The sequence below is a fragment of the Megascapheus bottae genome, chromosome 1, assembly GCF_031878675.1.
Source record: "Megascapheus bottae isolate mThoBot1 chromosome 1, mThoBot2.hap1, whole genome shotgun sequence".
Lineage (NCBI taxonomy): Eukaryota > Metazoa > Chordata > Mammalia > Rodentia > Geomyidae > Megascapheus > Megascapheus bottae.
This window is the reverse complement of record NC_143509.1, coordinates 7,498,386-7,786,743: the sequence shown is the minus strand read 5'-3', so window position 1 is coordinate 7,786,743 and position 288,358 is coordinate 7,498,386. Positions and strand designations below refer to the sequence as shown.

The 288,358-nt window shown below is 40.3% G+C and overlaps 7 protein-coding genes, 1 non-coding gene and 4 pseudogenes across 8 annotated transcripts; 6 read left to right on the top strand and 6 right to left on the bottom strand.

Annotated features, from left to right (window-relative positions):
- LOC150068256 (L-lactate dehydrogenase A chain pseudogene) overlaps nucleotides 1–748 on the bottom strand; it is a 996-nt pseudogene extending 248 nt beyond the window's left edge.
- Nucleotides 749–1,769: 1,021 nt separating this feature from the next.
- LOC150068255 (olfactory receptor 7E24-like) lies at nucleotides 1,770–11,472 on the bottom strand. The gene is made up of 2 exons (XM_090355115.1): nucleotides 11,146–11,472; nucleotides 1,770–2,168 (listed from the first exon to the last, which is right to left on the bottom strand). Exons 1-2 carry the CDS (start codon nucleotides 11,470–11,472, stop codon nucleotides 1,770–1,772), a joined length of 726 nt encoding a protein of 241 aa, XP_090211241.1.
- A 19,002-nt stretch (nucleotides 11,473–30,474) lies between these two features.
- LOC150068254 (putative gustatory receptor PTE01 pseudogene) lies at nucleotides 30,475–31,565 on the bottom strand (annotated as a pseudogene).
- A 5,319-nt stretch (nucleotides 31,566–36,884) lies between these two features.
- Nucleotides 36,885–37,798, bottom strand: LOC150068253 (olfactory receptor 7E178-like). The gene has a single exon (XM_090354854.1). The coding sequence runs from the start codon at nucleotides 37,716–37,718 to the stop codon at nucleotides 36,885–36,887; it is 834 nt and encodes a 277-aa protein (XP_090210980.1). The 5' UTR covers nucleotides 37,719–37,798.
- A 19,941-nt stretch (nucleotides 37,799–57,739) lies between these two features.
- Nucleotides 57,740–58,687, top strand: LOC150068252 (olfactory receptor 7D4-like). Its single transcript, XM_090354721.1, has one exon. It carries the CDS (start codon nucleotides 57,740–57,742, stop codon nucleotides 58,685–58,687), a length of 948 nt encoding a protein of 315 aa, XP_090210847.1.
- A 1,023-nt stretch (nucleotides 58,688–59,710) lies between these two features.
- On the top strand, nucleotides 59,711–60,710 carry LOC150068251 (L-lactate dehydrogenase A chain pseudogene; annotated as a pseudogene).
- A 3,877-nt stretch (nucleotides 60,711–64,587) lies between these two features.
- On the top strand, nucleotides 64,588–65,535 carry LOC150068250 (olfactory receptor 7D4-like). Its single transcript, XM_090354593.1, has one exon. It carries the CDS (start codon nucleotides 64,588–64,590, stop codon nucleotides 65,533–65,535), a length of 948 nt encoding a protein of 315 aa, XP_090210719.1.
- Nucleotides 65,536–127,332: 61,797 nt separating this feature from the next.
- LOC150068248 (olfactory receptor 7D4-like) lies at nucleotides 127,333–228,658 on the bottom strand. Its single transcript, XM_090354465.1, has 3 exons — nucleotides 227,738–228,658; nucleotides 127,719–127,869; nucleotides 127,333–127,490 (listed from the first exon to the last, which is right to left on the bottom strand). Exons 1-3 carry the CDS (start codon nucleotides 228,656–228,658, stop codon nucleotides 127,333–127,335), a joined length of 1,230 nt encoding a protein of 409 aa, XP_090210591.1.
- On the bottom strand, nucleotides 142,995–143,101 carry LOC150068249 (U6 spliceosomal RNA). The gene has a single exon (XR_016538638.1). It is a non-coding gene; the product is annotated as a U6 spliceosomal RNA (small nuclear RNA).
- Nucleotides 228,659–239,447: 10,789 nt separating the features above from the next.
- LOC150068247 (olfactory receptor 7E178-like) lies at nucleotides 239,448–240,368 on the top strand. The gene has a single exon (XM_090354385.1). It carries the CDS (start codon nucleotides 239,511–239,513, stop codon nucleotides 240,366–240,368), a length of 858 nt encoding a protein of 285 aa, XP_090210511.1. The 5' UTR covers nucleotides 239,448–239,510.
- A 6,481-nt stretch (nucleotides 240,369–246,849) lies between these two features.
- On the top strand, nucleotides 246,850–247,679 carry LOC150068246 (putative gustatory receptor PTE01 pseudogene; annotated as a pseudogene).
- A 22,326-nt stretch (nucleotides 247,680–270,005) lies between these two features.
- On the top strand, nucleotides 270,006–270,887 carry LOC150068245 (olfactory receptor 7E24-like). Its single transcript, XM_090331147.1, has one exon. It carries the CDS (start codon nucleotides 270,057–270,059, stop codon nucleotides 270,885–270,887), a length of 831 nt encoding a protein of 276 aa, XP_090187273.1. The 5' UTR covers nucleotides 270,006–270,056.
- Nucleotides 270,888–288,358: the final 17,471 nt, after the last annotated feature.

Below are 288,358 nucleotides of genomic sequence, written 5' to 3'. Positions count from 1 at the left end.
CCCAGGATGTATAGCCTTTCAGTTTGATCACCTCATAGGCACTGTCAACAACTTGTTTATGAACCTCTTTCCACTGTTCCTTGTCTGCATCAGTGCCTAAATGAAGATTCAGATTCTTGAAGGAGACACCAGCAACATTCACTCCACTCCACACTGGCAAACTAGAGTCTCCATGAGAACCCATCCATGACAGCTTAAGGGATGAATTCCCAGCCTCTCTCCCATCAGGTAATGGAACCGGGCTGAACCCAGCTTACAGCCACTTCCAATGACACAGTTTTGGGGGAAGCCACTTATCTTCCAAGCCACCTAGGTCAGAATATCCACTGGATTGGAAACAGTAAGCAACTTGCAGTTTGGGCTGTCCGTCACTACATTAGGAATGATGAACTTAAAGATGTTTGCATTGCGCTGGACCAAATTAAGACGGCTTTCATTCTCTTGCTGACGGGCCCAGCTGTGACAATAACCAGGCTGGAATTTGCAGTCACAAAGTAGTCTTTGCCAGAGACAATTTTTGGTGTTTTGCGGAAAAGGCTGCTGAGCTGGAGATCCATCATTTCTCCCATCAGTTTGTCTTCCATGACATCAACACGAGCAAGCTCATCTGCCAACTCCTGATGAGACAGGCCATGCCAACAGCACCAACCGCAACAACTGTAATCATGTTATGGGGGACATGATCCTCTTTAAGAAGATTCACAATCAGCTGATCCTTGAGACCTTCCATTCTGGACTTGGAAGGACTGGAAATCCAGGGTGCATGATGGGCAGGAGTCGGAGGTGCACGGCGGGCAGATCTGGACTCAGCAAGAGCCGCTCCATCCAATGTCTTGATTTTCATTCATTATTTAATAGTGTCTTATACTTGGAAGTTATAGATAAAAATCCCATGTTTTGTTTGGTCAGCAGCACACTGAGACACCCAATACCCTATAAAATTATATTTGGTACCTCATATATGTTATTCTTAGTATCCATTCAGAATATCACAAGAATAGCTCAGTGCCCTGTTCAGTGGATTTAATCAATGTATGATTATTTAATTATTTTTTAATCAATGTATCCTACCTGGTTAACTGGACATTTGTATTTTCTGATCTTCATTTCTCTCATATCAGCCCCTAATTCCTTACCTTCTGTTACTGCTCTCCTTAGCCCGATTGCTGGATTTCGATGAAGTCAGCTTCAGGCCACCAGGCATGGTGGCTGACTCTTGTCATCCTAGCTACTCAGGAGGTTGAGAGACTGAATTCAGTCCCAGTGCTGTAAAAGAGGAAGAGGAAAAGGAAGAAGCAGCAGCAGAAGTAGCAGCAGAAGCAGAAGTACAAGAGGAGCAGGAGGAGGAGGAGGAAAAAGGAGATGGAGGAGGAAGAAGAAGTTTTTTTGTTTTAGGAGGAAGATTTAATATAGAAGGGGATAACTTAAGGGGATACTGTGGAACTTCGGACTGTGATAAGTGGTTTCTATGCACAATTAGAAATGGCCAGAAGAATTTGTATAACATCTCGCCAAATGGGAATATTAAGGAAAATTCACACTGAAAACAGAAGTTGTTCTTCTGAAGTACAGCAAGAAAATTTCTTTCAAAGACAGATGTCCACATATAGACAGACAAAGCCATAGGGGCTTTGCAGGGTATTCTTGAATTCATATATATTTTCTAGATATAGTATATACTGAGTCCTATAATGAAGGAAAAGTATCAATGATGCTGATATTCAGCCAATTAGTCTTACCTCTTGCAGTGGACTACTTTGTTCTGTGGTTCACAATCCATTAAGACAGGAGACCACCCTGCCTGGCAGTCTCCCCAGAGCCCGCATCACGTCCTGGTTCCTCAGGCTGTAGATGAAGGTTTTCAGCATGGGAGTGATCACTGTGTACATCACCGAGGCCACCTTGCTTCTGTGGGCGGAGGAGGACACCGCAGAGCTGAGGTAAACCCCAAGTCCTGTCCCATTGAACAAGGAGACCACGCAGAGGTGAGAGCCACAGGTGGAGAAGGCTTTGTGCTTGCTAGCTGTGTTGGGCAGCTTCATTAAAGATGAGAGGATCTGATGGTAAGAGAAGAAGATTCCTAAGGCAGGAAACACACAGAACAGCACAAAATCCAAGTACATCCAGATGTCATTGATGAGGGTGTCAGAGCTGGCCACTTGGAGAACCTGAGGTAGTTCACAGAAGAAATGGGGGATGGTGGTTCCCGGGGAGAAGGTTAATTTCCTCATCAGTAGAACATGGAAAAGTGAGATGCAGAAAATGAGAAGCCAGGACACCAGAGCCAGGATGCCACAGAAGTTAGGTTTCATGATAACTGGGTAGTTCAGTGGGTGACAGATGGCCAGAAAGCGGTCATAAGCCATCACGGTCAATAGGAAATTATCCATTCCACCAAAAATCATGAAGAAATACACCTGAGTGGGGATGAAGGAAGATGGCGCCGAGACAATAGGGACGCTACCTAGCTTTCTCTGACAAAAAGAGAGAACCAGGGAGTCCCACGACCCAACTATCTAAAGAAATCCACAACAACAAACTCAAAAAGCAACGGAGAAGGACTCAAACCGAAAAGAAATCCAGATAAAGCTCACATCCAACTTTCTCAAAGAATTCGGAACGTGAGGACCCCTCCCCCACCTCTTGCCCAAAGCCTCGGAAAGCCGCGCAGGACCAAGCCGCGAACAAGGGCTTGAGCGGGCACCGGCTCCACGCGGGGAAAGCGGGTGCAGGCACCGGCTCTAATCCACGAAAAGCGGCGGCAGTGGAGGGCACCAGGCTGGGAGCCCAACAGCTGCAGAAACCAGCACAGAACCAGGCCAGCGAACGGCGGAAGTTGCGGAACCCAGACGGGGAACCAGAACAGCAAGCGGCAGAACCCAGATGCAGAACACAGGCTGCAGCGGAGACCCGAGGGGAGTGAAAGACTCCCCACCACCAAGGAGCTCTCGCAGACGGACGCAGAGGCGTGAGTAATACAGTGCATCCCCAAACACATCGGGAAAGTGGAGCGGGTGCCAAGCAATAGAACTTAACTCAGACCCCAACACGCCACCCGAGAAAGACTGGCGGGAGCAGGGGGGCAAGGAATTTAGAATCCTGTCCCTCCCCTCAACAGCCCCCTCCCTCAGGCCATTGACTGGAGATTGACAGGCGGGCTACCCATAAGTCCCAGCACCCCACCAAGGGAGGCGGGGCTGCCCCAACTCCCACCAGCCCAACGGGCTCAACCCCCAGCCCTCTGACTGGAGACTGACAAGCGGGTGGACCTTAAGACTCAGCACCCCACCAGGGGAGGCGGAGCTGTCCCAGCTCCCACCCGCCCACCATGCTCCTCACCCAGGCCACTGGATCTGGAGAGTGGAGAGCTTTGGGACCCTGCCTTACAACAGTGGGTAGGGGGTGCGGGTAAATAGGAGCCAGCATCTGCCCCCCCTCAATTCTCGAGCGGGGCATCCTCCAGCTGGGAATCCTGAGCAAGACACCACCGAGGGCCCCCCTCACAGTCACAGACTCTGACAAAGCAGTGGAAACACAGCAGGGATCTGAAGGGCCGACCAGCAGCCAAGCTCCCCTTCTGAGAACCAAAAAGGCGCGGCTCCGCCCTTGGAGCCCAAGTCCTGAGCTGGGCCCTGCCCCGGGGAACAGAGGGGCCTCCTGCTGGTCCTGCTGAGAGCTCCTGAAACTCTCAATCCCCAGACCCTTGGCTTGGGGCCGCCCCTGGAAGCAGCACAGGAAAATGTCTGGCAACCACGCTCAGACGGAAGCTCGCAGATCCATCCCATGTTCCACTGTGAGGCCACTGGCTGGACTAAGAGCTAGTCGTGCAGCAACACATAAGTTTTATTCTAATACTTTCCAAACATTGTACTCAAATACTCTACCTACTTACCCCCTGACCTCTCTCATTCTATTTCTCGATCTCTGGACCTCTGCTCCTCTTTCAACCCTTATACTGCATGGATCTACACTTGATGACTGTTGAGCCACATTGTATATCTAGGTGTTTAATCATTCTCTAGGCTCAGGGGGACTTAAAGACAATAGAGATTGGATTGAGAGGCTTATTGATTTGGATATAAATCGCTTATCAGTGAATAATTAGACTAGTCCGTAACTGTACAAAAAGAAAGAGTGATAACACCAATCAAAACTTGTGAACATATAGAGTCTGCCAGCTACAGAGGTCTAGCTTGGACATATCTGAAAAACTATAATCGTGTTTAGTATTAATCTTGCTCCCATTTTCAAATGGGCAGAACAAGAAACTCAAGAAAAATGTCAAATCAAGGAACAACACCTCCCACCTCCTCCACCCAATGTAAACACCCAATGGAACAGTCACTGGCAAACCTAGAGGAGAGTCTTCCAAGTGCTGTACAAATGCAATTGATAAACATAATTAATGAAAAATGTGAAAATATAAAGAAAGAGATAAGGCAGGAAGCCATAGCTGAACAAGAGAAAACCATAAACAAGGTGATAAGTGAAAAAGAAGAAGCCATAAAGGAGGCCATAATAAAGGCTGTTCAAAGAAAGATGGATGAATTCATAGAATCCACAAATAAAAAGGTGACCGAACTCCAGCAAATGTTCAAAGAAAATAAAGCTACTGAGCTAACCACTCAAATGGAAATCAAGGAAATAAAGAAATCCATACATGATCTAAAAGAAGAGATGCAAGGCATCAAAAATCAGCAATTAGAAGCAAGGGAGATGAAAAATAAAGTAGATAGCTTTGATAGCAGGTTAGACAATTCAGAGGAGAGAATTTCTGGGGCTGAAGATAATTTAGTTATTATAGAGAAAGAACAGAAAGTGAGTCAATCCAAATCTAGGAAAAATGAGAGAGCGCTTCAGGAGGTCCAAGATACAATTAGGAAGCCTAATTTAAGGCTAATTGGTATTGAGGAGGGTCTGGAGAAAGAGGTCAATGGTATTGGAAATATACTTCAAGGAATCATCTCAGAGAATTTCCCAAATATCCAGAAGGGCAAGACCCATCCAGATACAAGAAGCTTTTAGAACCCCAAACAGACCTGACCAGAAAAGAACATCTCACCGCCACATCGTAATCCGAACTGGATCAGTAGAAACCAAAAAAAGGATCCTAAAGCCAGCCAGGAAAAAGGGTTCAGTAACCTATAAAGGAAAACCAATCAGAATAACCCCAGATTACTCAGCAGAGTCATGCAAGCAAGAAGTGACTGGAAGCATATATGTCATGCCCTTAAGTCAAATAACTACCAACCAAGAATCCTGTACCCAGCTAAGCTCTCATTCATAACTGAGGGAACAATAAAAACATTCCATTCCAGGGAAAAGCTGCAACAATATTTCACAACAAAACCAACACTACAGAGAATTCTGAAAGATGTTCTATACATAGAAAATCAAAATAAATGCAATATAGGGAAAGAAATGGCACCTAAACAGCATACCACCTAAGGACCACAAGAACTGTCAAGACACAGGCCCAAATAAAAGCTTTTAAAAATGGTAGGACCTAATAAATATCTCTCAATCCTAACTCTCAATATCAATGGACTCAACTCTCCAATTAAACGGCATAGGCTGTCTAGTTGGATCAAAAAGCAAGAGCCATCATTCTGCTGTCTTCAAGAGACACATCTTACCCAAAAAGACAAGCATCTTTTGAAAGTGAGAGGTTGGAATAAACTCTATCAAGCTAACGGCCCCCATAAACAGGCTGGAGTTGCCATCCTCATATCAGATAAAATAGACTTCAAACCAAAATTAGTAAGAAAAGACAAAGAAGGTTACTACATACTACTAAAGGGATCTTTCCTCCAGGAAGACATAACGATCCTAAATATTTACACACCCAATCCCGGAGCTCCAAACTTCATCAAGCAAACTTTACTTACACTGAATCCATACATAGATCGAAATACAGTGAATGTCGGTGACTTTAACACACCACTTTCACCTATGGACAGATCAACAAGGCAAAAACTCAAGAGAGAAAACTTACAACTGAACAACTATATAGACCAACTAGATCTAACAGACATCTGCAGAATATTCCACCCAGTAACGACACAATATACGTTTTTCTCAGCAGCACATGGAACATTTTCCAAAATAGATCACATGTTAGGCCATAAAACAAACCTGGACAGATTCAGACACACAGAAATTATTCCATGCACACTCTCAGACCACAAAGGCATCAAACTGGAACTGAACACACATCTTCACCAACGAAAACCCTGTAACTCATGGAGACTGAACAACACATTGTTGAATAACCAATGGGTCATCGAAGAGATCAGAACAGAAATCCAACAGTTTATGAAATTTAACAGTAAGGAGCACACAAACTACCAACTCCTTTGGGACACAGCAAAGGCAGTACCCAGAGGAAAATTTATAGCGCTGATTGCCTACAACAACAAGTTGGAAAAATTGCGAACCAACAAGTTAATGTCTCACCATAAGCTCCTGGAAAAAGAGCAACAAACCAACCCTAATCCCAGTAGAAGAAAGCAAATAATTAAAATCAAAGCAGAATTAAATGATTTGGAATAAAAAAACTATAGAAAGAATCAACAAAACAAGGAGTTGGTTCTTTGAAAGAATTAACAAAATTGACAAGCCCTTAGCAAATCTTACCAAAAAAAGAAGAGAGCATATCGAAATAAACAAAATCGCAGATGAAAATGGTAATATCACGACAGAAATTACCAAGATCCAGAATATCATGACGGAATACTTCTCAAAACTTTATGCCAACAAATTTGAGAATCTAGATGAAATGGATGAATTCCTAGCCAATATTAACATACCCACACTGAACCAAGAAGAACTAAGCCAACTCAACAGGCCTATTTCAAGCTCTGAAATAGAAATGGCAATTAGAGAACTTCCACCTAAGAAAAGCCCAGGGCCAGATGGATTCACAGCTGAATTCTATAAGGTCTTCAAAGCAGAGCTCACACCAATACTCCTCAAGCTCTTCAACGAAATTGAAAATGAAGGTTCCTTAGCAAACTCGCTCTATGAAGCCAGTATAACCCTGATCCCCAAACCAGACAGAGATTCATCAAAGAAAGAGAACTATAGACCTATATCTTTGATGAACATCGATGCAAAACTTCTCAACAAAATACTGGCCAACCGTCTACAACAACTCATCAAAAAAATTATACACTATGATCAAACTGGATTCATCACAGGGAGGCAAAGCTGGTTCAACATACGCAAATCAATTAATATAATTCAACACATCAACAGGAGCAAGGACAAAAATCACATGATTGTCTCAATAGACGCAGAAAAGGCATTTGACAAGATCCAGCACCCCTTTATGTTAAAAGCTCTGGAGAAACTAGGAATCCATGGAACATTCCTCAATGTAATAAAGGCTGTGTATGAGAAACCTACTGCTAGCATTACACTTAATGGTGAAAATCTAAAGCCATTCCCTCTAAAATCAGGAACGAGACAAGGATGCCCACTCTCTCCACTCCTCTTTAACATAGTACTATAATTCCTAGCCAGTGCAATAAGGCAAGAAGCAAGCATAAAGGGGATCCAAGTAGGGAAAGAGGAAATAAAACTATCCCTCTTTGCAGATGACATGATTCTGTATTTAAAGAATCCTATAGACACTACTCCCAAGATCCTTGAGCTGATCCAAAGCTTTGGAAGTGTAGCAGGCTATAAAATCAACCCTCAAAAATCAACTGCCTTCCTTTATGCCAACAGTGAGAGGAATGAGGCAATAATCAGGAATGAACCTCCTTTCACAATAGCCTCAAAGAAAATAAAGTACATAGGAATTAGCTTAACTAAGAATGTAAAGGACCTTTTTGATGAAAACTTTAAAACCCTAAAAAAGGAAATTAAAGCAGAACTAAGGAAATGGAAAAACCTCCCATGCTCCTGGATTGGAAGAATCAACATTGTGAAAATGACAATCTTGCCAAGAGCCATCTACAAATTCATTGCAATACCCATCAACATCCCAATGGCATTCTTTAAAGAAATAGAAGAGGCAATCCAAAATTTCATATGGAATATTAAATGACCCTGTATAGCAAAAACACTTCTTAGCAGAAAGAACAGCACTGGAGAAATTTCAATTCCAAACTTTAGACTCTATTACAGAGCTATAATTCTCAAAACAGCTTGGTACTGGCACAGGAAGAGGCCTGAAGACCAATGGAATAGAACTGAGGACCCAGATATTAAACCATAAACCTATGGCCACCTAATCTTTGACAAGGGAGCCAAAAAAATAGAATGGAAGAAAGACAGCCTCTTCAACAAGTTGTGCTGGCAGAACTGGTTAAGCACCTGCAGAAAACTAAAGCACCTTACACTAGAATTAACTCCAAATGGATCAAAGACCTGGAGGTAAAAGCTGACACCCTGAAAACTCTACAGGAAGGAATAGGAGATACACTAGGCCTCCTTGGCACAGGTCGAAACTTTCTTAATAAGGACCAAGAATCACAACAAATCAGAGAAAGGCTGGATAAGTGGGACTGCATTAAACTGCAGAGCTTTTGTATGGCAAAGGACATAGCTAGTAAACTAATCAGGAAGCCTACAGAGTGGGAGAAGATCTTCACCAACCAAACAACGGACAAAGGCCTAATATCTAAATTATATCAACAACTCAAAAAATTGAATCACTCCAAAACTAACCTCCAAAGTAACAACCATTCCATTAAAAAATGGGCCAAAGACTTAAAGAGAGTCTTCTCTGAAGAAGAAACAAAAATTGCCTATAGACACATGAAGAAATGCTCAACATCTCTGGTCATAAAAGAAATACAAATCAAAACAACTCTAAGATTCCACCTCACTCCAGCTAGAATGGCCAGGATCAGGAAAACGAATGACAACAGATGCTGGCGGGGATGTGGCCAGGAGGGATCACTACTACACTGTTGGTGGGAGTGCAAACTCGTTCGACCACTATGGAAAGCAGTGTGGCCGTGCCTCAAAAGGCTAAACAGAACTCCCCTATGACCCAGCAATTCCACTACTTGGCATTTACCCAACCACCCAGAAACAAGGACATACTAAACCCACTAGCACAACAATGTTCATTGCAGCACTATTCACCATAGCAAAGATATGGAACCAACCTAGATGTCCCTCAGTTGGTGAGTGGATCAACAAGTTGTGGTATTTGTACACAATGGAATTCTATGCTGCTGTCAGAAAGAATGACATCGCCCCATTTGTTAGGAAATGGAAAGACTTAGAAAAAATCATATTAAGTGAAGTAAGCCAGACTCAAAGGAACTTAGGCTCAATGGTTTCCCTCATTCGTCATAATCAGTCGAAACCTTGGGCTCTACTAGCAGAGATTTGCAATAGAGCAAAATCTTGATACATAAGGACATATAATGTGAAGCTAATTGAAAGGACCTCCAGGATAGTGAAACAAAAGCCATATAATGAATGATTGTTGTCCTTAATGTACTATGTTGTCTCTCATCTCCTTTGCTGTCCCTTGGTTATGTCATATTGTTATAGTATCTCACTATGTTATCTGATTTATTGAATTTATTTGTATCGGGATATTTGAAATTTGATAGGGAAGGGGGGAAATCCAAGATGGGAGGGGGGTGTGGGGGGGAGGGTTACGGGTACCAAGACATGTGAAAGGGTATCAATGTATGTGAATTAATGCACCTTCTATCTGGCAAATATCATGTAACCCTTTTACTAATTACAATAAAAAAAGAATGACGTTGGGATACTGGTGGCATTGCATTTAATTTGTAGATAGCCTTTGGCAGGGTTGTCATCTTGTGACCTTCACATGGCATCCTCTGGTGCCATCCGTTTAAATCATCCTTAGTGGCATTTGTATGGATCTTTGTAACTTATTTTTGTGCTTGATTTCTTTTAAACTCTTTTTCTGCACATGAGTTTGCAAACAACTCAACAGAAAATGACTCCATCCCTGGGGTTTTATATTTTATTATTTTGTTGTTGGTGGTGGTCATGAGTCTTAAACTCTGGGCCTGAGCACTGTCCCTGAGCTCTTCAGCTCAAGATTAATGCTCTACCATTTAAGCCACAGCACCACTTTCATGGCATTTTATAATCTAGAATCCTAGATGAAATCACAGCCCTGAAGACATGGAGAGGAAGATCCTACACATGTTTTCCAACTTGTGTTATTTACCTTGATGCCAGACTGCAGATGCAGAGCTAGAGGGAAGAGCAGGCTCTCTCAAGGACAGGGGAGGAGGCTGGTGATGCATCCCGGTGCCATCAGGTAATAAGAAGCCACAGAAACTGAAGCTCCATTTATACACCTGCCTGCCACTGAAGGCTCAGTCTCCAGCTAGATTCACAGCTCTGTGCATGCTGCAGAAATGTCCCTTGTGCTCTGATGCTGCTTCTCCTCCAGCTTCTGCTCTGTGTCGGTTCCTCTGTAGATGACAGATAGTTTGATCCAGACAAATGTTGGCACAAACCAAGGGAGAGATAGTAGATTGCTGGCTCTTCCCATCCCCAACCCTACCACTTTATACTTTGGAATTCGAATGAGACAAGAATGACTCTTCCCTGCATCAACAAGGCCCTCCTGTAAGTGATCTCATGGTTTCTTTTTATCATTTTCTATTTGGTGATCAATAAGAGGACAGGAGAGTTTGGATGTTCTCTGGATCTTCTTACACTGCTTTTACTACAACAGCTCTCCTTTTATTTCATGTTTTTCTGATGACATGTTTTCCTCCCAAGAGGCAGACAGCTTTCTGTCTTGTCCTCCATTCCACTCTCCTTCCCAACACTGTCCCAGCATTCGAGGTGTATCATATATAGACTTCTGTATTCACTGCTGGGATATTTTCCCACCTGCATAGGAATTACTTTTCTAGAGTCTTCCACTGTTGAGTTTCCTTATGGTGGCTTTAATATCTTTGTTCCTCAGGCTGTAGATGAAGGGGTTCAGCATAGGGGTGACCACAGTGTACATCACCGAGGCCACTTTCCCCTCTTTGAAAGAATGGAATACAACTGACTCCAGATACATACCAACAGCTGTTCCATAAAATAGACAGACGACCGACAGGTGAGCCCCACATGTATAGAAAGCTTTGGACTTCCCCCCAGATGATGTGATTTGCAAAATAGAGGATATTATCTTACAGTAAGAAAGTACGATTCCTGAAATGAGTAGAAAGCCAAATAGGGCAGCAACCAAATAGGTGAGTAGGCTTTTGGCAAAAGTGTCAGAACAGTCAGATGAAGGATCTGTGCAGGCTCACAACAGAAGCCTGAAATTTCTACTTGTTTGATGTAAGTAAACTGGAACACGAACAAATTATGCAACTGGGAGTCCAAGAGACTAACACAAAATGAGGCCAGAACCAGAAAGATACAGAACCGAGGGTTCATGAGGACAGAGTAATATAAGGGGTGACAGATGGCCACGTACCTGTCGTAGGCCATCACTGTAAGAAGCATGTCATCCATGCAGCCAAAAATGATAACAAGACACATCTGTGTACAATAAGATCTATTATACAAAAAATTGATAAATCAAAAAGTTGGTTCTTTGAAAGAGTCAACAAAATTGACAGACCCTTGGCAAGATTAATCAAAAAAAAGGAAAGGGGAGACTCAAATAAACAAGATTAAAGACCCCAATGGAACAATCACAACTGATTCCCAAGAAATCCAGTCCATAATGAATAGGTACTACTAGGGCCTATATTCAAAGAAACAAGAAAAACTAGTAGAAATGAATGACATCTTAAATAAATATAGGCTACCCACACTGAACAACGATGAGGTAAACAAATTGAACAGACCAATTTCTTACACTGAAATTGTGGAAGCAATCAGGGAAATGCCAACCAAAAAAAGCCCAGGTCTAGATGGTTTCACTGCGGAATTCTACAAGATATTTAAAGATGAAATAACACCTATACTTTTGAATCTCTTCCGAGAAATAGAAACAGAAGGAGCAATACCAAACTCATTTTATGAAGCTAATATTACTCTCATCCCCAAACCAGGGAAAGACCCAACAAAAAAAGAAAACTACAGACCTATCTCTCTAATGAACACAGATGCAAAACTCCTCAATAAAATATTAGCCAATAGAATCCAGAAACAAATTTAAAAAATCATACACTATAATCAAGTGGACTTCATCCCACAAATGCAAGGCTGGTTTAACATTCGCAAATCAATCAATGTAATACATCATATCAATAAAGCTAAGGGTAAGAATCGTATGATAATTTCTCTGGATACGGAGAAGACATTTGAAAAAATACAACATCCATTCATGTTGAAAGCTCTAGAAAAAATAGGAATAAGAGGTACATTCCTCAAACTAGTGAAAGCCATATATGAAAAACCTACAGCCAGTATTATATTAAATGGTGAAAGACTGGAACCATTCATCTTAAAATCAGGAACTAGACAGGGATGCACACTCTCTCCACTTCTCTTCAATATAGTGCTGGAACCCTTAGCCAGAGCAATAAGACAAGAAAAAGACTTCAAAGGGACCCACATAGGGAAAGAAGAAATTAAACTATCCTTATTCGCACTGACTTGAGTGACCCAACAAACTCCACTCCCAAACTACTAGAATTAATAAACCACTTTAGCAAAGTGGCAGGATACAAAATCAACTTTCAGAAGTCAGTAGCCTTCTTGTACACCAACAATACACAAACAGAAGGCCAAATCAAGAAAATGATCCCATTCGCAATAGCCCCCAAAAGAATAAAATACTTAGGAATATACTTAACCAAAGAAGTAAAGGAATTATTCAATGAAAATTATAAAAGCCTAATGAAAGAAATTAAAGAGGGCACTAGGAAATGAAAAGACATCCCATGCTCATGGCTAGGGAGAATCAACATAGTGAAAATGGCTATACTGCCAAAACTGATATACAAATTCAATGCAAACCCCATCAAAATAACAAAGACATTCTTTATGGAAATTGAAGATATAATCCAAAGATTCATATGAAACAAGAAAAGACCTAGAATACCAAAACAATTCTAGGCAAAAAGAGCAAAGCTGGTGGTATTACAATACCAGACTTCAAACTCTACTATAGAGCCATAATAACAAAAACTGGTTGGTACTGGCAAAAAACAGACCAGAAGATCAGTGGAACAGAATAGAAGACCCAGAAATAGAACCATATCCCTATAGGCAACTTGTATTTGACAAAGGAGCCAAAGATATACAATGGAACAAACACAGTCTAGTCAATTACTGGTGCTGGAAAAACTGGGCAGCCACATGCAGAAAACTAAAAATTGACCCTAGCCTTTCGCCATGCACAAGCATTAAATCAAAGTGGATCAAAGACCTCTATGTCAGACTGGAAACCGTGAAATTGCTACATGATAATGTAGGAGAGACACTGGAACTAATAGGCAAAGGCAACAGATCCCTGAACAGAATTCCAGGGTCACAACAGAGTGGAGAGAGACTCGATAAATGGGACTACCTAAAAATAAAAAGTTTCTGTACAGATAAAAACATAGTTGCAAAAGTAGAGAGACAGCTGACCAACTGGGAAAAGATATTCACCAACAATATATCTGACAAATGCGTAATATCCATTATCTACAGGGAACTCAAGAAACTAATCCCCAAGCCTGGATAAATTATGAATATAATCCTAGTTACTCAGAAGGCTGAGATGTGAGGATCATCATTTGAAACCATGATTATCCTATGTCCAATTAACTACTTACAAGCAGGAGAGCCATGGCTCAAGTGGTAGAGTGCTATCCCTCAATGACAAAACTGAGCAATGCCCAGGCCCTGAATTCAAGTCTTAGGAACAACACAAAAAAGAAAAAGAGATGGGGGGGAATAATTATCCACCAAAGGATTTGAGCTCTGCTCTAGGCACAGTTTGTATATGACATTTGCATCTTTCATTTCTGTATTTATTTTAATAGCCCACCTTCTTTCATACCCATTTACATTTTAGCAAATACATTCAAGAAAATATGGCTGTGTCAAGTATACATGCCTTTGACATTAATTACTACCAGTACAATGTATCTCCAGAAGCTTTTCTGTTTTGCACACTGAAAGTGCAGTCACTTTTTAAGACTTTCTTTATTCCAGTTTAATAAACTATATTGTCAGTCTATTCCCTCATCTAATCCTTCATCATTGGCTGAATGTCATTGGCATTTTGGTAATGCCAATATCTAATTTTCATATCTAATTTTCATACATAGTTTTATTCATTTCATCTCTTCTTTGTTTTTTTCTTCCCTTCGGTTAGTTTGGAAATATGTTTATTAACCTTCTGTATATTTTCCAATGGCCAACTTTGGGTGTCCTCCTTTGTATTATTTTTTTTGCAACCTTTTTTATTAATTTTCACTATGAACTTTATTACTTCAAAATACTTCTCAATTTGAAGATATGGTTGTGCTTATGCTTGTTTCAGGGATTAAGATGTGTCTTCACCTGTTGATTTGAAATATTTCTATTTTTTAATGTAAGCACTCAGCTGTAAATATTTCTCTTTCCTGTATTCCAATAGTCCTAGTGTTTTATTTGGTTCTATGATTTTTTTTGGTGGATCATGGGGCTCAAACTCAGCCTGGACACAGTCCCTGAGCTCTTCAGCTTAAGGCTCCCCACCTACCCTAGAGCCAATCCCCACTTCCCATTTTCTAGAGGTTAATTGGAGATAAGAGTCTCAGGTCCTTTTGGGCCTGGATTGACTTTGAACCTTGATCCTCAGATCTTAGCTAGGATTACAGACATGAGCCACCTGCCTGGTTGGTTCTATGATTTCTTTAATTGCTTCTGTGATTTCTTCATTGACTCACTAACTATTCAAAAGTGTATTGTCCTTGGGCCAGGAGTTTGGCCTAGTGGTAGAGTGCTTGCCTAGTATGCACGAAGACCTGGGTTCAATTCCTTGGTACCACATACATAGAAAAAAGCCAGAAGTGGTGCTGAGACTCAAGTGGTAGAGCTCTAGCCTTGAGAAAGTCCAAGGACAGTCTCAGGCCCTGAGCTCAAGCCCAGGACTGGCAAAAAATATGATGGTCTCTCAACCCTTGAGGTTAAGCACGACTAGGGTTCAGGTAGCTAAATGAAATGCCCTACTTAATAGTTCAACAGATGATGATAATGATGGTGATAACTATATTTGTATTTACTAAATTCCTACACAATGTGGATATTATCCATTCTGTTATTTTCCCCCAGCTGAGTACACTAAAAACTGATCACCATTAGAAATCCAGTCTGCTCAGTTTATAACTGAGATGATGCTGAAAAATAGCTTTGAACTACAAGCCTATTAATTGAGTTCTCCATGAAATATATATATATATATATATATATATATATATATATATATATATTGCCTTGTCCTAGAGCTTGAACTCAGGGCATGGACACTGTCCCTGAGTTCTTTTATTCAACTCTAGTACTTTAACATTTGAGCCACAGCTCTGCTTCTAACTACTTTGGTAATACATTGGAGATAAGAATCTCATGGACTCCTCAGTTGATGAGTGGATCAACAAGATGTGGTATTTATACACAATGGAATTCTATGCTGCTGTCAGAAAGAATTACATCGCCCCATTTGTAAGGAAATGGAAAGACTTAGAAAAAATCATATTAAGTTAAGTAATCCAGACTCAAAGAAACATAGGCTCAATGGTTTCCCTCATTTGTGATAATCCGTAGAAACCTTGGACTCTCCTAGCAGAGATCTACAATAGAACAAAACCTAGATATGTAAGGCCATGATGCTAAATGAAAGACCTCCAGGATATAGAAACAAAAGCCATATAATGAGTGATTGTTGTCCTGAATGTACTGTTATCTCTTATCTCTTTTGCTGTCCCTTAGCTATCTCATATTGTTACAGTATTTCACCTGGTTGTCTGATATATTGTATATATGTGTATTTGGTTATTTGAAGTCAGATAGGGAATGGGGGAAACCAAGATGGGGGCGCGGGTGGGGGAAGGGAAATGGGGACCAAGACATGAGAAAGAGTATTAATGTATGTGAAGCAATGCAATTTCTATCTGGTGAATATAATGTAACCCTTCTATTAATTACAATAAAAATATACGAAAAACAAGAATCTCATAGACTTTTCTGCTTGAACTTTGAATGTTGATTCTCACATCTCAGCCTTCTGAGTAGCTATGACTACTGACAAAGGTACCTGGCTCCTAGTTATCATTTTTTAATAATGACAGTTTTCCCTACTATATGTTACTATGAACTAAATTCTGATTTAGAACATTCGACTCTGTGTGGTACAGGATTTCAGTCAAATGCTCTGGGTACCACACACTTCTGAGAAGCAATCTAAATACAACACATTTGCTGGCATACTGAAAATCACACAAGCTTTAATTCGTGAATTCTAGGAACACATTTTTTTTGCTAGTCGTGGGGCTTGAACTCAGGGCCTGGGCACTGTCCTTGGACTATTCTCAAAGCTAGAGCAATACCACTTAAGCCACAACACCACTTCCAGCTTTTTTTCTATGTATGTGGTGCCGAGGAATTGAACCCAGGTCTTCATTCATGCTAGGCAAGCACTCTACCACTAGACCAAACTCCCAGCCAACGAACACCTTTTATGTATTCCTGTACTAGAGCTTAAATTTAGAGCCTCGAGCTCTCACTTGTCTTTCTTGCTCAAAGCAAGGACTTTATCACTTCAGCCACAATTCCACTTCTGGTTTTTTACTCATTAATTAGAGATAAAAGTCTCATGGATTTTTCTGCCCAAGCTGACCTTAAATCAAGATACTCAAATCTCAGTCTCCTGAGTAGCTAGGATTACCGGTGTAAACCACCAGCACCTGGAATGAATGCACATGGAAAAGCTAGTTATTGCCAGGCACTGGTGGCTCACATCTATAATTCTAGTTATTCAGAAGGGTGAGATTTGAGGACTGCAGTTCAAACCCAGCCTGGACAGGAAATTCCATGATATTCTTATCTCCAAATAACCACTGAGAAGCTGGAAGTGGAGCTGTGGCACAAGTGGTAGAATGCCCACTTGGACAGAGCCCAGCCCCTGAGTGCTTGCACAAATAAAAAAAGAAGCTAGTTGTCTACAGCAATAGGATGAGAGTGAACTATTACGGGAATTGTTTGTGATACAATTTTATATAATCATTGAATGACATTGGAGTTATAAATATATTGCACTCAGTTTGGCCTTGAGATATCTGAAGCTCATGGAGGAACAGAGTGGCTCAAATTCTCAAACTTTAGAACCAATCTAAGCTGAGTGCCAGGAGCTCATGCTGTAATCCTAGCTTCTCCAGAGGCTGAAATCTAAGGACTGAAATTCAAACCTAGCCAAAATAAGAAAATCTATGAGACTCTTCTCTCCAATTAACCACCAAAGCTCTGAAAATAGAGCTGTGTCTCAAGTGGTAGGTCTCTAGGCTTGAGTAAACTAACACAAGGAGAACATCCAGGTCCTGAAAGCAAGCCCCATGTAGAGCACAAAAGAAAAAAGGTATATATGAGTAAAATTCTGTTCATGAATCTTACATTCATTCTATCACCTGTAAAACCTATCATATGTACAGAGTTCACTCCACTTTGTGTTTAGATGGGAACAATACTATTTTCCTATTTAACATGACCTTTCCCTACATATTAAGTGGAAAATAGAAGTAAAAAGAAGCAAAACTTTAGTTAATGCACACTGAAATTGTTGGTGATTAGCCCCAGATAGCACTCATTTAGATACCTGAATGCAGGTGTAAAACTAAAACAAGTTTCATTTTTCTTATGCCAGTCCTGGAGCTTGAACTTGGGCTCTGGGTGCTATCCCTGAGCTTTTTCACTCAAGGCTACCAATTGAGCCACACCTCCACTTCCTGCTTTTGGTAGTTCATTGGCTATAAGAATCTTACAAACTTTTTTGCCCCAGCTGCCTTCAAAACATGATCCACAGATTTCCTGAGTAGCCTCCTGACAAAAGGAAAAGCAAGAAGCTGAAACATGTTTTGTCAGGGTGGGGGAGGTCAAGGTTAGGCAAATAAATTGAAGCAGTCATAATTGCAAGGTACAGATGTGAAAATGGAACCAGGTAACCTGAGGGGATGCCATAGAGTTGGCAGAGATGGAAGAAAAAACTGGAAGTGGTGGCATGGGAAGAGATGCTTTGTTCTCATACACTGACTTGTTGAAGTCAAGATCTTTGGACATCCTCTTAAGGGTAAAAATATTACTACTACTAATAATATACAATGCATGATATGCAATGCTACATAATAATAGACGATTGTATACATTTGTTATTGATTAATCTATATCCTATATCTATATCTATTATAATTGATTATATTTCTTTTGATGAAAGCAGGGTATCTGTATATTTTTTAATTCTCTCTATATATGCTTTTCTGCTGTCTTCCTCTTTTGTGATTCCCACTGGTTTTCCTCTCTTTCTTTCCCCACAGAATAGACTTTCCTGTTTTCCTTTTTGGTTTGTTTATTTATTTTTCTTTTTGAGCTGGCCCTGGGCTTAAACTCAGAGCCTGGGCTCTGTCCCTGAGCTTTTCTGCTGAAGGCTAGTGTTTACCACTTGAACCACAGCTCCATTTTCTTTTCTTTCTTTCTTTCTTTTTTAAGTTGGAAAAAAATGTACATTTATAATTAGCCAGCTGGATGCAGTTTAGATGATTTCAATTTTGTTGGCAACATCTAAAGCATCATAATCAGGAACCAGTCGTACATATGTCTTCTCTCTGTCAGATCTGATCAGGGTATTGACCTTAGTCATATCAATGTCACAGAGCTTCTCGCAGCCTGCTTGATTTCATGCTTGTTGGCCTTGACATCCACAGTGAACACAAATGTGTTATTGTTTTCTATCGTCTTCACAGATGACTCAATGGTCAAGGTCACTTGATAGTTACATACAATTATTTTCCTCAGAGCACTCTTCCAGGGATATTTGTGCGGTCTCCCCAGCAGCCTGAAAGTGGGTGAAGTGTGTATCTTCTTTTCTTTGTGGCTTGGACACCTTTCAGCACTGCCTTCTTGCCTTCAGTGCCTTTTCCTTGGCTTCAGCTTTAGAAAGGGCAGGAGCTCCCTTCTTCATGTTCAGTGCCATCTTGGTGAAAAGGAGCTCCATTTTCTTTCCTGTGTTTACTGATTCTTCTCATTCATAGAGACATCTTGTCCTGACTCTTCCTTGAAAAGACAACATGCTAAGCCCCAATGGCTCACATTTATATTCATACCTGGTAAATAACATATAATACATCATGCATGATTTATAGAATATAATGTATAATGTATATAATATATGCAGTATAACGCATAGTGTATATTATATGATCTATGGTACGCATTACATAAGAATTTATAGTCTATAGATATAATGTATAATGTTCTATATCATATCTGTATTAAAAGTAATGAAATTATTTTAATACAAAATGTTAATAAAATTGCATTTATCACATACAAATGATTCTGTTATATAATTTATGTTTTATAATATAAATATAATAAAGTATATGATCTAATTATAACATGCACTATATATTCCATATATAACATAGTGCTTTAAATGTTAAAATAAATAGAAAGATAATAAAGCTGAGTAGAATGGTAAGACCATCTTATATTGGGGGTTTGGGGTTGTTGTATTGTTTTGTTCTGTTTTGTTTTTTGTCAGTCCTGGGTCTTGATTTCAGGGCATGGGTATTCTCCTTGAGCTTTCTCAAGGCTAGCACTGTACCACTTGAGCCACAGCACCACTTCCAGTTTTTTTCTGTGTATGTGAACCAAGGAATCGAACCCAGGGCTTTGTGCATGCTAGGCAAGCACTCTACCACTTGGCCATACTCCTGGCCCCATCTTATATTGTTAAAGAAAATATAAGAAAAAAATCATGAGCCCAGGAAGAAAAGTCCATGAGGCTTATCCCCAATTAACCACCAGAAAACTGGAAGCAGTGCTGTGACTCAAAGTGGTAGAGTGCTAGCCTTGCACACAAAAGCTCAGGAACAGTACCCAGGCTGTGAGTTCAAGCCCCACACCTGACCAATTTCTCCCAGGAATTTAAATGTGCATCACTCTTAAGATATAAATATGCATTAACAAACAAAAAATAAATAAATATGCATTAAGTGTTCAGGTAAATATATCTACTTCAGTACAATAGAAATCAAAATTTACATCTAATTTTTTTGCCAGTCCTCAGCTTGAACACAGGGCCTGAACCCTGTCCTTGGACTTTCTCAATGCTAGAGCTCTACCACCTGAGCCTCAGTACCACTTCTGAATTTTTTCTATGGATGTGGTACCGAGGAATCAAACCTGGGTCTTTGTGCATGCTAGGCAAGCACTCTATCACTAGGCCAAATTCCCAGCTATTGTCTGTAATTTTTAATGTCACCAGCAATTGCCAATGTGCATGAGAAGGGAGAAGCATGCATGCAGACACTCAAATGGAAAAGATCAAGATGCCCCTTTAAAATGATAAATAATTGGGGCCAGAGCACAGACTAATGGTAGAGTGCTCACCTAGCATACATAGAGACCTGGGTTCAATTCCTCAGTACCACATACACAGAAAAAGCTGGAAATAGAGCTGTGGCTCAAGTGGCAGATCATTAGTCTTGAATGTCCAAAGATTGTGACAAGGCCCTGAGTTCAAGTCCCAGGATTGGCAAATATGTATCTATGACATACAAACCCTCAGCCTAATATTAATTATGTTCTAAAATGTAAGTGCCAGTGATTAATAGAGATTCAAATCTTGAATATTTCTTTGTTAAATACGTCATTTGAAATATGATGTAAAAATCAATGTTAATAAACTCTAATAAAAAATAAGATAAATAATTAGATTTTCATATGAGGAATAACATTCCACTGAACATAGAAACATTAAGAAATGGTGGTTTTAAAAAAAATGCAGTGTTAATTGAGTAATATGCTGCTGTCAGAAAGAATGACATCGCCCCATTTGTAAGGAAATGGAAAGACTTAGAAAAAATCATATTAAGTGAAGTAAGCCAGACTCAAGGGAACATAGGCCCAAAAGTCTCCCTCATTTGTCATAATCAGTAGGAACCTAGGGCTCTCCTAGCAGGCATTTAAAATAGAACAAAATCTAGAGACATTAGGCCAAATAGTACAACACTAAATGTAAGGACTTCCAGGATAAGGAAACAAAAGCAATATAATGAGTGATTGTTATCCATGATATACTATGTTATCTCTCATCTCTTTTACTGTCCCTTGGTTATCTCATATTGTTACAATACTTCACCTTGTTATCTGATATATCTTATATATGCTTAATTGGTTATTTGAAATAGGAGAGGGAAGGGGGAAATCAAGTTGTGAAGGGGAAGAGGGGAGGAAAATGGGAAACAGGACATGAGAAAGGGTATCAATATTTGTGAAGTAATGCACCTTCTATTTGATGAATATAATGTAACCCTTCTATTAATTACAATAAAAAATATACGGAAAAAGTGCAGTGTTCCCAAAAGAAAAAAATGCAGAGTATTTTTAATGAATTCCAAAATGAACACATCATTCTTTCTTCAGATGTACACATGAGCATTTGGAAGGAGCCAGAGAGCCCTGAAATCTGAAAGGGGCAGTCCTCTGTGAGTCTCTCGTTGTTCATTAAAGTTATTCATGCTAACAAACCCCTTAGAGCCACACATTCCCAAACTTCAACCATGCAGAAATGACTTTAAGAGCTCATTAAGAATCTGAGTCTGACTCCAGGAGTTTCAGACTTAAAAGATCTGTGAAAGGAGCCAAGAATTCTCGTGTTTAATAAGCACCCAGGGAGGCTGGTTTTGCTAATTTGGAAAGATACTTTAGAAACTTTTGGACCTTTATTGGGTCCCTATTGCTTCCATTTAATTTTCATTTACTTCTAAATAAGCTCTTGCAATTATAAGACGCATCACTTTCAGACTGCATCATAGAATCCTGTCTGACACGTCTCCTTTCCCCCGGTAACTTTTTCCAACAAACAAAACAAGAAAGCTCAAGGAGATATCCCCCTTAGGTAATCCCTAAGCGGTAAGGGTCCCCATGTTTTCTTTGGGGATATTTCCAAGACCTTGAGAAAAGAATTCTCAGAGCAACTCCTTCATATAATTGTTCTTTACTTTAACGGGGAGACAGAATAAATGTCTTGACAGCCACCTATCTCTAAAGACAGATACATTTGTTTTCTCTATTTTTTTTCTTTATATACTAGGTTTGATCATTTTTAGTTAATATGATCAGGCCCTGGAGATTTTTAATCGCCTTTCTCATTCTAAAAAAGAAGTTTCCCATGACTGTTTATCAAACTTCACTAATTGCTGTCTCCCATTAAAAGATTTTAATTTCAGGCTGAGTGCCAGTGGCTCACGACTGTCATCCTAGCTACTGAGGAAGCTAAGATCTGAGGATGACAGTTCAAAGCCAGCCCAGGAAGGAAATCCCATGAGACTCTTTTCTCCAATTTAGCCACCAAAAAACAAACAAAACAAAAACTGGAAATGGAGATCTAGCACAACTGACAGAGCAAAATAGCTCAAGGTGCCCAATCCCTGAGTTCAAGCCTCAGGACTGGCACAAAAATTTTTTTAAAGATTTTAATTTCAGGGGCCGGGAGATTGGCCTAGTGGTTAAAGTGCTTGCCTAGCATGCATGAAGACCCAGGTTCGATTCCTCAGTACCACATATAGATAAAAGCCGGAAGTGGTGCTGAGGCTCAAGTGGTAGAGCTCTAGCCTTGAGAAAGTCCAAGGACAGTGCTCAGGCCCTGAGCTCAAGGCCAGTACTGGCAAAAAAATTAATTTCAAAATAGAAGTTTCTCCCTGAGTGACATATTGGTATCACAGGCATTCTCAACAGCCTTGACTTTCAGGATCCCATTTATACTAAAAATGAACTGTATGAGAAATAACCCATCATCACCATCTTACAATGAGCAACCACAGTTCCTCTGGCTCTGCTACTGAGCCATCAAGCATATTGAGGACTAGAAATGTCTTTAATGACTTTGGCGGTGCAGCTCACACAGGTGCTAGCATCCTGGAAGTAGGAAGACAAAATGTGAATGAATTTGAGGAGAGAAGAATCCGTGCAGAAAGTAGAATATAAAGTAAAAGCAAATCCCCCCGTGCCAAAAATGAGGCAATACTCCCAAAGAAACCATACAGCAATGCATGTGTTTCATGTTATGCACATTATGGGGGTGCAGGGTGTGTGTGTGTGTGTGTGTGTGTGTGTGTGTGTGTGTGTGTGTGTGTGTGTGTGTGTGTGTTCCAGTCCTGAGGCTTGAACTCAGGACCTGCGTGCTGTCCTCGAACACTTTTGCTCAAGGCTAGTGCTCTAAAACTTGAGACATGTCTCTCTTTCTTTTGCTGGCTAACGGGAGATGAGAGTCTTATGGACTCTCCTCTCCTGGGCTGGCTTCCATCTGTGAAGCTCAGATCTCAGCATTTTTGAGTACCACGTTACAGACATAAACCACCACTCGTGCTTAGATAAAGGAATACTTTTTATTGTTTTTGTTTTTTGTTTTTTTTACCAGTCCTGCCGCTTGAACTCAGAGCTTATCTTGAGCTTTCTCAATGCTAAAGCTCTACCACTTGACCCAAAGCACCACTTCTGGCTTTTTCTATGTATGTGATACACAGAATCAAACCTGGGTCTTTGTCAATGCTAGGCAAGCACTCTACCACTAGGCCAAACACCAGGCCCCTTTTTTTATTGTTTATGGGCATAATTTATCAATGTATGATTCATCTATCAAGTAATTCACCCCTTTAAATAATGGCCTATTGTATAAATATTTCTTGTTTTGCCTATCTAGTCATCATTTAATGGACATTTTGGATTATTTCCAATTTGAGGCTATTATACTTCTGCTATTGATCAGTCCTTGAGGGCTAGACATTCTCTAAAGTCTTGGCTTCTTTTTGAATGGATGAATAATGAATGTAAGGATCAAGTTCTTAAATTTCTCTCTGTCTGTCTGTCTCTCTCTCTCTCTCTCTCTCTCTCTCTTTCTCTCTCTCTCTCTCTCTCTCTCTTTTCTGTGTGGGTCATGGAGCCTAGGCTCTGTCCCTGTGCTCATTTTGCTCAAGAATAACACTCTTCCATTTGAGCCACAGTGCCACTTACAGTTTTCTGGTTGTTAATTGGGCATAAGAGGCTCACAGACTTTCCTGCTTGGGCTGGCTTTGAACCATTATCCCCAGATCTCAGCCTCTTGAGTAGCTAGGATGGCAGTCATGAGCCACTGGTGCAAAGTAATATTTCTTGACCTGGTTCAAATTATTACAGAGGCCCTTGCCAACAGCAAGCACAACTGTTCACTGAGCCTTGGACAGAAGATCCATACAGAATGGGTAGTCAAGATCGCTTTGAGTTCCCACTTCAGACGCAAGTGGGAATGCATTTAATAGCATCAAAAATGACTTAGTCAGACACCAGTATTCACACCTGTAATGCTAGCTATCCAGGAAGCTGAGATCTGAAGATCATGGTTTAATGTCAGCCCAGGCAGAAAAATTGTGAGATTCTTATCTCCAATTAACTACCATAAGTCTGAAAGTAGGGCTATGGTTCAAGTGACAGAGTGCTAGCCTTGAGAAAAAAGCCCTCAGGAATAGTGCCCATTCCCTGATTCCAAGCCCCAAAGCCTGCACAAAATACAAAATCCTTCAATTACATTTGACCACATTATAGGCAAATATAGATGATAAGGAACAAATAAACAATTGATAAAGTTCCATGAATGTCAAGAAGGGTGAGCTAAACACTAAGTAGGAAAACAGATTTTAGCAAAAATAAGTTTAATGGGAAGGTTGCTAGTTGGGGCGAGGGCAGGTGGATGAATCAAAAAAGAACAAAGGGGCTGGGAGTTTGTTTTATTGGTAGAGTGCTAGCATGCATGAAGACCCAGGTTTGATTCCTCAACACCACATACATAGAAAAGCCAGAAATGTTGCTGTGGCTCAAATGGTAGAGCTCTAGCCTTGAGGAAAAATCCCAAGGACAGTGCTCAGACCCTGAGTTCAAGCCCCAAGGATGGCAAAAAAGAACAACAGACAATGTGTATCTGTGATAACAGAAGTGGGAAACCTCAAATTAATTTTTTGTGGGGGGAATAGTCAAGATGGGAAGAATGATGGTAGAGATAGCTGTGATGAAGAACTGGGCAGGTCAAATTTAATACTAAGTAGAAATGAGTACCAGTGGTTTAACACCTGTAATCTCAGCTACTCAGAAGGCTGAGATATGAAGATCAAGGTTCAAAGCTAGCCTGGGCAAGAAGAGACTCTTATTTCCAACTAGGCAGCCAATAGCCAGAAGTGCTGTTGTGGTACAAGAGGTTTGTGACTTCAGGAGAGCTCTGAATCTTAGATAAGTGAACAAACCCCTATCTTGCGAGGAACGATGGTTCACACCTGTAATCCTAGCTACTCAGTAGTCTGAGATCTGAGGATGCAGGCCTGGAGAAACACAGGTTTGGCATAGGATGATAAGCATAAGAAGCCAAAAATAAATACCTTGGACAGTGCAACAAAGGTAGTGAATGTAATTGGAGTAGTCTGCCCCCAGCTTAAATAAAGCACACTTGATGTCCCTGTTCCTCAGGCTGTAGATGAAGGGGTTCAAATAGGGTGACCACATCATACAGCACGAAGTCTTTAGGAGACTTTGATACTGTTGACCCACACCAGTGGCACTTCCATAAAATAAGCATACCACAGAGAGATGAGAGCCACAGGTGAAGAAGGCTTTGTATTTCCCACCTGAGAAAAAGCCTCATGATGGATGAAATAATTCTATAATATGAGAAGAAGATTCCTGACATGGGGCAGAAACCACAGAGAACAACTAGAAAATCGTTGACAAGGTGACTAAAGAAAAGTGTCAACACAGCTGAGATAAATAATTCAAGAAGGGTCACAAGAGAAATTTGAAATTTCCACATGCTTGAAGTTTTTAAATTGCATCACAAGCATATTGTGTAAAAAGCTAGGATTACAGGTGTGAACCACCAGGGCCCTGCAAGAAAGATAATTTCTTGTTATCTGATAAAAAAAAACATACAGCAAGCTAAATAAAATTCCTACCTTTCAGGACAGCGCTTATGGGCTTACATAAGTGCTTCTGGTTACACTCGAGGGGTTTATTTGTAAGAACCTCTCTTCACAGAAGTGGAGCTGTGGCTCAAATGGTATAGCATCAGCCTTGAGTGAGAAGGTACCCAGAAAAGAGACAGTGCCCAGGCCCTGAATTAAATCCTCCCAAGATATGGCATATACATGCATACACACAAAAATGCTTTATTTTTACTACTTAAAGGTAACTCAGATTGATTATTTGGTTTCCTTTCACTATGGTTTAACTGAGAAGAGGTAAAAGAAAAAATGCATGAATACTTGAAAACACATATGGGCAACTTCTTATTGGAAAATGAGGGTAAAAATTATCTAGCACAGGAGCATTGTCGTAAGGATCTTTAAAGTTTTTAAATAGCTTAACTAGTGATTCTAACTCTCATGTATGCATATATCCACTTGTCTACATTTTCAACTACTCACTGGACACTGATAACTTATAACTGTAACCTAGGGATTCAAAAGCCTGAAATCTAAAGAACATCATTCAAAGTAAGCCCAGGTAGAAAAATGCATGCAGCTCTTTATCTCCAATTAGAAACATGAAGTCCAGAAGTCCAGCTGCAGCTCAAGTAGTATATTACTAGACTTAAGCAAAACAAACTCAGCCCTAGGATCTGAGTTTAAGCCCTAGAACTAACACTAAACAAACAAAAGCAAAGAAACAAGTATATATGTCTGACTTTACTGAACACCCCAATATAAACAAAGAACACAACCATGCAAAAGAATAAGGAACACAGATGCCATCATTTACCGTAGCGAAGATAGGTGCCCCTTAGTGCATGATTGGATCAAGAAGATGTGGTATCTATACACAATGGAATTCTATGCTGCCATCAGAAAGAATGGCATCAACCCATTCAAAAGGAAATGGAAAAACTTGGAAAAAATATTAAATAAAGTAAGCCAGACCTAAATGGTCATAGCTCCCTGGTTTCCCTCATTTGCAAGAACTAGTACACATCCAGGATTCACCTAGCTGAGGATCACAATAGCTCAAATGTTATGTGCATATAGCCATACAGGATGAGGATACGCAAAATGAACTCCAGGATATGGAAACAACAGGTTTATCTTTGTGTTTGTTGTTCTTAACCTACCTGTGAATGTATTTCTCTTCTTCTCTCTCCCTCCCTCCCTCCCTCCATATGATTTATCTTATGTTGTTACTGTATCTGACTTTGGTACCTGGTATATTGTATATATGTTTATTTGTTTATTTGAAATGGTAAGGGAAAGGGGGAAAATCAAGATAACTGGGAGGGCGTAGAGGGGGGAAGCTGGGAAAAAATGGGAAGGGGTATCAATGTTCAAGAAGTAACGTACCTGCTATCTGTAACTCCTCTATACATCATCCTAACAATAAAATACCATTCAAAAATAGAAATAAACACGGATGCCAGTAGCTCAAGCCTCTAATCCTAGCGTCTCAGTAGGCTGAGATCTGAAAAAAAAAACATAGTTTGAAACCAGCCTGGGCAGGAAAGTCTGAGAGACTCAGATCACCAATTAACCACCAAAAGGCTGGAAGTAGAGCAGTAGAGTGCTAATCTTGAACAAAAGAAACTCAGGGATAGCATTCAGACCATGAGTTCAAGCCCCAGGACTGGCACAAAAAAATTACCCAAATAAGCTGGGTGTGGTGGCTCACACCTCTAATCCTAGCTACTCAGGAGGCTGAAATCTGAGGATCAAGGTTCAAATCCAGCCCAGGCACAAAAGAACCAGAGTCTCTTATCTCCAATTAACCTCTAGAAAATGGAAAGTGGGGCTTGGCTCAAGGGTAGAGAGGTAGCCTTGAGCTGAAGAGCTCAGGATTACAACGCCCAGGATGAGTTCAAGCCATATTACCCATCAAAAAAGAACAATCTTGCAAAATGTAAGGGTGGGGGCAAACGCGAACCACATCAAGAAATACATTAAATTGTTGAGAACATATTTATGTTCTTCCCACCTATTTTAATAAAAAGCATCCATCAGTTATACAAGAAGGTTCCATTTAACATGTCCACATGTGAAGATGATGTAGCATGATCAAAATCAGCCCCACAAGAACTCTCTCATCTGTTCCTCTTCTGAAATCAATCTCAACAAGCTTCATTGTCCCATTTTCACACATGTACATAAAAAGTATCAAGTCTTCCTTAAGGAAATAGAGATCTCTAATTTATCTGACAGCAAGTTCAAAATAACCATCTGAAAGACTTCCTAGGTGAGATCAGGAGTTTGACCCAATGGTAGCATGCTTGTCTACCATGCACAAAGACCCAGGTTTGATTCCTTGGTACCACATACATAGAAAAATTCCAGACGTGGTGCTGAGGCTCAAGTGGTAGAGCTCTAGCCTTGAGGAAGAGGCCCAAGGACAGTGCTCAGGCCGTGAGTTCAACCCCCATGACTGGGAAAAAAAAGACCTGCTGAGGGGCTGAATACAAGTACACACAAACATCAAGACAATAATGCTTAAAAAAATAAGAGTAAAAGTTTACTTAGGAGCCTGTGTTTCACACCTGTAATTCTAGCTACTTGGGAGGCTGAGATCTCAAGATCATTATCTGAAGCCACCCTAGGCATCTCTCAGTGTAAATCAAGATACCATGAAAATATTACAGGAAGAGGTAGGGAAAGCACTAGGGTTCCTAGGCACAGGTCAAAACTTGTTAAGAAAAGATCCAGTATGACAAGAAACCAAAGATCACATCAAACTGAAGAGTTTCTGCATGGCCAACATGGCTAACAAGATATATAGAAAGCACACAGGATAGGAGATTTTTACCAGCTATGCTTCAGACAAGAAGGGTCTCATATCTAACATTTACCTAGTGCTCAAAAAATTAAACCCTCAAAAAATCTTCAGATAAACAACTACCCATTTAATAAGGAGGTAAAAGAATTAAAAAGAGGCCAGGATTTTGTCCTAGTGGTAAAATGCTTGCCTAACATGCACAAAGATGCAGATTTGATTCCTCAGTGCCACATACATGGAAAAAGCCAGAAGTGGTGCTGTGGCTCAAGTGGTAGAGCTCTAGCTTTGAGCAAGCCCAAAGACAATGCTCAGGCCCCGAGGGCAAAGGCTAGGACTGGCAAAAAATAAAGAATTAAAGAGAGACTTCTCAGAAGAAGTAAGAATGGCCAATAGACACATGAAGAAATGTTCAACATCTCTTGCCATAAAAGAAATGCAAATAAAGACAACATTGAGATTCCACCTCACCCTAGTTAGATGGTTATTATCAAGAAATAACAATAACAGATTCTGGTGGGAATGTAGCCAAAATGAAACTCTGCTACACAGTTGGTGGGGATGTAAACTTGTTCAACCACTCTAGACAACAGTATGGAGGTTCCTCAAATAATCTGCCCCAGCAGTCTTACTCCTGGTCATCTATCCAACTGGCCACATACAAATCCACCCTAAGGCTACCAGGGCAACCATACTGGTTCCAACATTGTTTGCCATAGCCAAGATATGGAATCAACCCAGATGCCCTTCAATGGAGAAATGGATCAAGAAAATATGGTGCTTATATATACACACTGGCATTCTATGCTTCCATCAGAAAGAATGAATTTGTGCCATTCATAATAAAATGGAAAGGCTTGTAACAAATTATATTAAGTGAAGTAAGCCAGATCCAATGAAACATGGGTTGCATGGTTTCCACCATTTTTAATCATTAGAATGTGCCTATAAGTCTACAAGTAAACACACTGGATGATAAAAGACAAAGACACATTTGAACATGATAAATTTACAGTACTATACACATTCACACAGTGAGACCAAAGAAGGATATTCTTAGGAGAGGATCTCAAAGGCTCAATAGCTCTGTGCATAAGGTCATATAAAACGATATTTATAGACATGAACTCCAAGAAATGGAGACGAAAGGGGTTTTTTTGTCTTTGTTTTCTATCTGTTGCTATTTTTGTTTTCTGTGCCTTTTGTCTTGCTTATAAGTTTACCTGTTTGCAAAGGGTAAGCGGGAAGCACTAAAATGGTAGGACAAAAGATGAACTAATTCAGCAGTGATACTCACTACACACTATGCTGAAAATGAACTCTACAACTTGTGGAGGGTGGGGAGGAAAGGGAAGGGTTTACGTTGTCCAAAAACAAAGCTGTTAATTACCTGACTTACCTAACTGTAACCTCTCCATACATGACCTTTACAATAACAATTTTTTAAACATGAATGACATGGTCAGCGACGGGAGATGTTTGTTGTTGCTGTTTTCTGAGTCTCAACGTGGGCTTGCTGCTTTCTCCAGAAGGAAGACTCTGATCCCACTGAGATTAGACTTTCCTCAGCAGTCTCCCTATGGCCCGTTTGATGTCCCTGCTCCTGAGGCTGTAAATGAAGGGGTTCAGCATGGGCATGACCACTGTGTATGCCACAGAAGCCACTGCCCCCATCCTGGGAGACACTGACACCGCCGAACTGAGGTACACCCCACGTCCTGTGCCATAAAACAAGCACACCACACACAGGTGAGACCCACAGGTGGAGAAAGCTTTCCACCTCCCGCCTGGAGATGACGCACTGAGTATGGAAGAAACTATTCTAGAGTAGGAAAAAAGGACTCCCGAAATAGGGAGGAAACCAGACATGGCACCCACAAAATACATGACAAGGTCATCGGTGAAGGGGTCAGAGCAGGCAAGGCTGAGGAGCTGGGAAGGATTACAGAAGAAATGAGAAATGGCCACACTCCTGAAGAAAGTGAGCTGTAAGACCATAGAGTTATGTAACTGGGACACTAGCAGGCTGATTACAACAGACACCACAACCAGTGAGCCACAACGTCGTGGGTCCATCATGACCTTGTAATGCAGGGGGTGACAGATGGCCACAAAGCAGTCATAAGCCATGACGGTCAGAAGCAGACTGTCCAGACAACCAAAAAGCATATAAAAGGACATCTGAGTCAGGCACCCATTAGAGTAGATGACTCTGCTGTGACTCTGTGTGTCCACCAGCATCTTGGGGACCGTGGTGGAGGTGAAGCCAATGTCAGCCAAGGAGAGGATGGAGAGGTAGAAGTACATGGGGGTGTGGAGGTGGGGGTCAGAGGTGACAGCCAGGATGATGAGCAGATTTCCGAGCACGGTGATCAGGTACCTGGACAGGAAGAGCCCAAAGAGGACAGATTGTATTTCAGAGTCATCTGAGAGGCCCAAGAGATGGAACTCAGTGACTGGAGTTAGGTTGTGGGCATCTATGTTGCCTGGGCACCTTTTGAAAATGAAAAAATGTGTCAAAAGAAAGAAATGTAAGTTTACCAGAGTGTGACAGTAAAACTATATTCAGATTAAATCAATCCAACAGAAAGTTCTCAAGGGAGAGGAAAATCTCGTCCAAAATATTAATTTCTGACAAATCCCATCGTCCGTCATTTGTTCTTTCATGCACTCCATTTATTTTAGAGATATACCCAAGTGATGTGTACTTGAGCAATCCAGGTAAAGTTTTGAGTACAATAAAATGTCAAGTGACTCCCACCTGTAATCCCAGCTACTCAGGAGACTGGCATCTGAGTATCATTGTTCCAAGCCAGTTGGACAGAAAAGTCCATGAACTCTTATCTCCAGCAAAAGGCCAAAAATGGAAATCTGACTCAAGTAGTAGAGTGCCAGCCTTGAGTACAAAAGCTAAAGAACAATGTCCAGAATGCTCAGAATTCAAGTCCCAGGACCGGAAAAATAAAACTAGATACAATAAAAATAAATGACTTCAACACAGTGTTTTCATCATTGGATAGACCACTAAATAAAATAAAATCACAAAGATAACTCGAAGAGTTAAACAGCACCATAGATAAAATAAGCTTAACAGATAGATACCTCCACAGTACTCTATTAGCCTCCTGAGTAGCTCAGATTGTAGGGGTGAGTCACCAGCCTTTCTCAGTGACCCATTGAACTTTCTATTTAAGTTAGATCACATTTCAGGCCATAAAGCAAGTCTTAACAAATACCAAAGTGAAAGAAAAGAATTCTCTATATCTTCAAGGAACCTAAAGCAGAAAACATGAGAAATTAATTGAAATATACAGACACATGGAGATAGCATGACAAAGTTTTGCATGATCTCTGGGCTGATGAAGAAATCAGAGAGGAAATTGAAAATGATTTCATATCAAATGAAAATGATCCAGGCACCCTTGGGGATGGGGGGCACTGGGGGAAAGAGGGTGGAAGACTCTGCATTTGGGGCACAGCTTTTAGCTAGCTGCTCCATCTTTGCATCTTAATGGTAAGGTTCTTAATGCTACCCAGATCCAGCCTGCCAGGCTCACCCACAGCACTCAGCAGACTATGCTACCATTACCAGGGAGAATGAGAAAGAAATGACTACCCATCCCCTCCGTGATCAGTGGTGTGTGATGGAGAGGAAAGCTCTGTCCTCAGGACCCACAGAATAACAGAATCCTGTGTGGACTCCTGACACAAGCCTCAAGTCTGGATAGATATGAAGCAAGACAACTGGACTTGAATCAGTAAACTTCAAAACTGGAGAACACCAGCTGGTTATTTACAATCATCTAGGTTTGAGAGCTCAAGGCTGAACACTGATTATCAGGCAAATTAGCTCATGGTATCTCCGTCTCTAAGGACTTGTTAATGTTGATGAAAGAGGAACAAAATAAAAACCTATTATTTTTGGTAAGGCTTGAGACCTTTCACTCCTCAAGGGGGCTATGTCACCTGGATTCCTTTCTTCTGACCTTTAAGATACAAATCTTTATTTTCCTTTTTCTTTGCTCAAATTTATCTTTAAGTAGTTATGCAGAGGAGTTGCCATTTAACAAAACAGCTTATGAGTACAATGCATCTTGACCAGTGTCACCCCTGTGAATATTTTCTAATTCCCATGAATCTTAATAAAATAAATTGTACACACAAAGGCAAGGTGACTCATGCCTATAATCTCAGAACTTAAAATACTGACATAGGAGAATGAAAAGTTCAAAGCTTGGCTACCTACCAGACCCTACCTCAACAATAATAAAATAGAATCCTGGAGTTTGGCCTAGTGGTAGAGTGCTTGCCTAGCATGCACGAAGACCCAGGTTCAATTCCTCAGTACCACCTACATAGCAAAATGGTGCTGTGGCCCAAGTGGTAGAGTACTAGCCTTGAGGAAAGCCTAAGGGCAGTGCTCAGACCCTGAGTTCAGTCCCCAAGACTGGTATAATAATAATAATAATAATAATAATAATAATAATAATAATAATAAAAAATAAAATCCAGCATATTTTTACACACTTACTGGTGAACACAATGCATCTTGATATCTGTCCTTGTTTCACTAAACAAGATAGTCTTTAATTCTATTCACAAAATAATGGTATCCTTCTTATAACTCAGTAGTTCTGCATTGTGTATATGTACCACAATTTTTATACCCATTGATAGGAACCTGCACAAATTCACAGCTTAACTATTGTGAACAGGGCCCTGATAAACCTGGGTGTGCCTGCATCTATATGCCAAGTTACATTCCTTTGCATGTATTCTCAGGAGTGGTAAATAAGATTGTGATCTGAGGTTTGTGTTTGCTTTTCTTGCAGCACTAGAGATTGGACTCCGAGCCTGGTACTTATTTAGCAAGTGATCTGCCATGAAAAGCCATGTCTCTGTCCTGTGGCTTTTAGCGGGTAGGGTCTCATGTTTTTGCCTGGGGTATACATTTTTCCCTCTGCGTCTGGTTTATTTTGCTTTTACTGCAGAGGTAATATACAGGGGAGTTATATAATTTATGCATTGAGTACATTTCTTTCTGAACAGTGTCATCTCTTTCCTCATTTTCTCCTGTTTTTGTCCCTTCTGACCACAAGTTTTATAGTTCATTTCCAACATTGTGTCTAGCAAGTATCACTACTGAATTAGTTCACTCTTTGTCCCATCATCTCTGTGCTTCCCCTTTCCCTCCCCAAAGCAGATAAACTTATAATCAAGATAAAAGTATAGAAATCAAAAACAGTGAGAAAAGAGGAAAAACAGGAGGCGGGAAAAAGCCAACAAAAAGTAAAAAATTAAAAAAAACTTCATTTTGGCTAGGAGTTTGGCCTAGTGGTAGAATGCTTGCCTAGCATGAACAAAGACCAGATACATAGGAAAAGAGCCAAAATGGTGCCAAGGCTCAAGTGTCAGAGTGCTAGCCTTGAGAAAGCACAAGGACAGTGCTCAGGCTCTGAGTTTGAGACCCAGGACTGGCAAAAAGAAACACAAACTTCATTTCTGTTTCTTGGAGTTCATTTTGATAAACATGAAATGATATGATTATATGCGCCTAAATACTGAGCCCTTGTAATTCTCTCCTAAGAATATCCTCATTTGTTCCCACTGTGCGGATGTTTAGAGTCCTATTCAATTAATCATGTGCAAGTATAATTTTTTTTGTTTTTTCCTATCCATTGTGTTTACTTCTAAATTTACAGGCATATTCTGATATTACAAATGAGGGAAAACACCAGGCATGGTGGCTCACACCTGTAATCCTAGCTATTCAGGAGACTGAGATCTGAAGATCAAGGTTCAAAGCCAGCCTGAGCACAAAAGGACCAGAGACTCTTATCTCCAATTAACCGCTAGAAAATGGGAAGTGTGGCTTGGCTCAAGTGTAGGGTGGTAGCCTTGAGCTGAAGAGCTCAGTGAAAACGCCCAGGCTCAGGGATAGAGTGATGGCCTTGAGTTGAAGAGCTCAGGGACAGCACCTCGGCTGAGTTCAAGCCCCATGACCCACAAAAAAAGAAAAAGAAACCATGAAGCCTATGCTTCTTTTGGTCTGGCTTACTTTGTTTAATACAATTTTCCCTAGTCTTTCCATTTCCTTACAAATGGGGCAATGTCATCCTTTCTAATTGAAGCATAGAATTCCATTGTGTATATACACATATACCATATTTTCTTGATCCATTCATCCACTGAGGGGCATCTGGATAGATTCTATATCTTGGCTATAGTAAACCTTAACATGGTTGTGCTGGTGGCTTTAGTACAGCCTGGTTATAGTCATTTGGGTAAAATATCCAGGAATGAGATTGCTGGGTCATAAGGAAGTTCTATGTTTAGTCTTTTGAGGAATCTCCATATTGCTTTCTCAAGTGGCTGAACAAGTTTACATTCCCACAGTGTAGTAATATTTCCCTTTTGGCCACATCCCCACCAATATCTGTTATAATTTGTTTTCTTGATAATGGCCATTCTAACTGGAGTGAGATAAAAATCTCAATGTGGTTTTTATTGACAAATGTTTTATGGCCAAAAATGGAGAACATTTATTTGTGTATCTATTGCCTCTTCTTATTTCTTCATCAGAGAAGTCTCTCTTTAAATGTTTAGCCACTTATTAACCAGGTGCTTGTTTTTGTTCTTTTAAGGACTTCTTTTCATTTTTTTGCCAGTCCTCGGACTAGAACTCAGGACCTGGCCACTGTCCCTGAGCTTCTTTCTTTTGCTCAAGGCTAGCATTCCACCACTTGAACCACAGCATCACTTCTTGGCTTTTTCTGTGTATGTGGTAGTAAGGAATTGAACCCAAGCTTGGTGCGTGCTAGGCAAGCACTCTACCACTACGCCAAACTCCTGGCCCTTTCAAGAATTTCTTTGGGGGTGGATTAATTTTTTAGCTCTAAGTATATTTTAGATATGAGATTCTTGTCTAATGTATAGATAGTAAAATCTTTTCCCATTCTCTTGGCTTTCTAGTTATCTTGCTATCACCCAATCAAGAACATACAACTTTATCATTAATGTTCAAGAGTTAAATTTTTTCCTATGTGGAGCTTGATCTCTTTCTTTTTGTTAACACAAGCTTTGGAAATCATAATGATGATCCTTATACGTGTAAAAATGATTGTGTGTATAATTAATCGCAATAAAGAAAAAAGCACCCATCTCTTTTCATGAACCATTTTTATTCTGGTAAAGTACACAGAGAAAAATAACTAACATTTTGACCCATTTAAATTTTAATTAGATATTAGTTACTATTATAATATGGTATGGTATACTATTACAACATGGTATGTTTATTACCCTTCATCTCAGGAAATTTTCTATGTGAAATTTCCATACCTATCATAATGTGTATAAAGGAATGTACATTAAAATAGAAAATTTATACATATCAAATAAATGCATGATTGAACGATGTCCTTAAGGAGTGAACATGATCAGCAATTACAACCAAAACATGATTATTACTGTCTGGCTGAATTCAGAGGTCTGCATGCACAGATAGATTCGCTTTTCAAAAAAGACACTGAAGGTGATGCTTTACACCTGTATTCTTTCTCACTCAAGAGGCTGAGATCTGAGGATCCCAGCTGAAATCCAGCATCAATAGGAAAATCTGGGTGTGGGGGGGGAGGGAAATGGGTACCAAGACATGTGAAAGGGTATCAATGTATGTGAATTAATGCACCTTCTATCTGGCAAATATCATGTAACCCTTTTACTAATTACAATAAAAAAAGAAAAAAAATAGGAAAATCTGTGAGACTCTTATCACCAATTAATCACCAAAGTTTAGAAAGTGGAGGAACAGTTCCAGTGGTAGAGGGACAACCACGAGCATAAAAGCTCAGGAACAGTGCTTAGGTGCTGAGAACAAGTCCCAGGAACAACACACACACACACACAAGCACACAAATGAACAACAAGAAAACCAACAACATAACCAAATGTGACCTATCTTGTCACCAGCTTGCTGCCTTGTAGAGTCTCCTCAGGGCTCTTTTAATGTCCCTGTTCCTCAAGCTGTAGATGAAGGGATTCAGAAGAGGAGTGACCACTGTGTACATTGCTGAGGGCACTGCATTATTCCTGGGAGAATGTGACACAGCGGATCCAATGTAGACTCCAATTCCTGTCCTAAAGAATAAGCAGACCACACACAGGTGAGAGCCACAGGTGGAGAAGGCTTTGTACTTCCCTCCTGATGTTGGAATTCTCAGTAGTGAGGTAGTAATTTTATAATAAGAGAAAAGAGTCCCTAAGGTGGGAAAGAAACCAAATAATGTACCTATAAAATATTTAATGATGTTATCTGTGATGCTGTGAACACAGATAAGATCCAGGACTTGAGAAGGGTCACAGAAGAAATTCGGGATTTTCACCTCTCTGAAAGTAGTGACCTGTAATGCCATCAACACATGAAGTTGAGATTCCAAGATGCTGGCTACAAATGATATCAGAACCAAGGAGACACAGAGACGAGGGTTCATGATGAGTAGGTAATTCAGGGGGTGACAGATGGCCACAAAGTGGTCATAGGCCATCAAAGTAAGAAGCAAAACTTCCATACTGCCAAAAATGAGAAAAACAGACATCTGGGTGAGGCAGCCCGCATAGGAGATGGCTCTGCTGTGAGTCTGGATGTCCACCAGCATCTTGGGGACCGTGGTAGAGGTGAAGCCAATGTCAACATAAGACAAGATGGAGAGGAAGAAGTACATGGGGGTGTGAAGGTGGGGGTCAGAGGTGACTGCCAGGATGATGAGCAGATTTCCACGCACAGTGATCAGGTACATGGATAGGAACAGCCCAAGAGCATAGGTTGTAGCTCAAGGTCATCTGAGAGTCCCAGGAGATAAATTTCTGAGATGTGTGTTAGATTACACAGCCCTATATTTATTGGACACCTTTGATGTAAAAAAGAGAGCAATAACTACTGAAGAACTCAGAATTCAGCAATAATTTTGAATTCAAGTGTTTTAGCTGAGGACTCTTTTGAGTCCATCAATAATAGTTTCAGTTGTCATCTACCCAGTCATCCTGTATTTCTTCTTTCTCATATACCCCTTTTGTAAATGCATTTTAGATACTCAACTACGTTAGAACATTACAGGAAGTGCTTTCCTATCACAGAAAATACAGCATATTCTTGTAAGATTATTACAAGATATTCCACGGTGGTCTTCTTTCTTTGTGAGATTCATTCTCGTACATTCTATAAAGAAACATTCTTGCTGGACATGGTGGCTCACACCTGTAATCCTAGCTACTCAGGAGGCTGAGATCTTAGAATCATGGTTCAAAGAGAGCCCAGGTGCTAAAGTCCATGAGACTCTTATCTCCAATGAACCACCAGAAAACCAGAAGTGGCACTGTGACTCAGGGGTAGGGCTATAGCCTTAAGCTGAAGAGCTCAGAGACAGTGCCCAGGCCCAGAGTTCAAGTCTCCCAACCAACAAAAAGAAAGAAAGAAACATTCCTACAAACTTTATTTTATCATAAAGAAATACTAAAGTCATGAATAGTGAAATTTCTAGAGATATGCTACTTAAAACACTTCATAAAATATACACAACTGAATTATCAAACATTAATTTCATACAAACAAATCAGTTTTAGAAAATATTGTACAGCACCTGTTATCTCCCAGGAAATTTCTTCCTCATTCTTTCATTTACTAATTTCCATCTTGATATTCTGTGTGTGTGTGTGTGTGTGTGTGTGTGTGTGTGTGTGTGTGTGTGTGTGTGTAAAAGAGAGAGACAGAGAGAGAAACAGAGAGACAGAGACAGAGACAGTGAGTCCTAGAATTTGAATCTTTCCTTCCTGTCCAAAGTACTGCTCTAACACTTGAGCCACAGCTCTACCTTTTTTGGGAGTTCAATATCTGTTGTTTAATTGAGAAATGAAAACAATGTTTTTCCATAAACATTCAGGTCTTCATTTCTTTGTAGACAGATATAATCGACATTGCCTTAGATTGGCTCTAAGCCAATCTGATGCACAGCTCTACTTTTGACTTTCAAGTGACTAAATGGAGATAAGAGCCTCTGGGGTTCTGCTACCTGGGCTGGCTTTGAACTTGAATCCTCAAAACCTCTCTCAGCCTCTTCAGTAGCTAGGATTGCAGGGGTAAGCCACCAGCACTGGGAATAAAGCATACATTTTTAACTCGTTGCATTTTTCTACACATCACTAAATCAATACCTGATGTTATATCTAGTTTTCCCTGAACCAATTTCAGGAATTTAGGAGTATGTTGATATGAGCAATGGTGGTTGACATTTAGTCCTTCCTGTTTTGCCATTGATCGAACCTTGCACTTCCTGTACTGATTTCAAGCCATGACTCCTGCTTTTCTGTTTTGTGACCAATTAGGAATCTCCCAAAGAATAAATCAGCATCCTCTTCTTGGATGTCAGAGAGAAGTGAGACAGATGCTCTGGTTTCCAATGTGTGCCTATCAAAGTCTTTAACAAATCCCACTTTCCAAAATTTGATATTCTGTGTCAAAAGACAAACAGAAATATGGCTTCACAGTTTTCTTTTTTTAACCTTACCATCTACCACAGCTTCTAAAAGAGTAGTGTGTTCAAGCTGGGCAGAGTGGCTCCCACCTGTGATCCTAGCTACTCAGAAGGTTGAGATCTGAGGATCACGGTTCAAAGGCAGCCTAGGCTTGAACGTCCCTGAGACTCTTACCTCCAGTTAGCCACTAAAAAAACCCAGAAGTGACACTGTGGCTTAAGAGCAGTAGCCTTGAGCTGAAGAGCTCAGGAACAGCACCCAGGCCCAGAGTTCAAGCCTCACGACCGACAAAAAGAAAAAAGAAAGAATAATGTGTTCAATCATATTCTATTAGGAATCATTTTCAACTACAGGAAAAACAAAACACATTAGAAAGCTTTGAAGACAGATTTCTGTAACCTTCAGCAGAACAAAAGTCCTGAGAAAGTTCTCATTACTGCTATTCCTCATCCTCCTCCAGTTGCATATTGCAACTGTTGGCTTGTCCTTGTTATGTACAAATAGTTGTTCTCCTCTCTAGTTAAAGACACAGGTCATAGAACTGTGTTTTTCTATAGGAATGAAATCTCTGGATCACCAGGAATGTTATACAAAGCATGCTTGCATATTTACTGTGATATCACTCTCTACTTACTGGGTTGAACTGCTTCTCTGTTGGGTCATGGTCATGAAGTACAGATCAGAAGATCCTGCATGCCTGAAGTTTAATAAAATCTCAGCCCCACTCCTCACAATCAATCTTACGTAGGTTGACACAGGAGAAATTCCAGCTGTAGAATAATATAACATTGGAGATATTTATGGAGATATCAGACGACAGGCTGATAATCGGCTTTCCTTTGATCTTAGAAGCTTAATTCCCAGAGCTCACAATTTTACAGATTGTTTCTAGGCATACAAATCTCTATGGACTCACTAAAGTGGAAAGAATATCCAAAAGAATAGATTTGAGGCTCTTCCTCTGATAAGAAAAGCTTATGTGTTCTATACATAGATGAGAGGATGAAAAGTATGGTTCAGAATGGAAGATGCAGGATTGCAGTGGGGGTATTGTATGGCCTTAGAACAGCTCCCAGAAATTTTAATCAAAGAAATACCTAGAAAACCAGACTCTTGAATGGGAGGCTGGTAGAAGAGCCTGAAATGAATGGGAAGAGGGAGCTATGAGAGAATATAGGCATAATACTGAAGGTCCATATGTGAAAAAAATGAAGTGTGGTTCTTCATATGTCTGATGGGAGAAGGAGTAAGAGGAAAGGGAGAGTGATGGGAGATCTGACTTGTCTTAACATGCAATGTACATCTACAGGGAGGTGTTAAGCTGAAACCTCCATCTATCAAATGTGAAGATAAGCAATTACTAAAAACAGAATGTAACTTAATCATATTGTTAAATTATGTATTATTTAACTCTCACCAGTGACTTCTGTCAAATGCAAATTTTATATAAAAATGTGTCAATGAAATGTGTCATTCCTCTTCAATATTGTAATTAGGATTTCTAGCTAGAGCAATAAGGCAAGAAGCAAACATAAAGAGGACCCAAATAGAGAAAGAGGAAGTGAAACTTTACTTCTTTGCAGTTGACATGATTCTGTATTTAAAGAACCCTATGGACTCCACTCCTAAGTTACTTGAGCTGATTTAAAACTTTGGTAAAGCAGCAGGGTATAAAATTAACCCTCAAAATGTCAGTGGCTGGTCCAGGAGTCTGGCCTAGTGGTAGAGTGCTTGCACAAAGACCCAGGTTCAGTTCCTGGAAACCACATACATAGAAAAAGGCAGAAGTGGTGCTGTGGCTCAAGTGGTAGAGTGCTTGCTTTGAGGAAAACCCAAGGACAGTGCTCAAGCTCTGAGTTCATACCACACAACTGGCAAAAAAATGAATGATTTGCCTGTATACCAACAATGAGAAGAGCAAGGCAGAAATCAGGAAAGCAATTGCTTTTGCAATAGCCTCAAAAAAATAAGAATTAACTTAGCCAAAGAAGTAAAGGACTTCTAAGATCAAAATTTCACAAACCTGAAAAAGGAAATTAAAGCTGAATTAAGGAAGTGGAAACCCCCCCATGCTCCTGGATTGGAAGAACTAACATAGTGAAAATAGCAATCCTGCCAAGGACTATCTACAAATTCAAAGCAATGCCCATCAATATCCCAATGTCATTCTTTAATGACATAGAATAAGCAATCCAAAAATTCATATGGAATAATAAAAGACCCCAAATAGCAAAAACAATCCTTAGCAGGAATAACAGCGCTGGAGAAATATCAATACCACGCTTCAGAGTCTATTACAGAGCTATAGTAATAAAATAACAGCTTGGAACTGGGAACTGGAGGCTCATGGCTCTAATCTAGCTACTCAGGAGGCTGAGATCTGAGGATTGCAATTCAAAGCCATCCTGGGCATGGAGGTCGTAAGTCCATGAGACTCTTATCTCCAATGAAGCACCAGAAAACTGGAAGTGGTGCTGAGACTCAAGAGGTAGAGTGCTATCCTTGATCTGAAGAGCTCAGGGACATCCCCCAGGCCCAGAGTTCAAGCCCCATGGACCAAAAAGAAAAACAGCTTGGTACTGGCACAAGAACAAGCCTTAAGACCAATGGACTAGAACTGAAGACCCAGAAATCAACCCACAGAACTATGGTCACCGAATATTCAATAAGAAGACCAAAAAGAGAAATAGAATGGAAGAAAGCCTCCTCAACAAATGGTGCTGACAGAATTGCTTAAAGCATCTGTAGAAAACTAAAATTGGATCCTTATATTGACCCTACAGCAGAATAAATTCCACATGGATCAAAGAACTCGAGGTAAAAGCAAACACTCTGAAAACTCTACAGGAAGGAATAGGAGATAAACTAGGGATCCTTGGCTCAGATCAAAACTTTCTTAATAAAGGTCCAGAAATACAACAAATTAAAGAAAGTTTGGACAAATGAGATTTCATTAAACTTCAGTGCTTCTATATGGCAGAGGACATAGCTAGCAAGTTAAAGAGAAAACACACAGAGCAAGAGAAGATCTTCACTTAGCCATACAACAGATATAGCCCATAGCTAAAATATGCCTATAGTTCAAAAACTTAAATATCTCAAAGACAAGTTATCAAAGAAACAACCATCCCATTAAAAGGTAGCCTAAAGACTTAAAGAGAGATTGCTCTAAAAGGAAATAAGAATGGCCAATGGACACATAAAAATGCTCAACATCTCTGGCCATAAAAGAAATATGTAATAATATAGAAGAAAATAAAGAAAAGTAGATAGAAAATTGAGCAATAACTACACTTCTGGTGGGAGTGTAAGCTCATTCAACCACTGTGGAAAGCAATACGGTGGTTCCTTAAAAAACTAAACATAGAGCTCCCATGTGACCTAGCCATTCCACTCCTTGGCATTTACCCACTCATCCAGAAACAAGGACATATTAAAGCCACTATTTTGCAGCATTATTTACCATAGCAAAGACATGGAACCAAACCAGATGTCTCTCAGTAGATGATTAAGATGTGGTACTTCTACACAATGGAATTCTATGCTGCCATCAGAAAGAATGACATCTCCCCATTCACAAGAAAATGGAAAGACTTGGAAAAAAATCATTTTAAGTGAAGTAAGCTAAACCCAAAGAACATAGGCTCAATGGTTTCCCTCATTTGTAATAATCAACACACACCTAGGACTCTCCTAGCAGAGAATTACAAAAGCTCAAAACCTAGGTACATAATGTCATATAGGATGAAGCTAAATGAAAGGAACTCTAGGATATGGAAACAAGAGCTTTATCTTATGTGATTGTTGTTCTTAATGTACTTTTATTCTCTTCTCTTTCGTTGCCCTTTGGTTAATGTCATATTATTACTATATCTGACTTTGTTACCTGGGATATTGTATATATGTTTATTAGTTTATTTGAAATAGGAAAGTGAAGGGGAAAATAAGTGATTGGATGGAGGTGGGGGAGGAAAATATGGACAAAAACATGAGAAGGGATATCACTGTGTGAGAAGTAATGCACCTACTATCTGGCAAATGTAACTGTAACACCTCTATATATTACCCCAACAATAAAAAATAATAATAAGTGCCGGGAGTTTGGCCTACTGGTGGAGTGTTTGCCTAGCAGGCACAAAGACCCAGGTCAATTCCTCAATATCACATACATAGTAAAAGCTGGAAGTGGGGCTGTGATTCAAGTGGTAGAGCTCTAGCCTTGAGAAAGCCCAAGAACATCACTCAGGCCCTGAGTTCATGCCCCAGGACTAGTAATAATAATAATAATAATAATAATAATAATAATAATAATAGAAAATTGAGCAATAAAAAATATAACCAGAGGCCAGGAGTTTGGCCTAGTGGTGGAGTGCTTGCCTAGCATGCACTAAGACCCAGGTTAGATTCCTCAGTACCACATACATAGAAAAAAACTGGAAGTGGTACTGTGACTCAAGTAGTGGAACTCTGTCCTTGAGAAAGCCCAAGGAAAGTGCTCAGGCCCTGAGTTCAAGGCCCAGATCTGGTAAAAAAAAAATATATATATATATATATATATATCCAGAATTAAGTATGGACACAACTAAAACTGGCCTAGGTCTCACTTTAGACTATATATCTAAGACTAAGCAGAATAGCAAAAAGAAAAATAAACTAAGAAGAACTAAAAATATAGGTTCTCCAACGTTTTTCACGGGTGGGGGGCATGTTGTTTTTCCCAATATCAGAAATAAAATCGCTTACTGGAGTCTCTGCTTTTGTGCTGTGATTGGCTGTCCTTGTAAGACAACTGGAATCAGGGTGGGGGCATTGGGGTGGGGAGGAGAGAATTTCTTATTTCACAGGAGAAGGCCTCTGTGGTATTTGGGCCTACCATTCCTTTTCCATTCTGTAATCTACATGTTACCTCATGGGAACAAAACCGTTTGGAGACTACCAGAAAGACAACAGGACAATTTAGTTAATGAAGATATCTGATTATAATTCACCTATGGAGATGCAAGAAACTTTACATGCGTTTCTGACTCCCTTCTCTGATTCCAGTCTTCATGAAAACTGTAGCCGATCTGAGGAGAAATTGGGGACAAGGGAAAGCTTTGGTGATAACCAAAAGACAGAACGGGGGGTGTCCTGGTAAAGAAAGATGGAATATAAATTCATGACAAGAGTGAGGTAACAAGAAAACTGAGTAAGTACCAGGCAAACCCTTGGAATAATGAGATTGGAAAGGGCAGATGCCCACATCTGCTGGTGAGGTCCCAGGACTTCAAGGAACTTCTCATCCTTACTAAGCTTATGCTTTGCCAAGCTCTGATTTCCTTTCTTTCTCTCATTTTCTAGAGCGCAGAACATCTTTCCCCATAAAGTTCGTTTCTGGAAAGTCTCTTGCTTTCCCCCACTCTTTCACAAGAATCAGCCTGTGGGTCAGCTTCTCTGTGTCCAATTATGCAATCATTAACCACCCACAAAAGATATATTGGACACCAGGTATTGATTAGACTTTATTTTTCAGGTATGTTCACTAAATACTTTGCTGGCATATATGATTTAAGACGCATTGTTTGACCAGGCGGGGTTGGGGGGTGGCAAAAAAAGATGTCTTGTTTGTTTCCACTTAGTGTCCATAAGAAAATCTACCCCCAATGGACTTCTTTCTTTCTTTCTTTCTTTCTTTCTTTCTTTCTTTCGTTCTTTCGTTCTTTCGTTCTTTCGTTCTTTCGTTCTTTCGTTCTTTCGTTCTTTCTTTCTTTGCCAGTCCTGGGGCTTGAAGTCAGGACCTGAGCACTGTCCGTGGGCATTTTCCTCAAGACTAGTGCCCTATCACATGAGCCACAGCCCCACTTGTGGCTTTTCTATGCATGTGGTACAGAGGAATCAAACCCAGATCTTTGTGCATGCTAGACAAGCACTCTACCACTAGGCCAAATGCCTAGCCCATTATTCATAAGGCTAGTACTTAGAGGAATTCTAAGTGTGTGTGTGTGTGTGTGTGTGTGTGTGTGAAGGGCCTTGAACTCAGTGGCTGTGCCCTGTTCCTGAACTTTTGTGCTCTAATATTCTATCTCTGGAACCTCAGCTGTATTTCCAGCTTTTGGGTACTTAATTAGGAATGAGTCTCACAGACCCCAGCTGGGGCTGGCTTTGACCCTGATTCTCAGATCTCAGCTTCCTGGGTAACTAAGATGGCAGATGTGAGCCGCTGACACCCAACTTCAGTGACTTATTTTTGCAGTGAATTTTGGTGTTAACCAACATCCTTATGTTCCGTGGGCTTCCATTTCTAATTGGGTTTTAAATTGCCATTAAAACATATGTTGTAAGTTAATTGTACTAATACCAATAAACTAGTGTGAATAAGGAAAAAAAGAATGTTTTTAATCCATATGTGTGGGTTGTACAAAGGGGTTTTGCTTTGGTACTTGAACAGCTTTTATTGTACTCGGAAACCTCACGTGCGCATTGTAGTGTGTGTGTGTGTGTGTGTGTACATGTTCACGAATGCTCATATGCACCAGTCCTGAAGCTTGAGCTCAGGGCCTGGATACTGTCTCGGAGCTTTGTTACTCAAGGCTACGGCTCTAACACTAAGGCCACAGCTCCTCCACTTCAGTCTGTTTTAGGGTGGTGCTTCAAACTGGAGGTAAGAATCACACAGACTTTTCTAGTCCAGGACGTTTTGGAACTCCAAACCTCAGCTCTCAGCCTCCTGAGTAGCTAGGCATACAGACAACAGGCACTAAGCTCATTGTGGGTTGTTTTATTGGCATAATACTGCTTTCTCCTCTTTTCTATGTTGCTCACATGCTTTTTTTTCTCACTCCCTCATCTTGAAAGAGGTCATTTGGAAAGCATTGTCTGGGAGGAGCCATCCACAGCCAGCCAGACTACATATTGCATTTGAGCCACACAGGTAACAGACTAACCGTGTTGTGTCATGAATATTGTTCTGTCCATCAACACTGCCTGGGTTTAAGACGATATGGCTGATGACAGCAAGGACCCCCACTTGTTAGGATATTCCCAGCAAATCTTCAGATTTAGGAGACAGACGCTTGCTCCTGGTTCTATAAACCCCACAAGACTGTTCCATGAGGACACCATTGCATTTCCCTATTCAGGCCTATTAGGTTGTGAATATTCCCGCTACGTACACAAGTGGTAAAATAATTGTTGAAAGACCTTTCTGAGAGATGAGGTCCTGGGGAAGGGGAGGGAGGATGGCTGGGGGGGAGGAAGGGGGGGGGAAATACTACTAATGTTCAATGAACAAGTAAGAAGCTAGAACCAGATAAACTTTGGGATGGGGAGAGCTGGGAGAGATGGGGAGAGCAAGGAAGGAGTGACATTGATGAACAGGCATTTTGCTCACAAACTGATAGGGTGAATTGAAACCCCTTGGTACAGCTACTTAAGGACAAGTTAAAAGTATATTTAATATTAAAAGAATAACTTTCTGAGGGCTACTAATTAATACAGCCGAATAAATCAATGTCCTTTATGTCACTTAGGAGATAGCTATATAGGCAAACAAATAGACAGATAGATAGGGATGATTTGAAATCTAAAAGTGGCTTCTACAAGTACTGTATTTATATAAAAAAATACTTCCATGACAAGTGTCATATCAGAAAATAAAGATTGTTGCCATTGTAAATAAATAATACATCACTATTACACAGTTGATAGGATTAAAGAATATGGAGGTTATCAAAAGGGGCACATGAAATCACTTTCCAATATTCTACAAGGTTGTAACAAAATCAATATCTTTAAATTTCAAAAGGGAAATCAAATAAAACACTGGTGATACACATGTCATCCAAGCTACTCAAGAGACTGAAAACTGAAGACCATGGTTCAAAGCCACCCCGGTTAAGAGAAGACTGTGAGATTCTTATCTTCCATGAGCCACCAAGGAGCTGGAAGTGGATCTGAATTAGCAAAATGCCTTAAGCAAAAAAAACTTATGGGCAGCAGCCAGGCCCTGACTTAAAAGCCTCAGGAATACCACCAGGAAATAAAGACATCAAAAACTCAGGGAATATAGAAAAAAGGATATTTACCCAAATACTATAATGTTAAAGTGATTGGCTTTGCACAGCACTCCCATGCGAAGCAATCACAGAAAGAAAAAGGCATCCCTGGGTGGGCATGACCACCTGAGCTACCAGTGGATATTGATTGAACTTTTGCTTTCTTGCCCCAAGGAGAACAGCCAGGGCTATGACCGCACAAAACCACACAGGGGAATCACGATTCCTCCTCTTGGGCCTCTCAGACGACCCTCAACTCCAGCCCATCCTCTTTGGGATCTTCCTGTCCATGTACCTGATCACCGTGCTCGGAAATCTGCTCATCATCCTGGCAGTCACCTCTGACCCCCACCTCCACACCCCCATGTACTTCTTCCTCTCCAACCTGTCTTTTTTTTGTTACATAAAGAGTTTTTTTTAATTTTAATTAGTAAAAGGGTTACATGATATTTGCCAGATAGAAGGTGCATTAATTCACATACATTGATACCCTTTCACATGTCTAGGTACCCGTTTCCCTCCCCCCCCCACACCCCCCACCCATCTTGGTTTTCCCCCCTTCCCTATCAAATTTCAAATATCCAAATACAAATAAATTCAATATATCAGATAACAAAGTGAGATACTATACCAATATGAGATAACCAAGGGACAGCAAAGGAGATGAGAGACAACATACTACATTAAGGACAACAATCATTCATTATATGGTTTTTGTTTCACTATCCTGGAGGTCCTTTTAATTAGCTTCACATTATATGTCCTTATGTATCAAGATTTTGCTCTATTGCAAATCTCTGCTAGTAGAGCCCAAGGTTTCTACTGATTATGACGAATGAGGGAAACCATTGAGCCTAAGTTCCCTTGAGTCTGGCTTACTTCACTTAATATGATTTTTTTCTACACTGTTGGTGGGAGTGCAAACTCGTTCAACCACTATGGAAAGCAGTGTGGCAGTGCCTCAAAAGACTAAACATAGAACTCCCCTATGACCCAGCAATTCCACTACTTGGCATTTACCCAACCATCCAGAAACAAGGACATACTAAACACACTAGCACAACAATGTTCATTGCAGCACTATTCACCATAGAAACATATGGAACGAACCAAATGCCCGTCAGTTCATGAGTGGATCAACAAGTTGTGGTATTTGTACACAATGGAATTCTATGCTGCTGTCAGAAAGAATGACATCGCCCCATTTGTTAGGAAATGGAAAGACTGGAAAAAATCATATTAAGTGAAGTAAGCCAGACTCAAAGGAGCTTAGGCTCAATGGTTTCCCTCATTTTTCATAATCAGTAGAAACCTTGGGCTCTACTAGCAGAGATCTGCAATAGAGCAAAATCTTGATACATAAGGACATATAATGTGAAGCTAATTAAAAGGACCTCCAGGATAGTGAAACAAAAGCCAAATAATGAATGATTGTTGTCCTTAATGTAGTATGTTGTCTCTCATCTCCTTTGCTGTCCCTTGGTTATCTCATATTGGTATAGTATCTCACTTTGTTATCTGATATATTGAATTTATTTGTATTTGGACATTTGAAATTTAATAGGGAAGGGGGGAAAACCAAGATTGGTGGGGGGTGTGGGGGGGAGGAAAACGGGTACCAAGACATGTGAAAGGGTATCAATGTATGTGAATTAATGCACCTTCTATCTGGCAAATATCATGTACCCCTTTTACTAATTACAATAAAAAAGACACTAAACAGAAAATAAAGAAATTTAATAGGGAAGGGGGGAAAACCAAGACGGGTGGGGGGTGTGGGGGGGGAGGGAAATGGGTACCAAGACATGTGAAAGGGTATCAATGTATGTGAATTAATGCACCTTCTGTCTGGCAAATATCATGTAACCCTTTTACTAATTACAATAAAAAAATAATCAGGAAAGCAACTCCTTTCACAATAGCCTCCAAGAAAATAAAGTAACTAGGAATTAGCTTAACTAAGAATGTAAAAGACCTTTTTTAATAAATATATATCTATTGTAATTAATAGAAGGGTTACATGATATTTGCCAGATAAATGGTGCCTTAATTCCCACACATTGAAACCCTTTCACACGTCATGGTCCCCATTTCCCTTCCCCCCTCCCCCACCCCTCATCTTGTTTTCCCCCGTTCCCTATCCAATTTCAAATAACCAAATACAAATATATCCAATATATCAGATAGCAAAGTGAGATAATGTAACAATATGAGATAACCAAGGGACAGTAGAAGTGATGAGAGATAACATAGTACCTTAAGAACAACAATGATGAATTATATGGCTTATGTTTACATCATATTTTAAATGACAATTTTAACAAACAATGTTCAAGGAGGAAATCTCTAATTACATTCTCTGGGACTTAGTCTTTAGAACTTAATCCAAATTAGGCTAACGGTTTGTATGTCAAAGGACCATAACAGTTTATGAAATAAAATATTAATTATAGAGTCATAGGTTTTTTTGTCTATATAGTTGTGTAATGGTATTTCCATTACCATGTCCATTGCTTTGGGTATGCAGTTATTGAGTCCTCTTTCTTGTACACTTTGGATTTAATAACCGCATATTAAGGATACCATGCACCTTTTGTTCCTTAGGTCTTGACTTGTCTCACTCAGCATGATTCGCTCTAGATTCATCCATTTCCCTGTGAATGCCATTATTTTATCTTGTCTGTTGGCTATGTAGAATTCCATTGTGTATATATACCGCATTTTCTGTATCCATTCATCTGCAGTAGGGCATCTGGGTTGTTTTCATCGCCTGGCTATTGTGAATAGTGCAGAGATGAACATAGCTGAGCAGGTGTCTTTATAATATCTTGGGTCATGCTGTTCAGGATAGATGCCCAGAAGTGGTATGGCGGGATCATAGGGAAGGTCTATTTTCAGTTCTTTAAGGAACCTCCACACTGCTTTCCAGAGTGGCTGAACTAGTTTAAAATCCCACCAGCAGTGCAGTAGGGTTCCTTTTTCTCCACAATCCCACCAGCAACTGTCATTGTCTGAGTTCGAAATCTTGGCCATTCTTGTTGGGGTAAGGTGGTATCTTAGGGTTGTTTTTATTTGCATTTCCTTTATGACCATAGATGATGAACATTTTCTCATATGTTTTTCTGCCATTTTAATCTCTTCTTCTGATAGGTCTCTCTTTAGTTCCCTTGCCCATTTAGTGAATGGTTTATTGGGTTTTGGGGGGGATTAGTTTCTTGAGTTCCCTGTAGATACTGGATATTAAGCATTTGTCAGATGTGTTGTTGGTGAATAACTTTTCCCAGTTGGATGGCTGTCTCTCTACTTTTGCAACTATGTTTTTATCTGTACAGAAACTTTTTACTTTTAGGTAGTCCCATTTATCGAGTCTCTCTCCGATCTGTTGTCCCCCTGGGATTCTGTTCAGGAATCGGTTGCCTGTGCCTATGAGTTCCAGTGTCTCTCCTACATTATCATATACTAATTTCACGGTTTCCGGTCTGACGTTGAGGTCTTTGATCCACTTTGAGTTAATACTTGTGCGTGGCAAAAGGCTAGTGTCAATTTTCAGTTTTCTGCATATGGCTGCCCAGTTTTGCCAGCACCAATAATTGAATAGACTGTGTTTCTTCCATTATACATCTTTGGCTCCTTTGTCAAATACAAGTTGACTATAGGCAACTTCTATTCTGTTCCACTGATCTTCTGGTCTGCTTTTGATGAAAACTTTAAAACCCTAAAAAAGAAAAATAAAGCAGAACTAAGGAAATGGAAAAACCTCCCATGCTCCTGGATCGGAAGAATCAACATTGTGAAAATGACAATCTTGTCAAGGGCTATCTACAAATTCAACGCCATACCCATCAATATCCCAATGGCATTCTTTAAAGAAATAGAAGAGGCAATCCAAAATTTCATATGGAATAATAAAAGACCCCCGTATAGCAAAAACACTTCTTAGCAGAAAGAACAGCGTTGGAGGAATTTCAATTTCAAACTTTAGACTCTATTACAGAACTATAATTATCAAAACAGGTTGGTTAGCACAAGAACAGGCCTGAAGACCAATGGAATAGAACTGAGGACCCAGATATTAAACCACAGACCTATGGCCACCTAATCTTTGACAAGGGAGCCAAAAAAAAATAGAATGGAAGGAAGACAGCCTCTACAACAAGTTGTGCTGGCAGAACTGGTTAAGCACCTGAAGAAAACTAAAGCTGGATCCTTCTTTGTCACCCTTCACTAGAATTAACTCCAAATGGATCAAAGACCTGGAGGTAAAAGCTAACACACTGAAAACTTTACAAGAAGGAATAGGAGATACACTAGGCCTCATTGGCACAGGTCGAAACTTTCTTAATAAGGACCAAGAATCACAACAAATCAGACAAAGGCTAGATAAGTGGGACTGCATTAAACTGCGGAGCTTTTGTATGGCAAAGGACATAGATAGTAAATTAATTAGGAAGCCTACAGAGTGGGAGAAGATCTTCACCAACCAAACAATGGACAAAGGCCTCATATCTAAAATATATCAACAACTCAAAAAATTGAATCCCTCCAAAACCAATCTCCATAGTAACAACCATCCCATTAAAAAATGGGCCAAAAACTTAAAGAGAATCTTCTCTGAAGAAGAAACAAAAATGGCCTATAGACACATGAAGAAATGCTCAACATCTCTGGTCATAAAAGAAATGCAAATCGAAACAACTCTAAGATTCCAACTCTCTCTAGTTAGAATGGCCAGGATCAGGAAAATGAATAATAACAGATGCTGGAGGGGATGTGGCCAGGAGGGATCACTACTACACTGTTGGTGGGAGTGCAAACTCATTCAACCACTACGGAAAGCAGTATGGCAGTGCCTCAAAAGTCTAAACATAGAATTCCCCTATGACCCAGCAATTCTACTACTTGACATTTACCCAACCATCCAGAATCTAGGGCATACTAAATCCACTAGCACAACAATGTTCATTGCAGCATTATTCACCACAGCAAAGATATGGAACCAACCTAGATGTCCCTCAGTTGATGAGTGGTATTTGTACACAATGGAATTCTATGCTGCTGTCAGAAAAAATGACATCTCCCCATTTGTTAGGAAATGGAAAGTCTTAGAAAAAATCATATTAAGTGAAGTAAGCCAGACTCAAAGGAACTTAGGCTCAGTGGTTTCCCTCATTTGTCATAATCAGTCGAAACCTTGGGCTCTACTAGCAGAGATTTGCAATAGAGCAAAAACTTGATACATAAGGCCATATAGTATGAAGCTAATTGAAAGGACCTCCAGGATATTGAAACAAAAGCCATATAATGAATGATTGTTGTCCTTAATGTACTATGTTATCTCTCATCTCCTTTGCTGTCCCTTGGTTATCTCATATTGTTACAGTATCTCACTTTGTTATCTGATATACTGAATTTATTTGTATTGGGTTATTTGAAATTTGATAGGGAAGGGGGGAAAACCAAGACGGGGCGGTGTGGGGGAGGGTAATGGGTACCAAGACATGTGAAAGGGTATCAATATATGTGAATTAATGCACCTTCTATCTGGCAAATATCATGTAACCATTTTATTAATTACAATAAAAAATATAAAAAAATAAATCCCTCAATTGGGCTGAGAGGGATGATAACAGAAGGTAAGGAACTTGGGGCTGATATGGGAGAAATGAGGATCAGAAAATACAAATGTCCAGTAAGCCAGGGAGGATACATTCATTAAATAATAATAATTAAATGATCATACATTTATGAAATCCACTGAATGGGGCACTGAGCTATTCTTGTGATATTCTGAATGGATACTAAGGGTAACATATATGAGGTGACAAATATAATTTTATAGATGGAAACATTTGGTAGTATGCTCAGTTTCGCAGTGTCCATATTAAACATGTGATTTCTATAACTTTAAAACGTAAGATACTTTTAAAATAATAAATAAAAACCAAGAAATTGTTTTTCCCTGTAGAGATCAAGTTATCTATTATATGTCCAAATATTCTTCAAGACAGGGAAGAGAACTGTCTCCATAGATTTAGTCCCTATTTAAATTAACAGTTCCTTTAAGGGTTCCTTCTTATTTTCTTTAATCAAAACAAAAGGGAAAAAAAGGACTATGTTCCCCTTGGAATAAATTAATTCCTCTCTCCCGGTAACAGCTACAATATTGCAAGAAATTAACCTAAATCTGTTTATCTATGATGTCATCTTCACTTTAACTCATGGGAACAAAATGGTTTGGAGACTAGAAAGATATTTTATTCCATGAAGACAATTATTTCATGAAATACAATTCATTTGATGAGGTCTTAGTAGATTCATCGATTGACTTGCAAGAAACTGCACAAGCTTCTGATGCCCTTCTCTGAATCCAGTCTCCGTGAAAACCCTACCTGAAAAAGTTCTAAGAAGGAGTTGGGGATAAGAAATCTTTAGTGGTAAAAAAAAAAGAAGACAGAGCCACGGTAACCTGATAAAGACAGGCAAAATGTAAATTTATGTCCAGTGAGGAGAAACAAGAGAAAAAGGACCAGAAGTGGGCTCACGTCTGCAGGTGAGGTCCCAGATCTCCAGGTAACTTATCATCCTCATGGAGCTCACGCTTTGGAAACTCTGATTTCCCTTCTTTCTCCAGCCTACAGCATCTTTCTCATGAAGTTCCTTTCTGGAAAGTCTCTTGCTCTTCTGCAAGAATCAGCGTTATCTGTCAGCTTTGCTTTATCCAATTATGTATTTATTAATCACCTGCTTAAAGATCCATGTGCACCAGGTATTATCTGTTGGGTTCCATGCCACTGGACTTCTTTGTTCTCTAGGCCTGAGCCTTGAACTTGGCACTGTCCTAATCTCCTTTTACTCAAGGCTAGCACTCTAGTACTTGAGCTACAGCTCCACTTCCAGCTTTTTCTGTCATTATTTGGAAATAAGGGTCTCAAGGACTTTCCTTTCCCATTAGTGTCCATAACAAAATCTAGCCAACAATGGAATTATTGATAAAGAAGAATTCCCCTTCATGTGTGTCTGTGTGTGTGTTGTATGTGTGTGTGTTGTGTGTGTGTATGTGTGCTTGCATGTGCATTGCCAGCCATGGGGCTTGAACTGTGGGTCTTTGCACTGTCCCTGAACCATACCAAGTGAACTACAGCTCACTTGTGGCTTTTTGGTAATTAATCAGGAATGATAATCTCATGGATTTCCCTGTCTGAGCTGGCTTCACACCCTGATCCTTCAATTGCAGCCTCATAGAAGCTAGAATGCCAGCTTGAACCACCAGCACCCAACTTCCCTCACTTAGGTTTGCACATGCACACTGGCTTCAGTGTGCACAGAATGGTTTTCTATGTATTCCAACTGGAAAAGAGGGTTTTGCTGTGGTATTTCCACAAAGGCATATATTGTGTTTTGATCACACTAAACCCCGCTGTAGCTCTTTCTTTGGCCCATAGCCCCTTCTTCTGATTTCAACAGGGTTTAGTGGCTTTTATCTTCATCTTCACACATATTCTGTGTTAATCCCACCATTACTTCCCTCTCTCTCTGGCTTGTCCCCACAAACAACTACATTCCTGATATATTTACAGATAGATAGATAATATGTAGATAGATCATAGATAATAGAAATTAGATGCTAAGAAAAATTATAATTCTAAGAGTGACATTTTCCTTACCTTTAATGATTCCAATAGAGTAGCAATTGTCTCCCTGTACAGAATCCTGAAAAGATTAGATTTCTTTAATGGGTAAACAAGATTGAGATAAGCCTACTATTTATTACCTTTTTTGATATTTCATTCTAATTAACAGAAGGGTTACATTATATTCAACAGATAGAAGGTGCATTACTTCACACACAGTGATGCCCTTTCTCATGTTTTGGTCCCAATTAATTTTGCCTCACCCCTGCCCCTCATCTTCTTATCCCCTCTTCCCTATTTATTTTTACATCTCACTGTATAAATATCAAGTGTCTAGGTAGGAAACGACAACTGAAAACTACACATATTTCACAGTTAACTGTCAGTTTGCCCATTGACTTGGACATAAAATTTAAGATTTCATTGTAATTCATAAAACTTTGTAAGAGAAGATAGCATTAAACATAAATGAAAAAGAAAAAAAACAAAGATAAAAACTAACAAAGACACAGTTCAGTAGGTAATGGACCAACAGACAGACAGATAGATACACAGATAATAGATGGGCAATTACATAGATATATCAGAAGGTAATACAAAAACACACAGATAGATATATAACTAACCAAGAGACAGACAGGGAAGTACAAAGGTAGATAGATATTACACAGATAGATATACACAGGCATACATACACAGATAACAGTACACACATACACAGAAACTGAGATATCACAGTAGCCTGGTACATACATGATAGACAGACACATACATAAATAATAGACATACAGTGGGTTGGAAGGTGGGTAAGAAGATAGCTAGCTGAGTAGGCAGACAAACAGATACAAAGACACAAAACTGTGGAGAAGGAACACATGTACCATTTGTCTTTCTGAACCTGGATTATTTAGCTTCCAGTCATTTTCCTCCACAGGATGGAATCCATTGTTCTTAACGGCTGAATACTATTCCATTATATGTCTGTTTCTGTTCTCCTTTCATCCAAGGACAGCGGGGCTGATTTCATTCGTTGTCTCAGCCTAAAATGCCTGTGCCTTCCTTTCCTACTCCATCTTTCCTCCCCCCAGCACAAATGATTTCTATTTCCAAGAAGATTTTCCTCCCGAATGCTGTCATTCTGATTTACACAGCTTCCATTGCATGAGCATAAAAGATGTTGACACTTGTAATTGTTCTGGAGAAGACAAACACTAGTGTTCAAACCCTAAGATTTCTTTGTAAATATTCCACACAAACTGCTCTTTCAGAGCCTTCAGCATATGAATCATCTTCATCCAGTTTACTATTGCATGATCCATTAATTCTGCTGATTTCCACACAATATGTTCCTGCTCCAGAGCATGAAATCCCATGCAAGTGATGGATGGTGTGTGTGTGTGTGAGACTACTTGCTCAAGGCTACTACGAGATCCACTGTCATCCTTTAGTGCTACAAAAAGGAGATAAGACTCTGACAGACTTTTCTTACCCAGACTGACTTACAACCCCAAGCCTTAGCTCTCCATTTCCTGAGTAGCTAGGATTACAGGCATGAATTAAATGTGCTAAGCATAGTGTAGGTTATTTTAATAATGTTGTGTTCCTTTGTCCTCATTTCTGTGCAGCTGGTAGTCTCTTTTTTACCCTCTCTCCTATTTTGGAATAAATCACCTAGAAGGAATTCTCTGTCTGGAGGCATCCACAGCCATGTTGACCAGCCATGGTATATTCCATCCACACAGGTAACAGATGTGTTGTGTTGAGAACAGCTCAGCCCACACGGCCTGGACTCCAGGCAATGAGGTTGAATGACATCCGGGAACTCCATGTACTGAGATCTTCCCCACAAATGCTCCCCTTCCTATGATAGATGCTCGCTCCATGGACTGCACACAACGGGAGGACAACTCGATCCTATTATATGGTGAACATTCCCGCCACCAGGAAAATAGGTAAAAGAGTTAATTGTACCTGAGAGTTGAAAGCGCTTCCTGAATGGTGAAGGCAGTGGAAAAGGTGGACAGAAAAATGGAGAGAAGAAAGGTGGGCAAAATCATTCCTAATATTCAGTGTACAAATGTGAAGCTGTAACTGAGTGACCTGAGGGAGGGGTTGGAGTGGGGGGAGTTGTGGTGACATGGATGAAATGGTCTTTTACTCAAAAACTGATCATTGAATTGCAGCCCCATTGTACAAGTAGGTAAGAATAAGGTTTAGAAAAATACATTTCATAGGGACTGCAGCACGGCCTACTGATAGAGTGCTTGCCTAGCATGCACGAACACCCGAGGTTGAATTCTCAGTACCACACACATAGAAAAAACTGGAAGTGCTTCTGTGGCTCACTTAATAGTACTCTAACTTTGACAAAGCCAAGGACAGTGCCCAGGCCTTGAGTTAAAGACTCAGGACTAGCAAAACACAAAATTTCACAGTCAGTGAATACAAGACAGGAATATATACCCACATATTACAATATGAAAGTGAGTGGAGGCAATCTTGGCTGTGCAGGTCAACCTAGGAAACAAAAAAGGCATCTGGCAGGGGAAGGGCATGACCACCTGAGCTGGCAGTGGGCATTGACTGAACTTTTCCTTATTTGCCCCAAGGAAAACAGCCAGGGCTATGACGGCACAAAACCACACAGGGGAATCACCATTCCTCCTGCTAGGCTTCTCAGATGACCCTCAACTCCAGCCCATCCTCTTTGAGCTCTTCCTGTCCATGTACCTGATCACTGTGCTCGGAAATCTGCTCATCATCCTGGCTGTCATCTCTGACCCCCACCTCCACACGCCCATGTACTTCTTCCTCTCCAACCTGTCTTTTGTGGACATCTGTTTTTCTACTACTACCATCCCCAAGATGCTGGTGAACATCCAGACCCAGAGGAAAGACATCTCCTACCCAGAGTGCCTAACTCAGGTGCATTTCTTCATGATTTTTGGTGGAATGGATAATTTCCTATTGACTGCGATGGCTTATGACTGCTTTGTGGCCATCTGTCACCCACTGAACTACCCAGTTATCATGAAACCTCACTTCTGTGGCCTCCTGGTTCTGGTGTCCTGGCTTCTCATTTTCTGCATCTCACTATTCCATGTTCTACTGATGAGGAAATTAACCTTCTCCCCGGGAACCACCATCCCCCATTTCTTCTGTGAACTACCTCAGGTTCTCCAAGTGGCCAGCTCTGACACCCTCATCAATGACATCTGGATGTACTTGGATTTTGTGCTGTTCTGTGTGTTTCCTGCCTTAGGAATCTTCTTCTCTTACCATCAAATCCTATCCTCTTTAATGAAGCTGCCCAACAAGGCTAGCAAGCACAAAGCCTTCTCCATCTGTGGCTCTCACCTCTGCGTGGTCTCCTTGTTCTATGGGACAGGACTTGGGGTTTACCTCAGCTCTGCGGTGTCCTCCTCCGCCCACAGAAGCAAGGTGGCCTCGGTGATGTACACAGTGATCACTCCCATGCTGAACCCCTTCATCTACAGCCTGAGGAACCAGGACGTGATGGGGGCTCTGGGTAGACTCCCAGGCAGAGTGGTCTCCTGTCTTGATGGATTGTGAACCACAGAACAAAGTAGTCCACTGCAAGAGGTAAGACTAATTGGCTGAATATCAGCATCATTGATTCTTTTCCTTCATTATAGGATATATATATATATATCCATCTAGAAAATATATATGAATTCAAGAATACCGTGCAAAGCCCCTATGGCTTTGTCTGTCTATATGTGGACATCTGTCTTTGAAAGAAATTTACTTGCTATACTTCAGAAGAACAACTTCTGTTTTCAGTGTGAATTTTCCTTAATATTCCCATTTGGCGAGGTGTTATACAAATTCTTCTGGCCATTTCTAATTGTGCATAGAAACCACTTATCACAGTCTGAGGTTCCACAGTATCCCCTTAAGTTATCCCCTTCTATATTAAATCTTCCTCCTAAAACAAAAAACTTCTTCTTCCTCCCCCACCTCCTTTTTCCTTCTCCTCCTCCTGCTCCTCTTGTACTTCTGCTTCTGCTGCTATTCTGCTGCTGCTTCTTCCTCTTCCTCTTCCTCTTTTACTGCACTGGGACTGAATTCAGTCTCTCAGCCTCCTGAGTAACTAGGATGACAAGAGTCAGCCACCATGCCTGGTGGGTGTTTTCTAAGCTGACTTCATCGAAATCCAGCAATCGGGCCAAGGAGAGCAGTAACAGAAGGTAAGCAATTAGGGGCTGATATGAGAGAAATGAAGATCAGAAAATACAAATGTCCAGTTAACCAGGGAGGATACATTCATTAAAAAATAATTAAATGATCATACATTGATTAAATCCACTGAACAGGGCACTGAGCTATTCTTGTGATATTCTGAATGGATACTAAGAGTAACATATATGAGGTACCAAATATAATTTTATAGGGTGCTGGGTGTCTCAGTGTGCTGCTGACCAAACAAAACATGGGATTTTTATCTATAACTTCCAAGTATAAGACACTATTAAATAATGAATGAAAATCAAGAAATTGGATGGAGCGGCTCTTGCTGAGTCCAGATCTGCCCGCCGTGCACCTCCGACTCCCGCCCATCATGCACCCTGGAGTTCCAGTCCTTCCAAGTCCAGAATGGAAGGTCTCAAGGATCAGCTGATTGTGAATCTTCTTAAAGAGGATCATGTCCCCCAGAACAAGATTACAGTTGCTGGGGTTGGTGCTGTTGGCATGGCCTGTCCTATCAGGACTTGGCAGACGAGCTTGCTCGTGTTGATGTCATGGAAGACAAACTGAAGGTAGAAATGATGGACCTCCAGCTCAGCAGCCTTTTCTAGAAAACACCAAAAATTGTCTCTGGCAAAGACTACTCTGTGACTGCAAATTCCAGCCTGGTTATTGTCACAGCTGGGGCCCGTCAGCAAGAGGATGAAAGCCGTCTTAATTTGGTCCAGCGCAATGCAAACATCTTTAAGTTCATCATTCCTAATGTAGTGACGGACAGCCCAAATTGCAATTTGCTTACTGTTTCCAATCCAGTGCATATTCTGACCTAGGTGGCTTGGAAGATAAGTGGCTTCCCCAAAAACTGTGTCATTGGAAGTGGCTGCAATCTGGAGTCAGTCTGGTTCCATTACCTGATGGGAGAGAGGCTGGGAATTCACCCCTTAAGCTGTCATGGATGGGTTCTCATGGAGACTCTAGTTTGCCAGTGTGGAGTGGAGTGAATGTTGCTGGTGTCTCCTTCAAGAATCTGAATCTTCATTTAGGCACTGATGCAGACAAGGAACAGTGGAAAGAGGTTCATAAACAAGTTGTTGACAGTGCCTATGAGGTGATCAAACTGAAAGGCTATACATCCTGGGCCATTGGACTGTCTGTGGCAGATTTAGCAGAAAGTATTATGAAGACTCTTCGAAGAGTTCATCCAATTTCCACCATGATTAAGGGTCTCTATGGAATAAAGGAAGATGTCTTCCTTAGTGTTCTTTGCATTCTGGGACAGAATGGAATTTCAGATGTGGTGAAGGTCACTCTGACTCCCGAGGAAGAGGCTCACTTGAAAAAAAATGCAGATACGCTTTGGGGAATCCCAAAAGAGCTACAGTTTTGAAGTCTTCTATGTACCACTTCACTGTCGAGGCTATAAGAGAATTTTAGTCGGGGATTATGCATGTTGTCCCATACTGATCTGTGACTAAAGCAGTAGCATTATAAAAAGACCTGGAAAAAGTATCCATTTCCTGAAATTAGGACTAGGACTGGTTCAGGAAAACATGCAGCTGTATTCGGATGGTGGATGGGTCCTGTGTAACTGTAAAAACTGGTAAGTGTAAACAATTTTACCCTCTCTGAGACACCAATGAATGGTGCATAGTCCCTAATTACCCTTCAAACCAGATATGTTACTGTGTGCTTTGTAAATCACCAAAACACCTAGTTCCAAATTCTTTTCCCAATCACATTTCCTGGGATGGGTTGTATAAATCCATTTTCGCATGTCACATGCATCATTGATTTAAAGGATATTTTATGTATTATATATCAATAGTGTGCATTGCATGTTATGCAAAAAGCTACAGATGAACAGTGCAAAAACTATCCAAATGTCATAGGAAAACACCAAATAAACTTTGAACAGTGAAAAAAATCAAGAAATTGTTTTTCCCTCTAGAGATCAAGTGATCTATTACATGTCCAAAGATTCTCCAAGGCAGATGCCAAATCGGCATGGCTCCAGAGATTTCGTTCCTATAGAAATTAATAGGTCCTTTGAGAATTCATTGTTATCCTTTTTATCAAAACAAAGGAAACTATGTTTCCCTTGGAATAAATTAATTCCTCTCACCCTTTTACAGTCTACAATAATGCAAGAAATTAACCTAAATCTGTTTATCCATGATGTCATCTTCACTTTAACTCATGGGAACAAAATGGTTTGGAGACAGGAAAGACATTTCATTTCATAAAGACAATTATTTCTTGAAAGGCAATTCATTTCCTGAAGAGATCTTAGTAGATACATCGATTGAGTTGCAAGAAACTGCACAAGCTTCTGACTCCCTTCCCTGAATCCAGTCTCGGTCAAAACACCAGCCAACAAACTTCTAAGGAGGAGTTGGGGAAATAAGCAATCTTCAGTGATAACCAAAATACAGAACCATGTTATCCTGGTAAAGACGGGAAATGTAAATTTATGGTCAGTGAGGGAAAACAAGAGAAAAAGAAAATGGGGTGAGTAGCAGGCAATCCTCTGGAATAGTGAGGCAGGGAAGGGCCAGAAGGGAGCTCGTCACCTGCAGATGAGGTCCCAGATCTCTAAGGCACTTGGAGTTCAGGCTTTGTGAACTCTGATTTCCCTTCTTTCTCTCACTTTCTGCAACCTAGAGCACATTCTTCATGAAGTTCCTTTCTGAAAGCTCTCTCGCTTTTCTTCACTCTTTCCCAATAATCAGCGTCATCTGTCAGCTTTGCTACATCCAATTATGTATTTATCACCCGCTAAAGCTCCAATGTGCACCAGGTATTGTCTTTTGGGTTCCAGGCCAGGGACGTGTGTGTGTGTGTGTGTGTGTGTGTGTGTGTGTGTGTGTGTGCCTAGACCTGGGCCTTGAACTCTAACCATGGCACTGTCCCTCAGCTCCTTTTGCTCAAGGCTAGCACTCCACTATTGGAACTGCATCTCCACTTCCAGCTTTTTCTGTCATTATTTGGAATTAAGGGTCTCATAGACTTTCCTGCCCAGCTGGCTTTGAACTGCCATTGTCAGATCTAAGACTCCTGAGCAATGATGATTACAGAGATGAAACACCAGTGCCAGCTTTGATTGGAATTTTTTTCTTATCCTCTCCAATATTTTGCTGGCATGTTTGACTGACAAAGTATGGTTTGTTTCCCATTAGTGTCCATAACAAAATCTAGCCAACAAAAGAATTATTAGTAAGGAACAATTCCCCTTCGTGTGTGTGTCTGTGTGTGCGTGTGGGTCTGTGTCTCTGTGTGTGGGTGTGTGTTTCTGTGTCTGTGTCTGTGTGTGTGTGCCTGTATGTACATGTGCCAGTCATGGGTCTTGAACTGTGCACCTGGGCACTGTCCCTGAGCTTCTGAGCCATACCAAGTGAACTAGAGCTCACATGTGGCTTTTTAGTAATTAATCAGGAATGAGAATGTCATGGATTTCCCTGCGTGAGCTGGCTTCACACCCTGATATGTCAATTGCAGCCTCTTAGTAGCTAGAATGCCAGCTGTAAGCCACCTTCCCTCACTTAGTTTTCCACATGTACACTGGCTTCTGTGTGCACAGAATGGATTTCTATGTATACCAACTGGAAAAAGGGGTTTTGCTGTGGTATTTCCACACGGGCATATATTGTGGTTTGATCAAAATAAACCCCTTTGTAACTCTTTTTTGGCACATAGTCCAGCCCCGATTTCAAGGTTTAGTGGATTTTCATCTTCATCTTCACATATATTCTGCATTATTCAACCCCACCATTCCTTCCCTGTCCCTCAAGCTTGTCCCCATAAACATTTACATTCATTATATATAGAGGTAGATAGATAGATAGATAGATAGATAGATAGATAGATAGATAGATAGAGCATTGAGCATATGAATCAAATTCATTCAGTTTATTATTGCATGATCCATTAATTCTGCTGATTTCCATACAATATGTTCCTGCTTCAGAGCATGAAATTTCACACATGTGTTTTATATTGTGTGTGTGTGAGTGTGTGTGTGTGAGTGTGTGTGTGTGTGTGTGTGTGTGTGTGTGTGTGTGTGTGCCAGTCCTCAGATTTAAACTCAGAGATTCTGAGACTTCTTACTCACGGCCATTGCTAGACCCACTGTCATCTTTTTAGTGCTAAAAATATAGATAAGAATCTGACAGACTTTTCTTGCCCAGAATGACTTAGAACCCCAAACCTTAACTCTGCACTTCTTGAGTAGCTGGGATTATATGCATGAACTAAATGCACTAAGCACACTGTTATTTTAATGATATTGTGTTCCTTTCTCCTCAATTCTATGTAGCTGGTAGTCTCTTTTTTACCCTCTCTCATATTTTAGAAGAAATCACATAAAAGGAATTCTCTGACGGGAGGCATCCACAGCCATGTTGACCAGCCATGCTATATTCCATCCACATCCAGGAACTCCATGTACTGAGATCTTCCCCACAAATGCTCCCATTCCTGAGATAGATTCTCGCTCCATGGACTGCACACAACAGAAGGACAACTCGATCCTATTACATGGTGAACATTCCCTGCACCAGGAAAATAGGTAAAAGAATTAATTGTCCCTGAGAGTTGAAAGTGCTTCCTAAAAGGTGAAGGCAGTGGAAAAGGTGGACAGAGAAATGGAGAGAGGAAAGGTGGGCAAAATCATTCCTAATATTCAGTGTACAAATGTGAAGCTGGAACTGGGAGAACTGCGGGAGGGGTTGAACTGGGAGGGGTCGGGGAGATCATGGAAGGAGTGACATGGATGAAATGGCCTTATACTCACAAACTGACCATTGAATTATAGCCCCATAGTGCCACTACTTAAAAGCAAGGTTTAGAAAAATACATTTAATAGGGACTAGAGCAAAGCCTAGTGGTAGACTGCTTGCCTAGCATGCAAGAATACCCGAGTTTGATTCCTCAGTACCACATATATAGAAAAATCCAAAGTGGTGCTGTGGCTCAAGTACTAGTGCTCTAACTTTGACAGGCCCACGGACAGTGCCCAGGCCTTGAGTTCAAGCCTCAGGACTAGCAAAACACAAAATCTCTGAGTAAATGAATAATAGACAGGGATATTTACACACATATTACAATATGAAAGTAAGTGGAGGCAAACTTGGCTGTGCATGTCAACCCCGGGGGAGCCATTAGGAAACAAAAAAGGCATCTGGCAGGGGAAGGGCATGACCACCTGAGCTGGCAGTGGGCATTGATTGAACTTTTCCTTACTTGCCCCAAGGAAAACAGCCAGGGCTATGGCAGCACAAAACCACACAGGGGAATCACCATTCCTCCTCCTGGGCCTCTCAGATGACCCTCAACTCCAGCCCATCCTCTTTGAGCTCTTCCTGTCCATGTACCTGATCACCGTACTCGGAAATCTGCTCATCATCCTGGCAGTCACCTCTGACCCCCACCTCCACACCCCCATGTACTTCTTCCTCTCCAACCTGTCCTTTGTAGACATCTCCTTCACCTCCACCACAGTCCCCAAGATGCTGGTGGACATCCAGACCCAGAGGAAAGACATCTCCTACCCAGAGTGCCTCACTCAAGTGTATTTCTTCATGATTTTTGTTGGAATGGATAATTTCCTATTGACCGTGATGGCTTATGATCGCTTTGTGGCCATCTGTCACCCACTGAACTACCCAGTTATCATGAACCCTCACTTCTGTGGCCTCCTTGTCCTCGTGTCTTGGCTTCTCATTTTCTGCATCTCACTACATCATATTTTAATGATGAGGAAATTAACCTTCTCCCTGGGAACCACCATCCCCCATTTCTTCTGTGAACTAGCTCAGGTTCTCCAAGTGGCCAGCTCTGATACCCTCATCAATGACATTTGGATGTACTTGGATTTTGTGCTGTTCTGTGTGTTTCCTGCCTTAGGAATCTTCTTCTCTTACCATCAGATCCTATCCTCTTTAATGAAGCTGCCCAACATGGCTAGCAAGCACAAAGCCTTCTCCACCTGTGGCTCTCAACTCTGCATGGTCTCCTTGTTCTACGGGATAGGACTTGGGGTGTACCTCAGCTCTTCAGTGTCCTCCTCTGCCCACAGAAGCAAGGTGGCCTCGGTGATGTACACAGTGGTCCCTCCCATGCTGAACCCCTTCATCTACAGCCTGAGGAACCAGGACGTGATGGGGGCCCTGGAGAGACTGCCAGGCAGAGTGGTCTCCTGTCTTGATGGATTGTGAAGCACAGAACAAATAGTCCATTGGAAGTGGGAAGACAAATTGGCTGAATATCAGATCAGTGATACTTTTCCTTAATTATAGGATTCAGTGTATATGTATGTATAGACTCTTCCATCTAGAAAAGACGTACTTATTCACGCTTACCACCAAAGCCCCTATGGCTTTGTCTGTTGATGTTTGGACGTCTATGTTTCAAGGAAATTTACTTGCTGTCCATCAGAAGAACAACTTCTGTTTTCAGTGTGAATTTTTCTTAATATTCCCATTTGGGTTACTGTTGCACAACTTTCGTGGGCATTTCCAATTGAACATAGAAAGCACTTATCACAATCCAAGTTTACACAGTATCCCTGTAAGTTATCCTCTTCTATATTAATTATTCCTCCTCAAACACAAAACTTCTTCTTCTCCTCCTTCTCATCCTTCTTTACCTCCTCCACTTCTTCCTCCTCCACCTCCTCCTTCAAGAATCCAAATAAAAGCCCAACACTATCAGAACAACAGTTGTGTACTTACATGAGAGATTTTGTTTTAAGTTTGAGGGCAATTCTTTTTTGTCTTTACTAATTTCTCTTTCCCACTCAGATATGAACGTGTTTCCATGATAGCTATAATAAGTGACATCCTCAGACAACAGACAATAGTCTGAGGATGTTTGTTTCTTCTCAAACTCACCAGAATTGTTGTTGTAGATTTTTTTCCCAATGGACATAATACAGGATCAAAGTGTTTTATTGATTTTCATATCCTATGTAGTGAAAAGGTTGAATATTTATCTATGGATTTCTTTATGGCCATTTTTACATCTCTTAAAGATTGTCTTGGCTGGGACTAGTGGCTCACATCTGTAATCCTAGCTACTCAGGAGCTTCAAATTTGAGGATCACAATGGAAAGCCAACCTAGGCAATTGACTGCTAGAAATCCAGAAGTGGTGCTGTGACTCAAGGGGTACAGGAGTAGCCTTGAGCTGAAGAGCTCAAAACCAGCAACCAGGCCCAGAGATCAAGCCCTATCACCAACCAAAAAAATGAATGTGTAAATAAATCAACATTATTTTATCAATATTTTTCCTCATTGTGAAATCAACTTAATTGTGGACAATTAATTTTTGGTGTTGAGTATCTGAAAGGCTTTCCTTCTACCTCCTGGGACTGGGACTCTTTGTAAGTGAATGCCCCACACACTTCTCTCATTCTCATCAGCCTTTCCCGTGCTCTGAATAAAGATTTGATTTATGAAATCCCTTTTGTCAATTTTTCCTCCTATTTAATGAAATACCACAGAACTTTCCAGAAAGTACTATTCTAGGCTATATCTCCAGTTATGTTCTCTATGGTTTCCTCTTGTAATTTCAGCTTCAGGTCTTACAGGCAGAGATATAGGATGGCGCCTCCAAGCCAGGTTGGGCAGGAATGTCTGTGATACTCTTATCTCTACCCATAACACTGCTGGAAGTAAACGGGGCAACCTGTGCTCACACCTGAATCCTAGCTACTCGGGAGCCTGAGATCTGAGGATCACAGATCAAACCCAGCCTGGACATGAAAGTACATCAGACTCTTACCTCCAATTAACCACCAGAAAACTGAAAGTGGTGCTGTGGCTCAAACAAGGAGAGTGTTAGCCTTGAGAGCTCAGAGATAGTGCCCAGGCCTAGAGTTCAAGGCCCACAACAGAGAGAGGAGAGAGACAGAGAGAGAGAGAGCCAGAGTGAGAGAGACAGAGAGAGAGAGAGAGGTGATCTCTCTCTAGTAAGGAAACAGCAAACAATGTACTGAATGAAGAAATCTGGAAGGTTGTAAGATCTAAATTACACCGGATCCTGCATTCGCCATGTCACTCAGCACTGTGTCCCAGCCAGAGCAATCCATCAAGAGAAAGAAAAACGTGCATCCAAATTGGAAAAACAAAACCCAAAATGTCACTGTGTGTATAAGATGTGACCTGCACTAAAGTAACTCCCAAAATCAGTTCTGATGCCAGTGGCTCAAGACTGAACCCGCAGCTACTCCACAGGCTGAGATCTGAGGATGGAAGCTCCCAGTCATCCTGAGCAGGAAGTCCTCAAGGACCTTATTTCCACTTACATAAGAATAAGACAGAAGTGGAGTTGTGGCAGAAGTGATAGAGCACCAACCTTGAGCACAAAAGGTATGGGAGAATCCTCCAACCCAGAACTCCAGGCCTAGAACCAACACACACACACACACACACACACACACACACACACACACTATCCATCTTTCAATAGGATCAGGAGGGAATGATATTTTTCCAGTTTTATTTAGGGGTGTCATTTCTTTTCCTGTGTGTGTGTGTGTGTGTGTGTGTGTGTGTGTGTGTGTGTGTGTGTGTGTTGCTCTTGGAGCTTGAACTCAGAGCCTGGGCATTGTCCATGACTCCTTTTCCTCAAGGATTCTGCTCTTCTGCTTGAGCCACAGCTCCATTCTGCCTTTTTAGTGGTTCATTGAAGACTGTACAGACTTTTCTGCCCCACTGGCTTCTAACTCTAAATCCTCACATCTCAGCCTCCTAAGTATTTCAAATTACAGGCTTGAGCCAGCAGCACCTAGCTGAGATTGTTTTCTTTTTCCTTTTTCTCTCTCTTTAGTTTTTTTGTCCGTTCTTGGACTTGAACTCTGAGCCTGGATGCTGTCCCTGAGCAATTCAGCTCAACACTACCGCCCTACTCCTTGACCCACAGCCCACATCTGGTTTTCTAATGGTTAATTGCAGATAAGAGTATCACGGACTTTAGTTCCTCGGCTGGTTTTGAACCAAGATAATCAGATCTCAGCCTCCTGAGTAGCTAGAATGACAGGAGTGAGAAAAAACCTAGCAGAATTTTCTAAACCTGATTTCATAGAAATCCAGCCATTGGACCGAGGGGAGCATTAACAGAAAAAAAGAATTAGGGGCTGATATGAGAGAAATGAAGAACAGAAAATACAAATGTCCAGTTAACCAGAGAAGATACATTCATTGACTAATAAATAAATGATTATTCATTTATTTAATCCATTGAACAGGGCACTGAGCTATTGTTGTGATATTCTGAATGGATAATAAGGGTAACATATATGAGGTAACAAATATAATTGTATAGGTTGCTGAGTGTCTCAGTGTGCTGCTGTCTAAATAAAACGTGGGATTTTTATCTATAATTTCAAAGCATAAGAAACTTTAACGAAAAAAATTTAAAAACTTTTTCCCTATAGAGATCAAGTGATCTATTACATGTCCAAAGATTCTTCAAGGCAGAAGCCAAATAGACATGGCTCCAGAGATTTAGCCCCTATTGAAATAAATAGATCCTTTAAGGATTCCTTATTTTATTTAATCAAAACAAAAGGAAAAAACAAAAATAATATGTTCCCCATGGAATAAATTAATTCCTCTCACCCTGTAACAGCCCACAATAATGCAAGAAATTAACCTAAAAATTTATCCATGATGTCATCTTCACTTTAACTAATGGGAACAAAATGATTTGGAGACTGGAAAGACATTTCATTTCATAAAGAGAATTATTTCATGAAAGGCAATTCATTTCATGAGGACATTTTAGTACATTCATAGATTGAGTTGGAAGAAACTGCACAAGCTTCTGACTCCCTTCTCTGAATCCAGTCTCCATGAAAACCCCAGTCAACAAACTTCTAAGGAGGAGTTGAGGAGATAAGAAATCTTCAGTGATAACCAAAATACAGAACCATGGTAGCCTGGTAAAGACAGGGGAAATGTGAATTTATGACCAGCGAGGGAAAACAAGACAAAAAGAAAATGGGGTGAGTAGCAGGCAATCCTCTGGAATAGAGAGGATGGGAAGGGCCAGAAGGGAGCTCACATGGGCAGGTGAGGTCCCAAAACTCTAAGGCACTTGGAGTTCAGGCTTTGTGAACTCTGATTTCCTTCCTTTCTGTCACTTGCTGCAACCTAGAGCGCCTTTCTCATGAAGTTCCTTTCTGGAAGGTCTCTTGCTTTTCTTCACTCTTTCCCAATAATCAGCATTATCTGTCAGCTTTGCTACATCGATTATGTATTTATTAATCACCCGCTAAAGCTCCATCGTGCACCAGGTATTGTCTATTGGGTTCCAGGCCAGGGACTTCTGTGTCTGTGTGTCTGTGCGTCTCTGTGTCTATGTGTGTCTATGTCTGGGTGTGTGTCTGTGTCTGTCTGTCTGTGTGTATATGTGTGTCTCTAGGCCCGGCCCTTCAACTCTAACACTGGCACTCTTCCTCAGCTCCTTTTTCTCAAGGCTACCACTCTACTATTTGAGTTGCAGCTCCACGTCCAGCTTCTTCTGTCATTTTTTGGAAATAAGGCTCTCAGGGCTTTCCTGCCCAGGCTGACTTTGAACTTCCATTGTCAGACCTCAGACTCCTGAGCAATGATGGCTACATGGATGAACCACCAGTGCTGGCATATTTGACCAAAAATGTATGGTATGTTTCCCAGTAGTGTCCATAACAAAATCTAGCCAACAACAAATTATTAGTAAGGAAAAATTCCCCTTCGTGGGTGTGTGTGTCTGTGTCTGTGTCTGTGTGTGTCTGTATGTACATGCACCAGTCATAGTACTTGAAATGTGCACCTGGGCACTGCCCCTGAGCTACTGAGCTATAACAAGTGAACTGCAGCTCACGTGTGGCTTTTTGGTGATTAATTAGGAATGAGAATCTCATGGACTTCCCTGCCTGATCCTTCAATTGCAGCCTCGTAGTAGCTAGAATGCCACCTGTGAGCCACTGGCACCCAACTTTCCTCACTTAGTTTTGCACATGCACACTGGCTTCAGTGTGCACAGAATGGTTTTCTATGTATTCCAACTGGAAAAGGGGGGTTGCTGTGGTATTTTCACACAGGCATGTATTGTGTTTTGATCACAATAAATCCCTCTGTAGCTCTTTCTTTGGCCCATAGTTCCTGCTACTGATTTCAACAGGGTTTAGTGGATTTTATCTTCATCTTCACACATATTCTGTATTTCTCAATCCCACCATTCCCTCCTCGCCCTCAGGCTTCTCCCCATAAACATTTACATTCATGGTAGATAAATAATAGGTATATAGGTAATAGATAATACAAAGGGAGATGCTGACAAAGATGCAGTTACCTAGGTAGATAATGGATCAACAGACAGACAGATAGACACACAGAGAATAGATGGTCTATTACATTCATACATACATCAGGAGGTAATAGAAAAAGGTAGATAGATATATAACTAATTGAGAGACAGACAGGTATGCACAAAGGTAGATAGATAATAGATACACACAGGCATACATACATACATAGACAACAGTAGACACTTATATTGATACTGAGATCGCAGACAGTAGCCTGGTATGTATATGATAGGTAGACACATATATACATAAATAATAAACATGTGGAGGGTTAGAATGTAGGTAAGAAGATAGGTAGCTGAGTAGTAGACACAGAGATACATGGATATTAAACTGTGAAGATGAGAACGCACGTACCATTTGTCTTTGTGAACCTGGGTTATTTTGCTTCAGATGATATGATCTACACTTCCAGTCATTTTCCTCCACAGGATGGAATCCATTCTTCCTAAAGACTGAAAAATGTTCCATTATGTGTCCATCTCTGTTCTCCATTCATCCACTGAAGGACAGCATGGCTGATTTCATTGCTTGTCTCAGCCTAGAAGGCCTGTGCCTTCCTTTCCTACTCCTACTGATAAGAATCCATCTTCCCTCCCCCAGCACAAATGATTTCCATTTCCAGGAAGCTTTTCTGCCCAAAACTGTCCTTCTGATTTACACAGCGGCCATTTCATGGGCATAAAGGATGCTGTCACTGGTAATTGTTATGGAGATGACAAACACTTGCGTTCAGTCCATAAAATTTCTTTGTAAATATTTCTAGACAACTTGTTCTCTCAGAGCCTTGAGCATATGAATCAACTTCATCCAATGTACTATTGCATAATCCATTAATTCTGCTGATTTCAGCATAATAAGTTCCTGCTCTAGAGCATGAAATCTCACACATATGCTGATGGTGTGTGTGTGTGTGTGTGTGTGTGTGTGTGTGTGTGTGTGTGTTTGTGTGTGCCAGTTCTGGGGTTTAGAGTCAGTGTTTCTGAGCCTTCTTACTCAAGGCAGCTACTACATCCACTGTCATCATTTTACTGCTGAAATGTTAGAATGGAATCTGACAGACTTTTCTTGCCCAGACTGACATAGAATCCCAAGCCTTAGTTCTCCACTTCCTGAGTAGCTAGGATTACAGGCATGAGATAAATGTACTAAACCCAGCTGTCAGAAAAAACGGCATCGCCCCATTTGTAAGAAAATGGAAAGACTTACAAAAAAAGATATTAAGTGAATTAAGCCAGACTCAATGGAACACAGGCTCAATGGTTTCCCTCATTTGTTATAATCAGTAGAACCTTGAGCTCTCTCGCAGAGATTTGCAATAGAGCAAAACCTAGATACATAAGGCAATATATTATGATGCTAAATGAAAGGACCTCCAGGATATAGAAACAAAAGCCATATAATGAGTGATTGTTTTCCTTAATGTACTATGTTATCCCTCATCTCTTTTGCTGTCCCGTAGTTATCTCATATTGTTACAGTATTTCACTTTGTTATCTGATATATTGGATAAATGCGATTTTGGTTATTTGAAACTGGATAGGGAAGGAGGGGAAACAAGATGAGGGCTGGGATTGGGGGGAAGGGAAATGGGGACCAAGACATGAGAAAGGGTATCAATGTATATGAAGTAATACAATTTCTATCTGGTGAATATAATGTAACTCTTCTATTAAATACAATAAAAATATGAAAAAATGTACTAAGTTAATTGCATGTTATTTAATGATGTGTTCCTTTCTCCTCATTTCTCTTTTTTACCCTCTCTCATATTTTGGAAGAAATCACCTAGAGGAATTCTCTCTCTGGAGACATCCGAGAACTCCAGGTACTGAGATCTTCCCCACAAATGCTCCCATTCCTGAGATAGATGCTTGCTCCCTGGCCTGCAGACTACAGGAGGATGACTCGATCCTATTACAGAGTGAACATTCCCTCCACCAGGAAAATAGATAAAAGAGTTAATTGCACCTGAGAGGTGAAAGCGCTTCCTGAGAATTGAATGCGCTTCCTGAGAGGTGAAGGCATTCGAAAATGTGGACAGAGAAATGGAGAGAGGAAAGGTGGGCAAAATCATTATTAATATTCAGTGTACAAATGTGAAGTTGGAACTGGGTGAACTAAGGGAGGGGTTGGATTGGGAGGAGTTGTGGAGACCATGGAGAGGTGACATTGATGAAATGGTCTTGTACTCACCAAGTAATCATTGAATTATAGCCCTGTGGTACACCTACATAAGAATAAGGTTTAGAAAAATACATTTAATAGGGACTGGAGCAAAGCCTAGTGGTAGAGTGCTTGCCTGGGATGCACGAAGATTCGAGTTTGATTCCTCAGTACCACATACATAGAAAAAGCCAGAAGTGATTCTGTGGATCACTTAATAGTGCTCTGAATTTGACAATGGCCAAATGCAGTGCCCGGGCCTTGACTAGCAAAATACAAACACACACAGTCAGGGTCCGGGAGTTTGGCCTAATGGTAGAGTGCTGGCCTAGCATGTACGAATATCCAGGTACGATTCCTCAGTACCACATACATAGAAAAAAACCTGGAAGTGGTGCTGAGGCTCAAGTGGAAGACCTCTAGACCTGAGAAAGTCCAAGGACAGTGCTCAGGCCCAAGCCCGAGCCCAGGCTGTTTAATTATTCTCTAGACTCAGAGGGACATAAAGACAATACAGATTGGATTGAGAGGCTTATTGTTTTGGGTTAAAGTCACTTATCAGTGGTTGTATTAGACTGGTCTGTAAGTGCACAAAAAGAAAGACTGATAACACCAATCAAAAATTGTGAACATCTAGTGTCTGCCAGCTACAGAGGGCTAGGTTGGTTATATCTGAAAAACAATAATTGTGTTTAGTACTAATCTTGCTCCCATTTTCAAATGGGCAGAACAAGAAACTCAAGAAAAATGTCAAATCAAGGAACAACATCCCCCACCTAATGTAAACAGACAATGAAACAGTCACTGGCAAACCTAGAGCAGAGTCTTCCAAGTGCTATACAAATGCAATTGATAAACATCATTAATGAAAAAATGTGAAAATATAAAGAAAGAGATAAGGGAGGAAGCCATAGCTAAAAAAGAGGAAATCATAAACAAGGTGATAAGTGAAAAAGAAGAAGCCATAAAGGAGGCCATAATAAAGGTTTTTCAAAGAAAGATGAATGAATTCACAGAATGAACAAATAAAAATTTGACCGAACTCCAGCAAATATACAAAGAAAATAAAGCTACGGAGCTAACCACTCAAATGGAAATCAAGGAGCTAAAGAAATCCATACATGATCTAAAAGAAGAGACGCAAGGCATCAAAAATGAGCAATTAGAAGCAAGGGAGATGAAAAATAAAGTAGATAGATTTGATAGCAGGTTAGACAATTCAGAGGAGAGAATTTCAGGGGCTGAAGATAATTTAGTTATTGTAGAGAAAGAACAGAAAATGAGCCAATCCAAATCTAGGAAATATGACAGAGCGCTTCAGAGGATCCAAGATACAATTAGGAAGCCTAATTTAAGGCTAATTGGTATTGAGGAGGGTCTGGAGAAAGAGGTCAATGGTATTGGAAACATACTTCAGGGATTCATCTCAGAGAATTTCCCAAATATCCAGAAGGACAGGCCCATCCAGATACAAGAAGCTTTTAGAACCCCAAACAGACCTGACCAGAAAAGAACGTCCCACCGCCACATCGTAATCTGAACTGGATCAATAGAAACCAAAGAAAGGATCTTAAAGGCTGCCAGGGTAAAGGGACCAATAACCTATAAAGGCAAATCAATAAGAATAACCAGAGATTTCTCAGCAGACACCATGCAAGCAAGAACTGACTGGAAGCATATATGTCATGCCCTGAAGTCAAATAACTACCAACCAAGAATACTGTACCCAGCTAAGCTCTCATTCATAACTGAGGGAACAATAAAAACATTCCATTCCAGGGAAAAGCTGCAAAAATATGTAGCAACAAAACCAACACTACAGAGAATTCTCAAAGATGTTCTATACATAGAAAACCGAAATAAATGCAATATAGGGAAAGAAATGGCACCTAAACAGCATACCATCTAAGGACCACAAGAACTGTCAAGACACAGGCCCTAATAAAAGTTTTTAAAAAATGGTAGGAACTAATAAATATCTCTCAATCCTAACTCAATATCAATGGACATAACTCTCCAATTAAACGGCATAGGCTGTCTAGTTGGATCAAAACGCAAGAGCCTTCATTCTGCTGTCTTCAAGAGACACATCTTACCCCCAAAAAACAAGCATCTTTTGAAAGTGAGAGGTTGAAATAAACTATCAAGCTAATGGCCCGCATAAACAGGCTGGGGTTGCCATCCTCATATCAGATAAAATAGACTTCAAACTAAAATTAGTAAGAAAAGACAAAGAAGGTTACTACATACTACTAAAGGGATCTTTCCTCCAGGAAGACATAACGATCCTAAATATTTACACACCCAATCCCGGAGCTCCAAACTTCATCGAGCAAAAGTTACTTACACTGAAACCATACATAGATTGAAATGCAGTGATTGTCGGTGACTTTAACACACCACTCTCACCTATGGACAGATCAACAAGGCAAAAACTCAACAGAGAAACCTTAGAACTGAACAACTATATAGACCAACTAGATCTAACAGACATCTGCAGAATATTCCACCCAGCAACAACACAATATACGTTTTTCTCAGCAGCACATGGAACATTTTCCAAAATAGATCACATCTTAGGCCATAAAACAAACCTGGTCAGATTCAGAAACACTGAAATTATTCCATGCACACTCTCAGACCACAAAGGCGTAAAATTGGAACTGAACACACATCTCCACCAACGAAAACCCTGTAACTCATGGAGACTGAACAACACATTGTTGAATCACCAATGGGTCATCGAAGAGATCAGAACAGAAATCCAACAGTTTATGAAATTTAACAGTAAGGAGCACACAAAATACCAACTCCTTTGGGACACAGCAAAGGCAGTACTCAGAGGAAAATTTATAGCGCTGAGTGCCTACAACAACAAGTCGGGAAAATTGCAAACCAACAAGTTAATGTCTCACCTTAAGCTCCTGGAAAAAGAGCAACAAACCAACCCTAATCCCAGTAGAATAAGGCAAATAATTAAAATCAAAGCAAAATTAAATGATTTGGAATCCAAAAAAACTACAGAAAGAATCAACAAAACAAGGAGCTGGTTCTTTGAAAGAATTAACAAAATTGACAAGCCCTTACGAAATCTTACCAAAAAAACAAGAGAGCATATCGAAATAAACAAAATCGCAGATGAAAATGGATATATCCCGACAGAAATTACTAAGATCCAGTATATCATGAGGGCATACTTCGCAAACCTTTACGCCAACAAATTTGAGAATCTAGATGAAATGGATGAATTCCTAGCCAATGTTAACATACCCACACTGAACCAAGAAGAACTAAGCCAACTCAACAGGCCTATTTCAAGCTCTGAAATAGAAATGGCAATTAGAGAACTTCCACCTAAGAAAAGCCCAGGGCCAGATGGATTCACAGCTGAATTCTGTAAGGTCTTCAAAGCAGAGCTCACACCACTATTTCTCAAGCTATTCATCGAAATTGAAAATGAAGGTTCCTTACCAAACTCATTCTATGAAGCCAGTATAACCCTCATCCCCAAACCAGACAGAGACTCATCAAAGAAAGAGAACTATAGACCTATTTGTTTGACCCAAAATTCTCAACAAAATACTGGCCAACAGTCTACAACAACTCATCAAAAAATTATACACTATGATCAAACTGGATTCATCACAGGGAGGCAAAGCTGGTTCAACATAGCAAATCAATTAATATAATTCAACACATCAACAGGAGCAAGGAGAAAAATCACATGATTGTCCCAGTAGATGCGGAAAAGGCATTTGACAAGATCCAACACCCCTTTATGTTAAAAGCTCTGGAGAAACTAGGAATCCATGGAACATTCCTCAATGTAATTAAGGCTGTGTATGAGAAACCCACTGCTAGTATTACATTTAATGGTGAAAATCTAAAGCCATTCCCTCTAAAATCAGGAATGAGACAAGGATGCCCACCCTCTCCACTACTCTTTAACATAGTACTAGAATTCCTAGCCTGTGCAATAAGGCAAGAAGCAAGCATAAAGGGGATCCAAGTAGGGAAAGAGGACATAAAACTATCCCTCTTTGCAGATGACATGATTCTGTATTTAAAGAATCCTATAGACTCTACTCCCAAGCTCCTTGAGCTGATTCAAAGCTTTGGAAGGGTAGAAGGCTATAAAATCAACCCTCAAAAATCAACTGCCTTCCTTTACGCCAACAGTGAGCTGAATGAGGCAACAATCAGGAAAGAAACTCCTTTCACAATAGCCTCAAAGAAAATAAAGTACCTAGGAATTACCTTAACTGAGAAAGTAAAGGACCTTTTTGACCAAAACTTTAAAACCATAAAAAGGAAATTAAAGCAGAATTTAGGAAATGAAAAACCTGCCATGCTCCTGGATTGGAAGAATCAACATTGTGAAAATGACAGTCTTGCCAAGAGCTATCTATAAATTCAACGCAATACCCATCAATATCCCAATAGCATTCTTTAAAGAAATAGAAGAGGCAACTCAGAATATCATATGGAATAATAAAAGACCCCGTATAGCAAAACCACTTCTTAGCAGAAAGATCAGCGCTGGAAGAATATCAATTCCAAACTTTAGACTCTATTGCAGAGCTATAATTATCAAAACCGCTTAGTACTGGCACAAGAACAGGCCTGAAGACCAATAGAATAGAACTGAGGACCCAGATACTAAACCACAGACTTATGGCCACCTAATCTTGGACAAGGGATCCAAAAAAATACAATGGAAGAAAGACAGCCTCTTCAAAATTTGTGCTGGCAGAACTGGTTAAGCACCTGCAGAAAACTAAGGTTGAATCCTTCTTTGTCAGCTTGCACTAGAAGTAACTCCAAATGGATCAAAGACCTGGAGGTAAAAGCTGACACACTGAAAACTTTACAGGAAGGAATAGGAGATACACTAGGCCTCCTTGGCACAGGTGGAAAGTTTCTTAATAAGGACCAAGAATCACAACAAATCAGAGAAAGGCTGGATAAGTGGGACTGCATTAAACTGCAGAGCTTTTGTATGGCAAAGGACACAGTAAATTAATTAGGAAGCCTACAGAGTGGGAGAAGGTCTTCATCAACCAAACAACGGACAAAGGCCTCTTATCTAAAATATATCAACAACTCAAAAAATTGAATCACTCCAAAACTAATCTCCGAAGTAACAACCATCTCATTAAAAATGGGCCAAAGACTTAAAGAGAGTACTTCTCTGAAGAAGAAACAAAAATGGCCTATAGACATATGAAGAAATGCTCAGCATCTCTGGTCAGAAAAGAAATGCGAATCAAAACAATTCTAAGATTCCACCTCACTCCAGTTAGAATGGCCAGGATCAGGAAAACGAATAATAACAGATGCTGGAGGGGATGTGGCCAGGAGGGATCACTACTACACTGTTGGTGGGAGTGCAAACTCATTCAATTACTATGGAAAGCAGTGTGGCAGTGCCTCAAAAGGCTAAACATAGAACTCCCCTATGACCCAGCAATTCCACTACTTGGCATTTACCCAACCATCCAGAAACAAGGACATACTAAACCCACTAGCAAACAATGTTCATTGCAGCACTATTCACCATATCAAAGATATGGAACCAACCTAGATGTCCCTCAGTTGATGAGTGGATCAACAAGTTGTGGTATTTGTACACAATGGAATTCTATGCTGCTGTCAGAAAGAATGACATCGCCCCATTTGTTAGGAAATGGAAAGACTTGCAAAAAATCATATTAAGAGAAGTAAGCCAGACTCAAAGGAACTTAGGCTCAATGGTTTCCCTCATTCATCATAATCAGTAGAAACCTTGGGCTCTACTAGCAGAGATCTGCAATAGAGCAAAATCTTGATACATAAGGCCATATAATGTGAAGCTAATTGAAAGGACCTCCAGGATATTGAAACAAAAGCCATTTTGGTTATCTCATATTGGTATAGTATCTCACTTTGTTATCTGATATATTGAATTTATTTGTGTTTGGTTATTTGAAATTTGATAGGGAAGGGGGGAAAACCAAGACAGTTGGGGGTTGAGGGGGGGAGGGAAATGCGTACCAAGACATGTGAAAGGGTATCCATGTATGTGAATTAATTCACCTTCTATCTGGCAAATAACATATAACCCTTTTACTAATTATAATAAAAAATGCAAAAAAAATCACAGACTAAAAAGACAGCCTAATTAGTAACTGTTTTTTTTCCTCCTCAGTGGATCAAGGCAAAATGCACATAATTACACAAATCAGTCTGTGCTATTTCAGTCTCTGTGGATTTTCCAGTATTTGAGATGGAAGACGAGTAATAGAAAAATGGATGTCCAGGGCCGGAACTTTGGCCTAGTGATAAGAGTGCTGCCTAAATGCATGAAGACCCGTGTTTGTTTCCTTGGTAGCACCCGCACAGAAAAAAACCTCAAAGTGCTGCTGTGGCTCAGGTGATAGAGCTCTAACCTTGAGAAAAGTCCAAAAATAGTGCCCAAGCCCTGAGTTCAAGCCCCATAACTGGCCACAACCCTGACAAAAGCCATGGCAGTCAGAAGCATATTACCACCACACATAAAAAGGATGAACAGAGACCTTGGTGTGAGGCAGCCCCCATAGGAGATGGTTCTGCTGTGACTCTGGAGGTCCGCCAGCAACTTGGTAGTGGAGGTGAAGCAGATGTCATGCAAGGAGAGGATGGAGAGGAAGTAATACATGGGGGTGTGGAGGTGGGGATCAGAGATGTAACCAGGATGATGAGCAGATTTTCTGACCACAATGGACAGGAAGACCCTAACCATGAAGGGCTGTAGTTCAGGGTCATCTTAGAATCTCAGGAGATGGAACTCTGTGATGGTTTTGAGACTGCCAGCTTCTCTGCTACTTAGACAACTGGTGAAAAAAATTAAACAGACAAGAAAGGCTATGTGCCTACTGAGTTGGAGTATTTGTAAGCTGTATTTACTACCTGAGGCCAAAGCTTCTGAAATCATTCTCCATGGGATATTTCCTGAATCTCTAGAATTTTTTTCCTTGCTCAGCTCTTGAAGCCCTTCTATTTGCTTCTACATTAATGAAACACAAGAGTTGAAAGAAACAGGCCTAGAAATTACCATGTCCATGGCAACACTGCAAGGCAATTTACTCTTTGAAAATAGAGACTGAAAAGCTGGTTGTTGGTGGCTCACACCTATACTACTAGCTACTCAGGAGACTATGATATGGAGATCAAAGTTTGAAGCCAGCCAGACAGGACATTCTGTGAGACTCTGTCCTCCAACTAAAGACACAAAAAGCATAAGAGGAGCTGGGGCTCAAGTAGCAGAACACCAATCTTGAGCAAACAAAGCTCAGAGCCTAACTTCAAGTCCCAGAACTTGCACTTACACACACACACACACACACACACACACACACACACACACACACGTGCGCATGCATGCACACACACATGCACACACACACACATACACACATACACACACATGCATGCACACACAAATTTATGGCCATAGTTCTTTTCTTTTTTGTTGTAAAGGTGATGTACAGAGGGGTGAAGGTTATTTAACTCAGGAATTTTGTGCATTTCTTTTTGAGCAGTATCATCTCCTCCCTCATTTTCTCCCAGTCTTTTCCCTCCTGGAACCCAGTCCCCTCAAATTGTATAGTTCATTTTCAAAATTTTCCCTAGTGAATTTCACTGCTGAATTGGTTCATGTTTTCTTCATGGACACAGTTCTGTCCTATAAAATATTTCATGAGGAATCTACAGAAATATTTTATACAACAGGTTCAATATCTTCAGAATTGATGCCTGTTCTTTGTTAAGTAGTCCCCCTTCTGTCTGGCAAATATGATGTAACCCTTCTATTAATTACAATTAAAAGATATTAAAAAGAATTGATGCCTGTTCTATTATGGTTTTCTATTTTTATAAGTTGGAGTTTTCATTATTTATTGAAACTAGAATAAACAAAATAAAATGTGCTCAGAATGGTTAATTCATCAGGAAACTGTATAGTTGAATAAAGCTGTGTGCTGGTGGCTTATGCCTGTCATCCTAGCTACTCAGGAGGCTGAGATCTGAGGATTATGGTTCAAAGCCAGCTCATCAGGAAGGATCCAGGGACTCTTGTTTTCAATGAACTCCCAGAAAACCTGAAATTGCCTCGTGTCTCAAAGTGGGAGAGATTTAGTCTTGAGCAATAAATCCCAGGGACAGCACCCAGACCCTGAGTTCAAGTCCCATGATGATCGAAAAAAAAAGTTAGTAAAATATTAAGTTAAAAACAAAAAACCTACAAACTGTTGAAAAGGAGACAAAGAGAATACCCACAATAGTTTTCAGACACTGCATGTATTCAGGCAAAGTTTTCTGTTTTATTATATGCTCCTCTGATTTCTGCTTCTCTCTCTCTCTCTCTCTCTCTCTCTCTCTCTCTCTCTCTCTCTCTCTCTCTCTCTCTCTCTCTCTCTCTCTCTTCTCTCTCTCCCTCCCTCTTTCTCGCTCTTTCTGTCTTTCTTGGCTTATGCTTATTTCCTTTACCACTTAAGTCACAGGAACATTTCTAGCTTTTCTATGTATGTGGTTGCAAGGAATCAAAACGGTGTTTGTGCATTCTAGGCAAGTACTCTACCAGTAGGGCCCCTGAGGGGAGCTTAGTTCTGTGGAGATAACAGGCCCCTGTACTTTTTTCCCAGTTTGACTGGAACCTTGGTTTTCAGATCCTTATAGAATCTGTCCTGGCTGTCCCTCCCCTTCTGACAGCTCCACCTGTAAGCTCCTCCCTCTCTCATGGCATCCACCCCCTGGTGTCCCAGCTAGGAGTCTCCCAACATGCACCTCTCCTGGCCTTCCAGCGATGCCTTCCCCATAACCCCCCAGGCACCAATTTCTCCTCCTCTTGGCTCCCTGTGTCAAAGACATGCACCAAGACTCCCTTGCCCCAGGATGTGCTGTCCTGGGGCCTGCTTGCTTCTGGTGGGGTAGAAAGCAGGCTGAGTAGGTGGGAGGGAGCTCCTTCTGAGCTAGTTTACATAACCTATCTGGCTTGGTTTCCTAGGTCCAGTTGGATGTTCTGCAGAATGAAGTAGGGGGAGCTGGGAATGTCTCACACAACCATGGACCCACTATCCAGGGCTCTATGACACAGCAAAGAGAAGCTGGGGTTAGTAGGGTCTCGGCTGAACTGATCATTATTAGCATAGAATAGTTAGTTTGGCACCTCATGCAGAGTACATTTCATCTTGGATTTGAAGTTTTCTTGTTCTTATTGTTGTATGGGACAATTGATCATAGCCTTCAGAAACTTTGAGGCAGGTATTTGATGTGGTAGTGTAATACTCGTTAGTTTTCATTTCTTTTGTTGTTTTCGCTCAAGTTAAAGCTTTATTATAGGCAAAACCCATCAATGTTCCTGTCTTGTAAACATACTGTCCTATCATAAGACTCAGTAACATAGCACCTATAAGGAATAGTAAGCAGTCTCTGCGGTTTATGATTATATTTCGATCAATGTCACCCCTCCAATATTGCCACTCTCCCCTACTGACACCTTCACTCACTCTTCATAATTTTGTTGGATATACATTGGATGCTTCTTTGCATTCTCCCCATCTTCTCCTCTTCATCTACCCCTTGATGCCACTGCAATCAGGTCCAGTCCCCACTTCCTGGTGTTTAGTTCTCTGAACATTGATTTTGCCTTTCTATGGAATTACACCATTTGAGACCTTCTGGAATCTACCATGTATCAGTGAATACATTTGTATACAAGATCATATAGCCCAATGTATTTACTAAGGAGTTTGTGAGCTAAATGAACCTTGTACATACAAGGGAAAACATAGATCCTGTATCTATCTGAGCCTAACTTACTCCCTTAACATAATTTTTTTCCAGATCTTTCGAAATGATACAATGTTGTCCTCACTAATGGATGACTATGTATATATACCACATTTCCTGGCTCCATTGGCCCACTGAGGGTGCTCTGGGATGATTCCATCCATATCTGATAATCTACCAACAGCGGAATCCTCACATCCTTCATATTGTTTTTTTCTTTTATTTCCAGGCCGCTCTCCTCCCATATGGCTGCCTGGTTCCTCATCATAATGGGGAATCTGTGCCACTAAGAATCCTTCTCACATCCGTAGGGCCTCTGGGCACTTACTGCTTTATGTTTCTGACCTCTGGATCATTCCAAGGGGTGCAAGTTCAATTCATTCCCCATACTTGTGCTACACTGAATCCTGGGACTCTGCTACATCATATGGGAACATCAAAGAAATGTTGCATGGGGACTCAGCTGGGTGTTTGCAGGTATTTCGTCCTGGGAAGTTAAGGATATGTTTGTATAAATAAAATATTTATAAAATAAATAAAACTCGCAGGGTAGAACAATAATATTCTTGGCGATGTTTTGTGTGGATCAATTGTAGAACAACACAAATATTATAAACGTTACTCTAGTTTGTCCATAATATGTAAGGCTTTGATAAAGCATATTTTAATGCCAATGAAAATGAAAACGGAATGGTTCTGCTCTTCATCAAATAAGTATAAATGACCAAAGTTTAAATCTATAAATCTTCTTGCTAGACAAAGCAATTTTCAACCTGGAATGCATTTTTTTCTTATGATTCTGTCAGCCTTGTGTGTCAAATGTCCAAAACTTTTCCTGTTAATACACACAGGTTGGTTAATTGTGACCTGTGGGTATTAATCCTCCAAGGCCATATAGAAGCCAAGGATGAATTGTCCCTCTCCTGTCTCCAGGACACTGGTCCTATATCTGTCTCCTCATCAACACCATCTCTGCTCCTTCTGTGTCTTCATCTCTCTCCTGAGGACTGAGGCTGCACTTGTGCTGAGCACCAGATCTGGTGTCCTCAGATATGTCCACCTGAGTCTTAGCTGAGCAGCTTAAGCAATTGAGTGGGGCAGGATGGGCAGTAAACACTTTCAGGAATGTCTTCTCTGCAGCATGAGGACAGGTAGGATGGTTTGGGCATCGCAGGGGGTGAGGATGCCCATGTAAAACCCTGCACACAAGGGGACTGGAAAGTGTATATCCTTAGTGAACTTGTAGGTAGGGTTTGAAGGTTAGGGGTGCCAGTATATGTAATTGAGGATTATTTTACCTACTGTGCTTTTCATTCTCATTTGTGGCTCACCAAATGCAGCAGGATATAAATGGTTCAAACCAGTTTCCTAAGTTTTCATAGACGCTGACTGAAAAGAGGAGGAGGAGTAGAAATAGTATGGAGAGGAGGAGGAGGAGCAGGAGGAGGAGGAGGAGGAGGAGGAAGATTGTGATGATGATGAAAACGACAAGAGGATGTTGCATCAATGAAACTACTGGCAGATATGCCTTGTGTCCCTCTCGGAGATCTGGTTCTTAGGCCATTCTTTCTCATTTCATATGCTTAACCTTCTGTGGTGTGTGTGTGTGTGTGTGTGTGTGTGTGTGTGTGTGTGTGTGTGTGTGTTTATGTGCAAGTACATATGTAGGTTCGGTGGCTTGAACTCAGGGCCTGGGTGCTGTCGCTGAGGTTTTTCCTCAAAGCTACAGCTCCAAGTCCTGCTTTTTACTGGTTAATTGAAGACAAGTGTTTCTCAGACATCCCTGCCCCAGAATGGCTTCCACTTGTGAATCTCAGGCCTCAGCCCCTAGAATAGTTAGGATAAGAATTATGAGCCATCTGCCTCTGAAACAATGTATATTTTTAAAGAGCAGGCTGTTTACCTTCCTTTCTGACCTGGATGGCTTTGAAATTGAAATTTTTAGGTCTCTGCCTCCTGAGTTTCTTGAACCACAGGCACACAGCTAAATTATTTTTCATCAGGAAAACCAATAAATGAACATTATTTGTGAATGGGTAGAAAAATGTATACTTCAGCTATCTTATGTTCCAGAAGGTTTATTGATTTAGAGAACATGATTGAGACAAATCAAATGATGTAAGATAAATAACGTAAAATGTGTGGCTCATCATGTATTATTTTTAATTATGGGGAGATGATTATGTGCTGATGTTACTTGTGTACTTAGCTCTCCCTATATATTGAACTGGAACAGTTTTTACAAAAGATTTCATTTCACAGACGTCACTGATGATAGTTAAAAAGTATACCATTTAATGATTTGTCTTAGCTCCTTTCTCTCTTTAACACTTTTTATCTTTACTTCCTTGTAGAAACACATTTCAGATTAACATGTCCACATACTTGTACAAAGTATCTTCATCAGATTCATCTCTTCCAGCATTCTTCTCTTCCACCTACCCTTTCACCAATATGCACATTGAGATCCAAATTTCATTTTTACACACATGACCATTGATTATTATGACTACATTATCCTGTGGCTCCTTGTTTCCATTCATTTTGGTACCTCCTAATGGAACCCCACTCAAAACGCTGATATTCAGAATATTTCTGTTGTTAATTTGTTTGGGGACTACTCAAATGGCTTACAATATGAAATTGCACTCCTCTATATGCTATACTCAGCCATATTTTCTTGCCAATCCTTGGGCTTAAACACAGGGTCATGATACTGTCCCTTGGCTTCCTCAAGGCTAGAGATCAAGGTCACTTGAGCCACAACACCACTTCCAGCTTTTTTCTGTGCATATCATACAGTATGTGCATGCTAGGCAAACACTCTCCACCTAGGCCATACTCCTGGAACCAATTCGCCATATATATATATATATTGCCAGTCCTGGGCTTGAGCTCAGGGCCTGAGCACTGTCCTTGGACTTTCTCGAGGCGAGAGCTCTATCACTTGAGCCTCTGCACTACTTCCTGTTTTTTTCTATGTATGTGGTACTGAGGAATAGAACCTGGGTTTTGTGCATGCTAGGCAAGCACTCTTGCACTAGGTCAAACTCTCAGCCCCCAATTCACCATATTTTTGATGCTGTCATCTGGTCATAGAACTTGGAAGCTTTGTTTAGCAGAGAACAAGGCTAAAAACTATTATATTGGATATTCTCCCCCCCCCCACTTTATCCAGGTTAGTGAGTTGATTGAGATTTGTAAGCTTTGGATTAATTTTTCTAATTGTGAGTTTTGCAAATCAGGGTCCATGATGGTAGGAGAGCCTGTCATCAGCCTCTCCTCTGGCATCTCATCAAATTCTACAACATAAGATGATACTGCAGATGGAAATCCTCCAGTTCCACCCATACAGAATCCATTCTTTAAGATTCTTTGCCTTATTTTTCCATTCCTCTGTCTTGAAATTGTAGAATAATACAAATATTATAAATGTTCCTCTATAGAACTATATACTACATAAGGCTTTGGTAAAGCATATATTAATGCCAATGAAAATGCATACGGAATGGTTTTTCCCTTCATCAAATAAGTATAAATGACCAAAGTTTAAATCTATAAATTTTCTTGCTAGACAAAACAGTGTTCATACTGTCATGGATTTTGTTTATTATTATGCCAGCCCTGTGTTGGAAATGTCGAGAGACGGCCTGATAATACACACAGGTTGGTTAATTGTAACCTGTGGGTATTAATCCTCCAAGGCCATATAGAAGTCAAAATTGAGCCTTCCCTCCCCTGTCTCCAGGACACTGGTGCTATATCTTCCTCCTCATCACCATCATTTCTGCTCCTTCTGTGTCTTCATCTCTTTCCTGAGGACAGAGCTGGACTTGTGCTGGGAACCAGATCTGGGGTCCTCAGATCTGATTACCTTGGCCATAGCTGAGGAGAGAAGCAGCTTAAGCAATTGAGTGGGGTGTGATGGGTGGTGAAGGACTTTCAGGAATGTCTTCACTGCAGCATGAGGACAGGTAGGATGGTTTGGGAATCACAGGGGGTGAGGATGCCCTTGTAAATCCTTTCACACAAGGAGACTGAAAAGTGTATGTCCTCGGTGAATTTGCAGGTAGGGTTTGAAGTTTAGGGGTACCAATATGTGTAATGGAGAATTCTGTACATACTGTGCTTTGCGTTCTCATTTGTGGCTCACCAAAAGTAGCAGCATATAAATGGTTCACCCAGGTTCCTAAGATCTCCTGAAAGAGGAGGAGGAGGAGGAGAAGGAGGAGGAGGAGAGGAAGAGGAAGAGGAAGAGGAAGGATAATGATGAAAATGACAAGAGGACATTACATCAATGAAACTACTGACAGATATGCCCAGTATCCTCATAGCTCTTGTTCTTACACTATTCTTTCTCATTTCATATGTTTCACCTTATGTGGTATGTACATGTGTGTATGCACATAGGTTCTGCACATTCCCCCGTCCCGCGGGTTCAATTATTCATGAGGCTCGAGGAGGCTCCTCCTAAAAGAAGAAAACCAATGGGGGAAAGAGAGGAAGGAGACCAGGCGCATAAAGAAAGACAGAGACAATCTGAGTCGCGTCAAGGTCTCATTTATTAAAAGTAAAGCAGGGTTTATATACCCTGAGTGTAAGGAAGGGAGTATAGAGGGGGGGGGATGGAGCGTTTTTGCGATAACAAGAACGGGAAATCTCAAGGTTAGGAGTGGGTCAGGCTGTTCTTTTGGCCATTGTGCTAACCCAAGCAACAACCTGCGGTTATTCCGAGAAGTATTTTGTGCAGATGACTCAACCAGATGCGATTTGCTCAAGGCTAGAGGATCTTTGTTTTGTTCCGTTTAACTCCTTGGTCTCTGACAATTCCCCCTTTCCTTTAAAGAACAAGGTCTCTATAGGTGGAGAGAACACCCTGTCTTAGGCTATATGGAGGGACCCTTACTCCTGGCAACATGCCTTGTTGAGCCGGCCTCGACGGCCTCTGTATGTTGTGCCACCCAGGGTAAGCTCCATAATAATCCCGTCATTGGATGCTCTCTAGCCGCTTGGGGTTTATCAGCCAAGAAGTGTATGAAACTGAAGCCCTGTTTCGGGAGTGCTTGTTTCGGACCCTACAGGGTCATCCTGAGCCTCTAAGCGATAATGCACCAAGATTAAGTTTTTGGAAAAGGCAGAATCAATTTGATTTTTTATAAATCGCGTAAGGCGCTGAAAAGCCCAAGGGCCAAAAGAAATTAGGAGGAGAAGTCCCACAAGGGGGCCCAAGAGGGAGGGTAAAAGAGTTGATAGTCAGGGAGATGTGGAGAACCAATTTTGATACCAAGATTCTTGTTTTTCCCTTTCTCTTTTTCGCTTTTCTAGGCTAGCTGTAATTTTTTCTAAGCTATCCTTAACAAGTCCTGTTCTATCTACATATACTCAGCATTTTTCCTTTAAAACCGCGCATAAGCCTCTTTGCTGTAGAAAAAGCAAGTCTAATCCTCGTCGATTTTGGAGGACAACTTCTGCCAGAGAGCATCACCGTCAATAGCATCATGCGGAGTGATGACAGGGAAGGCCTCATCATCATGGTTGTTGACCTGTAAAAGAAAAATATTTTTGTTCTCAGGAGCCACCCTGGAATTAATTATATGGCTTTATTGTTTATTATATGGTTTTATTAATCTTTCAGGCAACCATCTAGCTCCCCCTTCTTTAGAATTATAAATGAAAGCTGATCCTTTTCCCCAGATAATGACTGGGTCAGGGCCGTTCCATATTCCCGTCAGTGGGTCCTTCCATAGGGCCTGGGCGTAGTCTGTTTGTGTGGTTGGATGCCAAAGGCGTTCTGCAGCAGATTTGCCATTAGCGTCAAGGGTTAAAAAGTTTAAAACAAAGAGAGCATGTAATAGCAAAGTCTTATAGTTTCCTTTAAGGGAATATAATGTTTCTTGTGAGGCAAGTTTAATGAGGGTGTTTTTTAAAGTCTGATGAGCCCTTTCCACTATTCCTTGTCCTTGGGGGTTGTAGGGGATTCCAGTAATATGTTTTATGCTCATTTGGGAGCAAAATTGTTTGAACTTTGACTGGTATATCCGGGCCCATTGTCCGTCTTTATAGCTTGGGGTTGTCCCATGACAGAAAAAACATATAGGAGATGGTTTATAACATTTTTTGTGGCCTCCTCTAAATGAGCAGAGGCACAAATAAATCCACTAAAGGTATTAATGGTAACATGTACATATTTTAACCTTCCAAAGGAGGGGACATGAGTAACATTCATCTGCCAAATTGTCCAGGTAGGAGCCCTCTAGGGTTTACACCTACATGGGGTTCAGGGAGTAGGGTTAGGCAATTTTTGCAGTTTTTAACAATTTGTCTTGCCTGTTCTCTAGTAATTTTAAATTTTAAGCGCAGGGTATGAGCATTAAGGTGGTGAACAGCATGGGGCTCTTGTGCAAGGGTCACCGGATTAACTGTTTGAGATAAGGGTTGCCAAATCAGCTAATTCATTGCCCTGGGTTAGTGGCCCAGGTAGGCCAGAATGAGCACGAATATGTCCTACAAAGAAAGGGTATGAACGTTGTCTAATAAGTTTTTGCAATTCAAAAAATAATTGAAAAGTAGGTGTAGTAGGCTGAATAACCAGAACCATTTCTAAAACTTGTAAAGCTCTAACAACATAATGGCTATCCGAAAACAGCTTAAAACAGGGGGTCTTTAATAACCGAAAAACACAAAGCGCAGCAAATAATTCTACTAACTGAGCAGATTTAAAGGAAGTATTTACAAAGTGGGAAACATTATTAATAACATATGAAGCTTTTCCATTTTTTGAACCATCAATAAAGATGCTCAAAGTATTGGGGATGGGCTTTATCAAGGTATTTTTTAGAAAAACGAAAGGAGTGATATTAAGGAATTGAATAAGTCTGTCGCTGGGCATGTGAGTATCAAAGCTACCCTGGAACCCAGTGCATAAAACAGCCCAATCATCTTGTCTTTGTTGTAACTAATTAATTTGTTCCTTAGAGTAAGGGGTAATTATGATATCGAGATCTTTTCCAAAATACCTGACTGAAATTTTTAATCCTATAAAGATAAGTTGAGACATTAAAAGGGGGTAGGGGGGTAATACTTTAGATTGAGAGGCAGAAGCATGTACCCAAAATATGTCTGTTGATCCTGGGGTAGAATTGCCACGCTGGGGATGCTTATATGGGAACTGTCCTGTTACGGGCAGAGGGAGGGCTTGTGCAATGCGTTGGCCTGCCGATATGGCAAGAGGGCCTTGAGAGGCATGAACTAAAATTTTTAATTCGCCTCAATAATCGGTGTCAACCACCGAGGGAATGACAGAGAGTCCTTGCAGTGAGCTTGAAGCTCGGCCTATAATAAGAAAAAACATTCCTGGCGGGGGAGGCCCGAACCTTCCAGAGTTTATAACAACTGTTCCTTCCTCTGGAGTTATAATTCTGGTGGTGGAGGAACAGAGGTCCAGTCCTGCGCTGCCTGCAGTGGCTCGGAACAAGTCTGAGTCAGCGATGTTTGCATCAGAGGCAGATTTTGGGTGGGAGGGGTCATTGGTTGTCGTGGTGGGTAGGTAGGGCCCCCTACTGGGGCCCATAGCCCGTTTCCTGAGACTGCAGATAAAGGCTGGCCATTTATATCGGTTTTGGACCGGCACTCTCTAGCCCAGTGACGGCCTCTTTTGCATTTAGGACAAAGGCCAGGGGGAAGGGAGAGGGGAATCGTCCCAGGGACGTTGGGTTGTTTAATAGTTCCAGGGCATTCTCTAGCAAAATGTCCAATTTGTCCACATTTAAAACAGTTTTTAGGGCTAGATATTCGTCCTAGTTTTCCTGAAGGTGGAGTCTGGTTTTGGAGTATGGCTCCAATGGCCAAATTAATAGATTTAGACATTTTATGTTCAAAGGAATCCACATCATTGCAAATTTTAATCATACCATTTAAATCTAGGGTCTTTGTTTTGCCTCTTAAAGCAGCTTTACAGGCTGCATTAGCATTTTCTATGGCCAACTGTCTAACTATAATATCATCTGTATCTACCTCACCTAATATTCTTTCAGCTGCTTCTAACAGTCTGGCAACAAATTGAGAATATGGTTCATTATTGCCTTGTACTACCCTGGAAAGAGAGGTAGTAACCACTCCTGCAGCAGGCACGGCTCTCCAGGCGGCCAGGGCAGCCTGAGAAGTCTGGGTTAATATTCCTGCAGGGAGTTTTTGTTGTTTTTCCCCCGAGGCAAATTTGCCCCTCCCTGAAATTTTATCAGAAGACCATGAAGCCATTTGTGTATGTTTTTTATTGGTAATAGCTTGATTTTCTGCCTTATCTATAAATTCAGCTTTCCAGGTTAGATATTGACTCCTGGTTAAAACAGACTGTACAATCTTGTGCCACTCAAGAGGCAATAAATGTCCCTCACCCCCGAGGCCCTCCAGTACTGTTAAAGTAAAAGGGGCGTTAATTCCATAATTCTTAACAGCCGAATGTAGTTCTTTAATTTGTTTAAACGTCAATCTCCTATATGTAATTTGAGAATCTCTCCTTGCCTCCTCCTGATCACCCCCTTCCTCCTCGGAGGCAGAGAAATCTAGGTTTTGTCCCTCCTCCTGCCTTCTGGTGGTGTCCGCCTCCTCCTCTCCCGCTTCTCCTCCCTCCCCCTCTTGTTCCCGAGGTTGAGTGTTAGAGCGAGTAATTACGGGGAAGGAGAGGGAAACAGTTTGCGCCCCAGATCTGAGTCTATTATTGCGGCTCTTTGAGGCCGAGGGTGTTTTAGTGGGCTTGTTACCCGAGCCATGGGGGGTAGTCACGGCTTCCCCAACAAGATCCATTTGTAAATCATGAATTTGCAAAGTGAGGTCCCTTAACTCTCTTTTTAAATGAAGCACGTTTTTTAATTCTGTCACTTGTTTCAAGAGAGAGTCTTTGGATTTAAGGAGACCTTGCACCTCCGGAGGAACAGAAAATGATCTCACCATTTCCTGTGGTGGGGCTGACGGGAGAGAGGTGTCTGGATAGGGGGGAGGGGTGGGCCAGTGAAAGGCCCTTATCTCTGGAGTCTGTGTAGCTGCAGAAACTTGGGGAAGAGGAAAAGGGCTATATCTTTCTTCCTCATAATGCGCTGCCTCCTCCTCTAGCTCCACCTCAGAGGGGGGGTTGAGCCTGCCATTATCAGGAGAAGTCTTAGGAATAATAGGATAAATGTTTTTATAAGGTTTTAGTGACATATTTTTCTTTTTAGTATTGTTCTTGATGCTGTCTTCTAAAGGGGGTTGGACTTGTTCCTCTTTTTCGGGGATTAAAGGTGGCACCAAGCGGCGTCCTGAGGGCACAGGCTCATCAATCACAGAGGGAGTGCGCGAGCCAGGCCGAAGTCCAGTGACCATAGGTTTTTCATTGTCACTTTCACTTTTGCGAGACGGGCAACGTGACTCCGTTAGGTAATCCTCTGTTAAAGCTAGTAAGCGAGCACTGTCACCTCCCTCCTCTGCTTCCTTTAAAATATCTCTAATAACCCCATAGAAGCTAAAGAAGGCCTCGGCGACTTCCTCTCCCTGACAGAGTAAATCATTGATATTTTTTCCTACCTTATTCCAGGTAAGGGGATGGATGTCTGGTCTGTGCAAGACCAACCAAACAAAACAAAACAAAACAAAACAAAAGAATTTTACCAAATCTTTCTTTTTAACTCTTATTCCTCTCTCCCTAAGTGATCCTTTCATTTCTTTTATAAATAAAACCTCTTTTGATAACGCTTTGCCCATGGTTGATGGGACGGCAGAACTTACCTCAAGACTCTCCCACGGTGCACAAGCGATGCGGTGTGGGCGTCTCTACCTTAATATAATCGGGGTCCCCTGCTCTCCACGCCGTCCGGTAGGTCACCATGCCTCGAGCCCCACGTTGGGCGCCACTTCTCCAGTCCCGCGGGTTCAGCTATTCATGAGGCCCGAGGAGGCTCCTCCTAAAAGAAGAAAACCAATGGGGGAAAGAGAGGAAGGAGACCAGGCGCATAAAGAAAGACAGAGACAATCTGAGTCGCGTCAAGGTCTCATTTATTAAAAGTAAAGCAGGGTTTATATACCCTGAGTGTAAGGAAGGGAGTATAGAGGGGGGGGATGGAGAGTTTTTGCGATAACAAGAACGGGAAATCTCAAGGTTAGGAGTGGGTCAGGCTGTTCTTTTGGCCATTGTGCTAACCCAAGCATCAACCTGCGGTTATTCCGAGAAGTATTTTGTGCAGATGACTCAACCAGATGCGATTTGCTCAAGGCTAGAGGGTCTTTGTTTTGTTCCGTTTAACTCCTTGGTCTCTGACAGCACATAGGTTCTTGGGCTAGAACTCAGGGCCTAAGTGTTGTCCTTGGGATTTTTGTTGAATGCTACAGCTCCACTTCCTGCTTTTGACTAGTTAATTGAGGAGAAAGTTAAACATAGAACTCCCCTATGACCCAGCAATTCGACTACTTGGCATTTACCCAACCATCCAGAAACAAGGGCATACTAAATCCACTAGCACAACAATGTTCATTGCAGCACTATTCACCATAGCAAAGATAAGGAACCAACCTACATGTCCCTCAGTTGATGAGTGGATCAACAAGTTGTGGTATTTGTACACAATGGAATTCTATGCTGCTTTCAAAAAGAATGACATCGCCCCATTTGTTAGGAAATGGAAAGACTTGGAAAAAATCATATTAAGTGAAGTAAGCCAGACTCAAAGGAACTTAGGCTCAATGGTTTCCCTCATTCATCATAATCAGTAGAAACCTTGGGCTCTACTAGCAGAGATTTGCAATAGAGCAAAATCTTGATACATAAGGATATATAGTATGAAGCTAATTGAAAAGACCTCCAGGATATCGAAATAAAAGCCATATAATGAATGATCGTTGTCCTTAATGTACTATGTTGTCTCTCATCTCCTTTGCTGTCCCTTGGTTATCTCATATTGTTATAGTATCTCACTTTGTTATCTCATATATGGAATTTATTTGTATTTGGTTATTTGAAATTTGATAGGGAAGGGGGGAAAAGCAAGACGGGTGGGAGGTGTGAGCGGGGAGGGAAATGGGTACCAAGACATGTGAAAGTGTATCAATGTACGTGAATTAATTCACCTTCTATCTGGCAAATATCATGTAACCCTTTTACTAATTACAATAAAAAAATGCAAAAAAATAGAAAACAGTAATAAAACAGGCATCAATTCTTTTTTAATATCTTTTTATTGTAATTAATACAAGGGTTACATCATATTTGCCAGACTGAAGGGGCACTACTTAACAAAGAACAAGCATCAATTCTGAAGATACTGAATCTGTTGTATAAAATATTTCTGTAAATTCCCCATGAAATATTTTATAGGACAGAACTGTGTCCATGAAGAAAACATGAACGAATTCAGCAGTGAAATTCACTAGGGAAAATTTTGAAAATGAACTATACAATTTGAGAGGACTGGATTCCAGGAGGGAAAAGACTGGGAGAAAATGAGGGAGGAGATGATACTGCTCAAGAAGAAATGCACTCAATTCCTGAGTTACATAACCTTCACCCCTCTGTACATCACCTTTACAATAAAAAAGGAAAGAACTATGGCCATGAATTTGTGTGTGCATGCATGTGTGTGTATGTGTGTATGTGTGTGTGCATGTGTGTGTGTGCCATCGCGTGTGCGCGAATGTGTGTGTGTGTGTGTGTGTGTGTGTGTGTGTGTGTGTGTGTGTGTGTGTGTGTGTGTAAGTGCAAGTTCTGGGACTTGAAGTTAGGCTCTGAGCTTTGTTTGCTCAAGATTTGTGTTCTGCTACTTGAGCCCAAGCTCCTCTTATGCTTTTTGTGCCTTTAGTTGGAGGAAAGAATCTCACAGAATGTCCTGCCTGGCTGGCTTCAAACTCTGATCTCCATATCATAGTCTCCTGAGTAGCTAGTAGTATAGGTGTGAGCCACCAACAACCAGATTTTTAGTCTCTATTTTCAAAGAGTAAATTGCCTTGCAGTGTTGCCATGGACATGGTATTTTCTATGCCTGTTTCTTTCTAGTCTTGTGTATCTTTAAAGTAGAAGCAAATAGAAGGGCTTCAAGAGCTTAGCAACCAAAAGAAAATTCTAGAGGTTCAGGAAATATCCCATGGAGAATGATTTCAGAAGCTTTGGCCTCAGGTAGTAAATACAGCTTAAAAATACTCAAACTCAGTAGGCACATAGCCTTTGTTGTCTGTTTAATTTTTTTCTCAAGAGTTTTTTTTTCAACAGTTTTCCAAGCATCAGAGAAGCTGGCAGTCTCAAAACCGTCACAGAGTTCCATCTCCTGAGATTCTAAGATGACCCTGAAATACAGCCCTTCATGGTTAGGCTCTTCCTGTCCATGTAACTGATCATTGTGCTCAGAAAATCTGCTCATCCTCCTGGCCGACGTCTTTGATCCCTACCTCCACACTCCCATGTATTTCTTCCTCTCCATCCTCTCCTTGCATGACATCTGCTTCACCTCCACCACCAAGTTGCTGGTGGTGGTAATATGCTTCTGATTGCCATGGCTTTTGTCAGGGTTGTGGCCATTTGTTATGCTCCACATTACCAAGTCACCTGGAACCCTCATCTCTGTGGCTCCTTAATTGGATGTATTTTTCCCTCAGTGTTATTGACTCCTGGCTCTACTATCCCTTACTGTTTGCTCAAAGGCAACTGCACTCCTGGCTTTTCAGTGGCTCATTGGACATAAGAGTCTCATTGACTTTGCCATTTGACGTCAAATCTCAATTCTCAGAAGTATTAGCTAAGATTACAGGTGTGAGCTATAATATCTGGCTGATAACTTTATTGTTTGATTAATTTTTGCCTTTCTCGTTGTGTGTGTGTGTGTGTGTGTGTGTATGTGTGTGTGTGTGTGTGTGTGTGTGTGTGTAGTCAGACATTTTATTGGTGACTAGTAGAGAAAGATATGCTGGACTTTAGACACCATTTATTCATTTTCTTTCTTTTTGGCCAGTTGTGGGGCTTGAACTCAGGGCCTGAGCTCTGTCTTTGGACTTTTCTCAAGGTTAGAGCTCTACCACTTGAGCCACAGAACCACTTTGAGGTTTTTTTTCTGTGTGGGTGCTACCGAGGAATCAAACACGGGTCTTCATGCATCTTAGGCAGCACTCTTATCACTAGGCCAAACCACCGGCCCTGGACATCCATTTTTCTATTACTCGTCTTCTAATACTGGAAAATCCACAGAGACTGAGATAGCACAGACTGATTTGTGTAATGATTTGCATTTTTCCTTGATCCACTGAGGAGAAAAAAAAACAGTTACTAATTATCCTGTCTTTTTAGTCTGTGATTTTTGTAGTCCAGTCTACATTTATTCTTCTCCTCCTTGGCTGGATCTCTGCATTCAGAAGCTTCTTAGTGAATTTGTTTTTAGTTGTATTAGGTACAGCAGGCATGGGAGATCATTCAGAGCTAGATGTGTTGGCCCAGACCCTACAAAGCAGCTTTGAAACTCTGTAAGTTCTGAGACATAGGGGAGTTAGGAAGGAAAGTGGAAAGAAAATCTTAAAATTTTCTTTATCGTCATTCAGATGGTAGGATTGCAATATCTCAGAATACAAAATATCTCATGAATACAAAATATATAGATAGAGGTATAGATACATACATGATTGTACGTGTGTACATGCACATAGATATACATGCATATTTCTTTTGTGTGTGCTTAGGACCTGGGTGCTGTCCTGTCACGTTTTCTCTCAGGCTGGTACTATACTACATAAGCTACATCACCAAAACTGGTTTTGTGCAGGTTCATTAGAGATAAGCGTCTCATGGTTGGCTTCCCATTGCAATCCTCAGATCTCAACCTCCTGAGTAGCAAGGATTATCATCGTGAGTCACTGGTGCCCAGCACCAGTTCAGAGATCTTCACTTCAAATGTCTTGACTGACACTGCATAGGCCTCGTTGGAGCAGAGGCAACGGCTTCTTCCATTAGAGCCTCAGTTCTGCTCATCACAGTGGAGACGTTTATGGAAAACCCTTTGCCATGTCTATAGCATTTATATCATGGAAATGCCCTTTTAGTTGTTCTCACTGGGCCTTGTCCATGACGAGCACATACTTCTAATGAGCTACATTTCCAAACCCAAGAAGTGTGGGTTTGTGTGTGTGTGTGTGTGTGTGTGTGTGTGTGTGTGTGTGTGTGTGTGTGTGTGTTTCTTTTGACAAGACCTTACCGTATAGCCCAGGCTGGCCTTAGACTTGTGTTCCTCCTGCTTCTTCCAAAGTGCTGGGATGATAAACTGTAGGTATTTCACATCATTCCCAATGAATGCATCTCCTTTTGTAGGTAGGCATTACAGGAAAACCATGAAGTGGTCCCATTACCAGGGCACGCACACACACACACATACACACACACACACACACACACACACACACACACACACGAGGTAAGAGGCACACTGTTTTCATTCTAAACTGTCCATTTAATCTCAGTATTAGATAATGCTGGTCCAGTTCAACTATTGTAATATTGAAAGGATATTCCATTCCCTTTTTAAAGTGACTTAAGATCTGTTTTATACTTCATATATCTGATGTATGATTACAAGAAGGAGAGCAGGAAAATCATTAATGACTTTCATGTAAACTGGTTTTGCCCCAATTAAGAAAAAGATAGGAGTGCTAAGTGTAAATTATTCGCATGTCACTATTCCCATTCAAAGCATGAAAAGCCAGGGGCATTTTATTTCTTTTTGTATTTCAGTGTATTTTATTGGTTTTTCTTTTTAAGTGTTTAGAGACATACTCACACAAAAAATGTAACCGCTGCCACAGAATTCTTCCTCCTGGGGCTCTCAGAGGATCCTGAATTCCAGCCTGTCCTCTTTGGGCTCTTCCTGTTCATGTACCTGTTCACCATGCTTGGAAATCTGCTCATCATCCTGGCTGTCACTCTGATCCCCATCTCCACATCCCCATGTACTTCTTCCTCTCCAATCTGTCCTTGATTGACATCGGTTCACCTCCACCACTGTACCTAAGTTGCTGATGAACCTCCAGAGTCACAGTAGAGCCATCTCCTATGGGGGCTGCCTCACCCAGATATCTCTTTTAATCACTTTTGCATGTACGGACTCTATGCTTCTGACTGCAATGGCCTATGACTGCTTTGTGGCCATCTGTCACCCGCTGCATTATTCATGCATCATGAACCCTCGTCTCCATGTCTCCTTATTTGGGGTGTCTTTCACACTTCGTCTTTTGGAATCCCTGCTACACAATCTGATTGTCTTACAGCTTACCTGCTTCAGGACTGTGGACATTGCTAATTTCTTCTGCCACCCTTCCCAGCTGCTTCACCTGGCCTGTACCGACAGCTTCAGCAATGAGATAGTCATGTGTGTTATTGGCATCCTGCTTGGAGTTCTCCCTGCCTCAGGCATTCTCTTCTCCTACTGTCAAATTCTGTCCTCCATTTTGAAAATCCCATCCGCAGCGGGGAAGTACAAAGCCTTCTCCACCTGTGGCTCTCACCTGTCCGTTGTGAGCTTGTCTTATGGCACAGGACTGGTGGAGTACTTTGGTTCAGCTCTGTCAACATCCCCCAGAAACCATGTGGTGGCCTCAATGATGTATGCTGTGGTCACTCCCCTGCTGAACCCCTTCATCTACAGCCTGAGGAACAGGGACATTAGCAGGGCCCTGGAGAGATTTGACACCCGGGCATTCTCCGTGTTTGCTCCTGCAGCTTCCAGGTAGGAAATTAATTGGAAAAGTTAGAAAACCAACACCTATTTTTCTAATGATGCTTACTTTGCATCCCTGAATTTTCACCTTTCAACTTTGGATCTTTCCTCATCCTTCTTTAGAGAAGGATCTTGGTTGGCAATATTGGAGAGGGAGAATTGAACAATTTTCTAATAGGTATAAAGTTTTAGGCTGAGAGTGGTGGACATCTTGTTCAAGCAGATAGAAATGACCATTACCAAAGGGAAAAAAAGAATCAGTATGAATAATTACACCAAACTGTGTTTGTACATGACAAATATTTTCCCATGTCTATTTTGTTTCTTTTGCCACAATTAATGGAAAGCAAAAGCTGATCAAATGTCAAGAAAAGGAGGGATTGAACAAAATATATTTTATCCTTAAACTTCCTCTGGAGTAGAAGAGCTCAATGGATGCTGATGATGGAGGTTTTTGCTATTCCTTTGTGTCACATGGGCTAATTTGGGTAATTAGACTGTTAATGCATTTGGAGTCCAAGCCATTAAGGAAAAAAATTACCTTTTGGGCAGGGACTTTGGCTTAGTGTTAGAGTGCATGCCTGGCATGCACGAAGACCTGGGATTGATTCCTCAACACCACATATGTTAAAATAAGAAAAAGCCATAAGTGGCGCTGTGGCATAAGTGACAGAGCTCTAACCTTGAGGAAGCCTAAGGACAGTGCTCAGGCCCTGAATTCAAGCTGCAGAACTGGCACACAAAAATAGAAAAGGAAAAAATTGCGTTTTCTTTCCCATTCTTTCTTATTTTTTGTTTGTTGTTTTTAGCACTCCTTAAAATCTGGCTCTGGGTGCTGTCCCTGAGCTTTTACTCAAGACGAAATCACTCAGGCTTGAGCCACAGCCTCCCTTCCGGATTTCTCTGAGTAGTTTCTTGAAAATAAAAGTCTCACATGACTTTCCTGCCTCGGCTGGATTCAAGCCACAATCCTCAGATTTCAGTTTTCTGAGTAGCTAGGGTTCGAGGTTGGAACCGTAGATGCCTGTCTCCCTCCAGCCCTTTAGTCTGATTCTTCCAGTATAGTCTGATTCTTCCAGTCTGTATGAACCACATTATGTTCTCTTTCTGTCAGGGGTGTGTGAATTAGGAAGCTCCTATATGACATTGCTTTCTCCATTGCCAGTATCCATATTAAGCCTCTTTGGAGCCAAAGGCTATTGATTTATGTTGAATGGAGAAAGGAATAGGAGCTGAATGCACTGGTTGTGATCCAGTGGAGACAAAGCATAATCCTGAAGAACAGGGGGTAGGAGTGGTTATTGGCAAAAGTGGTTCTTCTTGAGGAAAACCAGTTTAATAGTTTCCGTTGTAAGCTGGAAGAATACCAGCATGCAACACTTAAGCTGTGATAATCGTGATTACACTGGACATAGGTGGCTGCATCCTGGGCAAGACAGTCCAGAGTCTAATCTCCAACCAACCCCACCAAGTCAGAAATGAACCTGTAGGCTCAACTGGTAGAGTGCCAGCCTTGAGCAAAGTATCTCATGCACAGTGCCAGGCCCTAAACTCAAGCTCCACTACTGGTACAACAACAAAAACCATGATTTGCCATGGTCACCACAGAGTGTCATTCTGTACTCTCCTTGTCTTTCGTACTCCCTTGGGAAATCATAGACAATAGCATCTATTGTGGCCTAAATTGGTTACATACATTGCTTCCTATGAACTCCAGTGGGAAGAAGGTGGGGTTTGTAAGGATGCATATGGGGAAGAAAGTCACCACAATATCCTGGATGAGGGAGGAGGAGTTCTGCAATGCAAGGATATGAGTTATGTATTGCATGTAATTTCTGTCAGATGATCTACATATGATGTTTCCGGAGTATATGTTTGAAGTTACTTGTAGCATTATTGCTGTTGTTGTCAATATTTTCAGAAATAAACATTACAATGAATAAACATGCCAATTATTAAATGTGAATTATTAAACTTAAAAATCAATAAAACATCTAGTATTAAAATAAAGTAAATGATCTTGTGAAATTAACTACAGATCATTAGGTAGAGAAGAATGAAGAGATAGGTGGGCAATTAGGATAGAAGTTGTTATTGATCACAATTCATCGTACTTGTAATCTAGGATGCCGATTTGAAAACTCTTTGTACAACCATATCTTGATGATGATGATGATGTTGATGATGATGATGATGAAATCCCTTTGCATTGCTCCTTAAAGATACTTCTTTTGAATGGGAATGTAAAAATAAGCAGTCCCTATCAATTATGTCTATTATGTCAAACACATCCCTTAGGACAATCATTTTAAGATTGTGGACCAAACTATTTTAACATGTATATGGAGGAAAATTAATATTTATCTCCCATATATACCAAAATGCTCAGTGGTGGGTAAGATCAAACGGGATTCATCACAGGGGGGCAAAGCTGGTTCAACATACGCAAATCAGTTAATATAATTCAACACATCAACAGGAGCAAGGACAAAAATCACATGATTGTCTCAATAGATGCGGAAAAGGCATTTGACTGGATCCAACACCCCTTTATGTTAAAAGCTCTGGAGAAATAGGAATCCATGGAATATTCCTCCATATAATAAAGGCTGTGTTTGACAAACCCACTGCTAGTATTACACTTAATGGTGAAAATCTAAAGCCATTCCCTCTAAAATCAGGAACGAGACAAGGATGCCCACTCTCTCCATTCCTCTTTAACATAGTATTAGAATTCCTAGCCAGTGCAATAAGGCAAGAAGCAAGCATAAAGGGGATCCAAGTAGGGAAAGAGGAAGTAAAACTATCCCTCTTTGCAGATGACATGATTCTGTATTTAAAGAATCCTATAGACTCTACTCCCAAGCTCCTTGCGCTGATTCAAAACTTTGGAAGGGTAGCAGGCTATAAAATTAACCCACAAAAATCAACTGCCTTCCTCTATGAAAACAGTGAGAGGAACGAGGCAATAATCAGGAAAGCAACTCCTTTCACAATAGCCTCAAAGAAAATAAAGTACCTAGCAATTAGCTTAACTAAGAATGTAAAGGACCTTTTTTATTGTAATTAGTAACAGGGTTACATGATATTTGCCAGATAGAAGGTGCATTAATTCACATACATTGATACCCTTTCACATGTCTTGGTACCCATTTCCCTCCCCCCTTACACCCCCCACCCATCTTGGTTTTCCCCCCTTCCCTATCAAATTTCAAATATCCAAATACAAATAAATTCAATATATCAGATAACAAAGTGTGATACTATACCAATATGAGATAACCAAGCGACAGCAAAGGAGATGAGAGATAACATAGTACATTAAGGACAACAATCATTCATTATATGGCTTTTGTTTCAATACCCTGGAGGTCCTTTCAATTAGCTTCACATTACATGGCCTTATGTATCAAGATTTTGCTCTATTGCAGATCTCTGCTAGTAGAGCCCAAGGTTTCTACTGATTATGATGAATGAGGGAAACCATTGCGCCTAAGTTTCTTTGAGTCTGGCTTACTTCACTTAATATGATTTTTTGCAAGTCTTTCCATTTCCTAACAAATGGGGCGATGTCATTCTTTCTGACAGCAGCATAGAACTCCATTGTGTACAAATACCACAACTTGTTGATCCACTCATCAACTGACGGGCATTTGGTTCGTTCCATATCTTTGCTATGGTGAATCGTGCTGCAATGAACATTGTTGTGCTAGTGGATTTAGTATGTCCTTGTTTCTGGATGGTTGGGTAAATGCCAAGTAGTGGAATTGCTGGGTCATAGGGGAGTTCTATGTTTAGCCGTAAAGGAATTTTTGATGAAAACTTTAAAACCCTGAAAAAGGAAATTAAAGCAGAATTTCGGAAATGGAAAAACCTCCCATGCTCCTGGATTGGAAGAATCAGCATTATTCACAATAGCAAAGATATGGAACCAACCTAGATGTCCCTCAGTTGATGAATGGATCAACAAGTTGTGGTATTTGTACACAATGGAATTCTGTGCTGCTGTCAGAAAAAACAACATCGCCACATTTGTTACGAAATGGAAAGACTTCGAAAAAATCATATTAAGTGAGGTAAGCCAGACTCAAAGGAACTTAGGCTCAATGGTTTCCCTCATTTGTCATAATCAGTAGAAACCTTTGGCTCTACTAGCAGAGATCTGCAATAGAGCAAAACCTTAATGCAATAAGGCCATATAATATGAAGCTAATTGAAAGGGCCTCCAGGATATTGAAACGAAAGCCATATAACAAATGATTGTTGTCCTTAATGTACTATGTTATATCTCATCTCCTTTGCTGTCCCTTGGGTATCTCATATTGTTTCAGCATCTCACTTTGTTATCTGATATATTGAAATTGTTTGTATTTGGTTATTTGAAATTTGATAGGGGAGGGGGGAAAACCAAGACCGGTTGGGGCGGAGGGTAATGGGTACCAAGACATGTGAAAGGGTACCAATGTATGTGAATTAATGCACCTTCTATCTGACAAATATCATGTAACCCTGTTATTAATTACACTAAAAAATATATTAAAAAATCCCAGCCTGAGAGCCACTCCAGATCACAGTGTCAGCTCCTGAGTCTACACTATATCCCTTGGTGGTTAGTTCACCATCTACTTCCCCAATAAATTCCCCTTTTTATATGAAAAAAAGGAAATCTTGCTTTAATTTCACACAAACACCAGGAACATAATTATTCAATCTGTTAGCATTGCTTCCTGATGAAATAAGAGAAGACATGTTAAACACAGTCATCCCTGTCTCTGTTGCTACACACAATAGATACAAAAATGAAGCTCAAAAGGAATCACGGAGTTTTCTGGCATGGAGGAGGAGAAAGACCTCGTAGAAGAGATCATTGTTGAGTTGGTGCTTGCAGGCTGTATAGGCCATTATCAGATTTTAAGAAATGGATAGTGTCAATGAAAGGACCTCTAGGATATAGAAACAAAAGCCATGTAATGAGTGATTGTTGTCCTTAATATACTATGTTATCTCTCATCTCTTTTGCTGTCCCTTGGTTATCTCATATTGTTACAGTATCTCACCTTGTTATCTGATATATTGGATATATTTGTATTTGGTTATTTGTAACTGCATAGGGAAGGGGGAAAACAAGATGAGGGGTCGGGGTGGGGGGGAGGGAATTTTCGACCAAGACATGAGAAAGGGTATCAATGTATGTGAATTAATCCACCTCCTATCTGGCAAATATAATGTAACCCTTCTATTAATTACAATAAAAATATATGAAAAAAGTTGGTAAGCCAGCACTGGTGGCTCTCGCCTGTATTCCTATATACTCAGGAGGCTGAGATCTAAGGAGTGTGTTTGGAAGCAAGCCTGGGCAGGGAAATCTATGAAACTCTCATCTCCACTAAACTACCAAAGAGGCTGGAAGTACAGATGTTGGCTCAAGTGGTAGAGCACTAGCTCTTGCGAAAAGAAAGGTGTGGCACAGTGCCCAGACCCTGAGTCAAGCCCTAGAACTGCCACAAAAGAAGATGGAAGGGGGAAGTTATTAGGTATATATGTCAACATAAACATATGTGTTTCATGTCACAACTCTTAAAAATTTCTTCTGACAGGCAGGGAACGTGGCCGAGGGTTCCATTCCTCAGTACCACATAAACAGAAAAGTCCTGAAGTTGCCCGTGACTCAAGTTGTAGAATGCTAGCCTTGAGCAGAAGGAAAAAAATCACTGATGACCTCCAAAATACATTTCTAGGTTGTATCCATCAGTACCTCAATTAGGAAGAATAGGAACAAATTTAGAAATGTTCTGTTGCAAATATTATTGTTAGGTGAAAGCTTGAACATGATACCTGGGTTCTGCTTGGGCTTTCATCGATTGTGTGTGTGTTTAGTTTCAAATAACAGTTTTATGGGATTTCCAGCTGTGGGTGACCCCTTACAGTCGCTAAGATAGCACCCATGGACCAACAGTGCCTGGCTGTTAGTGTTTTAGGTCAGGAAAAAAATAATAAATGACCTTTCCTTGCAATTTTACACTCTCTCACATAACAGAAGGTTCATTGGCATGTAGAATATGGTTGAAACAAATGAAACAGCCTAAGATAAATCATATGAAAACTGTGCCTCATCGTTTATTGTTTTAATTATGGGGAGGCTCTGTGAACCCTGATGTCACTTCTGTAATCTGCTATAGCATACCACCACGTGCATTTAACTGACATTTCTTTAAAAATTACATTTCACATGAGTCATTGATGAGAGTTAAAGTTATATTCTGTTTTTAACGTTTTTGTGCCAGTCCTTGTGGTTGAAAGCAGGGATTAGACACTGCCCATGAGCTTTTTGGCTCATGTCCAGTGCTCCACTCAATGAGCCACAGTGCCACTTCCAACCATTGCTGAGTAGTCTATTGGAGATCAGAGTCTCACAGACTTCCCTGCCCATGCTGGATTAAAACCTGATCTTCCACTCACAGCATCCTGCGTAGCTAGGATCTCAGATTTGAGCCACCAGTGAAGCCTCGTTTTTGAGACATTAATTCTTCACTTGTTTGTGGACAGAACTTTCCATTTAAGACATTCATGTACATGTACCATGCATCTTAAACCCAAACACACCTTCCAAAATACTTCCTCTTCCCTCCCCCAACTGCTACATTAATAGCCACACTTCCTTTTATACATGAACATTGAGTATTGTGACAAAATTCTCCCCTCTGTGTTCACTGATTCCATGTGATCCATTCCTTCTTGGTAGTCCCCTAATCAAGACACTGATATTCTAGGGATTTCTTTTTTCAATTGTCTGGGAACTGTCCAAAGGGTTTGCAAGGCAGAATACCCTTCCTGTATAGGCTATAATTAGTCATACTTTTCATCTTGCCATCTCTGCATAGACTAGATCAGCTTTATTTAACAAAGGACATGTTTCAAAACTATTCTTTTAGGCCGTTGTTCTTCCTCATCCGCCATCCAAGTTAGTGGTTCCCTACAGATGATGTGTTAGGCACCAGTTTGGCAAATTGTGAGCTCTGCGAATTGTGCATCCACAATCATAGAAGAGCCTATTACCAGCCAGTCCTCTGACATCTCCCTAAATATATTTAATGCAATTCTCCTGTGTTGTCCTATTCATGGTCAACTGTGAGGATTGAGCCTGAGGTTTTCATACACTTCAGACATGGGACAATCTTTTCATCTGTATTTCATGGACATGACCCAACAGAGAAGCAACACAACCAAGTGTGTAGATTGTACCACAATATTCATACAAGCGTGCTTTCTGCAAGCTTCCTGGTGATTTAGAGTTTTCCTTCTTGTCTTGATACACAGTCTAATGTCTTAACTAAAGAGCAAAACAACTGCAAGTACTGTTTTTGCATAATGAAGACAAGCCAGCAGCTTGGTATTCTGTAAAAGGAGACCAAGGAATAGCAGTAGTGAAGAATGTAAGTTATTTCATTGTTCTGCTGAAGCTCACAGGAGTCGTACCTAAAATTTCTTACTATTTTCCTATAGTCTGCCTTGTTATCTAAGAGAATATGACTGAACAAACTATTTGTATGTTAGTGTTGGTAGATGGTTAAATAAAAAAAGCAATGTGAATCTAACTTTCTATTTGTCTATTGTCACTGAATATACTGAATATTAAAAACTGGAAAGTGATTTGTGAAAGACCTTGGTAGGCCTCCAGTGAGAACCTGGGTATGTGTCTCATTTCTCTCTGACTTCGAGGAAGAGAATACCAGATTCTTGTTTAGGGGATTATTGACTGACCACAAAACAGAGCTTCAGGGGTCAAAGCTAGAAACCAGTATAGGAAGTGCAATAATCAGAAGATGATTGTAAAGGAAGAAATCCAATCACTAAATGTCAACCAACATTGCCTAAATATCAGGAATCCCTTGCTACATTGTCAGCAAATTCCTCAATTCCTGAAAATACTTCAGGAAGAAGCAGGTATCATATCAGAGATCTTGATTTATTTATATGATGGAGACTTAAGAATTCATGTTTTTTTAAGTATACTCCAGTCCCAGTCCTGGGGCTTCATACCTGGAATCCTAGCTACTTAACAGGCTGAGCTCTGTATGTAGAAGTTCAAAGCCAGCATATGCAGCAAAACCTGTGAGCTCTCATCTCCAATTAGCTACCAGGAATCCAAAAGTTGAATATCTTACTCAAAAGTTTGAGCTTTCCTTTGGGCAGGAAAACCTCAAGGCCTGTACCTAAGCCCAGAGTGAAAATACTAGGATCCATATGGGGAGAGCGGGGGGGGGGGGAGAACCAAGGGTGGGAGGGAGGAAGGGAGAGAGAGAGAGAAAACAAGGATGCAGAAATCTTCTGGGAGCTTGCACACACATTGGAAGAAAATGAATTTCACAGATTAAAAATAATTACTGCTGTGAATTACCCTGTAATGAAGAATAATATGTATTTTCTCTGATCAGAAAACACTACCTATAATGTTCTAAAATGCTTGAGTATCTACAGTGAATACATAAATGGGAATATATGAGACATCAAGCAATCTAAGATTATTGGGTTTGTCACAACTGAAAAGTGTGGAACAGAATGTCAATAACAACTATGCATATTTGAGTTCAAAATCATTCTGGAATTCTGACTTCTTCATTTTGTATTGCTCTCTCTTTTCATTGAATGTTTCCAATTAATGCAGAGCTTGCAATCTAACACACACATCTCAGAATTTTATCTCCTGGGATTCTCAAATGACCCCGAGCTACAACCCATGCTATTTGGCTCTTTCTGTCCATGCACCTGATCACTGTGCTCAGAAATCTGCTCATCATCATCCTGGCCGTCACCTCTGATCCCCACCTCCAAACCCCCATGTACTTCTTCTTCACCATCCTCTTCTTAGCCGACATTGGCTTCACCTCCACCAGCCTCCCCAAGATGGTGGTGGACATCCAGACTCATAGCAGAGCCATCTCCTATGTGGTCTGACTCATCCAGGTGTTTGTTTTTCTTACTTTTGGTTGTATGGCAGTTTTGCTTCTTAGTGTGATGGCTATGACCGATTTGTGGCCATCTGTCACCCCCTGAATTACCCTCTCAGCATGAACCCTCGTCTCTGTGTCTCCTTGGTTCTGCTACCATTTGTCACCAGCTCCTTGGATGTACAGATGCACGTGTGGATGGCATTACAAAAGACTGATTTCAAGGATGTGGAAATCCCAAGTTTCTTCTGTGACCCTCTCAAGTCCTGGAACTTTCCTCACACTCACTGATAATTTATTTAAATACATTATTGGTAACATTTTCTGTTTCCTTCCTATCTTAGGGATCCTTTTCTCCTATTACAAGATTATTTCTTCAGTGCTGACAATGTCATCTTCAAGTGGGAAGTACAAAGCCTTCTCCACATGTGGCTCTCACCTGTCCGTGGTCTGCTTATTCTTTGGGACCTCAATGAGGATCTACTTTGAGTCACCTCTGTCACATTCTCCCAGAGGCAGCGCTGTGTCCTCAGCAATGTACACAGTAGTCACTCTTCTCCTGAACCCCTTCATCTACAGCCTGCGGAACAATGACCTCAAAAGTGCCCTGAGCAGGTTGTACAAACCACGAGCTGACAACAGCAGGTAGGAAGTTTATTTGTTATGTAGTTTTTGGACAAGCAACAAACTTGAGTATATAATCTGATAAATTCTACCTGTTTGAATACCTGATTATTCTAATTTCATTAGTACAATCCATCCTTAGAAAGCTCCTGGCTACATCATGACAGATTCCTAAAGGAGGAATGTATGATTTTAATGTTTAAATTGTTACCTTGTAAAGAATGATGAATGTCTGCAGATGGTGGGCCCAGCAAAGAATTTAGCAAGGATTGAGTGGCAAGTTTGTAATATAGACAATTTAGCTCAATAAAATTGGGCAGAAACAGACATTTTTTTCTTTATAAGCAGACTTTGAAGTCATAACTTTCTAATTGGTAGCAAGATATCCTGCTTCCTGCCCTTTGGTTTTGAGTTATTTGAGACTTATAACTAAGTCCCCTAATTGTTTCTTGCAATGCATTTTGTTATTTTAAAGATGAGAAAAAAACCAAGACAGTGCCCTGTCCCTGAGTAGAAGTCAGTAAGGCAAAAAAAAAGAGCAAAGAATTTCTTTTAAAAAAGACAATATCACTTGGTGACAATATTGTAGCCCAGGATCCCTGCACTGGAGGCCAAGTTGGAGAATACCTCCACAGCCACCATCACCTTCCCCTTGGCACTGTAGTAGACAGGCAGGAAGGTGAGCCACACACTGCAGAACACCAGCATGCTGAAGGTCAGGAACTTGGCCTCATGGAAGGTGTCAGGCACGTTCCTGTCCAGAAAAGCCACTGTGAAGCTGGCCAGGGCCAGGGAGCCCAGGTATCCCAGGACACAGTAGAAGGCAGTGATGGACCCCTTGTTGAACTGGAGCCCGCGGTGTCTCCTGTAGGCTGGGCCCAAAAGTGTAGACCATGAACACTAACCTCTAACTCCTCCACCCTCCCACTACCCGTGGTTAGGGTGTGCTCTGCTGTGGGAAGGTTGATTCTGGTCAGGTAGAAAGCAGGCTGAGTAGGGGATTGGATTTTCTTCTGAGCTAGTTTACACAGCCTATCTTGCTCTTTTTCTGGGTCTGTGTTGGATGATTGGCAGAATGAAGTAGCGGACATGGGAACGGCTCACACAACCACCCACCCACTGTCCAGCACTGTAGGGGAAAGGAAAGAGAAGCTGGGCTTACCGGGGTCTCTGCTGCTGGCTCCAGAGCTGGTGATGTGATGAGCTGAGTGGGATGATGGGCAGTGTCTAGAAAACACCTGCTAGGTTGAACTCTCTATGTGAAAACGGTGTGGTGAAGACACAGGTGATCCCTTTAGATGTGTTAGGCCCCCATAAGTGGTGTCATTGGCCGTGGAAGTGCTCCTCTCTGTGTTCCTCCTCTTCCCTCTGCCCCTCCTCCCAGTGCTTTCACGGACAGGAAGTGCTGGTTTCTCCAGCAGCCTGGTGGTGAACTGCCTGGCTCCAGTGTGTCTCTACCACCTCACAGGCTGAAGCCCACTGAGGGCCACAGCCTGTGTCCCCTGCCTTTCTACCAATCATCTATCTCATGGATATACTTAAATGTTTTAAACTCTTTTATTTACCAAATAATTTTAATGTTTTTATATTGCTGTCTCTATTTATTTGTGAATTTATTTCTTGGGCTCTGGTCCTGGTACTTAACAAAGTGTATTAGGCTGTCCAAATCTAGGAAATAGTTTTTATCTAACAATACAGGATTGAATTCTTACAATATATTCAGGGAACTTCATATCACAGGGAATATCTGGTTAGGCCATAATACACACACACACACACACACACACACACACACACACACACACAATCATTTTGTCTTTCTCTTTCTCTATCTCCCTCTGTCTTTGTGTCTCTGACTCAAATGATGTAATGTCTACTCAGTGGGCCTCTCGTTAGGGGAAAGTAATTAAATGTGTTCAAAACACAGGAAAGGATAGGTGACTTTGGCTCCAGTTAGCAATCCTAGCTCCTCAGGAAATGGCAATCTGAAGTTCATGGTTCCAACAAGGATGTGCGAGAAGTGCAGGGCCTGTTTTCCCTAATAAAGTAAGCTCCTCAAAATTCATACCCTCTCCAAAAAGTGAGGGAATGAGAGTTTTGACTCAGTGGTAAAGCACCATCCTTAAGCAAGGAAGCCTCAGCAACAACGAATTTTCTACTGTAAAGATTTACTTACTCAGTCCGTTGGTACTGAAGACACAATACTCATTCATGTAGTTTTTCTGGTTGGTCTGCAATATAAAACTGACTTAAGTGTCAGTGAAACACTAGAATACTTGAAACACAATTAAGTAGTATTTGTTTCAAAAACCAGAGTTATAAGTTGTGATGTTTTACCCTAAGTCTAAGGCTATGTGTAGCTATAATTTACTAGAATAGAAAAGCCACTATTATAAATTTTTAATAGTTGGTCTATGAAGGTGAAATATACATGGTTGAAGTAAAATAATTTTTTCATGAATGTAGGGAATAGATAGAAAGATGCTTTCTGTCAACAACAGTAAAACTATCAACTAAAGATATACTGGAAAAGCACTCAAACGAAGTTCACACTCTTAACCTAGCTAGCAGGGAGGCTGAGATCTGAGGATCAAGTTTAAAAGCCAGCTGGGGCACAAAAGGACCAAAGATTCTTACCTACAATTAACCTCTAGAAAATGGAAGGGGGGCTTGCATCAAAGGTAGGGTGGTAGACCTGAGCTTCGGAGCTCAGGGACAGATCCCAGGCCCAGGGATTGGGTGATAGCCTTGAGCCTAAGAGCTCAGAGACAGTGCCCAGGCTTAGTTCACACCCCATGACCCTCAAAACATTAAATAAGTAAAGTTCAAACTTTTTTACGTTTAGATTCTTACAGAATCTACCTCCCCACAACAGTATGTCATTCTTCTGTGTTATGGAAATAAGCCTGTCAGGAACAGCCCAGTAGTTTGCCTTCCGAGATAAGCCTAAATAACCTCCTGTGGCCTGATGTAACATATCAGCCCAATGCATACAAAGCAGTGGTTTGGACCTCATAAAATCATAACTGGCTTCCTTGTGCATGGCTTATCACAAGTGCAGGATTTGGGGAAAATTAATATCAGAGCCAAGCCATACCACTTCTTTTGAATATTTGTCAGTGACATAGGTGTACTTTTACTTGCTTCTAGTGTCACTTGCATTTTACTCTTTTATCTTCAGGATTTTCTATCTACTCTGTGAATTTCATAAAGTCAGTCTGGTTAGAAAAACTGTTTGAAAACATATTTTAATTATTCAGCAAAAAAGGCAGGCTGGAGATGTAGTTCAAATGAGCAAACAAGAGCTGAACAAACGCAATATAGTGAGGAGATCCTGAATTTAAACCCTGGTATTAGACAGAAAACTCCAGTGGTGTTCTCATTCCTTTCCATGTCAATCTATGAAATTATAATTGTCCCTAGATTTATACTTAGAATAGCACAGATATAAGGACCAGAAAAGTACTACCTCTCTATATTCATAACTAGAAACCTATACAAATAGTTTCTGTGCATGTGTGTCGATGGTGAGCATGCGACTATGCATGATACAGGAGTTTCTTCAATCTCCAAGTGTGGAGCTGCCAATACTTGGACGAAGCCGACGTCCCTTACTCTTGGTTTTTCTTCAAGTGAATTTGGGATGGAAACTCAAGGAACCACTCAAGTTCCTGTAGATTATGTAATGGATTGCTATTTCACTGCTTCCTCCAGCTCACTCAAGAATTATGAGACCCCCATATCATAGAGTTCATGTACCAAGAAAATCAAGCGGCCTAGAACCAAATGTAGGTGCCAGTGGATTAGGTTTGTCTATCCTCACGAAATTTCACTAGGAAACAAGATTTTCAATTTTCATTGAAAGATATTATGGAAGAAAGGGAAGGAAGGAATTACACTGTCCCGAATGAAATGCACTCTTTACTTGAATTAGATAATGGAGGCCATCTACATACCATCTAGAGCTCTACCACTTGAGCCACAGTACAACTTCTGGATTTTTTTTCTGTGCATGTGTTACTGGTAATAAAGTCAAGACGTGATACAGATTCTCAAGAAGATCAGAGAGAATTTCTCTTCGAAGGTTCAGAGAGATACATCCCATTGTGTAAGCAAGAATCTTTGAGGTAAATGTTACGTGTTGCCTGTAATGCTTAAAGATTCTGTGCTATTTCGACAGCCATAACTCAGTAGAATTTCAGGAATTCCTTCAACAATAAGTTACTATTCATTTCATTAGTTATATTATTGTCACAGCAAGTTTCCCCTAAGACTTCTTAATTTTGCATTTTATCCTGGACTTTCTATGCAATTGGCAGCAGAGGACTTTTGTTTTCCTTTCTTCCACCCTTCCTTACTTCCACCCCCCAAACCCACCCTGCTTTCTTTCAGGAAGAGATCCTCTAAAAGCACAGGCTAGGGCCGAGAGTTTAGCAGGTGGAGTTGTGCTTGACTAGCATGCCAGAAGACCTGGGTACTATTCTTTGGTTCTGAAAAAGCAGGAAGTGTTGTTGGGGCTCAAGTGGTAATGGTATCCCAGTGCAAAAGAAGCTCAGGAAAAGTGTTCAGGCCCTGACTTTAAGCCCCAAGACTGGCAAAAACAAAGCAAAGCCCACAGAGTACCCTGAACTCTGGGGCAAACCTGAATGATCAGAGATTCCTTCAACAATTATGGACCCAGGAAGTGTCAAAACACTTCGGAGATGGAAGGACTGTGAAGAATTGAAAGCATGCCCCAGGAAGAAAAGAAGGCTTCAATAGCCTCCCCTAGACCATTCCTCTCCCACAAATGTGAATGTGCTCATTTGAACTTCAATCACCAACTGCAAGTTTATGACAAGATCTTAATCCCCTCACTTCCTGGGGATCACTGCACACTCAGGAAGACTTCTGAGCACAGTGATCAAGTAATAGAGACAGAAACATCCTACAGAGGATGGGCTGCAGATCTGGATTCTCGGAGACACTTAGGAGATGGACCTCTGAGACTGGGGTAAAATTATCTGCCTCTGTCTTCCTTGGACACCTATTGAAACAAGAACATGTTTTAGAAAAATTAAGTGGACAACAAAAGCTATGTATACATGTTCAAGTATCTGCAAGTTAGTGTCACCACCTGGTACCAAATAGTCTGAAATCATTCTCTATGGTGACATATCGTGAATGTCTTGAACTCTGTCTTTTGGTTGCTCTACTCTCAAATTCCTATTTGCTTCTACTATAGAGATATACAGCCATAGAAGGCAAAGGTCTAAGAGTGTACAGTAACACTGAGTTGCAATCTAGTCTTCAAAAATAGAGAATGAGAAGCTGGGCACTGATGGCACACAGCTGTAATTCTAGCTACCCAGGAGGATGAGATCTGAGGATTTTGGTTCAAAGCCAACCTGGGCAGAAAATTCTATTGACCCTTATTTACAATTAACCATAAAAAACGGGTTTAGCTTTGGTTTGAGTGGTAGAGCAGCAATTTTGAGCAAAAGGAAGCTCAAGGACAGCACTCTGGACCTCAGTTCAAGTCCAAAGTCTAGCCCAAGGAAAAAAGGGACACAGAGAGAAACTAGTTCACTCCCACCCCTTTGTAGAAAAGTATTATTCCAATGGAAATAAATTCAGCATCCATCAAGTTTATCTTTTTTTCTCAAAAAAATTATAAACTTTCCTGGAATTGGGTTTTGTTTTTGAGTAAACACCACGTAAGTCAGGGCAGCATTTCTGAACACAAGTCACAATCTGAAAATATTGTTTTTTGTGAATTCCCAGAAGTTTTAGACAGAACAGTTTAGGCAGAACAATTTTAAACAGTTTTAGACAGACACAGATTAGACAGAACAATCCTTAGAAGATCATCAGTGCAGAAGTAAGTTCAAGGCAAAAATTCAGTCTTCACTATAGTGGATCAAAGACTGCAACGAAATAAAATCAGATACTTGAAGTTGCATATGGATGAATAAAAGACCCTTTTTAGACAGAAAAATCCTTTGCATATAGAACAATGCAGGAGGATGTTCAATGCAAAAATTCAGATTCCATTGTACTGTGATGGGGACCGACTGGGGGGTCAATGACCTTGGACCTGACCTTGGACCTTACCTTGGACCTACACAACTGTATACACAAGGAAGTAACTCTGATCAGGATAACTTTAAGCAATGTCAATCTGTTCTTATCAGGATAACTTTAAGCAATGTCAATCAGTTCTTATCAGGATGACTTTAAGCAATGTTAATCCTTTCTCATTTATACTATATGTGACTTGTTTACTAATTTGTATGAATGTAGCCTCTGGCAGTTCCCTAGTTTTAAGAAGAGTATTTAAGGTCAGAACTTAAAATAAACAGGAGAGTCTTAGGCGGCAGTCTAGAGCTCACAGCCTTCTTGGACTGCTGACCTGGGCTGTAGTCCTCCTGAACTCCATCTGTTTGTCTCTCTTTTAATTTTTCCTAATCCATGCCCCTATTTCAGGAATCCCAGTCTGTGAACCCTGGTTTGCTGCCGGCTGGCCCCGGCAACTGGCGCCCGAACAAGGACCTGAAAATCTGGGAAGAAGGTGAAGAACCCCCTCTAGGGTGAGTAACAAGTCGTAGGACTATTAAGAGAGGGAAGATATTTCAGGGCCTCGATGCTTCCCTAGTTTAGTTGATCATGATGAACAAGTATACCATCAACCTGTTCCTGTTAAAATATTACAGGATTTAAAGAGTGCCTGCTCCCAATATGGGCCAACTGCCCCTTTTACTCAAGTAATATTGGAGGCCGCGTGTGCTGGTATTGTATGCCCAAATGACTGGAAGCTGCTTGCCAGAGCATGCCTTAGTGCAGGAGAGTACTTATTATGGGAGACAGAGTTCACTGCACAGTGTCGGGCTAAAATTGAAACAAATAGGTCTAGGAACCTGCCTTACACTTTTGATCAGTTGTTAGGAGAGGGAACCTATAAAAACACCGAAGATCAATTGGGTTATGCAAAGGAAGCCTATTCACAAATAAATGCTGTGGCAAAAGAGGCTTGGAAAAGGTTACATAAATCCAATCGTACAAAAAATTTAGTAGAAGTTAAACAGGGACCGAATGAACCTTATCTAGAATTTTTGTCTCCATTAATGGAGACTGCAGACCGCCTAGTACAAGATGAGAACGCAAGGAATATTATAGTTAGACACATAGCCTATGAAAATGCCAACGCCGCCTGTCAGGCGGCTATCAGACCCCATAGGAATAAGGGAGGAACCATGGACTTTATTTCACTGTGTGCTGATATTGAACCCTCCCATATACAAGACCTTACTTTAACCGCCGCTCCTCAAGGAAAGACTATTACTGAATTTCTAAAATATAGAGGTCAGCGGCATTCTTGGGATGCTAGTCCCCCGGGGAGTTGCTTCTCTGTGGACAAATAGGACATTGGATGACACAATGCCCACGCCAGGCCAGGTTAAAGAGAGAAAAATAACCTGGCACATGTCCACGCTGTGGTAAAGGGAAACACTGGGCTAAAGATTGCAAGTCAGCAACAAATCGCAATGGCCGCCCGTTTTCAGGAACCTGGAGAAGGGGCCAGCCTCTGGCCCCGCAAAACCATGGGGCAGTCCCTCCCTCTTCTCGGCCACAAGTACATCTTATAACAACCCCCCAAAATCAGTCTCCAGCCTCCTCCATGCCACCCCAGGCAGTGCAGGATTGGACCTCTGTTCCTCCACCTGCTCAGTATTGACCCAAGAGATGGGGACACAAACTCTCCCCACGGGGGTCTTTGGCCCCCTTCCCCCAGGAGTGGCTGGATTGCTGTTAGGCGAAGTAGCTCAGCCCTTAAAGGGATACAGATTACACCTGGCAAAATTGACCAGGATTTTACTGGAGAAATCAAATTTATGGCCTCTGCCCATAACACGTGGTATCAATCCCAGCCGGTCAAAAATTAGCACAACTAATACTTGTGCCTTTACCTCACGGGTAGACTGCTAATTCTTCTGCCCCATGCGGACAGAGAGGATTTGGATGCTCTGATATCTATTGGGTACAAAGCATAAAACAAGAGAGGCCTGAGATGACTATATTTATACAAGAAAATCCCTTTAAAGGAATATTAGACACAGGAGCGGATGTGTCTGTAATATCTAAAAAGCATTGGCCAGCCCAATGGCCCCTGACAACCTCTATGACTTCCTTACAGGGGATTGGGCAAGCAACTGACCCACAGCAGAGCAGTGCGATCCTTGTTTTGAGAGATGAGGAAGGTCACTCTGGTCATTTTCAGCCATTTGTCCTGGATCATCTGCAAATTAATTTATGGGGTCATGATATCATGGAAAAAAATGGGAGTGTATATGTTTAGTACTAGTGCTGCAGTCACTAAGCAGTTACTTGATCAAGGCCTCCTCCTCTTTAGGGGACTAGGCAGAGCAGCACAGGGGGAGCCAGAGCCACTCCAACCCCAGTCTCACCCCCAAGACAAGGATTAGGGTATTCTTTAGCTGTTGTTTGTCCTGCCCCTCATGCTGATCTCATAAATTGGCTCTCTGAAGAACCAGTATGGGGCGAACAGTGGCCTCTCTCTCTAGAAAAGATCATTGCAGTACAGCAGCTGGTACAGGAACAGCTGGACTTGGGACATGTGGCCCCTTCTAACTCTCCATGGAATTCTCCAATTTTTGTTATAAAGAAAAAGTCAGGTAAATGGAGGCTGTTACAGGATCTGAGAAAGGTAAATGCAACTATGGAACTGATGGGGGCCCTACAGGCAAGCTTGCCTTCACCCATGGCAATCCCAAAGGATACTTATAAGATTATTATAGATTTGAAGGATTGTTTCTATACTATACCCCTGGTGCCTCAAGACTGTAAGCGCTTTGCCTTCAGCGTCCCTTCTGTTAATTTTAAAGAACCCATGAAGTGATATCACTGGCTTGTGCTTCGACAGGGCATGGCAAATAGCCCAACTTTATGTCAGAGTTTTGTAGCTAGAGCCATTTCTTCCACCCATGAAAAATTTTCTTCTGTTTATATTGTTCATTATATGGACGACATCTTGTTGGCTTGTTCTGACCCTATCGTCGTACGACAAGCCTTTGGACAACTAAAGCAAGATCTGAGCCTCTTTGGCCTTATAATAGCAGCTGAAAAGGTTCAGGAACACCCCCCTTTTACATATCTAGGCCATATATTAGGCCCACACTATTTTAAAAGCCAAAAAATACAATTAAAAACTTCACACTTAAGAACTCTTCATGATTTTCAGCAATTCTTAGGAGATATAAATTGGGTTCGGCCTTATTTAAAGCTGTCTACAGGGGAGTTAAAACCCCTCTTTGATCTCTTAAAAGGAGATACCAACCCTACATCCTTGCGAAATTTAAATCCCGACGCGAGGAGGGCCATCCAAATCATAGAAAAGGCAATTTCCCAGCCACAAATGACCTATTGTGACTACTCTAAACCATGGGGAGTTTACATTTTAGCTACTTCTCACTCCCCAACTGCTGTATTGTGGCAGGATGGCCCACTTTTATGGCTTTATCTACCATCAACATCCGGCAAAGTGCTGACCCCCTACTGCGAATTGGTAGCTAATCTGATACATATGTGCCGAGTGGATTCCCGTAAATATTTAGGTCAGGAACCTCATTTTATCTGTGTCCCATATAATTTACAACAACAAGATTGGCTATTCGCCCATTGCGATTCTTGGACCATTGCTTGGGCCAATTATTCGGGAAAAATTTTGCATCACTACCCGTCTAACAAACTTCTCCAATTTGCTGCGTGTCATACGTTCCTATTTCCTTCCATAGTACGGGCCTTGCCTTTATCTTCTGCCGCTTTCATATTTACAGATGGACCCTCTAATGGAACGGCTGCTTTGACCATTAATGGGAAAACTCAATCTTGGGTTATGGGTTTTTCCTCTGCCCAAGTGGTAGAATTAGAGGCTGTTTTACAAGCACTCGTCCTGTTACAAGACGAGCGCTTTAACTTATACTCACACAGTCAATATGTAATTCATGCTCTTCAAGTCATACAAACTGTTTCCTTTATTGGAACTACTAACCAATATCCAGACCCAATTTCGCCAGGTACAAACTTTGCTTTGTTCTCGCAACCACCCCTGTTTTTTTGGCTTAGTTCGAGCTCACACTAACCTTCCTGGCCCTTTAAATGAGGGTAACGCAGTTACTGATTCTGCCACCAGAGTTTATTTAACTCAAGTTGAACTTGCTAAGCAGTCACATGCCATCCATCATCAAAACAGCCTAGCCTTGCCCCGACAGTTTAAATTATCTAGAGAAGAGGCACGTCAAATAGTTAAAACTTGCTCCAACTGTGTGCCCTTCTCACCAGCTCCCCATTTAGGTATAAATCCACGAGGACTGCTTTCTAATCACATTTGGCAGATGGATGTCACACATGTTCCATCATTTGGCCGATTAAAATATGTTCATGTTACTGTAGATACTTATTCTAATTTTATCCTGGCCACCCCCCTTGCTGGGGAAGCTACTAAACATTGTATTTCTCACTGCATTCGATGTTTTGCTGTGATGGGGATTCCTTCGCAAATAAAAAGAGATAATTGCCCTGGCTATGCAGGCCGAGCATTTCAATCCTTCTGCCATTCTTATAATATCACTCATATTACAGGCATTCCTTACAATCCTCAAGGTCAAGGCATCGTGGAGAGAGCTAATGGATTATTAAAACATCAAATTGCTAAAATACAGAAAGGAGAGTCGTATCCCGCTACCCCTGTGAATATACTTAATCATGCTTTATTTGTTTTAAATTTTTTGAATCTGGATTCAAATAATTTATCTGCTGCTCAGCGATTCTGGGAAAAAAGAGGGCAGCGTGCTTTTGCCTTAGTAAAATGGAAGGATCCCCTAACTGGTGCTTGGCACGGACCAGATCCTGTTCTAACCTGGGGTAGAGGGCATGTATGTGTTTTCTCACAGGCAGAAAATGATGCCCGCTGGCTGCCCGAATGCTATGTTCGGATTGTGGAGAGTGACAGTGCTCATCCAAGCAGCGACTCACTGGACCTTCACCCCCAACCCTCCAGAAATGCATCCAGTAATGGGGAAAAGACCTGAATTCATGTTTTTGTGTTAAATGTAAAAGTCTCTGCTTCTTTGTCTTGTTCGTGTTACATATTTTTTCTTGTCCAGTTTTGTCTTTGAAATTGGTACCAGTTTTAAATATGGATCCTTATGGTTTTTCTAAAGTTTTGTTTTGAACCTGGTTCTCACCTGCAAGAGTAAAATTGGCAAAGCTCTCTTGACATAAACTTCCTGAAAATGAACGGCCAATATTAATTTTGTGCACTTTAAAACCTTTGAGTATGAATGTGTGTGAATAAGTGAGTGAACATGTTCAAAATTTAATCAAGAAAATCATTTAGGTTTGAATTATTGCATTGTTTTAAAGAGGGGGGAGAATGGAACATTAGATCAGCAAAAAAGAAAAAAATGAACTTGATGTTCGTATGACAGCTCTTAAGTCCCATTAAGAAGATCGAATCAGTAGATTGGAGAGAGAACTCCGAGAGCATCAAGGGAGGCACTTAGAGCAGAGAAAAGAGCCTCAAGAACCTACTAGTAAGGTTCCAGAACAGCAGAGACAGATCACGTTGAAAACTACTGCAGCTTCTGAAGAATGAGGAATTGCCAGCACTTCAGATCCACCAACAGCCAATATCAAGCCAACTCCTGTTGTTTCTACTCCAAGTAAAGTGACAACTGAATCTATGGCTGGGAACAAATCAACACCTATGGCCAGTACCCATCCAATGGTCACATCTGCAACACTCACCAATTGAACAACTCCGCAGATCTAAGCCTCAGATGAATGAATTCCCCCCCCCCCCGAGAGGAATCGCAGTCAAGGACGGGATAAGAGGGGATGCTCTCTGACCAACCTAAGACAGGGCCTTCAGCTTGATCTGAAGAAGTTCCCCATGACGGGTAAGGCAGAGTCAGCGATCCACCCAACCTAATACAAGCAAGGCCGCATCTTTTAAAAGACAGACGGGGGAGATGTTGGGGACAGACTGTGGTGTCAATGACCTTGGACCTGACCTTGGACCTGACCTTGGACCTACACAACTGTATACACAAGGAAGTAACTCTTATCAGGATAATTTTAAGCAATGTCAATCAGTTCTTATCAGGATAACTTTAAGCAATGTCAATCAGTTCTTATCAGGATGACTTTAAGCAATGTTAATCTTTTCTCATTTATCCTATATGTGACTTGTTTACTATTTTTTATGAATGTAGTCTCTGGCAGTTCCCTAGTTTTAAGAAGAGTATTTAAGGTTGGAACTTAAACAGGAGAGTCTTAGGCGGCAGTCTGGAGCTCACAGCCTTCTTGGACTGCTGTCTTGAGCTGTAGTCCTCCATAACTCCATCTGTCTCTCTTTTAATTTTTCCTAATCCTTGCCCCTATTTCAGGAATGCCAATCTGTGAACCCTGGTTTGCTGCCGGCTGGCCCCGGCAATACTGGATCCAAAATGTTGAAAAGTAAAACCAGACGAACTGAAGTTGCATATGGATAAAAAATGCCCCCGTTTAGATAGAGCAATTCTTAACAGATAGAACTATGCAGGCAGAAGTTGAATACAAAAATTCAGTCTCCACAATACTGGATCAAAGGCCTCAATTAAGTGAAAGTAGGTACACTGAAGTTGCACAGGGACGAATTAAAAACTCCGTTTAGTCAGAACAATTCCTAGCAGATAGAACAATGCAGGACAAAGATCAATGCAAAAATTCAGTCTACATTATGCTGGATAAATACCTCAAAGTAGTAAAAGCAGTTACACTGAAGTTGCACAGGAATGAATAAAAATCTCCACTTAGAACAATTCCTAGCAGACAGAACAATGCAAGACAAAGATCAATGCAAAAATTCAGTCTAAATTATACTGGATAAAAGGACTCGAAGAAGTAAAATCAGATATATTGAAGTTGCATATGGAAGAATAAAAGACCCTGTTTAGAAAGAACAATACTTAAAGATAGAACAATGCAGGAGGAAGTTCAATGCAAAAAAACAGTCTTCATTATACCGGATCAAAGATCTCGAATGAGTGAAAGCAGATACGCTAAAGTTGAGAGGGAAGAATAAACGACCCGGTTTAGACAGTGCAGTTCTTTGCAGACAGAACAATGCAACATGAAGTTCAATACAAAAATCAGGTCTCCATAATACTAGAAAAAAGATGTCGAAGAAGTAAAAGCAGAAACACTGAAGTTGCACATGGATAAATAAATGACAGCGTTGAGACCGAACAATTCTTAGCAGAAAGAACAATGCCAGAGGAAGTTCGACGCAAAAATCCAATTTCAATTATACTGGATCAACGACCTGGAAGAAGTAAAAGCAGACACACTGAAGTTGCACCGGGTGGAATAAAAGACTCCGTTTAGACAGACCAAATCCTAGCAGGTAGAACAATGCAGGAGGAAGTTCAATGCAAAAATCCAGTCTCCCATATACTGGATCAAAGACCTCAAAAAAGTAAAACCAGACACACTGAAGTTGCATATGGGGGAATAAAAGACCAGGTTTAGAATGAACAATATTTAGCAGATAGGACAATTCATGTGAAAGTTCAAGGCAATAATCCAGTCTAAATTATACTGGATCAAATACCTCGAAGAGGTAAAAGCAGATACACTAAAGTTGAATTTGGAAAACTAAAGACCCTGTTTAGACAGAATTCTTAGTAGATAGAAAAATGCAGAATGAAGTGCAACTGAAAATCCCATGTTCATTTTACGGGATCAAAGACCACGAAGAAATAAGATGAGATACACTCAAGTTGTGTTGGGAGCGAGAGTGGAATCAAACTGTACCTTGATTTGCATCAGACAATGGCTTTATTGTCTTATTGTTTTCTGGCCTTATTCGGTTTAAATGACCTGAGATTTACCATACGAATGTAACACCTGGAAGTTCCCTGGGTTTGAAGAAGGGAGAGAAGCCTGGAGTGGAGAATAAACGAGGCGGTGCGGCGCCCGACACCCCTGACCTGCAGGGAAGAACGGACACCACCCGAGGATCCTTCTTGTATCACGCTTTATTGAAGAGCAACTTGATTGAAGGGAGAGCTGAAGCAGAGGGGCCCTGGGCAGGGAAATGCAACTGCTTATGTAAGCCCAAGGAACACGGGGCTCTCTACCATTGGCTGCTCTGTTGCTAAGGCCGTTTTGAGACTCGGGATTGGTCAAGCCCTTTTGCGTCATGCGCGCAGACTGAAGAGCAACATGATACTCAGTAACGAGCAAAGGCCCCGCACTCACATACCAAATAAGTTACAAGGAGCGAGGCAGGAAACAGGCGCCATCCGGCTCCCCACATCTCCCCCCTTTTGTTTTGTAGCAGCAAGCCAACATGCCTATTGTGAAGAGAGTAGAGGTGCTGTCCTCCAAAGTAAAATTCGAGGTCCTATTCTAGAGGAGTGACCCAGGAGGCCAACCCTGGATCCCTCCCCTCCAGGTTCTCTATCCCCTTTGTGGAGATGGGCTAGGGACACGAGCCCGTATGCTGACGCACATGCTCTCCCTGACCTGTTAGGGTCAGGAGTGGTACTTTGTCCCGCATTTCACAACTCTTGGCTGTCCATACTCCTATTCCTCGTGCAATAGACCAAGGTCTCGAGGGTGCAAAGGCAGTACAGGGCATTTTTAAAACCGCAAGCCAAATCTGGGGGGAGTGTCCCTGCTCCAAGGCAGTGAGTGCATGAACAAGCATTGCTCTCTATGGCGAGACCTCATTACACCAACACCACCAGGGCAGTAATTCTCAAGTCGCGTCTGGGACGGGCCAAAGCCACCTGAAAATTAGCGCGGGGCACCTTCACAGGAACTGGAACAAATGTAGGCATTCTCATAACAACGGCAGAATCATTTTCAGAAACATTCCAGCATTGACTCAATTTACACTCTATGGCAGAACAATTTAAAATACTATACTTGAAGCTTTAAAGAGTAAAAACATAAACAGGAAGGTCCGCCTCTGGAACAAGTGCAGAATACCCCACAACCCTTCCCTTGCCAGAACTATACATTAATCAAAGCGACCCAATTTTTGAGAAACCAGCCTAACACAGAAGGACAGATTTTTTGACAGGGTAAGGCACAGGGAACCTTGCAGTCCTAGGGAAGTTGCAAGGAAGAATTGGTGGTACAAAGGGGAAAACGGAAGAAGCATTAAAGGTCTTCATCACTGCCCACATTGGTTTTTTCTTCTGATCCTTCTTCTGGTCCATTGTCCAACATTGTGGCAGCAGAAGAGATGTCAGAAGGGTTCTCCCCAGGATTTTGCTTAGCCTCATCCTCTTTGGGTTTCTAGCTTTCTTCCAATATTCTCACGAGGCGCTGCGGTACCCAATGGGGGGATTCCTGTCCCTGTGGAAAAACACAAACAGCTCCCCTGGATCTCTGTATTACAGGATCTGGTCCATACCATTTATTATCAATAACATTTTTCCACATTACTTTTTGTGTGAGTGGTATTGCCATTTTACTGGCATGTCGATCAGCAGCTGATTGTCCGTTGTCATCCACTGTTACATAATTTAAGGTAAACAGTGCAATGGCCAGCCTTTCTCTGGGGGAGGCATCTCGGCCTATTCCCTCCTTTTGTTTAAATAAAAGTTTTTTAAGAGTCCTATTGGCACGTTCCACAATTCCCTGACCCTGGGGATTATAGGGGAGGCCAGTAGAATGAACCACCTGCATTTGAGTGCAAAAGGAGCGAAATCCAGCAGAAGCATAAGCAGGGCCATTATCTGTTTTTAATTTTAATGGTTTTCCCCATGCTGCCCAGGCTTCCAAGCAATGAACTTTGACATGGGATACCCTTTCCCCAGTAAGGGCAGTGGCATGCATTATGCCAGAGAAAGTATCCACAGAAACATGAACATATTTTGTCCGGCCAAACTCAGGCACATGAGTAACATCCATTTGCCATAAGGGGCTAGAGCAAAGTCCTCTAGGATTAACCCCGATTATAAAAGAGGGGTGATATACTACACAGGATTGACAAGATTTAACAATTTCTCTAGCCTGTTGGCGTGAAATGGAAAACTTATATCGAAGGGTTTTTGCAGAAACATGATAAAGTTGATGAAAATCTCGTGCTAATTGAACAGAATTATGGGAAAGGCCCACCAGGGCTCTGGCAGCCAAATCCACTATGGCATTGGCCTCTGACATGGGACCAGGCAAGCCAGTATGTGCCCGAATATGACCAATGAAAAAAGGGTTTTTCCTTTGTAAAATTAAACTCTGAAGTTGGGATAATATATTTGAAACTGTACTGCTACCTTTTATGGAGGCGGCGACTTCCAGGGACGCCACCGCATTGACCGCATATTGTGAATCAGAATACAAATTAAAAGGCTCAGGAAATTTTCCGAATACTTCTAAAACTGTTAAACATTCAGCTACTTGTGGAGTTTCTGATCGAAAATTTAGGATTACTGGCTTTTCTCCCTGAACCACATAGGCACCTCGGCCTGTTTTTGACCCATCTGTAAATATACTTAGGGCATTACTCAAAGGCAGTTTTTCCGTAACTTTGGGGAAATACACCCAATCTTCACGCACAAAATTCAGCAGTGGATGTTTGGGATAATGATTGTCAATTATATTTGGAAAGGAGCACACCAAAACTGCCCACCAATCAACAGAGGCAGTCAATATTTGTACTTGTTGCCGGGTGTAAGGAATAATTAGTTTATCAGGAATTTTTGCAAAATGAGTTAAACACGCTTTGCAACCTGTAAGAGCTAACAAAGCAACTAATTCTGGAAAATACTGAATAGTTCTTAAGCCATAAGAATTTCCATGTAACCATAACAATGGGCCTTCTTGCCATAATACTCCTGTGGGATAATTTTTTGTTTTAAATATGCACAATAAAATTGGCGCCGATGGATTTACACGCAAAAGTTGTGCATTTTCTATGGCCTTTTCAAGACGCTGAATGGAGCTCTTAGCCTGTACAGTCAATTTTCTAGTTGAAGTAACATCCGGATCTCCCTCCAATAAGGAAAAAAGGGGAAACAATTCAGAGCGAGTGATATTAAGAAAATTTCGGACCCAATTTACGTCCCCCATTAACTTTTGAAAATCATGAAGGGTATGCAAATGGTTTGTTTTCAAAACGACCTTTTGAGGTGTCACAGCTATGGGAGAAATTATGGAACCTAAAAACTGAACCTTTTCTGAAAACTGTACCTTTTCTGGTGCCAAGTTTAAGCCTGCCTCTGCAAGGAGTTTAGACAACTTACTAAATACCTGAAAGAGAATATTTTGTTCAGGGGCAGCTATTAAAATATCAGCCATATAGTGAAAAATTCTAACAATGGGAAATTGCCGTCTCACAGGGGAAAGAACTGTGTCAACATATAGTTGGCATATTGTAGGGCTATTGGCCATCCCTTGCGGAAGAACTCTCCACTGATAACGTACATCAGGTTGTTCATGATTAACAGAGGGCAAGGTAAAGGCAAAACGTTCTCTATTCCGAGGGTGCAGGGGAATAGAAAAGAAACAGTCCTTAATATCAATAGATATAATGGGCCACTTTTGGGGCAAAGCAGAAAGTAGCGGAAGGCCGCGCTGGACTGACCCTAATATTTGCATTTGAGCATTAATGGCTCTAAGGTCATGTAATAATCTCCACTTGCCTGAGGCCTTTTTGATAACAAAAATAGGGGTGTTCCATGGGGAAACAGAAGGTTCTACATGTTCCTGTACCAATTGAGTTATAGCCTCCAGTTTTTCTTGGGACAGGGGCCACTGAGGCACCCACACCGCTTTATTTGTTAACCAGGGTATGGGTGTTGGACCAGCGGAGGCTAAACTTTCAGTGACCCCCAAGAAAAACCCAAACCTCGTTTATCTTTGTTGGCAACTGGCTCTACAGGGGCATGTCGGCCCTGTAAATGTTTTCCTAATCCACCAGTATGGACAAAACCCTGATTTCTCATTATAGTTTGTGCCATTGAAGAGTAATCAGTGGTTAGAATTAAACCCATTTGCTGTTGGATATCCCGGCCCCACAAATTAACTGGGACCTGGAAGACAAACGGCTGAATTTTTCCCTTTTGACCTTCCTTCGTGGACCAGGTCAGCTGTTTTGTGCTGACCCGAGGAGTATCTGCATAACCTAAGCCTTGCAGGGTTTGTGAAGAAAATTGTAGGGGCCATGTCTTTGGCCATTGAGTTATTTGGATGATACTCCGGTCAGCCCCCGTGTCCACCAGACCACTAAAGGTCCTACCTTCAATTGTTAATGTTAACATGGGACGGTTATTTAAGGCCATGGACAAACAGACAAGGTCTGCTCCCGAGGTACTCATATCTCTTTCTTTTTCTTGTCTAGGGGAAATTTGATGATGGGAAGGCACCAAAATTAATTGGGCAATTCGATCTCCAGGGGCCACCGAAATGGCTCCTCGAGAGACTGAACAGAGGACTTGGATGGCTCCCATGTAATTAGGGTCGACAACCCCGGGGAACACCACAAGGCTTTTCATAGTGTTAGAGGCATGTCCCAACACTATCCCCACCATTTTTTCAGGTAGGGGGCCCATTAGGTCAGTTGCTATGAGCTGAGCCCCCATGTCCCCAGTTAAGACCATTCTGGCGGTGGCATAGAGGTCCAACCCTGCAGATCCTGCGGTTGCTCTGCGGGAACAAATGGCTGTTTGAAATGATAAGTTTCCTGGCACTGGATCCCCTGATTTTGCGGGCCCTGGGGCAGCGGGCCCCTCCGCCCGTTTTTTGGCTCCAAGGCCTGAGGTTGTTGAATAGGCTGTCCATTTACATCTTTAACTGATCTGCACTCATTTGCCCAATGTTTTCCCTTTTTGCATCGTGGACAAAGTCCCGGTTCGCGGGGGGGTCTCTGCTTTGAATATTTTAAATTGGGACACTGCTTTTTAAAATGTCCTGGCTTTTGACAGTTGAAACATAATCCTGAATTAATTCTAGTGGTCGCAGCTACCGCGGCGACAATTTTATCCAAGCTCACAGGGGCTCCCACCTCCCGGCAGGCCCTAATCCAATCTTGTAAGGGCTTATCTTTTACAGGAATTATAGCCTTTTGGCATTCAGGGAGGCTTTGTTCAAAAATAATTTGTTGAATTAAGAGCATGTGATCCTCTGGGTCCCCGAACAATTTATCTGCAGTTTCTAGGACTCGCCCAACAAAATCTGTAAAGGGCTCGGTAGGTCCTTGAACAACTTTGGTAAGGTTACCACGGCATTCCCCCTGACTGGCAAGAGATTTCCAAGCCGTGTAAAAACTATTATTAATCTGTTGATAAACCTCATTGGGGTACCCAGTCTGGTCCGCGGCATAGGGGCCTTTTCCTAATAACATTTCGGCTGATCAATTGGGGTGGCCTGCCAGTGTATTTTCCCTATGTCGGTTAGCGGCCAAATCTGCTGCAGAAGCACAATAATCAAGGTACTGGCCATGCATCAAACAGGAACGTCCGACCTCATACCAGTCCGTTGGAGTCATGCTGGTGGTCTGCAATCGACGAACTAGGGCAATGGTGTAGTTTGCAGAATGGCCATAATTTTGTACAGCGGCCATGAGATCCTTTAAAGCTCTGTAAGAAACTGGCTCAAAAACTCTGTCCAGTAATGGGATTTTCAAAAACAGGAAAAGCAGAGGCCAACCGAGACCAGGTGCTGGCCTTGATAAAGGAACTTCCCTTTTTTGGGGGTAGGGAGGCGGGGCAGAGGGGGCAGGGCGGGAAACGTCCTGACCACTCCCTGCGCCTAATTCCCCCCAGGGGCCATATCTGTCTGCCTCATACATGGCAGCTTGTCCTTCTAGTTCTTCCTCTTCATCTGAGCTTAGTTCCTCCGGGGACCCTTCCTCCTCATTTCCTGTCCTTCGGTCTGCCTCCTCTGCATCCTGTTCATGAAAAGTCAGGGCTGAGAATTGGTTATTATCCTGAAACCTTTTTTCCTCTTGTTTTCTCTTTCCTCTTCCTTCCTCCTGCACCATACTTTGTGAGGGCTGCAGTCCCTCAATTTTTTCCCTTTTCCTTTCGGGTTTCTTTTGTTTATTTTCCTTTTTATTTTTTACTTTACCTTTGGGCCCTACTACCTCTCCCTCCTTATATGAAGATTCTGAAGGACTATCCTGATGCTTAATTAATGCCTTCCCCCCTTCCCTAAACACAAACCACAGAAGAAGAACAATGGGAAGCACCCAGATAGGGACTTGCCAGAACCACATACCTAGGAGAGAGTCCTCTTCACGGGTCAAGTTCTGGATCCTCTTCGGCCCCTCCGCAGGTCCCGGGTTTCTGCACCAGTTGCGGCGCCCGACACCCCTGACCTGCAGGGAAGAACGGACACCACCCGAGGACCCTTCTTGTATCACGCTTTATTGAAGAGCAACTTGATTGAAGGGAGAGCTGAAGCAGAGGGGCCCTGGGCAGGGAAATGCAACTGCTTATACAAGCCCAAGGAACACGGGGCTCTCTACCATTGGCTGCTCTGTTGCTAAGGCCGTTTTGAGACTCATACAGACTGAAGAGCAACTTGATACTCAGTAACGAGCAAAGGCCCCACACTCACATACCAAATAAGTTACAAGGAGCGAGGCAGGAAACAGGCGCCATCCGGCTCCCCACAAGGCGGCAGTTTTTACCTGGGCTGCAGACCTCCCGGACCCGATGTGTTTGTCTCTCTTCTATTTTTTCCAGTCGCTGCCCCCTATTTCAGGAACCCCAATTTACTGCCGGTAGGCCCCAGCAAGTGGCGCCCGAACAGGGACCCTGAAAATCTGGGACGAAGGTGGAGGACCCCGCTGTGGTGAGTGATGCATCGTAGGACTATTAGGAGAGGATTTTAAGAGAGTGAGAGAGCGGGAGGCTGTATTGTCCAGAGTAAAAATTATGGGTCAAGTTAATAGCTATAGGTCATATGTACCGATCTTAACAGGCCTACTTGAAGCCCATGGAACGTAGGTGGAAAAAGGGGTGCTTCAGAGCTTCCTACAGTTTGTCAAGGAGGCATGCCTGAGATCTATAGAGGAGGTATTCCTAAAAACCTGGCAGCGAATAGGAAAAGGAATTCAAGATTATTATAATGTATATGGCCCCGAAAAGACCTCAATAGAGGCTATTAATGTATGGAATTTAGTAAGTGAATACATAAATCCTCAACATGAGAATGCTGAACTTAATCTTGAATTAAGGGAAATTTATGAATTAAAGGACCCTTCTGAAAAACCTGAGGCTGAGCCATATGCCGCAGCCCAAGAGAGTCTAAATGAGATCTTGAAAAGGGAACAACAACCAGTAGATATTGAGTATCAGAATTCAGATTTGAATATCAAGGAGGAAAGTTATGATGAGCCAATGGAGGACCGGATAGCTACGATGGAGAAGAACTTAAAAGAAATCCTACATCTTCTATCGAAAATGGGGATAGAGCAGAGAGCCCCCCCAGAAGTAGGAAATAAATATGACCCTCAGGCCACTATGGTGTCTGATTCTAAACCATACCCCTCACACCCACTGCCTCCGGCTGCAGCCTTACGGTATTGTATGCCCAAATGACTGGAAGCGGCTTGCCAGAGCATGCCTTAGTGCAGGAGAGTACTTATTATGGGAGACAGAGTTCACTGCACAGTGTCGGGCTAAAATTGAAACAAATAGGTCTAAGAACCTGCCTTACACTTTTGATCAGTTGTTAGGAGAGGGAACCTATAAAAACACCGAAGATCAATTGGGTTATGTGAAGGAAGCCTATTCACAAATAAATGCTGCAGCGAAAGAGGCTTGGAAAAGGTTACATAATTCCAATCGTACAAAAAATTTAGTAGAAGTTAAACAGGGACCGAATGAACCTTATCTAGAACCTTTGTCTCCATTAATAGAGACTGCAGACCGCCTAGTACAAGATGAGAACGTAAGGAAGATTATAGTTAGACACATAGCCTATAAAAATGCCAACGCCGACTGTCAGGCGGCTATCAGACCCCATAGGAATAAGGGAGGAATCACGAACTTTATTTCACTGTGTGCTGATTTGGACCCTCCCATGTACAAGGCCTCACTTTAGCCTCTGCTCCTCAAGGAAAGACTGTTACTAAATTTCTAAAATATAGAGGTCAGCGGCATTCTCGGGCTGCTAGACCCCAGGGTGTTGCTTCTCTTGTGGACAAATAGGACATTGGATGGCGCAATGCCCACGCCAGTCCAAGTTAGAGAAAGAAACATCACCTGGCACATGTCCACGCTGTGGTAAAGGGAAACACTGGGCTAAAGATTGCAAGTCAGCAACAAATCGCAATGGCCACCCGTTTTCGGGAAACTGGAGAAGGGGCCAGCCCCTGGCCCCACAAAACTATGGGGCAGTCCCTCCCTCTTCTCAGCCACAAGTACATCTTCTAACAGCCCCCCAAAATCAGTCTCCAGCCTCTTCCGTGCCACCCCAGGCAGTTCAGGATTGGACCTCTGTTCCTCCACCTGCTCAGTATTGACCCCAGAGATGGGGATACCACATCTCCCCACGGGGGTCTTTGGCCCCCTTCCCCCGGGAGTGGCTGGAATGCTGTTAGGGCGAAGTAGCTCAGCCCTTAAAGGGATACAAATTACACCTGGCATAATTGACCAGAATTTTACTGGAGAAATTACGGTTATGGCCTCTGCCCCCAGACATGTAATATCGATCCCAGGAGGACAAAAAATAGCACAGCTAGTGCTTGTGCCTTTACCTCCCGGGGAGACTGCTAATTCCCCATGTGGACAGATCTTCTGATATCTATTGGGTACAAAGCATAAAACAAGAGAGGCCTGAGATGAGTATATTTATATAAGAAAAGCCCTTTAAAGGAATATTAGACACTGGAGCAGATGTGTCTGTGATATCTAAAAAACATTGGCTAGCCCAATGGCCCCTAATAACCTCTATGACTTCCCTACAGGGGATTGGGTATGCAACTGACCCACAGCAGAGCAGTGCGATCCTTGTTTGGAGAGATGAGGAAGGGCACTCTGGTCATTTTCAGCCATTTGTCCTGGATCATCTGCCAATTAATTTATGGGGTCGTGATGTCATGGAAAAAATGGGAGTGTATATGTTTAGTCCTAGTGCTGAATTTACTAAGCAGCTGCTTGATCAAGGCCTCCTCCCTTCTGGGGGACTAGGCCAAGCAGCACAGGGAGGGCCAGAGCCACTCCAACCCCAGTCTCGCTCACAGAGACAAGGATAAGGGTATTGTGGAGCAAGCTAATGGATTACTAAAACATCAAATTTTTAAGATAAATATAGGGGAATTGTATTCTGCTACCCCTGTGAATATACTTAATCATGCTTTATTTGTTTTAAATTTTTTGAATTTGGATTTAAATAATTTATCTGCTGCTCAGCAATTCTGGGAAAAAAGAGAGCAGCGTACTTTTGTCTTAGTAAAGTGGAAGGATCCCCTAACTGGTGCTTGGCACGGACCCGATCCTGCTCTAAACTGGGGTCGAGGGCATGTATGTGTTTTTTCACAAGGAGAAAATGACGCCTGCTGGCTGCCTGAACGCTGCGTTCGGACTGTGGAGAGTGACAGTGGCCATCAAAGCAGCGACTCACTGGGACTACACCCCCAACCCTCCAGTTGTGCATCCTGCGATGTGGGAAGGACCTGAGTTATTTGTGCATGTCAATTGGGACTGCTACTGATCCACTTGTTCAACACATTCATATAAGCTGTGTTTCTCCTCCTTTTACTATTATGTAGGGACCTTTTAACATATTCATTGACTCTACACAATTTAATATGTGACAATTGTTCTTTTACAGATTGTATACTATTGAGATAAAGGATTGTTCTTTTTATTTTGTCTTTACCATCCCTCTTCTTAACAACCTTTTTTGTAAAAGATGCCAAGGTTAAAAGCAAAGGCCTCCATAGGTAAGTAGAAGTCAGCCGACCCCCTGTATGTCTGTATTTGTTTTGTTTTGTTTTATGCAAAGTTGCATATGGAAGAATAAAAGCCTTCGTTTAGACAGAATAATTCTTAAGATATAGAACCCTACAGCACCGAGCTCAACTGAAAAATCACGTCTCCATTACACTGGATCAAAGAACTCGTAGTAAAACCACATTCACTGAAGTGGTATATGCAAGAATAAAAGACAACGTTTAGACCGAAAAATTCTTAGCAGACAGATCCATTCAGACCAAGTTCAACGCAAATATCCAGTCTCCATTGTACTAGATCAAAGACTTTGAATAAGAGAAAGCAGATGCACGGAAGTTGTATAGGGAAGAATAACATATCCAGTTCAGACAGAACAATTCTTAGCAGGTCATCAATGCAGAAGGAAGTTCAATGCAAAAATTCAGTCTCCACTGTAGTGGATCAAAGACTGCAACGAAATAAAATCAGATACTTGAAGTTGCATACGGATGAATAAAAGACCCTTTTTAGACAAAACAATCCTTTGCAGATAGAACAATGCAGGAGGATGTTCAATACAAAAATTCAGACTCCATTTTATTGGATCAAAAACGTTGAGAAGTAAAACCAGACACACTGATTTTGCATATGGACTAATAAAAGCCCTCATTTAGATAGAGCAATTTTTTTGATTGTATGATTTTTTTTCATATATTTTTATTGTAATTAATAGAAGGGTTACATGATATTTGCCAGATAAATGGTGCATTAATTCGCATACATTGATACCCTTTCACATGTCTTGGTCCCCATTTCCCTCCCCCTGCCCCACCCTTCATCTTGTTTTCCCCCATTCCCTATCCAATTTCAGAAAATCAAATACAAATATATCCGATATATCAGGTAACAAAGTGAGATAGTGTAACAATATGACATAACCAAGGGACAGCAGAAGTGATGAGAGATAACATAGTACCTTAAGAACAACAATCATTAATTATATGGCTTATGTTTACATCATATTTAAATGACAATTTTAACAAACAATTGTGAAAGGAGGGAATCTCTAATTACAATCTCTGGGACTTACCATTTAGAACTTAATCAAAATTAGGCTAACAGTTTGTATGTCATAGAAACATATGAATTCATGAAATAAAACATTGTAACAATAGAGCCATAAGTTTTTATGTCTATATAGTTATGCTTGTATTTCCATTACCATGTCCATAGCTTTGGGTATGCAGTTATTGATTTCGCGCTCTTGTACTCTTTAGATTTAATAACAGCATATTAAGGATACCATGCGCCTTTTGTTCCTTAGGCCTTGACTTGTCTCACTCAACATGATTCGCTCTAGATTCATCCACTTCCCTGCAAATGGCATTATTTTATCTTGTCTGTTGGCTATGTAGAATTCCATTGTGTATATATACCACATTTTCTGTATCCATTCATCTGCAGTAGGGCATCTGCATTGTTTCCATCGCCTGGCTATTGTGAATAGTTCAGAGATGAACATAGCTGAGCAGGTGTCTTTATAATATCCTGGGTCATGCTGTTCAGGATAGATGCCCAGAAGTGGTATGGTGGGATCGCAGGGAGGGTCTATTTTCAGTTCATTAAGAAACATTCACACTGCTTTCCAGAGTGGCTGAACTAGCTTACAATCCCACCAGCAGGGCAGTAGGGTTCCTTTTTCTCCACAACCCTGCCAGCAACTGTCATTGTCTGAGTTCAAAATCTTGGCCATTCTTGTTGGGGTTAGGTGGTATCCTAGGGTTGTTTTTATTTGCATTTCCTTTATGACCATACATGATGAACATTTTCTCATGTTTTTCTGCCATTTTAATCTCTTCTTCTGATAGGTCTCTTTTTAGTTCCCTTGCCCGTTTAGTGAATGGTATTGGGTTTTTGGGGGATTAATTTCTTGAATTCCCTGTATATATTGGATGTTAAGCATTTGTCAGATATAGTATTGGTGAATATCTTTTCCCAGTTGGTTGGCTGTCTCTCTACTTTTGCAACTATGTTTTTATCTGTACAGAAAATTTTTATTTTGAGAGTCTCTCTCCAATCTGTTGTGACCCTGGGATTCTTTTCAGGAATCTGTTGCCTGTGCCTATGAATTCCAGTGTCTCTCCTACTTTATCATGTAGCAGTTTCACAGTTTCCAGTGTGACGTTGAGGTCTTTGATCCACTTTGAGTTAATGCTTGTGCATGGCGAAAGGCTAGGGTCAATTTTTAGTTTTCTGCATGTGGCTGCCCAGTTTTGCCAGCACCAATAATTGAATAGACTGTGTTTGTTCCACTGTGTATCTTTAGCTCCTTTGTCAAATACAAGTTGCCTATAGTTACGTGGTTCAATTTCTGGGTCTTCTATTCTGTTCCCTGATCTTCTGGTCTGTTTTTGTGCCAGTACCAAGCAGTTTTTGTTATTATGGCTCTATAGTAGAGTTTGAAGTTTGGTATTGTAATACCACCAGCATTTCTCTTTTTGCCTAGAATTGTTTTGGCTGTTCTAGGTCTTTTCTTATTCCATATGAATCTTTGGATTATATCTTCAATTTCTGTAAACAATGCCTTTGGGATTTTGATGGGGTTTGCATTAAATTTGTATATAACTCCAGGAGGATGGTCAACACAAAAAACTGGAAGCTCAACGCAATCATTCAGGCTCCATTATACTGGATCAAAGACCTCAAAGAAGTTAAAGCACATACACTAAAGTTGCATATGGAAGAATCAAAGACCCCAGTTAGACAGAACTATTCTTTTTTTTAGCTTTTAAAATAATTTAATTTACATCATGTATGAAAAATATAAATCAAAACTTCCCATCTTTTATATAAATGACAATTATTACATGGCAAGTGTATATCATTATGTACAGTGGACTCAGCTGAATGAGGTAAGTAAAATATTTTTCATAAGCATTGATTATAAAAATGAAAACAAAATTATAGTTGCCAAATTTTCAACATTCACCTCAGAAAACCATACACATAATGGTAGGGGAAAAAAGACTTCAGGTGTGGAACTAAAATGGAATTTCTAAAAATTGCAGTCAACTTGCTTTTCATTTAAATTTTATTGTAAATTTTATGTACAGGTGGGTTACAGTTACATAATTAAGATAATGAGAACATTGCTTTGAAAATAGTGTTACCTACTCCTTCATTTTCTCACCATTTTCCCTCTCTCAGTGCCCTCCCTAGTTATAAAGTTCATTTTCAGCATATTGTCTAGTGAGTATCTGTTGAATTGGTTCACTCTTGGTTATACTGTTTCTGTGGTTCCCTTTTCCTTCCCCACATCAGATAAATTTACATTCAAAACAAAGAGTACAGAAATCAAAAACAGTGACAACTGGGAACAAACCAAAGGAAAGATGAAATAAAAAATAAAAACATATTAAGTAACCTAAGTAAGGCAGACCCAAAGGAACATAGGCTCAGTGGTTTCTCTCATTGGCAATAATTAGTACACATCTAGGACTCTTCTAGCAGAGGATTACAATAGCACAAAACCTAGATTCATGAGGTCACGTAGGATGAGACTAAATGAAAAGATCTCTAGGTTAGGGAAACAAGAGCTTTATCTTTTGTGATAGTTGTTCTTAATGTACTATGTTATTTCTCTACTCCTTTGTTGCCCTTTGGTTAATCTCATATTCTTACTATACTTGACTGTGTTCCCTGGTGTATTGTATATACGTTGGATTATTTGAAATAGGAAAGGGAAGGGGTCTAAAAACCCACTAACATGGAAGGGGTGGTGAAGGAAACAAATGCCTAATAGTGTGAAACATGTCTTTTGTAAAAAAGCTGGTTTAGTCTATGCATAGATGACAAGATGAAAAGTATGACTAATTATAGGCTATACAGGAAGGCAATTCCATGTTACAAACCCTTTGGACAATTCACAGACAATTCATAAAGGAAATACCTAGAATATCAGTGTATTGAATGGGGGACTAGAAGGAAGGATTGAATCCCATGGAATCAGTGAACAAACAGTGGAAAAGTTTCTCACAATATTCAATATGCATGTACAAGACAAAGTGTGTCTACTAATGTTTCTGTTGGTGGATGGAGAGGAGGAGTATTTTGGATGTTTGGTTTTTTTCATATCTTTTTATTGTAATTAATAGAAGGGTTACAGTATATTCACCAGAAAGAAGGTGCATTAATTCACATACATTGATACCTTTTTTATGCCTTGGTCCCCATTTCTCTCCCCACCACCCCCAACCCTCATCTTGTTTTCCTGCCTTCCCTATCCACTTAGAAATAACCAAATACCAATGTGTCCAATATATCAGATAACAATGTGAGATACTCTAACAATATGAGATAACCAAGGGACAACAAAAGAGATGAGAGATAACATAGTACATAAGGGAAAACAATCACTCATTATATGGATTTTGTTTCTATATCCTAGGTGTCCTTTCATTAAGTGTCATACTATATTGCCTTATGTATCAAGCTTCTGCTCTATTGCAAAGCTCTGCTAGGAGAGACCAAGGTTTCTACTGATTATGAAGATGAGGGAAACCATTGAGCCTATCTTCCTTTGAGTCTGGCTTCACTTAATATGATTTTTTCTAAGTCTTTCCATTTCCTAACAAATGGGGCGATGTCATTCTTTCTGAAAGCAGCATAGAATTCCATTGTGTACAAATACCACATCTTGTTGATCCACTCATCAACTGAGGGACATCTAAGTTGGTTCCATATATTTACTATGGTAAATAGTGCTGCAATGAACATTGTTGTGCTGGTGGATTTAGTATGCCCTTGTTTCTGGACAATTGGGTAAATGCCTAGTAGTGGAATTGCTGGGTCATAGGGGAGCTCTATGTTTAGTCTTTTGAGGCACTGCCATACTGCTTTCCATAGTGTTTGAACGAGTTTGCACTCCCACCAACAGTGTGGAAGTGATCCCTCCTGGGCACAACCCCTCCAGCATCGGTTGTTATTAGTTTTCTTGATCCTGGCCATTCTAACTAGAGTGAGGTGCAATTTTAGAGTTGTTCTGATTTGCATTTCTTTTATGACCAGAGATGTTGAGCTTTTCTTCATGTGTTAGTGTTTTGGGTCAGGAAAAAAATAAAAAATGAATTTCCTTGCTATTTAACATAGAAAATATTAAATACACTCTTCCACATGACAGAAGGTTCACTGGCATGTAGAATATGGTTCAAATAAATGAAACTGCCTAAAATAAATCATATGAAAAGTGTGTCTCATCGTTTATAGTTTTGAAGTATGGGGAGGCTCTGTGTGTCCTGATGTCACTTCTGGAATCTGCTATAGCATACCACCATGTGCATTTAACCGGAATTTCTAAATAAAATTTTGCATTTCACATGAGTCATTGATGAGAGTTAAATATACATTACATTCTGTTTTTAACATTTTTTGTGCCAGTCCTTGTGGTTGAACTCAGGGATTAGACACTGCCCATGAGTTTTGTGGCTCAAGTCCAGTGCTCCACTCCTTGAGCCACAGTGCCACTTCCAGCCCTTGCTGAGTAGTCTATTGGAGATCAGAGTCTCACAGACTTTCCTGCCCATGCTGGCTTAACCTGATCTTCACTCACAGCATCCTGTGTAGCTAGGATCACAGATGGGAGCCAACAGTGCAGCCTCGGTTCAGAGATATTAATTCTTCACTTGTTTTTAGACAGAACTTTCCATTTAAGACATTCGTGTACATGTACAATGCATCCTAAAGCCAATCACACCTTCCAAACTTCTCCCTCTCCCTCTTCCCCAACATAAACATTAATATCCACACTTCCTCTTATGCATGAACACTAAGTATTGTAAAAAAATTCTCCACTGTCTGTTCACTGATTCCATGTGATCCATTCCTTCTTGGTAGTCCCCTATTCAAGACACTGATATTCTAGATATTTCCTTTATGAATTGTCTGGGAACTGTCCAAAGGGATTGCAACGCAGAATAGCCTTCCTGTATAGCCTATAATTATCCATACTTTGCATCATGTCATCTATGCATAGACTAGACCAGCTTTGTTTATCAAAGGACATGCTTCAAAATTATTCTTTCAGGCCTTTGTTCCTCACCCGCCATCCATGTTAGTGGGTCCTTACAGATGATTTGCTCGGCACCAGTTTGGCAAATTGGGAGCTCTGTGAATTGTGCATCCACATTACCAGCCAGTCCCCTGACATCTTCCTAAATATCTCCAATGCAATATTAGCCCCAGTTGGAAATTCTCCTGTGTTGCCCTATTCATGTGAGGACTGAGCCTGAGGTTTTCATACACTTCAGGCATGGAACAATCTTTTCATCTGTACTTCATGGACATGACCCAACAGAGAAGCAACGCAACCAAGTGTGTAGTGAGTGTACCACACTATTCATACAAGTGTGTTTTCTGCAAGCTTCCTGGTGATTTAGAGTTTTCCTTCTTCTCTCAATATACAGTGAAATGTCTTAACTAAAGAGCAAACAACTTCAAGTACTGCTTCTGCATAATGAAGACAAGCCAGAAACTTGGAATTCTGTTAGAGGAGATCAAGGAAGAGCAGTAGTGAAGAATGTAAGTTATTACATTTTTCCGCTGCAGCTCACAGGAATCTTACATACAATTTCTTATTGTTTTCCTATAGGCTGCCTTGTTATCTAATAGAATATGACTGAAAAACTATTCATATGGAAATGGTGGTAGATGGTTGGTGTATACTGTCACCGAATATTTAACATTGGAAAGTGATTTGTGAAAGACCTTGTGAGTTCTCATCTCTCATTAACGACCAGGAAATCAAAAGTAGAGTTTCTTACTCAACTGGTTGAGCTTTCCTTTGGGGAGGAAAACCTCAAGGCCTGTACCCACGCCCAGGTCAAAATCCTAGGATCCAGACAGAGAGAGAGAGAGAGAGAGAGAGAGAGAGAGAGAGAGAGAGAGAGAGAGAGAGAGAGAGAGAGAGAGAGAGAGAGAGAGACACAGACAGAGACACAGACAGAGACAGAGAGACAGAGACAGAGAGAGAGAAAGAGAGAAATTGGGGAAAGCAAGGATGCAGAAATCTAGAAGCATTCAAACACATTGGAAGAAAATGAATTTCAGAGATTAAACAAAATCTGCTGTGAATTACGCTGCAGTGAAGAATAATCTGTATTTTCTCTGATCAGAAAACACTGCCAATAATGTTCTAACATAGTTGAGTATCTACCATGAATATACAAATTGGAATATATGAGACATAAAACAATCTAGGATTATTGGGTTTGTCACAACTGAAAAGTGTGGAACAGAATATCGATATCAAGTATACATATTTGAGTTCAAAATCATTGTGGAATTCTGACTTCTTCATTTTGTATTGTTCTCTCTTTATATCAAAGGACTCCAATTAATGCAGAGTAGTGCAATCTAACACACATCTCAGAATTTTACCTCCTGGGACTCTCAGATGACCCTGAGTTACAACCCTTGCTTTTTGGGCTCTTTCTGTCCATGTACCTGATCACTGTGCTCGGAAATCTGCTCATCATCCTGGCTGTCACCTCTGACTCCCACCTCCACACCCCCATGTACTTCTTCCTCTCCATCTTCTCCTTAGCTGACATTGGCTTCACCTCCACCACAGTCCCCAAGATGCTGGTGGACATCCAGACTCACAGCAGAGCCATGTCCTACGTGGGTGCCTCATCCAGGTGTCTGTTTTTCTCACTTTGGTTGTATGGATGTTTTGCTTCTTAGTGTGATGGCCTATGACCTCTTTGTGGCCATCTGTCACCCCCGAATTAGCCTCTCATCATGAACCCTCGTCTCTGTGTCTTCTGGATTCTGCTGTCATTTGTCACCAGCTTCTTGGATGGACAGCTGCATGAATGGATGACATTACAGATGACCGATTTCAAGGAAGTAGAAATTCCGAGTTTCTTCTGTGACCCTTCTCAAGTCCTGGAACTTTCCTGTAAGCACACACTCATTAATAATTTATTTAAATACATTATTGCTCCCATTTATGGTTTCCTTCCTATCTTAGGAAACCTTTTCTCTTACTACAAGATTATTTTTTCAGTGCTGAGAATGTCCTGTTCAAGTGGGAAGTACAAAGCCTTCTCCACATGTGGCTCTCACCTGTCTGTGGTCTGCTTATTCTTTGGGACCTCAGTGGGGATCTACTTTGAGTCAGCTCTGTCACATTCTCCCAGGGACAGTGCTGTGTCCTCAGCAATGTACACAGTGGTCACTCCTGTCCTGAACCCCTTCGGCTACATCCTGAGGAACAATGACCTCAAAAGTGCCCTGAGCAGGTTGTACAAACCACAAGCTGACATCAGCAGGTATTAAGTATATTTGTTATGTAGCTTTTGCACAAGCAACAAACTTGAGTATATAATCTGATAAATTCTACCTGTTTGAATACCTGATTATTATAGTTTCATTAGTACAATCCATTCTTAGAAAGGTCCTGGCTGTATGAGGATATATTCCTAAAGGAGGAATGTATGTCTAAATTGTTACTTTGTAAAGAATGATGGATGTCTGCAGATGTTGGGCTTAGCAAAGAATTTAGCAAGGATTGAGTGACAAGTTTGTAATATATATAATTTACCTCAATAAAATTGGACCGAAACAGACCTTTATGTTTTTCTTTTTTAAGCAGTCTTTGAAGTCATAACTTTCTACTTGGTAGCCAGATATCTTGCCTCCTGCCCTTTTGTTTTGAGTTATTTTATTTATTTTATTTATTTTTTATTGTAATTAGTAAAAGGATTACATGATATTTGCCAGATACAAGGTGCATTAATTCACATACAGTGATAACCTTTCACATGTCTTGGTACCCATTACCCTCCCCCCCACACCCCCCACTGTCTTGGTTTTCCCCCCTTCCCTATCTAATTTCAAATAACCAAATACAAATAAATTCAATATATCAGATAACAAAGTGAGATACTATAACAATATGAGATAACCAAGGGACAGCATAGGAGATGAGAGATAACATAGTACATTAAGGACAGCAATCATTCGTTATATGGCTTTTGTTTCAATATCCTGGAGGTCGTTTCAATTAGCTTCATACTATATGGCCATATGTATCAATATTTTGCTCTATTGCAAATCTCTGCTAGTAGAGCCCAAGGTTTCTACTGATTATGACGAATGAGGGAAACCATTGAGCCTAAGTTCCTTTGAGTCTGGCTTACTTCACTTAATATGATTTTTTCTAAGTCTTTCCATTTCCTAACAAATGGGGCAATGTCATTCTTTCTGACAGCAGCATAGAATTCCATTGTGTACAAATACCACAACTTGTTGATCCACTCATCAACTGAGGGACATCTAGGTTGGTTCCATATCTTTGCTATGGTGAATAGTGCTGCAATGAACATTGTTGTGCTAGTGGGTTTAGTATGTCCTTGTTTCTGGATGGTTGGGTAAATGCAAAGTAGTGGAATTGCTGGGTCATAGGGGAGTTCTATGTTTAGCCTTTTGAGGAACTGCCATACTGCTTTCTGTAGTGGTTGGACGAGTTTGCACTCCCACCAACAGTGTAGTAGTGATCCCTCCTGGCCACATCCTCTCCAGCATCTGTTGTCATTCGTTTTCCTGATCTTGGCCATTCTAGCTGGAGTGAGGTGGAATCTTAGAGTTGTTTTGATTTGCATTTCTTTTATGACCAGAGATGTTGAGCATTTCTTCATGTGTCTATAGGCCATTTTTGTTTCTTCTTCAGAGAAGCCTCTCTTTAAGTCTTTGGCCCATTTTTTAATGTGATGGTTGTTACTTTGGAGATTAGATTTGGAGTGATTCCATATTTTAAGCTGTTGATATATTTTAGATATGAGGCATTTGTCTGTTGTTTGGTTGGTGAAGATCTTCTCCCACTCTGTAGGCTTCCTAATCAGTTTACTAGCTATGTCCTTTGCCATACAAAAGCTCCGCAGTTTATTTTTTTTTCTTTTTTAATATTTTTATTGTAATTAATAAAAGGGTTCCATGATATTTGTCAGACAGAGGTGCATTAATTCACATACATTGATACCCTTTCACATGTCTTGGTCCCCATTACCCTCTCCCACCCCCCTCTTGGTTTTCCCCCCTTCCGTGTCCAATTTCAAGTAACCAAATACAAATGTATCCAATATATCAGATAACAAAGTGAGATATTGTGACAATATGAGATAACCAAGGAACAGCAAAAGAGATGAGAGATAACATAGCACATTAAGGACAGCAATCATTCATTATATGGCTAATTTACTAGCTATGTCCTTTGCCATACAAAAGCTCTGCAGTTTAATGCAGTCCCACTTATCCAGCCTTTCTCTGATTTGTTGTGATACTTGGTCTTTATTAAGAAAGTTTTGACCTGTGCCAAGGAGGCCTAGTGTATCTCCTACTCCTTCTTGTAAAGTTTTCAGTGTGTCAGCTTTTACCTCCAGGTCTTTGATACATTTGGAGTTAATTCTACTGCAGGGTGACAAAGAAGGGTCCAACTTTATTTTTCTGCAGGTGCTTAACCAGTTCTGCCAGCACCACTTGTTGAAGAGGCTATCTTTCTTCCATTCTATTTTTTGGCTCCCTTGTCAAACATTAGGGGGCCATAGGTCTGTGGTTTAATATCTGGGTCCTCAGTTCTATTCCATTGGTCTTCAGGCCTGTTCTTGTGTCAGAACCAAGCTGTTTTGATAATTATTGCTCTGTAATACAGTGTAAAGTTTGGTATTGAAATTCCTCCTGTGCTGTTCTTTCTGCTAAGAAGTGTTTTTGCTATACGAGGTCTTTTATTATTCCATATGAAATTTTGGATTGCCTCTTATATTTCTTTAAAGAATGACATTGGGATATTGATAGGTATTGCGTTGGATTTGTAGATAGCCCTTGGCAAGATTGTCATTTTCACAATGTTGATTCTTCCAATCCAGGAGCATTGGAGGTTTTTCCATTTCCTTAGTTCTGCTTTAATTTCCTTTTTCATGGTTTTAAAGTTTTCATCAAAAAGTCCTTTACATTCTTAGTTAAGCTAATTCTAGGTACTTTATTTTCTTTGAGGCTATTGCGAAAGCTCCGCAGTTTAATGCAGTCCACTTAACCAGCCTTTCTCTGCTTTGTTTTGATTCTTGGTCCTTATTAAGAAAATATGGAACGCTTCACGAATTTGCGTGTCATCCTTGCACAGGGGTCATGCTAATCTTCTCTATATCATTCCAATTTTAGTATATGTGCTGCCGAAGCGAGCACGATCTAGGACTTTTTAATGCACAGGTCTGCCCGGATGCTTATATCTCAGGGATGAGCCTCTAACTGCCTGCTCATAAAAGCAAGGTGGATGATTTTTTTGTTTGCTTGCTTCTTTGCATCTTGGTTTGTACCATTCCTGGGGTTTGAACTCAGGATGTGGACACTTTCCCTGATTTTTTTCCTCAGGGCTATTTTTCAGCTTCTTGAGCCATAGCTTGACTTCTTGCTCTGTGTGTGTGTTGTAATTGAATTTAAAACTCATAGCTGATGATGGGAGGGAAGAACTGGGACAGTGGGAAGGTAAGAATTACCTTATCCAGAATGAAATGCACTCTTCGCCTGACTTATGTAATGGTAGCCCATTTATATAACACCTTTAAAATAACAAAAGTCATCAGGGAAAAAATTAAGTCACTAGTTTATAATTTTAAATTAACTCAAGCTAAAGGGCAGGACGGGATAGCTGGCTAGAAAATAACATGTTCTTACTTCAAAGTCTGTCCAATAGTATTGAGGTAAAATGTACATATTACAAAATTTGCCACTCAATCCTTGCAATATTCTTTGTTGGGATTAACATCTGTAAACATTCATCATTCTTTACAAGCTAACAATTTCAACATTACAAAGATATATTCCCCCTTAAGGAATCCATCCTGACATAGCCAGAATGGTTTTCCACTGCTAATGGATTGTACCAATTAAACTACATGTATACAGTATTCAGACAGGTAGAAGTTATAGGACTATATGCTGAAGATTCTTGCTTCTGTCAAAACCACATAACAAATGAACTTCCTAACTGCTGGTGTCAGCTCCTGGTTTATACAAACTCCTCAGGGCACTTTTGAGGACCCTGATCCTCAGGCTCTAGATGAAAGGGTTCAGGAGGGGAGTGACCACTGTGTACATTGCTGAGAACACAGCGATGCCCTTAGGAGAATGTGACAGAGCTGAATCAAAGTAGACACCAAATGCTGTCCCAAAGAATAAGCAGACCACGGACAGGTCAGAACCACATGTGGAGAAGGCTTTGTACTTCCTGCTTAAATACGATATTCTCAGTACGGAAGAAATAATCTTGTAGTAAGAGAAAAGGATCCCTAAGAAAGGAAGGAAAACATATATGGTACCCATGATGTATTTAAATAAATTACTTGTGAATGTATGCTCACAGGAAAGATCCAGCACTTGAGAAGGGTCACAGAAGAAACTTGGGATTTCCAATTGCTTGAAATCGGTCATCTGTAACACCATCCACACTTGCAGTTGTCCTTCCAAGGTGCTGGCGACAAATGACAGCAGAATCAAGAAGACACAGAGACAAGGGTTCATGATGAGTGGATAATTCATGGGGTGACAGATGGCCACAAAGCGGTCATAGGCCATCACACTAAGAAGCAAAACATCCATACAAACAAAAATGAGAAAAATACACATCTGTGTGAGGCAGCCCACATAAGAGATGGCTCTGCTGTGAGTCTGGATGTCCACCAGCATCTTGGTGACTGTGGTGGAGGTGAAGCCAATGTCAGCTAAGCACAGGTTGGAGAGGAAGAAGTACACGGGGGTGTGGAGGTGTGGGGTCAGAGGTGACAGCCTGGATGATGAGCGGACTTCTGAGCACAATGGTCAGGTACATGGACAGAAAGAGCCCAAAGAGCATGGGTTGTAGCTCAGGGTCATCTGAGAGTCCCAGGAGGTAAAAATCTGAGATGTATGTTAGATTACATATCTCTGCATTAGTTGGAGATCTTCGATATAAAGAGAGAGCAATACTTAATAAAGAAGTCAGAATTCAACAATCATTCTGAACTCAAATATGCAGAGTTCATAACAACATTTTGTCCGATACTTTTCAGTTATCACAAACCCAATCATCCGAGATTTTTTTCTTTCTCATTGATTCCCTTTCATGTGTTCATTTAAATACTCAACTGTGTTAGGACATTATAGGTAGTGTTTTCTTATCACAGGAAATACAGCTTATTCTTTATTACAGTCTACTTCACAGGAGTGATTTTTTAATCTGTGAAATTCATTTTCATGCAATCTGTAAAAAAGCATGCCTACATGCTTCATTTTATGATATGGAAATAGTGAATAGGGCCATGGTGAAAAATTAAAATTGTCCTACTTATGAAAACTCTGTAAAATATACAGAGCTGCATGATCCAAAGCAATTTCACATTGAGAGTCCAGGACTAGAAAATCCTCTACCGTGTCTGCAATACCCCAGGAGATTTCTTCATCCTTGCTTTTTGTCTAAGTTTCATCTTTGTTTCCTTCCATCCCCCCTTTTTCTCTCTATCTTTTTCTGTCTCTGTCTGTCTTTCTCTGTCTCTGTCTCTCTGTGTCTCTGTCTCTGTCTCTGTCTCACTCTGTCTCTGTCTCTGTCTCTCTGTCTCTGTCTCTCTGTCTCTCTCTATCTCTCTCTCTCTGTCTCTCTCTCTCTGTCTCTCTCTCTCTGTCTCTCTCTCTCTGTCTGTCTCTCTCTCTCTCTCTCTCTCTCTCTCTCTCTCTCTCTCTCTCTCTCTCTCTCTCTCTCTCTCTCTCTCTCTCTGTCTGACTTTGTGTCCATGTGTGTCCTAGGATTCTGACTCTGGGCCTGGGTACTGAACTTGAGGTTTCCTGCCCAAAGGAAAGCTCAAACACTTGAGTAAGAAACTCCACTTTTGGCTTCCTGGTATCTAATTGGCGATGACAGCTCACAGGTTTTGCTGCCCACACTGGCTCTGAACCTCTATCCACAGAGCTCAGCCTGTTGAGTAGCTAGGATTCCAGGTATGAGGCACCAGGGCTTGGACTATAGCATAATTAAAAAAAAACACAAAGGCTTCAGTCTCTACATATAAATAAATCAAGATCTCCAATATGACATCTACTTCTTCCTGAAGTAATTTCAGGAATTGAGGAATTTTCTGACAGTGGAGCAAGGGATTCCTGGGATGTAGGCAATGTTGGTTGACATTTAGTTACTGAGTTTCTTCCTTTTCAATCATCTATCTGATTATTGCACTTCCTATACTGGTTGCTAGCTGTGACCCCGGTGGCTGTTTTGTGATCAGTCAATAATCCCCTAGAGAAGAAATTAGTGTTCTCTTTCTGGAAGTGAGAGAGACATGAGACAGTTGTCCAGATTCTCACTGGGGGACTAACAAAGCCTGTCACACCACTTTCCAGTACAAATAGAATGTTAAATTTACATTGTTTTTTATCTCACCATCTACCACCACTTCCATATGAATTGAGTGTTCAGTCATATCCTGTTAGATAACTAGACAGACTGCAGTAAACAATAAGAGCTTTTAAGTAAGAATCCTGTGACATTCTATAGAGCAGATTAATAATTTTTACATTCTTCACTACTGCTATTCCTGAGACTCCTCTAACAGGATACCAAATTACTGACTGATCCTCATTATATTCAAGCAGTCCTTGCAGCTGTTAGCTCTTTAGTTAGGAAACAAGGCATTTGACTGTATTTCTTGACAAGAAGGAAAACTCTAAATCACCAGGAAGCTTGCAGAAAGCACGCTTGTATGAATTGTGTGGTAAACTCACTCCACACTTGGTTGTGTTGCTTCTCTGTTGTGTCATGTCCATGAAGTACAGATGAAAAGATTGTTCCATGCCTGAAGTGTATGAAAACCTCAGGCTCAATCCTCACAGTGGACCACGAGTAGGGCAACACAAGAGAATTTCCAACTGGGGCTAATATTGCATTGGAGATATTTAGGGAGATGTCAGGGGACTGGCTGGTAATAGGCTCTTCTATGATTGTGTATGCACAATTCACAGAGCTCACAATTTGCCAAAGTGATGCCAAACAAATCATCTCTAGGCACCCATGTTACGGGGGAGGGAGGTGAAAGAGAACAAAGTAAAAGTATAGGTTTGAAGCATGTCCTTGGGTAAACGAAACTGGTCTCTCTATGCAAAGATGACAAGATGAAAAATATGGGTAATTATAGACTATACAGGAAGGTATTCTGCATTGCAAACCCTTTGGACAGTTCCCAGACAGTTCATCAAGGAAATATCTAGAATATCAATGTCTTGAATAGGGGACTAGCAGGAAGGAATAAATCAAATGGATCATTGAACAGAGAGTGAGAGAATTTTTCACCATACTCAATGTGCATGTATAAAAGGAAGTGTGGATATTAATGTGGCAGGTGGGGGAGGGGGAGAGGGAGTATTTTGGAAGGTGTGATTGGGTTTAAGATTCATTGTACACGTACATGAATGTCTTAAATGGAAAGTTCTGTCTACAAATAAGTGAAGAATTTATATCTCCAAACCGAGGCTGCACTGCTGGCTCACATCTGTGATCCTAGCTACTCAGGGTGCTGTGAGTGAAAGATCAGGTTTTTTTTAATTAAAGAATTTATTAACATTGACAAACAAATGTTCAAGAAGGGAATCTCTATATACAATCACTGGGACTTAGTTTTAGAATTTAATCAAAAGTAGGCTAAGGGTTTGTATGTCATGGAAACATATTAATTTATGAAATAAAATATTATGTCTATAAAGTCATAGGTTTTATGTCTATATAGTTATGTTATATTTCCATTACCATGTCCATAGCATTGGTATGCAAATATTGTGTCCTCGCTCTTCTACTCTTTGGATCTAATAGCCACATATTAAGGACACCCTGCGTCTTTTATTCTTTTCGTCTTCACTTGTCCCACTCAACATGATTCTCTCTAGATTCATCCACTTCCCTGCGAATGCCATTATTTTATTATGTCTGTTGGCTATGTAGAATTCCATTTTATACATAGATAGATAGATAGATAGATAGATAGATAGATAGATAGATAGATAGATAGATATATCACATTTTCTGTATCCATTCATCTGCTTAGGGCATCTGGATTGTTTCCATTACCTGGCTCTTGTGAATAGTGCAGAGATAAACATAGCTGAGCAGGGGTCCTTATCATATAATGTCCAGTGTAGATGCCCAAAAGTGGTATGGCAGGATCATAGGAAAAGTCTATTTTCAGTTCTTCAAGAAATTTCCACACTACTTTCCAGAGTGGCTGAACTAGTTAACAATCCCACCAGCAGTGCAGTAGGGTTCCTTTTTCTCCACAACCCGGCCCGCAACTGTCATTTTCTGAGTACAAAATCTTGGCCATTCTTGAGATGGTAAGGTGGTATCGTAGGGTTGTTTTTATTTGCATTTCCTTTATGACCATAGATGATTAACATTTTATCATATGCTTTTCTGCCATTTTAATCTCTTCTTTTCATAAGTCTCTCTTTACTTCCCTTGACCATTTGGTGAATGGTTTGTTGGGTTTGGGGGAGATTAGTTTCTTGAGTTCCCTGTAGATACTGAATATTAAGCATTTGTCAATTGTATTATTGGTAAATATCTTTTCCCAGTTGGTTGGCTATCTCTCTACTTTTGCGACTATACTTTATCTGTACAGAAACTTTTATTTTTTTATTTGCTCTCTTTTTTTCTATATTTTTATTGTAATTAATAGAAGGGTTAGATTACATTCACCAGATGGAAGGTGCATTACTTCACATTCATTGATACCATTTCTCATGTCTTGGTCCCCATTTCCTAGATCTTTCCTGTAAGCACTCACTCACAAATGACTTATTTAAATTTTTTGTTGGTACCGTATCTAGGCTCTTGCCAATCTCAGGCATTTTATTCTCTTACTATAAAATTATTTCTTCGGTGCTGAGAATTCCATCACCAGGAGGGAAGTAAAAAGCTTTCTCCACCTGTGGCTCTCACCTGTCAGTGGTGTGTTTATTCTTTGGGACAGCTTTGGGTATTTATTTTGGATCAACTGTGTCACATTCCCCCAAAGGCAGCACTCTGTCTTCAGTGATGTACACAGTGGTCACTACTCTCCAGAACTCCTTCATCGACAGCCTGAGGAACAGGGACGTCAAAAGTGTCCTGAGTGCATTGTACAAACCAGGAGCTGACCGCAGGAGGCAGGAAAGCCATCTGTAATATGGTTTTCCAGAAGGAAGAAAATTTAACCCTCAGAATTTTAAGTCCTACCTCTCTGAAGACATAGTTTTTATTTCCTTGTTTCATTAGAAAATTTCATGGCACAGGAGCACTGAAGGAAATTGCTGGCTAGGCCAAGGTGATCCATGAAGAAAGAGTTCATTATTTTCATATATGATTATTATAATTAATACTAGGGTTACATTATATTCACCAGATAGAAGATGTATTACTTCACACACATTGATACCTTTCCTCATGTCTTGGTCTCCATTTACCTCTCCCCACCCCGACCCTCATCTTGTTTCCCTTCTTCCCTATCCTATTTCAAATAACCAAATAACATATATACAATATATCAGATAACAAGGTAAAATACTGTAATATTATGTGATAACCAAAGGATAGCAAAAGAGTTGAGCGATAACATAGTGCATTAAGGACAACAATCACTCATTGTATGACTTTTCTTTCTATATCCTGGATGTTCTTTCATTTAGTGTCATCCTCTATGACCTTATGTATCTAGGTTTTACTCTATTGTAAATCTCTGCTAGGAGAGCCCAAGGTTTCTACTGATTATGACAAACAAGGGAAACCATTGAGCCTATGTTCCTTTCAGTCTGGCTTACTTCACTTAATATGATTTTTTCCAAGTCGTTACATCTCCTTACAAATGGGGCGATGTCATTCTTTCTGACAACAGCATAGAATTCCATTGTGCATAAATACCACATCTTGTTGATCCACTCATCAACTGAAGGACATCTGGGTTGGTTCCATATCTTTGCTACGGTAAATAGTGCTGCAGTGAACATCGTTGTGCTAGTGGAATTAGTATGCCCTAGTTTCTGGATGATTGTGTAAATGCCAAGTATTCGAATTGCTGGGTCATAGGGGAGCTCTATGTGTAGTCTTTTGAGGAACTGCCATACTGCTTTCCATAGTGGTTGAACAAGTTTGCACTCCCAACAGCAGTGCAGTAGTGATCCCTCCTGGCCACATCCCCTCCAGCATCTGTTGTTATTAGTATTCTTGATCCTGGCCATTCTAACTGGAGTGAGGTGGAATCTTAGAGTTCTTTTGATTTGCATTTCTTTTATGACCAGTGATATTGAGCATTTCTTCATGTGTCTATAGGCTATTTTTATTTCTCCTTCAGAGAAGACTCTCTTTAAGTCTTTGGCCCATCTTTTGATGGGATGGTTGTTTCTTTGGGGATGTTTTGGAGTGATTCAAGTTTTTGAGCTGTTGATATATTTTAGATATGAGGCCTTTGTCTGGTGTATGGTTAGCAAAGATCTTCTCCCAATCTGTAGGCTTACCAATTAATTTACCAGGTATGTCCTTTGCCATACAGAAGCTCTGCAGTTTAATGCAGTTCCACTTATCCAGCCTTTCTGTGATTTGTTGTGTTTCTTGGTCCTTATTAACAAAGTTTGGACCTGTGCCAAGGAGGACTAGTGTGTCTCCTATTCCTTCTTGTAAAGTTTTCAGTGTGTCAGCTTTTACCTCCAGGTCTTTGATCCATTTGGAGTTACTTCTACTGCAGGGTGACAAATAAGGACCCAACTTTGATTTCTGCAGGTGCTTAACCAGTTCTGCCAGCACCAGTTGTTGAAGAAGCTGTCTTTCTTCCATTCTATTTTTTTGGCTCCCTTGTCCAAGTTTAGGTGGCCATAGGTCTGTGGTTTAATATCTGGGTCCTCAGTTCTATTCCATTGGTCTTTAGGCCTGTTCTTGTGCCAGTACCAAGCTGTTTTGATAATTATAGCTCTGTAATGGAGTCTAAAGTTTGGTATTGAAATTCCTCACACGCTGTTCCTTCTGCTAAGAAGTGTTTTTGTTATAGTCTTTTATTATTCCATATGAAATTTGGATTGCCTCTACTATTTCTTTAAAGAATGACATTGGGGTATTGATGGGTATTGCCCTTGCTAAGATTGTCATTTTCACGATGTTGATTCTTCCAATCCAGGAGCATGGGAGATTTTTCCATTTCCTCACTTCGGCTTTAATTTCCTTTTTTTAGGGTTTTAAAGTTTTCTTCAAAAAGGTCCTTTACATTCTTAGTTAAGATAATTCCTAGGTACTTTATATTTATTAAGGCTGTTGCAAAAGGAGTTGCTATCCTCATTGTTGTCTCATTCCTCTCACTGTTGGCATAGGGGAAGGCAGTTTATTTTTGTGGGTTAATTTTGTGCCCTGCTACTCTTGAAGTTTTGAATCAGCTCAAGAAGCTTGGAAGTGGAGTCTACAGGATTCTTTAATACAGACTAAAAAAGCAAGATCCATCGTTCTGTTGTCTTCATAAGACACATCTTGCCCCAAAACAGAATCATCTCTTGAAAGTGAGAGCTTGGAACAAAATTTATCAAGCTAACGGCCCCCATAAACAGGCTGGAGTTGCCATCCTCATATGAGATAAAATAGACTTCAAACTAAAATTAGTGAGAAAAGACAAAGAAGGTTACTACATACTAGTAAATGGATTTCTCTTCCAGGAGGACATAACTAACATAAATATCTACACACCTAGTCCTGGAGCACCGAACTTCATCAAGCAAACTTTACATTCTTTGAAACCATACATAGATCAAAACACAGTGATTGTTGGTGACTTTAATAAACCACTCTCACCTATGGTCAGATCAACAAGGCAAAAACTCAACAGAGAAACCCTAGAATTGAACAAGTGTATAGACCAACAAGATCTAACTGGTATCTGCAAATTATTTCAACCCATAACAACACAATATACGTTTTTTTCAACAGCACATGGAAAATTTTCCCAAATAGACCACATTTTAGGGCATAAAACAAACCTGGGCAGATTCAGAAACACTGAAATTATTTCCTGCACGCTCTCAGACCACAAGAGCATCAAAGTGGAACTGAACACCAGTCTCCACCAACGAAAACCCTGTAACTCATGGAGATTGAACAATACACTGTTGAATCAACAATGGGTCATCGAAGAGATCAGAACAGAAATCCAACAGTTTATGAAATTCAACAAAAATGAGCACACAAAATACCAGCTCCTTTGGGACACAGCAAAGGCAGTATTCAGAGGAAAATTTAAACCTCTGAGTGCCTACAATAACAAATTGGAAAAATCGCAAACCCACAATTTAACGTGTCACCATAAGCGCCTGGAAAAAGAGCAAAAAACCAACCAGATCCCACTAGAAGGAAGCAAATTATTAAAATCAAAGCAGAATTAAATGAATTGGAGTCCAAAAAACTATAGAAAGAATCAACAAAACAAGGAGTTGGTTCTTTAAAAAATTAACAAAATTGACAAACCCTTAGCAAATCTTACCAAATAAAGAAGGGAGTATACCAAAATAAACAAAATCACACATGAGAATGGTAGTATCAAGACAGAAATTACCCAAATCCAGAGGATAATGAGGGAATACTTCTCGAACCTTCATGCCAACAAATTTGAGAATCTAGAAGAAATGGATGAATTCCTAGCCAATATTAACATACCCACCCTGAACTAAGAAGACCTAAACCAACTAAATAGGCCTATTTCAAGCACTGAAATAAAAATGGCAATAAGAGAACTTAAACCTAAGAAAAGCCCAGGGCCAGATGGATTCACAGCTGAATTCTATAAAGTTTTCAAAACAGAGCTCACACCAATACTCCTCAAGTTCTTCAACGAAATTGAAAATGAACGCTCTTTGCCAAACTCCTTCTTTGAAGCTTGTATAACCCTCATCCCCAAAACAGACAGAGATCCATCAAAGAAAGAGAACTATTGACCCATTTCCTTGATGAATATTGATGCAAAACTTCTCAACAAAATACTGGCCAACCGTCTACAACAACTCATCAAAAAAATCATACACTATGATCAAACAGGATTCATCACAGTTAGGCAAAGGTGGTTGAACATATGCAAATCAATTAATATAATTCAACACATCAACAGGAGAAAGGACAAAAATCACATGAATGTCTCAATAGATATAGAAAAGGCATTTGACAAGATCCAACACCCTTTTATGCTAAAAGCTCTGGAGAAACTAGGAATCCATGGACATTCCTCAATATAATAAAGGCTGTGTATGACAAACCCAGAGCTAGTATTACACTTATTGGCAAAAACCTAAAGCCATTCCCTCTAAAATCAGGAACGAGACAAGGATGCCCATTCTCTCCACTCCTCTTTAACACAGTATTAGAATTCCTAGCCAGTGAAATAAGGCAAGAAGCAAGCATAAAAGGGATCCAAGTAGAGAAAGAGGAAGTAAACCTATCCTTCTTTGCATGATTCTGTATTTAAAGAATCCTATAGACTCTACCCCCAAGCTTCCTGAGGTGATTCAAAACTTTGGAAGTGTAGCAGGCTATAAAATTAACCCTCAAAAATCAACTGCCTTCTTCTACGCCAACAGTGAGAAGAATGAGGCAATAACCAGGAAAGCAACTCCTTTCACAATTGCCTCAAAGAAAATAAAATACCTAGTAATTATCCTAACTAAGAATGTAGAGGACCTTTTTGATGAAAACTTAAAACCCTGAAAAAGGAAATTAAAGCAGAACTGAGGAAATGGAAAAACCTCCCATCATCCTGGATTGGAAGAATCAACATCGTGAAAATGACAATATTTCTAGGTAGTCCCATTTATCGTGTCTCCCTCCAATGTGTTGTGACCCTGGGATTCTGTTCAGGGATCTTTTGCCTTTGCCTATGAGTTCCAGTGTCTCTCCTACTTTATCATATAGCAGTTTCATTTTCCAGTCTGACATTGAGGTCTCTAATCCACTTTGAGTTAACATGTTTGTGCATGGTGAAAGGCTAGGGTCAATTTTTAGTTTTCTGCATGTGGCTGCCCAGTTTTACCAACACCAATAATTGAATAGACTGTGTTTGTTCCACTGTATATCTTTGGCTCCTTTGTCAAGTACAAGTTGACTATAGGTATGTGGTTCTATTTCTGGGTCTTCTACTCTGTTCCACTGATCTTCTGGTCTGTTTTTGTGCCAGTATCAAGTGGTTTTTGTTGTTATAGTAGAGTTTAAATCTGGTTGTAATACCACCTAGAATTGTTTTGGCTATTCTAGGTCTTTTCTTGTTCCAAATGAATCCTTGGATTATATCTTCTATTTCAGTAAAGAAGGTCTTTGGGATTTTGATGGGGATTGCATTGAATTTTATATCAATTTTGGCAGTATAGCCATTTTCATTATGTTGGTTCTCCCTATCCATGATCATGGGATGTCTTTCACTTTCCTACTCTTCTCTTTAATTTCTTTCATTATGCTTTTATAGTTGCAAGATCAGGTTTTCAAGCCAGCATGCACAGGAAAGTCTGTGAGACTCTGAACTCCAATAAACAACTCAGCAATGGCTGGAAATGGCACTGTGGCTCAAGGTGTAGAGCACTGGACTTGAGCCAAAAAGCTCATGGCAGTATCTAATCCCTGAGTTCAATCACAAGGACCAGCACAATAAAGGTTAATAACAGAATGTATCTTATATTTAACTCTCATCAATGACTCGTATGAAATGCAAAATTTTATTTAGAATTATCAGTTAAATGCACCTGGTAGTATGCTATAGCAGATTCCAGAAGTGACATCAGAACACACATGGCATCCACATAATTAAAAGCTATGAACTATGAGGCACTCATATCATATGATTTATTTTAGGCCATTTCATTTGTTTCAACCATATTCTACAGGCCCATGAACTTTCTGTCATGTGAGAGAGTGTATTTAACATGTTTCTAGGTAAATTTGCAAGGAAAGTCATTTATTATTTTTTTCCTGACCCAAAACCCTAACAGCCAGGCTCTGTTGGTCCACGGTTGCTACCCTAGCTGCTCACAAGGAAGAAATCTCATGATTTGCATTTTGAGGTCAGCCACAGTTGGAAATCCCATAAAACTGTTATTTCCAACTAAACACACACACACACACACACACACACACACACACACACACATATACACACAGAGAGTCAGAGGTGGGGTGTAGTTCCAGTGATAGGTCACTAGTCTTCAGGAAATAAATTTACGGATAGTAACAAGTCCTGAGGACTGACACAAACAAATAACTAACTCTCCATCCCAACATACGATGCAACTTTTATTAACCATGAGACAGAGGCTCACATGTGCTATGGTAACATCAGAGCATCTGGCCAGATCTGTAGATAAAAGCTTTTAAGGTTTTAGATTGAGTAATTCTGTGTATAAGTGACCATTGAAATCAGCATGGAAATAACTACACTCCTTTCAAGGAATAGTTTTATTGTTTTTAAGTGGATGTCAAAGTTTTCACAATTTAGTATGTCACTTTATGTATCTGGGTCCGCATCACACCTTTCATCATTCCACTCCATATCTCTCAACCCTACACATCCCCTGATTGTCCTACTTTCATTTTCACGTATAGTGGATAGTATTGAATATGCTTACTGAATGTCATCAGTGTTTTCTCCCTTACCATTCCATCTTCACCCTTCTACACCCTTCCTCTTGGTTTTATCTCCATCCCCAACACTTCAAGTACAAGCTACTTCATATTTTTAGGTTACCTAATAAGTTCATGGCTCAAAGAATCACACTATTGGAATCGTCCCCTGTATAGTCCATTGTCAGTGCATTTGTTCATAGTCACCTGTGATCCAGCAGGTCTTTATATGTATATTTGTAAAATGGTACTCTATTCCATATTCTTCATTTCAATCAACTTGTAGGTACTCATGTTAGACATTCAACTATATTAGAATAGAAGGGGCTGGGCATGTGGCTTAGGGGTAGAGTGCTTGCCTAGCAAGTAAGAAGCACTAGGTTGACCGACTCTGTGCACATACACAGAAGACTCTGCAAGTGGTGCTGTGGCTCCAAGTGGTAGAGTGCTAGCTTTGAGAACAGACAGGGTCAGGATAGAGCCCAGACCCTGAGTTCAATCCCCAGGACTATCAAAAAAATCCAAACAATCATGAAAGAAAAAGAAAGAGAGACAGAAAGAAATAGAGAAAGAAATAGAGAAAGAAAGAAAATAAGAGAGAAAGAAAAAGAGAGAGAGAGAAAGAGAGAGAGAGAGAGAGAGAGAGAGAGAGAGAGAGAAAGAAAGAGAGAGAGAATGAACATTATATGGAATGTTTTTGGATCAAAGAACAATAGAGGCTCCTCTTCCAAGATCACTGGAGAAAAATCCACAAAAGTCATCCTGCTTGGTGAAACTCAATCTCATCCAATCTATAAAGAAACACCCATGTATACTTTCTTTATTAATAAAGAAATAGTGACATTTTACTGAAGATATTATCCTTGTAAATGTTCTGGAAAACATAGACAATTGGTTTCTCACCCTTAATTCATACAGATAATTCAGCACTAGAAAATACTATGCTGAGCCATCTGTCTCTAAGGAGATTTCATTTCTTCATCCTGGTTCTTCTTCCTGGTTTTCTAATTCCCATCCTGGTTCCTTCTTTTTCTTCCTTTCTTCCTTCTTTCCTTCCTTCCTTCCTTTCCTCTTTCTTTCTTTTTCTTTCTTTCTTTCTTTCTTTCTTTCTTTCTTTCTTTCTTTCTTTCTTTCTTTCTGTGTGCATGATAGCTCAAGGAATTGTATTCAGATTCTGGGAACTTCACTGAGATTTTTCTTCTCTTTCTACCCCTTGAGTCACACCTCTACTTTTGTCTCTTTGATGGGTAATTGGAGATAAGATTCTCATGGCCTTTGTTGCCTCTGTTGGCTTCGAACTGGGATCCTAAGATCTCAGTGCCTTGAATAGCTAGGAACACAGGTGTGAACCATAGGTACACAAAATAAACTATACTTTAAGAAAACAATCACTCGGGGAAGGAAGATGGCACCGAGACAATAGGGACGCTACTTAGCTTTCTCTCACAAAAAGAGAGAACCAGGGCATCCCACGAGCCAACTACCTAAAGAAATCCACAACAACAAACTCAAAAAGCAACGGAGAAGGACTCAAACCGAAAAGAAATCCAGATAAGGCTCACATCCAACTTTCTCAAAGAATTCGGAACGCGAGGACCCCTCGCCCACTTCTCGCCCAAAGCCTCGGAAAGCCGCCCGGACCAAGCCGTGAACAGCGGCTTGAGCGGGCACCAGCTCCACGCGGGGAAAGCGGGTGCAGGCACCGGCTCTAATCCACAAAAAGCGGCGGCAGTGGAGGGCACCAGGCTGGGAGCCCAATGGCTGCAGAAACCAGCACAGGACCGGGCCAGCGAAGGCGGAAGCAGCGGAACCCAGACGCGGAACCAGAACAGCAAGCGGCGGAACCCAGACACAGAACACAGGCGGCGGCGGAGACCTGAGGGGAGTGAAAGACTCCCCACCACCGAGGAGCTCCCTCAGATGGACGCAGAGGCGTGAGTAATACAGCGCATCCCCAAACACATCGGGAAAGCAGAGCGGGTGCCAAGCAATAGAACTTAACTCAGAACCCAACACCCTGCCCGAGAAAGACTGGCGGGAGCAGGGGGGCAAGGAATTTAGAATCTTGTCCCTCCCCTCAACAGCCCCCTCCCTCAGGCCATTGACTGGAGATTGACAGGCGGGCTACCCATAAGTCCCAGCACCCCACCAAGGGAGGCGGGCTGCCCCAAATCCCACCCGCCCAACGGGCTCAACCCCCAGCCCTCTGACTGGAGACTGACGAGCGGGCGGACCCTAAGACTCAGCACCCCACCAGGGGTGCTGTCCCAGCTCCCACCCACCCACCAGGCTCCTCACCCAGGCCACTGGATCTGGAGAGTGGAGCGCTTTGGGACCCTGCCTTACAACAGTGGGTAGGGGGTGCGGGTAAATAGGAGCCAGCATCTGCCCCCCCCTCAGTTCTCGAGCGGGACATCCTCCAGCTAGGAATCCTGAGCAAGACACCACCGAGGGCCCCCCCCACAGTCACAGACTCTGACAAAGCAGTGGAAACACAGCAGGGATCTGAAGGGCCCACCAGCAGCCAAGCTCCCCTTCTGACAACCAAAAAGGCACAGCTCCACCCTTGGAGCCCTGGACCCCAGCTGGGCCCCGCCCCTGGGAACAGAGGGGCCTCCTGCTGGTCCTGCTGAGAGCTCCTGAAACTCTCAATCCCCACATCCTTGGTTGGGGCCGCCCCTGGAAGCAGCACAAGAAAACATCCGCCAACCACGCTCAGACGGAAGCTCGCAGATCCATCCCATGGTCCACTGTGAGGCCACTGGTTGGGCTAAGAGCTAGTCGTGCAGCAACACATAAGTTTTATTCTAATACTTTCCAAACATTGTACTCAAATACTCTACCTACTTACCCCCTGAACTCTCTCATTCTATTTCTCTATCTCTGGACCTCTGCTCCTCTTTCAACCCTTATATTGCATGGATCTACACTTGATGGCTGTTGAGCAACATTGTATATCTAGGTGTTTAATCATTCTCTAGGCTCAGAGGGACTTAAAGACAATAGAGATTGGATTGAGAGGCTTATTGTTTTGGATATAAATCGCTTATCAGTGAATAATTATACTAGTCCATAACTGCACAAAAAGAAAGAGTGATAACACCAATCAAAACTTGTGAACATCTAGAGTCTGCCAGCTACAGAGGTCTAGGTTGGACATATCTGAAAAACTATAATCGTGTTTAGTACTAATCTTGCTCCCATTTTCAAATGGGCAGAACAAGAAACTAAAGAAAAATGTCAAATCAAGAAACAACACCTCCCACCTCCCCCACCCAATGTAAACAGCCAATGGAACAGTCACTGGCAAACCTAGAGGAGAGTCTTCCAAGTGCTGTACAAATGCAATTGATAAACATCATTAATGAAAAATGTGAAAATATAAAGAAAGAGATAAGGGAGGAAGCCATAGCTGAACAAGAGGAAACCATAAACAAGGTGATAAGTAAAAAAGAAGAAGCCATAAAGGAGGCCATAATAAAGGCTGTTCAAAGAAAGATGGATGAATTCATAGAATCCACAAATAAAAAGGTGACCGAACTCCAGCAAATGTTCAAAGAAAATAAAGCTACTGAGCTAACCACTCAAATGGAAATCAAGGAGCTAAAGAAATCCATACATGATCTAAAAGAAGAGATGCAAGGCATCAAAAATGAGCAATTAGTAGCAAGGGAGATGAAAAATAAAGTAGATAGCTTTGATAGCAGGTTAGACAATGCAGAGGAGAGAATTTCCGGGGCTGAAGAGAATTTAGTTATTATAGAGAAAGAACAGAAAATGAGTCAATCCAAATCTAGGAAAAATGAGAGAGCGCTTCAGGAGGTCCAAGATACAATTAGGAAGCCTAATTTAAGGCTAATTGGTATTGAGGAGGGTCTGGAGAAAGAGGTCAATGCTATTGGAAATATACTTCAAGGAATCATCTCAGAGAATTTCCCAAATATCCAGAAGGGCAGACCCATCCAGATACAAGAAGCTTTTAGAACCCCAAACAGACCTGACCAGAAAAGAACATCTCACCGCCACATCGTAATCCGAACTGGATGAGTAGAAACCAAAAAAAGGATCCTAAAGGCAGCCAGGGAAAAGGGTTCAGTAACCTATAAAGGAAAACCAATCAGATTCACCCCAGATTACACAGCAGAGACCATGCAAGCAAGAAGTGACTGGAAGCATATATGTCATGCCCTTAAATCAAATAACTACCAACCGAGAATCCTGTACCCAGCTAAGCTCTCATTCATAACTGAGGGAACAATAAAAACATTCCATTCCAGGGAAAAGCTGCAACAACATGTCGCAACAAAACCAACACTACAGAGAATTCTGAAAGATGTTCTATACATAGAAAACCAAAATAAATGCAATATAGGGAAAGAAATGGCACCTAAACAGCATACCACCTAAGGACCACAAGAACTGTCAAGACACAGGCCCAAATAAAAGCTTTTAAAAATGGTAGGACCTAATAAATATCTCTCAATCCTAACTCTCAATATCAATGGACTCAACTCTCCAATTAAACGGCATAGGTTGTCTAATTGGATCAAAAAGCAAGAGCAATCGTTCTGCTGTCTTCAAGAGACACATCTTACCCAAATAGACAAGCATCTTTTGAAAGTGAGAGGTTGGAATAAACTATCAAGCTAACGGCCCCCATAAACAGGCTGGAGTTGCCATCCTCATATCAGATAAAATAGACTTCAAACCAAAATTAGTAAGAAAGACAAAGAAGGTTACTACATACTACTAAAGGGATCTTTCCTCCCGGAAGACATAACGATCCTAAATATTTACACACCCAATCCCGGAGCTCCAAACTTCATCAAGCAAACTTTACTTACACTGAAACTATACATAGATCGAAATACAGTGATTGTCGGTGACTTTAACACACCACTCTCACCTATGGACAGATCAACAAGGCAAAAACTCAACAGAGAAACCTTAGAACTGAACAACTATATAGACCAACTAGATCTAACAGACATCTGCAGAATATTCCACCCAGCAACGACCCCGTATAGCAAAAAGACTTCTTAGCCGAAAGAACAGCGCTGGAGGAATTTCAATTCCAAACTTTAGACTCTATTACAGAGCTATAATTCTCAAAACAGCTTGGTACTGGCACAGGAACAGGCCTGAAGACCAATGGAATAGAACTGACCACCCAGATATTAAACCACAGACCTATGGCCACCTAATCTTTGATAAGGGAGCCAAAAAAATAGAATGGAAGAAAGACAGCCTCTTCAACAAGTTGTGCTGGCAGAACTGGTTAAGCACCTGCAGAAAACTAAAGCTGGATCCTTCTTTGTCACCTTGCACTAGAATTAACTCCAAATGGATCAAAGACCTGGAGGTAAAAGCTAACACACTGAAAACTCTACAGGAAGGAATAGGAGATACACTAGGCCTCCTTGGCACAGGTCGAAACTTTCTTAATAAGGACCAAGAATCACAACAAATCAGAGAAAGGCTGGATAAGTGTGACTGCATTAAACTGCAGAGCTTTGGTATGGCAACGTACATAGCTAGTAAACTAATCAGGAAGCCTACAGAGTGGGAGAAGATCTTCACCAACCAAACAACGGACAAAGGCCTCATATCTAAAATATATCAACAACTCAAAAAATTGAATCACTCCAAAACTAATCTCCAAAGTAACAGCCATCCCATTATAAAATGGGCCAAAGACTTAAAGAGAGTCTTCTCTGAAGAAAAAACAAAAATGGCCTATAGACACATGAAGAAATGCTCGACATCTCTGGTCATAAAAGAACTGCAAATCAAAACAACTCTAAGAGTCCACCTCACTCCAGCTAGAATGGCCAAGATCAGGAAAATGAATGACAACAGATGCTGGAGGGGATGTGGCCAGGAGGGATCACTACTACACTGTTGGTGGGAGTGCAAACTCGTTCAACCACTATGGAAAGCAGTGTGGCAGTGCCTCAAAAGGCTAAACATAGAACTCCCCTATGACCCAGCAATTCCACTACTTGGCATTTACCCAATCACCCAGAAACAAGGACATACTAAACCCACTAGCACAACAATGTTCATTGCAGCACTATTCACCATGGCAAAGATATGGAACCAACCTAGATGTCCCTCAGTTGATGAGTGGATCAACAAGTTGTGGTATTTGTACACAATGGAATTCTATGCTGCTGTCAGAAAGAATGACATTGCCCCATTTGTTAGGAAATGGAAAGACTTAGAAAAAATCATATTAAGTGAAGTAAGCCAGACTCAAAGGAACTTAGGTTCAATGGTTTCCCTCATTCGTCATAATCAGTAGAAACCTTGGGCTCTACTAGCAGAGATTTGCAATAGAGCAAAATCTTGATACATAAGGACATATAATGTGAAGCTAATTGAAAGGACCTCCAGGATAGTGAAACAAAAGCCATATAATGAATGATTGTTGTCCTTAATGTACTATGTTGTCTGTCATCTCCTTTGCTGTCCCTTGGTTATCTCATATTCGTATAGTATCTCACTTTGTTATCTGATATATTGAACTTATTTGTATTTGGATATTTGAATTTTGATAGGGAAGGGGGGAAAACCAAGACGGGTGGGGGGCTTGGGGGGGGAGGGAAACGGGTACCAAGACATGTGAAATGGTATCAATGTATGTGAATTAATGCACCTTCTATCTGGCAAATATCCTGTAACCCTTTTACTAATTATAATAAAAAAATACATGTAAACAATAAAAAAATAAAACAATCACTCATTATATGGCTTTTTTCCTATAACCTGGAGTTCCTTTCATTTAGTGTCATAATATGTGGCCTTATGTATCTAGGTTTTGCTCTATTGTAAATCTCTGCCAGGAGATCCCAAGGTTTCTACTGATTATTTCTCATCTCTTTTGCTATCCCTTGGTTACTCATATTGTTACAGTATTTTACCTTGTTATCTAATATATTGTATATATGTTTAGTTAGTTATCTGACATCAGATAGGGAACATGGCAAAAAATTTGAGGGATGAAAGTGGGGGAAGTGAAATGGGGACCCAGACATGAAAAAGGGTATTACTGTTTGTGAAGTAATGTACCTTCTATCTGGAGAATATAATGTAACCCTTCTTTTATTTACAATAAAAATATATGAAAAAGTAAACAAAACTTTTTTCCATTTTACTCAATCTAAATGCATCAATTGGAAGAGCACTGTTCTTGAGAATAAGAGGCTCAGGGACAGTGCTACAGCCCAAAATTTAAGCTCCACAGCTGAACAAAAAACACAGCTTTCTCTCTTCAGAATGGATTATGCAGGGCTGAGAGCATGCTTAGGTGGTACATTGCGTGCCTAGCATGCACAAAGCTATTGGTTTGATTCTTTAATACCACATTGAGAGAAAAAGGAAGAAGTGGCTATGTCTCAAGTGGTAGAGTACTAGCCTTGAAAAAGCCCAAGGACAGTGCCCCAGCACTCAGTTCAGGTTCCAGGATGGTTAAAGAAGAAAAGACAAGAAAAGAAAAGGAAAAATAATCTCACAGAATGTATTCTGTATAGGTGGACATGGAGGATTTCCAGCTGCAGGATCATATGGTGTTGGATATTTGATGAGATGCCAGAGGACAGGCTGATGATAGGCTCTCCTACCATCATGGAACCTGATTTGCAGAACTCACAATTAGAAAAATTAATCCAAATCTTACAAATCCAAATCAAGTCACTAACATCGATGAGAGGTAAAAAAAAGTCCCAAACAATAGATTTTATATTTGTCCTCTGGAAAGCAAAGCTTCAAAGTTCTATGCCTAGATGACAGCATCAAAAATATGGCTAATGGAGGCCAGGAATTTGCCCTGGTGGTGGACTGTATGCCTAGCTTACACGAAATTCTGGGCTTGATACCTCAGTAGAAAAAAAAGGTGGAAGTGGTGCTGTGGCTCAAGTGACCTTGAGCTCTAGCCTTGACAAAGCCCAAGGACAGTGTCCAGACCCTGTGTTTAAGACCCAGGACTGGCAAAAAATGTGGCTAACTATAGCATATAGAGGAATGCAATTCCAAGGTGTAAGACTTTTGAGTAGGACAATTTAACAACAGAAATATCCTGAATATCATTGTCTTGAGTGGGGTTCCATTAGGAAGTATGAGAATGAATGGAAACAAGGAGCCATAGGAGAATGCAGTCATGATAATCCATGTTCATGTGTGTAAAAAATGAAATTTGGATCGCAATATGCACATTGGTGAAAGGGTAGGTGGAAGAGAAAAATGATGGAAGAGATGAATCTGATGAGGATACTTTGTACAAGTGTATGGACTTGCTAATCTGAAATGTGTTTCTACAAGGAAGTTAAGAGAAAAGTGTTAAGGAGAAAAAGTAGCTTAGTCAAATTATTAAATGATATAGTCTTTAACTGTCATCAGTGACTTCTTTGAAATACAAACTATTGTAAAACTGTTTCAGTTAAGTATGTGTGGAGAGGCAAGCACACAAATGATATCAGCACACATTCTTCTCCCGATAATTAAAAAAATACATTTTACATTATTGATCTTACAGCATATTATTTGTCTCAAACATATTCTCTAAATCAATAAACCTTCCGTAATGTAAGATAGCTTATGGACTCATTTTCCTGCCCAGTCACAAATAATAATCATTTAATGTTTTCTATGGAGAAAAACAGGTTTAGCTGTGTGCCTGTGGTTCACACAGAATATCCAAGAGAGTCAGGATCAGAGACCTGAGAATTTCAGTTTCAAAGCCATGTAGGGCTGGAAAGTCCATCAGAATTTGAGCTCCAATTAAAGATACACACACACACACACACACACACACACACACACACACACACACCCAGAAGTGCAGTTATGCATCAAGTAGTAGAAGAATAGACCTGAGCAAAAAAGCTCATGGACGGTGTCCAGACCCTGAGTTCAAGCACCAGCACTGCTTCAAACAAATTAACAAAGAAACAAGGAAACCTCAAAAATAACACCCATCTTGCTTTTGTTAGTTAGGAACTAGAGGCTCACCCCTGAAATCTGGGCATCTGGCTCGTCCTGTTCTTTACCAATCACTAGATCCTAGCCAGTGGGGTGGCTCAAGCCAGTAATCTTAGCTACTCGAGTGGCTTCGATCTTTGGATTAAGGTCCAAAACCAGCCTGGGCACAAAAGGACTTCAGACTTTTATCTCAAAATTACCTCTAGAAAATGTCAAGTGGGGCTTTTGTCAAAGGTGGGCTTGGACTTAATCTAAAAAGCTCAGGGAACACACTCACGCTGAGTTCATCCCCTTGAACCACAAAAAATCCCTGGAAACTATGTATAAAATAACTAAAAACAACGTGTTGGTCATAAATCATGTGCCAAGAAATGAGAAAGCCCCAAGTTCAAACACCAGTGCTACCAAAACCAAAATAATCTGTTTTTCTCCACTTTTATTGAGGTAAAATATCAATGAGAGAAATTTCATATCTAAACCACTGTAAAATTCAGTTGGACTATCATTTCCAGGCATGTGTCATCTTTGCAAACTAAAATTTTTTTTGAACAGTTCACTTTTATTTTCCCAAAGTGCTCTTCTGCAAAGTTCCTTTCCCTTGTAACAGCACCAAACCCCTAGAGGAGGATGAAGTAAGCCAGGGAAAATGGACACATCTTATTCCCCTGAGTTAATCTTTGGGAAGGAAGTGGCCACAACTTTGTGACTGTGTCTTGGTCTGGGGCTTGGTGTCTTCAGAGACTTCTTCTTGTCCCTTCTGTTGCAGCTGCCACATGTTGGCATACACCCCACCTCGGGACAACGGGGCTTCATGCCTTCCTCTCACTATGATACAGCCATCCTTGATGACAAGAATTTGGTCGGCATTCACCACAGTTGAGAGCCTCTGTGCCACCACAATGGTGCTCCTGTGTCATCAATTATATTGATGAAACCAGAAAAATACAAAGAATGTGCACAGACAGGTATGATTTACAGGAATTTGGGTTAAATTTTCTTCCAATGGAAAACCATATTACAGATGGATTTCCTATCTCCTCGTGTCAGCTCCTTGTTTGAACAGCCTGATCAGGACACTTTTGAGGTCCCTGTTCCTCAGGCTGTAGATGAAGGGGTTCAGGAAAGGAGTGATCACTGTGTACATCACTGAGGACACAGCACTGCCCCTGGGAGAATGTGACACAGCTGATTCAACATAAACACCCAATGCTGTCCCAAAGAATAAACACACCACTGACAGGTGAGAGCCACAGGTGGAGAAGGCTTTGTACTTCCCTCCTGATGATGGAATTCTCAGCACCGAAGAAATAATTTCATTGTACGAGAGAAGGATTCCAAAGATTGTAGGAAATCCATAAATGATAGCAACAACATATTTGAAGACATCATTTAAGAGTGTATCTCTACAGGAAAGATCCAGAATTTGAGAAGGGTCACGAAAGAAATTTGGGATTTCCAATTCCTTGAAATCGGTCATCCTCAATGCCATCCACACGTGCAGCTGTCCTTCCAAGAAGCTGACAACAAGTGACAGCAGAACCAAGGAGACACAGAGATGAGGGTTTATGAGGAGAGGGTAATTCAGGGGGTGACACATGGCCAAAAAGCGGTCATAGGCCATCACAGTAAGAAGCATAACATCCATGCAGCAAAAAAAAGATGAAGAGGCACATCCGTGTGAGGCAGCCTACACAGGAGATGGCTCTGCTTTGACTCTGCAGGTTCACTACCATCTTGGGCACGGTGGTGGAGATGAAGCAGATGTCATCTAAGGAGAGGATGGAGAGGAAGAACTACATGGGGGTGTGGAGGTGGGGGTCAGAGCTGACAGCCAGGATGATGAGCAGATTTCCCATCACAGTGATCAGGTACATGGACAGGAAGAGTCCAAAGAGCATGGGTTGTAATTTTGGATCCTCTGAGATTCTCAGGAGAAGGAAATCTGTGTCATGGGTTAGATTTTGTGCTTCTTTATCACTTGGACATCTGCTCAAAAACAAAAATGTCTTGATACAAAGGAAAACTCAAGTATTTACAAGTTTAAACCATGTACCACCTATGAAGTACACTATTCTAGGGTTTGTGAATTGTGGCAATGATTTACTTCTAGAATTTGCTCACTCTGCGATGTGTATTCCTGTCTTTTGGGTACAAGTCTGCCCAGTGACTCACAGCTCTGTTGGAAAGCCAAGAAGGTAAAGGCTGGCTAGAGGAGGATCACCTGACACTACAGCCCAAACTTTTGTAGTGTGGGGGAGCAGATTCCAGGGCAGCAGAAGGGATCTAAGAGTTTTACATGTTTATGATGCATGTCTCTGACTAGGGACCTATTTTTGGAGCCAGAACCCTACGCTAGGTTCTTGGAAGGCCACCCACTGACAGGGTGGAAGAGTGGGATTTTATGTGTAGATTGAGATTCTGGGTTGTAAACTGGGCTGGAGGATTTCAGGAAGATTCCCCTGGGGGAAGGGCCAGCAGTAGTTCAAGCCCCTAGAACAATACTGAGTTAGGAGAACAAAGCATTTTCCCATCCATTAGTGCAGTAAATATTTTTATCCCACTGAAAAGAAAATCGATTCCCATGGACAGTCACTCCTTATTCATCTCTATTTTTTCATCAGGCAGGCAGGAATCTACTTCTGATTCCTCTGGACTTGCCTCTTCTGGTATTATGGCATTTGTAGGGAAATGGGCAGGCCTGGAAAAGTGGTATTGAGTGAAATAAGTCAGGCTCAGAGAAACAAAAGGTATTTGTCCTTCTCTAAACCATAGAAATTAAATCTCAATTTTCAGGATCTATGAATACACATTGGGTCATGTGGATCAATGCACACACAAATTGAGTAAAGTGTGGCAGAAAAGGATTCTGATGGAACAACTCATCTCTTTAGTTTAACCACATGAATAGGAGGAAGCTAAAACAGCCTGCTCCTTAAAACTACACAGTGTTCCAGGGGTAGGTGGCTCACACTTCTAATCCTAACTATTCTAGAGGCTGAGGTCTGAGATTCACAGGTGGAAGCCAGTCTGTGGCAGGGAATTCTGAGAAACCCTTGTTTTCAATTAACTAGCAAAATGCAGGAAGTTAGGAGGAGGCAAAATGAAAGGACCTCCAGGAACTTAGGAAAGTGGTGTGAACCATTTATATGCTGCTACATTTGGTGACCCACAAATGAGAATGGAAAAGCATAGTAGGTATAGAATTCTCCATTACATATACTGGGACCCCTAACTTTAAACCCTTACCTGCAAATTCACTGACAAAGAGCATCCTCACCACCTGTGATGCCCAAACCATCCTAACTGTCTTCAAGCTGCAGAGAAAACATTCCTTCACCACCCACTCTGTTATTTAAGCTGCTTTCCTCTTCTGCCCAGGTAGACAGATCTGGGCACCCCAGATTCGGTGCCCAGCATAAGTTTAGCCTCTGTCCACAGGAAAGAGATGAAGACACAGAAGGAGCAGGGATGGTGTTGAAGAGGAGACAGATATAGGACCAGTGTCCTGGAGACAGGAGAGGGACATGTCATCCTTGGCTTCTACATGGCCTTGAAGATTAATACCCACAGGTAACAATTAACCAAACTGTGTGTATTAATAAGCCAAGTCTCTGGACATTTCCAACACACGGATGGCAGAATCATGAAAACAATACATGACATGCGTCCAGGAGTGTGGCCTAGAGTACTGTCCTCACCTATTATGCACAGAGCCCTACATTCGATTCCCTTGAAACTCATAAACAGAAAAAAAACAGAAGTTGTGCTGTGACTCAAGTGGAAGAATAGTGTCATTGAGAAAAATGTGTTCAAGAACAATACCCAGGTCCTGACTCAAGCCCCTGGACTGGCAAAAACAGAATAGGATTTTTAAAAAATATTTTTATTGTATTTAATAAAAAGGTTACATGATATTTGCCAGATAGAAGGTGCATTAATTCACATACATTGATACCCTTCCATATGTCTTGGTCCCCATTGCCCTCTCGCCCAACCTCCCCATGGTTTCCTCCCCTTCCCTGTTCAATTTCAAGTAACCAAATACAAATCTATCCAATATATCAGATGACAAAGTGAGATATTGTGACAATATGACATAACAAAGGAACAGCAAAAGAGATGAAAGATAACATAGCAATCATTCGTTATATGGCTTTTGTTTCAACATCCTAGAGGTCCATTCAATTAGCTTCATACTATATGGCCTTATGTATCAAGTTTTTGCTCTATTGCAAATCTTTCCTATTACACCCAAGGTTTCTACTGGTTATGATGAGGGAAATCATAGAGCCTAAGTTCCTTTGAGTCTGGCTTACTTCGCTTAATATGATTTTTTCTAACTCTTTCCATTTCCATAGTGGTTGAATGAGTTTGCACTCCCACCAACAGTGTAGTAGTGACCCCTCCTGGCCACATCCCCTCCAGCATCTGTTGTTATTAGATTTCCTGATCCTGGCATTTTGAACTGGAGTGAGGTGGAATCTTAGAGTTGTTTTGATTTGCATTTCTTTTATGACCAGAGGTGTTGAGCATTTCTTCATGTGTCTATAGGCCATTTTTGTTTCTTCTTCAGAGAAGACTCTCTTTAAGTCTTTGGCCCATTTTTTAATGGGATGGTTGTTACTTTGGAGATTAGTTTTAGAGGGATTCAATTTTTTGAGCTGTTGATATAGTTTAGATATGAGGCCTTTGTCCGTTGTATGGTTGGTGAAGATCTTCTCCCACTCTGTAGGCTTCCTAACTAGTATACTAGCTATGTCCTTTGCCATACTAAAGCTCTGCAGTTTAATGCAGTCCCACTTATCCAGCCTTTCTCTGACTTGGGTTTGATTCTTGGTCTTTATTAAGAAAGTTTCGACCTGTGCCAAGGAGGCCTAGTGTATCTCCTACTCCTTCTTGTAAAGTTTTCAGTATGTCAGATTTTACCTCCAGGTCTTTGATGCATTTGGGGTTAATTCTAGTGCAGGGTGACAAAGAAGGATCCATCTTTAGTTTTCTGCAGGCGTTTAACCAATTTTGCCAGCACAACATGTTGAAGAGGCTATCTTTCTTCCACTCTATTTTTTGGCTCCCTTGTCCAAGATTAGGTGGCCATAGGTCTGTGGTTTATTATCTAGGTCCTCAGTTTTATTCCATTGTTCTTCAGGCCTGTTCTTGTGCAAGTACAAAGCTGTTTTGATAATTATAGCCCTGTAATAGAGACTAAAGTTTGGAATTGAAATTCCTCCAGCGCTGTTCTTTCTGCTAAGAAGTGTTTTTGCTATAAGGGGTCTTTTATTATTCCATATGAAATTTTGGATTGCCTCTTCTATTTCTTTAAAGAATGACATTGGGAGATTGATGGATATTGCATTGAATTTTTAGATAGCCCTTGGCAAGGTTGTCATTTTCACGATGTTGATTCTTCCAGTCCAGGAGCATGGGAGGTTTTAACATACCCACACTGACCAAGAAGAACTGACCCAACTAAATATGCCTATTTCAAGCACTGAAATAGAAATGGCAATTAGAGAACTTCCACCTAAGAAAAGCCCAGGGCCAGATGGATTCACAGCTGAATTCTATAAGTTCTTCAAAGCAGAGCTCATTCCAATATTCCTCAAGCTCTTCAACGAAATTGAAAATGAAGGTTCTTTACCAAACTCAATCTATGAAGCCAGTATAACCCTCATCACCAAACCAGACAGAGATTCATCAAAGAAAGAGAACTGTAGACCTTTTTCGTTGATGAACATCGATGCAAAACTTCTCAACAAAATACTGGCCAACTGTCTACAACAACTTATCAAAAAAATTATACACTGTGATCAAACTGGATTCATCACAGCGAGGCAAAGCTGGTTCAACATACGCACATCAAATTATATAATTCAACACATCAACAGGACCAAGGACAAAAATCACATGATTGTCTCAATAGATGCGGAAAAGGCATTTGACAACATCCAAAAGCCCTTTCTATTAAAAGCTCTGGAAAAACTAGGAATCCATGGAACATTCCTCAATATAATAAAGGCTGTGTATGACAAACCCACTGCTTAATGGCGAAAATTAAAGCCATTCCCTCTAAAATCAGGAACGAAACAAGGATGCCCACTCTCTCCACTCCTCTTTAACATAGCATTAGAATTCCTAGCCCATGTAACAAGGCAAGAAGCAAGCATAAAGGGGATCCAAATAGGGAAAGAGGAAGTAAAAGGATCCCTCTTTGCAGATGACATAATTCTGTATTTAAAGAATCCTGTAGACTCTACTCCCAAGCTCCTTGAGCTGATTCAAAACTTTGCAAAGGTAGCAGGCTATAAAATTAACCCTCAAAAATCAACTGCCTTCCTCTATGCCAACAGTGAGAGGAACGAGGCAACAATCAGGCAAGCAACTTCTTTTGCAATAGCCTCAAAGAAAATAAAGTACCTAGGAATTAGCTTAACTAAGAAAGTAAAGGACCTTTTTGATGAAAACTTTAAAACCTTGAAAAAGGAAATTAAAGCAGAACTAAGAATAGGATTTAAGGAGTTGTGCACTGGTTTCTTCATTACCATATTAATAATAATTTGTTGTACCAAGAGGTTACAGTTCAACATATCAGTTTGTGAGTACAATGTATTTTGGTTGTTGACGCCCTTTCTGTCTCCCCAACTGTCCCAACTTCAACAATATCTTCAATATTCTATTCTTTAAAAAGATAAACTATTGTATTACATTAAAGTAATTGTCCAAGGAGTTTCCACTCAATAAAACAGTTGATGAACACAATGCATCTTGATCCTTATCAACACTTTCATTCTTCTTCATTCTACCCAAACTCCCCTCCCTTAAATTGTCTTCATTTTGAAGGGTATGTATAAAATCTTTAATAGCATTTCTCCCCTTCTGTCTTCATTCTTCTATCAGACTTTGTCCTACCCTCTACATTTCCATTACCCCATTTTCTGATACTCTGAAACATAATGATAAATTCTTCATTTTGTAGAAATAAATAGGGGGTTTTACTAAGACATATGTCACTGTCCTTCTACTATAATATGAATATGTGCTCTCAAGTTTGACCTTAATATGGGGGAGATGTCAAAGCTTTGTGTTGTATGATTTCTCCCAATAAAATGGAAAGAAGCAGATGGGTCATTAAAAAGTTAGGAGCGAGGAGAGAGTGAAGGCACAAGTAGGGGAAGGTGACATTTTTGGAGAAGTGACATTGATGGAGATATATTATATTCAAAAACTGCTTTGGTAACTGTCAAATACTTAGTACAACTACTTAAAATAATAATAATAATAATAGGGTAAAAGAACTTGTCAGTGGCGGAAGATGGCAGATGTTCAGTATGAGTCTTTCTGTGCTCTCTCCAACATACCAGTTCTAGAATCATAGGGGAAAGTTCATACCCAAAGATCAACATTAAGTAAGCTTTAGCACCACAGCGATCTCAGGCAGAGTGGAAAAAGGCAGAAAACTGAAGCAAAAAGACAGTGTGGAGCGCCACCAGCCGCTCAGAGCCACCACAGAGACAAAGCCTTTCTCCTGAACCTGAGCACACAGATCTTCTTGGCAGCACAGACCAGTGCCAGACATAGCCAGACAGAGCCTGCGCAGGCCCAGAGCCATCACCTAGCCATGTCGTGGAACTGCCAGCTTCACGGAACCAGTGAGAAGCATAGAAAATATCTATATATTTTCTATAAACTTATGTTAGCCATTTGTATTTTTATATTTGTATTCATTTGTATGTTTATACTTGTATTTCCTTAACTTGCCTTTCTGCTTCTATCTGCTTGCTAAAACCCTGAGAAATGCAACTGCTGTCCTTGTGACTAATCTACAACCACCCATTTGTCCTTGGTTCCCAGACTGAGCTACACTATAGTAAGGAGTATACACATTCCAAGCCAGAGCTAGAGATAGTAGCCATCTGGTACCTACAAGTTCAGACTTCCGAGGGCCAGCAAACTAGGACAAATGTCAACCAATCACAAGTCCGTTACCATGGAGATCCCCCTAGACTCATATCTGGCATAAAACCATCCTCTTTAAATGACAGCCAGCTAGACTGACCAATGATTAGCCACGACCCCTTTCTTGCTTTGTATTGCACCAATCATTTAATGGAATTATAGTATAAATTTCCCGCGTGGCATATTGATTTGTTGCTATTACTTACTGGGGCCTTCCCCAACCAAAAAACGTATAAAAGGGGCTGTAATCTTGTGCTCAGGACCTCTGGTCTGCACTCGACTATCAGTGCGCAGAGACCCGTGTGCGAACTCGTCAATAAACGACTCATTGCAATTTGCATTGACCTTTGGTCTCTGGCTATGGCGGGAGGCTTCATGTTTTCTGGGCACAATACCAGAAAATCCATCAATTATTGAGTAACTCCATAGAAAGACGTTGGGAAGGGATCCTCTTCTCCACCAGCCTAGAGCAGCGCCATCGTGACTGCTGGCAAAGACCCAGCCAAAACAACTGTAGTCTGAGAAGTGGTGCTGGCAGCGTCATCATTCAAAAGGGCAAATATATTCCCAGAGGCAGCTTGGCCGGATGTCTGTTCCAGGCGCTATCGGAAGTCCTGGGCGTGGCCGCTATCCTGGTAAACAAAGCTCCTCATGAAGCCACTTTTTTGTTTTGTATTTCCTGCCCAATCAACAAACTGATCAGAACAACCGCAAAGCCAAATTGCAAGAGAAAAGACTTTTTGAAGGATTTGGATCCCGAATTTAGTGGAGATACAAGTTTCCTATCCTGTGCCCCACAAAAAGACAAACTGAAGATTAACAATTTTTTTATTTACCAGGAGTGCGGCCAAACCCAGGGGGAGGAACTTCCGCTAGCATCGGGACCTGGTGTCCGGCTAAGCTGCCTCTGGGAAAACCTTTGCCCTTTTGAATATGGCACTGCCAGCACCACTTCTCAGGCTCCAGTTGTTTTGGTCGGGTCTTTACCAGCAGTCAAGATGGTGCAGCTTTCAGCTGGTGGGGGATGGGATTCCTTCCCAATGCCGTTCCACGGAGGTATTCACAATTTGATGTGTTTTCTGGTTTCATGCAGCTGACACGTCTGCGACACGCTCGGTGACCCTTTGGCCTTGCGCAGGCTTGGTCTAGCTCTTTCTGGAGCCGGCAAGTCTGAGCTGCCGAGAAGCGCTGTCTGCTCAGGTTCAGGAGAAAGGTTTTGTCTTCACAGTGGCTCCAAGCAGCTGGCTGTGCTTCATGCTGTCATCTTGTGCCGGTTTTCTGCCTTTTTCTCTACGACTTAGATCTCTGTGGTGCTAAAGCTAACTTAGGATCGATCTTGCGGTATGAACTTTCCCCTGAACTGCCGCCATATTCTGCCAATGACAAGTTCTTTTATCCCTATTATTATTATTTTTAAGTAGCTGTACCAAAGCAGTTTTGAATATAATATATCTCGATCAAAGTCACTCCTCCCATATTATCACCTTCCCCTACTCACCCCTTCACTCACTCTTCATAATTTTGTGGGATATACATTGGATGCGTGCCTGCATTCTCCCCATCTTCTTCTCCTCATCTATCCCTAGACACCACCCAAACCCTGTCACTACCCACTGCCTGATGTTAATTTCTCTGAACCTAGATTTTGCCTTTCTATCGAATTACACCATTTGATATCTTCTTGAATCTTCCATGTATCAGTGAATACATTTGTGTACAAAGGAGTTTGTGAGCTAAATGTACCTTCCACATTCAAGGGAAAAACATGGATCCTGTATCTCTTTGAGTCTAACTTACTTCCTTTAACATAATTTTTTTCCAGGACTTTCCAGTTCTTTCCCAGTGATAAAATACTATCCTCACCAATTTTACTATGTCTAGATACGACATTTCTTGGCTCCATTGACCCAATGAGGGTGCTCTGGGCTGATTCAGTCCATGTCTGATAAACTACCAACAGCAGAATCCTCACATCCTTCATATAGTTTGTTTTTCTCTCTTCCATGGTGCTGTCCTCCCATATGGCTGCCCAGTTCCTCATTATAATGGGAAATCTGTGCCCGTAAGAATTCTCACATCTGTAGGGCCTCTGTGCACATGTTGCTTTATGTTTCTGATACTCAGGATCATTCCACGGGGTGCAAGTTCAATGCATTCCCCATACATATGCTATAGTGAATCCTGGGACTCTTCTACATCATATGGGACCATCCTAATCCATTGAAGAAATGTCGCATGGGGACCCAACTGGGCTGGGGCTATTGCACTGCAGGGATGAAGGGCTTGAACTTTGAATGTTCGGTAGAATTGGAGACACAAGCTCAGAGCTGATGATTAGTTAGATTTTTGGTGTGTTTGGTCCAAGTCTCTGAGGACATACTGTTGTTAACAGATGAAGAGGAGAAAGGAGAACTCAAGCCTGCTTCTTAGTGAAGAAAGAATATTTACAGAAGGGAATTGCCCTCCTCCTTTAGGAAGAATGAACTTCCATCATTTGTGAAGAAATAAATTTCGAGGAAAAAATTCAAATGAAGTCAAGCCAGACCCAGAGATGCTAAGGATGCACATTTTCTCTCATATGTGGTAGTTAGATCTAATTTATAATTATACAATTATGTTCATGTGGGGGAATTTGCAAAGGTACCCAATTTATACCCTAAAGCGTGCTATGTTCAGGGAGGGAGTTTAAATGGTGTCATTCCTTAGAAAACTCACTCTCAGTCCATAAGAATGAATGCCAGGAAGCTGGAAAGTCTTGAAGGCTTAGAGCAATGAAATTTATAAAACTAATGTGAGGAAAATAGAGAAATTGATGTCTAGAGATGAAGATGTCAAACACATTTCATAGTTATGTTCTCGAGACAAGGGAAAACCAATGTATTAACAGAAATATAATATGTTTAGGATAGAGTTTAAATGGTGTAATTCATTAGAAATCCCAAAATACCAGCCAACAAAATGATTATCAGAACATAGTGTACTGGATATAGTATGACGCTAAATGAAAGGGCCTCTAGGATGTAGAAACAAAAGCCATATAATGAGTGATTGTTGTCCTTAATGTACTATGTTATCTCTCATCTCTTGCTGTCCCTTGGTTATCTCATATTGTTACAGTGTCTCACTTTGTTATCTGAAATATTGAATATATTTGTATTTGGTCATTTGAAATTGTATAGGGAAGGGAGGAAAACAAGATGAGGAGTGGGGGAAGGGGGAGGGAAATGGGCACCAAGACATGAGAAAGGGTATCAATGTGTGTGAATTAATGCACCTTCTATCTGGTGAATATAACGTAACCCTTCCATTAATTACAATTAAAATATGAAAAAAGAAAATAACATACTGGAAATGTAGAGGATAAGACAGAGGATGGTATACTGAAGTGAGAAGGGGGGAAATATTATTAAAAATTCCATACATACCCTACAAAATTAAGACAATTGAAGGGAGGGGAGTTTGGGGAGAATGAAGTAGAATAAAATTGGTGATATGGAGCAAGATACACTGTGTTCACCAACTGCTCTATTGAGTGTCAACTCCTTGGTACAAATACATTAATGTAGTTCAAATATTTATTTTAAAAAATAGAATATTGAAGATATTATTGAGGTTGTGAGAGTTGGTGAAACAGAAAGGGTGTAAACAACCAAAATTCATTTTTCTCACAAACTGATATGTTGAAATGTAACATCTTGGTACAACAAATTAATAATAATCATGACAATAAAGAAACCAGTGCACAACTACTTAAAAAGCTTTTCTTTTTTGTCAGTCTGTGTGCTAGGACTCAGGGCCTGGGCATTGTCCTTGGACATATTTTGCTCAAGGCTGGGCTCTGCCACTTGAGTCACAGCACCACTTCTGGATTTTTCTCTTTACATGATGCCAGGGAATCGAACATAGAGCTCTGTGCATGCTAGGCGAGCACGCTACCCTAGGCCACACTGTCGGCCATCAGTCATGGAAATTTTTATGATTCTGTTATCCTTGTGTTTGAAATGTCCAGAGACTTGGCCTGTTAATACACACAGGTTGGTTAATTGTGACCTGTGGGTATTAATCCTCCAAGGCCATATACAAGTCAAGGATGAGTCTTCCCACCCCTGTCTCCAGGACACTGGCCCTATATTTGTCTCCTCATCACCACCATCTCTGCTCCTTCTGTGTCTTCATCTCTTTCCTGAGGACAGAGGCTGGATATGTGCTGGGCACCAGATCTGGGGTCCTCAGATCTGTCTACCTGGGCCATAGCTGAAGAGAGAAGCAGGTTAAGCAACTGAGTGGGGCAGGTTGGGTGGTGAAGGACTTGGAGACGAAATGTATGTCCTCAGTGAATTTTCAGGTAGGGGTTGAAGATTAGGGGTACCAGTGTATGTAATGGAGAATTATTTACCTACTGTGCTTTTCATTCTCATTTGTGGCTCACCAAATGTAGCAGGATATAAATGGTTCAAACCAGTTCCTGAAGTTCTCCTAAAGGTTGTCTGAAAGGAGGAGGGGGAGGAGGAAGAAGAGGAGAAGGAGAAATAGGAAGAGGAGGAGAAAGGAGGAGAATGAGTAGGAAGATTGTGATGATGGAGAAAATGACAAGAGGACATTACATCAATGAAACTTTTGGCAGAATGCCCTGTGTCCTTCTCAGAGCTCTGGATTTTAGGTAATTCTTTCTCATTTCATATCATTCACCTTCTGTAATGTGTGTGCATGTGTGTGTGTTCACACACAAACACACACACACGCACACACACGTAGGTTCTGTGGCTTGAACTGAGGGCATGTGTGCAGTTCCTGAGGTTTTTGCTCAAAGCTACAGCTCCACTTCCTGCTTTTATTCCTTCCTTTTTAATTGTAATTTATAGAAAAGTTACCGTTATATTTGCCAGATAGAAAGTGCATTATTTCCCAAACATTGATACCCTTCATCATGTTTTTGTGCTCTTTTGCCTCTCCCTACCCACCCTCTTCATCTTGTTTTCCCCCTTCCCTATCCAATTTCAAATAAACAAATAAATGTACATGCAATATAACAGATAAGAAGGTAAGATAATGTAACAATATGAGAATAACCAAGGGACAATAAAAGAGATGAGAAATAACCTAGGACACTAAGAACAACAATTACACATCATATGCTCTTGTTTCCATATCCTGGAGGTTTCTCATTTAGCCTCTAGCTCCTAACTTCCTGATTTTTGCTAGTTAATTCAAAACAAGATATTCTCAGAATTCCCTGCCCCAGACTGGCTTCCACCTGTGAATCTCAGACCTCAGCCTCTGGAGTAGTGAGGCTTAGAAGTCTGAGCCACCTGCCCTTGGAACACTGTATATTTTTAAGGAGCAGGCTGTTTCAGCTTCCTCCTATTCATGTGGTTAAACCATACCTTACTTGAGGAGAGTTGTTCCATCAGAATCCTTTCCTGCCACACTTTCCTCAATTTGTGTGTGCATTGATACACATTACTCTATGTGTATTCATATATTGTGATAATTGAGATTTAATTTTTATGTTTTATAGAAGGATACATGTCCTTTGTTTCTCTGAACCTGACTTATTTCACTCAATATCACATTTCCAGGCTTACTCATTTCCCTACAAATGCCATAATACAAGAAAAGGAAAGTTGAGAGGAACCAGAAGTAGATTTTTGCCTGCATGCTGTCACAGTGGAGATAAATAAGGAGTGACTGTTCATGGGATTGGATTTTCTTTTCAGTGCGATAAAAATATTCACTGCACTAATGGATGGGAAACTGCTTTGTTCTCCTAACTCAATATTGCTCTAGTGGCTTGACCTACTGCTGGCCCTTCCCCCAGCGGAATCTTCCTGAAATCCTCCAGCCCAGAATCTCAATCTACACATGAAAGCCCACTCTCCAGCCCTCTCAGTGGATGGGCTTCCTAGAGCCTAGGGCGGTGCACTGGCTCCAAAAGTAGGCTCCTAGTCAGAGACATGCATCATAAATGTGTAAATTCTTGGATCTCTCCTGCTGCCCTGGAACCTGTTCCCCCACACTACATTACAAGGATGGGCTGTACTGTCAGGTGACCTTGCTCTAGCCAGCCTTTATCTTCTTGGCTTTCCAACACAACTGCGTGTCACTGGGGCACATATGGAGACAAAAGCCTGAGGAACAAGGCATCCGAGATTGAGAAGATTCTAGAAGTAGAGAATTGCCACAATTCACAAACACTAGTATACTGTACTGCAAAGGTGGTGCAAAACTCAAGCTTGTAAAGGTGGTGCAAAATTCAAGCTTCTAAATACTTGACTTTCAAGTAATCAGAGCTGACAATTCCTGGATATGTGTTTTATTTTCTATCAAGATGTTTTTATTTTTGAGCAGTTGTCCAGGTGATAAAGAAGCACAAAATCTAACCCTTGTTACAAATTTTCTTCTACTGAGAATCTCAGAGGATTCAAAATTACAACCCATGCTCTTTGGACTCTTCTTGTCCATGTATTTGACCACCTTACTGGGAAATCTGCTCATCATCCTGGCCATCAGCTCAGACCCCCACCTCCACACCCCCATGTACTTATTCCTCTCCATCCTCTCCTTGGATGACATCTGTTTCATCTCCACCACAATACCCAAGATGCTGGTGTAACTCCTGAGTGCAAGCAGAGCCATCTCCTGTGCAGGCTTCCTCACACAGATGTGTCTCTTCACCATTTTTGGCTGCATGGACGCTATGCTTCTTACTGTGATGGCCTATGACCACTTTGTGGCCATCTGTCACCCCCTGAATTACCCTCTCATCATGAACTCTCGTCTCTGTGTCTCCTTGGTTCTACTGTCACTTGTTGTCAACTTTTTGGAAGGACAGCTGCACGTGTGGATGGCATTGAGGATGACAGATCTCAAGGAATTGGAAATCCCAAATTTCTTCTGTGACCCTTCTCAAATTCTGGATCTTTCCTGTAGAGACACACTCTTAAATGATGTCTTCAAATATGTTGTTGCTATCATTTATGGATTTCCTACAATATTTGGAATCCTTCTCTCTTACTATAAAATTATTTCTTCTGTGCTGAGAATTCCATCATCAGGAGGGAAGTACAAAGCCTTCTCCACCTGTGGCTCTCACCTGTCAGTGGTGTGTTTATTCTTTGGGACAGCATTGGGTGTTTATGTTGGATCAGCTGTGTCACATTCTCCCAGGGGCAGTGCTGTGTCCTCAGTGATGTACACAGTGGTCACTCCTTTCCTGAACCCCTTCATCTACAGCCTGAGGAACAGGGAGCTCAAAAGAGCCCTGAGCAGGTTGTACAAACCAGCAGCTGACACCAGGAGGTAGGAAATCCATCTGTAATATCATTTTGCAGAAGGAAGAATAACCCTCAGTCCTGTAAATCCTACCTCTCTGAACACATTATTTGTATTCTCTGGTTTCATTTGTATCTTTCATGACACACGAATACTGGAGAAAGTTGCTGGATACGTCAAGATGTTTCTTAAAGTAGGGGTCAGTTTTTTGTTTTTTTTTTCATATATTTTTATTGTAATTAATAGAAGGGTTACATTATATTCACCCGATAGAAGGTACATTACTTCACAAATATTGATACCCTTTCTCATGACATGGTCCCCATTTCCCTTCCCTCCTCTCCCTGCTCCACTTGATTTCCCCCTTCCCTCTCCTATTTAAAATAACCAATTAAGCATATATAAGATATATCAGATAACAAGGTGAAATATTGTAACAATATGAAATAACCAAGGGACAGCAAAAGAGATGAGAGGTAACAGTATATTAAGGACAATAATAACTGATTATATGGCTTTTGTTTCCTTATCCTGGAAGTCCTTACATTTAGTGTCATACTATTTGGCCTAATGTCTCCAAATTTTGTTCTATTGTAAATCTCTGCTAGGAGAGCCCAAGTTTTCTACTGATTATGACAAATGAGGGAAACCATTGAGCCTATGTTCCTTTGGGTGTGGCTTACTTCATTTAATATAGTTTTGTATTGCAAAAATTTTAAATTTGTATAGGCAGCACATATCTTGATATGGTTACCCAACAAACTGAATTTTACAGTGGTTGAGATGTGAATTTTCTATCATGAATAACTTATCTCAATCAAAGTGCACAAATGGAGATCTTTTTTATTTTGGTAGCACTAGTACTTGAACTCAGGGCTTTCTTCTTTCTTAGCAAATGATGTACAACCAGATTTTTTGTTTGTTTGTAGTCATTGTATAGAAAGTATTTAGGGGTTATTAATGCACAGGTGTGCTCAGATGCTCATATCTCATGGTCAGCCTCTAGCTGCTGACTAATGAAAGCAAGGTGGGTACTTTTTGCTGTTGTTAGCTTGCTTGTTTGCTCGTTCATTTGTACCTGTCCTTGGACTTGAACTCAGGGCCTGGGCACTTTCCCTGAGCTTTTTTGCTCCAGGCTATTATTCTCCTATTTCAGACATAGCTCGACCTCTTGCTGTCTCTGTGTGTATGAGTGTGTGTGGTGTGTGTGTGTGTGTGTGTGTGTTTAATTGGATATAAAATTCTAATAGTCTTCCCAGCCATGGATGGCTTTGAAATGAAATTCCCAGGTCTATGCCTCCTGAGTGTCTAGGATTCTGTGTGTGAAGCACAGGCACACAGGGAAAGCAATAAATGAACATTACTTGTGTCTTGGTAAGAAAATGAATACTTAAGCTATTTTACATTGCTGAAGTTTTATTGATTTAGAGAACATGGGTGAGACAAATCAAATGATGTAAGATAAATAATGTAAAAGGCGTGGCTCATCATGTATTTTTACTTATGGAGAGATGAATGTGTTTTGGAGTCACTTGTGTGCTTGGCTCTCCACATATACTTAATTGAAACATTTTAACAAAAGTTTGCATTTCACAGAAAACTCGGATCGTATATCATTTAATAATTTGACTAAGCTACTTTCTCTCTTTAACACTTTTTATCTTGACTTACTTGCAGCAACAGATTTCAGACTAACATGTCCCTGTACTTGTATAATGTATGTTCATCTGAGTCATCTGTTCCATCATTCTCCTCTTCCACATGCCTTATCACCAATAGACACATTATTATCCAGATTTCATTTTTAAACAAATAAACAGAGAGTATTATCACAGCATTGTCCTTTGGCTACTTGTTTCCATTCATTCCTCTACTTCCTAATGGAACTCCACTCCAGATACTGATATTCAGGATATTTCTGTTGTTAAATTGACTGGGGACTATTTGATAGACTTAAAACTTGGAATTGAATTCTTGTATATGCTGTAATTAGCCATATTTTTGCCAGTCCTGGGGTTTGAACACAGCTCAAGGCCACATGAGTCACAGAACCACTTCCACCTTTTTCTGTGTATGTGGTACCGAGGAATGCAATCAGATTTTTGTGAATGCTAGACAAACAGTCCATCAACAGGCCAAACTCCTGGACATCATTAGCCATATTTTAGAGGCTGTCATCTGGGCATAGAACTTGGAAGCTATGCTGTCCAGAGGACACGGCTAAAATCTATTATACTGGACATTCTTTCCCCCCATTCATGTTAGTGAGTGCATTGAGATTTGTAAGCTTTGGATCAATTTTCTAATTGGGCATCTGTCTCATTTCTCTCAGAGTTCCAGGAAGAGAATATCTTATTTAGGACATAATTGACTGACAACAAAACAGAGCCACAAGCGTCACAGTTAGAAACCAGTATAGGAAATGCAATAATCAGATAGATGATTGAAAAGGAAGAAACCCAATAACTAAATGTCAATCACCATTGCCTACGTGCCAGGAATCCTTTGATACACTGTCAGCAAATTCCTCAATTCCTGAAATTACTTTAGGAAGAATCAGATATCATATCGGGGATCTTGATTTATTTCTATGTAGGAGACTGAAGACTTCATGTTTTTTTAAGTATAATTCAGTCCCAGGCCTGGTGTCTCATACCTGGAATCCTAGCTACTTAACTGGCTGAGTTCTATAGATATAGGTTCAAAGCCAGCATGGGCAGCACAGACCTGTGAGCTCTCATCTCCAATTAGCTACCAGGAAGCCAAAAGTGGAGTTTCTTACTGAAGTTTTCGAGCTTTCCTTTGGGCAGGAAAGCCTCAAGACCTGTACCCAGACCCAGAGTAAAAATCCTAGGATGCACATGGACACACACACACACAGACAGACAGAATTAGAAAACAAAGCAATGATGCAGAATCTCCTTGGAGACTGCAGGCACATTGGATCAAAATGAAGTTCACAGATTTAAAAAAAATCGCTGCTGTGAACTACCCTGCAATGCAGAATAATCTGCATTTTCTCTGATCAGAAAACACTGCATATAATGTTATAACATAGTTGAGTATCTACAATGAATACAAAAATGGTAATAAATGAGATAAAAAATCTAGGATGACTGTATTTGTCACAACTGAAAAGTGTGGGAAAGAATGTCGATATCAACTATGCGTATTTGAGTTCAAAATGATTGTGGAATTCTGATTTCTTCATTATGTATTGCTCTCTTTTTATATCAAAGGTCTCCAATTAATGCAGAGTTGTGCAATCTAACACACATGTCCGAATTTTATCTCCGGGGACTCTCAGATGACCCTGAGCTACAACCCATGCTCTTTGGGCCCTTCCTGTCCATGTACCTGATCACTGTGCTCAGAAATCTGCTCATCATCCTGGCCGTCACATCTGACCCTCATCTCTACACCCCCATGTACTTCTTCCTCTCCATCCTGTCCTTGGCTGACATTGTCTTCACCTCCTCCACCGTCCCCAAGATGCTGGTGGACATCCAGACTCACGGCAGAGCCATCTCCTATGCGGGCTGCCTCACCCAGATATCTATTTTTGTCACTTTTGGTTTTATGGATCTTTTCCTTCTTACTGTGATGGCCTATGACCGCTTTGTGACCATCTGTCACCCCCTGAATTACCCTCTCATCAGGAACCCTCGTCAATGTGTCTCCTTGGTTCTGCTGTCATTTCTCACCAGCATCTTGGATGGACAGATGCACCTGTGGATGGCTTTACATGTGACTGACTTCAAGGAAGTGGAAATCCCAAGTTTCTTCTGTGATACTTCTCAAGTCCTGGATCTTTCCTGTAAGCACACACTCACAAATGCTATCTTCAAATATGTTGTTGCTACAATATATGGATTCCTACAATCTTTGGAATCTTTTACCTTATTATAAAATTATTTCTTCAGTGCTGAGAATTCCATCAACAGGAGGGACATACAAAGCCTTCTCCACCTGTGGTTCTCACCTGTCAGTGCTCTGTTTATTCTTTGGGACAGGATTGAGGGTCTACTTTGCATCGGCCATGTCACATTCTCTCAGGAGCATCACTGTGTCCTCAGCAATGTACACAGTGGTCACTCCTCTCCTGAATCCCTTCATCTACAGCCTGAAGAACAAGAACCTCAAAAGTGCCCTGAGGAGGTTGTTCAAACCAACAGCTGTTTTGCAGAAACAACAAAGTTGATGTAGAATCAGATAAATTCTGTCTGTTTGCCTCTAGTTTCATTAGTACAATCCATTACTAGAAAAGAATCTAGAAGGATAGATTCTAAATGGAAGAATGTATCTTTTTAATGTTTAAATTGTTAGTTTGTAAAGAATGATGAATGTCTGCAGATGGTGGGCCCAACAAAGAATGTTGCAATGATTGAGTGGCAAGTTTGTAATATGTAAAATTTACCTCAATAAAATTGGACAGAAACATGCCTTTTTGTTTTCCTTTTTTAAGCAGTCTTTGAAGTAATAACTTTTTAATTGGTAGTCAGGTATCCTGCCTCCTGCCCTTTAGCTTTGAGTTATTTTTGATTTATAAGTTAGTCCCCTAATTGTTTCCTGTAATGCATTTTGTTATTTTAAAGGTGATATGTAGATGGGCTACCATTATCTAATTCAAGTAAAGAGTGCATTTCATTCTGGACAGTGTAATTCCTCCCTTCCCTTTCTTCCATAATATCTTTCAAAGAAAATTGAAAATCTTGTTTCCTAGTGAAATTATGTGAGAATAGACAAACCTAATCCACTGGCACCTACATTTGGTTCTAGGCTGCTTGATTTTCTGGGTACATGAACTCTATGATATAGGGGTCTCCTAATGCTTCAGTGAGCTGGAGGAAGCAATGAAAGAGCAGTCCATTACCTAATCTACAGGGATGTGAGTGGTGCCTTGGAAAGACATTGGAGTGTTCATCTCAAATTCACTTGTAGAAAAACCAAGAGTAAGGGACATCGCCTTGGACTTGGCCTTCCAAGACTCAACCAGCCATCGCTAGCCCACACGTTATCCCATCCTTCATCTGTCAGCTGCATTCTTACCGTGCACTTATCACTGTCAATACAGGGACACTCAGGGACATCAACTTGCAGTGAACAGTCCCCATCTTTGAAAGGAAAGTTCTCTCATGGATATACCTAACATCCAGTGTTGGTTAATGCGCAAACACAAAGGACTAGCTGGCCTTGCTGGATCAGTCCAGGCCAAGCTGAGCAATCACCCAAAGTGTGGAGCATCTAACAGGACTGGCTGAGACCACTGCATCCCATGTCAACTACTTTTTACATACTTGCTTGACTTTTCAACTCAAGAGGTTCCTGCAAGAAACATTTCTGTATGCAATTTTCACCGCAAAGTCTTTCCATGGATTTCAATGGCCGTTTCCTATGAAGTATTTACATACTTGTATATGTATGGTACATTATGGTACTAATACTTTGGAACATTTTGGAGAAAACTTATATCCCCTTAACTATATTAATGTCCCAAGAGTACCACGAAATATAGATAAGCAAGTCCATAATATACTCAGTATTTCCCTATGTCAAAACCTGCTGTACTTGGACACTTCAACTAGCAGATCCAGTGTCTACCATCAGAATTACCAGTGATGATGTTTAAGACAAGTGACAATTGTAGTGCTTTGCCTACATTGCCTTAGTTTTTATTCTTTCTGTCTGTTAATAATTTGTATATATGTGTGAAATAATATTGTTCTTAGGACATCATTATCTGATTTTGACATCACAGAACTAGTGCAAAATCATAATTAGTGACATCACATCGATGGAATGACATCACTGACCTACCATAACATCCTAACCATTGTGACATCACATGGCTATTTTTACATTAGAGAAGCTTTGACCTCATGTCCTGATTTTAGCCTAAGAAAGTTTCAGGCATGACAGGCATTGTGACAGTAAAAAAGATAATCATGACCTCACATCAAAATTTTGGCATCATTGTGACGTTGTGATGTCACTGTCACATTGTGACATCATAAACCTAGTGTGACACCACAGTGCTTGTGGCAATAAATTAATTAAAACTGAATTAAAAGCATTGGCGCCTCACACATGGAGATTAAAGAAACCCCTGCATTATTCATAGTCTCATGCTCACAATTCACACATATGCCCAGATACTATTTGTATAGGTTTCTAGTTATGAATATGGAGAGGTAGGACTTTTCTGATCATAATATCTGAGATATTCTAAGTATAAATATATGTACAATTACAATTTCATGGATTGACATAAAAAATAATGGTAACACCAGTGGGTTTTTCTCTCCAATAACAGGGCTTAAATTCAGGATCTCCTGTTTGTATCCTATTTGCTTCGTTTGTTTGCTCATTTGAACTACATCTCCAGCCTGCCTTTTTGCTGAATATTTAAAATGGGTTTCAAACTTTTTTTTCTAGCCAGACTAACTTAATGACATTTACAGGACAGATAGAAAATCCTGAAAATAGAAGAGGAAAATGCAAGTGACACAAGAAGCAAGTAAAAGTACACCTATATCACTGACATATATTCAAAAGAAGTGGCTTGGCTTGGCTCTGATATTAAGCTTCCCCAAATCCTGGACTTGTGATAAGCCATGCACAAGGAAGCAAGTTATGATTTTATGAGGCCCAAACCACTGCTTTGTATGCATTGAGCTTATACGATACATTAGGCCACAGGCGAGGTTATCTAGGCCGATCTCAGGAGGCATATTACTGGTCTGTTCCTGACAGGCTTATTTCCATAACACAGGAAGATGGCATACTATGGTGGGAAGGTATATTCTGTAACAATATAAACGTAAAAGTGTCTGAACTTTATTATTTAGTGTTTTGAGGGTCATGAGGTTTGAACTTAGCCTGGGCACTGTCTCTGAGCTCTTAGGCTCAAGGCTACCACCCTACCCCTGGGCCTGGGTTCTGTCCCTGGGCACTTCAGCTCAAGTCTACCACCCTACTCTTGATTCAAGGCCCCCTTCCATTTTCTAGAGGTTAATTGGAGATAAGAGTCTTAGGTCCTTTTGTGCCCCAGCTGGCTTTTAACCTTGATCCTCAAATCTCAGCCTCCCTACGAGTTAGGATAAGAGTATGAAGTTTGAGTGCTTCTCCAGTATATCCTTAGTTGATAGTTTTCTTCTTGATGAAAAATGACCTTGAGTGCACATGACTTCTTCTACTCTTTCAGATCGTGACAAGGCAATATTGACCCCCAACCTCCCTGCCCACTGAGGGTGGATGGAAGCTCCAGGCTCAACTCTAGGGTTCCTGTGAGGGCAGCCAGTGTCCAGCTTTAGGAGGCAAAAACCACAGGCACGAGATACTCAGATGTGAGCCCATCAGAACTGCAGTCATTCAAAATGAAGGTGGGTGCAGACCAGGCCTATTAGCTACTGTAAGGAGCCCTGAAGTTACAACACAGACCTCAAAAGTACCCAGTCTCTCAGAATATTTGCTTGCACTTGAAGAAGAACAAATTAGAAAAGTTCCACACAAGAATTTGTTTAGACTCTTCCCACATCCCAGAAGAAACTCAAAGGTCAAATGAATTTCATTCAATTCAGCCCTTCTCTATCACTGCTCTTTCCAGGAAAATTATTTTTTTCATATATTTTTATTGTAATTAATAGAAGGGTTGGATTACATGCACCAGAAAGAAGGTGTATTACTTCACAAACATTGATACCCTTTCTCATGGCTTGGTCCTCATTTCCCCCCCCCACCCCACCGTCATCTTGTTTTCCTTCCTTCCCTATCCGACTTCAAATAATCAAATACGCATATACACAATATATCAGATAACCAGGTGAAACCCTGTAAAAATATGAGATAACCAAGGACATCAAAAATGATGACAGATAACATAGTACATGAAGGACAACAATCACTCATTATAAGGCTTTTGTTTCTATACCCTGGAGGTCTTTCATTTAGTGTCATTCTATATGGCTTTGTATCTAGGTTTTGTTCTATTGTAGATCTTTGCTAGGAGAGCCCAAGGTTTCTAGTGATTATGACAAATGAGGGAAACCATTCAGCCTATGTTCCTTTGTGTCTGCCTTACTTCACTTATTATAATTTTTGTAAGTCTTTCCATTTCTTTTTTAAATATACTTTTATTGTAATTAATAAAAGGGTTACATGATATTTGCCAGATAGAAGGTGCATTAATTCACTTACATTGATACCCTTTCACATGTCTTGTACCCATTACCCTCCCCCACCCCCCCAACCAACCCAACCCCTTCTTGGTTTTCCTCCCTTCCCTCTCAAATTTCAAATAACCAAATACAAAAAAATCCAATGTATCAGATAACAAAGTGAGGTACTGTAAGAATATGAGATACCCAAGGGACAGCAAAGGAGATGAGAGATAACATAGTACATTAAGGACAACAATCAATCCTTATATGGCTTTTGTTTCAATATCCTGGAGGTCCTTTCGATTAGCTGCATACTATATGGCCTTATGTATCAAAGTTTTGCTCTATTGCAGATCTCTGCTAGTAGAGCCCAAGGTTTCTACTGATTATGACAAATGAGGGAAACCATTGAGCCTAAGTTCCTTTGAGTCTGGTTACTTCACTTAATATGATTTTTTCCTAAGTCTTTCCATTTCTTTTTTTTATTTTTTTATTTTTTTATTGTAATTAGTAAAAGGGTTACATGATATTTGCCAGATAGAAGGTGCATTAATTCACATACATTGATACCCTTTCACATGTCTTGGTACCCGTTTCCCTCCCCCCCACGCCCCCAACCCGTCTTGGTTTTCCCCCCTTCCCTATCAAATTTCAAATAACCAAATACAAATAAATTCAATATATCAGATAACAAAGTGAGATACTATACCAATATGAGATAACCAAGGGACAGCAAAGGAGATGAGAGACAACATACTACATTAAGGACAACAATCATCCATTATATGGCCTTCGTTTCAGTATCCTGGAGGTCCTTTCAATTAGCTTCACACTATATGGCCTTATATATCAAGGTTTTGCTCTATTGCAGATCTCTGCTTGTAGAGCCCAAGATTTCTACTGGTTATGACAAATGAGGGAAACCATTGAGCCTAAGTTCCTTTGAGTCTGGCTTACTTCACTTAATATGATTTTTTCTAAGTCTTTCCATTTCCTAACAAATGGGGCGATGTCATTCTTTCTGACAGCAGCATAGAATTCCATTGTGTACAAATACCACAACTTGTTGATCCACTCATCAACTGAGGGACATCTAGGTTGGTTCTGTCCTCAGGACCCACAGAATACCAGAATCCTGTGTGGACTGCTGACACAAGCCTCAGGTCTGGATAGAGATGAAGCAAGACAACTGGACTTGAATCAGTAAACTGCAAAACTGGAGAACACAAGCTGGTTATTTACAATCATCTAGGTTTGAGAGCTCAAGGCTGAACACTGATCATCAGGAAAATTAGCTCATGGTATCTCCATCTCTAAGGACTTGTTAATGTTTTTGAAATAGGAACAAAATATAAACCTAGTATTTTTGGTAAGGCTTGAGACCTTTCACTCCTCAAGGGGGCTATGTCACCTGGATTCCTTTCTTCTGACCTTTAAGATATAAATCTTCATTTTCCTTTTTCTTTGCTCAAATTTATCTTTAAGTAGTTATGCAGAGGAGTTGCCATTTAACAAAACAGCTTATGAATACAATGCATCTTGACCAGTGTCACCCCTGTGAATATTTTCTTATTCCCATGAATCTTAATAAAATAAATTGTACACACAAAGGTAAGGTGACTCATGCGTATAATCTCAGAACTTCAAATACTGACATAGGAGAATGAAAAGTTCAAAGGTTGGCTACCTACCAAGACCCTACCTCAAAAATAATAAAATAGAATCCTGGAGTTTGGCCTAGTGGTAAAGTGCTTGCCTAGCATGCACAAAGACCCAGGTTCAATTCCTCAGTACCACATACATAGAAAAGTGGTGCTGTGGCCCAAGTGGTAGAGCACTAGCCTTGAGGAAATCGCAAGGACAGTGCTAAGACTCTGAGTTCAGTCCCCAGGACTGGTATAATACTACTACTACTACTACTACTACTACTACTACTACTACTAATAATAATAATAATAATAATAATAAAAATCCAGCATATTCTTTAAAAAATTGTTAATGACACTAAGAGCACACAAATTACATATAAATTTGGAGAGTTAGATATATATGAAAAATCAAACATCATTTTCTATATTCTTAGTAGTTTTATCTGTAAGTAAAATTTCTTTTTCATGGTTGTGGTTTATTTGTGTATATGAATGACAACCCTGGGGCTTAAACTTGGGGCCTGGGCACTGTCCCCAGTCTTTTACTCAAGGCTACTAGTCTACCATGTGAGTTACAGCTCCACTTCTGGATTTTCTGGTGGTAAACTGTGGACAAGAGTCTCACAGACATTCCCACTCTGGCTGGCTTTGAATCACAATTCTCACATCTCAGCCTCCTGAATAAATAGATTACAGGTGTGAGCCACCAGTGCCTGAATCACAGTATCATATTTAAATTTTTATTTTATCCTATCAAAGTATTTACACACAGGTTTTATATTTCCATACAGTTATATAACCAGTTTAAATGAAATTCACACACAGCATTACTTTTTTCCCTCCTCCCTTATCCTTCCTTCTAGAATCTTCATGGTTTCAATTGTGTTATTTTCATAGCTACAATCTGTTTCAATACTATTCAGATGTGCATGTATATAGCAGTTGCATGTGCCATAGTAGACAAATATTGATACTTGTCTTTCTTCTTTTTATCTATGTCTTTCTACCAGACTTTGTTAACTTTCTTATTAGCATCAGTGAGTCATGTATATACAATGATGTTTCATTTTTACACACTTATTGGTGGACACAATGCATCTTGATATCTGTCCTTGTTTCACTGAACAAGATAGTCTTTAGTTCTATTCACAAAATAATGGTATCCTTCTTATAGCTCAGTAGTTCTGCATTGTGTATATGTACCACAATTTTTATATCCATTGATAGGCACCTGCACAGATTCACAGCTTAACTATTGTGAACAGGGCCCTGATAAACTTGGGTGTGCCTGCATCTATATGCCAAGTTACATTCCTTTGCATGTATGCTCAGGAGTGGTAAATAAGATTGTGATCTGAGGTTTGTGTTTGCTTTTCCTGCAGTACCAGAGATTGGACTCCGAGCCTGGTACTTATTCAGCAAGTGATCTGCCATGAAAAGCCATGTCCTGTCCTGTAGCTTTTAGCAGGTAGGGTCTCATGTTTTTGCCTGGGGTATACATTTTTCCCTCTGGGTCTGGTTTACTTTGCTTTTACTGCAGAGATAATGTACAGGGGAGTTATATAAGTTATGAATTGAGTACATTTCTTTTTTTTACAGTGTCATCTCTTCCCTCATTTTCTCCTGTTTTTGTCCCTTTTGACCACAAGTTTTATAGTTCATTTCCAACATTGTGTCTAGCAAGTATCACTACTGAATTAGTTCATTCTTTGTCCCATCATCTCTGTGCTTCCCCTTTCCCTCCCCAAAGCAGATAAACTTATAATTAAGCTAAAAGTATAGAAATCAAAAACAGTGAGAAAAGAGGAAAAACCGGAGGGGGAGAAAAGCCCACAAAAAGTAAAAAATTAAAAAAACTTCATTGTGGCTAGAAGTTTGGCCTAGTGGTAGAATGCTTGCCTAGCATGAACAAAGGTGCAGGTTTAATTCTTCAGTAGCAGATACACAGAAAAAAAGCCACAATGGTCCCAAGGCTCAAGTGTCAGAGTGCTAGCCTTGAGAAACCCAAGGACAGTGCTCAGGCTCTGAGTCTCAGACCCAGGACTGGCAAAAAAACTTCATTTCTGTTTCCTGGAGTTCATTTTGATAAACATGAAATGATATGATTATATGCGCCTAAATATTGAGCCTTTGTGCTTCTCTCCTAAGAATATCCTCATTTGTTTCCACTGTGTGGATGTTTAGAGTCCTATTTAATTAATCATGTGCAAGTATAATTTTTTTTTGTTTTTTCCTATCCATTGGGTTTACTACTAAATTTACAGGCATATTCTGATATTACAATTGAGGGAAAACACCAGGCATGGTGGCTCATGCATGTAATCCTAGCTATTCAGGAGACTGAGATCTGAAAATCAAGGTTCAAAGCCAGCCTGAGCAGAAAAGGACCAGAGACTCTTATCTCCAATAAACCTCTAGAAAATGGGAAGTGGGGCTTTGCTCACACAGAGAAAAATAACTAAAATTTTGACCCATTTAAATTTTTATTAGATATTGTTACTATTATACTATGGTATGGTATGCTATTACAACATGGTATGTTTATTAACCTTCATCTCAGGAAACTATCTGAAATTTCTACACCTTTCATACCTTTCATAATGTGTATAATGGAATGTACATTAAAATAGAACATTAATACATATCAAATAAATCAGCCTTGAGCTGAAGAGCTCAGTGAAAACGCCCAGGCTCAGGGATAGAGTGATGGCCTTGAGTTGAAGAGCTCAGGGACAGCACCTAGGCTGAGTTCAAGCCCCAAGACCCACAAAAAAAAGAAAAAGAAACCATGAAGCCTATGCTTCTTTGGGTCTGGCTTACTTTGTTTAATATAATTTTCCCTAGTCTTTCCATTTCCTTACAAATGGGACAATGTCATCCTTTCTAATTGAAGCTTAGAATTCCATTGTTTATATACACATATACCATATTTTCTTGATCCATTCATCCATTGAGGGGCATCTGGATTGATTCTATATCTTGGCTATAGTAAACCTTAACATGGTTGTGCTGGTGGCATTAGTACAGCCTGGTTATAGTCATTTGGGTAAAATATCCAGGAATGAAATTGCTGGGTCATGAGGAAGTTTTATGTTTAGTCTTTTGAGGAATCTCCATATTGCTTTCTCAAGTGGCTGAACAAGTTTACATTCCCACAGTGTAGTAACGTTTCCCTTTTGGCCACATCCCCACCAATATCTTCCTTTCATTTTTTTACCAGTCCTGGGACTAGAACTCAGGACCTGACCACTGTCCATAAGCTTCTTTCTTTTGCTCAAGGCTAGCATTCCACCACTTGAACCACAGCACCACTTCTTGGCTTTTTCTGTGTAAGTGGTACTAAGGAATTGACCCCAAGCTTGGTGCGTGCTAGGCAAACACTCTACCACTAGGCCATGCTCCTGGCCCTTTCAAGAATTTCTTTGGGGGTGGATTAATTTTTTAGCTCTAAATATATTTTAGATATGAGATTCTTGTCTAATGGATAGCTAGTAAAATCTTTTCCCATTCACTTGGCTTTCTAGTTATCTTGCTATCACCCAATCAAGAAGATACAACTTTATCATTAATGTTCAAGAGTTAAACTTTTTTCCTATGTAGAGCTTGATCCCTTTGTACTTTTTTGTTAACACAAGCTTTGGAAATCATAATGATTATCCTTACACGTGTAAAAATGATTGTGTGTATAATTAATCGCAATAAAGAAAAAAGCACCCATCTCTTTTCATGAACCATTTTTATTCTGGTAAAGTACACAGAGAAAAATAACTAACATTTTGACCCATTTAAATTTTTATTAGATATTAGTTTCTATTATACTATGGTATGGTATACTATTACAACATGGTATGTTTATTATCCTTCATCTCAGGAAACTATCTGAAATTTCTACACCTTTCATACCTTTCATAATGTGTATAATGGAATGTACATTAAAATAGAACATTTATACATATCAAATAAATCGATCATTGAACGATGCCCTTAAGGAGTGAACGTGATCAGCAATTATAATCAAAACATGATTTTTACTGTCTGGCTGAATTTAGAGTTCTGCATGCACAGATAGATTCGCTTTTCAAAAAAGACACTGCAGGTGATGCTTTACACCTGTATTCTTTCTCACTCAAGAGGCTGAGATCTGAGGATCCAAGCTGAAATCCAGCATCAATAGAAAAATCTGTGAGACTCTTATCACCAATTAATCACCAAAGTTTAGAAAGTGGAGGAATGATTCAAGTGGTAGAGGGACAACCATGATCATAAAAGCTCAGGAACAGTGCTTAGGTGCTGAGAAGAAGTCCCAGGAACACAATGGAATTCTATGCCGCTGTCAGAAAGAATGACATCGCCCCATTTGTTAGGAAATGGAAGGACTTAGAAAAAATCATATTAAGTGAAGTAAGCTAGACTCAAAGGAACTTAGGCTCAATGGTTTCCCTCATTCGTCATAATCAGTAGAAAACTTGGGCTCTACTGGCAGAGATTTGCAATAGAGCAAAATCTTGATACATAAGGACATATAATGTGAAGCTAATTGAAAGGACCTCCAGGATAGTGAAACAAAAGCCATATAATGAATGATTGTTGTCCTTAATGTACTATGTTGTCTCTCATCTCCTTTGCTGTCCCTTGGTTATCTCATATTGGTATAGTATCTCACTTTGTTATCTGATATATTGAATTCATTTGTATCTGAATATTTGAAATTTGATAGGGAAGGGGGGAAAACCAAGATGGGTTGGGGGTTTGGGGGGGAGGGAAACGGGTACCAAGACATGTGAAAGGGTATCAATGTATGTGAATTAATGCACTTTCTATCTGGCAAATATCATGTAACCCTTTTACTAATTACAATAAAAAAAGAAAAATTAACCTGTTTGAATATGTGATCATTAGCCTGTTAGAGACAATGATTGAAGATGAGGCAATGGCTTATTTTTGGTCTTGACTATACCAATTGAATTAGAATTCCCCATTTCTGAAATCTGCCTTTTAGTTATTGAAAGGCATTTTAGTGTGGCTTATGTATAAATGTCAAATAAAGAATAGGTAACACTTGAAAAAAAAGAAAAACATAAAGGTCTGTTTCTGTCCAATTTTATTGAGGTAAATTATGCATATTAAAAACTTGCCACTCAATCCTTGCTAAATTCTTTACTGGGCCCACCATCTGCAGACATTCATCATTCTTTGCAAAGGAACAATGTAAACATTGAAAACATACATTCCTCCTTTAGGAATCTATCCTGATATAGCCAGGACCTTTCTAAGGATGGATTGTACTAATGAAACTAGAATAATCAGGTATTCAAGCAGGTAGATTTTATCAGATTATATACTCAAGTTTGTTGCTTCTGCAAAAACTACATAACAAATAAACTTCCTACCTGCTGGTGTCAGCTCGTGGTTTATACAACCTGCTCAGGGCACTTTTGAGGTCCTTGTTCCTCAGGCTGTAGATGAAAGGGTTCAGGAGAGGAGTGACCACTGTGTACATTGCTGACACTAGACAATAGACAATAGACAAATGGAAAGTTACATTCACGCTGTTTTTTTTAATGAAACCATCTACCACCACTTCCATACGAATAGTTTTCTCAGTCATATTCTATCAGATAACAAGGCAGCCTATAGGAAAACAATAAGAAATTTTACGTAAGATTCCTGTGAGCTGCAGCGTAACAATGTAATAACTTACATCCTTCATTACTGCTGTTCCTTGATCTCCTCTAACAGAATTCCAAGTTTCTGTCTTGTCTTCATTATGCAGAAGCAGTACTTGCAGTTGTTTGCTCTTTAGTTAAGACATTTCACTGTATATTGAGAGAAGAAGGAAAACTCTAAATCACGAGGAAGCTTGCAGAAAACACACTTGTATGAATAGCGTGGTACACTCACTACACACTTGGTTGCTTTGTGTCTCTGATGGGTCATGTCCATGAAGTACAGATGAAAAGATTGTCCCATGCCTGAAGTGTATGAAAACCTCAGGCTCAATCCTCACAGTGGACCATGAATAGGGCAACACAGGAGATTTCTAACTGGGGATAATATTTCATTGGAGATATTTAGGGAGATGTCAGGGGACTGGCTGGTAATAGGCTCTTCTATGATTGTGGATGCACAATTCACAGAGCTCACAATTTTCCAAACTGGTGCCGAGCAAATCATCTCTAAGGACCCACTAACATGGATGGCGGGTGAGGCACAAAGGCCTGAAAGAATAGTTTTGAAGCATGTCCTTTCATAAACAAAGCTGGTCTAGTCTATGCATAGATGACATGATGCAAAGTATGGCTAATTATAGGCTATACAGGAAGACCATTCTGCGTTGCAATCCCTTTGGACAGTTCCCAGACAATTCATAAAGGAAATATCTAGAATATCAGTGTCTTGAATAGGGGACTACCAAGAAGGAATGGATCACATGGAATCAGTGAACAGACAGTGGAGAAATTTTTTTACAATACTCAATGTTCATGTATAAGAGGAAGTGTGGATATTAATGTGGCAGGTGGGGAAGGGGGAGAGGGAAAATTTTGGAGGGTGTGATTGGGTTTAAGATGCATTGTACATGTACATGAATGACTTAAATGGAAAGTTCTGTCTAAAAACAGGTGAAGAATTAATATCTCTGAATCGAGGCTGAACTGTTTGCTCCCATATGTGATCCTAGCTACTCAGGATGCTGTGAGTGAAGCCAGTATGGGCAGGAAAGTCTGTGAGACTCTGATCTCCAATAGACTACTCAGCAAGGGCTGGAAGTGGCACTGTGACTCAAGGAGTGGAGCACTGGACTTGAGCCACAAAACCCATGGGCAGTGTCTAATCCCTGAGTTCAATCACAAGGACCAGGACAAAAAAATGTTAAAAACAGAAAGTAATGTACATTTAACTCCCAACAATGACTCATGTGAAATGCAAAATTTTATTTAGAAATGCCAGTTAAAGCACATGGTGGTATGCTATAGCAGATTCCAGAAGTGACATCAGGACACACAGAGCCTCCCCATACTTCAAAACTATAAACGATGAGACACACTTTTCATATGATTTATTTTAGGCAGTTTCATTTGTTTGAACCATATTCTACATGCCAATGAACCTTCTGTCATGTGGGAGAGTGTATTTAATATTTTTCTAGGTTAAATAGCAAGGAAAGTCATGTATTATTTTTTTCCTGACCCAAAACACTAACACATGAAGAAAAGCTCAACATCTCTGGTCATAAAAGAAATGCAAAGCAGAACAATTCTAAAATTCCACCTCACTCTAGTTAAAATGGCCAGGATCAAGAAAACTAATAACAACAGATGGTGGAGGGGGTGTGCCCAGGAGGGATCACTACTACACTGTTGGTGGGAGTGCAAACTCGTACAACCACTATGGAAAGCAGTATGGCAGTTCCTCAAAAGACCAAACATACAGCTCTCCTATGACCCAGCATTTCCACTCCTTGACATTTACCCAATCGTCCAGAAACAAGGACAGACTAAATCCACTAGCACAACAATGTTCATTGCAGCACTATTTACCATAGCAAAGATATGGAACCAACCTAGATGTCCCTCAGTTGATGAGTGGATCAACAAGATGTGGTATTTGTACACAATGGAATTCTATGCTGCTGTCAGAAAGAATGACATCGCCCCATTTGTTAGGAAATGGAAAGACTTAGAAAAAATCATATTAAGTGAAGCCAGACTCAAAGGAAGATAGGCCCAATGTTTTCCCTCATTTTCATAATCAGTAGAAACCTTGGTCTCTCCTAGCAGAGATTTGCAATAGAGCAAAACCTGGATACATAAGGCAATACAGTATGACACTAAATGAAAGGACCTCTAGGATATAGAAACAAAATCCATATAATGAGTGATTGTTTTCCTTTATGTACTATGTTATCTCTCACCTCTTTTGTTGTCCCTTGGTTATCTCATGTTGTTAGAGTATCTCACTTTGTTATCTGATATATTGGACACATTTGTATTTGGTCATTTGAAAGTGGATAGGGAAGGCGGGAAAACAAAATGAGGGGTGGGGGTGGTGGGGAGAGAAATGGGGACCAAGGCATAAGAAAGGTATCAATGTATGTGAATTAATGCACCTTCTTTCTGGTGAATATACTGTAACCCTTCTAGTAATTACAATAAAAAGATATGAAAAAAACCACACCTTCCAAAATACTCCCCCTCTCCCTTCACCAACAGAAACATTAATAGACACACTTTGTCTTGTGCATGCATATTAAATATTGTGAGAAAATTCTCTACTGTTTCTTCACTGATTCCATGTGATTCAATCCTTCCTGCTAGTCCCCCATTTAATACACTGATATTCTAGGTATTTCCTTTATGAATTGTCTGGGAATTGTCCAAAGGGTTTGTAACATGGAATTGCCTTCCTGTATAGCCTATAATTAGTCATACTTTTCATCTTGTCATCTATGCATAGACTAAACCAGCTTGGTTTACAAAAGACATGTTTCAAAACTGTTAGGCATTTGTGCCCTTCACCACCTCATCCATGTTAGTGGGTCCTTAGCCCCCTTCCCTTTCCTATTTCAAATAATCCAACATATATAATACACCAGGGAACACATTCAAGTATAGTAACTATATGAGATTAACCAAAGGGCAACAAAGGAGTAGAGAAATAACATAGTACATTAAGAACAACTGTCACAAAAGATAACGCTTTTGTTTCCCTAACCTAGAGATCTTTTCATTTAGTCTCATCCTACATGACCTTATGAATCTAGGTTTTATGCTAATGTAATCCTCTGCTAGAAGAGTCCTAGATGTGTACTAATTATTGCCAATGAGAGAAACCACTGAGCCTATGTTCCTTTGGGTCTGGCTTACTTAGGTTACTTAATATGTTTTTACTTTTTATTTCGTCTTTCCTTTGGTTTATTCCCAGTTTTTGATTTCTGTAATCTTCATTTTGAGTGTAAATTTATCGGATCTGGGGAAGGAAAAGGGAATCACAGAAACAGTATAACCAAGAGTGAACCAATTCAACAGATACTCACTAGACAATATGCTGAAAATGAACTTTATAACTAGGGAGGGCACTGAGAGAGGGAAAATGGTGAGAAAATGAAGGAGTAGGTAACACTATTTTCAAAGCAATGTTCTCATTATCTTAATTATGTAACTGTAACCCACCTGTACATAACATTTACAATAAAATTTAAATGAAAAGCAAGTTGACTGCAATTTTTAGAAATTCCATTTTAGTTCCACACCTGAAGTCTTTTTTCCCCTACCATTATGTGTATGGTTTTCTGAGGTGAATGTTGAAAATTTGGCAACTATAATTTTGTTTTCATTTTTATAATCAATATTTATGAAAAATATTTTACCTACCTCATTCAGTTGAGTCCAGTGTACATAATGATATACACCTGCCATGTAATAATAGTCATTTATATAAAAAGACGGGAAGTTTTGATTTATAATTTTCATACATGATGTAAATTAAATTATTTTAAAAGCTAAAAAATAGAATAGTTCTGTCTAACTGGGGTCTTTGATTCTTCCATATGCAACTTTAGTGTATGTGCTTTAACTTCTTTGAGGTCTTTGATCTAGTATAAAGGAGCCTGAATGATTGCGTTGAGCTTCCAGATTTTTGTGTTGACCATCCTCCTGGATTGTTCTATCTGCTAATTATTGTTCTGCTTAAACGGGGTGTATCTGCTAAAAATTGTTCTATCGGCTAAGAATAGTTCAGTCTTTCATTCTTCCATATGCAACTTCAGTGAATCTGCCTTTACTTTTTCGAGGTCTTTGACCCTGTATATTGGAGAATGAATGTTCGAGGTTTACTTCCACCTGCATTGTTCTGTCACTAAGAGTTGTTCTGTCTAAACGGCGTCTTTTGTTCTTCCACATGCAACTTCAGTGTATCTGCTTTTATTTCTTCCAGCTCTTTGACCAAGTCTCCATTAGGAGACTGGATTTTTGCGTTGAAACTTCTGTTGCATTGCTATATCTGGTAAGAATAGTTGTGTTTAAATAGGTTCTTTTATTGTTCCATATGTAACTTCAGTGTATCTGCTTTTACTTCTTCGAGGTCTTTGATCCTGTGTAATGGAGACTGGATTATTCTGGTTGAATGTCCTTCGGCATTGTACTCTCTGATAAGTACTGTTCTGTCTAAATGGGGAATTTTATTCTTCCACATGCAACTTCAGTGTATCTGCTTTTACTTCTTCCAGCTATTTGACCAAGTAAAATGGAGACTGGATGTTTGGGTGAACCTTCTCTTGCATTGCTCTATCTGGGAAGAAAAGTTCTGTCTAAACGGGGTCTTTTATTCTTCCATATGCAACTTCAGTGTATCTGCGATTACTTCTTCGAGGTCTTTGAGCCAGTGTAATGGAGACAGGATTTTGGCGTTGAACTTTCTCCGTCATTATTCGATCAGCTAAGTATTGTTCTGTCTAAATGGGGACTTTTAGTCTACCATATGCAACTTCAGTGTATCTACGTTTACATTTCGAGGTATTTGATCGAAGACTTGATTTTTAGGTGGACGTTACTCCTGCATTGTTCCATCTGCTAAGTATTGTTCTGTCTAGGCAAGGTCTTATATTCTTCAATGTGCATCTTTAGTGTATCTGCTTTTACTTCTTCTAAGTCTTTTATCCAGTATAATGAAGACTGGATTTTTGCGCTGACCTTCCACCTGCACTGTTCTATCTGCTAATTTTTTGTATAGTCTTTTTTATTGTGATTAATAGAAGGGTTACGTTATATTTGCCAGATAGGAGGTGAATTACTTCTCAAACATTGATGCTCCCTCATGTTTTTGTCTCCGTTTCCCTCATCCCACGCCCTCCCTTCATCTTGTTTTCCCCTTCCCTATCCTATTTCAAATAAACATATATACCATATACCAGATAACAAGGTAAGATACTGTAACAATATGAGATAACCAAGGGACAACAAAAGCGATGAGAAATAACATAGTACATTAAGAAAAATAATCACACATTATATGGCTCTTGCTTCCATATCCTGGAGGTCCTTTCATTTAGCCTCATCCTATATGGCCTTATGTATCTAGGTCTTGCCCTGTGTAAACTGCTAGGAGAGTCCAAGGTTTATACTAATTATGACAAGTGAGGGAAACCATTGAACCTATGTTCCTTTGAGTCTGGCTTACTTCACTTTTTTCCAAGTCTTTGTATTTCCTTGCAAATGGGGCTATGTCATTCTTTCTGATTGCAGCATAGAATTCCATTGTGTATAAATATCACATTTTTTGATGCACTCATCAACTGAGGAGCATCTGAGTTGGTTCCATATCTTTGCTATGGTAAATAGTGCTGCAATGAACATCGTTGTACTAATGGGTTTAGTGTGTCCTTGGTTCTATCCAGTTTCTTTTTATGTATGAAGATGTTTAATCTCTGTGGAAAATGGTAATTGCATTGGCCATCAAAAAATTCAACATTTTCTTATGTCATCATTTGATCTTATCTCTTACTCTCCCTTAGATTAATTTTAATGCTTCTAGAGCTTGCCGTGCAATAAAAAATTTCTGAGTTATAAAAAATAATATCCATTGAATGCTTTTAAAGTAGTTGTGCTAAAGTGCAGTATTTTAACATATCCTTTTTGTTTATAATTTATCTTAATTGCATATCTGTCATTCTCCCTACCCATCTATTAGATCCCTACCTATCTCCTAAAATTTCCATTTTCCACATACATATAATTGAATATTATGACCATATATGGTCAGCATTCCTCTCTCCATTTGTCTACCAGTCTACATTTAGTCCTATAGTTCAGACAAAACATATTTTGGCTTCCAAATGTTCCTTTGTTAAACTGGTGTTTGATTGTTTAAGAAGTTTCACCATGGAAACCCATCCTAGTATGTATCATTCTTTCACCAGTCTGACTGTGTACATATGCATATGGACTTGTGTGTGTGTTTCATATGGGTTTATAGTTTGAATTCTATAATTTAAAATAATTATTTAATACATTCAAACAAATAGGTTTTTGAAAATTAAAAATGTTGTAAATAAGACTTAGTAGATTCAGTAGTGAAAATATATACTTTTTTCAATTATATGTTCAAATGTGTTCCTGCTGAAAAGATCTGCCCTTTGTAATATTTTTGTCTTCCTTTGTTATACTTAGGATAACCAAAGTGGTTTCACTTTAATTTTCTATTTGGTTATTACCAAGATCAAGATAAGTTGAAGTTGTAGCTGGTTATTTCTAACATCTTATGTGCAAAATAGTGGAGGTGCAGAGATACAATTAGACGCTTAACACTGTGCTTTTATAATTTCGCATTATCTTGAAGCTGAGGAACAATTATGGTTTGTTTTTTTTAACTTTATGGCTTTTTCTATTGCCAGAAACTTTCTCCACCATCTTTGTGATCTATGATATGACTAGTCTTTCAGGATGCCCCTGTGCTCTGGGAATGTTGCCAGCTCAAGGAGGAGGTCAATTTTTAGTGCTCTTAAACTGTCATTTGTTTGCTCCTTCCATCTTATATCTCTCCCTGCTCAGACTATGGTTTGGAAAGCCCAGTGGAAGAATTTATGTCTATATAGTTATGTTTGTATTTCCATTACCATGTCCATAGCTTTGGGTATGCAGTTACTGAGTCTTCGCTCTTGTACTCTTTGGACTTAATAGCCACATATTAGGGATAAAATGTGCCTTTTGTTACTTAGGTCTTGACTTGTCTCACTCAACATGATTCGCTCTAGTTTCATCCACTTCCCTGTGAATGCCATTATTTTATCTTGTCTGTTGGCTATGTAGAATTCCATTGTGTATATATACCACATTTTCTGTATCCATTCATCTGCAGTAGGGCATCTGGATTGTTTCCATCGCCTGGCTGTTGTGAATAGTGCCGAGATGAACATAGCTGAGCAGGTGTCTTTATAATATCCTGGGTCATGCTGTTCAGGATAGATGCCCAGAAGTGGTATGGCGGGATCATAGGGAAGGTCTATTTTCAGTTCTTTAAGGAACCTCCACACTGCTTTCCAGAGTGGCTGAACTAGTTTAAAATCCCACCAGCAGTGCAGTAGGGTTCCTTTTTCTCCACAACCCCGCCAGCAACTGTCATTGTCTGAGTTCAAAATCTTGGCCATTCTTGTTGGGGTAAGGTGGTATCTTAGGGTTGTTTTTATTTGCATTTCCTTTATGACCATAGATGATGAACATTTTCTCATATGTTTTTCTGCCATTGTAATCTCTTCTTCTGATAGGTCTCGCTTTAGTTCTCTTGCCCATTTAGTGAATGGTTTATTGGGTTTTCGGGGGATTACTTTCTTGAGTTCCCTGTAGATACTGGATATTAAGCATTTGTGAGATGTATTGTTGGTGAATGTCTTTTCCCAGTTGGTTGGCTGTCTCTCTACTTTTGCAACTATGTTTTTATCTGTACAGAAACTTTTTATTTTTAGGTAGTCCCATTTATCGAGACTCTCTCCAATCTGTTGTGACCATGTTCTGTTCAGGAATCTTTTGCCTGTGCCTATGAGTTCCAGTGTCTCTCCTACTTTATCATGTAGCAGTTTCACGATTTCCAGTCTGACGTTGAGGTCTTTGCTCCACTTTGAGTTGATGTTTGTGCATGGCGAAAGGCTAGTTTTCTGCATGTGGCTGGCCAGTTTTGCCAGCACCAATAATTGAATAGACTGTGTTTGTTCCATTGTATATCTTTGGCTCTCAATGGGGTCTTTTATTTATCCATGTACAACTTCAGTGTATCTGCCTTTATTTTCCGACTTCTTTGATCCAGTGTAAATGGATTTTTGCATCGAACTTCATGTTGCATGGTTCCATCTGCAAAGAATTGCGCTTTCTAAATGGGGTCTTTTATTCTTCCATATAGAAGTTCAGTGTATCTGATTTTATTTCTTCGTGGTCTTTGATCCAGGATAATGCAAACTGCATTTTTGCGTTGAACTTCCTCCTGCATTGTTCTCTCTGGTAAGAATTGTTTTGTTTGAACAATGTCTTTTATTGTTCCCACTGCAACTTCACTATATCTGCTTTTACTTCATCCCGGTGGTTGATCCAGTATAATGGAAACTGGATTTTTGCGTTGAACTTCCTCTGACATTGTTCTATCTGCAAAGAATTGTTCGGTCTCAGTGCGGTCATTTATTTATCCATGTGCAACTTCAGTGTTTCTGCTTTTACTTCTTCGACGTCTTTGATCCAGTATTATGGAGACCTGATTTTTGTATTGAACTTCGTGTTGCATTGTTCTATCTGCAAAGAATTGCACTGTCTAAACCGGGTCTTTTATTCTTCCCTCTGCAACTTTAGTGTATCTGCTTTCACTTATTCGAGGTCTTTGATCTGTTATAATGAAGACTGGTTTTCTGTGTTGTACTTCCTCCTGCATTGTTCTATCTGGTAAGTATTGTTCTGTCTAAACAGGGTTTTTTATTCTTCCATATGCAACTTCAGTGTATCTGAGTTTACTTCTTCGAGGTCTTTTATCCAGTACAATGTAGACTGAATGTTTGCATTGATCTTTGTCCTGCATTGTTCTATCTGCTAGGATTTGTTCTGACTAAATGGATATTTTATTCGTTCCTGTGCAACTTCAGTGTAACTGCTTTTACTTCTTTGAGGTATTTCTCCAGTATAATGTAGACTGAATTTTTGCATTGATCTTTGTCCTGCATACTTCTATCTGCTAGGAAGTTTTCTGACTGAACGGAGATTTTTATTCGTCCCTGGGCAACTTCAGTATATCTGCTTTCACTTAATTGAGGCTTTTGATCCAGTATAGTGGAAACTGAATTTTTGTATTCAACTTCCTCCTGCATTGTTCTATCTGTTAAGAATTGCTCTATCTAAACGGGAGCTTTTATTCGTACATATGCAACTTTAGTGTGTCTGGTTTTCCTTCTCAATGTTTTTGATCCAGTATAATGAAGTCTGAATTTTTGCATTGAACATCCTCCTGCATTGTTCTATCTGCAAAAGCTTGTTCTGTCTAAAAAGGGTCTTTTGTTCATCCATATGCAACTTCAGTGCATCTTTTTGTCTTATTCAAGGTCTGAGATCCTGTACAATGGAGACTGGATTTTTGCATTGAACTTGGTCTGAATGGTTCTATCTGGTAAGAATTTTTCGGTCTAAACGTTGTCTTTTATTCTTGCATATACCACTTCAGTGAATGTGGTATAACTACGAGTTCTTTGATCCATGGTTATGGAGACACGATTTTTCAGTTGAGCTTGGTGCAGTATGGTTCTATCTGCTAAGAACTGTTCTGTCCATACGAAGTTTTTTATTCTTCCACATGCAACTTGAGTGTATCTCATCTTATTTCTTCGTTGTCTTTAATCCAGTACAATGGACACGGGATTTTTGTGTTGAACTTCATCCTGCATTTTTCAATCTACTAAGAATTCTGTCTAAACGGGGTCTTTTAGTTTTCCATATTCAACTTTAGTGTATCTCCTTTTACCTTCATGTTGCATTGTTCTATCTGCAAAGAATTGCGCTGTCTAAATGGGGTCTTTTATTCTTCCATATGCTACTTCAGTGTATCATCTGATTTTATTTCTTCGAGGTCTTTGATCCAGGATAATGCAGACTGGATTTTGGGGTTGAACTTCCTCCTGCGTTGTTCTCTCTGCTAAGAATGGTTTTGTTTGAACAGTGTATTTTATTCTTCCCTCTGCAACTTTAGTTTATGTGCTTTCACTTATTGAACTGGTATAATGAAGACTGTTTTTGTGCGTTGTACTTCCTCCTGCATTGATGTATCTGCTAAGTATTATTCTGTCAAAGCAGATTCTTTTATTCCTCCATATGCAACTTCAGGGTATCTGATTTACTTCTTCGAGGTCTTTTATCCAGTATAATGTAGACTGAATTTTTGCATTGATCTTTGGGGAGCAAGGAATTTAGAAACCTGTCCCTTCCCTCAACAGCCCCCTTCCCCAGACCATTGACTGGCAACTGACAGGCAGGCGGCGCTAAGACCAAGCACCCCACCAAGGGAGGCGGAGGTGTCCCAGTCCCCACCCACACACCAGGTTCCTCTCCCAGGCCTCTGACTGGACACTGACAGGCGGGCTATGCCAAGACCCAGCATCCCACCAAGGTAGGTGGAAGTGTCCCAGCTCCCACCCGCCCACCAGGTTCCTCTCCCAGGCAACTGGGTCTGGAGAGTGGGGAGCGCTGAGACCCTGCCTTACAACAGAGGGTGGGGTGTGTGGGAAAATAGAAGCCAGCATCTGTCCCCCCAAATCTTGAGCCGGGCATCCTCCAGCTGGGAATCCTGAGCAAGACAGCACTGAGGGCCCCCCCCCCACAGTCACAGACTCTCTGACAAAGCAGCAGGGAACTGAAGGGCTGACCAGCAGCCAAGATCCCTTCTGAGAATCAGAAAGGTGCAGCTCCGTCCTTGGAGCCCATGTCCTCAGCTGGGCCCCACCCCTGGGAACAGAGCAGACAGCTGCAGGCCCTGCTGAGAGCCCCTGGAAACTCCCAAACCCCAGATCCTTGGCCGGGGGCCTGCCCCTAGAAGCAGCACAGGAAAACCAACCATCTGCCAAGCACACTGAGACTGAAGCTAGCAGATCCATCCCACAGCCCACTGTGAGGCTACTGGTTGGGCTGAGAGCTAGTCGTGTAGCAGCACACAGCCTCTGGGAATGGACCGAATACCTGCAAAAACTGCAAACTCTGACCTAGTTAGCAGAGGAATCAATTTGGCCGAGAACCACAGGTATTCACATATTCCCAGAACCACGGTCCCAATCCAAGTAAACAATGCTACCTACTGACCACAGAGTGAACTAAACAACAGTTCTCAATGCTGAGGAGAGTGCAAAGAAGAATTATGACATACATAAATAATCAAAGTCCCACGCAAAGCCCAAAAGGTAACAAGAGCGAAGGGACGAGAGAGATGTCACCATCCCAAGAAATGACCCCTGAAGAGACACAAAACAGGACCCTATTCAAGGAGATGATTGTGAACATGACTAAGAGATTAAAACAGAACTCCAAAATCAATTCCAGGAACATAAGCAGGAAATCTCCAAAGAGCTCCTCAAATTCAAAAGAGAAATGGAAGAAAATATTAATACCCTCAAAGCAGACATGATCACCTCAGTGTCCACACTTCAAGCAAAAATGGAGGCATTAAGCAGCAGATTGACTGAGATGGAGAATAGAGCATCAGAAACAGAAGACAAAACACAAGAGCTGGAACAGAGAATCGCCACCTTGGAAAAATCAGTCAGAATCTACCAGAGAGAGCTCCAGGAATTGGCAGATGTAGCAAAGAAGTCTAATCTTCGTATAATAGGGATTATTAGGAGGGTGCCGAATTCCAGGACAAAGGTATGCAACCTTATTCACCAAAATCATAGCAGAGAACTTCCCCAACTTCAAAAGGGAAAATACTCACATTATTGAAGGTTTTAGGACCCCAAGCAGGCAAGATCCTAGAAGGAACTCACCTAGACATATCATAGTAAAGACATTAGACGCGAATACTAAGAAATCGATCTTAAATGCTGCAAAAACAAAGAATGAGCTATATTATAATGGGAAGAACATTTGAATTACATCAGATCTCTCCACGCAAACCCTAAATGCAAGAAAAGCTTGGAAAAACATCATTGATGTCCTGAAGACCAACAACTGCCAACCCAGACTGATATATACAGCAAAACAAGCATTTACATTTAAGGGAGAAACAAGAATATTTCACTCCAAAGAGAAGCTTTATGAATAGGTGCACACTAAACCAGCATTACAAAGAATACTAATTAATCGAGAACAGATGGTAGAACATCAAGAACCCCCATCAAGATCAAGAAGCAAACACCTATAATTCACTAAACACAAAAGGGGAAAAAAGAGAGAAATGAAACCCAGAAGTAAAAATAAATTACGACAATGGACACTGACCACTTCTCCATAATCTTCCTAAATGTGAATGGGCTGAACAATCTAATCAAAAGACACAGAGCAGCAGACTGGATTAAGAAACACCACCCATCTATATGTTGCCTCCAAGAGACCTACCTCACTGCCAAAGACAGAAACAAATTCCAAGTGAAAGGATGGAAATGAATTTTCCACTCCAATGCACCATGCAAAAAAGCAGGAGTAGCAATCTAAATCTCCGACAAAACTAACTCCTCAGTAAAATCAATACATAAGGATAGAGACGGCCATTATATTTTAGTAAAGGATACAATCCATGCCCATAATATTACAGTTATAAACATCTACTCCCGCAACACGGGAGCACCCAAATTCGTCAAAAAACTCTTTTAGAACTACAGAACAAGATAGACTCAGACACAATCATTGTGCATGACCTCAATACACCACTCTCAACAAATGACAGGTCAACTCAACAAAAGTTAAGCAAAGACACCATTGAATTAAATGACACCATAGCCCAGCTGGGCTTAACAGATATACACAGAATCTTCCACCCAATGGCGAAACTTTTTACATTTTTCTCAGCAGCACACGGCACACACTCCAAAATAGATCGTATAATAGTTCATACAGAATACTTAAGCAGATACAAGAGGTCTGATATAATCCCATCCATCCTATCAGACCACAGTGGAGTCAGACTAATTCTGAACAATGCAGTCAAAGTAAAAAAACATTCAATCACATGGAAACTGAACAACACACTTCTGAATAACCCCTGGGTAACAGATCAGATCAGAAATGAAATTAAGAACTTCCTTGAATGTAATGACAATCAAGAAACATCACAAAGGAACTTATGGGACACAGCAAAGGCAGTTCTAAGAGGCAAATTTATCGCACTGCGAGCGCATATTAAAAAGACAGAAGAAGAGCACGTAAATAACCTTAAAATAAAACTGAAACACCTAGAGGAGCAAGAAAAAGTTAATTCTAAAACAGCTAGAAGGACAGAAATAACAAAAATAAAATCAGAAATTTCAGAGATTGAAATAAGATCTACTATACACAAAATTGATAAATCAAAAAGTTGGTTGTTTGAAAGTGTCAACAAAATAGACAGACCCTTAGCAAGATTAATCAAAAAAAGGAAAGGGGAGACTCAAATAAACAAGATTAGAAACCCCATGGGAACAATCACAACTGATTTCCAAGAAATCCAGTCCATAATGAATAGGTATTACCAGGGCCTATATTCAAAGAAACAAGAAAATCTAGTAGAAATGGATGATTTCTTAAATAAATATAGGCTACCCACACTGAACAACAATGAGGTAAACAAATTGAACAGACCAATTTCTTACAATGAAATTGTGGAAGCAATCAGGGAAATGCCAACCAAAAAAAGCCCAGGTCCAGATGGATTCACTGCAGAATTCTACAAGACGTTTAAAGATGAAATAACACCTATACTCTTGAAACTCTTCTGAGAAACAGAAACAGAAGGAGAAATACCAAACTCATTTTATGAAGCTAATATTACTCTCATCCCCAAACCAGGGAAAGACCCAACAAAAAAGAAAACTACAGACCTATCTTCTCTTATGAACACAGACGCAAAACTCCTCAATAAAATATTAACCACAGAATCCAGAAACAAATTAAAAAAAATCATACACTATGATCAAGTGGGCTTCATCCCACAGATGCAAGGCTGGTTTAACATTCACAAATCAATCAATGTAATACATCATATCAATAGAGTTAAGGATAAGAATCATATGATAATTTCTCTGGACGCGGAGAAGGCATTTGACAAAATACAGCATCCATTCATGTTGAAAGCACTAGAAAAAATAGGAATAAGAGGTACATTCCTCAAAATAGTGAAAGCCATATATGAAAAACCTACAGCCAATATTATACTAAATGGTGAAAGACTGGAACCATTCACCTTAAAATCAGGAACTAGACAGGGATGCCCACTCTCTCCACTTCTCTTCAATATAGTGCTGGAACCCTTAGACAGCGCAATAAGGCAAGAAAAGGACATCAAAGGGATCCACATAGGGAAAGAAGAAATTAAACTATCCTTATTCGCACTGACTTGAGTGACCAAACAAACTCCACTCCCAAACTTCTAGAATTAATAAACCACTTTAGCAAAGTGGCAGGATACAAAATCAATCTTCAGAAGTCAGTAGCCTTCTTGTACACCAACAATATATAAACAGAAGGTCAAATCAAGAAAATGATCCCATTCGCAATAGCCCCCAAAAGAATAAAATACTTAGGAATATACTTACCCAAAGATGTAAAGGAATTATTCAATGAAAAATATAAAAGCCTAATGAAAGAAATTAAAGAGGACACTAGGACATGGAAAGACATCCCATCCACATGGCTAGGGAGAATCAACACAGTGAAAATGGCTATACTGCCAAAATTTATATACAAATTTAATGCAAACCCCATCAAAATCCCAAAGACATTGATTACGGAAATTGAAGATATAATCCAAGGATTCATATGGAATAAAAAAAGACCTACAATAGCCAAAACAATTCTAGGCTAAAAGAGCAATGCTGGTGGTATTACAAAACCAAACTTCAAACTCTACTATAGAGCCATAATAACAAAAACTGTTGGTACTGGCACAAAATCAGACCAGAAGATCAGGGAACAGAATAGAAGACCCAGAAATAGAACCACATAACTATAGGCAACTTGTATTTGACAAAGGAGCCAAAGATATATACAACGGAACAAACACAGTCTATTCAATTATTGGTGCTGGCAAAACTGGCCAGCCACATGCAGAAAACTAAAAATTAACCCTAACATTTCGCCATGCACAAGCATTAATTCAAAGTGGATCAAAGACCTCAACGTCAGACTGGAAACCATGAAACTGCTACATGATAAAGTAGGAGAGACACTGGAACTCATAGGCACAGGCAAAAGATTCCTGAACAGAATCCCATGGACACAACAGATTGGAGAGAGACTCGATAAATGGGACTATCTAAAAATAAAAAGTTTCTGTACAGATAAAAGCATAGTTGCAAAAGTAGAGAGACAGCCAACCAAATGGGAAAAGATATTCACCAACAATACATCTCACAAATGCTTAACATCCAGTATCTACAGGGAACTCAAGAAAGTAATCCCCCGAAAACCCAATAAATCATTCACTAAATGGGCAAGAGAACTAAAGCGAGACCTGTCAGAAGAAGAGATTACAATGGCAGAAAAACATATGAGAAAATGTTCATCATCTATGGTCATAAAGGAAATGCAAATAAAAACAACCCTAAGATACCACCTTACGCAACAAGAATGGCCAAGATTTTGAACTCAGACAATTACAGTTGCTGGCGGGGTTGTGGAGAAAAAGGAACCCTACTGCACTGCTGGTGGGATTTTAAACTAGTTCAGCCACTCTGGAAAGCAGTGTGGAGGTTCCTTAAAGAACTGAAAATAGACCTTCCCTATGATCCCGCCATACCACTTCTGGGCATCTATCCTGAACAGCATGACCCAGGATACTATAAAGACACCTGCTCAGCTATGTTCATCTCTGCACTATTCAGAAAAGCCAGGCGATGGAAACAATCCAGATGCCCTACTGCAGATGAATGGATACAGAAAATGTGGTATATATACACAATGGAATTCTACATAGCCAACAGACAAGATAAAATAATGGCATTCACAGGGAAGTGGATGAATCTAGAGCGAATCATGTTGAGTGAGACAAGTCAAGGCCTAAGGAACAAAGGTCGCATGGTATGCGGTTATGAAATCCAAACATTACAAGAGCGAGGACTCAGTAACTGCATACCCAAAGCTATGGACATGGTAATGGAAATACAAACATAACTATATAGACATAAATTCTTTCACTGGGCTTTTCAAACCATAGTGTGTCTGGTTTTACTTCTCAACGTTTTTGATCCAATAAAATGGAGTCTGAATTTTTGTATTGAACATCCTCCTGCATTGTTCTATCTGCAAAGGATTGTTCTGTCTAAAAAGGGTCTTTTATTCATCCATGTGCAACTTCAAGTATCTGATTTTATTTCTTTGCAGTCCTTGATCCACTATAGTGGAGATTGAATTTTTGCGTTGAACTTCCTTCTGCTTTGATGACGTGCTAAGAATTGTTCGGTCTGAACTGCATATATTAATCTTCCCTATACAACTTCAGTGCATCTGCTTTCTCTTATTCAAAGTCTTTGATCCAGTATAATGGAGACTGGATATTTGCGTTGAACTTTGTCCGAATGGATCTATCTGCTAAGAATTTTTCGGTCTAAACGTTGTCTTTTATTCTTGCATATACACTTCGATGAATCTGGTTTTACTATGAGTTCTTTGATCCAGTGTAATGGAGACGTGATTTTTCAGTTGAGCTTGGTGCTGTAGTGTTCTATATCTTAAGAATTATTCTGTCTAAACGGAGGTTTTTATTCTTCCATATGCAACTTGAGTGTGTCTCATCTTATTTCTTCATGGTCTTTGATCCAGTAAAATGGACATGGGATTTTCAGTTGCACTTCATTCTGCATTTTTCTGTCTACTAAGAATTCTGTCTAAACGGGATCTTTAGTTTTCCAAATTCAACTTTAGTGTATCTGCTTTTACCTCTTCGAGGTATTTGACCCAGTATAATTTAGACTGGATTATTGCCTTGAACTTTCACATGGATTGTCCTATCTGCTAAATATTGTTCATTCTAAACCTGGTCTTTTATTCCCCCCATATGCAACTTCAGTGTGTCTGGTTTTACTTTTTCGAGGTCTTCGATCCAGTAAATGGGAGACTAGATTTTTGCCTTGAACTACCTCCTGCATTGTTCTACCTGCTAGGATTTGGTCTGTCGAAGCGTAGTCTTTTATTCCGCCCGGTGCAACTTCAGTGTGTGTGCTTTTACTTCTTCCAGGTCGTTGATCCAGTATAACGGAAACTGGATTTTTGCGTCGAACTTCCTCTGGCATTGTTCTTTCTGCTAAGAATTGTTCGGTCTCAACTCGGTCATTTATTTATCCATGTGCCACTTCAGTGTTTCTGCTTTTACCTCTTTGACGTCCTTGATCTAGTATTATGGATACCTGATTTTTGTATTGAACTTTGTGTTGCATTGTTCTATCTGCAAAGAATTGCACTGTCTAAACCGTGTCGTTTATTCTTCCCTCTCAACTTTAGTGTATCTGCTTTTACTCATTTGAGATCTTTGATCCGGTATAATGAAGACTGTTTTTGTGCGTTGAACTTCCTCCTGCATTGTTCTACCTTCTAAGTATTGTTCTGTCTAAACAGGGTCTTTTATTCTTCCCTATGCAACTTCAGTATATTTTATTTTACTTCTTTGAGTCCTTTTATCCAGTATAATTTAGACTGAATTTTTGCATTGATCTTTGTCCTGCATTATTCTGTCTGCTCGGAATTGTTCTAAGTGGAGATTTTTATTCGTTCCTGTGCAACTTCAGTGTAACTGCTTTTACTACTTTGAGGTATTTATCCAGTATAATGTAGACTGAATTTTTGCATTGATCTTTGTCCTGCATTGTTCTATCTGCTAGGAATTGTTCTGATTAAACGGAGTTTTTAATTCGTCCCTGTGCAACTTCATTGTACCTACTTTCACTTAATTGAGGCCTTTGATCCAGTATAGTGGAGACTGAATTTTTGTATTCAACTTCTCCCTGCATTGTTCTATCTGTTAAGAATTGCTCGATCTACACTAGTACACTGTTGGTGGGAGTGCAATCTCGTTCAACCACTATGGAAAGCAGTGTGGCAGTGCCTCAAAAGGCTAAACATAGAACTCCCCTATGACCCAGCAATCCCACTACTTGGCATTTACCCAACCATCCAGAAACAAGGACATACTAAATCCACTAGCACAACAATGTTCATTGCAGCACTATTCACCATAGCAAAGATATGGAACCAACCTAGATGTCCCTCAGTTGATGAGTGGATCAACAAGTTGTGGTATTTGTACACAATGGAATTCTATGCTGCTGTCAGAAAGAATGACATCGCCCCATTTGTTAGGAAATGGAAAGACTTAGAAAAAATCATATTAAGTGAAGTAAGCCAGACTCAAAGGAACTTAGGCTCAATGGTTTCCCTCATTTGTCATAATCAGTAGAAACCTTGGGCTCTACTAGCAGAAATCTGCAAAAGAGCAAAATCTTGATACATAAGGCCATATAATGTGAAGCTAATTGAAAGGACCTCCAGGATATTGAAACAAAAGCCATATAATGAATGATTGTTGTCCTTAATGTACTATGTTGTCTCTCATCTCCTTTGCTGTCCCTTGGTTATCTCATATTGGTATAGTATCTCACTTTGTTATCTGATATATTGAATTTATTTGTATTTGGATATTTGAAATTTGATAGGGAAGGGGGAAAACCAAGATGGGTGGGAGGTGTGGGGGAGGGAGAGAAATGGGTACCAAGACACGTGAAAGGGTATCAATGTATGGGAACTAATGCACCTTCTATCTGGCAAATATCATGTAACCCTTTTACTAATTACAATAAAAATATTAAAAAAAGAAAAAGAAATGAATTCAACTATCAAAGATGAAATCTATATTCAGATAAAATATACTGGATTAATTTGAGAAAGGATGAAATATATCAAAATAAATATTGACTATCTTTAAAAAAAAAGAATTGCTTGATCTAAACGGGGGCAACTTCAGTTTGTCTGGTTTTACTTCTCAACGTTTTGAATCCAGTATAATGGAATCTGAATTTTTGCATTGAACATCCTCCTACATTGTTCTATATGCAACTTCAGTTTGTCTGGTTTTACTTCTCAACGTTTTGAATCCAGTATAATGGAATCTGAATTTTTGCATTGAACACCCTCCTACATTGTTCTATCTGCAAAGGATTTTTCTGTCTAAAAAGGGTTTTTTATTCATCCATATGCAACTTCAAGTATCTGATTTTATTTCCTTGCAGTCTTTGATCCACTATAGTGGAGACTGAATTTTTGCCTTGAACTTACTTCTGCACTGATGATCTGCTAAGAATTGTTCTGTCTAAACTGCATCTGTCTCAAACTGTCTAAAATTGTTCTGCCTAAACTGTTTTGTCTAAAACTTCTGGGAATTCACAAAAAACAATATTTTCAGATTGTGACTTGTGTTCAGAAATGCTGTCCTGACTTACGTGGTGTTTACTCAAAAACAAAACCCAATTCCAGGAAAGTTTTATAATTTTTTTAAGAAAATAAGATAAACTTGATGGATGCTGAATTTATTTCCATTGGGATAATACTTTTCTACAAAGGGGTGGGATTGAACTAGTTTCTCTCTTTGTCCCTTCTTTCCTTGGGCCAGACCTTGGACTTGAACTGAGGTCCAGAGTGCTGTTCTTGCGCTTCCTTTTGCTCAAAATTGCTGCTCTACCACTCAAACCAAAGCTAAACCCGTTTCTTCATGGTTAATTGCAAATAAGGGTCAATGGACTTTTCTGCCCTGGTTGGCTTTGAACCACAATCCTCAGATCTCATCCTCCTGGGTAGCTAGAATTACAGCTGTGCGCCATCAGTACCCAGCTTCTCATTCTCTATTTTTGAAGACTAGATTGCAACTCAGTGTTATTGTACACTCTTAGACCCTTGCCTTCTATGGCTGTATGTCTCTATAGTAGAAGCAAATAGGAATTTGAGAGTGGAGCAACCAAAAGACAGAGTTCAAGACATTCAGGATATGTCACCATGGAGAATGATTTCAGACTATTTGGTACCAGGTGGTGACACTAACTTGCAGATACTTGAACAAGTATACATAGCTTTTGTTGCCCACTTAATTTTTCTAAAACATGTTCTTGTTTCAATAGGTGTCCAAGGAAGACAGAGTCAGATAATTTTACCCCAGTCTCAGAGTTCCATCTCCCAAGTCTCTCCGAGAATCCAGATCTGCAGCCCATCCTCTGTAGGATGTTTCTGTCTCTATTACTTGATCACTGTGCTCAGAAGTCTTCCTGAGTCTGCAGTGATCCCCAGGCAGTGAAGGGATTAAGATCTTGTCATAAACTTGCAGTTGGTGATTGAAATTCAAATGAGCACATTCACCTTTGTGGGAGAGGAATGGTCTAGGGGAGGCTATCGAAGCCTTCTTTTCTTCTTGGGGCATGCTTTCAATTCTTCACAGTCCTTCCATCCTCGAAGTGTTTTGACACTTCCTGGGTCCATAATTGTTGAAGGAATCTCTGATCATTCAGGTTTGCCCCAGACTTCAGGGTACTCTGTGGGCTTTGTTTTGTTTTTGCCAGTCTTGGGGCTTAAAGTCAGGGCCTGAGCACTTTGCCTGAGCTTCTTTTGCACTGGGATACCACTACCACTTGAGCCCCAACAGCACTTCCTGCTTTTTCAGAACCAAAGAATAGTACCCAGGTCTTCTGGCATGCTAGTCAAGCACAACTCCACCTGCTAAACTCTTGGCCCTAGCCTGTGCTTTTAGAGTATCTCTTTCTGAAAGAAAGCAGGGTGGGTTTGGGGGGTGGAAGTAAGGAAGGGTGGAAGAAAGGAAAACAAAAGTCCTCTGCTGCCAATTGCATAGAAAGTATAGAAAGTCCAGGATAAATGCATAATGAAGAAGTCTTAGAGGAAACTTGCTGTGACAATAATATAACTAATGAAATGAATAGTAACTTATTGTTGAAGGAATTCCTGAAATTCTACTGAGTTATGGCTGTCGAAATAGCACAGAATCTTTAAGCATTACAGGCAACACGTAACATTCACCTTACGGATTCTTGCTTACACAATGGGATGTATCTCTCTGAACTTTCGAAGAGAAATTCTCTCTGATCTTCTTGAGAATCTGTATCACGTCTTGCCTTTATTACCAGTACCACATGCACAGAAAAAAAAATCCAGAAGTTGTACTGTGGCTCAAGTGGTAGAGCTCTAGCCTAGAGTAAAAACACCAAGACAGTGCCCTGTCCCTGAGTAGAAGTCAGTAAGGCAAGATAAGCTAGTTTACACAGCTTATCTGGCTCTTTTTCTGGGTCTGTGTTGGATGTTCAGCAAAATGTAGGGGACATGGGAACGACGCACACAACCACCCACCCACTGTCCAGCACTGTAGGGGACAGGAAAGAGAAGCTGGGCTTAGCGGGGTCTGTGCTGCTGGCTCCAGAGCTAGTGATGTGATGAGCTGAGTGGGATGATGGGCAGTGTCCAGAAAACACCTGCTAGGTTGAACCCTCTAGGTGAAAACGGTGTGGTGAGGACACAGGTGTTCCCTTTAGATGTGTTAGGCCCCCAGAAGTGGTGCCATTGGCCATGGAAGTGCTCCTCTGTGTGTTCCTCCTCTTCCCTCTGCCTCTCCTCCTAGTGCTTTCACGGACAGGAAGTGCTGGTTTCTCCAGTAGCTCGGTGGTGAACTGCCTGGCTCCAGTGTGTCTCTACCACCTCACAGGCTGAAGCCCATACTGAGGGCCACAGCCTGTGTCCCCTGCCTTTCTACCAATCATAGATCTCATGGATATACTTAAATGTTTTAAACTCTTTTATTTACCAAATAATTTTAATGTTTTTATATTGCTGTCTCTATTTATTTGTGAATTTATTTCTTGGGCTCTGGTCCTGGTACTTAAAAAAGTGTATTAGGCTGTCCAAATCTAGGAAATAGTTTTTATCTACCAATACAGAATAGAATTCTTACAATATATTCTGGGAAATTCATATCACAGGGGATATCTGGTTAGGCCATAATACACACACACACACACACACACACACACACACACACAATCATTTTGTCTTTCTCTTTATCTCTCTTTCTCTGTCTTTGTGTCTTTGACACCTATGTCAGTGACATAGTGTACTTTTACTTGCTTCTAGTGTCACTTGCATTTTCCTCTTCTATCTTCAGGATTTTCTATCTGTCCTGTGAATTTCATAAAGTCAGTCTGGTTAGAAAAACTGTTTGAAAACATATTTTAATTATTCAGCAAAAAGGCAGGCTGGAGATGTAGTTGAAATCAGCAAACAAGAGCTGAACAAAGGGGATATAATGAGGAGATCCTGAATTTAAACCCTGGTATTAGACGGAAAACCCCACTGGTGTTCGCATTCCTTTCCATGTCAATCCATGAAGTTGTAATTGTGCCTAGATTTATCCTTAGAATAGCACAGATATAAGGATAAGGAAAGTACTACCTCTCTATATTCATAACTAGAAAGCTATACAAATAGTTTCTGTGCATGTGTGTCAATGGTGAGCATGCGACTATGAATGATACAGGAGTTTCTTCAATCTCCATGTGCGGGGCTGACAATATTTGGACCAAGCCGATGTCCCTTACTCTTGGTTTTTCTTCAAGTGAATTTTGGATGAAAACTCAACTTTCTGTCCAAGGAACCACTCAAATCCCTGTAGATTATGTAATGGATTGCTATTTCACTGCTTCCTCCAGCTTACTCAAGCATTACGAGACCCCCATATCATAGAGTTCATGTACCCAGAAAATCAAGAAGCCTAGAACCAAATGTAGGTGCCAGTGGATTAGGTTTGTCTATCCTCACGTAATTTCACTAGGAAACAAAATTTTTAATTTTCTTTGAAAGATATTATGGAAGAAAGGGAAGGGAGGAATTACACTGTCCCGAATGAAATGCACTCTTTACTTGAATTAGATAATGGTAGCCCATCTGCATATCACCTTTAAAATAACAAAATGCATTACAGGAAACAATTAGGAGACGAAGTTATAAGTCTAAAATAACTCAAAACCAAAGGGCAGGAAGCAGGATATCTTGCTACCAATTAGAAAGTTATGACTTCAAAGTCTGCTTATTAAGAAAAAAATGTCTGTTTCTGCCCAATTTTATTGAGCTAAATTGTCTATATTACAAACTTGCCACTCAATCCTTGCTAAAATCTTTGCTGGGCCCACCATCTGCAGACGTTCATCATTCTTTACAAAGTAACAATTTAAACATTAAAATCATACATTCCTCCTTTAGGAATCTATCCTGAATTAGCCAGGAGCTTTATAAGGATGGATTGTACTAATGAAACTAGAATAATCAGGTATTCAAACAGGTAGGATTTATCAGATTATATACTCAAGTTTGTTGCTTCTGCAAAACTACGTAACAAATAAACTTCCTACCTGCTGTTGTCAGCTCGTGGTTTGTACAACCTGCTCAGGGCACTTTTGAGGTCATTGTTCCTCAGGCTGTAGATGAAAGGGTTCAGGAGAGGAGTGACCACTGTGTACATTGCTGAGGACACAGAGCTGCCCCTGGGAGAATGTGACAGAGGTGACTCAAAGTAGACCCTCATTGAGGTCACAAATAATAAGCATACCACTGACAGGTGAGAGCCACATGTGGAGAAGGCTTTGTACTTCCCACTTGAAGATGACATTTTCAGCACTGAAGAAATAATCTTGTAATAGGAGAAAAGGATCCCTAAGATAGGAAGGAAACAGAAAATGTTACCAATAATGTATTTAAATAAATTATCAGTGAGTGTGAGGACAGTTCCAGGACTTGAGAGGGTCACAGAAGAAACTTGGGATTTCCACATCCTTGAAATCAGTCTTTTGTAATGCCATCCACACGTGCATCTGTACATCCAAGAAGCTGGTGACAAATGGTAGCAGAACCAAGGAGACACAGAGACGAGGGTTCATGCTGAGAGGGTAATTCAGGGGGTGACAGATGGCCACAAATCAGTCATAGGCAATCACACTAAGAAGCAAAACTTCCATACAACCAAAAGTAAGAAAAATAAAAGCCTGGATGAGTCAGCCCTCATAGGAGATGGCTCTGCTGTGAGTCTGGATGTCCACCTCCACCTTGGGGAGGGTGGTGGAGGTGAAGCCAATGTCGGCTAAGGAGAGGATGGAGAGGAAGAAGTACATGGGGGTGTGGAGGTGGGGATCAGAGGTGACGGCCAGGATGATGAGCAGATTTCTGAGCACAGTGATCAGGTGCATGGACAGAAAGAGTCCAAATAGCATGGGTTGTAGCTCGGGGTCCTCTGAGAATGCCAGGTGATAAAATTCTGAGATGTGTGTGTTAGATTGCACAGCTCTGCATTAATTGGAAACCTTCAATGAAAAGAGAGAGCAATACAAAATGAAGAAGTCAGAATTCCAGAATTATTTTGAACTCAAATATGCATAGATGATATTTACATTCTGTTCCACACTTTTCAGTTGTGACAAACACAATCATCCTAGATATTTTATGTCTCATATATTCCTATTTATATATTCATTGTACATACTCAACCATGTTAGAACATTATAGGCAGTGTTTTCTCATCAGAGAAAATACATATTATTCTTCATTACAGGGTAAGTCACAGCAGTAATTTCTTTTAATCTGTGAAATTCAGTTTCATCCAATGTGCGTGCAAGCTCCCAGAAGATTTCTGCATTGTTGTTTTTTCTCTCTCTCTCTCTCCCTTCCTCCAGTCCCTCCATATCCCCCCCTATCTCCCCATATGGATCCTAGTATTTTGACTGTGGGCTTGGGTAGAGGCCTTGAGGTTTTCCTGCCCAAAGGAAAGCTCAAACTTTTGAGTAAGAAACTCAACTTTTTGCTTCCTGGTAGCAAATTGGAGATGAGAGCTCACAGGTTTTGCTGCCTAGGCTGGCTTTGAACTTCTACCTACAGAGCTCAGCCTGTTAAGTAGCTAGGATTCCAGGTATGAAGCCCCAGGACTGGGACTGAAGTATACTTTAAAAAAACATGAATTCTTAAGTCTCCATCATATAAATAAATCAAGATCTCCGATATGATATCTGTTTCTTCCCGAAGTATTTTCTGGAATTGAGGAATCTGCTGACAATGTAGCAAGGGATTCCTGAGATTTAGGGGTAGGGGGTGTGGGAAAATAGGAGCCAGCATCAGCCCCCCCTCAATTCCTGAGCGGGGCATCCTCCAGCTGGGAATCCTGAGCAAGACACCACCGAGGGGCCCCACACATTCACAGACTCTGACAAAGCAGTGGAAACACAGCAGGGATCTGAAGCGCGGACCAGCACCCAAGCTCCCCTTCTGAGAACCAAAATTGCGCAGCTCTGCCCTTGGAGCCCACATCCCCAGCTGATCCCCGCCCCTGGGAACAGAGAGGTCTCCTGCTGGTCCTGCTGAGAGCCCCTGAATCTCTCAATCGCCAGACCCTTGGCTTGGGACCGTCCCTGGAAGCAGCACAGGAAAACGTCTGCCAACCATCCTCAGACAGAAGCTCGCAGAGCCATCCCATGGTCCACTTTGAGGCCACTGGTTGGGCTAAGAGCTAGTTGTGCAGCAACACATAAGTTTTATTCTAATACTTTCCAAACTTTGTACTCAAATACGCTACCTACTTACCCCCTGATCTCTCTCATTCTACTTTTCTATCTCTGGACCTCTGCTCATCTTTCAACCCTTATACTTCATGGATATACACTTGATGGCTGTTGAGCAACACTGTATAGCTAGGTGTTTAATTATTCTCTAGGCTCCGAGGGACTTAAAGACAATAGAGATTGGATTGAGAGGATTATTATTTTGGGTATAAGTCGCTTATCAGTGGATTATGAGACTGGTCGGTAACTGCACAAAAAGAAAGAGTGATAACACCAATCAAAACTTCTGAACATCTAGAGTCTGCCAGCTACAGAGGACTAGGTTGGTTATATCTGAAAAACTATAATCGTGTTTAGTATTAATCTTGCTCCCATTTTCAAATGGGCAGAACAAGAAACTCAAGAAAAATGTCAAAACAAGAAACAACATCCCCCACCCAATCTAAACAGAAAATGGAACTGTCCCTGGCAAACCTAGAGGAGAGTCTTCCAAGTGCTATACAAATGCAATTGATAAACATCATTAATGAAAAATGTGAAAATAGGGCCGGGAGTTTGGCCTAGTTGTTAAAGTGCTTGCCTACCATGCATGAAGACCCGGGTTTGATTCCTCGGTACCACATACATAGAAAAAAGCCGGAAGTGGTGCTCAGGCTCAAGTGGTAGAGCTCTAGCCTTGAGAAAGTCCAAAGACAGTGCTCAGGCCCTGAGCTCAAGCCCAGGACTGGCAAAAAAAAAAAGAAAAATGTGAAAATATAAAGAAAGAGATAAGGGAGAAGCCATAGCTAAACAAGAGGAAATCATAAACAAGGTGATAAGTGAAAAAGAAGAAGCCATAAAGGAGGTCATAATAAAGGTTTTTCAAAGAAAGATGGATGAATTCATAGAATCCACAAATAAAAGGGTGACCAAACTCCAGCAAATGTCCAAAGAAAATAAAGTTACTGAGCTAACCACTCAAATGGAAATCAAGGAGCTAATGAAATCCATACATGATCTAAAAGAAGAGATGCAAGGCATCAAAAAAGAGCAATTAGAAGCAAGGGAGATGAAAAATAAAGTATATAGCTTTGATAGCAGGTTAGACAATGCAGAGGAGAGAATTTCAGGGGCTGAAGATAATTTAGTTCTTATAGAGAAAGAAAAGAAAATGAGTCAAATCAAGGAAATATGGGAGAGCGCTTCAGGAGGTCCAAGATACAATTAGAAAGCCTAATTTATGGCTAATTAGTATTCAGGAGGGCGTGGAGAAACAGGTCAATGGTATTGACCTTCAGGGAATACTCTCAGAGAATTTCCCAAATATCCAGAAGGGCAGGCCCATCCAGATACAAGAAGCTTTTAGAACCCCAAACAGACCTGACCAGAAAAGCACATCCCACCGCCACATCGTAATCTGAACTGGATCAACAGAAACCAAAAAAAGGATCCTAAAGGCAGCCAGGGAAAAGGGTTCAGTAACCTATAAAGGAAAACCAATCAGAATAACCCCAGATTTCTCAGCAGATACCATGCAAGCAAGAAGTAACTGGAAGGATATATGTCATGCCCTTAAGTCAAATAACTACCAACCAAGAATACTGTACCCAGCTAATCTCTCATTCATAACTGAGGGAACAATAAAAACATTCCATTCGAGGGAAAAGCTGCAACAATACATCGCAACAAAACCAACACTACAGAGAATTCTCAAAGATGTTCTATACATAGAAAACCAAAATAAATGCAATATAGGGAAAGAAATGGCACCTAAACACCATACCATCTAAGGACCAAAAGAACTGTCAAGACACAGGCCCAAATAAAAGCTTTTAAAAATGGTAGGACCTAATAAATATCTCTGAATCCTAACTCTCAATATCAATGGACTCAACTCTCCAATTAAACGGCATAGGCTGTCTAGTTGGATCAAAAAGCCAGAGCCATCGTTCTGCTGTCTTCAAGAGACACATCTTACCCAAAAAGACAAGCATCTTTTGAAAAAGAAAGGTTGGAATAAACTCTATCAAGCTGACGGCCCCCATAAACAGGCTGGAGTTGCCATCCTCATATCAGATAAAATAGACTTCAAACCAAAATTAGTAAGAAAAGACAAAGAAGGTTACTACATACTACTAAAGGGATCTTTCCTCCAGGAAGACATAACGATCCTAAATATTTACACACCCAATCCCGGAGCTCCAAACTTCATCAAGCAAACTTTTCTTAAACTGAGACCATACATAGTTCGAAATACAGTGATTGTCGGTGACTTTAACACACCACTTTCACCTACGGACAGATCAACAAGGCAAAAACTCAACAGAGAAACCTTAGAACTGAACAACTATATAGACCAACTAGATCTAACAGACATCTGCAGAATATTCCACCCAGCAACAACACAATATACGTTTTTCTCAGCAGCACATGCAACATTTTCCAAAATAGATCACATCTTAGGCCATAAAACAAACCTGGACAGATTCAGAAACACAGAAATTATTCCATGCACACTCTCAGACAACAAAGGCATCAAACTGGAACTGAACACACATCTCCACCAACGAAAACCCTGTAACTCATGGAGACTGAACAACACATTGTTGAATCACCAATGGGTCATCGAAGAGATCAGAACAGAAATCCAACAGTTTATGAAATTTAACAGTAAGGATCACACAAACTACCAACTCCTTTGGGACACAGCAAAGGCAGTACTCAGAGGAAAATTTATAACGCTGAGTGCCTACAACAACAAGTTGGAAAAATTGGAAACCAACAAGTTAATGTCTCACCTTAAGCTCCTGGAAAAAGAGCAACAAACCAACCCTAATCCCAGTAGAAGAAAGCAAATAATTAAAATCAAAGCAGAATTAAATGATTTGGAATCCAAAAAAACTATAGAAAGAATCAACAAAACAAGGAGTTGGTTCTTTGAAAGAATTAACAAAATTGACAAGCCCTTAGAAAATCTTACCAAAAAAAGAAGAGAGCATATCGAAATAAACAAAATCGCAGATGAAAATGGTAATATCACGACAGAAATTACCAAGATCCAGAATATCATGAGGGAATAATTCTCAAACCTTTACGCCCACAAATTTGAGAATCTATATGAAATGGATGAATTCCTAGGCAATATTAACATACCCACACTGAACCAAGAAGAACTAAGCCAACTCAACAGGCCTATTTCAAGCTCTGAAATAGAAATGGCAATTAGAGAACTTCCACCTAAGAAAAGCCCAGGGCCAGATGGATTCACAGCTGAATTCTATAAGGTCTTCAAAGCAGAGCTCACACCAATACTCCTCAAGCTATTCAACGAAATTGAAAATGAAGGTTCCTTACCACACTCATTCTATGAAGCCAGTATAACCCTCATCCCCAAACCAGACAGAGATTAATCAAAGAAAGAGGACTATAGACCTATATCTTTGATGAACATCGATGCAAAATTTCTCAACAAAATACTGGCCAACCGTCTACAACAACTCATGAAAAAAATTATACAATACGATCAAACTGGATTCATCACAGGGAGGCAAAGCTGGTTCAACATACGCAAATCAATTAATATAATTCAACACATCAACAGGAGCAAGGACAAAAATCACATGATTGTCTCAATAGATGCGGAAAAGGCATTTGACAAGATCCAACACCCCTTTATGTTAAAAGCTCAGGAGAAACTCGGAATCCATGGAACATTCCTAAATATACTAAAGGCTGTGTATGACAAACCCACTGCCAGTATTATACTTAATGGTGAAAATCTAAAGCCATTCCCTCTAAAATCAGGAATGAGACAAGGATGCCCACTCTCTCCATTCCTCCTTAACATAGTGTTAGAATTCCTGGCCAGTGGAATAAAGCAAGAAGCAAGCATAAAGGGGAAACAAGCAGGGAAAGAGGAAATAAAACCATCCTTCTTTGCAGATGACATGATTCTGTATTTAAAGAATCCTATAGACTCTACTCCCAAGCTCCTTGAGCTGATTCAAAATTTTGGAAGAGTAGCAGGCTATAAAATCAACCCTCAAAAATCAACTGCCTTCCTTTATGCCAACAGTGAGAGGAACAAGGCAATAATCAGGAAAGAAACTCCTTTCACAATAGCCTCAAAGAAAATAAAGTACCTAGGAATGAGCTTAACTAAGAATGTAAAGGACCTTTCTGATGAAAACTTTAAAACCCTAAAAAAGGAAAATAAAGCAGAACTAAGGAAATGGAAAAACCTCCCATGCTCCTGGATTGGAAGAATCAACATTGTGAAAATGACAATCTTGCCAAGAGCTATCTACAAATTCAATGCAATAACCATCAACATCCCAATGTCATTCTTTAAAGAAATAGAAGAGGCAATCCAAAATTTCATATGGAATAATAAAAGACCCCATATAGCAAAAACACTTCTTAGCAGAAAGAACAGCGCTGGAGGAATTTCAATTCCAAACTTTAGACTCTATTACAGAGCTATAATTCTCAAAACAGCTTGGTACTGGCGCAGGAACAGGCCTGAAGACCAATGGAATAGAACTGAGGACCCAGGTATTAAACCACAGACCTATGGCCACCTAATCTTTGACAAGGGAGCCAAAAAAATAGAATGGAAGAAAGACAGCCTCTTCAACAAGTTGTGCTGGCAGAAGTGGTTAAGCACCTGCAGAAAACTAAAGCTGGATCCTTCTTTGTCACCTTGCACTAGAATTAACTCCAAATGGATCAAAGACCTGGAGGTAAAAGCTGACACACTGAAAACTCTACAGGAAGGAATAGGAGATACACTAGGCCTCCTTGGCACAGGTCGAAACTTTCTTAATAAAGACCAAGAATCACAACAAGTCAGAGAAAGGCTGAATAAGTGGGACTGCATTAAAGTGCAGAGCTTTTGTATGGCAAAGTACATAGCTAGTAAACTAATCAGGAAGCCTACAGAGTGGGAGAAGATCTTCACCGACCAAACAACGGACAAAGGCCTCATATCTAAAATATATCAACAACTCAAAAAATTGAATCAATCCAAAACTAACCTCCAAAGTAACAACCACCCCATTAAAAAATGGGCCAAAGTCTTAAAGAGAGTCTTCTCTGAACAAGAAACAAAAATGGCCTATAGATACATGAAGAAATGCTCAACATCTCTGGTCATAAAAGAAATGCAAATCAAAACAACTCTAAGAGTCCACCTCACTCCAGCTAGAATGGCCAAGATCAGGAAAACGAATGACAACAGATGCTGGAGGGGATGTGGCCAGGAGGGATCACTACTACACTGTTGGTGGGAGTGCAAACTCGTTCAACCACTATGGAAAGCAGTGTGGCAGTGCCTCAAAAGGCTAAACGTAGAACTCCCCTATGACCCAGCAATTCCACTACTTGGCATTTACCCAACTACCCCGAAACAAGGACATACTAAACCCACTAGCACAACCATGTTCATTGCAGCACTATTCACCATTGCAAAGATATGGAACCAACCTAGATGTCCCTCAGTTGATGAGTGGATCAACAAGTTGTGGTATTTGTACACAATGGAATTCTTTGCTGCTGCCAGAAAGAATGACATCGCCCCATTTGTTAGGAAATGGAAGGACTTAGAAAAAATCATATTAAGTGAAGTAAGCCAGACTCAAAGGAACTTAGGCTCAATGGTTTCCCTCATTCGTCATAATCAGTAGAAACCTTGGGCTCTACTAGCAGAGATTTGCAATAGAGCAAACTCTTGATACATAAGGCCATATAATGTGAAGCTAATTGAAAGGACCTCCAGGATAATGAATTAATGCACCTTCTATCTGGCAAATATCATGCAACCCTTTTACTAATTACAATAAAAAAATAAAATAAAATTTAGTAAAAAAAATACCAAAAAAAGGAAATATTGAACCTCTTTAGCTACACACGGTGAGCAAATCCATAAAACACTGTGATTTTGTGTTATATCAGTCATGAAGGAAATCTACAACTAGTTGTGGTGAGGCTGAGAAGAAACAGGCATCCTCAGACACTGTTGGTGTGGATGTCACCTATACAGTTACCATAGAAACAAGTTTATACCTGAGTGGGAAATTGAAATTAGTAAAAAAACAAAGAAAAAAATAAAACTCTTGACTTAAAATCTCATATGTATGGCCATAATTGCTGTTCAGAAAGTGTAGGAATTCTACTTGGATTCTTGTATGTGTTTATTTCGGTTCTGCGAAGTCAAAAATAAAAGTCATCTTGCCAGGTGGCAGAGACTGATATCTGTAATCCCAGCTGTGAGGGTGTGATGCTGAGATCTGAGGATTGTGGTTTAAAGGCAGCACAGACAAAAGTCTATGAGAGTTCCATCTCTGAATAGCTTCCCCAAAAGGGGATTGTGTAGATGTGTCTCAAATGGTAGAGGGATAACCCTGACCAAAAATGCTAATGGAGAGCACCCAGGGGCTGAATTCAAGTTCCAGGGCTATCACAGAAGAAGGAGTAAGAGAAGGAGGAGGAGGAGGAGAAGGAGAAGGAAAAAGAGGAGGAGGAGGAAGAGGATAAGTAGTCGTTCAGAATGTCAAGAGGAAGAATTGACATTGAAGAGGATAATTTAGGGGGATACCGTGTAAGTTTGGATTGTGATAAGTGCTTTCTATGTTCAATTTAGAAATGCATTAATATGCCTGAATGGGTATATTAAGGACAATTCACATTGAAAAGAAAAAAGATTTTAAAAAGATAGCAATTAGAATTCTTTGTAAGACATGGCCACACATTGACAAACAAAGCCATAGGGCTTTGCAGATTAGACATGACCTAATATCTCTTTTTTAGATGGAAAATATATACTGAGTCCTAAAATGTGGAAAAATTTTGACCATGGTGAAATTCAGCCGCTTTTTTTCTCTCTTCCAATGGACTACTTTTTTATGTGGTTCACAATCCATCAAGACAGGAGACTACTCTGCCTGGCAGTTTCCTCAGAGCGCCCATCACGTCCTGGTTCCTCAGGGTGTAGATGAAGGGGTTTAGCATGGGAGTGACCACTGTGTACAACACTGAGGCCATCTTGCTTCTGTGGGCAGAGGAGGACACTGCAGAGCTGAGGTACACCCCAAGTCCTGTCTCGTAGAACAAAGAGACCACACAGAAGTGAGAGCCACAGGTGGAGAAGGCTTTGTGCTTGCTAGCCATGTTGGACAGCTTCATTAGAGAGGAGAGGATCTGACGGTAAGAGAAGAAGATTCCTAAGGCAGGAAACACACAGAACAGCACAGTAGCCACATATATAGAAATATCATTGATGAGGGTGTCAGAGCTGGCCACCTGGAGAACCTGAGCTAGTTCACAGAAGAAATGGGGGATGGTGGTTCCTGGGGAGAAGGTTAATTTCTTCATCAGTAAAACATGGATTAGTGATATGCAGAAAATGATAAGCCAAGACACGAGGACCAGGAGGCCAGAGAAGTGAGCATTCATGCTAAGTGGGTAGTTCAGTGGGTGACAGATGGCCACAAAATGGTCATAAGCCATCACGGTCAATAGGAAATTATCCATTCCAGCAAAAACCAGAAAGAAATACCCCTGAGTGAGGCACTCTGGGTAGAAGATGTCTTTCCTCTGGGTCTGGATGTTCACCAGCATCTTGGGGATGGTAGTAGTACTAAAACAGACGTCCACAAAAGACAGGTTGGAGAGGAAGAAGTACATGGGGGTGTGGAAGAGGGGGTCAGAAGTGATGGCCAGGATGATGAGCAGATTTCCGAGCACGGTGATCAGGTACATGGACAGGAAGATCCCACAGAGCATGGGCTGGAGTTGAGGGTCGTCTGAGAGTCCCAAGAGGAGGAATGATGATTCCCCTGTGTGGTTTTGTGTGGTCATAGCCCTGGCTGTTCTCCTTGGAGCAAGAAAGCAAAGATTCAATCAATACCCACTGCTAGCTCAGGTGCTCATGCCCACCCAGGGAAGCCTTTTTCTTTCTCTGATTGCTTTGCACGGGAGTGCTGTGCAAAGCCAATCACTTTAACATTATAGTATTTGGGTAAATATCCTTTGTTTTATATTCCCTGAGTTTTTGATGTCTTTATTTTCTGGTGGTATTCCTGAGGCATTTAACTCAGGGCTTGGGTGCTGCACGTAAGTTTTTTTTACTTAAGGCATTTTGCTAATTCAGATCCACTTCCAGCTCTTTGGTGGCTCATGGAAAATAAGAGTCTCACAGTTTTCTCTTGACCGGGGTGGCTTTGAACCATGGTCTTCAGTTTTCAGTCTCTTGAGTAGCTTGGACGACATGTGTATCACCAGTGCTTTTCTTTGATTTCCCTTTTGAAATTTAAAGAGATTGATTTTGTTACAACCTTGTAGAATATTGGAAAGTGATTTCATGTGCCCCTTTTGATAACCTCCATATTTTTTAATCCTATCAACTGTGTAATAGTGATGTATTATTTATTTACAATGGCAACAATCTTTATTTTCTGATGTGACTCTTGTCATGGAAGTATTTTTTTATATAAATACAGTTCTTGTAGAAGCCACTTTTAGATTTCAAATCATCCCTATCTATCTGTCTATTTGTTTGCCTATAAGCTATCTCCTAAGTGACATAAAGGCCATTGCTTTATTCAGCTGTATTAATTAGTAGCCCTTAGAAAGTTATTCTTTTAATATTAAATATATTTTTAACTTATCCTTAAGTAGTTGTACCAAGGGGTTTCAATTCACCCTATCAGTTTGTGAGCACAATGCCTGTTCATCAAAGTCACTCCTTCCTTGCTCTTCCCATCTCTCCCAGCTCTCCCCATCCCAAAGTTTATCTGGTTCTAGCTTCCTACTTGTTCATTGAACATTAGTAGTGTTTTTCCCCACCCTTCCTCCTCCCCCATACATCCTCCCTCCCCTTCCCCGGGACCTCATCTCTCAGAAAGTTCTTTCAACAATTATTTTACCACTTGTGTATGTGGCACAAATATTCACAACCTAATAGGCCTGAATAGGGAAATGCGATGGTGTCTTCATGGAACAGTCCTGTGGGGTTTATAGAACATGGAGCAAGCGTCTGTCTCCTAAATCTGAAGATTTGCTGGGAACATCCTAACAAGTGGGGGTCCTAGCTGTCATCAGCCATATCGTCTTAAACCCAGGCAGTGTTGATGGACAGAACAGTTTTCACGACACAACACGGTAAGTCTGTTACCTGTGTGGCTCGAATGCAATATGTAGTCTGGCTGATTGTGGATGGCTCCTCCCAGACAATGCTTTCCAGGTGACCTCTTTCAAGATGAGGGAGTGAGAAAAAAAAGCATATGAGCAACATAGAAAAGAAGAGAAAGCAGTATTATGCCAATAAAACAACCCACAATGAGCTTAGTGCCTGTGGTCTGTATGCCTAGCTACTCAGGAGGCTGAGAGCTGAGGTTTGAAGTTCCAAAACGTCCTGGACTAGAAAAGTCTGTGTGATTCTTACCTCCAGTTTGAAGCACCATCCTAAAACAGACTGAAGTGGAGGAGCTGTGGCCTTAGTGTTAGAGCTGTAGCCTTGAGTAACAAAGTTCCGAGACAGTATCCAAGCCCTGAGCTCAAGCTTCAGGACTGGTGCATATGAGCATTCGTGAACATGTACACACACACACACACACACACACACACACACACACACACACACACACACACCAACACACACAGACACACACACACACTACAATGCGCACGTGAGATTTCTGAGTACAATAAAAGCTCTTGAAGTACCAAAGCAAAACCCCTTTGTACAACCCACACATATGGATTAAAAACATTCTTTTTTTCCTTATTCACAGTAGTTTATTGGTATTAGTACAATTAACTTACAACATATGTTTTAATGGCAATTTAAAACCCAATTAGAAGAATATGCACATAGCTTATGACATAAACAATAGTGTACATTTACATTCTGATAAGTGGTAATTGCTAGTGGTCTCAGAAGCATAAAATACTGGTAGATTGCTATTCTAGAAATTACCTATTAATATCTGTGGATTCAAAAACCTTCTATGCACAGAGAAGAGAATGTGCATGTGCTCTGTATTCAGTGGGCTGGTAGAGGAGGGGAATTGAGAAGTTGCTGTGATGATCAGAGAATGAGGGTGAAGAAGGCCCATTGTAAAGATTTCTTTTTCCATAGCCTTAATGTTTCCTTTACATGGGTAAATTCTGTCCATTTGTGGATTGTGGGGGATTTCTTGTGTCACTATTTATCATTGTGTGGATATCACTTGGGTCCTGTGACAATCTAAGTTTAGAAGGAATGAAAATGTCGGCTATGTAATAAGAAGTTAAGATCATGGTAGGCATGGTGACAGAACGCTATCATCCTAGATACTCAGAAGTTAGAGGATAGTCACTCAAAGTTAGCCTAGAAGCATAAGACTCTACCTGGAAAAAGAAGAAGGTGGAGGGGCCTTGGCTTAGTTTGTAGACCCCTTTTTCTATCAAGTGTAAGATATTGATATGAGCCTGAGTGCCACCTTTTCCAGGATAACTCAGACCAGCTTGTCAACCATATAACAATCCTAACATATAGATCTAGACAAAACCAAATAGAAACAAACAAGACATTCAAAACTGTTGAAGAACAATAAGAGAGTGTGTTGGCAACAACTTCAGAAATGGAAGCCCACGGAACATAAGGATGTTGGTTAACACCAAAATTCACTGCAAAAATAAGTCACTGAAGTTGGGTGTCAGCGGCTCACATCTGCCATCTTAGTTACCCAGGAGGCTGAGACCTGAGAATCAGGTGCTGGTGCTGACCAGCTGGAGTCTGTGAGACTCATTCCTAATTAAGTACCCAAAAACTGGAAATACAGCTGAGGTTCCAGAGATAGAATACTAGAGCACAAAAGTTCAGGAACAGGGCACAGCCACTGAGTTCAAGGCCCTTCACACACACACACACACACACACACACACAAACACACACACACACACACACACACTTAGAATTCCTCTAAGTACTAGCCTTATGAATACTGGGCTAGGCATTTGGCCTAGTGGTAGAGTGCTTGTCTAGCATGTACGAAGATCTGGGTTTGATTCCTCTGTACCACATGCATAGTAAAGCCACAAGTGGGGCTGTGGCTCATGTGGTAGAGCACTAGTGTTGAAGAAAATGCCCACGGACAGTGCTCAGGTCCTGACTTCAAGCCCCAGGTCTGGCAAAGCAGGAAAGAAAGAAAGAAAGAGAGAAAGAAAGAAAGAAAGAAAGAAAGAAAGAAAGAAAGAAAGAAAGAAAGAAAGAAAATAAGAAAGAAAGAGAGACAAAGAAAGAAAGAAAGACAGAAAGAAAGAAAGAGAGAAAGAAAGAAAGAAAGAAAGAAAGAAAGAAAGAAAGAAAGAAAGAAAGAAAGAAAGAAAGAAAACCATTGGGGGTAGATTTTCTTATGGACACTAAGTGGAAACAAACAATACATCTTTTTTTACCCCCCCAACCCCACCCGGTCAAACAATACATCTTAAATCATATATGCCAGCAAACTATTCAGTGAACATACCTGAAAAATAAAGTCTAATCAATACCTGGTGTCCAATATATCTTTTGTGGGTGGTTAATGATTGCATATTTGGACACAGAGAAGCTGACCCACAGGCTGATTCTTGGGAAAGAGTGGGGGAAGCTAGAGACTTTCCAGAAATGAACTTTATGGGGAAAGATGTTCTGGGCTCTAGAAAATGAGAGAAAGAAAGGAAATCAGAGCTTGGCAAAGCATAAGCTTAGTAAGGATGAGAAGTTCCTTGAAGTCGTGGGACCTCACCGGCAGATGTGGGCATCTGCCCTTTCCAATCTCATCATTCCAAGGGTTTGCCTGGTACTTACTCAGTTTTCTTGTTACCTCACTCTTGTCATGAATTTATATTCCATCTTTCTTTACCAGGACACCCCCGTTCTGTCTTTTGGTTATCACCAAAGCTTTCCCTTGTCCCCAATTTCTCCTCAGAAGATCGGCTACAGTTTTCATGAAGACTGGAATCAGAGAAGGGAGTCAGAAATGCATGGAAAGTTTCTTGCATCTCCATAGGTGAATTATAATCAGATCTCTTCATTAACTAAATTGTCCTGTTGTCTTTCTGGTAGTCTCCAAACGGTTTTGTTCCCATGAGGTATCATGTAGATTACAGAATGGAAAAGGAATGGTAGGCCCAAATACCACAGAGGCCTTCTCCTGTGAAATAACAAATTCTCTCCTCCCCACCCCCTTGCCCCCACCCTGATTCCGGTTGTCTTACAAGGACAGCCAATCACAGCACAAAAGCAGAGACTCCAGTAAGCGATTTTATATCTGATATTGGGAGAAACAACATGCCCCCCACCCGTGAAGTTGGAGAACCTATATTTTTTGTTCTTCTTAGTTTATTTTTCTTTTTGCTATTCTGCTTAGTCTTAGATATATAGTCTAAAGTGAGCCCTAGGCCAGTTTTAGTTGTGTGCATATGTGTGCATACTTAATTCTGGTTATATATATATATATATATATATATATATATATATTACCACTTCTGGGCCTTGAACTCAGGGCCTGAGCACTTTCCTTGGGCTTTCTCAAGGACAGAGCTCCACTACTTGAGTCACAGTACCACTTCCAGCTTTTTTCTATGTATGTGGTACTGAGGAATCTAACCTGGGTCTTAGTGCATGCTATGCAAGCACTTCACCACTAGGCCAAACTCCTGGCCTCTGGTTATATGTTTTATTGCTCAATTTTCTATTATTATTATTATTATTATTATTATTATTATTATTATTATTATTATTATTACTAGTCCTGGGGCATGAAATCAGGGCCTGAGTGCCGTCCTTAAGCTTTCTCAAGGCTAGAGCTCTACCACTTGAATCACAGCCCCACTTCCAGCTTTTACTATGTATGTGATATTGAGGAATTGAACCTGGGTCTTTGTGCATGCTAGGCAAACACTCCACCACTAGGCCAAACTCCCGGAACTTATTATTATTTTTTATTGTTGGGGTAATATATAGAGGTGTTACAGTTACATTTGCCAGATAGTAGGTGCATTACTTCTCACACAGTGATACCCTTCTTATATTTTTGTCCCCATTTTCCTCCCCCACCCCCATCCAATCACTTATTTCCCCCTTCCCTTTCCTATTTCAAATAGACTAATAAACATATATACAATATCTCAGGTAACAAAGTCAGATACAGTAATAATATGACATTAACCAAAGGCAACGAAAGAGAAGAGAATAACAGTACATTAAGAACAACAATCACATAAGATAAAGCTCTTGTTTCCAGATCCTAGAGTTCCTTTCATTTAGCTTCATCCTATATGACATTATGTACCTAGGTTTTGAGCTTTTGTAATTCTCTGCTAGGAGAGTCCTAGGTTTGTGTTGATTATTACAAATGAGGGAATCCATTGAGCCTATGTTCCTTTGGGTCTAGCTTACTTCACGCAAAATGATTTTTTTCCAAGCCTTTCCATTTTCTTGTGAATGGGGATATGTCATTCTTTCTGATGGCAGCATAGAATTCCATTGTGTAGAAGTATCACATCTTCTTAATCATCTACTGAGAGACATCTGGTTTGGGTCCATGTCTTTGCTATGGTAAATAGTGCTGCAAAACAGTGGCTTTAATATGTCCTTGTTTCTGGATGAGTGGGTAAATGCCAAGGAGTGGAATTGCTAGGTCACATGGGAGCTCTATGTTTAGTCTTTTAAGGAACCACCGTGTTGCATTCCACAGTGGTTGAATGAGCTTACACTCCCATCAGAAGTGTAATTATTGCTCAATTTTCTATCTACTTTCCTTATTTTCTTCTATTTTATTACATATTTATTTTATGGCCAGAGATGTTGAGCATTTATTCATGTGTCCATTGGCCATTCTTATTTCCTTTTAGAGCAGTCTCCTTTAAGTCTTTAGGCTACCTTTTAATGCGATGGTTGTTTCTTTGAGAACTTGTCTTTGAGATATTTAAGTTTTTGAACCATAGGTATATTTTAGCTATGAGCTATATCTGTTGTATGGCTAAGTGAAGACCTTCTCTTGCTCTGTGTGTTTTCTATTTAACTTGCTAGCTATGTCCTCTGCCATATAGAAGCACTGAAGTTTAATGAAATCTCATTTGTCCAAACTTTCTTTAATTTGTTGTATTTCTGGACCTTTATTAAGAAAGTTTTGATCTGAGCCAAGGATCCCTAGTTTATCTCCTATTCTTTCCTGTAGAGTTTTCAGAGTGTTTGCTTTTACCTCGAGGTCTTTGATCCATGTGGAATTTATTCTGCTGTAGGGTGAATATAAGAATCCAATTTTAGTTTTCTACAGATGCTTTAAGCAATTCTGTCAGCACCATTTGTTGAGGAGGCTTTCTTCCATTCTATTTCTCTTTTTTTGGTCTTCTTATTGAATATTCGGTGACCATAGTTCTGTCGGTTGATTTCTGGGTTTTCAGTTCTAGTCCATTGGTCTTCAGGCTTGTTCTTGTGCCAGTACCAAGCTGTTTTTCTTTTTTGTCCATGGAGCTTGAACTCTGGGCCTGGGGGCTGTCCCTGAGCTCTTCAGATCAAGGATAGCACTCTACCTCTTGAGTCTCAGCACCACTTCCGGTTTTCTGGTGCTTCATTGGAGATAAGAGTCTCATGGACTTATGTCTTCCATGCCCAGGCTGGAGTTGAATTGCAATCCTCAGATCTCAGCCTCCTGAGTAGCTAGATTAGAGCCATGAGCCTCCAGTGCCCAGCTCCAAGCTGTTATTTTATTGCTATAGCTCTGTAATAGACTCTGAAGCTTGGTATTGATATTCCTCCAGCGCTGTTCTTTCTGCTAAGGATTGCTTTTGCTATTTGGGGTCTTTTATTATTCCATATGAATTTTTGGATTGCTTATTCTATGTCATTAAAGAATGACATTGGGATATTGATGGGCATTGCATTGAATTTGTAGATAGCCCTTGGCAGGATTGCTATTTTCACTATGTTAGTTCTTCCAATCCAGGAGCTTTAATTTCCTTTTCAGGTTTTTAAAATTTTCATCTTAGAGGTCCTTTAATTCTTTGGCTAAGTTAATTCTTATTTTTTTGAGGCTATTGCAAAAGGAGTTGCTTTCCTGATTTCTGCCTTGCTCTTCTCATTGTTGGTATACAGGAAAATCATTGATTTTTTTGCCAGTTCTGGGGTATGAACTCAGGGCTTGAGCACTGTCCTTGGGCTTTCCTCAAAGCAAGCACTCTACCACTTGAGCCACAGCACCACTTCTGCCTTTTTCTATGTATGTGGTTTCCAGGAACTGAACCTGGGTCTTTGTGCAAGCACTCTACCACTAGGCCAGACTCCTGGACCAGCCACTGACATTTTGAAGGTTAATTTTATACCCTGCTGCTTTACCAAAGTTTTGAATCAGCTCAAGTAACTTGGGAATGGAGTCCATAGGGTTCTTTAAATACAGAATCATGTCAACTGCAAAGAAGTAAAGTTTCACTTCCTCTTTCCCTATTTGGGTCCTCTTTATGTTTGCTTCTTGCCTTATTGCTCTGGCTAGAAATCATAATTACAATATTGAAGAGGAATGACACATTTCACTGACACATTTTTATATAAAATTTGCATTTGACAGAAGTCACTGGTGAGAGTTAAATAATACATAATTTAACAATATGATTAAGTTACATTCTGTTTTTAGTAATTGCCTATCTTCGCATTTGATAGATGGAGGTTTCAGCTTAACAACTCCCTGTAGATGTACATTGCATGTTAAGACAAGTCAGATCTCCCATCACTCTTCCTTTCCTCTTACTCCTTCTCCCATCAGACACATGAAGAACCACACTTCATTTTTTTCTCATATGGACCTTCAGTATTATGACTATATTCTCTCATAGCTCCCTCTTCCCATTCATTTCAGCCTCTTCCTCCAGCCTCCCATTGAAGAGTCTGGTTTTCTAGGTATTTCTTTGGTTAAAATTTCTGGGAGCTATTCTAAGGCCTTACAATACACCACTGCATTCCTGCATCTTCCATTCTGAACCATACTTTTCATCCTCTCATCTATGTATAGAACACACAAGCTTTTCTTATCAGAGGAAGAGCCTCAAATCTATTCTTTTGGACATTCTTTCCACTTTAGTGAGTCCATAGAGATTTGTATGCCTAGAAAAAATCTGCTTAATTGTGAGCTCTGGGAATGAACCATCTAAGATCAAAGGAAAGCCGATTATCAGCCTGTCCTCTGACATCTCCATAAATATCTCCAATGTTATATTATTCTACACCTGGAATTTCTCCTATGTCAACCTATGTATGATTGATTGTGAGGAGTGGGGCTGAGATTTTATTATACTTCAGGCATGCAGGTATCTTCTGATCTGTACTTCATGACCATGACCCAACAGAGAAACAGTTCAACCCAGTAAGTAGAGAGTGATATCACAGTAAATATGCAAGCATGCTTTGTATAACTTTCCTTGTGATCTAGAGGTATCATTCCTATAGAAAAACACAGTTCTATGTCCTGTGTGTCCTTAACTAGAGAGCAGAACAGCTATTTCTACATAACAAGGACAAGCCAGCAGCTGCAATATGCAACTGGAAGAGGATGAGGAATAGCAGTAATGAGAACTTTCGTGGGACTTTTGTTCTGCTGAAGGTTACAGAAATCTGACTTCAAAGCTTTCTACTGTGTTTTGCTTTTCCTGTAGTTGAAAATTTTTCCTAATAGAATATGATTGAACACACTATTCTTTCTTTTTTCTTTTTGTCGGTCATGAGGCTTGAACTCTGGGCCTGGGTGCTGTCCCTGAGCTCTTCAGCTCAAGGCTACTGCCCTTAAGCCACACTGTCACTTCTGGGTATTTTTAGTGGCTAATTGGAGCTAAGAGTCTCAGGGACTTTCAAGCCTAGGCTGCCTTTGAGCCGTGATCCTCAGATCTCAATCTTCTGAGTAGCTAGGATCACAGGTGGGGGCCACTGTGACCAGCTTGAACACACTACTCTTTTAGAAGCTGTGGTAGATGGTAAGGTTAAAAAAGAAAACTGTGAAGACATATTTCTGTTTGTCTATTGACACAGAATATCAAATTTCGGAAAGTGGGATTTGTTAAAGACTTTGATAGGCACACAGTGGAAACCAGAGCATCTGTCTCACTTCTCTCTGACATCCAAGAAGAGGATGTTGATTTCTTCTTTGGGAGATTCCTAATTGGTCACAAAACAGAAAAGCAGGAGTCATGGCTTGAAATCAGTACAGGAAGTGCAAGGTTTGATCTATGGCAGAACAGGAAGGACTAAATGTCAACCACCATTGCTCATATCAACATACTCCTAAATTCCTGAAATTGGTTCAGGGAAAAGTAGATATAACATCAGGTATTGATTTAGTCATGTTCAGAAAAATGCAAAGAGTTAAAAATGTCTGCTTTATTCCCAGTGCTGGTGGCTTACCCCTGCAATCCTAGCTACTGAAGAGGCTGAGAGAGGTTCTGAGGATTCAAGTTCAAGGCAGCCCAGGGAGCAGAACCCCAGAGGCTCTTATCTCCATTTAGTCACTTGAAAGTCAAAAGTGGAGCTGTGCATCAGATTGGCTCTCTTTAGAGCCAATCTAAAGCAATGTCGATTATATATGTCTACAAAGAAATGAAGACCTGAATGTTTATGGAAAAACATTGTTTTCATTTCTCAATTAAACAACAGATATTGAAATCCCAAAAAATGTATAGCTTTGGCTCACGTGGAAGAGCACTACTTTGGGCAGGAAGGAAAGATTCAAATTCTAGGAATCACTGTCTCTGTCTCTGTCTCTCTGTTTTTTTCTCTCTCTCTCTCTTTTACACACACAAACACACACACACTCACACACACAGAATATCAAGATGGAAATTAGTAACTGAAAGAATGAGGAAGAAATTTCCTGGGAGATAACAGGTGCTTTACAATATTTTCTAGAACTGATTTGTTTGTATGAAATTAATGTTTGATAATTCAGTTCTGTATATTTTATGAAGTGTTTTAAGTGGCATATCTCTAGAAATTTCACTATTCATGACTTTAGTATTTCTTTATGATAAAATAAAGTTTGTAGGAATGTTTCTTTCTTTCTTTTTGTTGGTTGGGAGACTTGAACTCTGGGCCTGGGTACTGACTCTGAGTTCTTCAGCTTAAGGCTACAGCCCTACCCCTGAGTCGCAGTGCCACTTCTGGTTTTCTGGTGGTTCATTGGAGATAAGAGTCTCATGGACTTTAGCACCGAGCTGGCTTTGAACCATGATTCTAAGATCTCAGCCTCCTGAGTAGCTAGGATTACAGGTGTGAGCCACCATGTCCAGGAAGAAAGTTTCTTTATAGAATGTATGAGAATGAACCTCACAAAGAAAGAAGACCACTGTGGAATATCTTGTAATAATCTTACAAGAACATGCTGTATTTTCTGTGATAAGAAAGCACTTCCTGTAATGTTCTAACATAGTTGAGTATCTAAAATGCATTTATAAAAGGGGTATATGAGAAAGAAGAAATCCAGGATGACTGGGTAGATGACAACGGAAACTATTATTGATGGACTCAAAAGAGTCCTCAACTAAAACACTTGAATTCAAAATTATTGCTGAATTCTGAGTTCTTCAGTAGTTATTGCTCTCTTTTTTACATCAAAGGTGTCCAATAAATATAGGGCTGCGTAATCTAACACACATCTCAGAATTTTATCTCCTGGGACTCTTAGATGACCTTGAGCTACAACCTATGCTCTTTGGGCTCTTCCTGTCCATGTATCTGACCACTGTGCTTGGAAATCTGCTCATCATCCTGGCCGTCACCTCTGACCCCCACCTCCACACCCCCATGTACTTCTTCCTCTCCATCTTGTCTTGTGTTGACAGTGGCTTCACCTCTACCACGGTCCCCAAGATGTTGGTGGACATTCAGAGTCACAGCAGAACCATCTCCTATGTGGGCTGCCTCACCCAGATGTCTGTTTTTCTCATTTTTGGCAGTATGGAAGTTTTGCTTCTTACTTTCATGGCCTATGACCGCTTTGTGGCCATCTGTCACCCCCTGAATTACCTACTCATCATGAACCCTCATCTCTGTGTCTCCTTGGTTCTGATATCATTTGTAACCAGCATCTTGGAATCTGAACTTCATGTGTTGATGGCATTACAGATCACCACTTTCAGAGTGGTGGAAATCAGGACTTTCTTCTGTGACCCTTCTCAAGTCCTGGATCTTGCCTGTGTTCACAGCTTCACAGATAACATCATTAAATATTTTATAGGTACATTATTTGGTTTCTTTCTCACCTTAGGGACTCTTTTCTCTTATTATAAAATTACTACCTCACTACTGAGAATTCCAACATCAGGAGGGAAGTACAAAGCCTTCTCCTCCTGTGGCTCTCACCTGTCTGTGGTCTGCTTATTCTTTGGGACAGGAATTGGAGTCTACATTGGATCTGCTGTGTCACATTCTCCCAGGAATATTGCAGTGCCCTCAGCAATGTACACAGTGGTCACTCCTCTTCTGAACCCCTTCATCTACAGCTTGAGGAACAGGGACATTAAAAGAGCCCTGAGGAGACTCTACAAGGCAGCAAGCTGGTGACAAGATAGGTTACATTTGGTTATGTTGTTGGTTTTCTTGTTGCTCATTGTGTGTGTGTGTGTGTGTGTGTGTGTGTGTGTGTGTGTGTGTGTGTGTGTTGTTCCTGGGACTTGTTCCCTACACCTAAGCACTGTTCCTGAGCTTTTATGCTCATGGTTGTCCCTCTACCACTTGAACCATTTCTCCACTTTCTAAACTTTGGTGATCAATTGGTGATAAGAGTCTCACAGATTGTCCTATTGATGCTGGATTTCAGCTGGGATCCTCAGATCTCAGCCGCTTGAGTGAGAAAGAATACAGGTGTAAAGCATCACCTGCATTATGTTTTTTGAAAAGTGAATCTATCTGTGCATGCAGACCTCTAAATTCAGCCAGACAGCAAAAATGATGTTTTGGAAAAAGAAAAGATGAATATGTTCACATAAAATTTCAAAAAAAATCATGTTTTGGTTATAATTGCTGATCATGTTCACTCCTTAAGGACATCGTTCAATGATGCATTTATTTGATATGTATAAATGTTCTATTTTAATGTACATTCCTTTATACACATTATGAAAGGTATGAAAGGTGTAGAAATTTCAGACAGAAAATTTCCTGAGATGAAGGTTAAAAAAACATACCATGTTGTAATAGTATACCATACCATATTATAATAGTAACTAATATCTAATAAAAATTTATTTTTTTATTTTTTTATTTTTATTTTTTTATTGTAATTAGTAAAAGGGTTACATGATATTTGCCAGATAGAAGGTGCATTATTTCACATACATTGACACCCTTTCACATGTCTTGGTACGCATTACCCTCACTCCTACACCCTCTAATAAAAATTTAAATGGGTCAGAATGTTAGTTATTTTTCTCTGTGTACTTTACCAGACTAAAAATGGTTCATGAAAAGAGATGGGTGCTTTCTTCTTTATTGCGATTAATTATATACACAATCCTTTTTACACGTATAAGGATCATCATTACGATTTCCAAAGCTTGTGTTAACAAAAAGATAGAAAGAGATCAAGCTCCACATATGAAAAAAGTTTAACTCTTGAACATTAATGATAAAGTTGTATCTTCTTGATTGGGTGATAGCAAGATAACTAGAAAGCCAAGAGAATGGGAAAAGGTTTTACTAGCTATATATTAGACAAGAATCTCATATCTAAAATATACTTAGAGCTAAAAAATTAATCCAACCCCAAAGAAATTCTTGAAAGCGCCAGGAGTTTGGCCTAGTGGTAGAGTGTTTGCCTAGCACGCACCAAGCTTGGGTTAAATTCCTTAGTACCTCATACACAGAAAAAGCCAAGAAGAGGTGCTGTGGTTCAAGTGGTGGAATGCTAGCCTTGAGCAAAAGAAAGAAGCTCATTCCTGAGCCAAGTCCTGAGTTCTAATCCCATGACTGGCAAAAAAATGAAAGGAAGTCCTTCAAAGGACAACAACAACCACCTGGTTAATAAGTGGGCTAAACATTTAAAGAGAGACTTCTCTGATGAAGAAATAAGAAGAGGCAATAGATACACAAATAAATGTTCTCCATTTTTGGCCATAAAACATTTGTCAATAAAAACCACATTGAGATTTTTTCTCACTCCAGTTAGAATGGCCATTATCAAGAAAACAAATTATAACAGATATTGGTGGGGATGTGGCCAAAAGGGAAACGTTACTACATTGTGGGAATGTAAACTTGTTCAGCCACTTGAGAAAGCAATATGGAGATTCCTCAAGAGACTAAACATAAAACTTCCTTATGACCCAGCAATCTCATTCCTGGATATTTTACCCAAATGACTATAACCAGGCTGTACAGCCACCAGCATAACCATGTTAAGGTTTACTATATCCAAGATATAGAATCAATCCAGATGCCCCTCAGTGGATGAATGGATCAAGAAAATATGGTATATGTGTATATACACAATGGAATTCTATGCTTCAATTAGAAAGGATGACATTGCCCCATTTGTAAGGAAATGGAAAGACTAGGGAAAATTATATTAAACAAAGTAAGCCAGACCCAAAGAAGCATAGGCTTCATGGTTTCTTTTTCTTTTTTTTTGTGGGTCATGGGGCTTGAACTCAGCCTAGGTGTTGATCCTGAGCTCTTCAACTCAAGGCCATCACTCTATCCCTGAGCCTGGGCATTTTCACTGAGCTCTTCAGCTCAAGGCTACCACCCTACACTTGAGCAAAGCCCCATTTCCCATTTTCTAGCGGTTAATTGGAGATAAGAGTCTCTGTCCTTTTGTGCTCAGGCTGGCTTTGAACCTTGATCTTCAGATCTCAGTCTCCTGAATAGCTAGGATTACAGGCATGAGCCACCATGCCTGGTGTTTTCCCTCATTTGTAATATCAGAATATGCCTGTAAATTTAGAAGTAAACCCAATGGATAGGAAAAAACAAAAAAATTATACTTGCACATGATTAATTAAATAGGACTCTAAACATCCACTCAGTGGGAACAAATGAGGATATTCTTAGGAGAGAATCACAAGGGCTCAATATTTAGGAGCATATAATCATATCATTTAATGTTTATCAAGATGAACTTCAAGAAATAGAAATGAAGATTTTTTTGCCCGTCCTGGGTCTCAGACTCAGAACCTGAGCACTGTCCTTGTGCTTTCTCAAAGCTAGCACTCTGACACAATTTTGGCTTTTTTTCTGTGTATCTGGTACTGAAGAATTGAAACTGGGTCTTTGTTCATGCTAGGCAAGCATTTTACCACTAGGCCAATCTCCTAGCCAAAATGAAGTTTTTTTAATTTTTTACTTTTTGTGGGCTTTTCCCCCCTTCTGTTTTTCCTCTTTTCTCACTGTTTTTGATTTCTATACTTTTATCTTGATTATAAGTTTATCTGCTTTGGGGAGGGAAAGGGGAAGCACAGAGATGATAGGACAAAGAGTGAACTAATTCAGTAGTGATACTTGCTAGACACAGTGTTGGAAATGAACTATAAAACTTGTGGTCAGAAGGGACAAAAACAGGAGAAAATGAGGGAAGAGATGACACTGTTCAGAAAGAAATGTACTCAATGCATAACTTATATAACTCCCCTGTACATTATCTCTGCAGTAAAAGCAAAGTAAACCAGACCCAGAGGGAAAAATAAATATCCCAGGCAAAAACATGAGACCCTACCTGCTAAAAGCCACAGGACAGAGACATGCCTTTTCATGGCAGATCACTTGCTGAATAAGTACCAGGCTCAGAGTCCAATCTCTAGTACTGCAGGAAAAGCAAACACAAACCTCAGATCACAATCTTATTCACCACTCCTGAGAATACATGCAAAGGAATGTAACTTGGCATATAGATGCAGGCACACCCAAGTTTATCAGGGCCCTGTTCACAATAGTTAAGCTGTGAATCTGTGCAGGTGCCTATCAATGGATATAAAAATTGTGGTACATATACACAATGCTATAAGAAGGATACCATTATTTTGTGAATAGAACTAAAGACTATCTTGTTCAGTGAAACAAGGACAGATATCAAGATGCACTGTGTTCACCAATAAGTGTGTAAAAATGAAACAGCCTTGTATATACATGACTCATTGATGCTAATAAGAAAGTTAACAAAGTCTGGTAGAAAGACACAGATAAAAAGAAGAAAGACGAGTATGAAGATTTGTCTACTATGGCACATGCAGGTGCTATATACATGCACATCTGAATAGTATTGAAACAGATTGTAGCTATGAAAATAACACAATTGAAACCATGAAGATTCTAGAAGGAAGGATGAGGGAGGAGGGAAAGAAAGAATAATGCTGGGTGTGAATTTCATTTAAACTGGTTATATAACTGTATGGAAATATAAAACCTGTGTGTAAATACTTTGATAGGATAAAATAAAAATTTAAGTATGATACTGTGATTCAGGTACTGGTGGCTCACACCTGTAATCTAGTTATTCAGGAGGCTGAGATGTGAGAATTGTGGTTCAAAGCCAGCCAGAGTGGGAATGTCTGTGAGAATCTTGTCCCCAGTTTACCACCAGAAAATCCAGAAGTGGAGCTGTAACTCACATGGTAGACTAGTAGCCTTGAGTAAAAGACTGGGGACAGTGCCCAGGCCCCATGTTTAAGCCCCAGGGCTGTCATTCACATACACAAAGAAACCACAACCACGAAAAAAATTTTACTTAGAGATAAAACTACTAAGAATATATAATGATTATTGATTCTTGATATTTATCTAACTCTCCAAATTTATATGTAATTTGTGTGCTGTTAGTGCAATTAACAATTTTTTTAAAAATGTGCTGGATTTTATTTATTATTATTATTATTATTATTATTATTATTATTATAATACCAGTCCTTGGGACTGAACTCAGGGTCTGAGCACTGTCCTTGGGCTTTCCTCAAGGCAACTGCTCTACCACTTGGGCCACAGCACCACTTTTCTATGTATGTGGTACTGAGGAATTGAACCTGGGTCTTCGTGCATGCTAGGCAAGCACTCTACCACTAGGCCAAACTACAGGATTCTATTTTATTATTTTTGAGGTAGGGTCTTGGTAGGTAGCCAAGCTTTGAACTTTTCATTCTCCTATGTCAGTATTTGAAGTTCTGAGATTATAGGCATGAGTCACCTTGCCTTTGTGTGTACAATTTATTTTATTAAGATTCATGGGAATTAGAAAATATTGACAGGGGTGATACTGGTCAAGATGCATTGTATTCATAAGCTGTTTTTTTAAATGGCAACTCCTCTGCATAACTACTTAAAGATAAATTTGAGCAAAGAAAAAGGAAAATAAAGATTTATATATCTTAAAGTCAGAAGAAAGGAATCCAGGTGACATAGCCCCCTTGAGGAGTGAAAGGTCTCAAGCCTTACCAAAAATACTAGGTTTTTATTTTGTTCCTATTTCATCAACATTAACAAGTCCTCAGAGACAGAGATACCATGAGCTAATTTGCCTGATGATCAGTGTTCAGCCTTGAGCTCTCAAACCTAGATGATTGTAAATAACCAGCTGGTGTTCTTCAGTTTTGAAGTTTACTGATTCAAGTCCAGTTGTCTTGCTTCATCTCTATCCAGACTTGAGGCTTGTGTCAGGAGTCCACACAGGATTCTGGTATTCTGTGGGTCCTGAGGACAGAGCTTTCCTCTCCATCATGCACCACTGATCCCGGAGGGGATGGGTGGTCATTCCTTTCTTATTCTCCCTGGTAATGGTGGCATAGTCTGGTGAGTGCTGTGGGTGAGCCTGACAGGCTGGATTTGGGTAGCATTAAGAACCTCACCATTAAGATGCAAAGGGAGCAGCTTGCTAAAAGCTGTGCCCCAAATGCAGAGTCTTCCACCTTCTTTCCCCCAGTGGTCCTCCATCCCCACTGGTGCCTGGATCATTTTCATATGATATGAAATCATTTTCAATTTCCTCTCTGATTTCTTCTTCGGCCCAGAGAGCATGCAAAACTTTGTCATGCTATCTCCATGTGTCTGTATATTTCAATTAATTTCTCATTTTTTCCCCTTTAGGATCCTTGAAGATATAGAGAATTCTTTTCTTTCACTTTGGTATTTGTTAAGACTTGCTTTATGGCCTGAAATGTGATCTAACTTATAGAAAGTTCAACGGGTGACTAAGAAGGGATGGTGACTCACCCCTACAATCTGAGCTACTCAGGAGGCTAATAGAGTACTGTGGAGGTATCTATCTGTTAAGCTTATTTTATCTATGGAGCTGTTTAACTCTTTGAGTTATCTTTGTGATTTTATTTTATTTAGTGGTCTATCCAATGTTGAAAACACTGTATTGAAGTTATTAATTTTTATTGTATCTAGTTTTATTTTTCCGGTCCTGGGACTTGAATGCTGAGCATTCTGGACATTGTTCTTTAGCTTATATACTCAAGGCTGGCATTCTACTACTTGAGTCAAATCTCCATTTTTGGCCTTTTGCTGGTTATTTGGAGATATGAGTCTCATGGACTTTTCTGTCCAACTGGCTTGGAACAATGGTACTCAGATGCCAGTCCCCTGAGTAGCTGGGATTACAGGTGGGAGTCACTAGATATTTTATTGTACTCAAAGCTTTACCTGGATTGCTCAAATGCACATCACTTGGGTATATCTCTAAAATAAATGGAGTGCAGCAAAGGGCAAATGACGGACGATGGGATTTGTCAGAAATTAATATTTTGGATAAGATTTTCCTCTCCCTTGAGAACTTCCCTGTTGGATTGATTTAATCTGAATGTAGTTTTAGTGTCACACTCTGGTATACTTACATTTCTTTCTTTTGACACATTTTTTTCATTTTCAAAAGGTGCCCAGGCAACATAGATGCCCACAACCTAACTCCAGTCACCGAGTTCCATCTCCTGGGCCTCTCAGATGACACTGAGCTACAGTCCGTCCTCTTTGGGCTCTTCCTGTCCATGTACCTGATCACCGTGCTCGGAAATCTGCTCATCATCCTGGCTGTCACCTCTGACCCCCACCTCCACACCACATGTACTTCTTCCTCTCCATCCTCTCCTTGGCTGACATTGGCTTCACCTCCACCATGGTCCCCAAGATGCTGGTGGACACATGGAGTCACAGCAAACCCATCTCCTCTAGTGGGTGCCTGACTCAGATGTCCTTTTTTATGCTTTTTGGTTGTCTGGACAGTCTGCTTCTGACTTTCATGGCTTATGACCACTTTGTGGCCATCTGTCACCCCCTGCATTACAATGTCATGATGGACCCTCGACGTTGTGGTGTCTGTTGTCATCAGCCTGCTGGAGTCCCAGTTACATAACTCTATGGTCTTACAGCTCACTTTCTTCAGGAGTGTGGCCATTTCTCATTTCTTCTGTGATCCTTCCCAGCTCCTCAGCCTTGCCTGCTCTGACCCTTTCACCGATGACCTTATCATGTATTTTGTGGGTGCCATGTCTGGTTTCCTCCCTATTTCGGGAATCCTTTTTTCCTACACTGGAATAGTTTCTTCCATACTCAGTGTGTCATCGCCAGGCGGGAGGTGGAAAGCTTTCTCCACCTGTGGGTTCACCTGTGTGTGGTGTGCTTGTTTTATGGCACAGGACTTGGAGTGTACCCCAGTTTGGCGGAGTCAGTGTCTCCCAGGATGGGGGCTGTGGCTTCTGTGGCATACACAGTGGTCACGCCCATGCTGAACCCCTTCATTTACAGCCGCAGGAACAGGGACATCAAACGTGCCATAGGGAGATTGCTGAGGAAAGTCTAATCTCAGTGGGATCAGAGTCGTCCTTCTGGAGAAAGCAGCAAGCCCACGTTGAGACTCAGAAAACAACAACACCAAACATCTCCCATCGCTGACCATGCCATTCATGTTTAAAAAATTGTTATTGTAAAGGTCATGTATGGAGAGGTTACAGTTAGGTAAGTCAGGTAATGAACACCTTTCTTTTTGGACAACGTAAACCCTTCCCTTTCCTCCCCACCCTCCACAAGTTGTAGAGTTCATTTTCAGCATAGTGTGTAGTGAGTATCACTGCTGAATTAGTTCATCTTTTGTCCTACCATTTTAGTGCTTCCCGCTTACACTTTGCAAACAGGTAAACTTATAATCAAGACAAAAGGCACAGAAAACCAAAATAGCAACAGATAGAAGACAAAGACAAATAAACCCCTTTCGTCTCCATTTCTTGGAGTTCATGTCTATAAATATCATTTTATATGACCTTATGCACAGACCTATTGAGACTTTGAGATCCTCTCCTAAGAATATCCTTCTTTGGTCTCACTGTGTGAATGTGTATAGTACTGTAAATTTATCATGTTCAAATGTGTCTTTGTCTTTTATCATCCAGTGTGTTTACTTGTAGAATTATAGGCACATTCTAATGATTAAAAATGGTGGAAACCATGCAACCCATGTTTCATTGGATCTGGCTTACTTCACTGAATATAATTTGTTACAAGCCTTTCCATTTTATTATGAATGGCACAAAGTCATTCTTTCTGATGGAAGCATAGAATGCCACTGTGTATATATAAGCACCATATTTTCTTGATCCATTTCTCCATTGAAGGGCATCTGGGTTGATTCCATATCTTGGCTATGGCAAACAATGTTGGAACCAGTATGGTTGCCCTGGTAGCCTTAGGGTGGATTTGTATGTGTCCAGTTGGATAGATGACCAGGAGTAGGACTGCTGGGTCATATTATTTTGAGGAACCTCCATACTGTTGTCTAGAGTGGTTGAACAAGTTTACATCCCCACCAACTGTGTAGCAGAGTTTCATCTTGGCTGCATTCCCACCAGAATCTGTTATTGTTATTTCTTGATAATAACCATCTAACTAGGGTGAGGTGGAATCTCAATGTTGTCTTTATTTGCATTTCTTTTATGGCAAGAGATGTTGAACATTTCTTCATGTGTCTATTGGCCATTCTTACTTCTTCTGAGAAGTCTCTCTTTAATTCTTTATTTTTTGCCGGTCCTGGCCTTTGCCCTCGGGGCCTCAGCACTGTCCTTGGGCTTTCTCAAAGCTACAGCTCTACCACTTGAGCCACAGCACCACTTCTGGCTTTTTCCATGTATGTGGCACTGAGGAATCAAATCTGCATCTTTGTGCATGTTAGGCAAGCATTTTACCACTAGGACAAAATCCTGGCCTCTTTTTCATTCTTTTACCTCCTTATTAAATGGGTAGTTGTTTATCTGAAGATTTTTTTGAGGGTTTAATTTTTTGAGCACTAGGTAAATGTTAGATATGAGACCCTTCTTGTCTGAAGCATAGCTGGTAAAAATCTCCTATCCTGTGTGCTTTCTATATATCTTGTTAGCCATGTTGGCCATGCAGAAACTCTTCAGTTTGATGCGATCTTTGGTTTCTTGTCATACTGGATCTTTTCTTAACAAGTTTTGACCTGTGCCTAGGAACCCTAGTGCTTTCCCTACCTCTTCCTGTAATATTTTCATGGTATCTTGATTTACACTGGGAGATGCCTAGGGTGGCTTCAGATAATGATCTTGAGATCTCAGCCTCCCAAGTAGCTAGAATTACAGGTATGAAACACAGGCGCCTAAGTAAATTTTTACTCTTATTTTTTAAGCATCATTGTCTTGATGTTTGTGTGTACTTGTATTCAGCCCCTCAGCGGGTCTTTTTTTTCCAGTCATGGGGGTTGAACTCAGGGCCTGAGCACTGTCCTTGGGCCTCTTCCTCAAGGCTAGAGCTCTACCACTTGAGCCTCAGCACCACTTCTGGAATTTTTCTATGTATGTGGTACCAAGGAATCAAACCTGGGTCTTTGTGCATGGTAGACAAGCATGCTACCATTGGGCCAAACTCCTGATCTCACCTAGGAAGCCTTTCAGATGGTTATTTTGAACTTGCTGTCAGATAAATTAGAGATCTCTATTTCTTTAAGGAAGACTTGATACTTTTTTATGTACATGTGTGAAAATGGGACAATGAAGCTTGTTGAGATTGATTTCAGAAGAGGAACAGATGAGAGAGTTCTTGTGGGGCTGATTTTGATCATGCTACATCATCTTCACATGTGGACATGTTAAATGGAACCTTCTTGTATACTGATGGATGCTTTTTATTAAAATAGGTGGGAAGAACATAAATATTGTCTCAACAATTTAATGTATTTCTTCGCATTGCCCCCACCCTTACATTTTGCAAGATTGTTCTTTTTTGATGGCTAATGGGGCTTGAACTCATCCTGGGCGTTGTAATCCTGAGCTCTTTAGCTCAAGGCTACCTCTCTACCCTTGAGCCAAGCCCCACTTTCCATTTTCTAGAGGTTAATTGGAGATAAGAGACTCTGGTTCTTTTGTGCCTGGGCTGGATTTGAACCTTGATCCTCAGATTTCAGCCTCCTGAGTAGCTAGGATTACAAGTGTGAGCCACCACACACAGCTTATTTGGGTAATTTTTTGTGCCAGTCCTGGGGCTTGAACTCATGGTCTGAATGCTATCCCTGAGTTTTTTTTGTTCAAGATTAGCACTCTACTGCTCTTCTTCCAGGTTTTTGATGGTCAATTGGTGATCTGACTCTCTCAGACTTTCCTGCACAGGCTGGTTTCAAACTATGTTTTTTTTTTCAGATCTCAGCCTAATGAGACGCTAGGATTAGAGGCATGAGCTACTGGCATCCGTGTTTATTTCTATTTTTAAATTGTATTTTATCGTTAGGGTGATGTATAGAGGAGTTACAGATAGCAGGTACATTACTTCTTGAACATTGATACCCTTTCCCATTTTTTCCCAGCTTCCCACCTCCACCCCCTCCCAGTTATCTTGATTTTCCCCCTTTCCCTTCCCATTTCAAATAAACAAATAAACATATATACAATATACCAGGTACCAAAGTCAGATACAGTAACAACATAAGATAAATCATATGGAGGGAGGGAGGGAGGGAGGGAGAGAGAAGAAGAGAAATACAATCACAGGTAGGTTAAGAACAACAAACACAAAGATAAACCTCTTGTTTCCATATCCTGGAATTCATTTTGTGGATCCTCATCCTGTATTGCTATATGCACATAGCTTTTGAGCTATTGTGATCCTCAGCTAGGAGAATCCTGGATGTGTACTAGTTCTTGCAAATGAGGGAAACCAGGGAGCTATGATCCTTTAGGTCTGGCTTACTTTATTTAATATTTTTTACAGGTTTTTCCATTTCCTTTTGAATGGGTTGATGCCACTCTTTCTGATGGCAGCATAGAATTCCATTGTGTATAGATACCACATCTTCTTGATCCAATCATGCACTAAGGGGCACCTATCTTCGCTATGGTAAATGATGGCATCTGTGTTCCTTATTCTTTTGCATGGTTGTGTTCTTTGTTTATATTGGGGTATTTAGTAAAGTCAGACATATATACTTGTTTCTTTGCTTTTGTTTGTTTAGTGTTAGTTCTAGGGCTTAAACTCAGATCATAGGGATGATTTTCTTTTGCTTAAGTCTAGTAATCTTCTACTTGAGCTGCAGCTGGACTTCTGGACTTTATTTTTCTAATTGGAGATAAAGAGCTGCATGCATTTTTCTACCTGGGCTGACTTTGAATGATGTTCTTTAGAATTCAGGCTCTTGAATCCCTAGGTTACAGTTATAAGCTATCACTGTCCAGTGAGTAGTTGAAAATGTAGACAAGTGGATATATACATACATGAGAGTTAGAACCACTAGTTAAGCTATTTAAAAACTTTAAAGATCCTTACTACAATGCTCCTGTGCTAGACAATTTTTACCCTCATTTTCCCAATAAGAAGTTGCCCATATGTGTTTTCAAGTATTCATGCATTTTTTCTTTTACCTCTTCTCAGTTAAACCATAGTGAAAGGAAACCAAATAATGAATCTGAGTTACCTTTAAGTAGTAAAAATAAAGCATTTTTGTGTGTATGCATGTATATGCCATATCTTGGGAGGATTTAATTCAGGGCCTGGGCACTGTCTCTTTTCTGGGTACCTTCTCACTCAAGGCTGATGCTCTACCATTTGAGCCACAGCTCCACTTCTGTGAATCCTATTCTCAGTTGCATCCATTCACAAATGGAGCAAGAAAGAGAGGTTCTTACAAATAAACCTTTGAATGTAACCAAAAGCACTTATGTAAGCCCATAAGCGCTGTCCTGAAAGGTAGGAATTTTAATTAGCTTGCTGTATGGTTTTTTTTTATCAGATAACAAGAAATTATCTTTCTTGCAGGGCCCTGGTGGTTCACACCTGTAATCCTAGCTTTTTACACAATATGCTTGTGATGCAATTTAAAAACTTCAAGCATGTGGAAATTTCAAATTTCTCTTGTGACCCTTCTTGAATTCTTCATCTCAGCTGTGTTGACACTTTTCTTTAGTCACCTTGTCAACGATTTTCTAGTTGTTCTCTGTGGTTTCTGCCCCATGTCAGGAATCTTCTTCTCCGATTATACAATTATTTAATCCATCATGAGGCTTTTTCTCAGGTGGGAAATACAAAGCCTTCTTCACCTGTGGCTCTCATCTCTCTGTGGTGTGCTTATTTTATGGAAGCGCCACTGGTGTGGGTCAACAGTATCAAAGTCTCCTAAAGACTTGGTGCTGTATGATGTGGTCACCCTATTTGAACCCCTTCATCTACAGCCTGAGGAACAGGGACATCAAGTGTGCTTTATTTTAGCTGGGGGGCAGACTAGTCCAATTACATTCACTACCTTTGTTGCACTGTCCAAGGTATTTATTTTTGGCTTCTTATGCTTATCATCCTATGCCAAACCTGTGTTTCTCCAGGCCTGCATCCTCAGATCTCAGACTACTGAGTAGCTAGGATTACAGGTGTGAACCATCGTTCCTCGCAAGATAGGGGTTTGTTCACTTATCTAAGATTCAGAGCTCTCCTGAAGTCACAAACCTCAGCCTTCTGAGTAGCTGAGATTACAGGTGTTAAACCAATGGTACTCATTTCTACTTAGTGTTAAATTTGACCTGCCCAGTTCTTCATCACAGCTATCTCTACCATCATTCTTCCCATCTTGACTATTCCCCCCACAAAAAATTAATTTGAGGTTTCCCACTTCTGTTATCACAGATACACATTGTCTGTTGTTCTTTTTTGCCATCCTTGGGGCTTGAACTCAGGGTCTGAGCACTGTCCTTGGGCTTTTTCCTCAAGGCTAGAGCTCTACCATTTGAGCCACAGCAACATTTCTGGCTTTTCTATGTATGTGGTGTTGAGGAATCAAACCTGGGTCTTCATGCATGCTAGCACTCTACCACTAAAACAAACTCCCAGCCCCTTTGTTCTTTTTTGATTCATCCACCTGCTATCGCTCCAACTAGCAACCTTCCCATTAAACTTATTTTTGCTAAAATCTGTTTTCCTACTTAGTGTTTAGCTCACCCTTCTTGGCATTCATGGAACTTTATCAATTGTTTATTTTTTCCTTATCATCTGTATTTGCCTATAATGTGGTCAAATGTAATTGAAGGATTTTGTATTTTGTGCAGGCTTTGGGGCTTGGACTCAGGGAATGGGCACTATTCCTGAGGGTTTTTTTTCTCAAGGCTAGCACTCTGTCATTTGAACCATAGCCCTACTTTCAGACTTATGGTAGTTAATTGGAGATAAGAATCTCAGAGACTTTTCTGCCTGGGCTGACATTAAACCATGATCTTCAGATCTCAGCTTCCTGGATAGCTAGCATTACAGGTGTGAATACTGGTGTCTGACTAAGTCATTTTTGATGCTATTAAATGCATTCCCACTTGCATCTGAAGTGGGAACTCAAAGCGATCTTGCCTACCCACTCTGTATGGATCTTCTGTCCAAGGCTCAGTGAACAGTTGTGCTTGCTGTTGTCAAGGGCCTCTGTAATAATTTTGAACCAGGTCAAGAAATATTACTTTGCACCAGTGGCTCATGACTGCAATCCTAGCTACTCAGGAGGCTGAGATCTGGGGATAATGGTTCAAAGCCAGCCCAAGCAGGAAAGTCTGTGAGCCTCTTATGCCCAATTAACCACTAGAAAACTGGAAGTGGCACTGTGGCTCAAATGGAAAAGTGTTATCCTTGAGCAAAATGAGCACAGGGACAGAGCCTAGGCTCCATGACCCACACAGAAAAGAGAGAGAGAGAGAGAGAGAGAGAGAGAGAGAGAGAGAGAGAGAGAGAGAGAGAGAGAGAGAGAGAGAGACAGAGAGAGACAGAGAGAGACAGAGAGAGACAGAGAGAGAGACAGAGAGAGAGAGAAATTTAAGAACTTGATCCTTACATTCATTATTCATCCATTCAAAAAGAAGCCAAGACTTTAGAGAATGTCTAGCCCTCAAGGATTGATCGATAACAGAAGTATAATAGCCTCAAATTGGAAATAATCCAAAATGTCCATTAACTGATGACTAGATAGGCAAAACAAGAAATATTTATACAATAGGCCATTATTCAAAGGGGTGAATTCCTTGATAGATGAATCATACATTGATGAACTATGTCCATAAACAATAAAAAAAGGGGCCTGGAGTTTGGCCTAGTGGTAGAGTGCTTGCCTAGCATGCACAAAGACCCAGGTTTGATTATCTGTACCACATACATAGAAAAAGCCAGAAGTGTTGCTTTGGGTCAAGTGGTGGAGCTTTAGCCTTGAGAAAGCTCAAGATAAGCTCTGAGTTCAAGCGCCAGGACTGGTAAAAGAAAAACAAAAAACAAAAACAATAAAAAGTATTCCCTTATCTAAGCACGAGTGGTGGTTTATGTCTGTAACCTGCTACTCAAAAATGCTGAGATCTGAGCTTCACAGATGGAAGCCAGTCCAGGAGAGGAGAGTCCATAAGACTCTCATCTTCAGTTAGCCAGCAAAAGAAAGAGAGACATGTCTCAAGTTTTAGAGCCTTGAGCAAAAATGTTCAAGGACAGCACGCAGGTCCTGAGTTCAAGCCTCAGGATTGGAACACACACACACACACACACACACACACAGACACAGACACACACACACACACACACTGCACCCCCATAATGTGCATAACATGAAACACATGCATTGCTGTATGGTTGCTTTGGGGGTATTGCCTCATTTTTGGCACGGGGGGGATTTGCTTTTACTTTATATTCTACTTTCTGCACGGATTCTTCTCTCCTCAAATTCATTCACATTTTGTCTTCCTACTTCCAGGATGCTAGCACCTGTGTGAGCTGCACCACCAAAGCCATTAAAGACATTTCTAGTCCTCAATATGCTTGATGGCTCAGTAGCAGAGCCAGAGGAACTGTGGTTGCTCATTGTAAGATGGTGATGATGGGTTATTTCTCATACAGTTCATTTTTGGTACAAATGGGATCCTGAAAGTCAAGGCTATTGAGACTTCCTGTGACACTAATATGTCACTCAGGGAGAAACTTCTATTTTGAAATTAATTTTTTTTGCCAGTCCTGGGCTTGAGCTCAGGGCCTGAGCACTGTCCTTGGACTTTCTCAAGGCTAGAGCTCTACAACTTGAGTCTCAGTACCACTTCCGGCTTTTATCTATATGTGGTAATGAGGAATCGAACCTGGGTCTTCACGCATGGTAGGCAAGCACTTCAACCACTAGGCCAATCTTCCGGCCCCTGAAATTAAAATCTTTAAAAAAATTTTTGTGCCAGTCCTGATGCTTGAACTCAGGGATTGGGCACCTTGAGCTATTTTGCTCTGTCAGTTGTGCTAGATCTCCATTTCCAGTTTTTGTTTTGTTTGTTTGTTTTTTGGTGGCTAAATTGGAGAAAAGAGTCTCATGGGATTTCCTTCCTGGGCTGGCTTTGAACTGCCATCCTCAGATCTTAGCTTCTTCAGTAGCTAGGATGACAGGCGTGAGCCACTGGCACTCAGCCTGAAATTAAAATCTTTTAATGGGAGACAGCAATTAGTGAAGTTTGATAAACAGTTATGGGAAACTTCTTTTTTAGAATGAGAAAGGCGATTAAAAATCTCCAGGGCACTGATCATATTAACTAAAAATGATCAAACATAGTATATAAAGAAAAAAATAGAGAAAACAAATGTATCTGTCTTTAGAGATAGGTGGCTGGCAAGACATTTATTCTGTTTCTCCGTTAAAGTAAAGAACAATTAAATGAAGGAGTTGCTCTGAGAATTCTTTTCTCAAGGTCTTGGAAATATCCCCAAAGAAAACATGGGGACTCTTACCACTTAGGGATTACCTAAGGGGGATATCTCCTTGAGCTTGCTTGTTTTGTTTGTTGGAAAAAGTTACCGGGGGAAAGGAGACGTGTCAGACAGGGTTCTATGATGCAGTCTGAAAGTGATGCGTCTTATAATTGCAAGTGCTTATTTATAAGTAAATGAAAATTAAATGGAAGCAATAAGGACCCAATAAAGGTCCGAAGTCTCTAAAGTATCTTCTCCAAATTAGCAAAACCAGTCTCCCTGGGTGCTTATTAAACACGAGAATTCTTGGCTCCTTTCACAGATCTTTTAAGTCTGAAACTCCTGGAGTCAGACTCAGATTCTTAATGAGCTCTTAAAGTCATTTCGGCATGGTTGAAGTTTGGGAATGTGTGGCTCTAAGGGGTTTGTTAGCATGAATAACTTTAATGAACAACGAGAGACCCACAGAGGACTGCCCTTTTCAGATTTCAGGGCTCTTTGCCTCCTTCCTAATGCTCATCTGAAGAAAGAATGATGTGTTCATTTTGGAATTCATTAAAAATAATCTGCATTTTTTTTCTTTTGGGAACACTGCACTTTTTCCGTATATTTTTTATTGTAATTAATAGAAGGGTTACATTATATTCATCAAATAGAAGGTGCATTACTTCACAAATATTGATACCCTTTCTCATGTCCTGTTTCCCATTTTCCTCCCCTCTCCCCCTTCACAACTTGATTTCCCCCTTCCCTCTCCTATTTCAAATAACCAATTAAGCATATATAAGATATATCAGATAACAAGGTGAAGTATTGTAACAATGTGAGATAATATGAGACAGTAAAAGAGATGAGAGATAACATAGTACATCAAGGACAACAATCACTCATTATATTGCTTTTGTTTCCTTATCCTGGAGGTCCTTACATTTAGTGTTGTACGATTTGGCCTAATGTCTCTAGATTTTGTTCTATTTTAAATCCCTGCTAGGAGAGCCCTAGGTTTCTACTGATTATGACAAATGAGGGAGATTATTGGGCCAATGGTCCTTTGAGTCTGGCTTACTTCACTTAATATGTTTTTTTCTACGTCTTTCCATTTCCTTACAAATGGGGCGATGTCATTCTTTCTGACAGCAGCATAGTATTCAATTAACACTGCATTTTTTTAAAACCACCATTTCTTAATGTTTCTATGTTCAGTGGAATGTTATTCCTCATATGAAAATCTAATTATCTTATTTTTTATTAGAGTTTATTAACATTGATTTTTACATCATATTTCAAATGATGTATTTAACAAATAAATATTCAAGAATTGAATCTCTATTAATCACTGGCACTTACATTTTAGAACATAATTAAAATTAGGCTGAGGGTTTGTATATCATAGATACATATTTGCCAATCCTGGGACTTGAACTCAGGGCCTTGTCACAGTCTTTGGACCTTCAAGGCTAATGGTCTGCCACTTGAGCCACAGCGCTATTTCCAGCTTTTTCTGTGTATGTGGTGCTGAGGAATTGAACCCAAGTCTCCATGTATACTAGGTGAGCACTCTACCATTAGTCTGTGTTCTGGCCCCAATTATTTATCATTTTAAAGGGGCATCTTGATCTTTTCCATTTGAGTGTCTGCATGCATGCTTCTCCCTTCTCATGCACATTGGCAATTGCTGGTGACATTAAAAATTACAGACATTAGCTGGGAATTTGGCCTAGTGATGGAGTGCTTGCCTAGCATGCACAAAGACCCAGGTTTTATTCCTCGGTACCACATCCATAGAAAAAATTCAGAAGTGGTACTGAGGCTCAGGTGGTAGAGCTCTAGCATTGAGAAAGTCCAAGGACAGGGTTCAGGCCCTGAGTTCAAGCTGAGGACTGGCAAAAAAATTAGATGTAAATTTTGATTTCTATTGTACTGAAGTAGATATATTTACCTGAACACTTAATGCATATTTATTTATTTTTTGTTTGTTAATGCATATTTATATCTTTTTTTTTGCCAGTCCTGGGCTTGAGCTCAGGGCCTGGGCACTCTCCTTGGACTTTCTCAAGGCTAGAGCTCTACCACTTGAGCCTCAGCATCATTTCTGGCTTTTGTCTATGTATGTGGTACCAAGAAATCGAACCCGGGTCTTCATGCATGCTAGGCAAGCACTTTAACCACTAGGCCAAACTCCCGGCCCCGCATATTTATATCTTAAGAGTGATGCACATTTAAATTCCTGGGAGAAATTGGTTAGGTGTGGGTTTGAACTCACAGCCTGGGTACTGTTCCTGAGCTTTTGTGTGCAAGGCTAGCACTCTACCACTTTAGTCACAGCACTGTTTCCAGTTTTCTGGTGGTTAATTGGGGATAAGCCTCATGGACTTTCTTCCTGGGCTCATGATTTTTTTCTTATATTTTCTTTAACAATATAAGATGGGGCCAGGAGTATGGCCAAGTGGTAGAGTGCTTGCCTAGCATGCACAAAGCCCTGTTTCGATTCCTTGGTTCACATACACAGAAAAAAACTGGAAGTGGTGCTGTGGCTCAAGTGGTACAGTGCTAGCCTCGAGAAAGCTCAAGGAGAATACCCGTGCCCTGAATTCAAGACCCAGGACTGACAAAAAACAAAACAGAACAAAACAATACAACAACCCCAAACCCCCAATATAAGATGGTCTTACAATTCTACTCAGCTTTATTATCTTTATATTTATTTTAGCATTTAAAGCACTATGTTATATATGGAATATATAGTGCATGTTATAATTAGATCATATACTTTATTATATTTATATTATAAACATAAATTATATAACAGAATCATTTGTATGTGATAAATGCAATTTTATTAACATTTTGTATTAAAATAATTTCATTACTTTTAATACAGATATGATATAGAACATTATACATTATATTTATAGACTATAAATTCCTATGTAATGCATACCATAGATCATATAATATACACTATGTGTTATACTGCATATATCATATACATTATACATTATATTCTATAAATCATGCATGATGTATTATATGTTATTTACCAGGTATGAATATAAATGTGAGCCATTGGTGCTTAGCATGTTGTCTTTTCAAGGAAGAGTCAGGACAAGATGTCTCTATGAATGAGAAGAATCAGTAAATACAGGAAAGAAAATGGAGCTCCTTTTCACCAAGATGGCACTGAACATGAGGAAGGGAGCTCCTGCCCTTTCTAAAGCTGAAGCCAAGGAAAAGGCATTGAAGGCAAGAAGGCAGTGCTGAAAGGTGTCCAAGCCACAAAAAAAGAAGATACACACTTCACCCACTTTCAGGCTGCTGGGGAGACCGCACAAATATCCCTGGAAGAGTGCTCTGAGGAAAATAATTGTATGCAACTATCAGGTGACCTGGACCACTGAGTCATCCGTGAAGATGATAGAAAACAATAACACATTTGTGTTCACTGTGGATGTCAAGGCCAACAAGCATCAAATCAAGCAGGCTGCGAGAAGCTCTGTGACATTGATGTGGCTAAGGTCAATACCCTGATCAGATCTGACAGAAGAAGGCATATGTGCGACTGGTTCCTGATTATGATGCTTTAGATGTTGCCAACAAAATTTAAATCATCTAAACTGCATCCAGCTGGCTAATTATAAATGTACAACTTTTTCCCACTTAAAAAAGAAAGAAAGAAAGAAAAGAAAATGGAGCTGTGGTTCAAGTGGTAAACACTAGCCTTCAGCAGAAAAGCTCAGGGACAGAGCCCAGGCTCTGAGTTTAAGCCCAGGGCCCGCTCAAAAAGAAAAATAAATAAACAAACAAACCAAAAAGGAAAACAGGAAAGTTTATTCTGTGGGGAAAGAAAGAGAGGAAAACTGGTGGGAATCACAAAAGAGGAAGACAGCAGAAAAGCCTATATAGAGAGAATTAAAAAATATACAGATATCCTGCTTTCATCAAAAGAAATGTAATCAATTATAATAGATATAGATGTAGGACATAGATTAATCAATAACAAATGTATACAATCCTCTCTTATTACGTAGCATTGCATATCATGCATTGTATATTATTATTAGTAGTAGCATTTTTAGCCTTAAGAGGATGTCCAAAGATCTTGACTTCAACAAGTCAATGTATGAGAACAAAGCATCTCTTCCCATGCTACCACTTCCAGTTTTTCCTTCCATCTCTGCCAACTCTATGGCATCCCCTCAGGTTACCTGGTTCCATTTTCACATTTGTACCTTGCAATTATGACTGCTTCCATTTATTTGCCTAACCTTGACCTCCCCCACGCTGACAAAACATGTTTCAGCTTCTTGCTATTCCTTTCGTCAGGAGGCTACTCAGGAAATCTGTGGATCATGTTTTGAAGGCAGCTGGGGCAAAAAAGTTTGTAAGATTCTTATCGCCAATGAGCTACCAAAAGCAGGAAGTGGAGGTGTGGCTCAATTGGTAGCCTTGAGTGAAAAAGCTCAGGGATAGCACCCAGACCCCAAGTTCAAGCTCCAGGACTGGCATAAGAAAAATGAAGCTTGTTTTAGTTTTACACCTGCATTCAGGTATCTAAATGAGTGCTATCTGGGGCTAATTACCAACAATTTCAGTGTGTATTAACTAAAGTTTTGCTTCTTTTTACTTCTGTTTTCCACTTAATATGTAGGGAAACATCATGTTAAATAGGAAAATGGTATTGTTCCCATCTAAACAAAAAGTGGAGTGAACTCTGTACATACGATAGGTTTTACAGGTGATAGAATGAATGCAAGATTCATGAACAGAATTTTACTCATATATATCTTTTTTCTTTTTTGCTGGACCTGGGGTTTGCTTTCAGGACCTGGATTTTCTCCTTGTGTTAGTTTACTCAAGCCTAGAGACCTACCACTTGAGACACAGCTCTATTTTCAGAGCTTTGGTGGTTAATTGGAGAGAAGAGTCTCATAGATTTTCTTGTTTGAGCTAGGTTTGAATTTCAGTCCTTAGATCTCAGCCTCTGGAGAAGCTAGGATTACAGCATGAGCTCCTGGCACTCAGCTTAGATTGGTTCTAAAGTTTGAGAATTTGAGCCACTCAGTTCCTCTGTGAGCTTCAGATATCTCAAGTCCAAACTGACTGCAACATATTTATAACTCCAATGTCATTCAATGATTATATAAAATTGTATCACAAACAATTCCCGTAATAGTTCACTCTCCATGGTCCATCCTATTGCTGTAGACAACTAGCTTCTTTTTTTTATTTGTGGCAGCACTCAGGGGCTGGGTTTTGTCCAAGTGGGCATTCTACCACTTGTGCCACAGCTCCACTTCCAGCTTCTCAGTGGTTATTTGGAGATAAGAATATCATGGAATTTCCTGTCCAGGAGGGGTTTGAACTGCAGTCCTCAAATCTCACCCTTCTGAATAACTAGAATTATAGATGTGAGCCACCAGTGCCTGGCAATAACTAGCTTTTCCATGTGCATACATTCCAGGTGCTGGTGGTTTACACCTGTAATCCTAGCTATTCAGGAGGCTGAGATTTGAGTATCTTGATTTAAGGTCAGCTTGGGCAGAAAAATCCATGAGACTTTTATCTCTAATTAATGAGCAAAAAACCAGAAGTGGAGTTGTGGCTGAAGTGATAAAGTCCTTGCTTTGATCAAGAAAGACAAGTGAGAGCATGAGGCTCTAAATTTAAGCTCTAGTACAGTAATACATACAAGGTGTTCGTTGGCTGGGAGCTTGGCCTAGTGGCAGAGAGCTTGCCTAGCATACATGAAGACCTTGGTTCGATTCCTCGGTACCACATACATAGAAAAAAAGCTGGAAATGGTGTTGTGGCTCAAGTGGTATTGCTCTAGCTTTGAGAATAGTCCAAGGACAGTGCCCAGGCCCTGAGTTCAAGCCCCACGACTAGCAAAAAAAATGTGTGCCTAGAATTCATGAATTAAAGCTTGTGTGATCTTCAGTATGCCAGCAAATGTGTTGTATTTAGATTGCTTCTCAGAAGGGTGGTGGTACCCAGAGCATTTGATTGAAGTCCTGTACCACCCAGAGTCAAATGTTTAAATCAGAATTTACTCCATAGTAACATATAGTAGGGAAAACTGTCATTATCAAAAAATGATAACTAGGAGCCAGGTACCCTGGTCAGTAGTCATAGCTACTCAGGAGGCTGAGATGTGACAATCAACATTCAAAGTTCAGGCAGGAAAGTCCATGAGATTTTTTTTTCGTATATTTTTTATTGTAATTAATAGAAGGGTTACATTATATTCACCAGATAGAAGGTGCATTACTTCACATATATTGATACCCTTTGTCATGTCTTCATCTCCATTTCCCTTCCCCCACTCCCGCCCCATCTTGTTTTCCCCCCTTCCCTATCCGACTTCAAATAACCAAATACACATATATACAATATATCAGAAACCAGGTGAAATACTGTAACAATATGAGATAGCCAAGGGACAGCAAAAGAGATGAGAGATAACAGTACATTAAGGACAACAATCATCATTATATGGCTTTTGTTTCTATATTCTGGAGGTCTTTCATTTAGTGTCATGGCCTTACATATCTAGGTTTTGTTCTATTGTAGATCTTTGCTAGGAGAGTCCAAGTTTTCTACTGATTGTGACAAATGAGGGAAACCATTGAGCCTATGTTCCTTTGAGTCTGGATTACTTAACTTAATATGATTTTTTCTAAGTCTTTCCATTTCCTTACAAATGGGGCGATGTCATTCTTTCTGACAGCAGCATAGAATTCCATTGTGTATAAATACCACATCTTGTTGATCCACTCATCAACTGAGGAGTCCATGAGATTCTTATCTCCAATGTATTACCAAAGTAGTTAGAAGCAGAGCTGTGGCTCAAATGTTAAAGTACTAGAGTTGAATAAAAGAAGCTCAGGGACAGTGTCCATGCCCTGAGTTCAAGCTCTAGGACAAGGCAATATATATATATATATATTCATATACATATATATATAATTCATGGAGAACTCAATATCTAGGCTTATAGTTCAAAGCTATTTTTCAGCAGCAGCTGAGAGTTATAAACTGAGCAGACTGGATTTCTAATGGTGCTCAGTTTTTAGCATACTCAGCTGGGTGAAAATAACAGAATGAACAATATCCACATTGTGTAGAATTTAGTAAATAAAAATATAGTTATCACCATCATTATCATCATCTGTTGAACTATTTAGTAAGGCATTTCATTTAGGTACCTGAACCCTAGTAGTGCTTAAACTCAAGGGTTGAGTCCTGCGCTCTCAGACCACAAAGGCATCAAATTGGAACTGAACACACATCTCCACCAATGAAAACCCTGTAACTCATGGAGACTGAACAATGCATTGTTGAATCACCAATGGGTCATCGAAGACATCAGAACAGAAATCCAACACTTTATGAAATTTAACAATAAGGAACACACAAAATACCAACTCCTTTGGGTCACAGCAAAGGCAGTACTCACAGGAAAATTTATAGCACTGAGTGCCTACAACAACAAGTTAGAAAAATCGCAAACCAACAAGTTAATGTCTCACCTTAAGCTCCTGGAAGAAAGCAAATTATTAAAATCAAAGCAGAATTAAATGATTTGGAATCCAAAAAAAACTATAGAAAGAATCAACAAAACAAGGAGTTGGTTCTTTGAAAGAATTAACAAAATTGACAAACCCTTAGGAAATCTTACCAAAAAAACAAGAGAGCATATCGAAATAAACAAAATCGCAGACGAAAATGGTAATATCACGACAGAAATTACCAAGATCCAGAATATCATGAGGGAATACTTCTCAAACCTTTAAGCCAACAAATTTGAGAATCTAGAAGAAATGGATGAATTCCTAGCCAATATTAACATACCCACACTGAACCAAGAAGAACTAAGCCAACTCAACAGGCCTATTTCAAGTTCTGAAATAGAAATGGCAATTAGAGAACTTCCACCTAAAAAAAGCCCAGGGCCAGATGGATTCACAGCTGAATTCTATAAGGTCTTCAAAGCAGAGCTCACACCACTACTCCCCAAGCTATTCAACGAAATTGAAAATGAAGGTTCCTTACCAAACTCATTCTATGAAGCCAGTATAACCCTCATCCCCAAACCAGACAGAGATTCATCAAAGAAAGAGAACTATAGACCTATTTCTTTGATGAACATTGATGCAAAACTTCTCAACAAAATACTGGCCAACCGTCTACAACAACTCATCAAAAAATTATACACTATGATCAAACTGGATTCATCACAGGGAGGCAAAGCTGGTTCAACATAGCAAATCGATTAATATAATTCAACACATCGACAGGAGCAAGGACAAAAATCACATGATTGTCACAATAGATGCAGTAAAGGCATTTGACAAGATCCAACACCCCTTTATGTTAAAAGCTCTGGAGAAACTAGGAATCCATGGAACATTCCTCAATGTAATAAAGGCTGTGTATCAGAAACCCACTGCTAGCATTACACTTAATGGTGAAAATCTAAAGCCATTCCCTCTAAAATCAGGAACGAGACAAGGATGCCCACTCTCTCCATTCCTCTTTAACATACTACTAGAATTCCTAGCCAGTGCAATAAGGCAAGAACAAGTATAAAGGGGTTCCAAGTAGGGAAAGAGAAAGTAAAACCATCCCTCTTTGCAGATGACATGATTCTGTATTTAAAGAATCCTATAGACTCTACTCCCAAGCTCCTTGAGCTGATTTAAAACTTTGGAATGGTAGCAGGCTATAAAATTAACCCTCAAAAATCAACTGCCTTCCTTTAAGCCAACAGTGTGAGGAACGAGGCAATAATCAGTAAAGCAACTCCTTTCCCAATAGCCTCAAAGAAAATAAAGTACCTAGGAATTATCTTAACTAAGAATGTAAAGGACCTTTTTGATGAAAACTTTAAAACCCTGAAAAAGGAAATTAAAGCAGAACTAAGGACATGGAAAAATCTCCCATACTCCTGGATTGGAAGAATCAACATTGTGAAAATGACAATCTTACCAAGGGCTATCTACAAATTCAATGCAATACCCATCAATATCAAAATAGAATACTTTAGAGAAACAGAAGAGGCAACCGAAATTTCATATGGAATAATAAAAGACCCCCATATAGCAAAAACACTTCTTAGTAGAACGAACAGCGCTGGAGGAATTTCAATTCCAAACTTTAGACTCTATAACAGGGCTATAATTATCAGAACAGCTTGGTACTGGCAGTAGAACAGGCCTGAAGACCAATGGAATAGAAGTTAGGACCCAGATATTAAACCACAGACCTATGGCCACCTAATCTTTGAAAAGGGAGCCAAAAAAATAGAATGGAAGAAAGACAGCCTCTTCAACAAGTTGTGCTAGCAGAACTGGTTAAGCACCTGCAGAAAACTAAAGTTGGATCTTTCTTTTTCACCCTGCACTAGAATTAACTCCAAATGGATCAAATACCTGGAGGTAAAAGCTGACACACTGAAAACTTTACAAGAAAGAATAGGAGAAACACTAGGCCTCCTTGGCACAGGTCGAAACTTTCTTAATAAGGACCAAGAATCACAACAAATCAGAGAAAGGCTGGATAAGTGGGACTGCATTAAACTGCAGAGCTTTTGTATGGCAAAGGACATAGCTAGTAAATTAAACAGGAAGCCTACGGAGTGAGAGAAGATCTTCACCAACCAAACAACGGACAAAGGCCTCATATCTAAAATATATCAACAACTCAAAAAATTGAATCACTCCAAAACTAAAAGTAACAACCATCCCATTAAAAAAATGGGCCAAAGACTTAATGAGAGTCTTCTCTGAAGAAGAAACAAAAATGGCCTATAGACACATGAAGAAATGCTCACCACCTCTGGTCATAAAAGAAATGCAAATCAAAACAACTCTAAGAGTCCACCTCACTCCCATTAGAATGGCCAGGATCAGGAAAACGAATAATAACAGATGCTGGAGGGGATGTGGCCAGGAGGGATCACTACTACACTGTTGGTGGGAGTGCAAACTCATTCAACCACTATGGAAAGCAGTATGGCAGTGCCTCAAAAGGCTAAACATAGAACTCCCCTATGACCCAGCAATTCCACTACTTGGCATTTACCCAACCATCCAAAATCTAGGGCATACTATATCCACTAGCACAACAGTGTTCATTGCAGCATTATTCACCATAGCAAAGATATGGAACCAACCTAGATGTCCCTCAGTTGATGAGTGGATCAACAAGTTGTGGTATTTGTTCACAGTGGAATTCTATGCTGCTGTCAGAAAGAATGACATCGCCCCATTTGTTAGGAAATGGATAGACTTAGAAAAAATCATATTAAGTGAAGTAAGCCAGACTCAAAGGAACTTAGGCTCAGTGGTTTCCCTCATTCGTCATAATCAGGAGAAACCTTGGGCTCTACTAGCAGAGATGTGCAATAGAGCAAAATCTTGATATATAAGGCCATATAGTGTGAAGCTAATTGAAAGGACCTCCAGGATACTGAAATGAAGGCCATATAATGGATGATTGTTGTCCTTAATGTACTATGTTATCTTTCATGTCCTTTGCTTTCTCTTGGGTATATCATATTGTTACAGTATCTCATTTGTTATCTGATATATTGAATTTATGTGTATTTGGTTATTTGAAATTTGATAGGGAAGTGGGGAAAACCAAGATGGGGGTTGGGTGGGGGGTGGAGGGGAGGGTGATGGGTACCAAGACATATGAAAGGTTATCAATGTATGTGAATTAATGCACCTTCTATCTGGCAAATATCATGTAACTGTTTTATTAATTACAATAAAAAGTTAAATTATAAAAAAAGAAAATTAGATATGAAAATTAGATATTGGCATTACCAAAATGTCAGTGACGTTCAGCCAATGATGAAGGATTAGATGAGGGAATAGACTGAAAATATAGTTTATTAAACTGGAATAAAGAAAGTCTTAAAAAGTGAATGTCCTGTCAGTGTTAAGGCTTGGATAATTTTTCCCTTCTTATTCCTCTACTTATGTGATGGATTCCTTAGACTGGAATAACTTGGATCAATCTTGCTAATTGCCAGCTGTGAGCATGCAGCCCCGATGGCACATAAGAGTCCATAACCATCCTGTTCAGGCTCTTGTTCATTTCAGTGTCTTCAGTCCTCACGGCTTCATGTTTATCCCCTCCATATTTATTTACCTCTGGGATGTTCTACTGGACAACCATCTGTTTATATTAATAATCCTGGGGACACTACTGGAGTGTTCACTGGACCCACAAACATGGGAGGGTCTTCAGATCTCTTCATTATGACCCTGCAGAGAAGCAGCTCCACTCAGTAAGTACTAAGGGAGGCTGAGGGTGTGGAAGACATGATGAGAAATATCATTTTCTCATGGTGAGCAACAAATGTGATAGTTAGGGTAGACAAATGGACATTACCAAGTTTGAGGTTGTGAAGAATGTGTTCTTGAGGGTGGTGAGGGTAAGAGAAATATGTATATATACATTGCTGGGATTATAGGCTTGAGTCACAAATGCTCAGATTTAACTCCTAAAAACAATTTCTATTACAATAGAAGTAAAGATGATGTACAGAGGTGTCACTGTTACATAAGTCAGAAGTAGTGTACATTTATTTTTGAACCATCTCACCCCTTCCCGCAGTCTCTGCCAGATTTACCCTCCTGTCCTCATCCACAAATTCATTTTCAATATAATGTCTAATGAATATTACTAGTGCATTTGTTCACTCTTGGTCTCTCCATATCTGTGCCTCCCTTTTACCATCACAAAGTCAGATAACTGAACAAACCAAGACAAAAGGAATCAAAAATAAAAATAGCAACAAAAAGAAGCAAAACCTCTCATTTCTATTTCCTGGCATTCATTTCGATAAATATTATTTTATTTGACCAGACGTACATAAGTATTGCACCTTTGTGATGCTCTCCTAAGAATTCCCTAGTTTGGTCTCACTGTGTAAATGCCAAGAGACCTGTATAATTTATCATGTGTCAGTGTATTTTTTTCTTTTTTTATATTTTTGTTGTAATTAATAAAAGGGTTACATGATATTTGCCAGATAGAAGGTGCATTAATTCACATACATTGATACCCTTTCACATGTCTTGGTACCCATTACCCTCCCCCCACCCACCACCCACTCCCCGCATTGGTTTTCCCCCCTTCCCTATCAAGTTTCAGATAACCATATACAAATAAATTCAATATATCAGATAACAAAGTGAGATACTGTAACAATATGAGATACCCAAGGGACAGCAAAGGAGATGAGGGATAACATAGTACATTAAGGACAACAATCATTCATTATATGGCTTTTGTTTCAATATCCTAGAGTTCCTTTCAATTAGCTTCATACTACATGGCCTTATGTATCAAGGTTTTGCTCTATTGCAGATCTCTACTAGTAGAGCCCAAGGCTTCTACTGATTATGACAAATGAGGGAAACCATTGAGCCTAAGTTCCTTTGAGTCTGGCTTACTTCACTTAATATGATTTTTTCTAAGTCTATCCATTTCCTAACAAATGGGGCGATGTCATTCTTTCTGACAGCAGCATAGAATTCCATTGTGTACAAATACTACAACTTGTTGATCCACTCATCAACTGAGGGACATCTAGGTTGGTTCCATATCTTTGCTATGGTGAATAATGCTGCAATGAACACTGTTGTGCTAGTGGATATAGTATGCCCTAGATTTTGGATGGTTGGGTAAATGCCAAGTAGTGGAATTGCTGGGTCATTGGGGAGTTCTATGTTTAGCCTTTTGAGGCACTGCCATACTGCTTTCCATAGTGTTTGAATGAGTTTGCACTCCCACCAACAGTGTAGTAGTGATCCCTCCTGGCCACATCCCCTCCAGCATCAAAACAACTCTAAGATTCCACCTCACTCCAGTGAAAATGTATTTTTTTTCTTTTACCATTCATTGTGTCCCCTTGTAGGGTAACAGGCACATTGTAATTGCCACCGATGAGAGAAACCATGCAACTTATGGTACTTTGGCCTGGCTTCCTTTGCTTAAAGTAATTTTTTCCTCCAAGTCTTTTCATTTCCTTACAATCGTACAGCATAATTCTTTCTGATGAATGAGTAGAATTCCACCATGTTTATAAATATATATATATATTCCACATTTTCTTGATTCCTTCCTTCACTGAGTGTCCGCTGGGTTGGTTCCATATTTTGGCTATGATAAACAATGCTGCAATAAAGATGATTGAACTGTCGGCTTTAGTGTGGCCTTGTGTTTGTGTTCTTGTTCAACCATTCCGGAAAGAAGCATGGACATTCCTTAAAAGGTTAAACACAGAACTTCAGGACTTAATTGTTTAGTGTATTCAGATAGTACAGTTTGGTTTTTACAGTGTGTTTATATGTGGTCTCTGTTAAGGGATTTTGCACAAATGTATTCTAAAAAGATGAGGCATATTTGAAGGCACAATATTGATAAAAATGATGTTATTTTTTCCTTAAAAAGGGAAGGCTACCCTTTATTTTATATGAGTATAAGGCACAGCTTGCTCATGACTAATTCTAGCTACTCAGGGGTCTGAGATCTGAGGACATTGATTTGAAGCCAGCCTGGGCAAGACAGTCCATGATATACTTATCTCCAATGAACCATCAAAAAGCCAGAAGTGGAGCTGCTGGTTCAAATCATAGAACACAATCCTCATGAAATGTTCAGGGACAGAACCCAGGACTTGACTTAAAGGCTCAAAACTGGAATACACACACAGGGAGTATATTGCGTTTTTCTGTGAACATGAGTTTCTGATCAATGATCTTTCTTGTTCTTCTATACATACAAATGTTGGCATATAGAGATATAAATGAATGATATAGGAATTGATAATTCAAAATTTCTAGGAAACTGGCACTGGGAAATACTGACAACACTCCTGAATATGATTAAAATTGTGAGTACTTGAATTGGAAACATATATGCAGTACTGTGTTGCTAATTATTTATGATTCCATCCCTGATTTCCTATTCTAAAGGTGTTCAAGCCATGTAGCCACACTCAACCTGACACATGTCACTGAATTCCATCTCCTGGGCCTCTCAGAGGATCCGGCTTTTCAGCCCATCCTCTTTGGGCTCTTCTTGTCCATGTACCTGATCACTGTGCCTGGAAATCTGCTCATCATCCTGGCCATCACCTCTGACCCCCACCTCCACACCCCCATGTACTTCTTCCTCTCCATCCTCTCCTTGGATGACAACTGCTTCACCTCTACTACTGTCCTCAAGTTGCTGGCAGACATCCAGACTCACAGCAGAGCCATCTCCTACAGTGGGTGCTTGACACAGATGTGTCTTGTTATCATTTTTGGCTGCATGGATGACATACTTCTGACAGTGATGGCCTACGACAGGTACATGGCCACCTGTCACCCCTTATATTACTCTGTCCTCATGAACCCTCGGTTCTGTATCTTTCTGGTTCTGGCTTCATTTTGTGTTAGTCTCTTGGACTCCCAGTTGCATAATTTGATCGTGTTCCAGTTTACTTACATCAAACAAGTAGAAATTTTAGGCTTTTGTTGTAAGCCTGCACAGATCCTTCATTTGGACTGTTCTGACACTTTTGCCAAAAGCCTACTCACCTATTTGGTTGCTGCCCTATTTGGTTTTCTACCCATTTCAGGAATCCTACTTTCTTACTGTAAGATAATATCCTCTATTTTGCAAATCACATCATCCGGGGGGAAGTCCAAAGCTTTCTCTACATGTGGGACTCACCTGTTGGTAGTCTGTCTATTTTATGGAACAGCTGTTGGTGTGTATCTGGAGTCAGTTGTATTCCATTCTTTCAAAGAGGGCAAAGTGGCCTCGGTGATGTACACTGTGGTCGCCCCTATGTTGAACCCCTTTATCTACAGCCTGAGGAACAAAGATATTAAAGCCACCATAAGGAAACTCTACAGTGGAAGACTCTAGAAAAGTAATTCCTATGCAGGTGGGAAAAAATCCCAGCAGTCAATACAGAAGTCTATATATAATACACCTCAAATGCTGGGACAGTCTTGGGAAGGAGAGTGGAATGGAGGACAAGACAGAAAGCTGTCTTCCTCTTGGGAGGAAAACATGTCATCAGAAAAACCTGAAATAAAAAGAGAGCTGTTGAGGTAAAAGCAGTGTAAGAAGATCCAGAGAACATCCAAACTTTCCTGTCCTCTTATTGATAACCAAATAGAAAATGATAAAAAGAAACCATGAAATCACTTACAGGAGGGCCTTGTTGATGCAGGGAAGAGTCATTCTTGTCTCATTCGAATTCCAAAGTGTAAAGGGGTGGGCCTGGGGATGGGGAGAGCCAGCAATCAACTCTATCTCCCTTGGTTTGTGCCAACATTTGTCTGGATCAAACTATCTGTCATCTTCAGAGGAACTGACACAGAGCAGAAGCTGGAGGAGAAGCAGCATCAGAGCCACAGGGGACATTTCTGCAGCATTCACAGAGCTGTGACTGTAGCTGGAGACTGAGCCTGCAGTGTGAGGCAGGTTTATAAGTGGATCTTCAGTTTCTGTGGCTTCTTGTTACCTGGATGGCACCGGGATGCATCACCAACCTCCTCCCCTGTCCTCTAGAGAGCCTGCTCTGCCCTCTAGCTCTGCATCTGCAATCTGGCATCAAAGTAAATAACACAAGTTGGAAAACATGTGTAGGATCTTCTTCTCCCTGCCTTCAGGGCTGTGATTTCATCTAGGACTCTAGATTATAAAATGCCATGGAAGTGGTGCTGTGGCTTAAGTAGTAGAGCACTAATCTTGAGCTAAAGAGCTCAGGGACAGTGCCCAGGCCCAGAGTTTAAGACTCATGACCACCACCACCAACAAAATAATAAAATATAAAACCCCAGGGATGGAGACATTTTGTGTTGAGTTGTTTGCAAACTTATGTGCAGAAAAAGAGTTTAAAAGAAAACGAAGCACAAAACTAAGTTACAAAGATCCATACAAATGCCACTAAGAATGATATAAATGGATGACACCAGAGGATGCCATGTGAAGGTCACAAGAGGAAACAGGGCTATGACAACCCTGCCAAAGGCTATCTACAAATTAAATGCAATGCCACCGGTATCCCAATGTCATTCTTTAATGAAGGAGAGGAAGCAATCACAAATTCATAGGGAATTTTAAAAGATCTAGATTAGCAAAAATAATCCTTAGTAGAAAGAATAGCATTGGGAGAATATCAGTATGAAACTTCATACTTTATTACAGAGCTATAGTAATAAAAACCAGCTTGGTACTGGCACAAGAACAAGCCTGAGCACCAGTGGAATAGAACTACACAGAAATTAACCCACAGACATATGGCCACCTGCTCTTCAATAACGGAACCAGAAAAAAATAGAATGGAAGAAAGACAGCCTCTTCAACAAATGGCGCTAGCAGAATTGGTTAGACACTTGTAGGAAACTAAAGTTGGATCCTTATATGTAACTCTACACCAGAATTAATTCCACATAGATCAAAGCCCTTGCAGTATAAGCAGATTCCCTGAAAATTTTACAAGAAGGATAGGAGAAACTCTAGGGCTCCTTAGCACAGGTGGAAACTTTCTTCATAAAGACCCAGAAACACAACAACTTAAAGAACGTTTGGACAAATGACACTGTATTAAACTGCAGAGCTTCTGTATGGCCAAGGACATAGCTAGTAAGTTAAATAGAAAGCTCACAGAATGGGAGAAGATCTTCACTAGCCATACAACAGAGAAAGGACTCATACCTAAAATATACCTACAGCTGAAAAAATTGAATCTCTCAAAGAAACAACCATCCCATTAAAAGGTGGTTAAAGAGATAAAGAGAGTCTTCTCTGAAGAAGAAATAAAAATGGCCTATAGGCACATGAAGAAAGGCTCAACTTCTATGGTCATAAAAGAAATGCAAATCAAAACAACTCTAAGATTCCACCTCACTCCAGTTAGAATGGCCATGATCAAGAAATCTACTAACAACAGATTCTGCCGGGGATGTGGCCAGGAGGGATGACTACTACACTGTTGGTGGGAGTGCAAACTCGTTTAACCACTATGGAAAGCAGTATGGCAGTTCCTCAAAAGACTAAACATAGATATCCCCTATGACCCAGCAATCTAACTCCTGGGCATTGACACAAATGTTCATAAGCAAGGGAATACCAAAGCTACCAGCACAAAATGTTTATTGCAGCATTAATTACCATAGCAAAGATATGGAATCAACCCAGATGTCCCTCAGTAGATGAATGGTATTTATACACAATGGAATTTTTGCTGTCGTCAGAAAGAATGTCAGCACCCCATTTGTAAGGAAATAGAAAGACTTGGGAAAAAATCATAGTAAGTGAAGTAAGCCAGACCCACAGAAACAGACTCCATGGCTTCCTTCATTTGTAATAATTAGTATATATGTACGGGATTTTCCTAGCAGAGGATCACAGTAGCTCAAAAGCTGTGTGCATATGGCCATATGGGATGAGACGAAGAGAACTCTAGGATAGGGAAACAAGAGGTTTATCTTTGTGGTTGTTTTTAATGTACTATATGAAGTTATTTATTTTCTTTCTTTTTACCCCCTCCTTATGGTTTCTCCCCTGCTGTTTCTGTATCTGACTTTGTTACCTGGTATATTGTATATACGTTTATTTGTTTGTTTGAATCAGGGAAAGGAAGGGGAAAAACAAGATGATGAGACAAAGGATAGTCATCCTTTGTGAACTAGTGTAATGGCAATATTCCTAGACAATATTCTGGAAATGAACTTTACAACTTGGGAGGGGATGGGGGGAGTGAAAGTGGGAGAAAAACACGGGAAGAGGTAACAACGTTTGAGAAGTAATGTACCCACTACCTTGTGCATGTAGCTACAACCCCTCTATACATCACTCTGACAATAAAATAGAATTAAACAAAACAAAGCTAAATCTTGCCCTAGAAGTTGTGGCTGCTGAGTTCTGAGATATGGTAGACCAAAACAAGGCAGTCTCCTTCTCTCTAATCTCTCTCCCCGTCCCATGCCCCTGGTCCCTTGATCTCCAAGCTGGAGGCCCTCTGCCATTTGACTAACTCCATCCACCATTCCGAAGCCTTCAGGAAAAGGTAACCAGCTGTAGTTTGTCGTGGAGGCATACTGACAAGGACCTGGGTGGAAATGAAAGTTCTACACAGAAAGAAAATCCAGAACCTGTGAAAACCAGACATTAGGATCTTTTCCGTCATAAATTTAATTGGAGATGACATACGAGACATGACATAAGACAGCAGTTTACGAAAATTATTATAATTTGACACCTATGAAATGGTTTAGAAAATGAAAAAAACATCATCTTGCTGACAGTAGATATGTCAGAAATATCAGTGTCAATCAGACAAATTTTTTTGGCTCCTCTGCTGTTGCCATCCCTTGATATCAAATCGATTTGAGGAAACCATTTGATATCAAGTCAAATGATTAGTAAACTATCTAGGGGTCCTGCTAATGCCTGAAAAAAAAGCTAATTCCTTAAAAAGCTACAAATGATTCTTTATTGATGTATTGGTACTGCGATATTTTACATATAAAAGGTCATTTCTCTTAATAACTGGGAAAGTAGCTTAGAAATAGTTTATGGAATAGTCAGAGGATTGCCTAAGAATGATGGATTTGTCATGATTATTGTCTCATTCAGTGAGAAATGTGCATTTACACATCAGAAGTTAGACATTTAGAGATTAATTCTGATGAATTACTTGGAAAAATATTAATTTCCAACTGTATACATGAAAATGAGTATATTTGTATATACATATATATACATATGAAAACAAGTATATGTAAGTAACTATACGCACACATATACACACAAATATGGAATACTGCTTGATTTTAGCATAAAATCTCCCTTTTCCAATTATATAGTTACAAAAGCTGTACAGTAAAAACAGCATAGAAATGGCCGGGAGTTTGGCCTAGTGGTAGAGTGCTTGCCTAGCATGCACGAAGACCCAGGTTTGATTCCTCGGTACCATGTTCACAGAAAAATTTTGGAAACGGTGCTGTGGCTCAAGTGATAGAGATCTAGCCTTGAGAAAAGTCCAAGGACAGTGCTTAGGCCCTGAACTCAAACCCCATGACTCACAAAAAAACCCCACCATTGAAACAAGTAGAAAAATATATGCCACACTTCTTGGATAATTATGTATATGCAGTGAAATTTACAGATACAGAAGGAAATAGAGCATACTCCTCTACAGTGAACATTATTTTTTTAAGTACAATGTATTCCTAGCTTGTAGTTGTGGTCATCAGCCCTAGTTGTTTTCAGAAGAGAGAACAAGAGTTAGTCAGTTTGATACAGCTTCTTGACAAAGCCATTTTTTTGCCAATCCCAGGCTTTAACTCAGGGCTTGAGCACTGTCCTTGGACTTTCTCAAGGCCAGAGCTCTACCACTTGAACCACAGCACCACTTCCAGATTTTTCTATGTAGTAGAGCCCAAGGTTTCTACTGATTATGACGAATGAGGGAAACCATTGAGCCTAAGTTCCCTTGAGTCTGGCTTACTTCACTTAATATGATTTTTTCTAAGTCTTTCCATTTCCTAACAAATGGGTCGATGCCATTCTTTCTGACACCAGCCTAGAATTCCATTGTGTACAAATACCACAACTTGATGATCCGCTCATCAACTGAGGGACATCTAGGTTGGTTCCATATCTTTGCTACGGTGAAAAGTGCTGCAATGAACATTGTTGTGATAGTGGATTTAGTATGCCCTTATTTCTGGATGGTTGGGTAAATGCCAAGTAGTAAAATTGCTGGGTCATAGGGGAGTTCTATGTTTAGCCTTTTGAGGCACTGCCACACTGCTTTCCACAGTGGTTGAACGAGATTGCACTCCCACCAACAGTGTAGTAGTGATCCTTCCTGGCCACATCCCCTCCAGCATCTGTTGTTATTCGTTTTCCTGATCCTGGCCATTCTAACTGGAGTGAGGTGGAATCTTAGATTAGTTTTCATTTGCATTTTTTATGACCAGAAATGGTGAGCATTTCTTCATGTGTCTATAGGCCATTTTTGTTTCTTCTTCAGAGAAGATTCTCTTTAAGTCTTTGGCCCATTTCTTAATGGGATGGTTGTTACTTTGGAGATTAGCTTGGGAGTGATTCAATTTTTTGAGTTGTTGATATATTTTATTTTATTTATTTATTTTTAATTTTTTTATTGTAATTAGTAAAAGGGTTACATGATATTTGCCAGAGAGAAGGTGCATTAATTCACATACATTGATACCCTTTCACATATGTTGGTACCCATTTCCCTTCCCCCCACGCCCCCCATCCTTCTTGGTTTTCCCCCCTTCCCTATCAAATTTCAAATATCCAAATACAAAATAAATTCAATATATCAGATAACAAAGTGAGATACTATACCAATATGAGATAACCAAGGGACAGCAAAGGAGATGAGATACAACATAGTACATTCAGGACAACAATCATTCATTATATGGCTTTTGTTTCACTATCCTGGAGGTCCTTTCAATTAGCTTCACATAATATGGCCTTATGTATCAAGATTTTGCTCTATTGCAGATCTCTGCTAGTAGAGCCCACGGTTTCTACTGATTATGACGAATGAGGGAAACCAATAAGCCTAAGTTCCTTTGAGTCTGGCTTACTTCACTTAATATGATTTTTTCTAAGTCTTTCCATTTCCTAACAAATGGGGCAATGTCGTTTTTTCTGACAGCAGCATAGAATTCCATTGTGTATAAATATCACATCTTGTGTTAAAGTCACCGACAATCACAGTATTTCGATCTGTGTACGGTTTCAGTGAAAGTAAAGTTTGCTTGATGAATTTCGGAGCTCCAGGATTGGGTGTGTAAATATTTAGGATCGTTATGTCTTCCTGGAGGAAAGATCCCTTTAGTAGTATGTAGTAACCTTCTTTGTCTTTTCTTACTAATTTTAGTTTGAAGTCTATTTTATCTGATATGAGGATGGCAAGTCCAGCCTCTTTATTGGGGCCGTTAGCTTGGTAGAGTTTATTCCAACCTCTCACTTTCAAAAGATGATTGTTTTTTTGGGGGTAAGATGTGTCTCTTAAAGACAGCAGAACGATGGCTCTTGCTTTTTGATCCAACTAGACAGCCTATGACGTTTAATTGGAGAGTTAAGTCCATTGATATTGAGAGTTAGAATTGAGAGATATTTATTAGGTCCTACCATTTTTAAAAGCTTTTATTAGGGCCTGTGTCTTGACAGTTCTTATGGTCCTTAGATGGTATGCTGTTTAGGTGCCGTTTCTTTCCCTATATTGCATTTATTTTGGTTTTCTATGTATAGAACATCTTTCAGAATTCTCTGTAGTGTTGGTTTTGTTGCTACATATTGTTGCAGCTTTTCCCTGGAATGGAATGTTTTTATTGTTCCCTCAGTTATGAATAAGAGCTTAGCTGGGTACAGTATTCTTGGTTGGTATTTATTTGACTTAAGGGCATGACATATATGCTTCCAGTCACTTCTTGCTTGCATGGTCTCTGCTGAGTAATCTGGGTTTATTCTGATTGGTTTTCCTTTATAGGTTAATGAATCCTTTTCCCTGGCTGCCTTTAGGATCCTTTTTTTGGTTTCTATTGATCCAGTTCGGATTATGATGTGGCGGTGGGATGTTGTTTTCTGGTCAGGTCTGTTTGGGGTTCTAAAAGCTTCTTGTATCTGGATGGGCCTGCCCTTCTGGATATTTGGGAACTTCTCTGAGATGATTCCCTGAAGTATATTTCCAATAGCATTGACCTTTTTTTCCACGCCCTTCTCAATACGAATTAGCTTTAAATTAGGCTTCCTAATTGTATCTTGGACCTCCTGAAGCGCTCTCTCATTTTTCCTCGATTTGGATTGACTCATTTTCTGTTCTTTCTCTATAATAACTAAATTGTCTTCAGCCCCAGAAATTCTCACCTCTGCATTGTCTAAACTGCTATCAAAGCTATCTACTTTATTTTTCATCTCCCTTGCTTCTAATTGCTCATTTTTGATGCCTTGAATCTCTTCTTTTAGATCATGTATGGATTTCTTTAGCTCCTTGATTTCCATTTGAGTGGTTAGCTCAGTAGCTTTATTTTCTTTGAACATTTGCTGGAGTTTGGTCACATTTTTATTTGTGGATTCTATGAATTCATCCCTCTTTCTTTGAAAGTAATGGGAAATGCGGCCGTATGTATCAAGATTTTCCTCTATTGCAGATCAGTTATTAGAGCCCAAGGTTTCTACTGATTATGACAAATGAGGGAAACCATTGAGCCAAAGTACCTTTGAGTCTGGCTTACTTCACGTAATATAACTTTTTCTAAGTCTTTCCATTTCCTAACAAATGGGGCAATGTCGCGCTTTCTGACAGCAGCATAGAATTCCATTGTGTACAAAATACTACAACTTGATGATCCACTCATTTACTGAGGGACATCTAGTTTGGTTCCATATATTTGCTATGGTGAATAATGCTGCAATAACATTGTTGTGCTAGTGGATTTAGTATGCCCTAGATTCTGGATGGTTGGGTAAATGCCCAGTAGTGGAATTGCTGGGTCATAAGGGAGTTCTATGTTTTTTCTTTTGAGGCACAGCCACAATGCTTTCCATACTGGTGGAGCGAGTTTGCACTCCCACCAACAGTGTAGTAGTGATCCCTCCTGGCCACATCCCCTCCAGCATCTGTTATTATTCGTTTTCCTGATCCTGGCCATTCGAACTGGAGTGAGGTGGAATCTTAGAGTTGTTTTGATTTGCATTCCTTTCTGACTAGAAATGTTGAGCATTTCTTCATGTGTCTATAGGCCATTTTTTTCTTATTCAGAGAAGACTCTCTTTATGTCTTTGGTCCATTTTTTAATGGGATGGTTGTTCCTTTGGAGATTAGTTTTGGAGTGATTCAATTATTTGAGTTGTTGCTATATTTTAGATATGAGGCCTTTGTCCGTTGTTTGGTTGGAGAAAATCTTCTCCCACTCTGTAGGCTTCCTAATTAATTTACTAGCTATGTCTTTGCCATACAAAAGCTCTGCAGTTTAATGCCATCCACTTATCCAGCCTTTCTCTGATTTGTTGTGATTGTTGGTCCTTATTAATAAAATTTCGACCTGTGCCAAGGAGGCCTAGTGTATCTCCTATTCCTTCTTGTAAAGTTTTCAGTGTGTCAGCTTTTACCTCCAGGTATTTGATCCATTAGGAGTTAATTCTAGTGCAAGGTGACAAAGAAGGTGCTTAACCAGCTCTGCCAGCACAACTTGTTGAAGAGGCTGTCTTTCTTCCTTTCTATTTTTTTGGATCCCTTGTCAAAGATTAGGTGGCCATAGGTCTGTGGTTTAATATCTGGTCCTCAGTTCTAATCCATTGGTCTTCAGGCCTGTTCTTGTGCCAGTACCAAGCTGTTTTGATAATTATAGCCCTGTAATAGAGTCTAAAGTTTGGAATTGAAATTCCTCCAGCGCTGTTCTTTCTGCTAAGAAGTGTTTTTGCTATACGGGGTTCTTTTATTATTCCATAAGAAATTTTGAATTCCCTCTTCTATTTCTTTAAAGAATGCCATTGAGATATTGATGGGTATTGCATTGAATTTGTAGATAGCCCTTGGCAAGATTGTCATTTTCACAATATTGTTTCTTGCAATCCAGGAGCATGGGAGGTGTTTCCATTTCCTTAGTTCTGCTTTAATTTCCTTTTCTAGGGTTTTAAATTTTTCATCAAAAAGGTCCTTTACTTTCTAAGTTAAGATAATTCCTTTCTTTCCTTTGAGGCTATTGTGAAAGGAGTTTCTTTCCTGATTATTGCCTTGTTCCTCTCACTGTTGGCATAAAGGAAGGCAGTTGATTTTTGAGGGTTAATTTTATAGCCTGCTACCCTTCCAAAGTTTTGAATCAGCTCAAGGAGCTTGGGAGTAGAGTCTATAGGATTCTTTAAATACAGAATCATGTCATCTGCAAAGAGGGATGGTTTTATTTCCTCTTTCCCTGCTTGTTTCCCCTTTATGCTTGCTTCTTGCTTTATTCCACTGGCCAGGAATTCTAACACTATGTTAAGGAGGAATGGAGAGAGTGGGCATCCTTGTCTCGTTCCTGATTTTAGAGGGAATGGCTTTAGATATTCACCATTAAGTATAATACTGGCAGTGGGTTTGTCATACACAGCCTTTAGTATATTTAGGAATGTTCCATGGATTCCGAGTTTCTCCTGAGCTTTTAACATAAAGGGGTGTTGGATCTTGTCAAATGCCTTTTGTGCATCTATTGAGACAATCATGTGATTTTTGTCCTTGCTCCTGTTGATGTGTTGAATTATATTAATTGTTTTGCGTATGTTGAACAAGCTTTGCGTCCCTGTGATGAATCCAGTTTGATCTTAGTGTATAATTTTTTGAAGAGTTGTTGTAGAGGGTTGGCCAGTATTTTGTTGAGAAGTTTTGCATCGATTTTCATCAAAGAAATAGGTCTATAGTTCTCTTTCTTTGATGAATCTCTGTCTGGTTTCTGGCTGAGGGTTATACTTGCTTCATAGAATGAGTTTGGTAAAGAACCTTCATTTTCAATTTCGTTGAAGAGCTTGAGGAGTATTGGTGTGAGCTCTGCCTTCGAAGACCTTACAGAATTTAGCTGTGAATTCATCTGGCCCTGGGGTTTTCTTAGGGTTTTCTAATTCAAAGCTTGAAATAGGCCTGTTAAGTTGGGTTAGTTCTTCTTGGTTCAGTGTGGGTATGTTAATATTTGCTAGGAATTCATCCATTTCTTCTAGATTCTCAAATTTGTTGGCATAAATGTTTGAGAATTATTCCCTCATGATATTCTGGATCTTGGTATTTTCTGTCATGATATTACTATTTTCGTTTCCGATTTTGTTTATTTCGATGTGCTCTCTTCTTTTTTTGGTAAGATTTGCTAGGGGTTAGTCAATTTTGTTAATTCTTTCAAAGAAGCAACTCCTTGTTTTGTTGATTCTTTCTATAGTTTTTTTGGATTCCAAATCATTTAATTCTGCTTTGATTTTAATAATTTGCTTCCTTCTACTGGGATTAGGGTTGGTTTGTTGCTCTTTTTCAAGGAGCTTATGGTGAGACATTAACGTGTTGGTTTGCGATTTTTCCAACTTGTAGGCACTCAGAGGATTAAATTTTCCTTTGAATACTGCCTTTGCTGTGTCCCAAAGGAATTGGTATTTTGTGTGCTCCTTATTGTTAAATTTCATAAGGTGTTGGATTTCTATTCTGATCTCTTTGATGACCCATTGGTGATTCAACAATGTATTGTTCAGTCTCCATGAGTTACAGGGTTTTCTATGGTGGACATGTGTGTTCAGTTCCAATTTGATGCCTTTGTAGTCTGAGAGCAAGCCTGGAATAATTTCCGTGTTTCTGAATCTGTCCAGGTTTCTTTTATGGCCTAAGATGTGGTCTATTTAGGAAAATGTTGGTTTTGTTGCTACATATTGTTGCAGCTTTTCCCTGGAATGGAATGTTTTTATTGTTCCCTCAGTTATGAATGAGAGCTTAGCTGGGTACAGTATTCTTGGTTGGAGTTATTTGACTTCAGGGCATCACATATATGCTTCTTGCTTGCATGGTCTCTGCTGAGAAATCTGGGGTTATTCTTAATGGTTTTCCTTTATAGGTGATTGATCCCTTTTCCCTGGCTGACTTTACGATCCTTTATTTGGTTTCTATTGATCCAGTTTGGATTACAATGTGGCAGTGGGATGTTTTTTTCTGGTCAGTTCTGTTTGGGTTTCTAAAAGCTTCTTGTATCTGGATGGGCCTGCTCTTCTTGGTATTTGGGAAATTCTCTGAGATGATTCCCTGAAGTATATTTCCAGTACAATTGACCTCTTTCTCCAGACCCTCCTCAATACCATTTTGCCTTAAATTAGGTTTCCCAAATGTATCTCGGACCTCCTGAAGCGCTCTCTCATTTTTCCTAGATTTGGATTGACTCATTTTCTGTTCTTTCTCTATAGTAACTAAATTATATTCAGCCCTGGAAATTCTCTCCTCTGCATTGTCTAACCTGCTATCACAGCTATCTACTTTATTTTCCATCTCCCTTGCTTCTAATTCCTCTTTTTTCATGCCTTGCATCTCTTCTTTTAGATCATGTATGAATTTCTTTAGCTCCTTGATTTCCATTTGAGTGGTTAGCTCATTAGCTTTATTTTCTTTGGACATTTGCTGGAGTTCGTTCACCTTTTTGTTTGTGGATTCTATGAATTCATCCATCTTTCTTTGAAAAACCTTTATTATGGCCTCCTTTATGGCTTCTTTTTCACTTACCACCTGGTTTATGGTTTCCTCTTTTTTAGCTATGGCTTCCTCCCTTATCTCTTTCTTTATGTTTTCACATTTTTCATTAATGATGTTTATCAGTTGCATTTGTATAGCACTTGGAAGAGTCTCCTCTAGGTTTGCCTGTGACTGTTCCATTGTCTGTTTACATTGGGTGGGGTATTTTCTTTCTTGATTTGACATTTTTCTTGAGTTTCTTGTTTTGCCCATTTGAAAATGGGAGCAAGATTAATACTAAACATGATTATAGTTTTTCAGATATAACCAACCTAGACCTCTGTAGCTGGCAGGCAGTAGGTGTTCACAATATTTGATTGGTGTTATCACCCTTTCTTTTTGTGAACTTACAGACCAGTCTCATACAACCACTGATAAGTGACTTATACCCAAAACAATAAGCCTCTCAATCCAATCTCTATTGTCTTTAAGTCCCTGTGAGCCTAGAGTATAATTGAATACCTCGATATACAGTATTGCTCAACAGCCATCAAGTGTAGGTCCATGCATTATAAGGGTTGAAAGATGAACAGAGGACCAGAGATAGAAAAATAGAATGAGAGAGGTCAGGGGAAGTACAAGAGGATTAACCAAGGTGTGTAAGAATATTATAGTAATGTAGAAAAGGTATAGCGTAAGGATAACTGACCTAAGTTGGTAAGTAGGTAGTGTATTTGAGTACAAAATTTGGAAAGTATTAGAATAAAACTTATGTGTCACTGCACGACTGGCTCTTAGCCCAACCAGTGGCCTCACAGTGGACCATGGGATGGATCTGTGAGCTTCATTCTGAGCGAGCTGGGCAGACATTTTCCTGTGCTGCTTCCAGGGGCGGCCCCCAGCCAAGGGTCTGGGGTTTGACAGTTTCCAGGGGCTCTCAGCAGGACCAGCAGGAGATTGCTCTGTTCCCAGTAGTGGGGCCCAGCTGAGGATGAGGGCTCCAAGGCGGAGCCTCGCCTTTCTGATTCTCAGAAAGGGAGCTTGTCTGCTGCTTGGCCCTTCAGATCCCTGCTGTGTTTCCACTGCTTTGTCAGAGTGTCTGTCACTGTGGGGGGCCCCTCGGTGCTGTTTTGCTCAGGATTCCCAGCTGGAGGATGCCCCGCTCAAGTATTGAGGGGTGCAGATGCTGGCTCCTATTTTCCCGCACACCCTACTGACTGTTGTAAGGCAGGGTGCCAGCGTCCTCTACTCTCCAGATCCAGTGGCCTGGGAGAGGAGCCTGGTGGGCAAGTGGGAGCTGGGACAGCCTCTCCTCCCCTGGTGAGGTGCTGAGTCTTAAGTACTGCCCGCCTCTCAGTCTCCAGTGAGAGGCGGGGAGTTGAGCCCCACTGTCTGTTTAGATTGGGTGGGGGATGTTGTTTCTTGATTTGACATTTTTCTTGAGTTTCTTGTTTTGCCCATTTGAAACTAGGAGCAAGATTAATACTAAACAGAATTCTTGTTTTCAGATATAACCAACCTAGACCTCTGTAGCTGGCAGACACTAGATGTTCACAATTTTTGTTTGCATTTTTTTATTGTAATTAGTAAAAGGGTTACATGATATTTGCCAGATAGAAGGTGCATTAATTCACATACACTGATACCCTTTCACATGTCTTGGTACCCGTTTCCCTCCCCCCTGACACCCCCCACCCGTCTTGGTTTTCCCCCCTTCCCTATCAAATTTCAAATATCCAAATACAAATAAGTTCATATATCACATAACAAAGTGAGATACTATACCAATATGAGATAACCAAGGGACAGCAAAGGAGATGAGAGACAACATAGTACATTAAGGACAACAATCATTCATTATATGGCTTTTGTTTCACTATCCTGGAGGTCCTTTCAATTAGCTTCACATTATATGTCCTTATGTATCAAGATTTTGCTCTATTGCAAATCTCTGCTAGTAGAGCCCAAGGTTTCTACTGATTATGATGAATGAGGGAAACCATTGAGCCTAAGTTCCTTCGAGTCTGGCTTACTTCACTTAATATGATTTTTTCTAAGTCTTTCCATTTCCTAACAAATGGGGCGATGTCATTCTTTCTGACAGCAGCATAGAATTCCATTGTGTACAAATACTACAACTTGTTGATCCACTCATCAACTGAGGGACATCTAGGTAAGTTCCATATCTTTGCTATAGTGAATAGTGCTGCAATGAACATTGTTGTGCTAGTGGGTTTAGTATGTCCTTGTTTCTGGGTGGTTGGGTAAATGCCAAGTAGTGGAATTGCTGGATCATAGGGGAGTTCTATGTTTAGCCTTTTGAGACACTGCCACACTGCTTTCCATAGTGGTTGAACGAGTTTGCACTCCCACCAACAGTGTAGTAGTGATCCCTCCTGGCCACATCCCCTCCAGCATCTGTTGTCATTCGTTTTCCTGATCTTGGCCATTCTAGCTGGAGTGAGGTGGAATCTTAGAGTTGTTTTGATTTGCATTTCTTTTATGACCAGAGATGTTGAGCATTTCTTCATGTGTCTATAGGCCGTTTTTGTTTCTTCTTCAGAGAAGACTCTCTTTAAGTCTTTGGCCCATTTTTTAATGGGATGGTTGTTACTTTGGAGGTTAGTTTTGGATTGATTCAATTTTTTGAGTTGTTGATATATTTTAGATATGAGGCCTTTGTCCGTTGTTTGGTTGGTGAAGATCTCCCACTCTGTAGGCTTCCTGATTAGTTTACTAGCTATGTCCTTTGCCATACAAAAGCTCTGCATTTTAATGCAGTCCCACTTATCCAGCCTTTCTCTGACTTGTGATTCTTGGTCTTTATTAAGAAAGTTTCGACCTGTGCCAAGGAGACCTAGTGTATCTCCTGTTCCTTCCTGTAGAGTTTTCAGTGTGTCAGCTTTTACCTCCAGGTCTTTGATCCATTTGGAGTTAATTCTAGTGCAAGGTGACAAAGAAGGATCCAGCTTTAGTTTTCTGCAGGTGCTTAACCAGTTCTGCCAGCACAACTTGTTGAAGAGGCTGTCTTTCTTCCATTCTATTTTTTTGGCTCCCTTGTCAAAGATTAGGTGGCCATAGGTCTGTGGTTTAATATCTGGGTTCTCAGTTCTATTCCATTGGTCTTCAAGCCTGTTCCTGTGCCAGTACCGAGCTGTTTTGAGAATTATAGCTCTGTAATAGAGTCTAAAGTCTGGAATTGAAATTCCTCCAGCGCTGTGCTTTCTGCTAATAAGTGTTTTTGCTATACGGGGTCTTTTATTATTCCATAAGAAATTTTGGATTGCCTCTTCTATTTCTTTAAAGAATGACATTGGGTTGTTGATGGTTATTGCATTGAATTTGTAGATAGCTCTTTGCAAGATTGTCATTTTCACAATGTTGATTCTTCCAATCCAGGAGGATGGGAGGTTTTTATATTTCCTTAGTTCTGCTTTAATTTCCTTTTTTTAGGGTTTTAAAGTTTTCATCAAAAAGGTCCTTTAAATTCTTAGTTAAGCTAGTTCCTAGGTACCTTATTTTCTTTGATGCTATTGTGAAAGGAGTTTCTTTCCTGACTATTGCCTCGTTCCTCTCACTGTTGGCATAAAGGAAGACAGTTGATTTTTGAGGGTTGATTTTATAGCCTGCTACTCTTCCAAAATTTTGAATCAGCTCAAGGAGCTTTGGTGTAGAGTCTATAGGATTCTTTAAATACAGAATCATGTCATCTGCAAAGAGGGATAGTTTTATTTCCTCTTTCCCTACTTGGATCCCCTTTATGCTTGCTTCTTGCCTTATTGCACTGGCTAGGAATTCTAGTACTATGTTAAAGAGGAGTGGAGAGAGTGGGCATCCTTGTCTCATTCCTGATTTTAGAGGGAATGGCTTTAGATTTTCACCATTAAGTGTAATACTAGCAGTAGGTTTCTCATACACAGCCTTTATTACATTGAGGAATGTTCCATGGATTCCTAGTTTCTCCAGAGCTTTTAACATAAAGGGGTGTTGGATCTTGTCAAATGCCTTTTCCGCGTCTATTGAGACAATCATGTGATTTTTGTCCTTGCTCCTGTTGATGTGTTGAATTATATTAATTGATTTGTGTATGTTGAACCAGCTTTGCCTCCCTGTGATTAATCCAGTTTGATCATAGTGTATAATTTTTTTGATGAGTTGTTGTAGACGGTTGGCCAGTATTTTGTTGAGAAGCTTTGCATCGATGTTCATCAAAGATATAGGTCTATAGTTCTCTTTCTTTGATGAATCTCTGTCTGGTTTGGGGATCAGGGTTATACTGGCTTCATAGAATGAGTTTGGTAAGGAACCTTCATTTTCAATTTCGTTGAAGAGCTTGAGGAGTATTGGTGGGAGCTCTACTTTGAAGACCTTATAGAATTCAGCTGTGAATCCATCTGGCCCTGGGCTTTTCTTAGGTGGAAGTTCTCTAATTGCCATTTCTATTTCAGAGCTTGAAATAGGTCTGTTGAGTTGGGTTAGTTCTTCTTGGTTCTGTGTGGATATGTTAATATTGGCTAGGAATTCATCCATTTCATCTAGATTCTCAAATTTGTTGGCATAAAGGTTTGAGAATTATTTCCTCATGATATTCTGGATCTTGGTAATTTCTTTCGTGATATTACCATTTTCATCTGCGATTTTGTTCATTTCGATATGCTCTCTTCTTTTTTTGGTAAGATTTTCTAACGGCTTGTCAATTTTGTTAATTCTTTCAAAGAACCAACTCCTTGTTTTGTTGATTCTTTCTATAGTTTTTTTGGATTCCAAATCATTTAATTCTGCTTTGATTTTAATTATTTGCTCTCTTCTACTGGGATTTGGGTTGGTTTGTTGCTCTTTTTCCGGGAGCTTAAGGTGAGACATTAACTTGTTGGTTTGCAATTTTTCCAACTTGTTGTTGTAGGCACTCAGCGCTATAAATTTTCCTCTGAGTACTGCCTTTGCTGTGTCCCAAAGGAGTTGGTATTTTGTGTGCTCCTTACTGTTAAATTTCATAAACTGTTGGATTTCTGTTCCGATCTCTTCGATGACCCATTGGTGATTCAACAATGTGTTGTTCAGTCTCCATGAGTTACAGGGTTTTCGTTGGTGGAGATATGTGTTCAGTTCCAGTTTGATGCCTTTGTGGTCTGAGAGTGTGCATGGAATAATTTCTGTGTTTCTGAATCTGTCCAGTTTCGTTTTATGGCCAGCATATGATCTATTTTGGAAAACGTTCCATGTGCTGCTGAGAAAAACGTATATTGTGTCGTTGCTGGGTGGAATATTCTGCAGATGTCTGTTAGATCTAGTTGTTCTATATAGTTGTTCAGTTCTAAGGTTTCTCTGTTGAGTTTTTGCCTTGTTGATCTGTCCATAGGTGAAAGTGGTGTGTTAAAGTCAGTGACAATCACTGTATTTCGATCTATGTATGGTTTCAGTGTAAGTAAAGTTTGCTTGATGAAGTTTGGAGCTCCGGGATTGGGTGTGTAAATATTTAGGATTGTTATGTCTTCCTGGAGGAAAGATCCCTTTAGTAGTATGTAGTAACCTTCTTTGTCTTTTCTTACTAATTTTGGTTTGAAGTCTATTTTATCTGATATGAGGATGGCAACTCCAGCCTGTTTATGGGGGCCGTTAGCTTGATAGAGTTTATTCCAACCTCTCACTTTCAAAGATGCTTGTCTTTTTGGGTAAGATGTGTCTCTTGAAGACAGCAGAACGATGGCTCTGGCTTTTTGATCCAACTAGACAGCCTATGCCATTTAATTGGAGAGTTGAGTCCATTGATATAGAGAGTTAGGATTGAGAGATATTTATTAGGTCCTACCATTTTTAAAAGCTTTTATTTGGGCCTGTGTCTTCACAGTTCTTGTGGTCCTTAGGTGGTATGTAGTTTAGGTGCCATTTCTTTCCCTATATTGCATTTATTTTGGTTTTCTATGTATAGAACATCTTTCAGAATTCTCTGTAGTGTTGGTTTTGTTGCGACATATTGTTGCAGCTTTTCCCTGGAATGGAATGTTTTTATTGTTCCCTCAGTTATGAATGAGAGCTTGGCTGGGTACAGGATTCTTGGTTGGTAGTTATTTGACTTAAGTGCATGACATATATGCTTGCAGTCACTTCTTTCTTGCATGGTATCTGCTGAGAAATCTGGGGTTATTCTGATTGGTTTCCTTTATAGGTT

Coding starts and splice junctions, on each gene's coding strand:
- LOC150068253 (XM_090354854.1), bottom strand. CDS start 37,718: ATGTACCTGATCACTGTGCGTGGAAATCTGCTCATCATCCTGGCAGTC.
- LOC150068245 (XM_090331147.1), top strand. CDS start 270,057: ATGTACCTGATCACTGTGCCTGGAAATCTGCTCATCATCCTGGCCATC.
- LOC150068255 (XM_090355115.1), bottom strand. CDS start 11,472: ATGGATGACATGCTTCTTACAGTGATGGCCTACGACAGGTACGTGGCC. Junction 2,169..11,145: donor AGGAATCGTACTTTCTTACT/GTAAGATAATAT, acceptor GAACTACCTCAG/GTTCTCCAAGTGGCCAGCTC.
- LOC150068250 (XM_090354593.1), top strand. CDS start 64,588: ATGGCAGCACAAAACCACACAGGGGAATCACCATTCCTCCTCCTGGGC.
- LOC150068252 (XM_090354721.1), top strand. CDS start 57,740: ATGACGGCACAAAACCACACAGGGGAATCACCATTCCTCCTGCTAGGC.
- LOC150068248 (XM_090354465.1), bottom strand. CDS start 228,658: ATGACCACACAAAACCACACAGGGGAATCATCATTCCTCCTCTTGGGA. Junction 127,870..227,737: donor TGAGGAAACTGCCAGGCAGA/GTAGTCTCCTGT, acceptor TTTCATGAACAG/GATGCAGAGGAGGCAGACCG. Junction 127,491..127,718: donor GGAATTAGGCGCAGGGAGTG/GTCAGGACGTTT, acceptor CCATTGCCCTAG/TTCGTCGATTGCAGACCACC.
- LOC150068247 (XM_090354385.1), top strand. CDS start 239,511: ATGCTCTTTGGGCTCTTCCTGTCCATGTATCTGACCACTGTGCTTGGA.